We start from the raw sequence: 215,928 nt of genomic DNA on the forward strand, positions 1-215,928 counted from the left end.
AGATTTCAGCTGTTATTTCTGCTCCATGTACCAGGTTTACTCTAAAGCGCATCTGTATATCTGGTTTGGTTGCATCTTTTTTCCATTAATATCCACCTTTCCTTTCTTCTTCTAAATCCATTAGGATAAAAATTACATTTCCAGAAATGCAACTAAATAATATCTGAAACAGTTTCTCATGATTCAAGGACAAAAATGTTTTATACTTTGACAAATGGAAGATTAAACTCCAAATCTACATTTGATACAGAAATCCTGAATAAATGTGTAAATATTCAAGCATATGCTCTTCAACTTCAAGCAATCAAAGTGTTTGTCACCTCTAAATAGTTCACGTAGGAGCGAGACTAACAAAGAATAAGATTATCTGAAAACTGGAACTGAGTAAGCTTGTTTTGATTTTTCTGCCTGTGTAGTTTGTGATCCTGTAAATTATGCTTGGGTCATATCTGCAAGACTATCTTCACAGTTATAATGGTTAAAAATACTCATGAATATGCTCTGGGAATTTATGAGTTATTAAAACACGGAGTCCCACATCAAAATCATTAGAATTAACTTTCTAGGAACCACAAGTCTGTAGCACGATGAACACGCATGGGAAAAAAAGTAGGCAGGGATCCCATGAAATTTGTTTTTCTCTAGGACTCGGGCTGTAACCTTGACCATTGGGTAGCATGTGTCATACCACTGCATTTCCTGCTGAAATCCATTTGAAGATGTTAAGTTTCTCATGCTCCTTCCAGTGCGCCTTCAAAGCTGTTTTGTCATTTCCTCATTTAATGTTTTAACTCAGAGATTTCTCTGCAATTCTTTAATTTCATAGAATTGTTTAGGTTGGAAAAGACCTTTAAGATCATCAAAAGACCAGCCGTTAACCTAGCACTGCCAAGTCCACCACTAAACCATGTCCCTAAGCACCACAGCTACCTGTCTTTTAAACACCTCCAGGGATGGGGACTCAAAAGTGGTTGAGCACAGGCTTCCCTGGGCAGCCTGTTCCAGTGCCTGACTACCCTTTTGTGGAAGAAGTTTTTCCTAATATCCAGTCTAAACCTCCCCTGGCACAACTTGAGGCCATTTCCTCTTGTCCTATCACTTCTTGCTTGGGTGAAGAGACCAACCCCCACCTCGCTACAACCTCCTTTCAGGTAGTTGTAGAGAGTGAGAAGGTCTCCCCTCAGCCTCCTCTTCTCCAGGCTAAACAACCCCAATTCCCTCAGCCACTCCTCATAAGACTTGTGCTCTAGACCCTTCACCAGCCTCCTTGCCCTTCTCTGGACACGCTCCAGCACCTCGATGTCTTTCTTGTAGTGAGGGGCCCAAAACTGAACACAGTACTCGAGGTGCGGCCTCACCAGTGCCGAGTACAGGACTCCTCCCCAAGCCTGTAGCGTTGCATGGGGTTGTTGTGACTCAAGTGCAGGACGCGACACTGAGCCTTGTTGAATCTCATGCAGTTGGCCCCGGCCCAATGATCCAGCCTGTCCAGGTCCCTCTGTAGGGCCTTCCTACCCTCCAGCAGATCAACACTCCCAGCCAACTTGGTGTCATCTGCAAACTTACTGAGGGTGCAATTAATAGAGCAGTAAAATCACTGCAGTTTTTTTCCCTAAAAAAAAGTCTTAAGGGAAATATTTTATAGTGTTTTCCTTTTAAAAAATACTTATGGGAAAGTTTTTAGAGTGACTTTCTAGATCTTGGAGTGAAAAGCCTGTATTGCAACTAAGAGAAGTTTGGAAGAAATACCATGTAGTTGGTTGCCATTAACATAACTAGGAAGCTGAGCTGAGGTTTATACAATTTTATACTTTGGAAATTGATAAAGAGCAATTTCATTTTAAGAGATGAAGGTAGAGATAGAAATCATAAGGTTCCATCATAAGAATTTTCCAGTTTTGTTGGAGTGGGTGTGGGAAAACCAGTCTTAAAAAAAAGGTCAAAGTTGAGCATGGGTAGAATGGGTGAGAAGAGCTCAGGAAAAAAAAAAAAAAACACCAAACCAAAGTTTCTTTTTCTTCCCCCTACACTACATTTCTTTCAAATCAAAGGCCTTCTATCTAAGCCTCCAAAAAGCTGGTTTCTCAGAGTTACCCAAATTCCCTGCCTGATTTCTGTTGGAAGCTCAGACAAAACCAAAGCATTCCTAGGGAACTTTACAATTTCAAGGATGCAGTGCTTTCCAACAGAAAGGCATTCTTTCCAAAAACTGTGAACACAAATATCAATTCCAGTGTTGGCTTAGCCATTTTAGATTAACATTTCAATCAACACTTCTGAATTTTGTTATATTAATTAATTTTCCTGCTATTCCCATAGCTTCAAGATTTGAACTTAAAAATGAATTGCTGCTTATATTGAAAAGTGTTTCAGAATTCCATTTAAAAACCTCGAAGGAGAAGGCAAATAAAGAAACTTCCCTGCTAAACTTATTGCATATTTAAAATCTTGTTGGTTGTTGGTTTTTTATTCCATAGTGCTGGAAAATGGAAATGGCAACTCATTAGAAGGTTCAGCAGAGGCATATGCACTGTAGTAGTAAAGGTTTTATACACAAGCCCTACCAATAAATAGAAAAATCTCTCCAACTCCAGTAATCTTAGTGCCTATGCCTGATTTTATTAAGATGACGGTTTTGCCTTTTTTCCTCTCTGGTTTTTTTTTTTTATGTACTGCTTCTTTCTATAGGTTTTCTTAGGTTTTAGAGAACATTTATCTGTTCACTCTTGACTGAATACTGGGAGTTTTATTATGCCTTAAAGGAGTATAAATAAAGCTATTTTAAAAACATGCACTTTTCTCTTCCTAAATCTCAAGGTGAAATTTATTTTCAAACTACGTATGTCCTTCATTTCTCCTATTGTTTGCATATGCTAATTTCTATGCAGATCAAAAGTTTGACACATAGTGCTTTAAGTTCATAATCACAAGACAAAACATATTTATATGTGACTGAATAGTGGCGTGCTCAGTTTTCACTCCATATGAAAAGGGTATGGAAAAAGCCACAGCTCCAATATACTTGGCAAGAGGCAAGTGAAGGGAAGGCAAAATTTTGTTTTATGATTGCTGAATAGAAACTGGTTGAGAAAATAGCCCCCCCCCCCCCCCTTTTTTTTTCTTTTCTCCGGAGACCACCTGAGAACTTCAGCTTATGAAAATAAACTGTTCAAATAAACTGTTTTCCACTGTTCTGAAACAGTCATGCTTCTTTGATAGGCAAAAAAGAGAAATAATTACTTAACTTCCACAGAAAGTAGTGGCATTAAATATGGGTATATCCAATAAAGGTGTAACGAAGAACACCATATTATGCTGAATATAAAGTGACCTCAGTTTACAAAGATAAAGCAACAGAAACACCTTTGCCTGACAAAGCTGTTCTTAACCCTGCAGTCCTTAATAGTGCTAGCTGAACTTGCCCCACTGCAGAGTCTGCTAAGCAAGGCTGAGGAGAGAGATAAATTTAGACAGTGCTGGACCCTACGCTCTCTTTCTTGACTTTTGCCAGCTACAGCTGTGCCTGTCACTGCAAAGAGCTTAAAAGCATATTCTCTAAACATAGGATGGGTTGGATTTTTTAGATCTTAATTTCAGTTTTTATATGGATCAGTAGAGTGTGTTGAGCTCGCTCCATCCCATCACCGCGTTGGAGCGGACCACCCCTTTTTTTTTTTTTACACAACCGTATCTTCCTGTTTGGTTATGACAATCACTATGAAACTGGCAACCTAGTTTGCAAATTTGTATTGCTTTTTCAGACTCATGATGCTATTTCCAGAAGCCCTGCATCTGCAAACCAACATACATATAATGTCTCCTGTCCTTTTTTGGGAACACCAACTTATGATCTATTTAGTCCTAATCAATACATGATGTGAAGTTAATCAGTTTGTCTTACTGCAGATCTTTAAATCTTAAGAATTATCTCTTATTAGATTGGTCAACAAATATGAAAAGTAGCATTGCTTATACTAAATTATTGATAATTACTAAGTTCCAAGCCCCTTGTGAAATTATTTCTGTGTTTTCCCCTGCTTCTTTTTTTTTCCTCCCTAGATTTCTTCTCTGTCCCCTTTCCTTAATTCCTGATGTTTTGCTTGTGCGCTATCATTTTATAACAAAAATTAAAGCCCTTACAAGTCACCTGTTAGGAATACTCCTACATGTTTTTTCAGACACTGAAAAACATAGATAGAAGAAAGGTTCAACGAATGATTTTTATTTGCCATCATACCCATGTGAAGTAGAAGCTAATGAGTTTGAAAATCATTTGTTCTAATGCTTTTGGGGGTGCAGGGAGAAATAACTAAATTAAAAATGCCCTATAAAACCATTCATTCTTCTAAAAAGAATTTTTCTATGATCCTGCTTGTGAGCTGAATCTTTCAGAAGCCAACCAGCATCTCAATATAAATTCTTTTATGTAAAAGACTATGTATTAATGCAAAGCACACAATGTCTACATTGAGGAAAGACAGTGGTCTGATGAAGGTCAAGACTCGATATTTAAAGGCTGTTGAAGCTAGAAATGAGGGAAACTATCCTTACAGTATAGAAATAGCTCACAAGTAAAGATAGAACTTCTGGGTATTTGCAAGTTCTGCAAAGGCTTCTGAAGCTGGGCTGTAACTGGGACACAGACTGAACCTCAAAGTTGCAGGTTTGGTGTTTTTTGTGTTTTGGTGGTGGGGTTTTTTGGTTAGGGTTTTTGGTTTTTTTTAAAAAAGTACTCAGACTGCAGGGTTAGCAAAGCTCTGTCAGCCTTTAATCCCACAGAGGAATGCACATGAGAGAAACAGCTGTCATTTTAAAAGGTGTTTTCTGCTGTCTGTATGCTCCTTCTTTAGCCTTCCCCTGAGAATACAGTGCCAGAGGAAAAGCACTACAGTCCTGGATTGACAGCCCTAGGGATCAGGAGATTGAAGTTAGCCCAAACAGAGAAAACGCTGTGCAGATACAGCAAGGCAAAGCCCCTCTTCACTCCCCTTCTTCAATTTGAGACCAGCCTGAAATTTCAGTCGAGCTGTTTCCAGCTATCAGGATAGCAAAATATTTATAAAGTTGATTTTGGGCGCTCATGTTAGGATACCATACAGAGTCTGACACTTCTTGAGAAAACTGAGTCACATCAAATTGCTAGTCTCTGACAGAAATTATATTTAAAACATATGTTGCTACCACAAAGTGCTGGTTTTATTTTAGGAAGAGATGAATCTGAAGCAGTCTGCATTGCACAAAGAACTACCAATATTGCCATATGCATATGCTAAAGATTTGGTTCTGAAAGCTGCCTTCTACTTCTGAAGGAAAAGCTGCTTTCGATCTCCTAAATGAAGTACAATAGCACCAACTGCTGCTGTCTCAACCGATGACTGCTAGATCCTATTACTATAAAAGCATGAACTACTTTCCAGCAAAAAGCTCATTTACCTCATGAATCAGCTGCAACACATCTTTGGCCTTAGCTGCCAATGAAGCTCTTTCATCTCTATTCAGATGCAAACCTCCCCTGATCTGAGTAATAAGATAGAAACCATCCTGGGGAGGGGGGAGACCCAGCTAGAAAACATCTTCCTGGTTACAAAACAACAACAAAAACATCTCCCCCAGAAAGTCAGCAGAGAAGTATTTTATTCTTGAAATTAGATATTGTTAAAGAACTCCTGTGTCATTCTTCAGCTTTGAAATGGCCCTTCCAGATGTTACATATCTCCGTCACATGTTTCTATGTCTGTCCTTCCGCCTTTGACTTGCTCAGTGATCATGTGCAACCCAGAGATGCACTGAATAACCAGAAGCAGGCTTCAGGCTCTAACAAAAGAAGAACTGTTGGAGCTGAATGATTTTAGCAGCTGCCTTTATCGAGTGTTTTGAAGAATTTGACTTGCGCTCCTTTTCTAAAGTCTCTATTCTAACAGAATATTTGGGAAAGGAGGAAATTTTTACAGAGGAAAAAAAACATTGCACTCTTCTGCTCTATTCTTACTCGTAGAAATCTTCTTTCACATATGATGCTACTGCGTCAATAAAATACAGCAGATTGTGTGGGCATGTCCCTTAATAATTTGGAGGTAAAAATAATAGAGCAATTACAAGGTAACATATCCACCTGTAATGAACCCTGATGCTTAAAATTAATGGCTAATAATATTCAACATCAGTAAGAGGTTAAATGTTATTCATAATTTCTGGTTGCCTCTGAAGTACAGCACTCATCAGGACTGTATCACTTTACAAAGTCTTCACTCTGGTCAGAGATAATTGGCAGTTTTCTAAGTATGATTATGTCCTCTAATCTGTGCTACAATTTGATTATTACATCTTGGTGGTTTATCTGAATTATGATAACTACAAAATTCCAGAGCACTAAAACTTTCTTGACTGCTGCTTTTGAACAATTAGAAATATGTAACGAAATACTTCTGCAAAGCTGAGGGAGGAAATTTTTATATATTATATACAAAGATGTCAGACTGTTAGTTAATGCAAATACACCGATGACATCTGTAAACGCTGTTTGGAAAGACAGCACACCTGCTTCTCACCTCTAACACTTCTACTTTAAGAACTAAGCAAATCATATTACGGTACCAGCTCTAGCCCAAAAGCTAATGCCCAGAATGAAAACCAGTGTCCTAAGATAAACCACTCTTTAGCTGATGATGTGCTCTGGAAAGCCAGAAAATGGCCCCTTCATTTGCAGTGGGTACATACCTTACGCCACCTTCCCCCACAGGAATTCACTTCTTCATTTTGATCCATTGCATTTCCCTATAAAGAGAACAGATTGTCATAGCCAAATGAGTGAACTTTGGAACTGGTTCAACATCTTTCAGGGGCAAGACATTTTCAGCAATTGTTATTTTTAACATGAACCTGCTCTCCTAAATTTCCTTCTAGCATTGTCCAAATGAACCTGCCTGATTATGTAAACGTTTCATATGTTCTGCTTTTTCTTTTTTTGAACTACTTTGATAGCAAATGACATTCTTGTGACAGTTACAGCAGATTGTATTTTCTGTTATAGTAAAGCAAATCTCTCCAAATTTTTTCTGTACAGTAAAGCAAACCACTCTAAAAAATCACTTCATTTTACGGCTAGAAGAGACTATGGTGATCACCCACCGTCCCACAGAACAAATCAGAGAATTTCATTCTCTAATTCCTACATCTAACTCATCTCTAAAACTCATTATTCCATGTGCATCTTGAAGAATCTCAGTCTCTAATAAGCAACCATCTAAAGTTTTTCTTTTGACTTTGAGTAATAATTTACATATCCATTTATATTACGGATCATTGCAAGCAAGAATCCTACACCCTCATATTTATTGGACAAGGCATCTTCGTGTCCTTCATACAAACAAGAGTTGAAAGACTGCTCTACCAAGCATTGAATCAGTCCTTGGTACCTCAACAATAGCAGAAAGCCTCATGAAAGCCTTGAGTTTGTCCTGAAAATTTCCTTTTATGTTAGGAATGGGGATGCTCCTCAGGAGGTTCACGACCTTGCGCGAGTTCAGAGGGGTCATGCCACAAAGACAAGAGGAAGTTCCATTTGGCAGCCTTGTTGCAGGCCAGCAAAATCCGCTGTGCACTTGAAACAGGATTGTGACATAGCCATAGTTTTGGGTTTATCAGCTGGCAACAGACAGTTGTCTGAAAGACCTATTTCTGTAAGAGAAAGCCTTCCTGACCTCCGCTGTATGAAGGGCTGAGTATCAAAGACATACTCTGTGGAAAAGGCCACAAATTAATTTATTGACTAATCAGGAAAAGCAGAGGGACACCAAAGCACAAAAACACCCCCATGTTTTGTATGAAGGGACACCAAAGCACAAAAACATCCCCATGTTTTGTATGAAGATATTTCATCAGAAGGGATTAAATCACCTCCAATACCTTGTTAGAGGTGATAGCTATGGAGAAAGATATCATTACAGAAAAGCGCAATAGCGAGGTAAGCAAGTAAGTTACCAGTGGTTAAAATGAAGGCCCAACAAGTATAATCATATTGAGTTCCCTCACAAGACAGCCTTCATAGAGGTATCTTTACTGTTAACCTTCTCAGAACTGTAAAACAACAGGGTGAAAAAACAGCTGTTTCCTAAAATTGGTAAGCTGATAAGTGAAAGAGCTCTGTTAAATTTCACTTGGCATGCAAGGGAGACATTTGAGCTCTCTAAACTTGATTAATCCAAAACCTTCAGTACTCAGTTCCAGTAATGAGAAACACTGAAAGCCTGGTTCACTTTGTGAGGTATATGCATCTCAGAGATCTTTTTACTGTTAGTGAAAAGCACCTTTAATGATGAGGAGCAATAACACTAAGGAAAATATTGATTCTGTGAGACAAACCACAGTGAGACCAGATCAGTGAAACTTTGAGACCTCTGTGAGATTTGGGAGCAGAAAATAAGATCTCAGAATGTTCATAAGATGCATAAAACTATCATCCGGATAACAGATTTTTGCCTTGTGTCTCACCCTAACCATCAAAGCCACCTTCTGTCTTGCATCAGCCAATATCTTCAGCTGGAGGGAAAGAAGGCACATACTCTAAATTAAACTAGGAAGATAACAACCAGAGACTACTGACTACCAGGCTTCAGATTTTAAAAAATCTGATTACCCTGTTACCCTATCAGAGACAAACAGAAGTCTCTCAGAATAACCTGAAACTCCCCAAAAAAGTCCTCAGTATAGTAGAATCTCCCACTTACAAAAAATCATAGACTGACTCAACTCATTCACCAGTGGTTAGAGGATCAAGGAGGTAAACTGATAGGCAGATGGGTCTAATTCTTTGTACATGAGTCTCAGAGCTCAGCTACTTTCTGACAGAGGGAAAAATTTCAGGCCAATTTGTTTGGATTTCACCTGAAAATCCCCAAACTCTGAAATGCCCTGCACACTGTTGATCGCTGCAATGAGGTTTCTCTGAATAAAATTCCCATCCCAGGACAGATGCAGCTGTAGAAACAAAATTGGATAAGGAACAGTGGTGAAAAGATGCCAGGTCTGGATGTGTCCCACCACTGTGACAAGAAACATCTAACACTCTGAACGGTCGCTAGTAAGGAACAAGGCTCTTCAGAGAGATCACTATTTCAAGGAATATCAAAATTGTACAATAACATGTCAAGGCTTGCAACCAGTTGGGTGGTAGGGAGGACTTTGCAAACATGGGGAGCAGTGTGACACAAAAAAAAGCTAAGAGACTGAATGGGGATGAATAGGATTTCAAAGGGCCTCTTCCTTCTTTGCTATCCATTTTCAGTCAAATTGGCCAGGCAGCTACAGAAATAGGGTTATCCCATTCCCACTACAGTGAGCCGCTAGAACAGCCGGGAGCTTGGTGAAGAGCCTTAGACTGGCAGGGTGGCCTCCTGGCCCTCTCACCAGCATGTTCAATACTGTACTGAGCACACAGGTCGACAATACATATATATGTATGAAGGTTTCCACTTCAACAGGTCTCTGCAGTTTGTAGGTCTACTTTTAAGCCCAAAAAGTTATTTCATATTGAGCTGTTATACATGGATTGGGGGGGAGGGATTGGAAGACAAAAATCTTTTACCTCTTTGTTTCATCTAACCGTTCACCCCTCCAATCTTTCTTTTCACCTCAGTTCTCTAGATTCAACCCTAATTCACAACTAGCTTCCTTCTCCCACCATGTGCCGTTTTCCCCCCCCCCCCCCCCCGAGTACATTATTCATTAAAAATCATTCAGCATTAATCTGAACTTCAAGTTAAAAAGCTGAATTTACTTCACTTCTGTGCCCAAACAGTCTGTTGGTCACGCGGAAAGTTATTTTCCCTGTGAATATAAATACATTAAGGTTTGTGAAGGACAATTACATCTCCCACAACTACTGCCAGTAGCACACCACTTTGCAGTAATTCCTGGTTCAGTTCTACCATTTCTGTGAGAAATTATCATTTTAGTCTATTAGCAAGTTGCTTACGAAGTGTTTCAGATGTAAGAGTTATGAAAATAAATGAGGGCTAATTATACTGGAAGTCACCTATCTAAATCATCTTTGCAACTCTGAAAATACATGAAATTTCTATAAAAAGCTTGTTAAAAAATGGCTTTTCATGGTATGGTTTTGATTTCCACATACAAAAATGTACGATACTGGTTTGAGGGAAGGTTTACAGAACATTAATTTAGACAAGACTAAAAACACTGGGATTAATCTTTAAAATGTTTGGATATCAATTAAAAAACCTGTGGTTGTATTGATAACAGAGGGAAAAATCATAGCTAACACTTGAAGAAAGGCAGCGATACATTTTTCCACAAAAAAAATTACTATTATGGGTACAGGCTTGTATTTAAAGTACATCACAAAAAGTTATTTTCTCAATCTGGATGTGAAAAAAATATGAAGCAACTGTTATAAGTGCTTTTCTGCTTAAGCCAAGATAGGTGTGAATTAAGCAATGCTTCTAATTGGCAGGGGAAACAATCAGCAAATAAACTTGATTGTTAATATTTACATAGCAAAATCATCCTGGCCATTATTAGAAGATTACTCAGAACAACATTTAAATAACACCATCTTCTGCTAATTATAAACTGACTGATTAAACTGGGGAGACAACTGAAACGCAGTAACAGGTGTGAAGGCCAAAACTTACCGCCTTCCTCTGCGTTCCAGAGCCTTCTGCGCCCCCGGCCAGGTACCTCACCAACATGGCAATAGGAGAGAGGGGAAAATAACTTCATTTTTGTTAAAACTGCCAGAGGGGCAAGCAGGGTTGATGGCCTGTGAGGGGGGACAAGCCAAGGCCGGGCTGCAGCTCCTGGGCAGGGCCTGAGATGGCGGCTCCTGAGGCGGGGGCTCCCGAGGTGCAGCTGGCTGCCGCCCAGCAGGCCCCGCACAGGCAGCGGTGCCCTCCTGGCCCTGACAGGAGGCAGTCGGTCTGCTGCCGCTGTCAGCGTGTGAGGGAGTCAGTCTTGCTTTGGAGCAGTGGTTATTGTTCATTTTCCCTGGAAAGCACCAGTATGTCTATTTTCATGGAAGCCCTCAACCCAGTAAGGAACATCAGCATGTGACTAACTTTAGGCGCTTCTATTTAAAGACAGAGATACTATTAACTGGGTCCTAACATTGAATGAGACATTGCACATCTCTAACAGACACAAGAATGATCAGTGGCCTTGAAACACCATGAGATAGTAAGGAGAAAACTCAGGGGATTTGGGGTCTCATGGAAAAGTTTGGGTCTTTGGAGATCCTGAGGCCCAACCTCCTCTTAAAAGCAGGGCTATAGACTAGGTTAATCCAGAGCCTAATTAAGCCAAGTCTTGAGTACTTTCACTGAGGAAATAAGTTTCCACCACTTCATGGGCAACCGATTCCTATGCTGAATTGCTCTAATGAAGATTTTTTTTCTTTTTTCTTTTCTTTTTTCTTTTCTTTTGTTCAGACAGTTTCCCCCGAAGCAGCTTGTCCCTGTGTGCCTCTTGTCCTGTCACCATGCATCCTTGTGAAGAAAGAACCTCTGTCTCCTCTACAGGTACCTTTTAGGTATCGGAAAACTCAGTAGATCTTCCCTGAGCCTTCAAAAAACCATGCTAATTTCTCTTCCAGTGATGAAATAAACACCACCAAAGTCTGATGGAGAGTCCAGTCAACACTGGAGAAACATACTACATGAACAAAGAAAACAAACAAACATACATAAAAACCCAAATAAATTGCATTCTTCTTAGGAAAAACTAACCCTGACAAAATATATTTGTACCCCTGAAAAGTGAAAACAAAGTAATCTGTTTACATCAAACAATCTAAATACAACCTCCATTTTTAGAATAATGTTTTATATAACAGAGAAGTCTCCAAAAGGACTAGTTAGCAGGGCTTACATTAGTCGCAAAGCAACCACCACCACTGCAGGATCAAACTCAAGATGAAGGCTACTAGATGAATACAAGTTTTAGGCTAAGACTACAAGCCTTCCACTTACCCTGAAGGCTTAGAAGATCCTTCCACAGCAACTTAATTAGCAGTAGGAAGAGCCTAAGTTTCATGAGTTTTTTTTCCATGAAATGTATGCTGGTTTTATGCAGAATCTAGAGTGAGCTTTAAAGGGTGCACATACATGGTGCTGCAGTTTGGATGAGGAATATGTTCCCACAGAAAACCTGAACATTCCCCACTTAGTTTGCTTGCACTCTCTGTTGTTGCAGCTATGTAGACTTTCCACATCTAATTTAGTTAGATAAATTTACTTTATTACTGGAAATACTTGATCTAGAATCATTAATTTTCTTTCTTTGTGCTCTTTTGCAAGCATAATAGTTAAAAAGACATCTGTGGAAAATTATAGGAAAATCGTATTAGCTCTGCTTGACACAAATAATGATATTAGGGTTTGCACTTTATCCTGTAACTTTGGTAAATCAGGTTTATCATTCTGGTGAAAGATGCACATATTACTTCAAATAATTGGAGTTAAAAGGGGTGTAACAGGAAGGCAGAAGTTAATAGCACAGAATTTCTTTGTAAATTGCACAAGGCATGCCATTTAGAAGCGTTAAGTCAACAGCAATCATTCATACTCTCCAGCAGACAGCAGGCAGAATTTTTGCCTTCCAGGCATATATGATGTGATGTTTGGACTTGCTACCTTCACAGGAAAGCAAAGTTGTTATCAAACACTGGTGTCAGTGGGTAAAAGCAATGAATTTCTAGAAAATTTAAAGACTCAAAGTAATCCATCTCAAAATCAATACTTTACAATATAATTTATGTCAATCATGTTATGACATTACTGATGCAAAATGAATCTGGCCCTATGCAAGCAGCTGTTTTCTCAGACAGAGGTGTGGACGTACAGCTTTTTCTTAACTTTAAAATACTTAATAAAATTTTTTACATTGTGATCAATTTCCAATAGTAGAAAAACTGCTGCCTTTAGCAGTTACTAGCTACATACTCAGCTAATGTAAAAGCTATGTCAATTTACCTCATGACCTAAATTAGGGTTTTGCAGGGTCAGCTAGCTTTCTCAGGGAGAAAGACACAATAGTTAGCTGAGTCAGAAAACTACTTCATTAAGATTGTTTCAGTTGCACATTCTAATAAAGGAAATGGCATGATGAAAAAGTTGTATCATTTTCGAGCATGTAAATCTTAACTTGAAAGTTCCCGTATAAACTTTTTCTGACATTTCAGATAATACAGAAACCACATATCACTTCCTCTAACCTCCAGAGCCTAAAACCACAGCAAAATACACAGAAAGTTAAGCTAAGATAAATCATGATTGCCTGTAGCCACGCTAGAAATACGACTCCTTTGACGGCCCTGAACCTCCTCATCTTATCATCTTTTTATGACACAGCAGAACCCCGGTTTCTCTGCCTTGTTGCTAAAAGCTTCAAGGTTATTGCTGGTTTTTAAGGAGTCTTTTGGTCTGCAGACAATGCCATACACTGCCTCGCTAAGTGTAGTATGGAACATTAAGAGCTGCATTAAAGAAAACCAAACATTTATCTCTGTATTTCAGATATAAACTTTATCTTATGTTTTACTACTATAAAAAAATATTTGACATGGGTATGCTATGGTCAATGACCGTTTACAAGGCTAGCAATATAGTACTGGTCAGCTGAATTATTTTTACAGAAATAAAAAGTGGGCAGGTACTGCAATACGGTAGAAAGACAGGAGACTGAGAAAACTGGAAATGCTGTGAAAGAACCAATGGACAGGATGTAAGAAAACTTTGCTACAGGTTGAGATAGTGTGGGAACGATGACTTCTTATGCATTTGTATTGTTGTGCCCCAAAAATCCCATTATTAAGCAATGACCACAATCCGCTTATTTTTCCATTGTTCCATTATGTATCTCTTCCCAGATACACCACCACCTGCAATGGACATTATTTCCTGTTGCAAGAGATACTGTATGCGTAAGGAGCTAAAAATTAGAAAATATTTACACCCGCCCCCTCCCCTGATGTGACTGGTAACACATCTGAAGGCATTAATCCCAGAAATAACAGTATAAATCATGATTCCAGAATATAAGAAGAGAAACACATTAAAAAATATGTTGCACATTATGATACACAAAGAATCATTGGGCTAGCGATGGCAAATTTATTACCATTTTTGACTTGCAGACTGTACGAAAGCTGAGAATGTTTTGAAGATACCTGTGTGACATTTCAGGGCCATCTCGTATTAAATAGATAAATCCCTGACATATTAATGCATTTAGCAGATTTTGCCCTGCTAAAGTTCTCAAAGGCTATTTCCTGCTTTTGGGAATGGCCAGAGAACACAGCTTCTTCAGTCTGCATCAGTGTAAAAATAAGCCTCCCGAGAGGCAAATTATTAAATGCAGAGTTCTCCTTACCCATAATTTCTTATGTAGCTTAGTTACCATATTGATTAATGTCTCATGTTGTATGGCCAAATGTCGTATTTGTTCTGAAAAAAATTTCAACATATGGAGATCTTTAATTTTGACACATTACAAAAGTAACGATGTAAAAAATTACAACACGCATCACGAGATGCACATTTCTTCTCAATGGAATAATAACGTGAATGTACATGCATATAAACACATAATTAACTGTAATTTCGTACTTAATTTTGTACTTACAAGATCATCCAGCTGCCTTAGATATTTGGGGGAAAGAAAAGGCTAGATGAACAGACCAACAGGTACTGACCAAAGCCCGAAAAATCCAGAAGATTAAAAGCGAAAATTAATCAAATTCAAGAGAGATTTTATATCATTGAATGAATTTGTGGATAATTCAATCTGATAAAGCTAAAACAAGATCATTGGGAAGGTAATTTAGGGCATTAATCCACCGAACACAGAAATAAATTCGATCTACACAGACTTCACAATGAATTGTAAACGTATTTCAGTTTAGTAATCTCACTTTAGGAAGCTTTTCTATGTTTGTGGGGTTTTTGGGTTTTGTTTGTTTTTTTCATCTTTAATCCCATTATTCCCCTTTTAGCAACTTTTCAGCAACCTGACTAATTGCTTCCATCATGCATAAAACAGAGGCTCTTTCATACAAGTTTTATTACAGAATAAAAAGATCTCCTCTCTCCAGTGGAACCTGCAATCTACCTTTCACACAAGATGCAACAAGCGATTTTAAACAAAGTTAGGTCAATGAATGGCTGAAAATACCTACCATATAAATAGGCTACACATGACATTCTGAAGTAATGAAATTAATCTTCCACTCTAACACCTGTGTTATTTGCAGGATCTTCAGCAGTGATGTTTGTCATAACAACAAGTGGAGCACTGCTGAATAGTTTTATTCCCTTCATTTGGGTTACATCTTTTTTAAAACCCACAGGCATACCTTCAGTAGCACATTAGCATCAAGAAAATCAAGACAGCCATTCTCAAGAATACCAGAATGAAGAACACCTGGTAGACAGCCAAAACAAGCTCCACAATAGGGGATCCAAGTATGTAAAAGACCACCTCCTTCCTCACTGCAGTGACCATGAGTAGGAACACTTGAATTAAGGAAGGGGTCAGCTGAGATATCTCACTACACACAAAGAGGCAACTGGTGAGGTACCATTCAGTTACATCTTTTTCTGACCATCTGAACTTTTTAAGGGCACCCTGCAAAATTTATCAGTAACTCATAGCCCTAGAAAACAATCAAATCCATGCTTTCTGCTCTTGGGATCAGTGTTAGTTGCTGTGGTCACCTCACAATTCTTAGGAAACTGTAAGTAGATCTGACTATAATAAGTGTTGAATAGCATCTGAAAAGAATAATTTTTTTATTTTCTTCACTGCTCATAATTTTGTCACATTAGGTCTGTCTCTCACAAAATCAGCAACAAAGAAAATAGTGTGGTGCTCCCGAAATCATTTGCCAGCTGCCAAACAAAGGCTGTCAGGTAATTGTTTAGTTTTCATTCAGTCTCAGGTTAAGACTGACTCAACTCGGTGGAGCTCAGGATAATCATACACCATTCTGCTCCTAATACTTATCGGCAGTAACAGGGACAAATCTACAGTTAAAGATCCTTGGAGAATAACTAGAGACATAAAAATAATAAAGGAAATAATAACTAGTATGCCTTCAAAACCTCAAATCTCCATTACTACAGGTCAAAACTAAACTAGAAAGAAGCATGATGAAGTATTCAGTAGGTCATATGTGCTTTTTTTTTTAAGTTTGTAACCAACTCTTTCATGTGTAATAGGGAGGAGCTTGTGCTTCTTGTGCTTCCATTGCCCTGTTTGCGCACTGATGAAGATGGGTCAGAGGAATAATTCATGGATGTGCACTAAGCTGAGATCCACAGAAAGCTTGCAGGTTTAGGAACAGTCCCAGTTTGGGAGACACAAGCAGAAAGAATGAATCAGGGAAGAAGATAAGGGGCTGCATGGGTCTCCTGGGTAGGATTTCAAGAGGGCAGGAACAAGTGAAAAATCAGAAGCAGTTTCTTTAGGTACTTTTTACATCCTATTTCACTGATAAAAAAAAAAATCCATTCAGTATTATGGAACTACAGGGTGGGTCTTGACTGATAGGAACAAAAGAAACATGCTTTTTTTGTTTCTTTTTTCATGGTTAAGTTGACTACCGCATTTAGAAAGTCATCCCACCTTTGAAAGTTCTCAAGATATTTTCGCTAAGAATTTTCAAAAGTTGGACTTGAGCTGATACTAAACTAATAACTCCGTAAAAACATCAGTAATATAGTCCAGATCTTAAATAATAGGTCAAGTGACAAGACATACCCCAAAATTTAAGATTTATCGAAACAGTCATTAACCACAAGTTTATGATAGTTATCTGAGAGTTTAAAGGTTTAACCTCATGAGAAGTTTGTCTTCTCCTTTCATTCGATAGTGGCTGTCCGCATCAGATTCTTATAAGATTTCATTTGAACTCGAGCTTTCAAAACGACTGTTAAAATTTGGGCCCACTGACAGAGTTAGGCCAGAATTTATAATCTACAAACTCATTTAACCAAACTTTCAAACAACTGCAGCTACAGATTTACCTCTGACAGTTTTCAGCGATACATGCAGGAACCTTGTGAAACAAATAACCAGTTTTTCCGAATGTGAAATAAAACAAACTAGAGCAAAAGAATTTACAGATGCAAATAAAAACCATAAACCAAGATATTTTTCTTACAGCTTTTATGTACCACCTCATATCTTTCAGTTTTACATGTGAACTAGTCTCTGCAATAAAGTTTCAAACATTTGAGATTGTTCTTTGCATTTGCATTAAAAAATTATAAAATTTTTGTTTAAAGAAAAATTAACACAGTAAATCAGCCTGGATGCACGACCTGTCACTGTGTACTACCTACCAATGAATTTTGCTTGATTAAATCTCATTATTCTCAAACTTGCCCTCTATGATAGCATCACCACTGAGGAGAATAATCTACAGACAAGTCAACGGCAGCTGAACAATGGACTCGATGTTACCCACTGGATCATAGTTCCATTAAGAAACCATCTTTATCTTTGTCAAGTGCATGAGCTCCACTTAAACAACTTCATACTTAAAGTGATCTGTTTTCAATCACTGCCTCAGAGTAGTTGTATCGTGTTAACAGTCTTAGGGTAAAGCCAAACCAACGGTGGTAAACTACACAATTGCTATTGAAGTATGTAACTGTTCAGAAAACGAAAGCAAAACTGCCATCTCTCTTCAAAAAAATCAGTTAAGTAACAAATGAGCAACTCGGAATATGACATTCAGAGATTCCAGTTTGTGGCACATTTTTCCACAGATTAGTTGAACTGTAACCTACTTGGCCAACAGTTTCTTCAGGCAGGGATTTTAATTTTTCATGAACACATTGCTCTAATAAAGTACTTGACATTAGTTATGGCTTTTGAATTAAAATGCATTCATGACATTAAATTTTAAAGTCACTAAGCCATTAATTTTGACCAGCTTTTTTTTTTTCCCCGCATAGTGTTTGCAAGAATTAGCAACTAAGTGCATATTTCACCAGCAAAAGAATGAAAGCTGTACTAATAAACCTTACTTTTGCAGGTCCCTGCAGAGAATGGTAATATTTTATACACTGACTGCATATCAAATGAAAGCCAAAACCAAATTTGCTGTTCTGATAAAGGCTTATTTGTCAGATATCACGTAATAGTTCAACTTACGATCGAGGGCAACTTAACACACAATCTGCTATCTACATTTTCTTCTGTATTCAGAAATAAAAAGGTTTACAGCATTGCAGAACAGTTCTATAAATTGTCTAGCTCAAGCACTGACTTTAGTACCTACTTCTGAAACTATCTTGCTACAAAAATTTGCAGGTAATAACTAAATAGCAGAGCCTACTCAATTGAGGATGCTGATCTGCAATTTCTTCAGGTATGCAAGTCCCCGCGGTTGCCCTACTTTACCTTACAAAAAATTCCCCCTTTGTCTGCTTTGTTCAGGGTAGCATTCAGAAAGCTCAAACAGTATAAATCATAGGTATTTTAGGTTTTAATATAAAATCATTACTTCAGATATCTCTACTGGCCCCTATAACCTTGCTACTAAAAGAAATAATCTGCTGATAGTACGGGAGCCCAATAGCAGACTTCAAACCAGTTTTCATCTTGTTTTATCTTGTTTCATCTCGTTCACCTTGTACTTATGAAACAGTGTAGAGTTAGGACACTTCAGATGTTTAATAGAAACAGCCAATTTGATATCTGATTCCCATGCGAGTATCATTCTACTGTTCAATAAACTACAGTCAGTGAAGTAGCTCAGTTTTAGTTATACATTTTAATTGAGTACAATTTACATACTTTATACACCTCTAAGTAGTGCGTCAAATTTGCTCAACAATAAGAATGCAGCTCACTGAAACAGATGTCTGATCCTCCAGCTTCCCCAGTTCTTTGTATTGGTTTTCTTTATTACTCTACATTAACTTGTAGATAAATTAAGCATAAGTGTCTAAAATTCCAGCTGTGTTGCAAAATGCTGCTGCAAGGCTAAATTTTTAAGTCCAAGTAGTTTCATAATCTATGTGCAGTTATTTATGAAGGCAGCAGGAATGCTATTCTGACAACCTAATTAAACTTCCAATAATGTCAGCAGGAATCTGATTGCAAAATGGCTCATTTTATAAACATCACTACTTTTATGACTGACAAAAATATGCACGATCAGGTGCCAACTCCTTCACAAATACATATTTTACAACTTGTGTTGTAAATTGCTTGCAAGTACAAAATTCTAAGATGTTAAAGGTCTATGCTCCATCCATAAAAAATGGCACAGTTCATACAAAGATTTCATGGATTTTGCTCTTCTGCCAGTTTCACATCCATGTAACTTCATTAGTTTCAGAGGAGTTACTCCCAATATATACACAAAAATTTACATTGAAATCAAGCCATCTCCTGTATACAATATTGGACCTGGGATTACACATGCGTTTAAAACACAAGTGAAATACAGGACAGAGAAAAGATAATTGGACCTTGCCTATTTTAAGACCGCTATATAGTCTGTATATCACAGTGCACATGAAGCACGCATTTCTTCAGAATTTGCTTTTTAAGTTTGCTGCCCATTGCAGAAGTCTCTTTAAAACTGCATGGGCCATGAAGTACCAAGTCTAAAAAAAATTACATTTCTAATTGGAAACGTTCAAGAGTTACACAAACCATAGATGATATCCCACTATTTAAAGCAGTAATGTACCCTAAGTTGAACCACTTCCTCATGGTAGCAATTGCTGTGTTGATAGCCATTACAGCTTTTCTAATTACAGTACAGGTTAAAACAAAGTATTGAAAGTTTTTAGCTCACTCATGTATGACATAGATACATTTATAGTAAGCTTAAGTATTGGGAGAAAACAGTCATTTGGTACTGACCAACTGCCCATACAAATAGGAATGCTTCTAGCAGTTCTACATCGCCTGGTCTTCTCAGTCACTTCACAGAATCCATTCAAAAATCCAGTCTCAACTTCTAATCTTGGAGTCACTGGCTGGTTTTGTTTGGTGGTTTGGGTGGTTTTTTACATTTCCATTAAAACCATTTAAAAAATAGTAGTCTCGATACAGCAGGGATGGAAACACATAATTAAAAGTCAGACCTCACAGTCCTCAAATTTAAGACATAGTTTTAAAAACCTCTTAAGGAGATGTGCCTTCTGGTTTTATTAAAAATGAAGGTAACATCAAATAAAAAGCAAAACTAAAGAAGAATAGGTAGAACATTTTACTTTCATCAAACCTTAAATGTAAAGTATATTAAAAAACCATGGTTTGGAATTTCAAGAACAGGAATATAAACATGTATTTTCTATCCCAGAAAAAAATTCATGCGGGTGTTACAGTATTTGATCATTCTCTACATCCACTGGTATGCAACATCAACTTAATGCTATTAAATAGATACAGAGATACCATAAATTCATACAAACACCAGGGTCTTCTGGCCTCAGTTATACTCATACTGTAGATCAAGCAAATCTGTTCTTTGGTAACTGGAGTAGGCTCATTTTCCATGCCAATGCAGGACTGTTAGGAGACCATATTAGCCACTCATCTCAGAAAATTACAACTCCTGTAGACATAGTCTGGGCTACTTTTGTCACAAAAAATAGTATGAGAGGTGGTATTAGAGGTATAAATGCAAAGAAGTTAAAATTACTCATTCCTTGTGGTGGCTGTTTCAGGAAAAAAAAAATCCAAACTCTCTCCTTCTCTATTCATTGTTTAATCTATGTAACATTTAGACTCATACGTAAAGGTATTTTGATAGATGGGAATGTACACATGCACACTTTCAGTTTAAATAAAGAGACCTGTGTGGAGAATGGCTATTTAAAGTTAACATGACTTGAAGGTATTCCTATAATAAAGTTTAAAGATTTAGTAAACTGGGACATTACAAATCCAAAAAAGTGTTTCTAGATTTTTCATCTTCCCTTTTTCAACAAAGACTGACAGAATATACATATACAGGTTGACATTTTGATTTATCCAAAACAATTTTCACTTCGCTCAGTTTGCAAGTCTATTGACTAAAATGTAATATCATTCACAACAAAATATTTTCAGTAAGTGAAACAATAAGCAAAGAAAACCAAAACTAAGCTCAGAAGCTAAGTGGTTTAGAAAGCCTAGTAACATCTATGTGTGCGTAAGTGTGTCTATAATTTTTTTTATACATTATATATATATAGACACACACACACACATATATACACACACATGTGCGCACATGCGCGCACGCACACACACATTTGTAACCTGCAGTGAAGATCAATCTATTTTCTAATAAGGAACAAAACACATTATTTAAAAATGTGGCTAATTTAACAAAACAGAGAAGAAACTGCTGCTATCAAAATATACAATTTGGATTGCAGACTAGAAGGCTAACAACATTAAAAAAATAGTTTTAAGCAAAACCCCTTTGCTTCTGAATAACAACAGGTATCAACCTGCCATAGCATGAAGCATCCAAACAAGATTTTATAAAAAGTTTAAACTGTGACTCTTCTTCATTTGTAAAGTTCTTGACATATCATATAGTGCGAGCTCTGGCCTCCGAACTGGAGCCCCGTTCATTTTTCTCAATCCATGCTTCAGGAAATAAATGGCAGCTGAAGGATTCAGAATCTCAAGTGAGATTTGTGCTTTACCATATACCTGAAAAACAAAAAACAAAACAAAACAAAAAACCCCAGAAAACAATGTTACTATTCTTTTGGTATTTACAGAAATTTTACTCTCAGGAACAATATGCACAGACTTTGTTAAAACAAAATTTTTAGAGAATTAGCAAATTGCTGAAGAGATGCAATGTCTTATACGCCATATAGCTCTGTATTATGCACAGTATTTGTCCCACTAAAAGACAGTCAGCTAAAACCTTTGCTTCGAAGAAAATTCATGTTTTCCAAGGTGTCACACAACTTCTAACACTGGAAGATTGTTGTTAAAGATAACTCTAGTTCATTCTGGAAATTCAGATATATAGTTTAGCTGAGACTTTTAAATAAGAAGTCATAGAAAGTTTGATGCTTGGAATTATTTTGACAATTCCCATAGGATTTTTCTTTTTGAAGTTCACTCAATCATTCAGGCAGTTTGCTATGCAATCAACATGAAAAGACTAAACATTCATGAAATGCACGGGCTTCTCCCTTCCCCCTATATTTCTTCAACTGCTTCATGGTAAGAAAGTTTTTTCTCTACATGAAAAAGGTATTGCAATGAACTTCCCATTCAGAGAGGGTTCTGAACCACAGAGAAGCAGAGTCAGAAGCAATGCTGCTCTTCACAGAGCTCCTCCATCCCTCACTTCTCACAAAAGGCAGGGCTAAGTACCTGGAAGGCCCCCAAGACACCGAAGAATCACTAGTCCAAAACTCATTACGTGCCATATCTTTTTTGACTTCCTTCCTCTTCTACCCAGTGCTGTGGACTCAGGGCATCAGGATAAGATAATGCTTTGTGGCTCTTTATCTTAAGGTAGTTTCTCACCTTTTCTAGACTGTCATCTAGTGAGGTGGAAAGAGAAAGGAGGAGAGCTTGTAAGCTCAGAACTGCAGTCCAACGGGAGGGGCTGGGGGAACAAAGGAAAACTCTCTACCACCTAGCTTGTTCTCATTCCTTTCCTTCTGCCCAACGGGAGGTGGGGAAACGTGGCACTAATTAATGTTTAATGGCAACCACCCTTCCTTTAAATCCATGCATATTACACTGTGGAGATTATTATTTCTAGTTTATAATAAAATATGGTGGTGTATATTTAACTGTATCATCAGCGGAAGTCTAAATAAGCAGTATTTTCAAGCTAAAACATTGTTCAGATGTCTAAGTTGTAAACAATTCCCTTGTGGCCGTAACTTTTCATTCCCACCAAACATCATAAAAGCACGAGCATAAAGGATTTCCAACAGGAAACATACCTGTCCAAAGTTTCCCAGAAGCGTAAAAATACTGGCCTGTCCAAGTGTCTTTTGTGGTAGCTTAGTTCTAACACTGTTACATCCCATTTCTGTACATTTGGATCCAGACGTACTTCATCATATTTGAGATGAAAAGCTTTAACTACAAGAAACAGGAAAACATTTAGCATACAAACATGATGACTTTACAGTGTTTAATAACTAGTCAAAAAGAATTCCCACCCTACCCCTCTTTTTTCAGAATAGAGCCTGAGAACAAAATTAGTGAGCCCATCCTTCCAGAAAGTAAACTAGTTAATAAAGGGCACAGAGCTAAACATAGTGGTTGGTGGCCACTATCAGGCTCTCGTGCTATTACAGGTTTAAGTGAAAGGGCAGCCCCTATTTTTAGATGCACAGGTTCCAGGAGAATAGAAGAAACCCATTCCCAATTCAAGCACATTTTCTTTGGGAAACAAAGATGTTCTTTCTGAAAATCTTTGAACTGTCCAAGAACTAAAAAAAAAAAAAAAAAAAAAAAAGGCATTTCTGAGACCATTGAGAAGGAAGCCTGGCTGTTTCCTGAAAGTCTGGGAAGACTGACAGCAGAATGCCAGTGTAACCCCCAAATGCTACATGAAGCATTCTGAGAAATTTAGTAACTGCCAATTTCCCCTGATCTAGCTCTCAGTTAAAAATGGCAAAATATTAATAGTTATTTTGCTCTTGGGAAGTATTGTCACATGTGAATTATGTAAAGCCTAAAGCATTAACACAGTGAGTATTAAAATCTTCTTACAATTCCTCTTGATTTCCTTAGCCAAATCATAGGTTTGACACAATCCAGTGCAAAGTATTTAAGTCTTGTACAATTCCTATCTGGTAACCAATTTGATGCATTTTCTATTTTGGATATTATTGGAGAACTAAAGCAGAAGCATTTGACCAGGCTTGTGGAAACTAGTTATTTTTAATGCCATGGTCATATCTTTTCTGGTACCACATTTTTCATTTTTTCTTCCACAAAATCCACCCACAATTTTAGCCAAATGACTAAAATAAATAAATAACACCAAAATCAGTCCACTTTTCCAGATACAGGTCAATCTATAAAATGATATATCTAGCAGCTTTCTAGAAGATTAGCACCTGAAATTAGCTTTTTTTCAATTAACAAACTGAAGAAGTGATCATCTGGCACTTACAGAAAACTTAAATCAACACCTGACAGAGCCTCTGCATTAAGGTTAAACAACACTGAGCAGAAGACAACCCACTTCTGAATCTGAAACAAATCAGTATTAAAGCACACTAATGAGCTCTAGCAGCAAGACCTTTAAAATGGTATTCAAAATTAAATATTTGTTCATTAAAGTGACATCATTCAAAACTTCATCTGAACCATTCACTTGCAGATGCAAAAATAAGCTTGTTTGCTATGTGAACTTTAAACACTCAGATCACGTGTAAAGAAAACTAAGGAGAACAAATTAGAGACTCAACTAACAAAATGCTATGTGACACAGCAATTGAACAAGTAAAACCAGTTTGACAGGCACTGGTCCAATACAAATTTTATTGAGGAATTCTTTACGGTAAGCTACCTGCTTGTTTTCCAAAATGACAGTGATAAGCTTTGAATATTTGTTAATCACTATGGACCCAGTGACTTACATGAAGAAATGCAAACTGCATATGAAACAATGACTGTTGCAGATCCCAGAAACCACATTTATGAAGACTACTGAAGACTATAAATATGGGCACAGCAACAGCTTCAGGAAAAGGTAAACACATACAACCAGACTGACATTGCCTGTGATCTCTCCATTTACACTGTTTTTATTTTGAGGAGTGAGCAAAGTCATTAGGAAAAGCCCTAGAGATACTCTTATCAGGAAAATATTTTTAAAATACCTCGCTTTGAAACTACGAATGCATTTCTAAAATTAAAAAAGTTCCATTTCAATGTATCTTTACAAGTCAAGTAAGAACAGATATCCTTCTTAAAAAATGTAAGAATTTGTACACCTTCAGACTGAACTATGCAGGCTATAATTTTGATCTTTTGGCATAGTGAAGACTTCAAAAAAGTCAAAGCATGTCATAACCATTCCTGTGGCCCTCTATACATTTATATGTACATAATATTAAAATTAATAGGAACTAGCATGCAACTGCTAGCTAGACCTTAAATAGTTTACAGCATTTGTCTTGGTTTTGCTTTTCACAATTTCTATTTTCTCTATATCTTCATTTTGAAGTGTTATTTTCTTCTTTTATTAGTCTCTTTTGTTAAAATTTCTCCTGTGGTGTATTTTTTTCTTTTACATTGGCTTTCAGGCTCTTTCACTCTCCCTGTTCATTCTCAATGCCCCCTTAAGCAACTCATTCTATTTTCTTGTTCACAGATACATCCTTAGCCTTCCGTCTGACTGCTCTCTTTTTTTTTTTGCTCCTAACCAGACTAGCATTCTCTTTCGGGCTTCTCCTTCACATACCAAATATGCGCATGCATAAAGCCTGATCAAACTTGTTTCCTCATCACACTGACTGGGGTGGTGGGGTTTTGTGGGGTTTTCTTGTTTGTTTGTTTGTTTGTTTTTCTTTTGTGTGTATGCGTTGGTTTGGTTTTTTTAAATCTGTAGCTCAGAAACCACTGCACACTATAAAAAGGGCTATTTTCTAAGGCAGCTTCACAATGACGCAAGAGAACAGAATCCGACAGTTTCTTTAGATATTATCACACACCTTACAGTCGGAAGAGTGAACTGTGCCAGAAAAGTGCAGTGTGTCTCAAAGCATACTGGGCAAAATTGTGATAACTCAAAAAACCTGTTCAGATCTATACAGTGGTAACATCTAGTTCGTAACTTAAAAGTATTTGTATCTTATTAAACTTTCAAGTTTTTGTCAGACACCAGATCATATTTGTAAAGCTTTCTTAGTGAAATACTAGGTGATTAATCCTCTGTTCAAAATAGTAATGAGATCTGAAGACAGCCTGTAAACCTGTTATCTATGAAGTGTTATAATATACATTGTCTTTTCACCTTTTTTTAGAAGCCTGGAAAATAAATTTATACACTAGCTATTTCTGAACCTCTTGTAAAGACGACAGCTCTGAGAAGATTTCTGTGAGCTTCCACAGGTCAGGACAGAAGAATTGCAGAGGACAAATTAATACCTGCCATCTGTGCAAAGACCTAAGCGCCGGTCTTCTCAACCATGCTAGTCCAACAGGACTTTGGCAGTACTTGGCAGTACTTTACGATAAGCATAAAAACCCCACAAAAAAACCCAAACAGAATAACAACCCCCCAAGCACTTAAAACAACAAAAAAAACCCCTTACTTTTTGCAAAGATATCAACAGGTGATCCATCAGGCAAGAGCCAAGGCCAGCCTTTGAACTGCCAAGCAGGACCCTGTACAAACACTGCCACCACACGATCCCTACGAACACAGAAAGACATGGACACGTTGATGGCCTTGAGCATTTAAATTACATTACAGGCAATATACCTTAGCAGAGTTTCTTATTTTAGTAACAGCAGTATAGCACATTTAACAACCACACCTCCAGCGCAACTGTTTTTGCTCTCTTAAGCCAAAAAAAAAAAAAAATTTCATGTGATTTTTCTGAACTTTTAGCTCCGCCCCTTTGCAGAATGCAGCCCAGTTTCTCATGTTACATTTATAAGAAGTCAAACAGTGTTTATTTCTGGTCATTATTATTTTGCTTTTAAAAAGCACTCCAACATTTTAGAGAGAATCTTCTATGAATAACACTGGTAACTGAGATGCATCAATTTAAAGGCCTTTATTCTGAATACTGTTAACTTCTATTCTAAAAATTTATTAAAAGAGATAGCTGTTAATTTTCTGCCTCCAGTTTCAAAGTGCATCATTTATTGCAAGGGTATGTAACCACTACCTGTGGTCTAAGAAAATAAATTTGTGACTAAGATGAAGCTTTTACATTAATAAAATAAAAAAAAAAAAAAAACAACCAACAACAAACCAAACCAAACCTTTGAGAATAAATGCCCTCCCACATATGGTCTTTTTCTTGAATACTTACATCATCCAACCATGGTTCCTACCTACTACAACAAGTAATTACCTTCCTAATCTAATTCCCAAATTTAATTAATCACAAAGTCTACCAAATCCCAAATGGAAAATAATAATTGAGATAGAGTTTTGGGTTGTGGGTTTTTTTGTTTGTTTGTTTGTTTAAAGATAGACTAAAGCTTCGCCATTTAAAATTATGTTGCAGGTTTTGTAATGGCTAACAGAAAAAAACCAGCAGGAACATGTTAGTTTCTAACATGTTTTATCTGATTCTCCCTAAAAAAGCTAAAAAACCCCATACCACTTCATCTCTTCGGTCAGGAGCGTTTTAGGAGCCATTTTAGATGGTTCTTAAAGGTTTGATCATTAAACATTAAGTGCTATTTGATATTCAGAATTTCAAACCCACAAATTTCTGATAAGTTCAAGTTCTCAATACAGAGAACAATTAATTTAGGAACAGGACCTTTTCAAAGTATTTCTCTCCCTTAAAATCTACTCTGGAAGTTACAAAACCACCCAAAATGCCATCGTGCATATCTAAAATCCTCACATTTGTGAGGAAGAAGTAAAAATGTTGCCTAATTCATTACATCACACAACAAAAAGATGTTTCTTCAGAATTTTCCTGCTTAAAGAGAAATATGTTTTCATAGTATCGAAGAATGGGCTACAGACAAAATAATCTGCAGCTTTTTCTTAAAAGCTATCTATGATTCCATTTCCCCAACTGGGGCTTTCCCTTCACAAATAAGCTTCCATCCTTGGATCCAATTCAATGAATCTGATTCACTACTGAAACCACAGTTCAGTCTTTACTGTCTGATGTGTTTTCTTTCTTGCTTAAACTATTAAAAAAAGTTAGAATGTCAGATGCTGAAGGCCTGCAAATGTATCTTTCTAATAGATCTCATTCAGGAAGAAGATGAGAAAGGAGGATTTTCTCTCGGATCACGTTTCAGTGACTTGCACACTACAGTATCACGAACTGGAAAACTCATATGAATATTCCTATTGGGATTTCTGGAACATTTCAGGCAAACCTAATAAAAATAGTTGCACTGCTCATACTGTTAAAATGTAGAGTGTTGGATTTCTTAAGAAACTTCTTAAAAGAAGTTTAGTGTCATATTATTTTCACCTGAAGAAAAGACTCCTATACAGTTAACAATCAAATCCATTCCTTTATCCATATCTTTTTATGCAATTTAGTAGAATTTTACTGGTCCCCTCCAAATTCTGCACTCTCCTGATTAAGAAATTTTGTAAAGGGGAAATCTACTTTACCAGTCTTGTGGCATAAGTTTCAGAGGTTGGTCTACTACTCGATAAGGTACAGTAACGCTGACTGTAGTTCCCCCAGGCTGCATCTGGTCCTTCCTTCTCTGTATTAGAGTTTCATTTTCTCGTTGACAGCCTTGTTTCTTCTTTTCATCTGATGGTACAAACCTTGGGGAATAAAGAAACATTCAGTAGACAAAAGCAATTTATTTGATGCAATCAGCAGGAAAAGTAACAACTTTATCAGAACTTTGCATTATTGGCAACAGTCACCAAAGCCATCTCATTTTCACTATGCCAAGCCTCCATCACTACTCCTTCAGAACAGCAAAAACCATTAAGGATAACATTTCATAAGCCCCTATGATAAACACAGTCATACTAAGATGTCTTCTGCCCCTCAAAACTACAGCCAGGCCTGCTCTTATACATTCATGGCATTCCTTGCTGACCTTACCCAATGCATTTGCAGAAAAGCCAGATCACAACCTGCTGAACGGCTGTAACTCATTCTTCTTAGTGATCAAAGGTAATGTGGGGAAGCTTGGGCACTGAGAAACAATAGCTTCCTGGAACAAATTTTAGAGCTCTTGCTCTTGGAGCCATCAGAATTATGTTTTCTCAAGAAAGCAAGGATTTTTGGTCAAAAAGGTTTTTGAGTGAGGCTTTATTTTCTTGGATGATGGTGATTTTACATTATCAATGATTCATCTGGCTACTATGATGTATGATGCTACAATTCTGGATTTTTTTTTTCCTAAATAGCTTCTCTGATAGATTAAGTGCTCGGAAAATAAGGATAATGTGATCCTCATGTCTTATGTAATCTCTGTATGACAAAAATAAATGCTTAACATGTGACCCCCCCCCCAATGAATTACAGATCTTTGATTTTTCAGCTCCTCACCATAAAAAAAAAAAAATTCAATTCCATTTCAAGAGCCGCCTCTTTATGGCAATAATAAAATACACAGAACAGTTCTCAAAATTGGCATCATAAATAAATAAGAGAGTAGTGCAAGTCTTTTTACTGATGAATCTCAGTGGATTTTGTCAAAAGGAAAGATAACAAAATCATGCATTTTACAGAAATAAAACTATGTCACAGAAAGGTAAGCTAATGTGACCAGTATCACCTACCAGGCCAGCAAAAGAGCAGAGCTCAGACCCACGTTCTCCTAATACTGTATTCAGAACCACCCAGTTGCATTACTAACAGTTCGCCACCGACATTTCATTTCCAAAAATTCTGATAAAAAGAAACACTATGTTTCACTTAACTGCAAATGTTATCAGGAGTGTTGGTGCTACATTTTAAAATCACAGTACTCTACATAATTGGTAAGTTTTTTCTTCATTATAGTACAGATGGTGCTTTTTAAAAGTTTACTACAGTTTTTGGGTAAGTTGTTTGCACCACTTCTATTTGTTCTCTTCAACCTATTTCTATTTGAATACTAAACCCCAATTTGAATGTGTTTACACAGGCAGGCTGCACTTCCTATTGCTGGAAAAATAGAAAAAAGGAATGAAAAATGAATTATGAGAAAGTTCATTATTCAGTCAACTTGAAAATACTAGGTTTTGCTAACATCTTATATCCAATGAGAAAATGGCATTTTGGGGAAAAAAACCCCAAACAAACATGTTTTAATGCAGCATGTGGAAACTGGCAATAAACCTTCAAGTAAAACTATTTTACTTTCCTAGCATAAATAGACAGATGAAGCCCCCTTATACTCTTCATGATTTAACAGCATTTCAAAAACAGAAAGTCACAACCTATTTCTGAAGCGTGCGTCCAAATGCATACAACTGCACTGCAAAATAAAAAAAAAAATCCTGCAAATGACTATGAATTGTGCATTAAAGTTGACTAGTATTGCAAATACAGAAAAATCATTACAGATGTTAAATGATAAGCTATAAATTAAATTATGTTTATCTGTCTAGTACATGTAAAACACCACCATTCTAAAGAAAATACAGACAAAAAAGCTATACAGGATACACTGGGGAAAAGTACAATTAGGCCACCTAGAATATTATTAAAAAAAAAAACCCAAAAAACCAAAAAACTCCCAAAACGTTAAGACAGTCATTTCACCAATAATTTAAGTAATTAGAAAACAGTCAATATTTACATATATTTTATCTACTACAACCGACACATACAATTGCATGCTACACACAGAATCGTCCAACGCAGTTCTGCTTTGGAAAAAGCTACCAAACGTGACATCACAATTAAGTATTTCTAGTCAAGCTGGTAACTTAAAAGTGAGGTGCAACTTTAATCATGAGCATACCTAACAGCCTGTCCTGCCAACATGTTGCATACTTTGCTTTGCCAATACTGATAGGAAACTGTTTTATAACTTCAAATGAGAATTTGCTTGGTGGTCTTGAGCTTTTAAAAAAACCATTCATGAGTCTCTCCTCACCCGTCAGAACTAAGGAATCTGGGCTGGAAAGACAGAAGTTTAGTTTTTGTTTTTTTTTTTAAATAATTTTGAAAATTACAAAAAGAAAAAAAACCCCAACGTCTTTTACCCAAGAGGCAAGATCTATATGAAAAGCCAGGATCACCTAAAATGATGGAGAGCTTGAGAAGAATTTTGTTATTACATGTCCCATGTACTGAATGAGAACAAACTCCTACAGAATATGCAAATAAAAACCAAACAGCCATACATACATTACAGTGATAATCAAATATTCACATGCACAGTAATCTAAAAGGTCACATTTTTAATTTAATTTGTAAATGTGAGGAAGCAAACACATTTTAAATGGAAATAGGAAACCTAGCCACTCCTGCCAAATTAGACAAGAAGCTATTCTACAGAGTCTAACGATTTCACCACTATATCTGAGACCCCTCAAATTTGGCTGAAATAGGCATTCTCAATTCTACTTCTAGCTTTAAATGTTTCTGTGTTTAAGAGTTCATTTCAACACAAGTTTATTGACCGTTTCTTTCCATTTCAGCTAGAAATTGTGTTACAACCATTAACGCACCACTCGGTTGTGCCTCACTTATGTATCTTCTAGACAATAGCTTCAGTTTTATTTACTGTAAAAATCTGAATGTCTTTGAATGCATTTCTCCAGGACAGAACATAAAATATCTTGTTATACGAATTTTCTGAAGAAAAAATATCAACAGGCAGATTCGCATGGAACAGTAGAGAAGATGATTGTCAAAGAAAGCACTGAAGGAAATGCTTACATATATGTACACACATAGAGTACAGGAATAAATGACAGCTTACAGAAAGCTTATGAAATATATGCTTGTATTTCCAGGAAGCATCGATTCAGTAAGTACAATGAAAGCCATGTGTTCAAGAATTGAGAATCAATAGAAATTACTGTATGATTATAAATATAATCATGGTTTACTCCATTACTACCTGGACATAAAAGACAAGCTTAAGACATCTGAGTATTAAAGAAAACAGTAAAAAACCCATCTTCTCTTGGGAATTATTTGCCACAATACTATAGCTGGTGGCTTAACTAGACATTTGTACTTGACACATTTTTAATCATCCAACACACAAGAAATGTGTTCTGAAACCTGACTGTGCAGGAGCTTACATTTTTTTGTTACTTCTCCAAATTACTATTCCCAAGTAAAAAAAAAAAAAAAAAAAAAAAAAAAAATCCCATTTCTACTTAGAATCCCTTTTTGTACCCCTACTGGAAAATTAATAGCACTCAATTCTCTTGCTGTTAATTGCCAAAACCATTATTCACATAAGAACTGGTGCACTCTCTCACTTTACAAAGACAGCAGGTCCCTTTCCTAAAGTAACAGGCAAGCGATTGAAGAAGATCAGATTGTGGGAGGTAATTGGTAAGACACTATCCACTGAACTGCCAGAACTGCTCATGCCTAGCCTCTAAACTCACACCAATTGCTACCATTAACTTTAGAACACTTTCACTGAGATCAGGTCAGCACTTTCTGGCCCCCAACTCAGGCATACTGAAAAATGTGTGAACAGAGAATTGGGCAACTCCAATGCTGGACAGTAACAGAGATCGTCGTTAATATACATCTGATTGTGTTTAGAACTGAAGATTTATTTTTACACCCCCCTCATATTTTTGTTAGATTAGAGTATCAAAAGCTTCATACACCTATTTTTGCAGGAGAAGGAAGCTTTTTTTGTAATAAATCATCCCTGAATCTTTCAGCTAGTTTGCTAAATATCAAGGCTGGATAAATCTCAGTGAGTTGCCTGGCCACATATGGTGAAACATATAATGAGTAAAAGCATCATCATAATAAAAATACATAATCATCATCTAATCATTTACATCTGCCTGATAAAATTCCTGCCTCACTTTTGTTCCATGTAAAGCAGAAGCATTGCCTCTGAAAAGCCTAACTTCAGATATTCTCAAACACTTAGTCTGGAAAGCCAGATTTTACACAATAATTATGATATCCAGTATTGCATTCAGATAGTGAATAAGAGTAAAGTGTATTATGTGAAATATTTTTAAGAAGCCTCACAATATAAAGTATTGCAGTACTGATTTTAAATGAAATTGTATTTTTAATATTTTAGAAACTCTTCATTTTTATCTTGTACTTGGCTCTTTAGAAAAATAACCTTTCAAAAAAAGGTTATCAAGAGTATTTGCATATTATACAGCATGTGAATTGCATATATTACAATTATATATAGAAACATCCCCCTACAAAAATCTAAGTTGCAACCAATATATCCAACAGACAAAACAGATGTCTTAAAAATTCTTAAACCAGTACCATGCTTCTGGTTTTTCATTATATATATTTCATTCTACTCATGATAGCTTTCCTGCTTTCTGTATTCTCTGCCTCAAAAGAGAGCATAACATTAGCGATGAATTAAACATGCTAAGCATCATATAAATGTCAACCTAATTTGGCAAGGAAAGAAAAAAAACCAACATACTACAGAGCTATGAAAAGGGTTACTAAAAATGTTGGTGTAATTATTAAGTTTCTTTCAGTCCTTGACAATTGAATTTAATGCCTGCTGTAGTACCGGATGAATACTGTCCTGTTTATCTTACAAACAATCTAAAATATCTCCCAATGATACCACAATTACTTTGTGGCAATGTGTTGCAGCTCAGTTACTTATAAAAAAAATCCAGCGTCCTTGACAAAAACTATCCTAAAAGACAGGTATTCCCAGCTATGACTGTAAGTTTTGATTTTAAGTGGTTTGATCTCTAATTATAATTTCAGCTAACTTTGTTCCTTCCTTTGTTTTAAGAAGCATTTAAAGTGGAGGGAATCCCAAAAGCTGGTTTTATTTACAAAACCCAAATACTCATTCTTTATTATCACACGCTTCACAGAACTGTGCTGCCTCAGGTATCAGGCACGGAAGAATAAGTTGCCCTGTAAACAGCCCGTGTCACACGTGCGTCACAGCTTCCGTACCCTAACAAGCCTGGGGGCCTCATTCTCCCACGGTTCTCTTGCATTTCTCACCAGTCTCCCCTGCAATGGCTCTTACTCTTCCAGCACCAAAAATCACTTCTCCTTGTGCTTTATCATTGATCTCCTCTGATGGCTAATACAGGCAGGCTGGTTACCTCTAGAAACACAAGAAATCCAAATCTACCTGCACCTTCCTCAGAAGGGGTAAGGGGTATTAATTTAATTTGGGTCTCTCTTTTCTACCTGGTCAATATTTCTTCATTCCAAAACTTGTGGCAGTGACATATGTCTTCCAAATCTCTACTCTTCTGTCAAATTTAGCTGAAAGTGGGGAATGAGTTAAAGGTGGCGGTGACTTAGAGTCAGAAATTAGAGAAGTCCTCTTTCCTTGGAAAACCATCACATATCTATCAATCACACTCTACATCACGGCTAGTTCTACACTCCACATACCTGAACAGTAAAAATAAACCCTGCAGCCATTCCTAAACAAACTACTTCAATAAATTTGAATGCAAAAAAAAAAAAAAAAAACCAGGCCAGGTGGCATATTTTCTAGAAGAGTGCTAGAACTGTCATGGCTAAATTAATATTTTGCTCTTCTGAATTCTGCTATTGCACTTCTGATTCATTAACATACCCTGCTACTTCACTTTGTCTTTCATACTTGTTAAGTACATCAGTATCCTCCTTTGACCCCTTAAACTTCATTTTTTGCTGGATCATGTTCTTTGCACTCTAACAATCAGCCTCCTCTTGGGGTAGGTCTTGAGAAGTTAACTGTAGCTCTACCCCGGTGGAGCTGAAAACAGCACAAGCCTCCTAGCACAGATATGTGCTATATATAGACATGGCATATAGGTGCTTTATTCCATTATAGCTATTTCCATATCAGAAAGTCACAAATTATACAGATGTAAAATCCAGGGCTTGTACTTGCAAAATTTTTTCTTAAACTTAAAAGCCCACATAAGCAACATCCTCTGTCAACACAATTGTATCAGTCCAGTAACTGCTTGCACATTAAACTACAATGTTAGAACCCAGCCTTCTCTCTGATTAAATATGTGGGAAGAGGCACCAAGAGTCCAGTACGCTTACTGGATCTTTGAAGATATGTGGCAGAAATCTAGGAACTAGAAATAGCTGGGGATCAGAAGGCACCTGGTATCTCACAGCACACTTTTAAAAAATTCTAGGGCAACACCAGTGACAGCTGTAGCACCACAAAAAGGAAAGCCTATTTTTGAAGGAAAGCAGTGCATAGTCTTATAAAGGACACAAAGTGCTGAAGGTGGAAGAAAGAAGAGCTCTCCATTTTTTGAACATACCATACCATACCATACCAGCGTATTTCTCTGTGAAAATGATTGCCTGTTTCAGAAAAATTAACTGGTATTAACAGATAGACAACTCTAAATACCATGATCTGTTGGACAAACAGAAAGATTTGGGGTTTTTGGTGGGTTTTTTTTGTTTGGTTCTTTTTTTTTTTTTTTTTTTTATTAACCATAATAGTGAATTTTACCTTACCATGAAGAAGTAATTTGCAGTGTTGATTCCATTCAGCCATAATGAATTAAATCTTACAATCAGATATGTGATGTGCACACGTGTGCATATATGTTACATAAAAGAAAACAACTACAGACATTAGAAATGGTACTGTAAGACTTCCTTCTCAATCTGCCCGTTTGGCTCACAGGTCACAACTGTGCAAAAACCTCTGAAAATTAAGTTTTTACTTTTTTCCTACTATTCAAGAGGCATTAATTTCTTTTATACTCTGGTCTGTAAAACTAGCTTATCATGAGACAGTAGATACTCCCTCTTGCTTAATTACTAATTTGGTACTAGTATACCTTTATATCTGAACACCTTATTTTATACAGTATGTTCTAATCAGCTACTTACTTCAGATCTTGAAGAAGGTCCTTTGCATTAAGCATCGTTATTAAAGAGGTTGTGGCTGCTGGAATAATTATTATGGGAGTTCGAGATCCTGTAGAGATAATAAAATTACATGTGCCTAGGTGTTTTTTTTTGTCATGGTTTTGATTGGTCCCCCCTCCTCCCCTTTTTCATTAAAGGAATTGTACATAAAAACAACACTCTTGCTTAACAGATCAAAATCATGGAAAAAAATTCAAGGAAAATTGTAGTAAATCTTTCCTAAATTGAAGGTTTTCATTCACCAAAAAAAGCGTATCTCTGTATCAGGAGTCTCTAAATATGGGTAGGACCCATATTTAGCAAACCAGAACGCTGTCTGCATTCCAGTGCTTGTTTATATTGTTGCTTGTGGTTCCAGCCATGAAAAGGATCGTGTAACTAAAATTGACTCACCTTTTTTCTGGTTTGGCGGTGGTCTGGCTTGAGAAACTGAGAAAAAACAGAAAATATGGCAGAATGACTAATACATAAATACGAATGTCATTGTAAGGCAACATTTCAATGTTTTTAGTTGCAGAGTGAACAGAGAAGAGTCACACTGTAGTCATTAGATCATTTTCAGAAATGCAATACACAAAGTTGAAGAAGGGATTTATAATTTGGGTCTTAGTATTCAGAAGACAAACAGCTTTTGATCATCTGAAACGGATGTTAGGACAATTGAGTCAATCTCTCCTAATTTGACTGAAACTAGTCATCACTCTCCATCCTCCTCAAAAGGTCGGGGCACTATAGCATTGACAAAAGTTGCCAGCAATCTTGAAAAAAGCTGCTTGTAGATCTTAAGTTCAATAGTGCTGAACCAACAGGAAGAATGTTTCACAACAAACTAATCTTTACAGACCCTCCCCTTTTCATTAGTAATTATTCTTCTACATGGTATCTGTAGGATTTAGCTATCCTTAACACATATAGAACAATCAAAATCTGAATTTCAGGTTTACTCAAGTTCATTTTGGATTGCAGTTTGAGCTACGTGAGCTCTTTGGATGCCAAAAACAATGAAACTTGACAGATATAGCAGCACTCAAGAAAAAAACCACAATGAAAAAAACCCAAAACAAAACAAAAAAAACCAACCAAAAAACCCCCCAAACCACCAAACACCACACACACAAACATTACTGGCCAGATAGAAACCAAAGAATTCTGCCCCACCCTGCCCCAATAAAATGTTTCCACTTCAGTCTTCCAAGTTGTGACCTCCTCAATATGGGAGATACTTCAGTTCAAAACTGGAAAAGCATATACGATTCTTCACTTTGGTGGTATTAATGAATAACCTGGCTTCCTCCAAATAAACATTTTATAGTTCAGTTTTCACGAGGCCTAACTATGGAAAGAACTGTTGTGCTTGGTAATTATCATCATACGCATTTATCCTAATTCACAAAATCAGAAAATGGTGAGTAGTAGAAAGACTGATGCACATAACTCAAGTCTTAACTGCTACTATGCATGACAAATACCATTAATTGACTTCCAATTTCATAGCACCAACTTGCTCATGTTTATTTACAACTGTTTCAGAAGCTGCCTAGAACAGTATAAATATTCACAACACATAGTTGCCATTGTTGAAATACTGAGACCATATCCTTAATTATCTTTTCCTGACACTGTCAATTGCACAGATATAATTGGCAACACTATATTGAACTACATGAACTTTACCTACCCAATGATTTTTTTTTTTTTTACATCTAGGTATCTCCTTAATGTAAAAAAGTTCCTGAAATATACAGGCAGTGTCAGCTGCCCTAAAAAAAAAGAAAACCAGGGGTAGGCAGAAGCATCTGTAAGAAATTTGATAGTTGTACCGAGACAGGTCAGTAGAAAAGTAGGCACTACAGAAAGGTGCAGAAAAAAAATCTGAAATTAAAAGCACATCTCAGATATTTTTTCAAATCAGTATTGTACAACTGTTTTGTCCAATTCAATTAACGCTTCTTCTGTGCAAAGCAGCATCCTCCTGGAAATTACGTGTTTTAAATACTTTGACTGCTAAGAACAGAACAACTGATTTTTTTAAAGTTCCAAATCCCAAAATATCCTAGAACAGGCAGATACATTTTTTTTTTTTTTTTGGAATGAAGCAGTATATACTTTCTTGAGGCTATACCTCTCTTCTTTATTCTTTCTTTAACTTACAATATAGAGGCAAGATAATGGATTAGATTGGCTTAGAGAAGGGCAATATCAGTATAACCTGTATAATGTACAAAAAAGTACACTTCTGCCAGTTAATGCCCATGAAGTCACAGCTAGCAGTAGGGACCTGTGACAACTCAGTCAGATTTCTGCTCTTGCCACTTCTACCCTTTTCATATTGCTGTCTGTCAACTCCATTTGCATTATTATGCTTAACAGGGCTAGTGAGATAAGTATGACAGGCAGCATGACCTTTCTAGTACCAAAATAACCAAACAGAAGAATCTGTGCACAACAGCATTTAGGGTATGCTGAGAATATTCAATAATAGAATAGATTTTTGGGGAAGAATCATTTTCCCAATATTAAGTCTTAGCATTAAATTCTACTAATAAATCTCAAGGAATTAGCAAGGCACACATTGAAAGCATTTAGTAGTCTTATCAAGTACTCCAGCAGTAATTCTAGAAAAGGTATATTCCTTTTAAAAGGTAGCTTTGTTTCCAAAAAACCCAAAATGTTCCCTTTCCAATACTTTCATAACAACAATAACCATCATCTTGTTACTAAATAACACCTTTCACTCGAGACTTTCTTCTACCAAACCAGAAATTGTCCTAGTATATAAACTAGGCACAGATATGCACATAGCTGTTTGGAAACACCGAACCTCTCATATACTGTCTGTACCCTTACACTCTTTTAAAAGCTCTTTCTAAGGGTTGCTCATTAAAACAAAGTACCTGTATCATTCTATCTTTGAATCTCAATTTGAGATTCAATCTGACATACCAAATGGACTTGGTCGCTAGTCTACTAGCTGAGAATTAAAAAGCCAGTTGAGGATTCTGGCCCCATTACAAATACCTTATGTGCTAAGAAGTGGGAAGTAGTAATGATAACACATTCAGAGAAAGACTTATTTCTGATACATTAATAATAGAAGTAATAATATATCTCCTTTTGAGATTAGCTTTTCTATTAAGGTTGTTTCTCCTTGGAGTATTAACCAGCTCTTATTATATATTTGAGCTGGCATTTCTGAAATACCAAGCTGACAACCAAGAAGTTAGTCACATCTTAATTTCACCAGCGCATGCTTTCAATGGGCTAGTTGGGCAAGACACTGCAGAGAATGAACCCAAGCCCCATGGTATGACATTATACCAAAAAGTTATGTGTTATTTCCAATACATATGCAGTTAAAGGCCACAAATAAACAATCCCCACTTAATTCTTCAGCTAACTAAAGTTTTAAATAGTACTTCTTTGAAACTCATTTGAAACAGAAGCACAAGTGATAGTAGGCTACCTTACCTGGTCGTGGTACAGGCTGTGCTGCTGGAGTTTGTGTTTTTCGAGCAGAAGCACCTTCCTTTTAAAAGACAGAAAAGGTAACATTAACAGCTGGCCTTCTTGTCAGGTACATGGGTTTTTTTAGATTAACACAGAGCTACAGAGGGTATCATGCAAATGAGGACAATAAGTTTCCATTAAAGAGAAGAAAGAAAATAGTGAAAATAATCAAAACTCTTTACAGATTCTGTTTTAGACTTGGGGAGGACAGATAGCCTCATAAGCTTTTACAGGGTTACATTTTAACCATCAAATGCCAATCAGAAACATTTTTTTTCTATATTCAAAGAAACCTTTTCTATTTATAGTATTGTTTCATTTTACCTATGGTTACTTTCACCAAGAGTTAATAACGTAAATGTAAGCAATTGGCAACAGAAATTTCACAACAAGATCTGCTTATGCTCTGGATGGAAAACTAGGACCAGGAAATTGCAATGCATTCCTGCCTTGAAGAGTTTTAGTGCCCAGAAATAGCACTCTCATGATAATTAGTTCTGCTCATGCCTTATCCAATTACCTTAATGTAACAAACAAAAGACCTGCACTACTATTTATTCTTGTTAGCTCTGCAGAGTCAACACACCACATAAGAGAACAGTGAGGTCACACGTCTGCTTCCAAAGCAACATTAAATTCCTGCAAGAACAAATTCTGTTCTCAGTTGCTTCTGTGAAACCTCACTGAACGAAACATATAACTAACAATATTACTAACACTGTAAAAAATGCTATGTACTCCAGCCACTTCAATTTGCAAGGCTGACAGAAAACCTTTTAACATGAAACCACAAATTTTATCTAAAAATTACTTAAACACTATGTGAAGCACATCCTTCAACTGAGAGACACTCAGAAAGGTCAGAGATCCCACCCTGGGAAAACCTGTTGGAAAGGACTCCAATATGGCATTATCACATTTGTACGTCCACGTATAAATAACTATGTTCTGTAATTCAAAATAAAAAAGCTAATGAGCAGGGGACTACACACAAGCAGCCTCAAGTTCCATGATTTAAGTAACTCTTAAAGAAACTGCTTTTAAGTTTCCACCATGAAAGTGAAAACTTTGTTTTTTATCTCAAGAACTGTGAAGTACAAATAGAAGATCACTTGACGAGCCCTTAGAAAACACAAATTTGCTCAAAATCTCTCTTCCCTGAGCTTTAGTCGAAGCCACCCATGATTAGTTACAATAGGCTGGAGCTGACATTTGGTACAGCACGCAGCTTTTGTAACTTTTACAGTCAGCAACCTGCTATTAATCTGCAGCATAAGGATTTAACCCCCCATTGCAAGAATCAGATTGAACTTGAATTTTGCTGTACTCTTTTCTGCTTATTAAAATACCAACATCTATGCAGGGCACTTGAGTCAGTAACTGTTATTTTAAGACTTACTTTTTTAGTATCTGAGAAAAGGTATTTTTGCCAATGTCCTTTCACAATAATTACTCAGCAAATGATAAAAATCAAAATACCACACTCTAAAGGAAGAGCAGCAGGAAAGGCTGACTACCTTTGAGAGAAGCCTTGCAACTGAGCAACAGCAGTTATTTGAAACATTACCACCTCTCTTTTTGCCAAGAAAGTAGAAATAAAACATTTTGCATCTGTTTCTATAGAAAAATGTCATTTTCTGTGTGTAAAGACTGTTCCTTTGGTGCACTAATTACACATGTTGAAGAAATACCAAGAATTATCCCATAACATTTCCTTAAATTCAAAGCACTTTATGAAATGGAAAAAAACCCACCAAGCTAAAGAAACATCACTTCCTGTGATGCTAAGTTTCAAGTTTCTAAATCCAGCTCAGTTTGCTTGGATTCTTAACTATTACTGTCTGCAGTTCCACATGTCCATTCCTCTTTCCTCCCCTACAGAATCAGTAATGTAACTTTTCAGCCTCCCCTTCCACTTGTTTAGTGCCGTCCATATCTTAAACAGACCCTGCAGGACCTACAGCAGCTGCAGAGAAGAGAGGGAACCAGGAGCTGCTTCAGAGATACTGGAGTTTTTCTGCAACCTTGGAAAGAATTATAACCAAACTATAATCAAAGCCTTGCTTTTGTTTCCATATGACTTGTGCTTGTGATTTCTCTCTTCACCAAAATGGCCATAAAGCACCAGAATATGCACAGAATCAAGCCTAACAAAATAATTGGCAAATGATCTGTTTGGGAGTTTTTCATACTTTACTCTGAATTGTCTTCTCTATAAGTGATTAGTGGGAAACTTAGTGCAGAAGCCTAAAACAAAAAGGCAGGGCTTTGAGAACATTGCAACTGAAACAAACAAACAAAAAACCCAACCCCAAAACAACAACAACAAGCACATTAAAAAAACAAAACAAACAAAAAAAAACCCAAACAAAAAATCCCATGAAAATATCTGATTAATGGTAGGAAATAAATTCATTTAAATGAGTAAATACAAAAGACAGCTACCATTTCCATGCCTACAACCTTTCTATTTGTAAGACCAATTTCTGCAAGTCAATAAACGGAGGTCACAGCTAAATCACTGCCTTAGACTGTGATAATTTAATGCATGAACCGCAGCTCACAGCTCCTGATATTCTGGCATCCTAACACAGAAACTTAGTTGTCACCTACTGAAGGCATAACATCCATCCTTTGTAAGTGATTTATACCTCTCTATGATTATCAGTGACCTAATCGCCACCTCCTATTATGTAAAAACTGCAGACAATATAGCAAAAGAAGCTCTGATCAATATTTCAACCCCACATTTCTTAAATGGTTTGTAAGGAGAAAAGTATACTATTGAGATGAGGAAGAAACAAAAGTACAGAGCAGTGATCGTTGACAAGATACACCAAGTGGAGAAGAAAACCTGCTTTCAATAAGGAGGTCATTAGCAGGACAATTTTGCTAACATCTCACACTATCCTGAAAACAAAGGATGCTGAGTTTAGATACAAAATTAATGCTTTTCAAAAGCATTCAGATAGAGGCATAAATTTTTCCTATGACAATGCACTAATTTATGATACAAGCTCTGTTTACAAGGCAGGTATAACCACAGAGAACTACATGCTAGGATTTCTCCCAGAGGAAAAGAAAATTAAGTTGATGGAGTAAACTTCATTGTTGGTTCATTCAACCACACAAGGTAAGTGCTGCTGGTAATTTATGGCCTGTTAGCTACTTGGAGGCAACTTCTCGCTTGCACGCTCTGACTCCTTGTAAAGACAGCAGCTTATTTCTCAGTGAGTGCGCAGTGAGATATTTCAAATCTTCTAATGTGAAGTTGTTAATGTAAACGTTACTCTTAAGTAGCTAGCACGCTGCAAATTTGAACTCCAGTTCGGGGAGCTTTTGTTTGTGCAGCTGTACCCTAAGCATCAGAAGCAGCAGAAATCACTGTTTAGCTATTTAAAGAACATTCATTTCCTCAAAGTTTCTGAACACTTAACAGCTTTGCTCGAAGATGACATACCTAATTCTTATGCATAAGCTGTTTGAGACCATGAAGGAGTATGTTATGAATATTCATAAATTGAAAGTAATTTCGTAACAAAACCATATAATTTGAAAAATACAAATCTTCTTTAAGACGACCACTTAACATCGTATTTTCATCAAAAACATATTACTTGGTTTAGCTGTGCTAATTTACCATAGAAGGCTATATATAGTTTACTTATGATTTACATTAAATATATGAGTATTTAACAATTCAGAAGCACCAACCTGACGTAGAATGAAATCAGGAAAACAGATACCAAAAGCTTCATACCTTCCTGACTTTCACTGAAGCATTTACAGACACACAACTGTATATACTTTTCAGTAGAATTCATTCCATTTCAGTACGTTTCTTATGATAACAGATATTTACAAAATGTCTGCTCAATAACTGTTCTTATGTTAGCGTGTGCCTTCTGCTATTTAGCATTGTTCTAGCTAAACACCTAAAAATATTGGGTCACAAACCAATGCATGAATAGAGAACAGGTTACTATGTGTGAAAAAAATCCAGATTCCCACTTATAGTCAAACAAGGAAAAATAAACCCACACCCTGAAGTACGACTGGCTTCTACTATTATTGTACGCCCTAGTAATTACACTTTTAGTGTGTTCTTTTCTTCCCTCATTCCTTCATACAATGTCTATGTTTGTCTTAAAAATTCAGACACTGCTACGTGCTCTGGTAAGTTTTGTGAGTGTCAACTGTGTTTGAAATAACAAGAAGCTTTAGGTCTACTGCTTGAAGTCCCATAAATTTGTATGTTTTGTATACAGCTTACTTCACACCTTTCCTTTCACGTGTGCCCTCATTTTCCCTCACCTGCTTCCACGTTATACAGGAAAGTTGCAATATATTATGAAGATACAAATTGTTTTGGACAGATTCTTACCACACTTGTTTGTCCTCCAATATATTGCATCCTCAACACATTTGAATGTAAAAAGTTCAACAGCTTTTAAGAAATCTATTTCTTGCAATAGTAAAACTGAGATATTCCATCTACACAAACATCAAAAATTATCTAACAAAAAAAAAAGTAAACTATGGTCAATCTATGGTTGTATTTAGTTACCCAACAGTGGGTGTTGTTTTGGTTTTAACAGCTTTTAAAACCTTCTGCAGTGTTTGTTGACCTTTTTAATTAAAGAAATAAATGTAATTCTTTGTGTTAATTTGCAAAAATCACCAATTATCAATATCCATCTGATACCAGGACCTAACTAGTATTTTTCTATATTTTAGAAAAAAATTCTGTATTTTAGATACCTAGTACTTAAGCTTAAATGAGCATTAACATCCACAGTTAAGTTACTTTCACTCATTTCTCAATTGGAATCAGAAATTGCCTGAACATAACTCATACTACGTTTTCGGAAATGAACCCTCATGTTTTAAGCAATAAAACCTGTTATAGAGGTAGAATTTTTTCTTGGAGGCATGGTTCACATATACCCAAGTTAGTTTACTCTCTTGAGGCACAAAAGACAGATTAGAAGTTTCTTATTGTGGCTTCGCAAGGTACAAATAATGGAAGGAAAAACCTCAAACTCTTAACTATTTCACTGCACATTCACTGTCTCAACTGGTTTCTATGTAGAGATCCATACAGTTTGTAATATTTTGACCTTTAAAAAAAATGTTAAGAGCAACAGATAGAATTGACAATTTGATGCCATCTTACGGCTCTTTTAGTTTAGCAAATTTAATTTCTATCTTGTTGCTTTATAACACCGATATTAGTACAAGATCTTTACCTAATAATTTTTAGATTTTGGGGTAACTTGCATGCTCCTGCACAGAAGTAGTACAAGTAAAAAGTAACATTTGATTCTGCAAGAAGTATTAGCAACTGCCTGCATATAAAACATAAAGCAGCTTTCAGCTTCACCATCCATGACGGAAGACAATTCAACCAAAGACTGTTCTGTTCATAAAGATGAATGTAGTAAAACCGCAACACTCGGATCTCAAATGAGATCTCAAATGAGATGGGGGGGGGGGGGGGGGGGGGTGCAGAATCTTCCAAAAAAACAAGCAAAACAGTCCTACTGAGTTGCTCTGCCTCTGAGTCTTCCTAATGATTCTCTGACTTCTGTTCATATCAAGAAAAGTTTAATAATATTTTCAGTTTAGCTAGTGTTTCACATCATCATTTTATTTACAGATGAAACTGGTACAGCTTATTTGCATACTTCTGTGCACACAAATCCGCATATGCAGTCCCCTAAAACAGATATTTAAGTAATAAATTGCAAGCTTCTAACTCCTTTCCTAATTTTAAACTATGCTGTAAAAAAAATAGAATTTGATAACAGGATCTTAACTATTGTGCAAATATTGCTAACATCACACTCATTTTAGCTTCCTTGCTTGTAATATTAATAAAAAGGTCATTTCTACTGTTTACATTGTTTCAACTTCCTTATAGTCTAGAAAAGAGAGTGGGAGTTTAAGCAGAATTAAAGATACTTTTATAGAATGAATTTAAAAAAGGGGCAAAGTTTACCATTCTTTATCAAGGGCTTTTGATACCAACTGCCTAAGGAAAATACCACCATAGCTTCACTATTTCCTACTTCAACAACTAAGAAACTGATGCGACAAAACAGGTTAGTAAAAATTATATAAATTGTATTTGTTTCAAAATACGAAACTGCTTATACTGAAGATCATGTCTTATCAAGCATAGTTTGAAGAAAAATACCAATGGAGGATTACTAATCCTCAAATTCAGTTGCAAGAAAGAAAACTTGATGCCCATCATCTTAGAAAGATAAGGCAAATTTCATTATACTTTTCAAAATACTGTTAAAGTTGTTGTACATACAGCAAATTTCACAAGTGTAAGGAAATCAGATGTAGACAGTTTCTTTTGAATGAGTACAGCATTACAATGATGGAGGAGAGGGAGCAAGGAGAAGCAAGGGAGGGTGGCAGAAATAAAACTATGCTGATGTCATCAAGGGACTGACTGAAATTTAGAAATACTAATCTTTGTTGTTCCACAGCATTCAAATTAAACTTTGGTTTACAAATCTGGTCCTTTATTAATCCACTATAGAATTAAAACTGACAAGATTACTTAAATTCTGAAACATTGACACAGTAGAACATAATAAAGAACAGGACTGACGGGTTTTTTCAGTAGCAGGTTAGGCCTGGAGATCAGTGTCATTGAAAGACATGAAAAATACTCACTGCAATTTCTTGTTTATTACAACTAGGTTAAAAGAAGTTTGGTTTAAACATGGAAAAATATGACTGAATTAATTGGGCTGCTTATAGATAGCTTAGGTAATAGTCTGGTTCTGCAAAGAAAACGGTTCTAAGCAACACAAATCACAACTGAATCTAAATGAATACTGCAGTGACTAGTGATACCTAGGGAAAAAAAACATATAAATATGCTAAAATAATAATAAAAAAAATTATTGGAGATGTTTTTGGAAAGAGTTAATGAAAGCAACAATTACTCAAATGACTTAAAACTTAAGCACTACCCCCAAAGCTAAGCTTTCAAAACATTCCTGAACAGTCTTCAGTGAAGTGTGCTAGCGCTTCTCCCATCTTTATGCTTGCACAAAATATCAGTAAAATTAAGATCTTCATCTTGAATTTACATCAGTCACGTAACTTCAAACTGTTGCTATCGAAATAGCAATTTTGAGCTGAAGCGGAATGCTGGTGACAAAGCCAGATTAAACACGTAAGCACTTCCATCTTCCTGGGGATAAGCTGTTTTCATCAAAAAACAACTCTTAATCCTGAGAACTCGACAGGTTTTGTTTGTTTTTTTTTAAAAAAAAAAATAAAGGCCTGCCTATAATATACCTACCTATGTTTATTTAAATAACTCATTCCCTTGAAATGCGCAAAAAGACAAAAGTAGGTATCACTAAAACATTATTTTTGCTTAGAATTCTTTTCCTTTGGGTTAATTATCTGAGCCGTCCTCAGGCATATTACTTGGCAATTGCTAAGATTTTTGACAAACACAGTTTGAGAACAACAGGATTTTTTCACCTTCCTCAAAAGTCAAGTGCAAAGGTTTATACACCACTGGTTTTCTGTATACTAAAATCAGAACGTGCTGCATCGGTTCAATAGAACTGGAATTTGCGTAATTGTGAATTAACTATGATTTGCTAATTTTTTTAGTCTCCAACTTTCAAGCTTCACACATTCATGAATTTCTAATTCCAATACTACCTGTAACCACAAGCATTAGTCACTCATATAAAGTGGTTTTTCACCAGAAACATCACAGAATATGGGGCTCAAACAATTCATTTACAGAAAAGCACTGCTGACATGCAAACTCTAAACACACGTAGAAAAGCATTGTTATTTTTCTATTCAGATCCTGCTTTGGAAATGGTATTCAAGGGGACAGTCATATGTACATTAAAGAAAATGTTGCTCAGTACAGATCGACAGGGAGAGCCCACTTACACCTGCACTCAGTGAGCAATAAATTTGCAGAGGAAAAGGCTTGAAAGACCCTCCAAAAGGTTCCTTTGCAACTTCTGGAAAGACTCATGAAATGCTTTGTGTGAGTAGAATATTTTCAAAAGCTCTGCAGGTACCTACACGAATACAGATGGATCCTTAACTTCTGCGTAAAAATTTTTCCAAAAAACCCAAACTGAACCAAGACCTAAGCAACTGATGAACTTTATGTGATGCTGTTCAACGTCTCAATGCAACAGAAACTGATGAGGCTCTTTCCAGACTCCCCTTGGTTGTATTGAATCCTGTTGCTAGAACAGGGGATGCTGTAATATTAGAATTCTAATACATAGGAAGCTATTAAAGGCCTTAGGTTTTTTCGTGATTGCTTGTTCAACAAATTATCCAGCACCACTTTTTCCCAGTTGTACTTCATCCTGATGTGATCTTCTCCTTTCTATTCACTGAAAAAAAGTTTTAATGTTATTCTTCTGTACCTTACCAGCTTTAGCAATCCCAGCACTATGGTTATATATTACATTATGTTACAAGAAAACATAATTGTCATGGGTGGTCACGGCCAGAGAGATGAAAGCAATTTTCCAAGTAATCACCTTGGAAGACTTAAAATATCAGGAGAAAATCCTGAAACTGTATTCCTTGAGGAGCCAGTGCACAAAGCTGAACAGTGCCGTGATGAACTCTTCATTGTTTGTGTTGCCTAGAAAAGTAACTGCTGAGTTCAAAACCAGCATGAGCTTTTTCAGGATCAAAAGCCTTAGCTGCAGTTATAATAAATGGTAATAAACAAGCCAAGAGATAAGAGTGCTTGAGCGATGATGGTGATGATTATAAGAATACAATGGACTACAACTACTTTAACATGGAAAGGGCTATTTTGAACTGTCACAGGCCAGGGAAAAGTCTAGAAAAATGTTCTATTTGCAGATTGTCTTGACACTCAAGGCCTCCTCTATGAATAACAGCTAATCTACTATGCAAGTGCAGCTGCAAAAGAGTAGGTGTTTTTTTATAAACCACAAAAGGTGACTATCTTGAGGCCTGTTATAACTGGAACAGGCTGCTAGTAATACCAAAGTACAGATCTGTGCAGTCAGTCGAGTAATATTGGTAATGAAATTTGTGCTATCTCAAATTTTCTTAACTCTTTTTATATTTCTTTACCTTGTGAGTTGTACACTAAGACACCACAACAGAATCTTGCTGGACACCCGCCTGCTGCATTGGCTACAGCAAAGTTAAGTGAATACCAATTGTACACACAGGAAATTAAAAAAAATACTAGAAGAAAAAAAATGTGTATTTATAAGAGTTATCTGTGCCATTTGCAAACAGAGTAGTAAGCCTTCAGCATAACATCTATTAAAGCCCTCATATCAACAGACTATCCATTGAGACAGAGCAGATTCACTATCTTGGGTGCTGGCAATAAAAATTTGGCAAAATATTGAGACATAAGAGATATCTGTACAACAGCAGACAAACAAGTTAGAAACAGAACACTAATTTACAGCAAAAATTTCTGAGTTTAGTCCAGCATGAAAGTTATGATTTCTGGACTTGCATATGCTGCAGTTATCCACAGGCTGCAGTTCCTCGAAACTAGAAAGGACTGGACATTTTAATCTGCCTACAAGATAACGAATCCTATCTCTAAACATTTGTCCTGCCCCAGCTGCATAAGTTCACAGGTTTGTTTTCAATTGTCATATTTTAAAAAACAAACAAAAAAATTATATTGAAGAATGAAAATTAACCAAAGAAACAGCATGTTAAAAAGAAACAAACCAGATTTTGTCCTGCACTTATTCTACAGATCCTATTGCTTTAATTCATTCAAAAAATAGACTGCAAGAAAGAAAATATGTTGTGTACCATGAAGATGAGAAGTGAATCAAATCAGGATGCATGCAGAGTTTTTTGGTGGATGGTGGTGGGAGGACAATAGGTGAACAGACTTTTTTATTTGCTCTTTAACACCGTGGCTAAGCACCCTTGATCATAACGGCAGCAAAAGGTATCACTTCTCCGTAGCAAGAACACAAATTCAGTCATTCCTCCCCTTTCTCAAATGCTTAATTTAAGCCTTACATTTACAGTTAGTACAATCAGAAAAGCCCCTGTGAAATGTTTGCCAAGCACTGTACGTAAACACAGCATTAGTCAAGCTTAAAACACATGGGAACAGCAACAAAAACTTCAGACAAAGTTTTTTGCAATAAAAGCACCTCTAGCTGGGGGGGATGGGACGGGCCATACTCACATTACTGCCAGCCCAGCTTTTGTTCCTCATCTCCTTTCCTCATATGCGACAACATAACCCTCCTTATCAACAGGTTGATACTGTGTTCAGAGGAACTGGTCTTTGTTCAGTTTGTATCACAAGAAGTTATTTCACTAAAAATACTAAATCCAAGAGAAACCAACTATTTTGAACAGACACAGAATACCTTACATTTTCAATGTACAGGCTTGCTAAATGGTGCCATATGAAAAAGCACTATTTTGAAAACTATTATGACGGAGCTGACATTTGGTTGTAATATTTCTTTCTGCCTGGTGATTTCATACACTTGTATCAAGTAAAACAAAAGATTTCACTAGATTTAACTTCAAAGGAAACACATCTATTACTGGATCAAAATGTTTACATTCGGATTTCAACAAAATAAACAGATCCTTGGAAGCATTTTCCCACATTTTCACTCAGGACATAGAGGCAATTTTGGATTCAAAAGAATATACGTACAAACTTCAAGAACCAAACCTATGAAGTTCATATGCAGTGTATTAATAGTACCTCAATCTTAGTATTAAACTTTTGGAATTACATAGCCTCAAGCTTCCCCTGCTATATATATTTAACACAGTAAAACATCGTGGAAAAAAATTGCACTCTTCAGTATCCTCAAATGGCTGCTCCCACCACTAGTAAAAATCATTAGCATATCTTTCTCAGTACGATATTCTGAAGTCTGAGCATTTCCAAAATTTACAATACTAGCATCCCACTTACACCAGTCACAGGAGCTCTGATAAACTGTCTTCTAGACTACCTAGATCCTTTCCGTGGACTGCATTATGTGAAAGTTTCACAAACACCATCATAATCAAACACCCAGAATGAAAATGCTATGTTTTTGGTACTGTTATATGCCATTTATGGTCCTGTTCTCCAATTCTCTCCCCCCCCAGCTTTCCCAGTGAGATCCACTGCACTACATAGTTTTTGCTGTAGAACTCTCATTCCAGAATTCTGTTTTAATTAAAATACAATTTTATTTACAATTTTGAAGGAGCACTCAAATTAGACCAAAACAATTTTTTATCTCTCCCCCCCCCCCCCCCCCAAGAAATTTCCACTCAGTGCAACTGGGTTACTGGAAAAGGCCTAAAGTTTCTCCCCCTAGGTACAGATGTAAACAAATTAAAAAGCTAAAATACTTTGCAAGCATCACTACTATGCAGCACTAAATCACACGATGGCACATGTCAGCAGAAACAGCCAGGAAGCCACCTGAACCCAAAATTCTGTATTTCCTAAATTAAGCCTTCATACTGATTGAATAAATTCCAAGATTAAAAAAAACCTAATAATCCTCCAAACACTGCAACAAATTAAAACCTACTGTTTTGTACCCAAAGAGCGAATAGACAACGTACTGTTCAACTTTCAGTTGTTTTCATTTATGTGCGTTCTGAAAGTCTGGCTCTTTGACAAAAGTTATACAGCCTTTTGATAGGGCTGTTTTACTTCAAAAAGAAGTCACGTATGTGAATCAAGCAACAGAATCACAGTATTAATCATCATATAAAAGTCACTGGGACACAAAAGTATTTTAGTCACCCACCATAGATTCATATGTTGAAGACAAATAATAGAAGAACAGATAGCATATTTTCATCACAGCAACAATGCTTTCTACTTGTATGCTTCTTGACAAGTATTTAGGTTGAAAGAATTGCCTTCAAAATTTTTTGCACTAGCATGCATGCAACAGAATTTGTGTATTATTGCTACACTATTATATACCAAATAGATTGTGCAAACTGCTATTGGTATTTGTATCCTGAATTAACATGTCATTCATCCCACCCTGTTGTAGAATATAAAAGCCAATGATGCTATATGCCTATATCAAAACCTAACTGTAATGGCAATAAATCATGCATTAAGTTAAAATACAGGAAGGATTCTGGCTGTATCACACAAGAGGAATTTTTCCATTTGGCCTTCTGCCTCTACTTTCAGCTTCCTTTGGCATTATATCTAAATTCCCCATTATTCTTCTCTCTTTAGTAGAGAAGATTAAATTAAGCCCTTCCTAAAGCACTAAGACGACAGCATTCAACTTTTATTTTTTCATTTTATACACAATCCATACACTAGATAGAAGCTTGGAGATAGTCTGTCTATGCATTATGAGATCTGGTTTATAATACAACTGTTCTTTGAAATGGCTAAGGCACAGCTGTATTTTTGGTAGTGCAGAAATGCAGTCCTCTTAAATAAAGGTCAACTGCCAAGGTCTCATTCATACAGTCTAGGGCCATGTTATTCAAAGATGAAGACAGGATAAGGGCCGTACAAAAACTCTACAAATTTTAGGATCTTCCTATTATGCTATGATTTTTATACAGTCTTCATCCATCACTGCAGAAAAAGTAACCCCTTGACTAAATGAGCAGACTCAAAAGCATATTTTAAAACAGGTTTTAAAAGTTTTCAAATGGCTGCCTCTCTCACTCTCTCTACCCCATGTGTATGTATATACACATACATACACACACAAATTTATCTTCAAGAACTTCCCACTGTGAATAAACATTGAAGATGACAGACTATGCCAGTCAGCACAGACACAGGTGAGGTTCACTGCAACTATTATTTCTGCTACTCACATGTTAGCAAATATCAGTCATCCATAATGATCCTATGGATTTCACAGTTTATCTGAAGGAAATCTGCCTTAAGCAGCAAGACCTCTTCAGCTCTCCTTCAGCCCTCACATCTGTCCTGTTACTTCAAATAGTTGTTTCGCCTTTGAAAAGTCTACTGTCCGTGATAAAAAATAAACAAGATATTTTTTTTTTTCCCCCCCTACAGCAATCAGTTGCAAAGCAAGATCCCCTCACTGGAAAACCGGGCACTTAGGTGGCAGGAAATAAAAATGGTTAAGCCACTAAGAACAGACAATGTTTTGGAAGACAGTCAGGCTTTCAATGCCAAGATCTCAATGAGAAAAAAAAAAAGTGCAACAAGATTCCTCTGTTATGACACCCTGGAACTTTCTGTACGTGCTCAGGAGGGCTTCACCAGTCACAAACAGATTCATTTTCATAGAGACTCATCCAATAACTCCCTTGTCTTAATCTGGTGGTGCTTTACTTTTATGAGAAAAGCACCAAAACAAAATAGCAGTGTCACCCTTTGAGAAAGTGCAGCATAGTAATTTTACGTGTAGCTCGAAAGGCTGGTAATAAGTACAAAACCTCACACATTTCTATTTATTCCTGTTCTTCCAAAAGACATTTTGAAAATGTATGAAAAACCAACTATTCAAGAGCTTATACCTGACTATATATTTCTTCCTTATTTCTCAGCTCCTACACTGTCATATTCTTGGGTAAATATTCTATGCCCATTTTGAAGGAAGAGCAAAAACCCTTATCTTCTCAAACAGGCATTTTTGTCACTGACTAGTGCCTAGTTTGAAGAAAAACATCTGAAAATTAGATAAAAATAATGACAAGGCACTACCAGTATGAAAGCTGTTCTAAAAAAAACCCCAACTTACTATTGCCATCAGATCTCAATCAACTGGGATCAGACATTCTAGGTAGCACATTTTCCATTAGAGATGACAGAGGTGCCTTAGATTTAGCGATTTCATTAGCTCAGGGCAGCTTCGTAGAAACACAGCTAGTTTACTTCCCAGGCCAGCAGGGCTTCAGAAACAGCACCACCACACAGCATGGAGCTACTATTTATAAATCTTGCAAGCATCTCATGTATGCCACAGCATTGTTTCAAGAACAAGCAAGCAATTCTACACAGAGTCATCAGAGCTTATTAGCTCCAGCCACACGGGACCTGAACCAACTCCACCAGACCATTCAGAGTAGGCTGATGCATCTATTCCCTAATGGTCGACATTCCACAAGGCTTATTAGATTGTGTGCATTATCATGTGAATACACAGATCCAATTTCAATCTGGCATTGGTCCCAACCAGCCTGCTAGTGAGAGAAGAACAGAGATTCAAGAGACCTGCTCTAACTTTCCTCACTGCATCCAGCGTTTCCCACATTAGTGACATATCTCCTTGCCCACTCCCTTCCCCCAGTGCACCTCAGAGAACTGAAAGTTAATTACACATAACAAAAAAAAACCCTCCTCTTGTCATTAGGCAAACCCAGCATGAAAGTGCAGATACTGGTACATAGTTCCAGACAGTGCTGTGTAGAGTCCACTGTAAAAAAAAAAAAAAAAAAAATAATTTTTTTTTCACAGCAAAGAAATAGTCTCCATATGAGGTGACCTAGATTCAAAAAAAAAAAAAAAGGGGGGGGGGGGCGGGGGGATTCCCTTTTTGTATTGTATCCAGGCGTCATTAAATTAAGAAGGAATTTTTATTCTATTTTATTGCTTTGCTTGCTTACCTAGAAATGCAATAGCAGTAGAAAATGACTGTTGTCTTCTTTGCACTATTATGTTTCTTACAGATATTAATAGAATTACAGGGCTTTTTATATCTGGCAAAATAAGTAACTCCAAGGAAAACAGTAAGACGGAGATCCAAAGGTGCGGGGCAAGGGAAGAAAAAAAAAATAAGATCAGGTTTGGTCTCTGAAAAGTTATTTCTTTTCTTCTGCAATGTAAATCATAATACTTGCATGTGAGTAAAGCACAAATGTGCAGTAACCAAAAATTATAGAAAAAGCATTTGTAGAAGTCTGAATGCTTAGTTACGCAAATCCTTGAGAGGAGAAGACTTAAAAGAATCTGCAATGTGCAAGCCATCATCCAAGGTCATGAGATTTGTGGGGTTTTTAAGAGGATGACAGGTTTTTTGTGTGTTTAAGAGGTTTTGTTTTGTTTTTTTTTTTTTTTTTTTTTTAAGATGACAGATGCTCCCTATAAATTAACTCTGCTTTAGTAAAACGGATCAGTGATAGAAAGCTTTGCAGATGCTGATTAAGAGTTACAAGAATATATCTCTCTATATTACTTAAAAATATAATCTTTAATTTTAGGCCAAATTTTATTAATTCAGCATTATTACATTAAATAGATTCAGTATTTTTTTTTGTTAAACACACACCTCCCTACAGGATGCATTAATGATTCTTAATATTACATCTTGAGATGGACAAGATGCAAGAGAGCTGTCTCTGACTTTTTCGTCTGTTAGAAGGCACTAAATTACAGAAAATAGAAACCCTGGAATTTGAGTTTGAAATATAGTTCAGGATAGCAGAAAAGAATAAAAATTCTCTAGTTCTGACCCAGTATTCTCTGTCAATTAACATAATACAAACTGAGCTCTAACGATTTCCTCTAAATCATGTATTTGAGGACAAGGAGTCCTGGTAACTCTGACTCTAGATTAGTAAATTATGTGAAAAAAATCCTCAGGCTCATGAAAGTAATCTCGACTCTTACACTGATTACAAAAGCAATTACGAACACCGTTATTCAGACAAAAAGCATGATTTCCACAGCACCGTTTCCTTTTCCTTGGAAGTCACTAAAGGGATGCTATCATTTAAGTTGAATGAGAATTTCAAAAGTGGAAAGAGAAAGTCTGCAGGACAGACTGGCAACTAGGGGTACGCAAAGACATTTTGCACGGTAACTTGATTTCTTTGTTTGTCAGAAGCATATACAAATGAACATTTACTTCCAAAGGATTTTTGCCACAAAACAGAATTAGCTTTGATTTAACTGGAAACCAGTTCAATGATATTAAAGCACACTACATGATAAAACTCAGTACATACTAAAATCAGCTTTTCATTAATACACACTGACTGGAAACTACTTCAAGTTGAGGGAATCATTAACATGGAACAACAGTAGGAAAAACCAGATACATGAAATTGGCTGGCCAAGCTGAAGCAGTTCTATCAAACTAGGTGGTGTGCAAGGTGCTTGGAATAATTTTAGTTCCCCCAACATGTCAAAGAAAGGGCAGCAGGGAACTGCTCTTAAAAGGGGACTTATTCTCCATCTTACGACCTAGGTTTTCTGTTGGATATGAACAAATATTGCTTAAATTTATTACGGGGTAGAACCTCTTGGATCGCTGGAGAAAGGATTTTTTCACAGATTTTGTTGGTTTTCTTAGTTTAAGCATCTGTACTTGAAGAAAAGCCTTCAGGCATTAAAGACACTTGCTAAAGCTTTGTTGTTTCTGCTGTAAACCCTGCATGTCCCACAGAATTAGCTGTAAATGAGCATACCTACAGGATGGAGCTGTAGGAATTAATATACTAAAGCTTCTGAGGAAATGTGACAATGGAAAGAGTCAATGCAGGTCTCAACCCCAAGACATATGAAATTCTGACAGCTCTCAAAGTCCAGCTCTTCAATTTCACATTATTTAACATTAACTAAACAACTGTGTCACCAATTTCAACTTCAAAACCAGGAATTTTTGAGGCTGACAAAATGCTTCCATATTCACATACAAACCATATACAAAAGGGAAAAAAACTTAGCGTCACACAAAAGAAATAAGATCTCCGTAGCTCATCCAGCAGTCCAAGGCAAAGTGCTGGGCAGGAGGTCTGCATCCTGGTGATGAACCTGATGGGCCAAGACTCTTCAAATCATTGGGAGAGAAGTGCTCGATGCCTCAAGAACCTGAAGACAGCCCAAGGGAAAAGGGTCTTTCTGGGCCTGTTGCAGGAAGGAATCAGGCAGAGAGAAGGGGCTGGACAGGTGGTAACAGCTGGAACAACGCATTTTTCTTCTTAGGCAGAAGAGCTGGCGGCCTATTAACTCCTATAGAATGTCACCTTCCTGCTTTAAGAGATTTGATATGTAGTATCGGTTCTTCCCCACAGTCACTTCCTGTAAGAATTTAAGTTTTCATTTCAAATTCTCATGCTGGGGGTGTGAGGCTGGGTGTTAGGGGTAAAGTCATAAGGTACAGGGAAAAACAGAAGTCTATTTTCCACAACTGTTCTTTAAACTCCCTGCGAACGTTTAGTACTTCTGCTGCTTGGCCGCCTCTCCCCTGCTGTGCTGAATCAAAGCTTCATAAAGTCCTTGCTCTTCTCAGAATGCAAAAGGAACACTTGTGACAGGCAGAAAATATTACTGCTGGCACTGGACTGTCAGTTCATCGGGGAGAACCGCGCAACCAAAAAAACTGCACAATACAAATGAAATTATGTTGTCCATCGCCTGGAAAAAAAGCCCCTGCATTTAGCACTTGAGATCAGCAATAATTGGATGCAAAGCCTGGGGGAAGACATGAAAAATCAGAATACAGAAAAGAAAGACGACGTGATAAAGCAAACAACACGTTATTGAGGAAAGAAACGTGTCTGGACAGTAGTCCAATATGCAAAATTTGCATAACACAGAACCAGAACAGAAATAAAGCAGACCGAAACCATTTTGTATTCTGGGTTTTCAAGTGAATTTTGAAGCACCCCGAACCCTGTGTTCCTCACAGGAAGCTGTGATAGGAGAATGGATTGAATTCCAGTTGGATACCTAGAACATCAGCTTACTTAATAAAAAAAATAGAAGCTTTAGAATTATGAAACATCCCTTTGAAATGTTTCCCAAAGTATACGGAATAAGAAGCACCCTCCTGACTTGAAAAGATCACTTGGTCTTTCCTCTCTCTCACAACTTTGCAAAGTTAGGGGATGTGCTTATATTCCTTATTGAATGATATAACAATTATCAACTACTCATTAGCAAACAAAAATATGCATGTTTCAGCATAACTGGAAATCTTTTCTAGTTCTATCACCATTTCAGATTGATCTATATTGCTGCATCTCCGTTTTAAATTTAAGACATTCAAAGATTAATGAAATCGCTAAGTTTATGGCTTGGATGTGATTAGAATGGAGTGCAAAATCTTGACCATTTATAAAAAAATGCAGCAAGCGTAAGCTGGGTTTCACAACTAACTAAGCAATGGGGAAAATCTGCTAAGGAAAATAAGGCAGGCAATACTGACACTTGTGGTCATTTCTAGATTGCTATTTTTCATTCAGTTACAAACATGCTTGTGATAGTCAAGAAACATGTTGGGATCACAAAGTATATTCTATGATCCTGTCCTCTTGCTCTAAATGACTTATTGGAGAAGTATTCTTTTTGAAGCAAAGAGAAGAATGGCCACTGGCCATATAAGTAATAATTAAAAAAAGGAGAAAATAATAAATAATAATAAAAACACAGAAAATTAAAACTAAGCATTTATGACATTCTGTATTAACACCTTTCCAGAAGGAAAAAATAAAGTTTAAAAGCAAAAATAACCGACCTTGAAAATGTTGCCACTAATCATTTTGAACTGTCACTTGAAAGGTTTTCAACACATTACAGCTGAAATAAATACTACATTTTACTATGATAAAATGGAAGAAGCTTTGCAAAGTATTCATGGAGTATCCAGAAAGCACGGTCCATATGGGAACACTGTTGACATGTCAGCTATGATGCACATATTTAGTTTAACTTTCATGGGACTTGTGGCCACCAGGCAGAAAATTACCTAGCACTACGCACCTGACTACCACGACCACTCTGAATTGGTTTGAGAAACTTCTATTAATGTTGTCAAGATGGAACTTTATTTAATGGCTCAACCTTAGGGTCCCATTTATTTTGAAACCAGTTAGACAAGATTCTGCTGATACCCTCTAAAAATGACATGTAGGAAGTTTTTTGAAGAAAATATTCCAAACCTACACATCTTTGTTTCGCCTAAGTACATTTTGCATAGTTCACAGACTAACCTGCACATGTGACAACTAAGTAGACAACTTTTCTGATTCCTTGCATCTGCTTCCAGCTTTGCAGAACTCACTGAACAGTCAAGCTTTCACCGGCCACGGTAACTCTATAGTGTTCCTTACACACATGCTGCACATCTTCACATCAGAGTAACTCCTTCTTAGTCTTAATAGATGGCAGCATTTCAAACACTAACATTGCAGCTTCTAATTTAAGATGTAACCATAGTAACATTACAGAACATACTACTCCTTGGATCAAGAACAAGCAGTCCGCTGACCCTTCACAGTGAGATTTAGCCGAAATAAAGCTCATTCCAACCTCCAGCCCAGCAAGATTACTCAAACCTTCAGGTCATATTTCCAGTATAGAGCAAGCTGTGCCCTCCTGAAATACCCAGAAACATACAGTATCATATAAAAGTAGTAAAGAACAAAGTGCTATAAAAGGAATTTCTTCCTGAAACTTTAGACTCTCTAAAGCTACATCAGTCACACCCAGATAGAAAGTAGTAGAAAAATCAAAGCTTTTCCTTACTTTTCTGTAAGATGAGCAAAGACTTGCTCATCCTTTAAAAGCAAAGAATGAGTGAACAAAAGAAACTGTTCATTAAGATTTAAGAATTCAGTATTCGATTTGTTCACATGGCAAGATGACCAATTTTATGCATATCAACAGGCAACAGCTCTGCCTGAACTTTGCAAGCTATACAGAAGTGATATGGTCATATAATTAAAAGCCAAAGCTGATGTCTGCTCCCTTCTAAATTTACTTTAAAACAGATTCTATTTATAAAAAATGGCCCTTGGGATTTTTGTACCTTTAGTATTTACTAATGAGCATTTACAGAAAAATAAAAACAGCTCTGCCCACCCCAATATGTAAACATACTACATATAACTCACAAACCTTCAGAGATATGCTTCAGGTATAGTGAAGCAGTAGTAAATAAAGTAAGTGGAAACACTATGGATTTTAATAAACATTCTGTTGAGATTCAGACTTGCTTCCTGAATACAATGTTATGCGTCTTATATGAAAATCCAAAAATCAGAGGCAGATTCACATGCTGGTATTCAAAAAAACATTACTTGCTTCTACGTAAGTCAACACAGGTAAATTAACTACATGACTATCTCACTTGATTTCCTACTCGTAGCTCAGATTGCAGCAAATTGACAATACTCCTAGCCAAACTCTGTCACATATTTGTATGCATACAGCAACAGATTCTATATAGTTCTGTATATTAGGTAGGGTAAGGATAAGAAAGCTTTGTGTGTTTAAGTGGAAAATTCAGTAGACTGAGCACACATGCAACCTTTCAAAGCACTGATTCTCAATTATTCATAACCGTCCCAGAACAGGAAGCGGTGCTGGACACAGGTTTCTCCTCTCTCGCTCCACCGCCCTGCTGACCCCCCTCCGTTTTATAAATACAAAATTTTTAGAGTGGAGGAGATACGAGTCTTTACCGATATACATGTTATATTTATAACTAATACTTAAGGAATATTCTCATGCTCCTAAAATGTCCTCAAATAGGATATTAGGATTTGGGGATATTGTCATTAGGATAGGAAATGCATACATTAAAAACAAGAGTAAATTAATAGAGAAAGTTAGTGTACATAGGTGATTTAGTTAGGAGGATATAAATCTGATTATGCTTCTAGTAAATTACCAGAATATGCATTTAGAATATTAAAACACACTGACTGCCTTGGGAAGCCTTATTTGCCAGTAAAGGACGTACCCACCCCCAATCCTACTAATCAGAGATACCATATGATAGAGCAATTATATTTTCTTTATCCTTTGGCTAAAAACAAAACAAACCAAAAACCACAAAACCAAAACAGTCTAAACAGCTAGTCCTTAACTTTTCAAAATAGAGTGGACAAACACAGCGACTAATAAATATTTGGGTAAGTATGCTGGTAGCTTTCTATTTTCTGAGCTATCTATTGTGATATTTTATTTATAACATATAGTAAATATATTAAGATGCTTCTGCATAGAAGGGTCAGTCATTGAAAGGACAGAAGCGAAAGGAACACAAGTTTCATTAGGACCAGAAAGACAAATTCTATAATATAGGTATGTCTGTAACAGACAAAAGACATTTTAGATCCATCAATAATTGAAATCAAACATCCCCGATTCTGCAATACCAGACTTCGACCTTTACCAAGGAAGAAAGCCATTAACAGCAGAAAGGCAGCTTAACAGCATGTGCTTATACATTAGTGTTGTCCAGCTTAATTGACTAACCTAAGACTACAAAAAGCAGCTTTTTTAAGTAAGCACGTGTAAAGGAAGTACGAGCAAATACATTTTTTTCTTTGGCATGAAGGCACAAAAGATTTATACTTGAAGAGAGCCAAATGGGTTAAATCAAGCTTTGGAATTTAAATGCTTATAATTCCTTTGCACTGCAGAACAGCTTTTGGAATACAGGAATAGAGCGTCTAGCGTTAAAAATCCCCTAGAGAATCATAAGTTACAGTGTCAAGGAAAAGTGAAAACAATTTGGAAAAAACCTTCAATCATTCATTTAATAATCATACAATTTTTATACTATTCACCTATCATTGTGCTTGAACTGAGTATGTACCATTTATCAAATAGGAGCAAGAGCCCGTAAAGCTTTCTGGCTGCCTTTGGATTTAGTCAAAATGAATGCAAACAATCACGTGGGATTCAGCCAAGCAATGACGTTAAATTCTGCTCTGTCAGAAGACAGCATCTGTCAAAGCCCACATTTAAACTGCTGCCTGCCTGTGCAGCAGCTGAAGAACTACGGAATGGATTTTATAGACCTGAATCCTCAGTTAAAACAGCTCAAAACCATTTCTATTACTGCCTAGCAACAATGAAGGAAGGAATAGAGGGAAATCCTATTACTGAGGGCAACTGAGCCACTACGCGCTAGCACTCCCTGCTAACATTACCATTAGAAATATGGATACTGAGGAGAAGAGAACACAGCACTGCATTGTCCGACAAGGGAAACACCAGATGTAAAAGCTCCAATACATCGGCCGTCAACGCCAGACAGCCCCGATCAGAAGAGAAACGAGAACTACTGTCCTTTTGTTTGAAGGATGAACAAAAAGCCCCAAGACAAGGACAACACTTATGAGCAAGGAAGGTAACACAGCAACGAGCAGACAGATGGACAGATTGGATACTGTGAAAAGCAATCGCAGGAAGCAGGCTGTTGGGGGATGTGCGCATGTTCGATAACATCTTTTTTGCTGAAGTGATGGCGTGCCAAAACTATTTTCTGTGGGTATAATCCTCGCACCATAAATGGCCTGACCAAGGAAGGTATGTCAAATCCTTCTGTGTGATACTCATTCGATTGTCTGTTACCTTTTCAGCCATTACAGATAACGATCGTTCCTAATTTGCAGAGCCCTGAGATAACATGTCTCTGAACAGGGAGAAAGAATTCTAGCAGGTTTTCCTCTCCCACAGCACAATGTCACTACCTTACACTTACTAAATGCATTGCTTACAGTCTGCACAAGCCTGGTGTGGCTAGAGAGGAGGGATTAAAGGGATAATGTTGCTACTGTAATGATTGCTTTTAACTGAGAAATTAAAAACTCAAACCCCTCCAGCACAGAAAAAACAGTTAGAAATCCTCTCAAACTAGGTCAGAATTAATCCTTATCCGAAGTAATCTTAAAGCACTGGTAAAATGGCCATGATGTGACACGCTGAGAGCACTGAACCATCAAAACAGACCACGCAGTCAAATTACATTATCTTAAAAGTACCTTCAGACCTTTTTACACTTGCTTTTTTACCCCTGAAACACAAGCAAAATGTCATCAGGCTAGTATCAGCCAAGCATAAACTGGGAGCCTGCAAAAGACTGGATATGATTTAAACCATCAGCAGTGCAATCAGGCACCACATTTTACAAGTAACATCAGGCTCCCCTGACATCCCAAAAGGAAACCTTCAAACACTATACACTCAAAATGGTGAGCATGTAACTTATCTCCTGCCATCATTACAATTTCTGTTTAATGTGAAAACACTGACTGTTTAACTTTGATTGTAAAATGACATTCCATCTCATTGCCATTCATTTCTATTTATTGTTGAAATCTAAATACTTCATCACTAGTAGCAAACAAGCAAGATTAATATTTGCAATACAAATTTAAGACCTAAATCTATAGCAATTTAATACACCACAGAAAGAAAGTGCTTATCTGCAGAATCTACCAATAAGCTATAATACATCATTAAATGTCAATATAAATGTGCTTTCTTTGCCCAAGGCAATGCTAACATGCACTAAAACAACTGCAACTGGAAAGAGCTCACATACCTAAGGATGCAGCATACCACAGTCACTGGTTTCAGATCACTTTTGAGACATTTTGAAGGTAAAGTCACTTTCCAGAACTTTTAAAACAAGAAATTCTACCCGCAGGCAATACTCCTGGAGAAGCATGCCTAGCTAGTGGTGCGACTTTCATATCTGACATTTAAAAACCTGCCCATCAAACCTCATCCCGAGCGCTGTTTTATGCAAAAGATTAATGCAGTTTGTAAGTGAACTCAGGCACATTATGTGAGGCCTAATATGCAGCCACTGCTGCTGTTTACCAGAATACCGACTCGGGCTGCCTTTTGAACTCTTCCCTCTAATTAAAGAGTTTGCCCACACAGCTAATCAAAATATGAAAATCCAGGACGTGTGAATAGGAAGTCGAACGCTTCAATCTGCAAAGCTATAATTATAGAGCAGAACTGGAAGTACAAGGAGGCGAAACACCAGCAGAGCACAGATCACAAATAAAAATTCAAGAGGCATTCACAGTTTATATATTTGGCATTTGATAATGCATCAGTGACTGCACAGTCAAGTGCCAAAAATGAAGTAGAACTATTATAAAGCCTATCTTCAAAATGCAGAGCTACATGCAAAGACACACTTCCAGAAGACAAGGAGATTGTATAGAAACCTTTTGCTATACTTAGGCTTTTTTATCTACTGGCAATGGTTGGTACCTGTTCATAAGCCTTCTGTGAAAGGAAATTTTAAATATTTGGGCAAAAGCAGTAACGCTCTAACACTGATTAAAAAGTGAGGGAAAAATATTATTTTTATGATACTGTTTGATGGTGTTTTTAATATATGTTGATAGCTGCTTACTTTATTTTTAAACAATGCATCCTAGCATGTAGTATTTTTGAAGGAGCAATTGCTACTGCTGCATTTAAAATGCTTAATATCCACTGTATATTTTGAAATGTTTTACACCTGAATTACAAAGAAAATGAGACACAAAGTTATTCATTTTTTTCAGTCAATAGTTTTATGAAGCTGAAAAATAGATGTGGGTTTTTCCCCTATCCATACAATGCCTTTTTAAGGGAAAACAGAGACTGAAGATTTTCTAGGAAACTCCCACCTTGAAAAATCAAGGAAATATGTAAGTGAGAAAGTATTCTCTTTGCATTTCTTATGATTCTAGTTCTGTCCCTCACTGTAAAACTTATTTTAATGTGCACAATGTCAGCACGCAGCCTGGGAAAAAAAAAAAGGGGGGGGGGGTGTTCAGCTATTACAACTGCCTTTTCTGGGACACTTTCTCAGTGCAACATGGAAAGACAGCACCTGAAAACAGTTTTCAGTTTACACAAATATTTACATAACTTGAGATTCTCACTTTTGCCTATTCCCATATGAAAGTAGGTGCACAACAAAACACTACCTCAATTAAAAATTAAACACAGATTAGCAGTGCAGTGCAGATTTGCTGAAGTATTTGCATCTAATGACCGCAGTTTTAGAAGTGGAACAATTCAGTGTGACAAAATTAATCCGAATTCCAGCTGCTGCTCCACAATTGGGAAATTCTGGTTTTGACTTTCTTCCTAAACTGCACACACATGCAATGGAATGAAAATTAATCCAATATTCCCACTGTTGCCCTCCAAACTGGTATCAAACAATTAATTTCCCTGAGATCTAGGGTACCCTTTGAAGTGACATTTATATTTGCTTATGCAGAGATATTCTTCCCAAATAGCTGAGTGTTCATTTAAAACTCACTGCACACTGCAGAGAAACTAAAAGTTATTACTTTTGAAGGCACGCTTTTATTTTCTAAGCATGCAAAAGCAGGTGCAAATGGTCAGATAAGCAGAAGTATTCTACATTTGGGGCTTATTTTCTTTTACATAAGGATAATGCCTGAATTAAAGCAGCATAAAATGAGTAGTGTGGAATTTCAGGTTAATTCTCAAGCTGCACACTTTAGACACACATGTTTAACAGCTGTAGACTGGAAAATAATTTTTAGAAAGATAGCTCCGTCTCTGGTAAGCAGCATCAGTCCAAAGCAGTTAAAAAAAAAAAAAATCTTTAAAAAAAATCAGAAATACTTTCAGTGAGCTTGAGAACAAAATTCGTGAACGCTGTGTAACAGCACGACAGGGAAGAGCTTAATAGATCACTAGGCAAATATTTTGCTATTTCAGAAAGAGAATTAAGGAGAGTGTCGCCTTTTTAGATACATTTACATTGTCACAAACCAGTTAAAATCCCCACTTACTTGCTCCTCCTAGTGGAGGTTAGCAAGAGAGACAATTCCGACTCTGTGCAATACTACTTCCCCCTTGTTTCTAATATTGTGAATGAGGCATCTTCTGCATACACGTTATTTTGTTTATATATGAACTGACGCACAGTAATTAAAATAAAGCTCAGTTACACGTCTCTCCCTACCCTTTTGAAATACAAATTTTCCCTTACATGAACCAGGCAGATTGAATGTTGTCACACACATACAATTTAATGATATATTATTCAACTGCCATCTCATCTTAAATTACTTCCTTACAATGTAAAATCCTGTAATTTTCCATATAACATGTCACTTAGTTTTTAAATGCAGAAATTAATCCAAATATTGGTTTTAGAAGATAGCAAAGCAATTAATAAATTACACATTTATATTAGAAATAGCATTTTCTATGGACTCTTGTTCAACTGTCATCCTTTTTCCTATACAAAACCCTAGGGCCCAGAAATAAATTAGAGCAAATTGAAAATCACAAACGAATTGCTACTGTGCAATGAAAGGTTCATTTACAAGATGATGTGATCAGCTTTTAATATGCAGCATCATGAAGCTGCCATATTGACTCTGCTCTTGAATAGGAAAAAAATTTAAGAGAAAATGAAGCACAGACTACTTTGGCACTTTTTCCTACAGTTACAGCTGCTGGTAACAATACTTGAAATTTTTGTATGATACCAGAAGTACAGTAGTTACATATAAACTTATAGAGAAAAAAAAAAAAAACCAGAAATCAAGTTCATCAGATAGTTTTCCAGGAACTTACTGCTGTGCAATTTTACTTCCAATTAATATGAACGTTTACCTAAGCTCTCTGCCTACCAAAAATCAACAGCTTAATTTTATATCAACTGCATATGAGTCTGGCACAACAGCCAAGTGTTCCATTGAATATTTTCCTTCATTGTGGAGTAGAAGGTTAAAGGTGCCTGAAAGGTGACCGAAAATGTTATCCTGTGTTACCATCTGAGGGCTGTGCACTGAGGTTACTGGACCCTGAAAATTAATTTTGACAGGTGCATCTTCTCATTGACTTTCTGAACACAGCCGGGGCCGGTGGAAACACGCCAAGCAGTGTACTGTGACTAACACAACTCTGCCATAATCAACCTTGCGCCGTCTGTCCCACCACCAATACATGACCATTTTACAAAAAAGGTTTTTAAACTGTGAGCCGTACTAGCCTCTGCATGTCAAATCAATTTTAATTAATGCCAATAAACCTTCCATCTGGTATCAAGGCCTTTTCATTGAGTCCTTCTCAAGCACTGTGGAAGGATTTCACAGTCAGTATACATGAAGCTATTTACATCTACTTCACACTTTTTCTGCTAACATGATCAATTTTGTTTTCCTTATCATCTTTGGTACCCAGGATGTTTGTCAAAACTTTTACCACGAAAAAAGCATTTTTAAAAGCTAACAAATCAAGTCAACTTTAATCATAAATGAAGGTTGGCTTCTGGCATAAAATCAAACCTTGTTCATATTAGCATTGGCTGTTTTTTTCAAAAAACTGAGCTCAATTTTATGTTTATATCTACTTTCTCATTGTAACCTTTTATATTATGAGCATGTGAAATTAAAGATTTCTGATTTTCTTTTTTTAAATCTTTGCAGAGTGAGCCATTTGCAGACAATTACTCGACATGAACAAAAGAAAATGAATACCAAAGAATAGCAGTGGATTCAAAAACAATCAGAAAAGCATTTTGCTTGGCCATTGTCTCATATCCCATCATTGGATTCTTACAACATGCTTCAGTGGAGAAGACGACACTGCTGCTTTGCAAAGATGACCTGGAATAGCAAAAGGTCTCTGTTTCGCACCCATCTTATTGGCCTGATCTCTCTCGTATTTCTTTTTGCTGTGTTTCTGTTCTTTAATCATCACGACTGGCTGCCAGGCAGGGCTGGATTCAAAGAAAATCCCATGGCTTACACTATACGAGGATTTAGATCTACAAAAAGCGAGACAAACCACAGCTCTCTAAGGAACGTGTGGAAAGATGCCATACCTCAGACACTCAGGCCTCAAACAGTCACCAACTCCAACAACACGGATCTGTTGCTGCAAGGAGTAACTGGTTTGGAAAATACACTCAGTGCCAATGGAAGTATTTACAACGAAAAAGGTACTGGGCATCCAACTTCGTATCATTTCAAATACATCATCAACGAGCCTGAGAAATGCCAAGAGAAGACCCCTTTTCTAATATTGCTCATAGCTGCAGAGCCAGGCCAGGTGGAAGCTAGACAAGCTATTCGACAAACTTGGGGTAACGAAAGCCTGACACCTGGCATCCAAATTGTTCGTATTTTTTTGCTGGGGTTAAGCATCAAGATAAATGGATACCTCCAGCGTACCATACTAGAGGAAAGCAGACAGTACCACGACATCATTCAACAAGAATACTTAGACACGTACTATAATTTAACCATTAAAACACTGATGGGAATGAACTGGGTTGCATCTTATTGTCCACGTGTTCCATACGTTATGAAAACTGACAGTGATATGTTTGTCAATACTGAATATTTAATACACAAGCTTCTGAAACCAGAACTTCCTCCGAGGCACAAGTATTTCACAGGTTATTTAATGAGAGGTTACGCACCTAATAGGAACAAGGATAGTAAGTGGTATATGCCACCTGATTTGTATCCAAGTGAACGTTATCCTGTATTCTGCTCTGGAACTGGTTACGTTTTTTCTGGCGATTTAGCAGAAAAAATCTTTAAAGTCTCCTTAAGCATCAGACGTTTACATTTAGAGGATGTATACGTGGGGATCTGTCTTGCCAAGCTGCGAATTGACCCTATGCCTCCACCCAATGAGTTTGTCTTCAATCACTGGCGAGTTTCTTACTCCAGCTGTAAATATAGCCACCTAATTACCTCCCATCAGTTCCAACCTAGTGAACTGATCAAATACTGGAACCACTTACAACAAAATAAGCACAGTGCCTGTGCCAATGCAGCAAAAGAAAAAGCAGGCAGGTATCGCCATCGTAAACTGCACTAGAAGGACAACGCTCCCTCCGTCAAACGTACTCCATGTGCAATTTGTAAATACCGCTGAACGCATGTACAGTGAAAAATGGATGAGCTTAATGGGACAGCCTTTAGTTGATCCCCATCACATAGTGGAGTCTGAAAATTATTTTTTTAAGTTAAAAAAAAAAGTAGTTCTTGATAACACTAATATTATGAAACTATAACCAAAAGGTTTTCCCAGCAAATTGGAGGAAAAAAGACGACAGCATATAAGGATTTTTGTGTTAATGTGCAATAATAAGCATGCACACTTTGGTGGTACAATTGCTGATTTATGTGCCAATAAAATATAATTGAGCATATTTTCCACACTAAAATTTTGTTTTAAAAAAATGCATTCATAGCTCTAGTTCTCTTCAATGTAATGTTTTTTTGTTATCTAGAATTGCTATAAAATGAAAAATGAACACTAAGGAAATGCACAAAGGGCAGATCAGTTTTACCTTCAAACACCACATTAAAATTATTATACGCTTCTTTAATGTACTATACATTTAGCAATGTCACATTTTCAATTTAGGAAGGCACTACCAATGAACTCTAAAACACTAAGAAAGTACTCCCTTAAAGTAGGTCCAGTTTTGGGAAGGCTGCTTACTTTGGTTAGGAAAGAGGGATAAATGAAATCAAAGTTCAGAAAACTGCTGCTTTGTACATCACCTTTGGAAACGCAAGCGGTGTTCTAGACTCAACCGTAGATTCAACTAGATTCTCCTCAAAGACCTGACTAAAAGTTACTTAATTCTCTAGAAGTCATAGGATGAGCTCCCAAAATCTGGTGCCAAGTAACATTCATCTTGGCATCTTGATGCCAATTCATTGAATCTGCTATTAATTTCCTTACATAACTCCAAGGCAGCTCAAAGGCTGATCAGAAACGCAAAAATGGAACTTCAAGTCTTTCGCCGTCGTTTCAAAAATGTCTCATTTGGTGGAAAGAGGGAGAAAACCAACCAAGTCTTTGTTGATTTTGCACTTTCCTGCCTACCAAAAAACTAAGGATCGGTCTAGTAAAAAATAGGTCTGCTAGAGAAAATTAAGCCACACACCTTACTTTATAGGTGGTGAAGACCAGGTCATAGTAAGATTGAGAGTTCCAGATGGCAATATGGGTGAGAACAAAATCTAAGCAATTTTAAAAATTAAAGCCACAACATGTACCACTGAAAATAAATTGTGAGAAGTAGGTTAAATCTATTTACAGGTTTCCAGTTTTCTAACAAACAGAACTTTTAAAGCTTATTTTCCAACAGAGTTACAGCAGAGTTGCATCAGATTCAGGTTATTACTGTTTGTCACAGTGCCAGGGTAAACAATACCCACCTCTGATTTAGCAGCAATTGCCAGAACTGTGATTAGTTTTCTGTTTGACTGGGACTTTTTAATTGGATAAAATACAAATATTTGATGTACTTTTATTATTTAATAAAATTGATTATATTTATGGTCTTCAGACTTCACTTTTTATGGGAAAGCTGCTCAGGAAGAAATAAATTTCTAGCTTTAGCATTACTTGACTTTTCCAGTGTTCCCTAGTTCTTAAAGCCTAGTTTTCATACCATGCACAATACAGAAATCACAGCACGTTTTTCTTCTTTGTAATGAAAAGACAAATCATATTACTGAGCACTCTCAGCAGCCCTAAGGCTGTCTGTATGCAGGAACTTACACACATGAGCAGACTGTATTGCGCTGGCCTAGCCCTCTAAAGAAATTCTAGGAGCTCGTATTGAAGAGGGGTATAGGAATTTGCTCATCACCAATTTTTTTGGTGATCCTCCACTGAATTTTGTCATCTGCTGTATTTGAGGTATGAGAATTATACATTTGTGCATTTCCAAGATACCTCAAATTGTAGAAATGTCTGTTTCTGAGGAGAGTAAGCGTGTGTAAAAACAGTCACTCTCTGCAGAAGAGATTTCTCCAACTAGATTGAAAGTGCATCCACTTAGTTTACATGATGACTATTGGCGTTCACGTGACACAGAGATGCAAGCTGCATTAGAAAAAGTCTTTGGGAGCGCTCTTTCAACACCCATTTGTAGTTTTCTTCACACTCCATCTGCCTGCTTCCTTCCAGCTAATGCAGGCCACAGTTAATACCCCAGCTGAAAGCCACCTGGCTTACGTTAACTATATGAGAGCTTTACACAATAGTGCAAGTTTTAGACAACCGGAGTGAGTGTTGAAAGCCAGCTACTGCTCAAGGGTATTCAGTTCTGGAAGACATACAAGCCCGTAAGTGGCCTGTCCCCAAGTAATGCTGGCCAAGAACACAGTCCATCCTCTTGGAGAGGACTTCAACACTGTTCCCTGCCCTCAAGCACTTTCAAGCTAGACTGCAATGTACCAACTCTGGCTAGTTCAAAATGCTGTTACTGGTTTCTGGGTATAGTCCAGGAGGTTAATAACTAAACCTTAAATAGTTTGGCACTTGACTCATGAAGTTTGGCAGCCAAACACCCTCTCGGGTACTCCACTTTGGAGCTCATGCAAGATGCCGATCTGCCCGAGCTTGGCAGAATTACGGTACAATGCCTACGAGTTCAGTATATCAAACTTCTTACTAGTTACAGTACTAATGAGGAGTAAACGATGTTAAATAAAAAGCCATTTTTAATGTCTTTTTAAGGGTCCAACATAATTTTTAAAAATTTGTATTAACATTTGGGTATAAGTTGAAACTACTCTATATATAAATATATTTGAATCATTATCAAGACAGCCAAAGGCTACTTAAATCGTTTGTATCCAAGTACTGTTTTCTTGCACAGTTCGTTACAAAGCTTTCAGAAGCAAGAGGGACAGCTTCTATGATGAAATATGCAATTACAGAATGAAGGATCTATATTCCATTCTCTGAATGTTTTTACTGTTTTCTAGCTTGTGTTTAAGCTATTTGCTCACTCTACTAGAATATAAAAACCGTTCCTGTTAAAGACAGTGCAATAATTATTTCTATCATTAAAACCTTTCACAAGTTCTCTCACTTCCTTTCCCCATAAAGCAAGACAAAAAAAAAAATGCATTTTCATTAGCAATAGGATACAAGCTTGTATCTAAAAGTCCAACATGTCTGCAACGCAGTTAAAAAAAAAAAAAACCAATATAACTAGTTTACTCATTGAGGTATAGAAGTTTATATAATATTTGCTTTAAATGTTTTTACTTCTCTGTGTCTCTGCTTCAGGTTGAAAACAAATACAAGAACTCATAATGACTCAAAACTTATTACAGAAAAAAAATGCAACGCCATCAGTACCATCATTATGGCAAAGAAAAAAAAAATCTTAGAGAAGCGAAGCATGGTAACAGAAATCAGAAATTGGAATTCCATAATTTTTCCCTATTTATTTAACTTTCAACTAAATAAAGATTTACACATTGATACTAGATGACCAAAATGAAGTCTCACAAAAAATTGTTATTCACCAACAACAGAACTGTTCCTTTCACATCTCCAATTAAATCAGTGATGTGGGTTATTTGCAGATCACACATCAATAGATTTAAGCATGGAAAATGCACAACTACAGGTTTTGGTGTAATACAACTGATCCTATCCCCAGCCATTGACAGATTTTTCATGAGTAAAGTTCACTATCTGTTCTAGTCTGAACAAAATTACAGGTAAAGCCTCAGTGGTTGGTCTGAGGGAAAATTCAGTGTCCATTAAGATCTTCACTTAAATGTTATAAATTATTTTTATGTCTTATACAATTTTAAATTGTATGATGGCAGTAATCTAGAAGAGACGAGACAGACTGGCTTTCAGGTTAACCTTACTAGAATAGTAATTTAAAATTTGCTTTTCTTTGCAATGCAGTAATATAAAATGTGTCAGTCCATCTTTACAAAATATTTTCAGAATATATTAACATGTTAAGACATGCATTAACTGTCTCAAAATCCATGCTAAATCAGGCACTGGAGGGGAGGGAAGCACCCAGAAGCCATTACTTTAGATTGCCCCCCCATCCCTACTAATTTTCCTGATATGTTAACACAATCCTCAATCGCACTTCAATCTAAAATACCTACATAATCCTACAGTGCAAGAAAATCTTATCTTTTGAATGAACACTCATTGCAACGTGTGAAAACTTCCTAGAAGGAGATGAAAGGGAGAGAGAAGATGCTAATATAGAAGCTACTACTTCTTACATTTGTGCTATTAGCAAGAACAGGCTTGTAACTGATTTGCAAAAGCATCGGTAGTTGTTTACATATTTTTCCAATTTTAAAACCCATTTCTCAACCTCTATTTTATGCTGTCAAATAACACAAATAAATATTTGACAATTACTTAATTACGCTACGATAACTGCACCTATCAAATTTTAAGAGCATTATCATCCTTTTCATTTCAGACTGTTCTTCCAAAACAGCATGCGATTCGGGTGGCGCACAGTCTCACCCTTGCTGACCACAACAATTTCAGATTGCAGATCATACTCAATAGGCATGGCATTTGCTGTCTTGCTACAGAGTACATCTCTAGGCCATCCAGTCCCGCCTCCCTTCTCCAGCTTTGCTTCGCAAGACCTAGCCACTCTGCCAGGGGAGCACGGGGGGAAGGAGGGAGGCAGGGAAGCTGCACCGCCAGCTATGCAATGCTACACTGTGAAAATGTAGGTCAGAAAGGAGAGAACGTTGTCTTTCCTTTGTACCCACAGCAAGAGCGAAGTCAAAGGCTTTCCGGGACGGGAGGCTGGGGGAGGGCTGTGGAGAACAACTTCTTACAGCAAGTCAGTTAAAAAAAGCTTTTGAATGTCAGAAAAACGGAAGAGCGAAACTAAAAACACAGTAGCTGATCAACGCCACACAGGTTAAAAAATATAGGGCTGGCTCAGTGATAAGGGAAAGCATTAAAAGCGAGGCCAAATTAGAAAGCAGGATCTGAATTTCTAGTGATAAGTGTTTGCACTTCTCCCTTTCTGGAGAAAATAAAAATCTATTAGGTAAATCCATTCTTCTAACAAAATTTTTAGTTTGTGATTGCAGTGCATGCTTTTTATTATGGCCTAAACCAAAGTAATTACAAGACATGACACGATGACATGAATACCAGGTCAGTAACTCCACAGAGAGTATTTTACATATAGGACTGTCAGCACACAGTGAAACCAACAGCAAAGCAAACTACATCACTTGTATCTAGGATTTAACATTTCATTTTCAAAGAAAGAGTTAATTCCAGTCTTCATTTGTCCCTGGTTAACTCAAAAGAAATCTGGCCTGGTACATCATGATACCTTCCTTTGACAGTTAAATGACTGCAGAGGAATTTAGCTGAACATGGGATATGGATGAAAACCACCACATTGCCGTTCTGATATTACCATGGCAACAGTTACAAGAGCTCTCTTAAGCATTTAAATCTGACAGCTTTCATGATAACGCTAACTGGATGATAGTAATGATGAATTTTGGTTCACGAGCTAACTGGTGTATAACTCAAACCACAGGGTATGAACCATTCCCTTTGCTTTTCTCAAGACTATGCTTATGGTCAAAATGTTTTGACCGAGACAGTAACCTTGAATTACTACTCTCAAAAAAAAAAAAAAGTCCCTCCAGCACAGGGAGTACTCATGGCTTAAAGCTTTATGCACTCTCAAAGGTTTCCATTTGAATGCTTAAGTTGTGCACAGTTGCTATAGAGGGTGGAGAAGTCAAGACTGCTAAAATCTTTGACGGTATTTTTCTCAAAGGGCTTTCATTCGCCTGGAAAGGCTTGAGAGAAGAATACACTTTCTAAAGAGAGAATTGAACTGCTGCTGATACCTTCCAGGTATCATTTGCCTGAGAGGAGGAGGAGGAGGAGGAGACCGGTGTTTTTCTACAATCTTTATCACTTTGTAACCAATATATGCTTTTTAAAATAAAAAAAACACTGCAAGCTGCTTTACCTCACTGGAGGCCAAAGTGTACTGAAGAATATACAAGTATGCCTCTGAGGACAAGTGCATCAGAACAAGCACATCCGTTTCCTTTTAGCCCATTTAGCTTTATCTAATATTAATTGACATTTCAACTGTTCAATATGAATATTCGGTGAACCACTCACTCTGATCTCCCAGCTGCTTAGTGTGGGCATAATGGAGAAGCCTCTTTTTCTTCACCTCATATGAAAGCGAAGTGTGTGAAAAATGTTTCTCATCCTAACATTTTAAGGATATCGGCTTTGATATTGTCTTGCAATTAATTCAACTGAAAAAGATGAAGAAACTGAGAACAATGTGAAATCCTTAAACGTTTAAAATTTCCCAAGATGACAAAAAATCAGACTAGAGGAAATAGCCATGCTTGCAAGGATGTAGAAGATTTATTTTTTCAACATAATGTCCTCAAACAGTTAAGTATTCCCAGTTCTTTCCCTGTTAACACTTTTTAAAGTTTTGCGTTGAAAAATTAAAAGCATCCATGTCGTCATAAAAACACCAAATCCCTCCACTCTTGAAAAACCACAACCCCACCACATCTTTTCTTGTGGAAAGGCCAAGTGTTCCCAAGTCTCAGTAAACTCCAAGTTTGAAACAAGAAAAACCAACTGCCACATGAAATCCTTTGTTAATAAAATACCAAACAAGTCACCAAAGAAAACAGAAACCTTGCTCACTGTCTTTACTAAATATTTAACATATCCTGCATTTAAACAAGTTGAGGTCTAAGAAATATTTTGAAAATGAGAGAGATATTCTAGGTTTCATTCAGGATTTCTATGTCACTGTCATCACTTCCAAAAGAAGCAAGAATTTAGTATACAAAAAAAAAAAATCTACGTCATAATTGAAGCCTGTTGTGCCATAACATACAGGTTGATGCAAGATGATAAAAAAAAAGGAACACTGGAAAACACCATCTGTGACTCAGTCAAAAATTTAGTACTGCCACTTAATGCAAATGCCAGTCTTTTTATAGGCATTCCTCTGAAGTCCACCTAGGCATTGATTTTTGTAGACATAAAAATTCAACTCAATTATCCAGACATCTGAATCAAGAGAATAACCAATTTCCCATTGGATCGTCTTTGAATAATTCAAAGTATTGTATTTTATTGATTGTTTTTTAATGTAGAAAAGGGTAACATTTTTATGTCCCAATAATTTAAAGAACAAGATTACGATTCAGAGGTACTCTTAACATTACATAAGACTCTAAAATAAAAGTAAATATCATATACGTACCTGAGGGGACAACTAACACATCTGTTCCTCAAAAAGCATAAGCTTATGCTGTAAGCACACTGAGGCATGCCAAAGGGGAAAAAAAACCCCAAACCCCAACAAAGCCACAGAAACCACATTGTTCCTGTATAAATATATCTGCAACAGAAAAGTATTTTCAATAATGCCTCTATTAATGTCATGAGAAAAATTCTGTCTTTCAAATATGAAATTATTTCTAGAAGTTGATGCAGCAGATTACTTCTATCATTTCACCAATTTGAGGTGGTTTATCTATTTTGGAAGTTAACCACATTAATTAAAAGAGCTAATCTTTTTTCTGAATTCTCAAAATGGTTAAAAAATAATTAGAGAAGAATGATAATCACAATTCTTTTACTTTACAAAAGTTATAATTTATTCAGATTTAAAAGCCATAGTTACTACGTCATGCTATCTAGCTGTGAATTATCCCCTTTTTAAAAGCAGGCAAGTTTGCTTACTACATCCAGCAAAGGTATGATTTTCTTTCTTTCCAAATTCAGTTGAGAAATGGACGCTGCAAACAACTTAAGATATCCGACTTCCATTAAAGTTAATAAAGGAATGACAGCCTTCTGCCAATAATTTGGAGGCTGTAAGCCTGAGTAAAATATAATGCTGCATATTCATTAAAAAATGCACTGTCTGGGTCCCTAAAACATTTTTATATTTTTTTCCTTCCACCATTTCCTCATTTTCTACTAGTAGAAGTTAAACAGTTCAAATGATTTATTGTCCAAATTTCACACTAGCAGAGTGGAATGGAAAAACTAGAACAAAGTACACAATTACATTTCTTTCCTACCCCTCCTCCTATTCATCAAAAAAAACTTTACACATGAACACACACTTTAACTAACATCTTCTGCACACATTCCATAGATCGAGCCTTTTTGAGAAACACTACTTTTTGTTGCATGTAAGACTCCTTATGACAACCAGTCAAATACTAATGTTTTACTTCTTCCAGTTCTGTGAGAGAAAAACATCTATGAACCTTCTATTAAAAATCTTTCATTGTAAAAGATTTTTACATGGAATAAGTGGGGGGGGGGGGGGGCGTCCCTCTCCCCCCACCCCCATTTCTTATCACAATATCCTCTTGGACTTGAGTATTAGCACCTGAAGTACTAATATAATACTTGGATTCATAATACCTTGATTTACTCATAGAACAGATGAATCCCAAAACGTTCATGACAAAACTGATTATCATGAGCATTAAGTGCCTTTTCTTTTTTTCTTACCACCCGTGTACAATTGAATTGCAGAAAGCAGTACATGCTATCATATTCTAGCTAGGATATAGCAAAGTACTTTTGCATCAGTTTAAAGTGCTGAAAAGAAAATATTCACTGGTACAGTCATTTCAGCACATACAACTATGATCCAGTTTAAAGTTAAGATAAATTGCAGAGTTGGACGGTGCTCAGGCTCTGAAAGCATGGACTGATTCAACCATGCCAGAAGGTTGAGTAGCTGGCCTTCACACTGTTTATCATTTCCAGATGTATAATGCAAGGTGCTGGATAATTTCCATTTTCTTTCTGTGACACTTAAGACTCTTGGGCAAAAATAGCTTTACATATTTGCTGACCATATTTTACACTGCCTTTGTCAATTACTTGAAGTGAAAGATGATCACAATGAGATGCGTTGTCATAGGGAAAAAAAAAAAAAAAAAGACTGCCTCCCACCACAGCCAACTAAAAAATTTGGCATTTCATTAGTTTCAGTGGCCAATTCAGACACAAGAATCCACGTTCGCAGTTTGTCCCTGGCTTTCGGGAAGTCAACAAAAATGGAATTCATTTTATAATGGGCAATAAAGCTTTCTTTTCTTTCTGTCCTACTTCCCTTTGACAACTACCTCTTCATAGCTCAACTTTTTCTCAGGTTATCAAAAAGATAAGTGGTAACCCACTAAAGTGAATTTCTGCAAGATGTAAGATGAAAAATGAAGCATTTTCCTAAACAAACCCCATAACAACCTCCCTCCCCACCCAAACACCTTAAGCACATGCCAATAATGAAACATTCTCTCTCAGAGAAATTTCTAACTGGTGTTGTTTTAAACAAGTGAACATTAACTGCCTAAACATCACTTTTTTAAGACCCCATTCAGAAGAGATGCCACAAACCTGTCTGGTTCTGAGAAATACCAAACTACAGTTCCTGAATTTTCTATACACCGTTTTCAAAGCTTATTAATAAGCTTGAGTCCTTTAGATGTCATCAGAGAATTGGTCATACATTGCAGACCAAGTCTTTGCTTATCAGTGGCATCAGATGATATTAGACCAAATCAAATTGTCTTGTTTCAATGGTTTGTCAATGTACCTATACAGATTTTAAAAAATCCTGTAAACATAAATAAATGTTGATTAGGACCTCCCTAAACAGTCGATAAAATTTATCCAACAATTCACAGAAATATTACCTAATTTTCCCCATTTACTGAAAAATGTAAGGATAGAACACAGAAGTTCACCTATGCAGATTCAACTGTAGGGATGTTTTAATCTGAGACTATACCATCCTCCATATACACAGGATCGAAGTTGAAATTATCAATAAATTTACTGTACTGCTGCTAATGACATTAAATGAAAAAAAAAAAAACAACAAAACAAACCAGTAGAAATACTTTACAATTACTGTCCATTATTCTAAACTTGTAAAACTGAGACACTTCAATGTTACATAGTACATCTCCTTCTATTAAACAGGGTGATAAAAGATGCAAAACCAAGGAAAGCCACACGTCTGGGGAAATACGTAGGCAGGACAAGCACCGAAGAAATTGTAAGAGAAAATATTCTGCCCTAAGCAGCTTATGTAAGTAAATGAGAGGATGAATTTTAAGTGGTAGGCTTCAACTGATCAGTTTAAGTACTGGAAATGAGTGTTTTTCCTTGTATAACGACAATTGAAGTGTGAAAGGAGTGCCTATGCCCTAAAATAAACTGTCACTCTATTAAACATCCACAGCAATTTAATTTTCTCTTCCCTTCTCACCTTAAAGACCCCAAACATGCTACGTAAAACTGAAAGCAAAACCAACTCCCCTTGGGTTTGCCGAGCAAGTAAAACCAGAAGTTAAAAAGACCTCTGCAACTTTTTTAATATGCACAGAACAACTGCATTATGAAAGTTTTAAAAAGGTACTGAATTTACTACTGAATTTACATGAAATCCAGATGATCTTGAACTGTGCATGCTAGAAAACGCACAGTCTTTACAGGCTAGTTAATAAACACCATCGTAGTTCTATATAATCTAGCCATTACTACCTGGACTGAAGAGCAATACTTTAATTTTATTTGTGGCTCTGATTCAGATCAAATCTGTAATCCTATGTGAGCTAGTAGTGAACATGCACACAGCACTAAGAAATGGGACCTCAGCAACAAGAGAAGCAGGGAATGGATATGACAGTCAGGGGAAGCTGCTCCCAAACTTAATGGTCTAACCAATGATCTAAAGGTTTATAAATATTCAAGTAAAGGTGAGAAGTCAAAGCGTATTAATTTAAATGCATTAAATTCCCACATTAATTTTCTAATGCAGGAGTAAATTGGCCTTCACTCACTGTAAACCAAGGAAATTAAACTACAGTTAACTAAAATAATTTTATTCCTAAAGACATCACCAGCCAATGGCAATTTAATGCATTATAACTTATGAATGTTGATGTTGTACACTTTGGTAATTTGCTTTAATTTGCTTGAGTGCCTTGATCTAGATATAGCCTTAAGGAATACTTGTATATTGCCATATTAGATTGCATCATCCTTTGTATTAAGGAGAAAAGGTTATTTCTGAGTGGCAGAACTATGAAGCACTTGCTTTACCAGGAAAATGGAGACGACTGTTGAAGACTCTTAACTTCCAAAAGACTCCTAGCCATGCTGAGGTGGCAACAGCTTCACCCTGAGGTGTCTAATTACAAATGAAAAATAACTTAAGATTTTAACCCTTTAAAACAAATCCCGTATTGGGGAGCTCAGCAGCTACAGGAGAAAGCTGGGAGGAATTTCCAGAAGATCCTCGAGTCCCTGAAGGGCACTGACTGACAGACTCAGATGCTACCAGGAAGGAAAAAGGTCACGTTTCAGACACAGGGGAGGGTTTTTTGCCCCCCAAAGCTACACACAGTTATTGTTCTTTGATTAACATTCGTGTGAGTGCAAAGGCACTTACAGCAGTCTATTTATTTGTCACAAAATCCCTAAACAAGATGGGAATCCAGGAAGATCTGATGCTGAAAAAGGCAGATAACTTGTGAACTTATAGTATTAAATAGCTCCCCGGTCAGCAGCAGGCTAGAGGCTGTGACAGCTGGAAGACAGGCTAGAGTGGTTAAGAATCAGTTTATATCGAAGAGAGAATGCCTGTGAATACTGCTAGAAAGCACACAGGGGCCACCATGAGTCTCTCCTACAGCAGCTTGGTAATGAGGAGTAAGCATGACTTCAGCCAGGGCTTTATCAACGGAGAAGAAAAATATTAAAATATTAATCAGAAGAACCAAAAACTAACTGAACCCAGATTTAGATAAGCGTATACCTTTCTATGTAGAAAAGGTCTAAGTTTTAAAGTATTTTACAGTGAAAAATAAAGAATTAAAAAGCAAAATACAATTCACAGTAATACCTAAATTCACACTGAAGTGTAACAAATTCACTATAGATCAGTGTTAGAGTGAAAGAACTACTAATAAATAAAACCAGAATACATCTTTTTCCTCCACCAAGATAATGTCACAAAGCACAAGAAGTTTAAAAATGACTAAAAGCCCTCCGTCCCCACCAAAAAACCCTCCAAAACTTACTACAAAAAGGCATAAATGCCATTCTGCAATTTGACTACAAGCAAAATATTTTTTCCCCCATCATCTTCAGATTTGCCAGAGAACCTTATTCTACTTCCTTCACCCTTGAGAAAAGAAAACATCTGCCCACCCCATCAGCTTTTAATCTTCTTATGGACAGAATTAATTTAGCTTCCTTCTGGGGAAATGTGGTAGCAGAGGAAATCGGCCAAGTCTACTTGAGCCAAAGTGAGTCTTTTGTTTTTGTTTTTTTTTTAAATCGTATTTCTCAAAGCTGTGAACATTCTTTAGTTATGCCACATTTATGAAGTATCAATATATCTCTATGCATTTTAATATAGTTTAAATATGGCTTCACTAAAGAAACATCACTTTACTGAACATAAGGCAGAAACTCCTTGAAGTTTGCCAAATATTAAATGTCAGGTTTATCAATCATTTTCATTCCGCTTATGAGAGGCATCAGAAAAAGTTACATTATTTCCTTAAAGGTATGATTCTTATTCATAACTGAGAACTTTCACAAATATTAGTATACTAGTAACTACTGCTTGAATTTTAATACATTCTTGATCTTAACCTGGAGGATGTTGAGTACTTATTACCTTTTATATTCTTTTCCTCTCAGCTCCATATAAAGGAGTGATAAAATAATACTTGGAAATATTTTCTGTGTATTGTAAGTTTCCATCTATAAAATGTCCCCTGCATATGGATTATTGTTATGGTACTCATTGTTTGAAAGGATCTAATACCTACATTCATATTTGAAAGAATTACAATTCACACTGTTTGATAATACAAGCCAACTACAGGCAGCTTTCCAGAGAAGAAAATAAAAGGACATTAAGAGTCTTGCTGACAACTGCCAGGGGAAAGAATATAAGAAACATGTTGCATATACAGTTTTGTTGTACAGTACAACAACACACATATAAGAGTTACCCTTATTAAATATTTAGTACATCCAAATAAAGGTGAGCAAACTGCCCAATTAGGCTATTGTTTCATTAGTCTAAATGGCAACCATAACAAACAAGTAAATATAATTTTCAGAAGATTTCAAAGCATGAACAAGGAAGTTGATCTACATGTTCAAATTTCACATATGAAATTTGAGTCAACTATAAAACCACCCTTTACAACCAGATGTAACATTACACCAGGCAGTCCAGAGTCCCTTTAGATTTTAATTTCTAAGATAGTATAATGATCCATTTAGTATTCTAATATGTATTTTACTACTTTAATCTACATTTCACCTGCTGTTCATGTCCAGATATTTTTGGAAGCTTTTTGATGACATTATTTTGCAGACCTAATTATACATGTGAAACCTACTATAAAATCAGTGGTTTGGTACAGCATACAATGTCACCCTAAAACAGAATAGATTTTATAGACCAATATGAGGTAGCTGTATATATTGTGTATATTATAATATATTGTATATACTATTATGGCTTAAGGCCTTATAAAGCCCTCTCCATCTAGAAGTCTTTTGTTTTACTTAGTAACCACAATAAAACACAATTAATCAGGCAGGTTATCTTTTTTTGATGACTACTGGGTTCCATTTTAATTTCAGTAATATTGCAATCTGTTTGCCTGATCTACATCAACTGCTCCAAAGATAACTAGTAAGTAGGACTGATGAATACTGCTGCATGATGCACCCTCAAGTCTCCTTATTCCAAAGCAAAAGGAGAGGGTTTTTTTACCCCCCCTTAGGAAACAGATTTGTTAGCAGCCTACTTTAGTCACATTCCCTTTCTTCTTCCACAGTATGTTTTGAACCTACTTTCCAATTCCAATAAAACCTGTAGGAAAGTTATTGCCTTTGTCAATTTTTATGAAAATTGCTGGCCAGGGAAATGAAACCCTCAAATTACTGCTCCCAAGGAGGGAAAGGCAGGCAGTGCCTTTTCTCTGTCTCCTCAAAATGGCACCACCAAGCCCCCGAAAGCAAACATCTCTAACTCATCAACTGCACTTCTTTCCAGGTCAAGGAAGGGTATGAGGAGATACCCACTTTACTTAGGTGAAGAAAGACTTAGGCGATTATAGAGAAAAAATACATTACTTTTATTCCCTATGAAGAAACCTAGAATTTTTAAAAAAAGTTTTTAATTAAAAGTACTATGAATTTACAGCAACTAGACTGACAGTTAACTACAAGCAATCTTATCACATCACTACATCACTTTGCTTAGTCACACAAAATTTTGCTTCACACTTTAACTGAATTTTAAAAGCATATCTGTTGCTTATGCGCAAAACCCACTCATACACCTTTATGGAAGGAAAGTGTCGCCTGCTTTTAACCTCAAAGAGCCGAAAAAGCGAGATATTTTAATTCCAGTAATACATCCTAAGTCTCCTAAAGCAGCAAACCAACTGAATAGTTCAACTTCCTAAAACTTGGTCTGCCAAATGCAATGGTAATGTAAGGTGAAATAAAAACATGCTTTGTTAATATTCATGCTGTATGAAGTCTAACCAAAAGTTTTATACCCTAACTAATCAAAATATGTATGTGTAAGAAAACAGTTGTTTTCCAAGTTATTTATCAATTTCTTTCAATTTACCAACTGCTTCAGGTAAGTTTGACATTTTAAGTACATTGGACAAACCTTCACTATTTGAAATAGCAAGTAATTTAGATTAATATGTTCATATAGTAGCAAACAAAAATCTGAGAATCGCTTTTACAGTTTAAAAGAAAATCCGAATGTTTTGTCTCAAAGAAATTCGCATTCACACTATGCATTTATTGACTCACAAAGATTAGAAAACAGGTGAGTTTTTTCACTCGATCAGTATCTTCAATGTTAAGTTTCCAGTCCTATATATAAGAGGACTTAATTCTGGATGAGGGGATTGAGTGCACCCTCAGGAAGTTTGCAGATGACACCAAGCTGGGTGGAAGTGTTGATCTGCTGGAGGGTAGGAAGGCCCTGCAGAGGGACCTGGACAGGCTGGATCGTTGGGCCGGGGCCAACTGTATGAGATTCAACAAGGCTCAGTGCCGGGTCCTGCACTTGGGTCACAACAACCCCATGCAATGCTACAGGCTTGGGGAAGAGTGGCTGGAGAGCTGCCTGGCTGAAAAGGACCAGGGGGTGTTGGCTGACAGCCACCTGAACATGAGTCAGAAGTTTGCTCAGGTGGCCAAGAAGGCCAATGGCATCCTGGCCTGTATCAGGAATAGTGTGGCGAGCAGGACCAGGGAGGTGATAGTGCCCCTGTACTCGGCACTGGTGAGGCCACACCTCGAGTCCTGTGTTCAGTTTTGGGCCCCTCACTACAAGGACATCGAGGTGCTGGAGTGTGTCCAGAGAAGGGCAACAAAGCTGGTGAAGGGTCTAGAGCACAAGTCTGATGAGGAGCAGCTGAGGGAGCTGGGGTTGTTTAGCCTGGAGAAGAGGAGGCTGAGGGGAGACCTTATCACTCTCTACAACTACCTGAAAGGAGGTTGTAGCGAGGTGGGGGTTGGTCTCTTCTCCCTAGTAACAAGCGATAGGACAAGAGGAAACAGCCTCAAGCTGTTCCAGGGGAAGTTTAGGTTGGATATTAGGAGAAACTTCTTCACCGAAAGGGTAGTCAGGCATTGGAACAGGCTACCCAGGGAAGTGGTTGAGTCTCCATCCATGGAGGTATTTAAAGGGCGGATAGATGTGGTGCTCGAGGACATGGTATAGTGATGGACTTGACAGTGCTAGGTTAACGTTTGGACTCGATGATCTTAAGGGTCTTTTCCAACCTTAACGATTCTATGATTCTAAGAGGCTCCTGTCACTTCAAAACCCCCCAAACCAAAAACCTCCAGAAAACTCCACAATCCTTTTGGGAATAAAAAGGGGCAAAACAGAAAGTGATGAATGAAAATTAAAACAGACCATACATCTTTCAACGCTTACCTACATGTACCTTCATACACACGCAGGTCTCCACTTAACTCACTTAGCTTAGCTGAGCAGTGTCTTTAAGAGAGTTTTAGATTAATAAAGACCAAAGAACCACCCTTCCAGCAGCAGTGATGCAAGCAGTTTCTGCAATAGCATATTGCTCAGTGAAAACATAAATATAGCTCCAGATGGCAGCTCAGCAGATCGCAATCACAGGTATATTCCAGAAGGTGTGATCAGTATTGCCTAAATGCTAGTTGAGTGAGCCATAACTAATGCAGAGTTCATGATACAGTCTTTACAGTCATTTATCTAATGAGAAAGCCTATGCTGAAACAGACTGTATCCAGGACCACCAGCAGCAAACCTGAATAAACCCGGACTTTGCCTACAGACTGTCCTGTCAAAGATAAATAAAACACATTTAAACATCCTGAAAGCAAGTATGCAGATTCAACAGCAACAGCATGTGGCTGCATAAGAGACACAGGCATATTAATACCTGGATTTAGATGGAACAATAAAATCACATAAAGTTAGAGACCAAAATATAGCCAGCCTTAATCAATGACCTTCTTAAATGGTGCAAGAAGGAACTGCCTTAAAGGCTTAAAAAAATATTTTTAAGCTATTTTGCTATTCTAACTGGACCTTCTCATTAGTGATGTTGCACTACATTGAAAGAGTGCTGAATGATAGCACTTACAATCTGTCCCCCAGGAGACTGAGAACCAGGGCTCTTACCTTAGCATTTTAATACCATTTGCCTCCAAAGATGTCTCGATTCTGAGCTCTGCAGGTTTGGTGTGCTTAGAAAATACTATCTTTGCCTTACATGTTCTGATACAAGAACTAAAGAATACCTGCCTATAACACACTCTTGTAATAACTGTACACCTGTGAAGAAAGTCTGCCACACTGAGATTCCCTCTGGTTGGATTCAAACTCTACCAGCCACACAGTGAAAGAGAGTTTAACATAAGGAAAAAAAAAACAACCCCACACACTAAAAAAAACAAACCACAAAACAAACCCACAACTGCAAGAAGAAGGAAAGGAGATGGACCTCTAACACAGCAATTCCAGAACAAAGTCCACAAATTGAAACAACAGTCCTTAAGAATGCTCAAAGAGGGCCTGGACAATAAGGACAAAGTACAGAACTTATAAAAATAAAAACACTCATAAAGGAGAATTTGCTCTGGCTTAACTAAGTAGTAATAAGCAGCAAGAGTGATATGTATGTGAGACTGAGCTTTGAGGCATGTTCCTATGGATGTTGCTAGGGTAACAATCAAGCTATCCTACTTTCCAAGCTCAGAAAGAGGTACCACTATGATGCTAAGTTACATATAAGCAAGTACTCCAAGTAAAACTTGTTTCCACAAATAATAAATTGTATCTTACTCCATTACCAGGAAATAACCAAGTAGTAAAGTGTCACATGGCCTAACGACAATGCTACAATCTCAACAACTGAACAGAGAAGGAAATCTTGACTCAGTCATCTCAGATTAGTTACATAAATAACTCAGCTGATCATTAAATACTTGAATTGTAACTTTGATTTCGTTACTGTATCATGAATTGCAGAGTGTGTTAGAAACGTTCCAAACTTTGTTAAAACTCTTATTCAAAGACAACGGGATGGCTACACATGTGATTACTTTGGCAAATGTGGATAAACACGCAGGGAGAAGGAGGGATGTTCAAGTGAACTACTTTCTGGTCCCCATCTGTCACATGCTCATTTCTACTAGGTCTGTAAGACCTTTTTACCACCTTCAATAGTTGTGAATAAATTATAGCACTACGTAATAGCTAAGTTGTTTCCCCATTAGAAGAACTTTGACAACAAACTGTCAGTTGAAGATGCAGCTATTGCATATTCAGTAGATGTCTGGAGATAATTTGTAGAGGGAAATATGTTGACAACATGGTTTAACGTATAAGCTGTGTGAAGCGCATGATGTTTGATTGTCCAGAACTATTAGGACAAAGTATAAAAATCTGTAGCTCAAGTCCAGCTGGTATCGAGCAATGCCCTGTAAAACTTCCATTAATAGATATTACACATAAATCTTAAGACCCGAGAAACACAAATGAATCTAAGCACTTATATAGGATTCAAGCAGAAAGTGGACATCCAATTCAAAGAACACAAATGAAGTTTCCCAGACATTTCCATTTGGGGTTTTGTTTCCAAATGAGAGTGAGTCCTGAACCATTCGTAAAGGATCCGAGTCGTGGTGTACATCGCAGATGAGTTTCGCAAGGGACACCCCTAGGGCTAGGAAACAAACTCCTCTCATTCAGCTTCAGGTCAAGACAGGTCTAGCAAGTCATCTTAAAATTCATACCAGGAATTTTTAAGGCTCTCAAGCTCTTTTAAGCAAAGCTCCCTGGGTGTCTAAAGCTCCACTTCAATGTATACTCAGAAATACTTTGGATTCTCGTACTTGGCACTCCTCCATTTAAACCACTCAAGGACCTGACAGGCATGCCACAAGCACACTTAGCACGCTGACACAATGGAGTTCTACACAGAACAGTGACTTCAGACATGTTCATTCAGTAATAAAGCCAGATGGCTCCAGGTCTTGCTCCCTCTTTTGTTCAGTAGCATACGGGGCAACATAGCAACGTCTAACTTCCAGATGTGTGACTGGTTATACAACACCCACTTTTCCTGAATGTGCAGTTCTTGGTCTCAAAATAAAATAAAACCTATTATGAGGAACAAAACGGGCAGTTCTATTGTATAATGCAGTACAATGGCAAGATATTTTGGCACACATGTACATGATTTACAATCCCTGAGAAAACGAGTGCAGCGTTGTTCAATCTAACACATTTTCTTGAAAGCAGCATTTGTACGTGATTTTCCTTGGTCTCTATCAGCTTGACTATTTACACTAAAACTCTTTAAGGGAGAGTAATTTATTTAATGTTTGAAACACGACTGAGGCAATGAAATGTCAACCGCTGAAACTGTTGTGTGGACCTTAAGTATAAAATACAGTAATAGTATTTTTTTCCTAGGAAACCTGGTTGCATTTCATCCACCCTCATTAGACACGCAAGGCCGCCTCATCTGTTACCCCAGAGCAGTGTAAGGTTGCTGGCAGACTATTCTGGGGAAACATCCATTTCTCCAGCTCAAGGATTTTTTTGAGTTAGTGGTCACGTCCTAGCCCTTAACTCTCACGGACCGAGAGCCTCATGGTTATGTCTGAACTACAGTTACCAATAAATATGCTTAACATGAAAAAAAATTTACAAATCCAATGAAAACAAAAGGCTCTACCTCCAGCATCATTTATGGAACACTCTTCTAACGGACAACTATTACAATTTTCCTCACCTCCTCTTGATGGTTAAAAACTGAACAGTATGCACACAGAGAGTTCACAGAACACTGCTCAGCCCGTGGAGGGGAGCGGGGGCGCGGGCAGGCTGTTGTTACGCTCGCGTCAAGAATAATGACCAGTTTATGCACAGACTGCATGAAAATTACGCTCCGCTTCAGAGCCCGTTTCAAACGCTTTCAAAGCCTCTGTTGTTTTGTTGACTCCTCCCTCAATACCTCTGATCTCAAATGTTTTAATGAGATCAGCACATGACAGAAAACTGGTGACATGTGGATAAGTAGTTATATCTCTCCTATCTAATATTTAAGATGTATTAAATTTTTAACTGTTTTTTAAAGGTAAATGCTATTTATCTGTATATTGAGAGACAGCATCCAATTCCACCACATGCTTCTGAAAAGTCATTTCAAGTTTTGGCACTGAATTGCAATCTTAATTCCTCACAATAAATTAAAAAAAGATCTCATGGATTTACCCACTTACACAAAAGCATATCAATTATCTGAAGTCTTTTATATAAAATATGTGCATACACCATCTTGATTGCTTCTGCCTCAACATGCTTCCTCTCCAATGGCCCAGTCCTTAAGGTGCCAGAAATTTCACATTTCCCTTCATTCTCCTACACACTAGTCCTTTGAAAATACACCAGAGGTTAAGCAACCTCTCAGTTAAAATAATAAAATCACTGAGACTATACTATACTCAAAAGATTTTGAGGGCAATAACAATAACATCCTTTGATTAGTTAATGCTCAAAATCTGATTCTGACGACAAACTGATGAAAAACGCTGCTGACCTTAAAGGTGCTGAACTGGTCTTCCAGTTCTTCTGAAATTAAGCCTGCTTGTACTGTGGCTTACATAGGGGGCTCCCTTTTTTATTGGTTTTGTTGGGATTATGGAACGTGTTTGTTTTCACTGAAACGTAATGTATTTTCTTCAATTACTGATAGTCTCATACGTTTACTCAGGGTAATTTTACAACTGATTGTTGTAAAGCCTGGCAGTTTACATTGGAAAGATAGATGTTACTTTTGTTAATTTGTAGGAAAAACATTATCACTGAACTCAGAAGCACTGAAAACTCACATAGAATTTCTTACTAGAGACAAAAGTTATATATTTGAATACACTGCAGAAATTTGCATTTGAGCTTGCTACAAGCAAAGTGCCTCAACTGAAACCCTCACTAACTATACTGATTCTTCAAGCATAGCCCCAAACTATCCGGTAAAGATATCATCTCAATACGTAAAAGAGCTGTTGTGTCCACCTGTTTACTGAACAGTAAGAGAAAGAAATGCCAGCAGTAGTTCTGGCTGCTTATAAGTGCAGATGATCAACGACAGATTCCATTACTAGCAGCAAAAACAAAAGACAAAGGAAGCTTTTGAGCTTCAGCAGCCATGAACAGTAAAAGAAACCAGAAGTTAAAAACAGGAAAGCTTTCTAGCAATTAGGAAAGGCAACAAAGTATTTTCTACAAGGGCCTACTTCAGTACTATGCAGATCTTATTTGCTTGCACCCAAGTTTATAACCACACTGAATCACAGGTCATGACCAGTCAGGATTCTCAGAATTCAGAAGAAATCATTCCACAGAACTCCATAGGCTATCAACTCTATTCCTTTCTTTCATGTTAAAGTCAAGAAAAAAAACCACAAAGATGAGTAAAACCAGCATCACTGTGACTGTTATTGTCATAGAGAAACAAATATTATTTGCGTGTGCACACAGTCAATACAAAGCATGCCCTCAGCTTGGAAGAGGATACACTTTAGTACCAATCTATAAAAGCCAGCTTTATTAGATGCTCATGGAACAAGCAACTTCTCCTGTATCCTGACATAGGTGCAGATAGCTAGTTTGTTCTGATCTTGACATCTCAAGCTATAGTCACAGTTAAATACTTCACATATTGTAGTTACAGAAACCAGTAGTCCAAAACTCAATTTCATTATATATAAAAGGTCAGACCCACTTTCTAGGCTTCCACTAGATGACACTGGCTTAGACTCCAAGTTAACATTTCTCTTTAGAAAAGCAGAAGGTTAATGCCCTGAACATGTCAAAATTTACACAAGTAATAAAAAGAACATGTTGAGAATATCAGCTTAAGATTCTCTCTCAGCATTCCCTCACACCCTGCATGGTACAAAAATACTAACATACTTATCTTCCATAGCTCTTATTTGATCCATCTCAAACAGTAAACTTTCCTACTTAAAAAATAGAAGTTGCCCTGCTATACAGGGGATTATGCTTTGAAGTGAAGCCTGCAGGTAGATCTGTAGGTTTATAAAAGTCATGCTGCACAATTTGCAACATGAACTGCTGGATAACTAGATAGCAAGAGCTACCACCACTAGCTTGCTTGTTTCCAAAACATCATCAATCCAGGCAAAGAAAGATGTCCTGTTATAAACAATTCCAGGTCCAGAATAATGAAATCATGCCTTCACAATAAAAATCCATTAAATAAGTCAGTTCTTCCTAAGAGAAAGTAAGTATGCCAATTAAGCAAAAACCCTGTTACAGGGAAGAACTGCCAGCAGCACAAGTTATTTTAGCTGACATTACTTCAGAAAAAGCCCACCATTCACCATCTGTTCTGGCACAAATTTTGAATGCTAAGAAAGTTTCCAACATCACTGATGAAAAGAAAGCAGTCAAGATGCAGAAGTTTTTGTTTTGCTGTTAAAAAGAACAAGCATCTAGGACAACTCACATTTCAGCAAGAACAAACACAAAACAGAAATTTTGCACGTTTCATTACAGAGAATTACAATAAGGCAGAGTGCAAGTGGAAGACATGTAGGGAATATAACACAAAACAAATAAAAGCTTCTTACAAATTTTACATGAGAAGCCGGCAGGCAACTCCAGGCAGTGGGTCACAGTTTAGACCCCAGGTAATAAGCATACATCTACAAGGTTTTTTCCAATTGCTAACAAGATCAAAACTTTTGGAAGCTAATGGCTCCATCAACCTTTTAAAGAGAAGACTAACCATCAAAACAAACTGTTTTGTTCAGACAAAGAAAATAAAAGACAATGTGTGACAAGGAAGCCAAAGGAATCAATGTAACACAGAAGGAACAAAAGTCGGGGTAGATGGTATTACGTTAAACACTCAAATGAACCACCACACTAGGATAAATGATTTCGTCCAACATGCAACTTATAACCAAAGTGGAAATTAGAGCAAAAATAAGATGATACGAAAAAAGTGATAAAGAACGAAGATAAAGTAAAATACATAATTCATCCACCTCAAGGCAACATTTGTAATTTCAGAAGCAGTAAGAAATTCTTAATGCCTTTCTACAAACCATTGGTGAGATCTCACTTAGAAGACTCCATGAAATTTTACTTCTCCATGCTCAAAAAAAAGATGAATTCTAACTGGAATAGCTAGAGAAAGAAAACTCACATGGGAATTGAAAGCTTGTTTCACAATAAGACTTGCTTAGTCAAGAAAAACAAGACGTTTTAAGAGAATATGACTACTCTCTATAAATACATGAATGGAAACAAACACCATAAAAGAAACAGAGGAGCTACTTAAGTCAAGGAGAACAATGGCATGAAAATGAACCTTTCAAATTTCACCATACACCTGGAAATCAGAGGTCTGAAGTTTGAAGACAGCCTCTAACAAAGAGCTACCTAACACTTCAATTCCTTTGAAACATTTGATGAGTTCACAAAAGGGATTATACCAATACTATGAGGATAGCAGATGACATCATGTAAGGTAGAACGCAATTCCAATGCTATCCTCCATATTCCCATGATTTAGTCAATGAGTATAATGTACTTTTCCATTAAAACTCATGGGGAAGAAATTACTTTCCCATTTCCTCCCTAGTTTTGTCTAGCGTAAAAAATAGAAACAAACCACAAAAAACCCCCATGAGTAAAAGCATAAAATGAAGTTTGCTAACTGGTAAGAGATTAAGGATTCCATACAAAACAACAATCTGAAGATCGTGGGTTAGAACTATGTAGTCCATCGCTGTGACAAAGTTTAGACAAAAACAGATGAATATTTCTGTGCCACATAATTAACAGATTTATTTCTCCCCCACCTGAAACACAAAGTCAGTATGTCTTTGCAATTTATGAATGAGCTGAACATTTAGGGCACCTTTTTAATAGTCTGGAAAATAAGGCTCCAAAAATCCCTTACAAGTTCGTTCTTAGAAAAACACCAAATGACAGATGGAGTTTTAATATTTCTCATGACACCAGATGATGCTTTATGTGCAGTCATGCAATACCTCTTAAATAGTTATTTCAAAAAATACTATTTGATGTCACAAAAAGATTTACTAGTAATTTAATATCAGTTATATTTTCTGTCTTAATGGAAGAAACCAACAAGGACAGTTTAATAACTCCACCTCAAAACTCTAGGTAGTATGCTGAATACGTGAGCTAGGATTCCTAGAATAAAAAACTCTTAATTATTTTTTAATCAACTTAAAAAAAATTTAAAGTTACTGTGCATCCCTTCACTTTTACAGTTTTTATACTGACAAGCTTAAAACATTTCAACATTTCTACTGTACTATAATCTTGCCTTTTTTTTTCCTGCTTGCTTTCTTATTTCTCTCCACAGGGCAATTTAAACAGAACCTATTTACTAAATCATTTCAAGTCACTTCCAACTGAAACAGATACATTATACCATAGAAACCTTGGTTTGGTGTAACAACACTGCTTGATCCCTCATAAAGCAGCCCTAAATTTGTGCAAGGTTCAAGAACAAATCTTCAGACATAATGGGTTTCTTCCTTCACCCAATCAATTTCTGAATTAATCTAGAAACAACACTGTTTAGAACTAAGTATATTCCTTCCTTAAAAGAAAATTCTTTCCTTTTTTTTTTTTTTTTTTTTTTTTAAGTATTTTAAGTCCAGAGGAGGTTGGGAATGAAAGACTTAGGCAAGAACTTTTATGAAACAAGAAAAAGCTCTAAATGTTTTTAAGAAATTCACATTCAAGGTACTATTTTATGTTCAAATCAGGAGTGCAAACTAGAAGTAGTGCATGGATTTAGGAGGGTGTTTAGTGCTGTCTATTCATCAGATTTATGTAGGTATGCAGATGGCAAAAACCTTAGTGAGGGCTCTACATTAGTTTTGTAGCATCTGTCCTACTTACCAGCAGATCAAAACAGCATTTGTTTGAGAGCATTCAACCCACTTCCACAAAAGTGGACAAATATTGGCCAAAGAAAAGGAAATCCATTTGAGGGTCTCTCTTTCTCATCTGGGTATGTAGCAATTCCCACTGACAGCATTATAAAGTCATACAAAAGAAGTCCATCTCACTAGGCTAGAAAGCTCCAACAATAATGCAGAGGTCAAATTCTTCCACCACTAGATTTATTGTTATTAAATGCCAAGTAGGAAACAGAACGATACTCTAAAACCTAGTTTTGTTACTTCAGTTTTGTAAGTATAGTTTTATCACTTACAATTATGAAATATGTCCTTCATAGACATACATAAGGCTAGCAAAAATCTGGGTATCTTAGTACAGTTGAGCACAAAAAGGCTGCACCTCCACAAGAAGAACCTGCCACCAAAGCCTTCCCAGTACACGTTCTTACTACAGACAAATCCCTGGAGCAAAGATCTCTAAAATGTGCAGACCATATCAAAACATGTTTTATCTTTTCACAGAGAGGAACGTTCATCAATTCTGTTAGTCACTCAAAGTGACCTTCCACAGCCTAGGTCAGGCTGACAAGATATATATAAGTACACTATCATTTCTATAAAACATATTTATGAAAAGACTTTTAGCTTACCGTTACAGACTTCAGAGTCATTCCATGATAGGTGCCCATGGTATCAATTTTAAAGCCTTCCGTTTCTGCAAAGGAAAAAAGTCTCTTTTAAATCATTATGAACATAGGGACGTCATGTCTAAACGGACAACACTGGAAATATCTTTGAAATTGCAAAGAACACATCTTGCTATTGGTAGTGGTTTAGGTCCTGTTCACCATACAAAACCTGCTTGGTAATTAGGAAATCTGTGTTTTCTTTAGACAGAGGTCCATTTGGTATTTCTGCTTTCTGTAACCAGAGTAAGCTTTTCTTGCTGCATGGAATCATTCAATCCACTCCAGAGAAAGGATATAAATTTAAATCTTTGTAAGAATATGTTACAACATGCATGCAGTCTCAGAAATTCTCTTCACTACAAAATGGAGAAGTACTTCATACTCCCAGAATGCATTGTAATGGAACATATTCAACTTGTAGTTGCAATAATGGAAAGATATACTTAATAAGAAACCGCTTTACATGTTGATTATAAAACTATGGCCACTTAACATGATACATTCACTTCTGGAGTGCAAAAGAGCAACAATGTCATTGTCATATGATATAGAGGATAGAATCTGCAGAAATTCACACTACCAGACTAAAGGTGATAAAAAGGGTTGTTTTGGGGTTTGGGGGTTTTTTTAGTGGTTTTAATCAGACTGAATTTATGCTGACTAAGTGCCAGAAGCCTGCAAGTGCTCAGTGACTAAACCTGATGCCGCTAGCCTGTTTGCTTTTGAATACTCCTCCTCTGTCCTCCTATTCTCAGCATTCTAAGATCAAAATCAGCTACTGAACATTGCCACCAGGACTTGCAAGGAAACTTTTTTCCTTTGGTAAATTCCCCAGCTTTGTGCATCTTCTGTCAACTGATCCTATCAACCAACCACCCAATTAATTCGTACTTTAAAGTGGCATGCTAATCACCAATCAAACCATGATAAGCAAGTATTTGTCTATACCTAAGCAACTTTTGAGCTATTTCAACTAGACTTGGGTAAAGGTAACTGATAGCGTGCAGGAACAGCTAATGGGAATTGGAATATTATTGCCATTTATTACACCGTCTTCACACAATGCATCAGCACAAAAACATAATAGACCAAAAATAATGCAGAATCAAAGTAATGCTCATACCTGAATCTACAAAAAGTTCAAGAAAAATATTAGATTTTCAAGACTGATAGAGCTGCTTGCTCTTATCATGAGTAAATTAAACTGAAACCTAGACAACCTTGAAAACAATGCAGATGCTCTGGGAAGCATCTATGGTTGCTCATTCTTTCTTCCTTAGATGAGAAAGATTATCAGGAAATGAGGTAGAGAAGTTTCCCAGATTTAATAACTTTCCAGTGCCTAGAAAAAGACACCCAAGAGTTGAAAAACGATCATACTCCTCTCACCACAGAGATAGGTATCTACTTTCTGAACACTGTTTTTGGTTTTACCTTCCCTCCCTTACCCCCTCAATTATGCTACCAGACCTACCACCAACTACTAAGTGAAGAGGCCTAGTGTTACCGACCATGTTTTGTTTTACAGACTCACTTCAGCTCCAGCACTTCATCTTGGCTTCTCAAGGCCACCCCTCCCCTTTTACCGGATTTAACATTTCTGAACTACACAGAGTTGATTCTGAGAACGCAAAATGCAGGTACAGACAGACATGAATGCAGTCTTCTCTATTAATAAAATAAAAAAAAAAAAGGAAAGAAAAAGAAGCCTTCCTTCCCTTTGTAAACTGATATTGCCGTACCGCCTTTCCCCCCAGCACCAAGCAGTAATTATGCATTGAGTATTAGCTCAGGGCTCATACAGCTGAACTTGATCTACAGACAGCGAAGCTGCATCCGATGAACACTTCCATTGGTAACAGTTTTCTCTGTGACTATATAGGTCACTGCTTCTGGGCAAGGAGCACATTAATATTTCAGGTGCTGCCTGGAGCCTTGCAGAATACTTGCTAGAGCTCCCCTAAGTTGAAGAGATGCTTTTGCTGACCTGGAGTGACATAAATCAGAGGTGTTTAAACTAGGCTGACAGTTGTTTGCAAATTTCAGAAGGTCACCAATAGAGGAACCTTTGCCCTTTCCAGACTGACCTATTATGGGTTCATCATGCCTGTGATATGGAGAATTTCCAACTATTTCAACCAGATGTTCTTCCCAAACTCCAAAGAATACAGACACCCCTTAACAAGACCAGGAAAGCAGCATCCCCTGTTGTGCCTGGCCTGCCACGGTTCCTTTCCTCTCGGCACAAATCCTGGTTCTAGAATTAGTTCTACATGTTTTTTCCCTGTTTCTTATTTCTTTCCACTGGACTCTTTTTCTACTCTGTCCCTAACAAAACTTGGCATTCCTTCCGCATTAATTAAAAAACCCTAACCCAAGCCTCCACCAGCATTGCAAAGGGAATAAAGGCCCACACAGCCAGCAGCACAGTTAGAAAATAAATCGAAGGGGAGAGAGGCACCTGTCAGTCAACAATCCTCTGCTCAATCATCAGTGGTTTCATCTTTTGCTAAAATCTCCCCAAGTCCCTCATAAAATGTGTCCTGGTTCATTTAATGAGCCGCAAGAGCCACTAAACAGAGGCTCTGGCTCTCACGAGCTCCCTGCTCCCAGCCTTGTGCTCCCCCTTCCCCCTAGCAGGAGGGGCAAACAGCTAGGATCCTAAAGAGCCACCGGTTGTCTCAAGCATTAGAGTGGGCACTCATGCCTCCTGAACATTTCCAGCACCTACACAGGCTTTCCCATTCTATCTAACAGCTACTCAGGCAGTAAATAATAATAATAATAATAATAATAATAATAATAATAATAATAATAATAATAATAATAATAATCTGTAAGTAATGGCATAGTACTTTTCCTTATTAAAGTAAATCTAAGAGATGCTAAATGGTCGAAGTAGAACATAGGTACCCACTTACATTCTTGCAAACAGTTACTGCAGCCACTATGGCGTCTACTGCGGACCCCAGGGTCTGCTACCAGCAGGTAGGGTGGGATGAGTAGAAAGAAAAAAAAAAAAACACCAAAAAAAACCCCTTCCAAACTGCCCAGCAGGTCTCCAATTTCCTGCCTCAAGCTCTCGAGCAACTGGTGAATGAGAGTTAAGCATTGCCAGCTTCCAGATAACCACAGCAACCCTCCTTTAACTGGTAACAGCACAGACACGTTTCTCAGAATACAGCTTTTTTGGTGAATGTGAGAGGATCACGCCATGTGATATTCTACCAGTCAGCCACTCGCTTTTCTTACAGAAATAAACACTGCTACAAGTGAGAGCCCTGCCACTCGCACTTTTGTGCCTTTTTATAAGGTCTCAACAATTTGTACACTTGGCCACGTACAGTAGCATCTTCAGTTCCCCGCACTGTATACAGCCCGCGCAAGGCAGAAAACAAATGCTTCCAAGTCAGTGACTCCGCAGTTCTAGCTGCATTCCCACTTCAAAAACTGCTGAGGGTGTTAGCCAGGTTAATGCAGCTGGTTGTGAAAGACAATCAAGGCCCAGGCTAGAAAGGCACTTCTTCCAGAGCATTCTCTGAGGGCAGTGGCTGACCCTGATGCAGCTGCTCAAAAGCAGACCTGGGATAAAAGAGGACCCACAGGCCACAGTAAAGAAGAGCAGAACACAGAGCAACCTGGAGCACCAGGGGACATGCCCTCAGCATAAATGCTGTACCATACCCTCTGACTAAGAACACAAAAGCAATACGTTTCTCCCCTCCCTCCCAAACCAGCTCGAACCTGTGCTGCTGAGTCAGGTGCCAGAACAGAGATGAAATATTAATGCCTGGCCAAGCATTAGTTTACAATGCCAGCTTCAAAATCACAGCTTCACTGATTGTAACAGAGGAAGCAGATAAAATTATAAGCCATCTACTAAGAAAAGAGTATTTAAGAAAAGAGCCCTTTAAATAAAAGTATCATGATGGCAAGACTTTGGACCCTTATTTTTAAATTGGAATTAGATGCAGAGCAACTGCTAAAAAAAAAAACCTAACCTGAAAGTCTTCAATACGAGATTTTTAAATGGAATCACAAAAGTTATCATACACATTTCCTCTAGAAAAAAGAATGCAAATGAAGCCCAACATTAATGTACTGTGTCAAACTGTGTTGCAACTTTTTCTGTTTGCCAAATATAATCAGTTTTATAAGCATATAAGCATTGTTAGAAACACCGACATCAATAAATGCCTTAAAAACTACATCTTTAGAGATGGAACACAATAACTAGTACTGAATAATCAATTTTAATGCTTCAAAAATATAAACCATCATCAGTTAACATTAAGACTATCTTTTTCTTCTCCAGTCATTGCACGTATTATGATCACAATTTCACAGTTCAATGGCCTAAAGACTGTCAAAAGAATCACACACTTTTCCAGTGTAGTTCATCACTCATTACCTTTCTAGCATCATCATACATCAATCTGACTGCCTCCTCTCTTTTAAAAGAATTAGACCTGGAAATGAAAATATGCACACTAATGCATTGGCTTATTGGACTGGTTATATTCTACATCACCATTTGGGCATATGTTCCATTTCCTTGCATACAAGTATTCATGCTCAAAGTGCCTTCCATTTGCCTAAAGCCCACTGCTCTACGTCAATCTAGGTCACTCTGCATTTTGATTCTGCACCTGCTGCAGCTCTAGCTATCCAATCCAGGTGCAAACTTGAGCACTGATACATCACCAAAAGAATAGCTTTAAAGAGACTCAAATTAACCTGAATTTCTGGAAGGAACTCTAGGCAAACAGAAACAGAACAAAGGAGCATGTATCCGAAACACTGAAGAGCTTGAGTTAAAGACTTTGAATTGTGGATGAATAAGATTGAATAACCACTTCTTTTTTCAGCTGTATACTCTTCAAACCCCAGATAGCAACAGCTCTGCAGACTGCCTGGAAATGATTCACTACCCCACTTCACACCCATGGTAATTAAATCACTGACACCAAATTTCATTCTACAGAAGAGTTTACTGAACACTTCTTTTCAGTACTATACCCTAACAAGTAAAAGTTAAAAGTTTCACACCTAAATTTCCAACCTACACTAATTAGTTTACAAAATTCTCTGCATAGTTCATATGTAACAGTTCAGTAATAAACTTACAAGTAATTAACACCAAGTTCCTAGAAGTTTCTTAGAGTATGAATAAAAAACGTTACAGTATGAATCTGTATATGTTTTCCAACACTGAAGTGAATGTACAGTACTGAACTACTTGGTCAAACCAAGCCAGAAAATAGAGAGACTGCAATCTTTTTCCAAATGTGAATCTCTTGCACATATTCTCACTAGAAAAAAAGCAGAATCCTATAACCTTAAAAAATGAATGCAATAAATAAAAGTGTATCTAACAAGGCAGTCAAGTTTCAGAACTCTGGATCTCCTGCTACCAGTTCTCCTATTCTCCTTGTGTGAACAGAAATCACACGATTTAAAAGAAAATACTTATGAGAAACACTTTATAAAGAAACTTTCTTAACAACGTATAAGAGAGAGAGAAAAAAATTTATGGTCCAGAGTCACCTCAAGTTTAAAAACTTCATAGTCCTCTGTTGCGTAGGCTTAACACATGACTGGTTGAAAGCTAGACATGCTTCTGAAAAACTGCAGCTATGTTTGAAAATCCAACACAATTACAGGAATAATTCAAACATAAAATGACAATAGCAGGAAGTCAACAGCAAGCTTTCCTGAAGCTTGGATGTGGTAAACTATTTTTTTCACCACTGCAGACTAAAATCACACGGCTGTACAGCAAGCCGCTCTCCAATTTACACCAAATAGGACTAAAGTTTTTTTGGTTTTTTTTCAGGGGGGAGGGTGGGGAAGCGGGGTTTCGTGGGAGTTTTGTTTGTTTTGGGTTTTTTGGTTTTTTTAATAATGATTGGCTTCTGCTATGTTAAAACCTTGACGACAACAATAGCAGGCAAACAAGAACAACACTCCTGGAACACGTCTTAAAGACCTAACACTTGGAGCAGCACAGAGAAACTTTACTTTACCATCTATACTGAGAGATGCACTCAGTTGGTCAAGAAAATGTTAAGTCTTCAAAATTATCATCCCAGCACTATTTCACACTCTGGAATTACCAAAGAAACAGGCATACGAATGGGGGAAAAGCAGGGTATAGCATCCAAAACAGTTTAGTACCTAGCATGTCCTATAGAACAATCACATAAGCTCAAAGTTTCAATATATCACTGGCTGAGCTGCAAACCATACACATCAATAAACATGTATTTAAATATCAAACATTCAGGCAGACAGGAGAGGACAGGAGATACCTTCCTAAGCATCAAATGACATTTGGGCACAGGATTTTTAAACCCTGAAAAGGATGTAAAAAATTATGTTGCTCGAGAAGATATGACTGTCTGTAGTTTGAACAAGATGGTGTGTGGCATGAATAAAATACCACTAAGTAAAGACACACATTAATAAATGACATTAATAAAGTGTAAAACTAAAAGCTAAAGGTAGTAATATGAAGGAAAGGAATAAAACTACAAAAGGGAAAAGTAGGGAAAGTTTAGCACAGAATGGAGCTCTATGTTGCTGAAGAGAGGATACCATCACTGACTGCCAGCACGAAAGAAACAAAACCAACACAAAAGGAAACAGCAGTTAGGGAAAGTAATTGCGGGGCCTTCACCTCCTCACCTCAAAACCATTTGAACAGTTCAGCATGATGAGTGCACTGCCAGGTAACATGTTCTTCCACGGTGGAAATATCTAGGACATGCGAGTCCTACTGCAAGAGACATTCTAATACATTTCCTATGGCATATATCACAGAACTTTAAGCATGCCAAAGGAAAGATTTCTCTCTCCTGCCTAACCAAAGATGCAGTAACAAGACACCCGTTTGAGAGAAAGCTACTGACTCAGGGCTGCATAAGCAGTTCCATTGACTGCAGGTGTAACTGATTATTTGCTCTTCAGGAATAGCACCTCCCAATTTACAAACCCCCCTCACATCTACTATTAAAGCAATCTAAACCATTCTAGCAGCAAAGCCTGTCCCAGCTGGCATGAAGATTTTAAGTAAGCCAACCAGAGAGGCATCCTGATACACTGTATCAGAAATAATGATCCATCTCAAGAAGCAGAGAAATTTGGCTGCAACTCAGCAGTTTATTTAATGCATCTTGTGTTAAAATTCCTAAATTTACTATCTTAGCTCTACGAGCTTTGAATTGTTCATGCTAAGAACAAGACCGTTAATGGAAAAATTCTGTATTAAACCACACAAACATTCAAAGAAAAAACAGTTCACCTCTTTGCTGCCTAAACTTTAAATCTTCATGGTTACTGTAGTATTATATGAAACTGCAGACAGACAATAAGCCGCAATCACGATGCACCTAGGAGAGGACTGCTGTGAATCCTTCCTATAGTTTCAATACCTCTGAGGAATGAGCAAACAGGTGACACACGAAAACAAAAGCTTAGAGACGTTGCCTCTCTTGGCTTTGCTTCAGTCTTTAGCCAAAATCACTACTACGCGCATTGTCACACACATCATACAATCCTCCCTTCCACAATCTCTAGCCAACCATACGCACAGTCATATACAGTAAAATGTGGAAATCCTTCAGAGTCATGCAAATCTATAGGGTTCAACTTCACCTCGGGTGTTATCCATAATTACTAATAAATGTGGATACAACGGTATAAAGACTGCAAGTTATTATACCTAGAACTTAAATAATCATCCTTCGTTTCCTTCGTATTTCTTTCCCCAAATCCCCAATACTGCAAGCTTTCCATAAACACATGTAATTCCAAGTTCTTACTACATTGACTGTAGAAAAAAAAAATAGTCTTTAAGGAACAAAACAATGCTTTATTTTACTTTTATTGATGACTATTTCTGCTTGCAATTGCACTTCTGTATGGAATATTTGGGGGCCACAACTTAATTTTGAGGGCAATTAAATTGAAAATCCTTTAAGGAATGAGTTCACTTGTGATATACTTGCAAGTGATGTGTATAGTTCAGTTTTAAGCCAATCACATTACCAGTGCTGAATGGCATAGGAAAACATTTATGCCTAATTATGGCTTTTGAAAACTACCTGCACTGTGAGTTTTAGTTAGACTAAAGTTTTAAAGTTATAGTTTTATAATAGAATATCCCAGAAGTAAACATCATCTGTTAGTTTCTAAAGTTAATTTGTAGCTGAGGAAGATCTCAAATATCTCTAGGTCCTCTCCTAAGAAATCCAGATGTTAATTACTAATTCTACATAACTTCCATAAATGCTGTATCAGTACCTTTCGTAAGTCAATCCTGTATTTGAAATACATTCTTTCAAACACCTAATTTGTATTTCTAATGCTAGCCTACACTTATCTAACTTGGTATGACGCTAGTGCTATTTTTCAACTACGTATTTTTTTAAATACACCTAGAAAACTGAAATACCAAATTAACTCCATATGCAACTAAACCAAATATAAGAAACTGGAATGTTAAGACACAAACATATCCTAAAGAGAAGCACAGTGGTAACAACTACTACCCAGGAAGAATATGACAATTTCAGGCATTTCCTAACCACCACATTCACAAACAAACCTTTCAGCTGGACCAAGAGCTGCAGTCCAGTCCATTTCAGCACTGATGGAAACCCCAAGACCACATTCTCAGAATCACATAACATACAAATGAATTTTTCACCATTATTAATTACAGGCAGAAACATTTTTTCCCCTGGCAATCATTTAATCTCTTCTTTGATTTATGTTCAGAAATTTCTACATTAAACCCACACTGGTGAGCTGCTCAACAAACTCTTCTGGGTTCTTTTTTCCTGCCATGCAAAACCTGGTATTTTCTGTTCCCTCTTGAACCACACACATGCGGTAAAAGCATAAAACACATTCACCTGTTTAGTACAGATGTTGTCTAAACGGATTGCTTACTAGAACTATGTAATTTGTCATCCAGAAGGACACGGACCATTCCTTTACGTAAGTTTCTTGTTGTAAAAGAGTCCACACTTAATTATATGTATTGGTACGTTGGAACTGTTACACTTGTCCATTAATGTCTTTCTCCACCTTTTATTTCATACTGTCCCATACAGATATTTACTATTTTTAACTCTTAATAGGAAACGGTAGTAAAAGGAAAAGTACTTGGCAAATATGTGACTATTGAAGATTTAAAATATTACCAGAAGCAAACTGAAGAAGTACTAGTAAAAATATTCATGGAAGCGTTGGTGTGGTTTTATCTTTTTTTTTTATATTTCTTTCTTTCTTTCTTTCCCAAATTTCCTTGGCTATTATAATAATGAATTTTTCATGGATGCTATTTGTCGATTATTATTCAATGCTCAAAAGCTAGCAAATATCCTGCTTCAGCTTTTTTCTCCTACCCCCCATGCAATTGTCAATGAGTAGTAGTAAATAAAAACAACTGCACTAAAATAAAAGTATATTGAGGCCAACAGGGAACAGACTTCAAGAGGATATAATAGAATATCTGACCAAATTTCCTATAGTAAGTTTCACACACAAAAAACCCCCCTATAAACCTAAGAGAGGTATTCACATATAAGTGCACATTTACAAAACTTTTTTTTTTTTTTAAATAACATGCCACTATGAGGCATGTGGAAAACATAACCTTCACAAATTTCTTACGACATGAAATTCTCCTTGGTGTTATATTTTGTGCTTTTCTTTCTCCAGTTACAATCAAAACTGAATATCCAAGTAGTACTGTAACATACTCTTGCTTTTTATTTATTTATATAGCAAAAACTAAGTCATTTCAATATAAAATTGAACACAATCAGCTACAGTACAACACTTCCACAAAATCCAAGAATTCACATACAAGGCATATGAATGTTACTCAGTTTCCCTGAACAAAAAATGTTACTAACTTGGACAAAGCTCAACACTCTAAAAGATGAATGCTGAATTGCTCATCTACAGCTTAAAATGGCATTTAGCAGCATGTAAGTTCTTGCAGCCAGAAAATAAAACCCTCAGAAGTATGCATAGGAAGTTTCATTAAAGAAGGGAATGATTTTGTTTGAAAACTAGAAGGAAGAGGCAACTCAGAAGTGTAACAAAATTTGCCTTGTCCTCTGCAAGGAACACAAAAACATCCAACCACAACAAACACAAGATTCGCAAAACAAAAACACAAGACAAACATGAAATAACTAGAACTGGTACTAAAACTGAAGGAAAAAAAAAGGCAAGGGGGACAGAAGAAAAATTTTGAGTTAGAAAGACAAATCATCACTCAAGTTCACCCTGTTTTAAAATAAGTGAGAATTCTTAAATATTGTAGATTATTTCCATCTTCTCTCCAGAAGGGAACTAATATTTTGCACTGCTGTTACCAGTTTGTTTTTTCATTTAAAGAGATATAACAAGCTAATAATATTTACCTGTAATTACTAGAAGCAACTTGTAAAGTAATTGTGACTGTTTGAGGACAGGCAGTATATTTCATTTTATGCACCTTACAGTCATATTTACAGTTCTGCTTTTTTATTAATTGCATATGACCTTCCCCAAACCAATAATTAACACCCCCTCCGAAGTTCTGGCTGTAAGCTTTCAGTTTGCTTCCTAAGAGGCAGAAATAATTTCTAACAAATAGTATTTTTAGACTTTATTACTTGGAAAAGATATCTTTAGGCATAGTTACAGCTTTTTTTTGGCCTTTTCTTAGGTTTGAAAAGTAATGGCACAGAAAATCCCCTAACTCGAACTTTATAACTCATTGGTTTCATTTCCCAATTTTTATTTCCTTTTAAAAAGAAGCAGTACAATCAACTTACCCTCTTTGCCTTTGAATCTTTCCTGATCGTATCTGTTGTAGGCAGCTGGAATAGGTTGCTTATTTCGTAAAGTGGGATCCTAAAACAGGTTAAATAAGATTTGTAAAACATACTAAAAAATACTTGATGGTTTTTGAACTTCATGAAGTATTACACAGAACCGCTCAAGAGTATAAAATTAGTTCACTTTTGTAGGCGTTTCAATGCATTTGAAAACTTCTGATACGTTTCCCTTCAACATCCACTTACAGTCTTACAGAAAGAGAGTTTAGGAGTACATACTGAGAGCAATGACAACAACATGAGGCAAAACTAAAGTAGCAGTAACAAACTACATTAGCTAAAATGTGCAAGTTTTATGAAATCACTGAGTTTTTGTAATATCTCAAGAATTAGCGGGGGAAAAAACCTGTCAACTGACAACTCATGATTAAGCCTTCAGCCACACACACAAAATGTTCCTTGCCAGCCTGATTAAGCTAAAATCCTGCTAAACCTACAGAATAAAAACAAATTTGGAGGAAAAAAAGGCCTTCTAGGAAAAAAGTTTTTAAAAAGCACCAACCTAGACGCACGCTAAATACCAATTTAATCTTTTCTGTGGATGACTTAGGTATGTATTCACAACTGTTCTGAATGGGACATTTCAATAGTCCCATGCACAATTTACAAAATTCAACACAAAGCAAATATTTAAATGCTGCAATTCATCTTGCTATTTAAATTTAGTTCTTTGTTAAATGCAGTAGCAGCAAAAACAAGTCCAAGTATGATTAAATAGCTTTTATAGAAGACTGCCACTGAATTCAAGAATATATTAGGTTTAATATAACTCAATAGTGAACACCACAATACAAAACAAATCCTGTCTAATACCTAGATAGACTTAAACAATAAAGCTCTAAGTCTGTCCTCCTGATTTATTACAGGCAAAAGAAAGCTGGTTCAAGCTGCTCCCACTCATGAGTCATGTTCCAGATTCTTAAACATTTGCTACCCTATCTGTCAGAAAAACAGCAAAACATTTTGTTTGAAATGGCAGTAGTCTCATCCAATACATTTTTTGCAAATAGATGCAGGATGTCGCTACTGTTTGATAGATGCAGAAGCTGGCACTAGCAGTTTAATCTCTAAGTAACAAGAACATATTGAACAAATTAAACTAATATATTCAACTCTTTAAATACCAATAAATGTAAGTTAAGCATAACTTCACAGATATTCTTTGACTTGAAAGTTGTTCATTCACTGGAACTAAACCAAAACAAATTTCATATTTAATAATGACAAGACAGCCTTCATATTCAAAGTGCTGCTCTTACCGTTGGTGCTGTATTTGGTGCAGGTCTTTGCTCAGGTGCTCGGCCTTCTTCTCTGGCTTTTACTGATTGAAGAATTGCAAAAATATTCTTGGCAAAGTTCTGAAAAAAAAAAATCAGATACCCGTGAACCTTGCTGACTATCTGCACTTCACGTTAATAACAACACAGGCAGAAGACACCATTTGGTTAACTTGTGCTCCAAAGAAAAACAAAACCAGTGTACCAAATTTGTAAATAGATGTTTTCTGATTATTTTTCTGTGTCAGGACCCAAACACAGAGTTTTAAGGCATCATTGCTACCTCCTATTCTTTAAGGCCCAAACTTGCTAAATCTAACAGCACAAGCTAAACCAAACTCTTCACAAAGAGCTTGCAAACTAACCTCCTTCCCCCCTCTTGCCTACCATGCCCTTAAGGTCCCTTTGGAACTCTTTGTGCTGTAGCAAGAAGGAAAAACTTTCACCCAAGATTTCTAAGACAAGTCTCATCTCTGAGGCCCACGTACCTATCCGCTAATGAGAGCCTGTCTGCTCGCTTTTGGCCTCCTGACGGGAGGTCTGAGGCACAGGCCCTCTGCCTGTCTAACCCTGCGCTACAAGCAGCTTTCCTCCACCCAAGCATGCTCAGCTGCTCTTAGAGAAGAGCCCTTATGAACCCTCGGGAGCCCTCCCCTGATCCTGCGTGGAGCAGCTGAGGCAAGGCAGACAGGCAGCCACCTCCTGCACTTTCCATCAAGGCTCTTGAGCAGAGCAGAACATGCTTCAGCTGCTTCTTAACAGTTCACAAGCACAAAACCCTGTCACACTGTGTTGCAGTTCTTCTAATATTTGTTTTGAATTATGACTTCACTCCATTTGGCACCAGGTAATTTAAGCAATAGAGCCTTCATTTTAAATTGGAGGAAGCAAGTACAGAAATCACATTCACAAGTCTTTGATTCAAGAGTGATCCAGGATAATTCTAATAACTTCATGCAGTGCTTTGTCAGATAACTAAGTCATTGAGGCACAACTGAGCAAATTATATTGATCAAGGTTTTTAAAACACATTCCCCTCCTGGTAATATCAGTCGATCTGCTTTATTCTAAACGAAAATGTAAACGCTAATTAAACTTTTGAAAGGCATACGCTTATTACATTACCACTCAACAGGCATTTTAAGCTATAGAGATATGTGTACACAATGTCTGTCATTACCGACAATTTTCAGTAATGGTTCATCAGTAAAAGAAACCTTTATCAATTACGGAAAATGGCTTTTTTACTGGTTCAGAATAGTATAAAGTATTCACAGAATGCTTAGATTCTTCCAGAGCATTGTATGCTACCACTGAAGTGGTGTTAATTAACACCACTGGCATTACACAACAAAGGCATGAATTACAAAACAAAGACTTCTGGGGCGAATTTTGTAGAAACCGTTTAGAGCAAGCTGTAATGCAAAGCTTCTCTAAGCTTGTTCACTTGACCTCAGTCAGCATGTTGTCAATCTGCTCCAAGCCAGAGGGGCAGGAACTGGAAGACCACCAGAAACCACTTTAAAAGGCAAAGCCATTCCTTGAGCAAACGCAGTTCTTTCCACAAAGACTGAAAGAACTCATACAAAACTGTATTTGAAGTTCTTTTCAGTCAGAAAAATCCTGGGGGGCGGGCGGGGAACCAAACTTTAAAGAGCTGTGAGCCATGCACATGTCAATTATACGAGGACACTCAGAATCAGCTCTGTTCTTCAGAAAATAAGTCTAACTACGCGCTTTTACTGGAAATTCAGAGATTTCTCCCAAATTGTGGAATGGGCAGAATATCAATCATAATTCCTGTCATTGCTGTGCTTCATCACATACTGTCACTTGGAAAAAACAAGCTACTCAGTCTTCTGAAATTCAGGAGGAGGAGGAGGAACTAATTAAATACCACGAGGAGAATTTTATAGGAGTGATTGTCCATGTAGAAGCAAGGTCTGCTTTCAAGTCACAAGGAAGCTACGACCAGCTTTTACATCCATATTTCATTCATAAAACCTACAGTTAACATATTCTTAAAGTGAGCTTAAATTTCAAATTACGATTTTTTCACAGGCATTTTAGCATCTCAGATTTTAATAGCCTGAAATTGCATGTCCTGGACTGATTTTTAAATTCTTTCAGGTAAAAAAAAACAACAGGAGTTTCTCCCATCTGCTGAAAAGAAGTCACTAATAAGCATGGAATTACGAAGTGGTTTTGATGATGTCTTTTTTTCCACAGCATAAAAATGCAGGTCCCCCAAAGCCACAACTAATATCTGTTTGGAAGGGTGAAAAACAGCAGTGTTTTAACAAGCACTCGAACGAACATCATCATCTTGCTGTGCACTGGCTTGGTCGGGGATGTGGGATCACATTACTGTGACAGAAAAATGATGGAGCAGGAAGCCCACTGCAGGTACCAACTGATTTGCAAAGCCCTGCAGAGTTGCAAGACTGCTAAGTTTTCATTGTTCATCCCTTCAGAGATCAGAATATGAACACCCCCTAGCTTCTGCCCTAGATTTAGTTAAAACTTAATACCAAATGCAACATTTTTATTACCAAAAACTTCTGGTCTGGGGGACAGAGCAGAAAAAAAGAAAAAAAAAATATTTGTTTCTCTGCATTAAGTCTTAAAAAAATTTGAACATGCTTTAAAAATGATGCTTCAGAAAATTCTTAGTATGTAAAAGGACAATTACATCAATTCTTGTTGCAAAATGTTTCAGCGACTATCCAATTGGGCTTTTGATATTTTCTTAAATAAAGTCCTATCATAATAGATTTTTCCGCCCATCCTCACTCCTACCTCTAAAAAGACAACTCATGCACTAGATGTAAAGCAGAAGAGACAACAATGGTAGCCAACAGATGATCAATAACAGCAGCTATGGTCAGATAAACATAGGCATTCATCTTACAGAAAAAGTCACATGTATTCTTTAGGAAAGCCTGCAACAGTACATAAATTCTCAAAATTTACTGGCACAGATGCTCTATCCCTTGCCAACATAGTGACTAACACACACCAAGTCAAGTTACTATCACTGGTATTAATTTAACACCAGGCTGTTTGAGGAGAAATACCAGAACAAGTAAGATTAGCCTGCTCTGCTGGGGAAGACTTAATGAAGTTACATCATTACCAAAAATCCTCTTGTAATAAAAATACTTCCATTTAAATATAGCACAATTTACTCTGAAAAATTACAATCTTCATTCTGCGACCTATATTTGATTTCTGTACCTAGCCATAAACCTAACGCTCATGAAGAAAGACTTCTAGTCACAATAGCAGCTTTATCAGGCTAGCAAAAAAAAAAAAACCCACCCACAAAAAAACCCACCAAAAACCCAACTTTTTCCAAATAACGATCATCAAGGAGAAATACTGATTTCAACTTCATAGAAAGCAATTCTTGAAGCAAAAAAATTAAAGAAAATATACTTCATGTCAATCATCTGAACAAAAATAAAAGATTAAATCTAGCATATAAAACTAGAAACGTATACACTGTTACATGGCATGGCTAATAGAGCTTCAAAACTCCTATAGCTGAGTTGTAACCAAGTTTACATTCTGGTATCTCACTGCAGAGAGAGAAGATCCTAGGAACAACCCTCTAAACTCAAATAAACTCTTATTTGGGCTGACAATAAGGATTTCTTGTTGGACATGCATCCCAGGATCATCAAGAGCTGCAGAATGCTATAAAACTGTCCAAACTTATAGGAGAGCTGGAGAAAGAAGAATCAAGCCCCTACCACACTTCTTTACATGTTTGCTTGATGTGCTCAGACATACTAAGTCCTTTGCAGCCATTGACAGACTGAAAGGCATGATGCAGTACCAGAAATGCAATATTCCCATCACACATTTTCAGCAATTCCCATGTACTGCATGACATGAAAAACGTAAACAGTATTCAGGTGGTCTCGTAGCAGCACAGCAGAAATATAAAATCGTTTATATGGAACATGAACTGATGAACTGTATATCTAAAAGAAAATATTTTGCACATTTAAATTTAAAGCACATATTTAAATCTGGAGCCCTTCATTTAAGGCATCGCTCTCCTATGCCTAAGAATCTGTATCTTCAACTTGTAAACTGTTCACCAATATTGAAGTTGATCTTCTCTCCCCCCCTTGCTCTTCTAATTTAAAGACAGTCCTAAAGCACTGCATTTTATATTGTGTGCTAGAATCAAAGGCTGGACATATGCAAAATTGATATTCAGGGACAGTCACAAGCAACTCCAAGCATGCAAATACCGGTGGTTCGCATAGCTGTTCTACCAGTGTATTTTCCGCACTGTGCTTTTCAGACCATAAAAATTTCCATCCTTTTTGACCCAGCATCTTTCCTCTCCTTACACAAGAAGCCTTCAGATAAAGGCCACAGCTAGAAACATGATCTTGAATTATATAGTTGTGATGAACTAAATCCTCCTTTTTGAATTACATACACATGCACCTCTCCCATTTTCCTTATTTGCTTTCATTTGAATAACACATAAAATGCACAACTTCACTGACAGGCATGTTTGCAGAGAGCTCATGGCACCTCTCAAACTATTCTCCATACACTTTTGACCTGTCCATACCATACTACAGTAAGTCACACAACAAGCATACTACCACACAGACAATTTAAAAAAAAAAAAAACCACCTAAATAAACAGGACATCTTAGTTGTGCTTTCAGAACAATAGCAGTTTAAGAAATTAGCAATAAAGTACGGGAATTTGTATAGCTAACCAACTGAAGCACAGTACATGACTTAATTGTTTTAAGCTGTCAGATTAGGGAATTTATTAAAAAAAACTATTAATAAAACTGAAATTGTTACTAACTGCTGGGAAAAAAAAAATAAAAATCAGACACTCCCTTTCACAAGAAGTTACTCTTGTAACTTCAAATAGAATCAAATCAAATAGAATCAAACAAGAAGTTATTCTTGTAACTTCAAAAGAATCAAATAACATTTCTTTATGTTCCAGTCAAAAAGTTCACTTAAGTATTACTATAGTCTACTGCACTGAATTGAAAACATAGCTATTAGCCCTGTGTATTAGTGGACTATATTTTCAGTAACAAGTACCACCCTTCACTTGTTCCATATTATCTTCACTAAATTTTTACAGCAAGAGTATTATATGAAAGACAACCGAAACATTTAATTTGAAATAGCACAAAGGCTGATTCAGAAGTATGAAAGAGCAGCAACACTGTAATATTCTGAAGATACAGCACAGCCTAAAATCTGCTCAAAAATCCCCCTCATACATAATCCGAGTTTATTTCTCCTATGAATGCAGCATATGGAAATGTATTTTTTTTTAATAGTTACAGAAGTAGTGCTTAAGAATGGTGAAGTTATTTTACAGCTGACCTAAATTTTCTTTCCGGAAACACAATGCTTTATTCTACAGAGTTTTCTGACAAATTCAAGGCATCTATTTACAAAACAAGATTCATTATTGCTCAATATAAATACAATTTTTATGATCTGGTCCATCTTTCCTTTAAGTGCTGTATTCAAAACGTCTGCACTAGTGCCTAGCAGCAATATAACAGTCTTCTCAGTTTTACTAAGTAAGCTAATATAGGATAAAGTGGAGTTTGGGAACTTAAGCTATACCATGCCATTACACTTGTGCACAGCCATTCTAAAACCATACGCTTGTTCCATTTGAAAGCACTAATGAGGATACTAGTTGCTATTAACCTGGCACACCTTTGCCTTTTTAATTTTGCTGTTAAATCCACCACTCTTGTGAATTTCAGGAACATAGAACGATTCTGCCACCTAGAGCCCATACATAAAGTTGCTTTCTTTTAAAATACCAAAAATTTTACTCTCAGACCTTTTAAGCTGTCAAAAGTGATTAAAATACCATATTAGTCTTACTATAAAATTATTTTAATTTAAATATGTTTCCAGTTACAAGATCATATAAAAGAAATTACTGAAATTGTGATTATAACTGTAGTATTAACCCCCTCACAGGTGACTTCACTAGTAAGAATGCTCAAAAGGTATCAGAACAAAAATATGAGAACTGAAAGTAACTGCAAAAGCAATTTCTCACAGCATTTACTTCAAATATGTTAGTTACTGTTAAAAGGATCAACCCTATGAATAAAATGTATTAATTTAAAAAATAAAGTACGCAAGTACTAACTGCAGTGGTAATATTTTCCAGGTAATAACACAAAACTAAAAATATTGACCACCATAAAGATGAGATTCATTTGGGGGAAAATGAAAAGTCCTGCTATTTAATACGTACGTACAGGAATACAGAAAACCACAAAGGAATAACACTCTGAAATAGTTCAGAGCAAAACACTGTATTAGATAAATTTGCAATTGTGTGTTACATTGAAGGTAAATGCCACATACCAGGAAAGCACTAATCCCTCTAAGCTAGGTCACCTATAAACTCCCATCATCTTACCCCGTTCTGGACTTCTCATCACCATGCACACAAACATACCCAGAAGCTGGGGGTGGGCGGTGGGGAAATAAAATCAAGATAATGGAATTTAATACATACAACTCACAGTCATGCTCTATAAAATGAAGTTAGAGCCAAGTCCATTCCCTTCTGTATTAATGTCCTTTTTTATGGATACACAATACACTGGGCATCATCAACCTTTTTTCCAAAGGAAAGCATAACTAACTAGTACATTACAACAGGACTGCAATAACTAAAGATATCAAATCTGAAAAATGATGAAGGTTTTAAAACAAAAAAAACAACAAAGTTGTTTATTTAAACAAATTGCTTCTTATACAAAATAAGATTCCTGTACTTTCAAAACAAAGGTTAAGAAAAATATGTGCTGGATAGCCTGGTCTAAGTCTTTCACATGAGAACAGAGAATATAAAAATATCAGGATTAAGGCAGAAAAACATTTTATTTGATTCAGGCTTACTTCCTACTTTATTAGAAAGGAAAGAGGACAATTTTTGTATATGAAAAAGCCGTAATTCAGAATATCTCTTAATTTTTTGGTAAATATTAAGCAGGGAAAATATTAACTACCCAGATTGTAAGAGAATCAAATCAGTCAGTCTGTAGAAGTGAAGCAACAGCAAGTAATAAACTAGACCTTTGCTTCAACATTTCAACCTAGACCTAGCAAGTAATATGCACATAAACAAACAACCTTATATTGACAAGAAGATACAATTTCATGATTCAAAGGTTATGAACCTAGAGCGACCGAGTTTCATGTAACTCTGATCCCATACCAAGTTCTAAAGCTCTAAAAAGTTTTTCCATTATTAACAGATACCTGCATAAGTAGCCCACATCTGATCATTCTTCAATTTTATACACAGCTAATTCCATTAGAAAAATGTTTACCTCGAATTCAGATTTCTCATGTCCAACTTCCATGGTTCTACTTCCGTGCTTTTCCCTGGCACGTATCCAGGCGCCCAATAACGTTAAGACGCCATACAGGTCACTTGACTCCTAGTGCTTTGCAATGCCTTCAAAAGACTTACACAAGGCTCAAGGAAGACAGTAAAGAAGGGATTTACAGATCTGTTAAAAGAGGTCAAGAAATCCACAAAACCAGCAGCTGGACAAGTCTCATGCAGTTGCTGCACATGGATATAAGTGTGTCTGTGTATGGACTCACATACATGAAGCGCATATAGCAAGTGTTCCAGCTTCTTAGTCGAAGCGATTTAGAAAGGTTATGTGGTATAACATTTAAGCCTTCCCATATATTCGATAGGATGGATTATGTTATTTCTCCTATATGTAGGGCTAGAGTTCACTCAAGAAAAGGTAATTCTAATATGCTTACAACTGTAAGAAAATATGACTGAAGAGCGCTACCCAAAATTTAAAGTTTTAGCAATAATCTCCAGCATATCCCTACAAAGAAAAAGATGAAAGATTTTTTTTAAAAAAACATCATAAATACTCAGAGCTCACTATTCTTATAAGAACACTGGTTCATTTCAAAAAGTTATAAATTTACAAGGCATTCACTAGTGCATTTCCAAGATTCCAGTTTTAAGATTTCTCCACACACAAGCATGTTCAACCCAGCCCACCCAGTTACCATGCTGCTTATCTAAGAAATATTTCTGAGCAATCTGGGAGATTAAAAAAAAAAGTAATCAAATGCATCAGAAGTCACTGACAAAAATATGTCTTCCACATAGACCTGCGAAAGCTGAAACTCCTGCTTAGGCTACTTTAATTTGTTCCTACAGGAAGAATTCAAGAGCCATGAACACATTTTCAGTAAGGATGGAATGAGGAAGTTTTTCCTTCAGAAAAGATTGCTGAAGCTTGCTACAAGGAATTATAAAAATCAAAGGATTATTCAGGAAGGAAAGATAGAGGAAGGATGTGAAAAGAAAGAATCAATTTCAGTTTAAACACAGTTTTTTCTAGGTGTTCAATGGTTTGTTTTACAAAACAGCCAGACATTTATCTAAAAACATGTACACAACAGAACTGAAACCTCTGCAAAGCAGTAATTTGACACTTAACACTCCAAACACTTACGATGTTAAATATTCTATGTATGGGTTCAAAACTTTAGCTACCGGAGAAGATATCCAGTTCTATATACAAAGGTTCTCTCAAATAAAGAAGTTACAACAGTAATATTTTGCTAGTATTTTCCCCAACAATTTGCAGTTTCGAAAGTGTCAATATTAATTGTGACATATCTTTACCAGACAATATTTCAGTTCAAACAGATTTAACAATATAAAAATCTGACAAATTTAACCTGCTCTCCAGAAACAGGTTCCATAGTCAATGGCATGACTACATTACCAAGAACTCATTCATACCCTTCTAACATGATGTAAGTAAGCATGCAAAATTGCTTCACACAAAAAAGGCTACCAAAAAAAAAAAAAGTGAGGCACTTACAGCAGCAAGACACCTTGTCCAAATACCAATCTACAGATTAAATAATTTCCACTTTTCTTCTTTAAACCTCTCTCCCTACACTGTACTACTACTGTCCCCCAGCATACCCAGCTGGTCCGGGTCTGAAGATCGCAGTTCCCTTACCCTGACTTTTGTGTGTGTTTGTGAAGATTAAGAATGAGAATTGGACTGCATGAAGAGCAATGACAAACAGGAGTGATTAATTTCTTAAAGCCCCCAACAATTGTGGCTGTTAAAAGAATGGTAAAGGAATTCAGCAGTAGCTCTAGCACCAAGTACTTTTATTGCTTTTGAAATCTGCCTGGATTTTCAGTTGGTTAGACTGTCAATGACTCACCAAAACAGCAATGTTATGTTGCATGCCTTTAGTCAAACCTGAAACCAAATTGCTTTAAACAATATATCCTCTCAAATAGATCTAAAATTAAGCTACTATGAGAGGAAAAAAAACTTAGACTAAACAGATGCAATTTGGCTCTGAAAAGTGATTACATAAAAGTGTCACATTATTCATAAAATCTAGAAGACGACACTACAGACTTGGGGAAGGCCAGCAGATGTTTAAAACAGACAGTGCAGAATGACTCATCCCCTAAGCGATTAAATCAAACACCATTTCCAAAAGAAGGTAGAACTGCATAATAATCAGGCAGAAGACTATGGAAAAATACCTCAACAAAAAGTCCGAAGCAGAACATAAAACTAAGCAAGCAGACAAATGCAAATTCTGGAAGTCTTAAAAACAAAAGGGGATGGGTAAACTGAAATGTCTGATTTTACAAACAATAGCAACCTCACAAAGTCAGTAAAAAGACAGCCAGGGATCAACGCAACATCTGATTAAAAGAGGGTAACAGAGGAAGTCGTACAGATAAATGCGTGATGCATTATAGAAAGCTTAGAGTCAAATAAACTATGAATGACAACCAATGAACGATAGCAAATGAATGATAACCTGTCCCAAATCCTTAGAGCATTAGGGCTATATTTCCAACATGAACAGGACAGTACAGAAACCTTCAAAGAAGAAAACAGTAATCATGAGAGACAGCAGTTACTTTGCAGGTTGGGTAAGTGTCAAGAAGGGAAGTGATGCAGCAATTAATTCTTAACCTATCATAAGCAATTGCTTCTTACAGCAACTGGCCAAAGTAGTCACAAAAGGAAAAGCATCTCTTGATATCCATAGGATCTACTTTAGAGAGGTAGCTGCTGAACAATATTCTACAACAGGAGTACCAATGCACTCAAATTCAACATTCTTGTAAACAAACAAACAAAAAAAAAACAAACCACACAACAAAAACCTGCAGCCAGGAAAAAATCCACCATTATTTAATTTCAGCAAGGGGAGCTATGTAACAATGAAGATGCTATCATAAGATAATTAAAAGCAGCATCTAAAAGGGCAGAATGCGAGTATTGTGAAAACTTTTAAAGATGTTAAAGAACACTACATCACTGGAGACTTAAAAAAAAAATCCTGGAACAGTTCTATAAAGCAAAAAAGGCCATTTGAAGTAAAAGCAAACTTCAAAATCGGAAAATGTGTCCAAAAGGAGAAACAGTAAATACTCCATAAATATAGTTGAGATTATTGCCATCTACATAGAATTTTGAGAAGCATCTTGCTGAAGGAATCAGTACTTTTTTCAAACACATCAAAAACAGAGGAAACCTGCCAGAAAGCTGATAAGGACAACGGATTCTTTTTGCTGTGGCCTGATCTTGCTAGTGTTTTTCTTTTGCATCTTAAGCTATCTCTGCATCTTTGTTTACTACAGAGAATTCTGGGAAAGTTCACACAGTTTTTCTCTGTGGAGAAGTGAGCCTGAGGAGCTGCCTCAGACTGAAGCAATTTTTAGAAAGAAACAATAAAATTGACATTTTGGTGTGCCCACACTTTTGTTACCATTCACTCAGCAGGTCTAAAGGAATTCAGATATTAAAAAAGTCAGACACTATATGGTATGTAAACTACCGTTGAAGTCAATTTTGGTTTTAAACATTCTAGGAGGATTCAAGAGACTGCAGATAAGACTATACCAAGAAGACAGCGATAATTTACAATAAAAAGAATTATTGGGCACATTAGCAATTCAAGTATCATACAGAAAAGTCAAAACAGCATTTGCAGAGGAGTATCACACTTCCCTGATCAAAATTCTCTAAATGAACAGACCAGTAGATAAGGAATGATCTGCCTGAGAGAATATATCTGAGTTTCCAAACAACTTTTGAGAAGGTCTTCACAAAGGTTCTTTTAAAAAAAAGAAACTCAACCAAAACCCTCCCAACCAACCTACAAACAAAAAACCCTGAGCTGTTCTGGAATAAACCACGGCTCTGGGTAACAAGTGATGTTTCCCCATCTACTTACTCTCACTGTTACTTGTACAAAAATATAAACATTAACATTCGATGATTTCCGTCCATGCTATCAAGAATGTTCCTGCAATCCTGCACGAACAGAAATAAAGACTTGCTATTATGCCTGTTATATTCATCAGCCTAGTCAAAGTAACTGCATGCTAGAGTCTAAGAACAAACTTGATGTCTAATTTCTTGTCTTTCTCCCTGTGTTAGGTTTTGCTGAAAATCACTCCCCCATCTCACTATTATTACAAGGATACTACAATAAAACATTCAACTCTCTCCCTAGTATCTTTGCAGGTTTCCCCTGGAAGACATGTAGATATGAATGCCACGAATGATTCGCTAAAGGAGGAAAAGCTACGCAGATTCCTTCAGTACAATCATTTCCGATGACTAAAACGTTAAAGGCTTTTACCAATTTATCAACTGTTCAGCAGTGAGATTGCTACAAATCTGACAGACTTAAAGAAGCAACATTTGCTCTGCATGTGGCATACAGGTACCTGCCACATACCTAGTAAATTACCCCATAATTCATGAATGAAATTATTCTACCACTAATACCATGAGACCAGGTTGTGAAAATGAATGCTATGTAAAATACTGTTAAAAATAAGACAAATGAAAACGGGGACTTTGTTTACTTCTAAACATTATTTTCCTGTGGCAGTACTGTAGCTGGTACGTTTTGGATTCAGTATGACAATAACGTAGCTGCAATGTTTTGGATTCAGTATGAGAATAATGCTGATAACACACTGATGTTTGAGTTGTTGCTAAGTAGTGCTTACACCAGTCAAGGACTTTACAGCTTCCCATGCTCTGCCAGGTGCACAAGGAGCTGGGAGGGGACACAGCCAGGACAGCTGACCCAGACCTGGCAAAGGGCTATTCCACACCGTATGATGTCATGCTCAGCACATAAAGCTGGAGGAAGAAGAAGGAAGCGGGGGGGACATTTGGAGCAATGGCATTTGTCTTCCCAAGTAACCGTTATGCACATGATGGAGCCCTGCTTTCCTGGAGACGGCTGAACACCTGCCTGCTGGTGGGATGTAGCGAATGAATTCCTTTTTTTGCTTTGCTTGTGTGCGCAGCTTTTGCTGTACCTATTAAACTGTCTTTATCTCAACCCATGAGTTTTCTCACTTTTACTCTTCCAATTCCCTACCCCATCCCACCAGGGGGGGAGTGAGCAAGTGGATATGTGGTGCGTAGTGGCCAGCTGGGCTTAAACCACGACAGTCCTTTTTTTGGTGCCCAATGTGGAGCACAAAGGGTTTGAGACAATGGCAGATTTGATTGGAATGTGCTAGATCGAATTTATAGCTGTTATTGCTTTTCAGCTATTAATCATCAGGCTTTTGTGCTTGCCACAGGGTTTGCTTGCCTTACTGTATATTAGAGTCTAGTGCCCGTTAGTAGCTGCTTTTTACTTTTGCTGCTTGCTGTACTGCTTATCGTCTCACTCTGCTGTGCCTGGGAACATTTTGATAACAGCAATGGCCATGCGCCTGGGCTGGCAGATGGCCAGGGCATCGCTGCTGTTTCTGTGCTGCTGTACTGGACAGGCTGGAACTCCAGTGTGAACTTGAGTCAAAGGGATTGTGACCTGTGGATGAGTCCACACAGGAGCAGGACACCCCAAAGCATCTGTGGATGTGGATAAGCCCACACCAGAGCAGGCATAGCTTGAAGCATCCGTGGCTGTGGTTATGTCTGTGCTGCAGCAGGTAGACCTCTGAAGGGATTATGGCCCAAGGGTAAGTCCACGCTGCAGAAGGTATGCCTCAAAGCATCTGTGGCTGTGGACAAATCTGTGCTGCAGCAGGTACACCTTGAAGCATCAGTGGCTGTGCATGAGGTCATGCTGGAGCACTTCTAAGCATGTGGCCACAGATAAGTGCATGACAGAGCCGGTACACCCCCGGGGGGATTGCAGCCATAGGTAAGGCCATGTTGGAGCAGGTTTACTTCTGAAGGGACTGTGGCTGGGGGTAAGGCCATGCTGGAGCAGGTATACCTCTGAAGGCATTGTGGCCCATGGAGAGGGCCACGCTGGAACAGGCGCACCTCAAAGCGACTGTGGCTGCAGGTTAAGTCTATGCTGCAGTAGGTACACCCCTGGAGAGACTGTGGCTCATAGATAAGGCTCCACTTGGAGCAGGTAAACCCCTAAGGGACTGCAGTCTGAGAATAAACACAAGCCGGAGCAGGGGCAAGGGGAGGAGTTCATTACAATGTTAAACCCTATGGTCTGGTCCAAAGGGGCCAGAGATGGAGATTATAATGGAAATACCTTTAAATTGTTGTAGCCCGGGATTTGAGCTGCATATTATGGGAATTACTATAGCAGGAACCACCTGAACCAATGGAGGACAAGTCTTACACGAAGCAATGCAAGTGCAGCAGTGACCCAACCTGAGCTGGCTTTGGTGCCCAATAACTCCACACAACACACAACCTCTCCTGTCCTGAGTGACCACCATCACAGATGGAGCCCAAAGTCATGGACTAAATGAACTCAGTGGACATTTTGTGGACATTTATGGACATTTTACAGACATTTCACAGGAGTGGTCCATAGGCTAAAGGAATGATACCTGTGTATTGTATGAAAGGATGGGAAGGGGGGTGGTGGTTAAAGAGGATGTATTGGATAGTGTGGGACCTGAGCATGATGTAAAGGATATGGAACAAGGGGTGGACACTGTCCTAGTTTTAGCTGGGATAGAGTTAATTTTCTTCCTAGTAGCTGGTATAGTGCTGTGTTTTGGATTCAGTATGAGAATAATGTTGATAACACACTGATGTTTTAGTTGTTGCTAAGTAGTGCTTACACCAGTCAAGGACTTTCCAGCTTCCCATGCTCTGCCCAGTGCACAAAAAGCTGTGAGGGGCACAGCCAGGACACCTGACCCAGACATGACGCCATGCTCACCATATAAAGCTGGAGGAAGAAGGAGGAAGGGGGGACATTTGGAGCAATGGCATTTGTCTTCCCAAGTAACCGTTATGCACATGATGGAGCCCTGCTTTCCTGGAGGTGGCTGAACACCTGCCTGCTGGTGATGATTCCTTCTTTTGCTCTGCTTGCGTGTGCAGCTTTTGCTTTACGTATTAAACTGTCTTTATCTCAACCCATGAGTTTTCTCACTTTTACTCTTCCAATTCTCTCCCCCATCCAACCGGGGGGGGGGGGGGGGGGGGGGGGGCGAGTAAGCAAGCGGCTGTGTGGTGCTTAGTTGCTGGCTGGGGTTAAACCATGACAAATGTACACGTGTTGCTACTTCTATCAATTACTCCTACTTTTGTCTGTTTCAAACCCACAGGTACTTCCATACAGCCCTCCCAATTGTAGGGCTCAAGGCAGCTTTGTTCAAGAGAAATTAAGCAATTACTTGGTATCTTTTAAATGGCCGAAGCAAGTATTTTGAGATACATTTTAGGCTTACTGTAATAAGGTAAGAATGAACTCTTCTGTCACTGTGCCAAAGCCTTCCTTCGCCTAGAACATTAAGCATAATCCCCCCAGTCATCTATAGTTAACAAGCTAGAGATACAGAAAAGAGAAAATGCAGTTTGTCATTTGGATCATAAAAATAGCTTGGTATCTAGAGCATTACCTTGCCTGTGCTTTGTAAGATTGTAGTTCTTGTCCTCCATACTCTCTCTCTGCTGACAATATCTCTGGTTACATCCACTTCAGCATCAACAAAACTTCTCTGTTTAAGAGCAGTTATGTCATCATCCAGATCAGTTTTGATAGTGGATCTTTTCTTTGCCATGATTTTTGCTTTGATAGCAGCAATTTTTTCCACTGACATGGCTTCAGACAAGGACCTAAATGAGCAAAAGTAACAGAACAGACTGAACAATTGCACAAACAGTTCTTCTGAAAGAATTTGTGAATTAGTAATTTCATCCTGCTTAAAGCTTATGGCTATGCTATAAATCATAAAATAGTCACTGTACATATACTTGAAGATTACACGAGCTTGGCATTGCTGTTTTGGGCATTAGAATCAAACTCCTAACAAAAGACTCCAGCCCAGTATTAGCATAAAAACCATCAAAAAATCCAAACTGTAACAAGCAGAAGTACAGACTGCAAATGTAAAGCATCAGGACTAACACTTCCATTTACATTGTCATCTAAATTTCAGCCCCCTGTTATTTTTAGTGGATTGCAATTTCATGTCCAGTCAATCAATCCCTGGCTGCTCTGAGGCCTTCAAAGCATTAATCTAAATTTTGGCTGAGGTGCTGTTACGTGGACTTGGTCACTTGGAAGATGTGTTACCTTTTCAGAGCACATAAGCCAAACAAACAACAGATGGTAGTAACTTTGTCCACATTAATCTGTGTTTGAGGTAGCTCAGTTCAGTCCAAGAGTGCAACATCTTTATCTGTTTGCTTTTAATTGTAAACACAGAATTTGGTTGCCGAACAGTGAGCCCTATTGTTTTGCAGATGAGCTGAAAAAAAAAAAAAGGACTGAATTGCGCAATCCTAACTGCACATACCCAATTCAACTTTACGTGAATTTTTTTTTGAGATTACATTGAAAAATTAATACAACGAGTCCTGGTTGTGAAGTATTTTCCTTTTACAACTAAGCTATTGGAAAGGGAACTTTTTTGTGTTGCTGTTAAAGTAACAGTGACAAGCGCAGAGTTCAAACTCTCTGCCTGTAAACGTTATTTGTGCTTTTAGAAGGGCAGTCTTTTACATTCAGCATTAAAAAAAAAACTGTAACACAGAATAAAGTAATTATGAATGAATATTCAGTAACCCTCACTGCGGCATTGTCTTAGAACTCCAAAACAAAAGTTGTCATACACTCACGCTAGTATCCAAATTATTAGTTTATACAAAACAATGCGTGTACTTTTTGATTTTTTGATCCTTAGACTTTCTGATATTAAGTCAGGTATGACAATCCGATTTCTTTTTTTTTTTTTTCCTATAGTTTCCTTTTAAGTACACCTATATGAGAGAGAGAGAGGAAGAAGATATTCAAAAGACGTATTATTCATGTGGTTAAGTGTAATTATGGATTCTATAAATGCCACACTTAGGTATATTAATTGTCACAAACCTAACTGATAAATTTAATCCCAGTAAAGAGCAGACAAGCATTCACAGTATTGTTTATGCTCACAAAAAACTTCAAGAATGCAGTTGGTCTAGCAAGAGAAACTACTTATTTGCAAAAATCCAATGCAATTCATACTTATACACCTTCACTGTAGGAAGCATAACTCCCACTTTACGACACCTGACACACTAAAGAAACCAAGCAGCTACCTTTAAGACTTCTGAACTCAGGTCTTTGAAAATGAACTACTAGAGTCTGGTATCCTACTAAGCCCAAGACCTTAGCATCAACAAGGCCTGGCAATAATTTCTGCCTGGCTTTGGGAAGATATGGTGTAAGACTCAAAACCAGCTGTCATTCTCTATGAAGTTCTGGATGGATACAACAGAAAAGGAAAGGTGATGGGCAAGTTTTTAAGCACTTGAATACTGATTACTACTTATGGCAATGACAGTGCGTTATCCTCCGGCAGTCTACTGCCTCTTCAGAGGCAAGAAGCTCACCTCTTGTAGGGAGTCAAACAGAGGTTGTGTTACCCTTCGATCTGTTCTCACAACGTTTTCTTCCTTTTGCATGCAAGACATTCCTCAATACAGGATATTTTTCTTTGAAATACAGAGACATAATCAGCTTCCTCTTGCAGTTCTGCTCATTGTATTTGACTGCTTAAACAAACACCTCAGCAGAAGAAAACAGAAATGGCAGACTTGGCGAGAAGAAGAGACAACCGCCTGCTCACTGCTCAAGACAAACCAAATCTCATGCCATGCCATCTGAACTTTCACTCAATAACAGGAGTCTGACCAGGCATGAAGTCCTGCCTCCTCAAGCATAACTAATGATAGTACCTAAGGGAGGGAGACTTCCACTGAGAGCTGTTGGGACAGAAGCAAAACTGGGTGTCTTGAATAGCACAAGAATTGTTATCAGTCCTTCAATGAAACATTATCCATAAGAAAAAAAAGCATTCCTACCTGATCTGTTCCGTTTGCACGATACCTTCTTTATGTCCTTCCAACCGAGCTGCCAACCGCTCCTTGTCAAGGCGCACACACTCTTCATCCTAGCAATAACAGTAGTGTTTAGTTATTAAGTTTAATTTTTTGTGCATTTTCTTTAATAAATACAACTAGAATTAAACCTATTCAGATTTTTTTTTTTACATTTGCAAGTACAATCCTTATATCCAAGTATTTTTGAACTGTTCATTACTGTTAACTGTACAGCTATTGGAAATTTCCTCTCAAGAGCCCCAACGTATAATTAGAATAATGAAAAGGACACTACCATTCCCTCATAAAGAGCCTTGCCCAGACAACAATTCAGAACAATAGAAAAATCAGCCAGAGAACTTAAAGCTGGCAAACAATGCACACATTTAGGAAGGACAATACATATACACATATACATATTTAAGGTAAATTCATTGGACACTCAAATTTGCCCAGATGTTTAATCAGTGACATTTTTAAAGAAAAGAACTGCTCGGAACTGTTATATCTTGACGCAGAACTTGTTTTTATATTTACTAGGAATGCCATTTATAAACAAGTCAAGAGTAAGGAAGCCTCTAGTTACTCAAGCCAGGTTTGAGACAGACGTGTAATGTGAGAAAGCAGTAGAGAGATGTAATTTTATGCCATCTTTTCAGCTTCTTAATGCTGGTACCACTTGTGTTCAATCTGTCTTATTTCCCCACAAAACTTAAATCAGTGTCAAGCCTGTCCTATTGCTAAAAGGCTGTTTGGAAAGGCCGAAGCACAGCAAAACCAGTCATGCCCATGTATCAGGTGAGACGTGGAATCTCTACACCAATAAAATCTCTGAATAACTTAAAACAGACTTTACAGACTCTGAGCTGCCAGAGCAGCAACAAAACAGAAGATGGCCATAAGCTCATTAGGCTTATATGTAGAATTCTTGATTCCCCAAATTATGATGGTGAAGATCTACAGTTTCAAAACATACTGGCATCACAACCACATAGGGTAATGTAGAACAAAAATCTATAGATCATGAATAGGTCATGTCACAGCAATCATATGCTTATGTGCCATTAAGAATGCATAAAGTTCTTATGATTCTTATGCAGTTATAGCTAAGCACAATGTTCAAATCTGATTCTGGAATAAGGGAATTTATGTATTTTGATAACTATTCTAAGAAGAAATCTAAAGCCTCAGTACTTTGAAAAGATATACAGCCAGATTTATAATAACTCAGAGAGGAGACAACTGGATGAACATAGGTTTTTTAAAAACAAAAAAAACAACAAAACAAAAAACAAATCAGTAAGCCAGTTTTTAAAACCAGGAAGAGTTAAGTCATACAATATGTGTAATAACTAGAGACATTGCTTCTATTCAAGAGGTACTTGTGAAAATACACTGTTAAATTAATTACCTAAGACACAGCTTCAGGAAACAGTAATCACAGGGACAGATTCAAATACTGCTATTAGGAGACTAAAATATTAGGTAAAACAAATAAGTATCCATTGATAGAGATAAGACTGGCATTTAAATTATAATGCCAACCCATGGATGGCAAATAACCGTAATCAGTCATTAAACAGCACTTTTATTCCAACCCCATAGCTCTTAGCAAACAGGTTATAATGCAACAGGTACTTAAAGAAATGTGGTCAAGCTTTCCCCTTTCATACTACAACTTACATCTACCAACTAAAATCCCAAGTTTAAATCACAGGCTTAAATTCTAACTCCTTCCAGTTCACGTTCACACTAACAGAAGTACTGTGTGCACCCAGAGGGTAAGTAGCCCAACTGAATTGCTACAAAACCAGATAAATACTGTAATTTACCACCACCCCCAATTTGTATTGATGACAGTTACTGTCATTACCTCTATTCTTGGCTTCTTTGCTTCTGCTAATATTTCATCTGCTGCTCTTTTAACTACAAGAAAAAGAGGACATTAAAAATGCAAGATTGTAGTAGACTTCCATAAAATAAACCTCAAAGTTATTTTTTGGTTAAACTGTACCTTGAGTGGACCGTTGAAGGCCAATTTCAAGTGGAGCACTTCTGTCTATACTTGAGGAGGTTGCTGTAATCAAACACAACATTTCATTTAAGTACAAAAGTTTTGCAAAAGTATTTAAGTAGAAAAGGAAGAAGGACAACAGATAAATTGCAACAACGGAAATTCTAACTAGATATTAGGTAGCAAAGGCACTCAAACACTGGAACTAGAGATATTCAGAACCTGACTGAATACAAAGTTAGAGCAGGTTGCTCAGGATCATTTGGCCCTTCTTTGAAAAGGAGATTGAATCAGATGACCTCCTGTGGTCCCTTCCAATCTAAATTAGTCAGCGATTCTATGATCTGTATATACCACATAAAGGAAAACAGAGTCACAAAGATAATTCCTTTATAACCTGGAATCAAGATCTACTAGTTTGTCTGGTTTTTGGAATAAAGACAACCTTCTGGTCCTTTTAAAATATATACAAAAAATGGTTTAGTGCTCATATTACAGAAATAATCTCATATTCCAGTATACTTAAAATTCTAAGACCACCTACAACACAGAGCAACTTACAAAAGTGAGCCATATTTCTCTTTCTCTCATCAGACAAACCTCTCTTCTCTGACTACTGTTAAGAAAAATTTTAAGATGATGGAATACCAGGCAAATCTGCCAGACTGACAAAGCAGTGATTTGATATATTTTACTATACTGAAGATTTTATCCCACACACTTACAGCATCAAGATCAATGCACTACTGACAGTTTCCCACAGTCTAGAGAAGGAAAAAATATAAACACTGTGCTGGTTTTGGCTGGGATAGAGTTAATTTTCTTCATAGTAGCTAGTATGGGGCTACATTTGGGATTTGTGCTGATAACGGTGTTGATAACACAGGGATGTTTTCGTTACTGCTGAGCAGTGCTTACACAGAGTCAAGGCCTTTTCTGCTTCTCACCCCACCCCACCAGTGAGCAGGCTGAGGGTGCACAAGAAGCTGGGAGGGGACACCGCCGGGACACATGACCCAGACTGGCCAAAGGGTTATTCCACACCATATGACATCATGCTCAGCCTATAAAGCTGGGGGGAGAAGGAGGAAGGGGGGACATTTGAAGCAACGGCATTTATCTTCCCAAGTAACCGTTATGCACATGATGGAGCCCTGCTTTCCTGGAGGTGGCTGAACACCTGCCTGCCAATGGGAAGTAGTGAATGAATTCCTTCTTTTGCTTTGCTTGTGTGCGCGGCTTTTGCTGTACCTATTAAACTGTCTTTATCTCAACCCACTAATTTTCTGACTTTTACCCTTCTGATTCTCTTCCCCACCCCACCAGGGGGGAGTGAGCTAGCGGCTATGTGGTGCTTAGTTGCCGGCTGGGGCTAAACCACAACAATGCTAAGTATCCTAATACACAATTATTAACTAAAAGATGCTAATAACAACAAAAAAGTAGCTCACTTCTGAACAGGCATGTAGGAATGCAGCTCCTATCTAAGCATCATAAAAATAGTTAAGTTCAGAACAAAATTAAAAAAATAAAAGAAATCCTAACTTTTTTTTGAGAAGTTTGACTGGAAACTGAAGCTGCAAACTGACCATCATTAACCATCTTTCCCCTCCTACCCCTCACTTGTCACATAAATATGAAACAGTAAAGCGCACTATGTGTCTAAGTTAAAAGAAAAGCGTCACTCACATGTTTCCCCATTTAGGTATGCAAGCAAGTCTTTCCTATCAGGTCTTCTTACCACAGGAATGTTTTCAGTCTGAAAAGACAGCAGACTTGACATTAAACTGTTATTGCCTCAGAAAGTCTCTTGCTGAAGATTTTTCAATTTCCTTGAAAACTACTCATTCACACAAAGACAGGAACATGTGCCCTGCCTCCCAGGAAAGCATAACTATCAAGCTTAAAAATACAATTACTTCCTAGCACATGTTCAACTACACAAAATGAAACACGTTGTCTGCTATAAAGCTGAAAGGGAGGATAGCCTTTTTTCTCCTTCACTTCAAACTTTCAAATAAGATTAAGAACTAGCTTTTAACACACACACTTCTCTGCCAGGAGTAAATGTTGGTATGCAGAAATAGAGTATTTCAATTTTTTTCTTCCAAGTATGTACAACACACAGCACTGCTCTATCAGGTAACCATGTGGCACAGGGGAAGATAAAGTGTGGGCTCATAGAAAGCAAATGGAAATCAAAAGTACTTTCTCTTTCACAGTTCCCCATCTTTATTTGGAGAACTTTTCCAATAATTTAGTTAATTAGATTGCACGCTTCTGAGTCCACCCCAAAGCTATTCTGCCATACTTTTCTCTGGTTTGTAGATCCTTGCAATCTCAGGCACTAAAGCATCATTTAGATTGGGATCACACAACAGAGAACAGATGGACAAAAATACTTTTGGAATAGTTAGTGCTGGAGACAACTGTGACCATAGAATATCAAGAGAAATGCTGCCATTACTGTTAATATTTGGGTGACAGACTCTTATTGTAAATGCAACCTGGTGGTTTGAAGGGATAATCTGTTGGGAAGTGAATTGTCAAGAAAAATACGCCACCTTGATAGGGGCTGTCAATTGATCCCTAGGTAGAGATGTTATGTTTTAAACACACACACACACTTTGTTGCATATCTTTTTCCCTTTCCCCAGCCAAATTCATACACTTCAATGCTACTATCGTTCCCTGAAAATAACTATGCACACATTACTTATCACAAACAAGACAAAATAAAATTTGACACGGTCTACTTACTGCAGCACGGCGGACATAAACAGGATGTGAAAGGTGCACATTATTGAGCAGGAACAAGATAGAATCCAAAGTGTAGTATTCCCTGGGTTGGCCCTCCTTCCCTGTCCTGTAAAATCATGAAACAAAGATTTTAACATTTAACCTCTCCATCTCTGTCTCACACACACACTTTTTTAGCAAAATTCTCTTTTCTTTCCAGATGACAGTTCAAAAAGCGAGCAGTAATATTATCAGGCAATTGCCAAACTAGTGAACTATCAATCGTTTTAACAAATACGAGTGAGGGATATATGTTCTTGCAGCCTCTTTACTGAACAAATTATAAAGACTGTCCAAAATAATCCAAAATAAGAGCTGGATGGGTTGTAAAACATACAAGAAGCAAGACTTGGGAAACCATAAGAACACATTCTCCCACATCTCAAACATATTTATTCTGATTATCAAAGGAACTGTCTACCTTATTTGGGACAGCTAGAGGAACATAACTGAACTGCAAGTGAAAAAAAACAGTATTACATGCTCTTCAGGTATAACGGGACAGAACTTTCACCACTAGAGAAAGCACAGTAAAGAATTCAGAACACACAAATCCCGTGAAGTCTAGAGAGCAAAAGGTTCAAAATGGTGCAGAAAGATCAAAGTAAGGAGTGACTAGAAACTAATTGCACACAAAACTAGCAAAACCAAAACAGACTACAAAATCACAACGAACTCCCATACTGAAGTTAGACCACTTCAGAGCAACATGACAGCATCAAGTTTAATCTCAGCTTTGAAACAGCTTGTTTGAAAGAGATGCCTTTTAAGTCTAAAATGGAATTTGTTCTGTGTCACAATTTTAAAAAAACAATCCCCCAAAACAAGGCCAAACAAAAACCATAGTTTCAGCTTGGCTCCATGTGCATTGAACATAATTCCCTCCTCATACACATGTTCACCCCTTTATGCTGTTACTAGAAGATTTTGTAGGGGAAGCAATGCCTGTCCCAGTTTCAAAACAAAACCTGCTCCCTAAATACTTTGACTGCTCTGAGAAATGGGCCTTTCCATCAGTTTCACAGCCCTCAGCAGGACCAGGAAAGCAATGAGTCCAGACGTGGGACCAGCCAGACCCCAGCTCCAAGCAGGACAGGGCTCCCCCACACTGCCCAGTCCCCATCCCCAGCCAGCCAAACCAGCCGGCTCACCTCAAAGCTTGAGGAAGATGACCCACCAGAAAACCAGGCCAAAACTGTAAAATTTGACTGGCACAGAATTTTGATCAAACCAGAGATTTCCAGAAGAAAATACTTTCATTAAAACCATAAGAAGGAGTTTTCCCTCCAAGTACAGTGGCTTTACTCATGGCTCACCATCAGCATGGAAACACTCACCGCTGAAGTGCCAAGCTCACTGGCGGGAGGGAGAGGAAACAAAAAAAATACCCAGCCATAACTGTCTTTAACCTGAAAGAGCTACTCAATCATCTCCTAAATGCAACAGAAGTATAAGTCAGTTTTCTCCATACTGTGGACATAATGCCACTACAGCTTTTCTTGCAATTATTTTTCTGAAATTACCTAGATCAAAAGTGTGCAATACCCTGTTCAGAACTCATTACTAGCAGTAAGGTTGAAAACATTACTTTTGTAATGATGCCTGAGAAAACTAATATACCTTTATTCATGTGGAGAGAAGTGATTGAAAATACCAGAAGAACAGCAGAATAAAGGATCTTTCTATCACTGTTTCTTCCTTCCAAAAACTTAGTCTGCATGAGGTGGGGGTGTGCGTGTATGTTTTGTTGCTGGAGAGGAAAGGGAAGAGACACAGTATCAACTGCTAAGAAGCCAAAAGCTGGCTTCACAATTACAGCCAACAGAACTGGATTCCTCAGTAAGGAATTGTTTGAGTGTTTCACTGTTTCACTGCTATCTTTGATAAGGTGGTATCTAAACATATTCAGAGAACTGGTAGAAACAAAAGCTTCCTCCACATAGACGTGGCTCTGAAGTGAAGTCTATGTCACATGATACAGTTGTCACTTCATTTTAAAAACAAACATTTTAGATTATCTCACTTCAGAATAACTCACTATTTCTTTGAAGTGTGTCATATCCACTGAACATTATATAAGAAGTCCAGCTGGTCATTTATTCAAGTTTTTATTTACACTGTTTAGCAATAAATGGCATAATTTAGATAACAGGTACTGAACAGTTATCTGTTAATTTGAAAATACAGTACTGCAAAGCCAGAGGCATTGCCAAAGCTCAGCAGGGCACAGCTGGTACCTCATCACTTAAACCACAACACAAGAAATTCCCATGCTCATTATGGTTGTAAGAGGATGTTTTATTAGGAGGACAAGATATTGCACGTTAAAGGGAAAGCATCAGATGAACATGCAGTTGCACGTAAGGAGAAAATTTAAGTCTAAACTGGCATTTCAGCATCCGTTTGTGTTCCTTTCAGGTTTTCCAGACAGGAAGAAGCTGCTCAATAAACAGAACTAAAAGCAAGCTGATCTGAAGGTAGCTTACTTCATTCAATTTACAAACATCCAAAGCAGCAAAAGAATTTAATTCTCTTATTTCCCATATTTAGCAATGGCATCAATTACTTAAGAAAAAAATTAAAATCTTACAATTCAGACCTCAAAAAGTCCAGTACCTATATTATTAAGAGTTGTATCTCTTAATAAAACTCCAGCCTAGAAACTGGAGAAAATGTTTACATAATGCAAGAGGGAAAGTTTCACCTGCTTGTTTTTACCACCAGAAATTTATTTCCAGCTCATCTCTTCACCCTCAACCTGTGGGTGTTTATTCAGTTTTAACTGCTTTATTTCCTCTTTCATGTTTCAAAGAATGAATTTTTATAGAGGTACTAAAGGCCTGTGTCTCATTCACAAAAGAAAGCAGCAATCTTTAAAAATACAAGACTAGGCATGCAGTGTACCACACAAATTACAACACCCATCACCAGCTGCTCACTGTTTAAAAACTTCTCAGCTGTGCATACAAGCCCCTCTGCTGGGTAAACAAAGCAAGCAAGTTTCTCTGTTAGACTGATTCCTTCCTTTGCTTTTGAAACAGATTCTGTAACCACTCTTCAGGGGCCACAGATCAGCCATCAGATCAAAACACACAAAACACCTAATCTTAGACCATCTAGGCTTCTTCACGTGCCAGCAGGGGTCTTCATATAAGTATTATCTGGAAACTAACCTGGACTAAAATGAATTTCTGCCTTTTCCACCCCCCACCCCAGGTTACTTTTAACCTGGCTCCGTTCCTTAGACCAGTTCACTGCTTGGCTGACACTTGTGCTAGCACAGAGAGAAGGCAGCGCAGGGCAGCACTGTTGACTTCTGCCAGCTTAGCTGCTCAAGGAGCCACAGTGTTAAATGTCTAGTTGGACTACTTCTAAATCTAGCAGGGACAGAATGCCACCGCCGCTGTTCGGACTTGCATTACTCTCTCCAGACTGGCAGTAGAGATGCAATTACAGCAGCCGTGCTGTGGACACCTAAAACAGAAATCAAGATTTGCTTCGTGAAAGACTAAGCCACTAACAACTGCTCACTGCAAGCATAGCTTGGATCCTGCCGACCGACCTGAATATAACAGGGTTTGAATCTTAAAAGTTTTTGAAAATGTTCCTCAGAAGTCCCCGCGTAAGTCTGGGGACTTAACAGCTCCTAAACCGTGGTGCCAAAGCTATTGAACATGGCTTGCAGAACTGGTCTCATTTTTACAGTGTCTTCAATTTAAAGATTAGACATATATAGTTCCACGGCGGTTCACAAGAAATGTTGTGAATTGATAGCAGTCTGATGCTACCAAAAGTTCAGAAGCCACTGGTCTGAACCAAGATTTACTAACTTACTTCAAACAAACAAACAAACTCCAAATTCTACACCACCTCTACCACAAGAGGTGAGGACACAAACAGGTATTATGAGGTTACTGCTGCTGTTCTGTTCCGAGTATCCTCTGGGCACCCACAGTTCCTTCTTGACCATGGAGATAAAGCTGCCTTAATGTACATAATAAAGTTTTTCTCTCCAGCTGCTGTTTTTTGTTAACAATTTCTGGGCCTAATTCAGGCTTTCCTAAGCAGCAGTAGAGTTAGGCTAGCATATCAATTTTCCTGTTCCCTACAGAAGAGCAATGAAACTTGTCTGTCTAGTTAACCATTACTTGTTACTGCTTGGGAAAAGCAACTTGTAGCAAGGAAACCACCACAACTGTCCGCACAGTTGCTCAGCAAAAATAGAACTAAGACTTTTCAAGAATTTTAAAACTTAACTGCTTATGCAAATATTTTTCTTCCTCTTCAGTCTAGCTACCAGTATCCCCCACTCAGCCAGGAAGTGCAAATAAATCCCAAATGAGTTTCTGAAAGCTTGAAATAGGCAATGAAATGCCCATTTTAGTTTTAAAGACACTGCAAAGTAAAATCAGTTAAAAAAAAAAATCTGTCTACAAGTTAACATAAACAAATAGGTTTCTTCCCTTTCTCTCTCAAACTATAAGTCAGGATTTTGAACCAATAATTATATTCACATCATAATTATGAAAAAAAAAAAATCCCTGGTCATAGACTGAACTACAAGGGGTTTTTTTGAGTAATCTTTAGGTTCTTCTGTTTTTCCATCAAGCTTCACAGGATAATGTACCCTCTTTGATCAATACCTGAAATGTTTGCCATCTGGTATATAACAATAAGCATTGTTTTCTCTTGGGTTTAAAAGGGACTCATTGACGTCCTTCTAGTTAGGACATTAAAAGCAAGCAGCTGCTAAATTCAGAGGAAAGGAAAATGAAGAACTCCCTTGCATTGTAAGCAATACATATCATACTAGAAAATTCAACAGGTATAAAGCCTCATTTTCTAGAAGTTTTTTTAAAAAATAAGCATTTTACCTAATGTAATCATTTCAGCAACAGAGACACTACCTCTACGTGTTTATTACGATGAGAACAACTAGGAAAGAGCCGGCACGAGGTCCAGCCCAGGAGGAGGCCGCAGCCAGGAGCGGGCTGAGGAGGTGCAAAGCGCCTGCACAGTTCAATAGGGCTCGCAGGTAACTACAGAGGGAGCCTCGGTTTGGACCTCACTGACTTTCCTACACCGCAACAAAACTCCAGGAAAAGAGAAGTAACCCCGATAAACTAACACAATAAAAACAAAACGCTTGTCGTCCAAACAAAACCTAGAAAAACTTGGCGGCGCTGCCTCCTGCCATCTCATCGCGTGAGCCTGCAAGACCCGGCCCCGCTGCGACCTCCAGCCCCCCCGGCTCGCACGGACAGGCCGAGAGCCGAGGAAAGGCCTCGCCCCAGCCCCGCTGCCCCTCCGGCCCAGGGCCGGGGCGCCGGGCGGAGTCCTGGGAACCTTCCCGAAGGGACCGGCGAGACCTCCCTGCCCGCCCGGGCTGCCGGCGGCGCAGGGGAGGGAGGCATGGCCCGCCCCGCCGCCAAGGGTGCCGGCCGCACGCCGCCCAGCCGGCCGCTCGGCCGCCCCCTCCGCCGGGACACCTCGTCGCGCCCAGACAGAGAGGAGGCGCACGGCCCCGGTGCGCTCCCGAGGGGCCCTGCCGGGAGGCGGCAGCCAGGCCGCCCGCCCCCGCCCGCCTCGCTCCCTGCAACGCGGCGGGAGGCGAAGGGCGGCGGGACCCCCCTCCCCGCTCCCCGGGCCCTCCCTGCAACTTCGGGGCAACTTCTCCCTCCGCCTCCCGCCCGTCCCTTCCCCGGGCGAGCGGCCGCCCGCCGCCCGCCCCGGCCCCGCCGCTCACCCCCAGATGACATAGTTGGTCTTGACGTTCTTGGGCCAGGAGAACTCGCCGAAGATCACCTCGTCGCCCTTCACCACGATCTCCTTCTTCTGCGTGTTGTACTGCCGCAGCACGCTCAGCACGTCCGCCATCTTCGCTCCGGAGCCGCCGGCCGCCGCCGCTCCGCTCCGCTCCGGCCCGGCCCCTCGGCCAGCCGCGCGAGGACCCCGCCGCCCGTTGCCAGGCCCCGGGCTGCCCGCCACGAACGCCTGAGCGGCGGCGCCGCCGCCGCTGCCGCCTCCAGGGGGCGACGCCGAGCCCGTTGCCATGGAGCGGCGCGGCCCCGCCCTCAGGGCGGCACCCGCCCGGGCGGGGTGGGGCCCCGCCCCCGCCGGTCGGGGCAGCGGAGGGGAGCCCCGGCGGCGGGTCCGCCATGGCTTCGGGCGGCGCGGCCGGGGTCACGGGCGCCGCCGACAACCGGCCGCTGCCCACGCCGGGCCCCCGCCAGGCCCCCGCCGGGCGGCGGGAGCCCAACGGCCAGCGGCGCCGCCCCCGGCCCGGCCGCGCTGTGCGTCCGCACGCCGCGTCCCGGCGGCCGTGCGCGGCAGCTGCGGAAGCGCCGTCACCGCCGGAGCGACCGCGTCCCGGTGAGGGTCGCTGAGGGGCTTGTCACGACCGGTAGCCTGGGCGCCGGCGTTGTGGCGTCCCGATACCGCCCGCGCCGTCAGGGGAGCGCAGTCAGCGGTGTCACGCCGATGCGCGCCAGGTACGGAAAGCAGGGCGCCTTTTTGACGCGAAGGCGATCGGAGTTTGGGGAGCAGCCGCTGCTGCCTGCAACGCGCCGGGCCGCGGCCCCGCGCCCCGCCCCGCCCCGCCCGGCCCCGCGCAGCGGCGGCGGCGGCGGCGGCGGCGGCGGCACGGGGTCGGCGCTGCCCGGGACGGCGCGGTCACAGAAACGCCTCAAGGAAAGAGGATAAAAGCTCTCGAAAGCTGTGCGCTCCTCTCACGCGGCAGGTTAGAAGGAAAAATCTTCTGGAACCTGGAGGTAAACGGGAGGGGAAAAAAGATAAAGCAGAGGTTTTTCTCTTTTATCAATCGGAAAAATGGAATTTGATTCGGACAAGAATAAGCCGTCGAAAGACCATAGCAAAACAGTAATTAAGGAAATATTTATTGCCTCTGCATCCGAAGAAGAAAAAAATAGCAACAACACCGAGCCAATGTTACTTTACCCTGCAGCGTTCAGGATTTCATAGAGCGCCTCCAACGCCGCTTGCTCACCGGAGCGACTGAACATCTGCAGCCGGCGGAGGCCTCCCTCTGTCAGGCAAGGTTTTGCTCTCTCAGCCTTCCAGGTTCATTTCTTCTGCTCAAGCATACAAAAACTGGAAGCGTAGTACCTCACAGCAGAACCCGACAGACTGGCATCCCCTGGGGAATACCAATTCTGGGATGTTAGGCCTGGAAGAAAGCTCTCGTGATGGCTTATTCTAATCTTTTCTTAACCCTTTTCAACACTGGCAGGAAGCATCATCCCATTTTAAACCTGCAAAAGGCAAAATTGCATCGTTTTTCTTCCTGTAAATAGCACGCGCCAGAGACTGACAACACAGACTAAAAGTCAACAGTGTACATGATTTCCTGTTCCGAGATGTTGGTGATATCACCGTTTGTGATAATCACATTTGCACAGCATGCTGAATATCACTACTGTACTGATAACGTTTCACAGATGGTATCGAAATAGTCTAATACACAAATATACTACAACACCTAGTAACGCGCTGAATTACACCAATTAATTCCAGTATTTATTTTTCAACTGGCATGGAGTAACATTTATGTACTTAGGAGACAAAACCATAATGAACAAACAGAATATAATTTCTCAGACTGGATTTGTAATGATTACTGGAGCTATAGCTCATGAAAAGTTGGAATGAAACTTGAAATGTTTCCAGCAGGCCAAGTCCCATTACTACGTCTCATGCAGAAACCCCACCTCATCACCTAAACCAGCGTTACCTCTGAAGAAACACATCCCATACATCTGCTAGACTACAAATAATACTTTATTCAGCAAGATACAAAGTCGTTATGTTACAATGACACAAAAAAGCCATACATTTTAGTTATGCTGTGGTCTGTTGCTCAGTAAGCAGTGAACGATGCAGTACATAATCAGCTGCAACACGTGGCTACAGAGAAATTTGTTTTCACGTTTCAAGAAAATGTTGTAGTTCTGGTTTATTTTTTCACTCAAGGATGCCTTCATTAGAAGTTTTAAATGAGAGTTTGCAAAATAATTCCCACAGTTTGCTTTGAGGATCATAGTGAGATTATTAACCATTACTTTTATCACTAAATCAGGATTCGATAAGAAATGCCAGAGAAACTATTTTCACACGGTATTAGACACCTGAGAGTTTATAAGCTTTACCACAGGAGATTAGGCTAGAACATTTTTACCCGAAATGAGAAAGCATGTTACCATCTAGTAAAATGAAAGTATATCACATAGGTACAATGTTTCAATTGTGTTTTATGACTCGTTTAACAGAGCTGTAGTCTAGCAGGTTGTGCTGATGTTTTATGTGAAATAAAAATTAAGTTGGAAAAAAAAAACAGTTTGACAATTTTACATTATAGGTAAGCTCATTAAGATTGATAACATTAAGAAAAAATGTTCAAGTCTTATAATACAGGAGCAAGCTATACCATGTCTGAATACACAGCATTCATTTTCATATGCAAGTGAGCAAAACCAAACCAGTACACATCAGTTGATTTCCTTGCACTATTTTTTTAAAACATAGGACTGAGTACGGAACAGTGATCCAGAGCACAACTCTGCCAAACTTATCCTCTCGACAGAGAAGGGCAGAGAAGTTTCTGCAGTACTGAAATTCTTGTCTAGATCCCAGTGGGGACCCTCAGAGGATACTCAGCGGGTACCCTCTGCCAAGGACATACATATTTGACCAGCGATCCAGGCTCCATAGCAAGTTATGTGGGAGCGAAGCAAGAGAATATCGCCAAACAGCTCTTACTAGACAGTCTGAGGAAACAAAAAAACCCAACACCCCCACATAAAATAAAAACTCCAAATTCTTTAATTTTTTTTAGGAAGAGAAAATGAATTTCCCAGGAGTCACTAAAAACATTCCACATATTACAGGATTAGTCAAACATGCCGCAAGCATAACTTCCCAGACACTGGGACGAGTTCATTATCCTTCAAGACACTATTTGTTGTCTGAGAACGCTCCTGTTTCACGGGTAAGTTTCTGACTCTTTGAATAATGGCAACGCAGGAAAGAAACGTAAAGAAAACCAGGCAAGAGAAGCGCAGACAGAGAAGATTTAAAATTAGTTTTACATTTGAGAAAGCAAAGGCACGGCCGGAACCTTGGCACCTGGGAGTCAGCCACAAGAGGCAGGAGACCCCCACCCCCACCCCCCCTCCCCCCCACCGCACCAGAAGTCGCCCCGGGGCCTCCCGGAAAGCCGCCCCATCTCTGTCCCCTCTCCTAACCGCCATCCCGCTGACAGGGGCGCTTCGGAGCGCCTGCGCTACCCCTACGTCGCAATTCCAGAACGGTTTTTCCTCAGAAAAACAGCCTGCCACCACCTGTACCCTAACGGGTACCGCCGCCTCCGGGAGCTGCCCCCGCCGCCGCACCGCTCTCTACCCGGCTCTGGAGGCGCTCCTTCCCCCCGGCAGCCCGCCCCGTGCCGCCTTCACCCCCGACACCGCCGTTACCGGGGCCCTCACCTGAGGGACCCACCGCCACCGGGCGGGGCGGGGCGGTGCCGCCCGGCACGCGGCGCCTCGGGACACCGGCAGCGCGGCGGACAGCCCCGCGCTCCGCTGGGAGGCGGGGCGGGGGACCTGCGAGCGGGGTCGGACCGCCGTGAGGACTGCGGAGAAGCCCCGCCCCTTCCTCTTGGCGGCCATGGCCCTGCAGAGGGCGCTGCGCCGGGCGGTGGCGGGGCTGCGGCTGCGGCGCGGGTGGGTTGGGCCGGCGGTGCGCGGCAGCGGCGGGAGCTCTCCGCCGGCGTCGGAACCTTGGGCCTGGGTCGAGCCCGAGGGGCCGGGGCCTGCTTTCTGTCTTCGTGCCCTTTGAACGCACGTTCTCGGAGGAGCGGCCCTCCGGGGAGCGGAGCGGCGGGTGCCGGGGCCGCCTGGGGCGGCAGGCCTCGGGACGCGCAGGCCTCGGGACGCGCAGGCCTCGGAGCAGCAGGCCTGCGAGACCCGCTCCTTCGATGAAAACGACCCTGGTCCCTTCTCTTAAGAGTCGGGTTGCGACGTTCAATACAGCCCGGTGTCAGATTTGAAACTTGTATCTTTATTATCGTTGGGGAAAGTCTTTCTCTTGTGAAGGCAGCCGTTTTGGTTATTCTTACCGTCTGCAACATCCATCTGTTTTCACCTTCCTGCATGTAAGAACTAGTGTGACTGTAGGTATTGCAGCTGAACTTGCATGTAATGGAGAAATCACATTAAATATTTAAACAAAAGAGTACGAAGCCAACCTTTAATTTGTGAGCTATGAAATGTGTTATTTGTTTGAAAGTTCAAATATCTGACTTTAATTTCTTTTTAGTTTCAGAATGGGGAGTAGTCTGCCTACTTCTGTAGGATTGTCTAATGATGCTGCTGCGAATCAAATACAGGTAACATTATTTATGCAATTCTTATTTTCAACATTTCTAAAAGCCATAGTTACTTAAAAGCTCTTCTGATTTATACAAAGAAATTCTGTAAATAGTTCTGCATGTTGAACCTGATTCTTACGTTCATTAAGTAATACTGGCAGCATTGCTTATCCACAGCCCTGGAACCTGATCTTCCTGGGCTGGATCCATTTTACGTTTTTTTCAGACCTCTACTCAAATTCAGTACTGCTATCAATATTGGGAATTAAACCTTGTAAAATGACTGATGTCAAGTAAAGTAAATATTTAAAGAATACGGTGGTTTTTAAAGTAAATTTACTGATACTACATGACAGTCTAAATCACCTTGAATTTACAGTAAAGTAATAGGGGTATTTCTTTCTCCCACTCAGAATCCTTTTTGTCACTCTGCTTGCCACCGGCACATCCTGTTTGCCTTACAGACAGGGAGAGCTGTACTAAATAATTCAAGGAGCTGCAGCTTGTTTGGCAGACCATGGGAGGTCTGTGACTGCAGAGCAAAAGAGGGTTTGGGGTTGGCACCACGGCATGGCAGTCATACCCCCACGCTCCACAATCATTCTGCTCAGTTTTGGCGTCAAGTGCAGTCATACGCAGCTTCATAGGTGCCAGCAGTGCTGCTGGTAGAGATCGTTAATGCCAACTCCTCTGTTTCTCTGCTCCCACAAGAAGATGATCATAGCGTTCCTGAAAAGTTAAATACTGCTAAGCCTTAACTGATTCCAGGTATTCTACTCAAAGAATACCGCATACCTTTTACGGAAAAGCTTAAGTGGAGCAGAAGTCACTTTAGCTTCCGTGTAGTTCTGCTAACTGCTGAAGTTGTGCCTCACTGCCTGCTGTGCTTGTGCGCAGATGCTCTTTGGGATCTGGCCAAGTGCCACTGCACTTTTTGAGGTCGAGAGTCTGACTTGGTAGTCAGGTAGGAAGCAATTTTTGTTCTGACATGAAAGTATGGGATGCATCCCTAAAGGAGGTGCTAGGCCACCACAGAGGTCTTCAGAACAAATGTGGGGTGGATATGTTTTGCGCCCACCATACAGGTGATGATATCTTCTTGACAGATGCCTTGATAGAAGTCACTGTTCTGCTCCTTGTTTTTAAAGAAAAGTAGTCATTCCTTGCCCTAAGATGCTTGTGGCTGTACATTAGATGTCAGGGAAATTTAGAAGCTAAACTAGCTTTTCACTTTACCGTAAAAAAACTGAGAAGAAAGTAGTGTTTTGGAAGATTCTTCAGAAGTAGCCAGCTCATTGCTGTAGCACGGCTGGAAGCTCCTCCCTTAGTCCCTGTTAAAAATACCTCAGAAGGCCTTTTACAGAGAGTTAATTTTCCTGTATTTGTTACCATAATAGCAGATTTTTAACTTCTGTATTTGTTTTCATGACTGTTCAATACTGTTAAAATACAGTGACTTAAAAACAAAGCACACTGACTTGAACATTCTTTTGAGCATACAGGACATTATTTCAGACAACTGTGTGGTGATTTTCTCTAAAACAACATGCTCCTACTGCAAAATGGCAAAAAAACTTTTTGAGAATATCAATGTAAATTACACAGCTGTAGAACTGGACATGAACACAAACGGAAGCCAGTTCCAAGACATTCTTGAACAGATGACTGGTGGCAGAACAGTAAGTATATTTTCTTACATGTAACAAGCAAAGTAAGAACTTAGGAGTACACGTTCCTCATGGGTTATGACCATATCAGGTTCTTAATTTTTTTGAGACAAATAAACGTGGGATACAAGCTCCTAAATTAAAGACGAGCTGCTGCAGAAGGGTTCTGTACCGCCTCTTCCTCTTGAGACCCTCTGGCTATCTCTCCAAGGTGATCTTTTCCATACTGCCACTAAGATAATTGAAGTCAGTTTTCGTTTGTGTAGGTATATTTAACCCACTGTGTTTAACACTTATCTTGTAATTTCTTAATTTTGTATAGTCTCACTTAACTCAATTATTTTATTACAATCTCCTGTACAGTGATTTTATCCCACTTTTGAGGGGCATGTGAACAAAGTTTCCCATCTCTCTAAATACTATGGAAATGTGTGAGTTGTACGGTAATATTAAGTACGCATGTGGAAGAACATAACTGTTGTGTGTATGCTAGAGTCCATGTGGGCTTGCTTAGATTGTTATCTTTTTTCCAAGAAGTAACTAATGCGATTTTCATTTTCTTGATAGGTCCCAAGAGTGTTTGTCAATGGGACTTTTGTTGGAGGTGCTACAGATACTCAGAGGCTTCATGAGGAAGGCAAACTGCTTCCATTAATTCATCAATGTCAAGTGAAAAGAAAATCCTGACAGCCACCTACCTTAGCTTAGTCTTCCTTGGTATAAACAGAATTTCAGACAAGTTAGAAGGTCACAAAGATAGACTGCATCAGCTGGACTCAACAACTTCAAGCTGTGGATTTCTGAATCATAGATCATTCTCTGACACAGACTTTCTGGACTTGGCAAATTGCTTGGTGTCCTTGCCTCAGCTTTACCACAACCACAATGGTGATTAAAAACATTATGTAACTCTTGGGGCTCTAAGTGTGAGATAGTGATATCATTTGATTGCTATTACATCCTGATACTATGCTTCGGAGAAGTATAGACTGTACAAGAATCCTGTGGGGTTTTTGCTGCAAATTAGTTTGCTTTCTAGCTTTGTTCCAACAGTTACAATAAATGGTCAGTTGCGTTTAATGGTTCCTTTAAATTCAGTTCTTCTCTGAATGTCAAATTGTAATCATGAAAAAAGTATGAAGCAGCACAAGTTTGTAGTGATACTGCTGTATGCACGTCTGCCTCTCTTACATTTCAGTGTCCAATTACCTCGCTACCAAATTGTATGTCCGGTTGCTACAGAAAAGGGAATAAAGATTCTTGCAGCTTCAGAGGGGTAGGCAATTGTTTTCATCTTAACTCTGCCCTATGAATTATCAGTCTACACAGCGTCATTCAGGAATATCCTGCTAGGGGAGCCAGCCAGCTTGCTGTCACTGAACGGTGCAGCTACAAACTATGTTATGATCGACACTATCACGAAACTTAAGACCAAGTAAAATGGGTCTAATATGCATAGAGTTTATTTAGTACTTAAATTCTACAGTCAGAATGCAGTTCACTAGCTATTTTAACTTGCAGTTAAATGTCTAAAAGAAACGTCCGAAAATTCAATCGTTTCAGTACAATGTACATCCAAAGCCAGACCAGGCAATGCCAAGCCTCTTGGTTATTTCAAGAAAGTTCATAGGCAAGTAGAAAATTATATCCCGTTCTTCAGTAAAAGGGACCATTACACTACTAAAGGTGCACAGTTTAGAATAAAAACATAAGTCAATGAATTTTTACTCGCTTGTGAATAAGACTCTTGTTATTTCCATTGCTTTCACCACTGCGTGCACCTAAACTACTTTTTTCCCCTCAAGGGAAAAAAGCATCACATTTATCTTCAGACAACTAGGACTGTAAGAGTATAATTAAAATTCGACAGCTTCATTTTTGTGATGCAGATTTGAAATGTTTAAACGGCATCATTGTAGAAAGTATTTAGTATACAGTTGCCTCCACTGTGCATCTTTAATGTGTAATGAGCTAATTAAACACACTGACCTTGTTATATTTTTATTATTGCAGTTCGCTGTATTTTGCTATTTTCATCACTGTCTTATTAAAATTTTGTTTACAAGGGCACGCTCATCAAGGTAAACACACAGAAATGCGCCTCTATCCCTAAATTTATACTTAATAAAGCGATTTATTTTGCACATACAGTGATAACCGCATATTCTTTTTCTCTGTGTAGAATTCTTAAGCCAGGTATGTTTTCTCAGAAGATTAACATTAATTTTGCACCTGAAAGCTGGTAAATCCATCATGTAAAAATAATAATAATAGTATGCAAAGGAATTTTTCAAAGACCTTTTAATTTTGTTCCCTGTTTAAAAAAAAAAAAAAAAAAAAAGTAGTCCCAAAACAGTAGTCTAAAATAACCCTTTGAGTTCTAAGTTTCAGAAAGCCCAGGGCATTGTCACTTAAAGCAATATTCTACTCCAACTGTTGAGAAAACATGCTGTATGCCTGCAGATCCAAGTGAGTGCCCATTTATTAAAGAAGAAATGTCTTAAGGCACTCAAAGGGTTAATTATGTTTCCTTTTAACCATATTAAGGCTCCCCATCCAAATAGTTTCTCATTAATTTTGTATCATTTCATAGAAAGTAGCAGCAAGACAGTGCCTTCGTTACTGGATGGCACAAAGCCATGTTATGTTTAAGTTATTTAAACATGATATGGCAGTTAAAGTGTGGTTCTACTCTAGAAAAAAAAAAAAAGGGAGGGACTCAAAAACAGTCATTACAAATTTCCATATTTTTTGCTTAGCATTGTCTCCAGAACAAAGCTGTTTATCTTAAAATAATGCTTGTCCTGGGATCTGAATGTTAAAAATCACCCACTAAAAGATTCTGTACTTACACTGAAGCCATACCTGCTCATCCAGCTTAAATACCATGCTCCTAAGAAGCGTGAGAAGCTGGAAACAAACATCAAGTTATTTAACGAAGCAGACAAGGCTGTGAATGCGCCCATCTGTTGCTTCTTTATACAGAATTATTTTTAAAGAGTAGAACTGCACTTTTATAGGAGAATGTAATAGAAAAGACATTTTATTTGTAACTAGTTGTGCTTAACTCTAAGAAGCTGGTAACATTAGGAAAACAACTATTTATATTCATTATTTGTTAATGAAGCATTTGTAAAAGTTCTCAACATACCACATATATATATGCAAATATATATATATTTAAACTTAAATTCAGAATGCAGAAATACCTAAAGAAACCACGCTTTACAGTATCAAAATTATAAATCCAAACGTAAGCACACATATTTAAAGACACCATACCTCCTGCTGAAATTAGCTAATCTTAAATCTTAGCTCTCAGAGCAGCACATACACGATACGCTGTCCTAGTGTTTTACCTTCCCCCCATAACTCTTACTCAGCAATGTTGTACACTATACCGCATCATGGCAAGATGAAATCTCTACCATTCCAGCAATAAAGTCATTAAAACAGCTTACAGCATATTTGTCCACCGTGAACCACTGCAAATAGCAAAATGAACCTATAAACTGATGGAATGCTTAAAAAAAAAAAAAAAAAAGGATTAAAAGTGCAAGCAAGACAAATGATCCTTTGCTTAGGTTTACTTCTACATCCTAGTCTTTGAAGATTTTCTCTAATCAATACTGCAAAGAAGCTGCCCATTTATCCAGAATATTAATTTAAGTGTTTCCCTAATTCTGCATGTAACAGCTGCTTGATAATATTTAACAGAACGGAAAGCTCCAACACACTGAACTAATTCTAGAAAAAAGCTTTAAATCTGAAAAGCCAGTTTTAAGTGGTTACTTTATAAAAATAAAGCCATTCACAGGCAGATGTTGGATTTTTTTAAATAAACGAAGTATACTTTTGTCACTGATCTTTGCACAAAGTTTTACCAAAAATCTGATAGAGCAAATTAAATATTTTATAAGGGATTTATATAATCAAAGGAAAGAACAAATTACCCATTTTTTTAAAATTAAGATAAATACTATGACATCAGTTCTGGTATAAGTTATTTAGCTAAGCCAGCATGCTCAATGGCAGCACAGAAGGCAGAAGAAGAACAGAGGCAAAAAAAAGGAATGGACGAGAGCTTGTATGTGAACAGCAATTCAAGTATAGGCCTGAGGTGAGAAGGAGATGGGAAAGGAGAAAAAAGCCAACATTAACAGAGAAAAGGAAGGGCAAAGCAAAAAGGTAATGCAAGAAACAAAATAAACGGAACCAATACTTATGCTTCTGGTATGGTGGCTGTGAGTTAGGTATGTGATTAAGCAGCACAGTATTTTGCAATGAAGAAAAATATTTTCCTAGTGTTTTTACAGACAGAGCCATTATTAAAATACATTTCCAAAACTGCTGGTGTATTTTTTAAGCCAAGAATAAATACTTCGTTGGATAGTCTTTTAAAGCCATAGAGGCCCCAATTAAACAACAACAGTGAAAGAGCAGAACACAACCCCCCTAATGATTTATGTTTAACAAACAGGTTTAACAGTGGTTTTAAGCAGCAAGATATTTTAGGGCCAGTTATTAGTGGCCCTCACATGGTGGGCACTTAGACGGGCCCTCCTGACTTCAGACCTATACCTACTTTTAGACTTCTCTTGTTTAAACACATCGGATTGTAGGTGAAGACCCTGTATTTTGCCTGTAATCTAATTCTACAAGCATCCTAAAGTTTCCTCCTCCTTGCTATAGCTCTAAATTCCTGACACGAAATTGTATTTCTTGGCAAAATTATTACTGTCTTTATTCAATTTATTATACAATGCTGATGTATGTATTGCATGCTTTTTAAGAAATCTTGAGTGCCTTCTGCCCTCTCCACATTCTTGATTGAATCCCTTCCATAAAGAAACCTGACCTTTGATGTTCATTTGTTACAGCCCTTCATTACAGAAGAATGTTTTACCTCTGCTGTGCTTCCAACCATTACATCCTTTTCTTCTTTCTTAAAGCTAAAGTGCCTGAACATTGTAGTCTTAGACGTAACAGTCTAATACTTAAGAATTGTTAAGGGGTCACAGTGAAATGGCAGTCAAACTGAAAGGCTATTAATTCTGTTAGATATCAGGAAACCTGCATTCACCCAGTCTACAGTTGCACTTTGCATTTTGACTTTTTTTTTAATTAATGTTTTGAATAAAATTAACTCTTTTTAAACTTGTCCCTGTTCAATTTTTACTGGTGAACTGCAGTGAACATTATAGCCCCGTTTTTGTTTTGTTAGTCAAAGTATTCCTCCAATGCAAACAACACTATTAACTTGAAAGAGTCAGCGTCTCCTCTTTGGTGAAAGGCTAGGTTATTTCTTGTATACTGAACTAATGCTTAAGCTTAGCAACTTTGTCTTAGCTCACTTTTTTTAAAAAAAAAAAAACAAAACATTACAGCAATTATTGCCTCTTTACATGTGCAGATATCATTTTGGAAATTATCAGTTTAATAACTAAAGACTAAAATCAGGGCAAATTTATGTTATGGCAAATGAGTCATGCTGTCCCCTAAAATTCAGAATACGGGCAGATAAAAAAGATCCAGTCTATGGAAAACGAATATGCAGCATCATTCTTCTATGCCCCTTACTGTAAGATAATAACAAAACCAGACAGAAAACGGTAGAAACACACTACAAAGTTTCAGCTGTCAGCATTTACTTCAGTTTCCCCTCTCTGTGAAAATCTTAAAGGAGGAGCAGATGACAACATGATCTCGTTGGTGCTAGTTTTACATCGGATAACCAAACCACTTACAATATTCTATTTCTAACAAAATTTTTTGTACAGAGATATGGTAAATATTTAGGAGCACAGTATGTACTCCAGCATGGATGACTATCTTTAACATGGTGCATAGCTATCCAGCGTCAATAGATACAGGGAGCTACATTTTCTCTAAGTTCTACTGAAAAGTTCATCTTCACTTACACTTTAGTTCAAGGAACTGTATTTTAAACTGGACTGCTTTCAAAGATGCAACACTACTATAACCGTTCATTCAAGCTGTTAGTAACTAGTCTAATCTTTCACTTGCAGTAAATTTATACAATTAACTGCATAAAGTTACTTGAAATACCTGTTTAAGTTTTAATTTTATATTTAGTCCAAAATATTTCCTATTACTTCACAAATACTACTCCAAAAAAGAAAAAGTACTTGCAAAAGATACTTATCTATCAGTTATTTTCAACATCTCTAGCTTAGAAGGAAACAACTAATCAGATGTTTGACTATTGTGTAATTTAAAACACATTACTACCAAAACCAACCCCCAAACATCAGTGCATTTACTTGAAATAATTATTAACATGTATTGAGCAAATGAGTTTACTCCCCATATTCATGGTGTTTACTTAGAAAGGAGACTAAAAGTGGTAAGAAATTTTTCATAGGAAATGGCTAATTTTCTTTTTCAAACTCAAAGTGCTATGTCTCAGCTTTTGTAGGAACACTTGTTTTTCTAGATGTCACCTGACAAGCTGGTGGCAGTCCTGTATTCTTCAAGCATTCTACCAGAGCTGTATTGTAAGAGCAGTGGTAATTCAGAAGTAACTACATTCATGTCCACTGAAAGGTAACATTCCTACCGTCAGTTCTTTAAGCCATGGTTTTAATGGTAGACAAGGCTTCCCTCACTGTTTTGATTTATTCATTAAGGTAGAGTATAAGTATGTAGCAGAATACCTTCAGTAACATGTAACCTCACATTTTAGCACCAAAAGAGGTATCCATCCTACAGAATGAGAGCTTTGCATTTATAATCAATATGTATGAGGCATAACGAAAAGTGTTACAAGTATCAAAAGTATAATATGAACTTGAATTTTACATTTAAAAGCTTGGGGTTTAGGCAGAAAAATATGGTCTTACATGTCATTTACCACAACTGGGTTATTTTTATAAATCATAATTATTTTCAAATTAACATCAAATTCACTGTTTAAAACAGCCAGAATTAGCATAAAAGAGGCTGACATACATATGTCTTAGGGGAAGTTGTAAAAGCATCACTAAAAAACCTTTCTTGTCTTCTAAGATTGTGATCTACTAAAGAGACCTTTTAACCTCCCCCCTATACACACATATATAAAAACACACACACAGAATTAAATACATATACACATGAATTGCTATCAATTCCTGTTCCAAAGTGATAAGATATTCACTAGCTTTCTCCTTATTTACTCACACTCCTAGTATCAGACTGAAAAAAAAATAAATCCAGTTTCAATCAATTCCTAACCAAGATTTTGAGAACATGAAGGAGGCAACTGTACATTTCATAAAAGGTTTTAAGAATTGGTCACTATAAACTGGAGGTAGTTTTGAAAAATGTTAGCTTGACTTAATTTACTAAATCAGAAGTAACGTTAATCTACAAAAAGATTTTAACAAATGAAATACTCTCCTGTTAGGAAGATTGTTTCTGTATCATTGAATACATTCTTTTGAAGAAAATGTAACTTTTTGTTTCTGGTTGTTACCACTCAGCTTTCAAGAGCAGGCCAAGACACATGCACTTGTTGATCTTCCTCACTGAAAGTGTGCTGATGCTTCCTGGAGTTATAACATGGCTTCCCAGCCATCTCCAAGGTCTTTTTCTACTAAAAACAGTTTTTAGAACTTCCTGTAAAGCATATTAAATCTAAAATAGTGCTTCTGAAACTGCATTGTACAGAAACCACCCCTCAATTTATCTAAAGAGAATTACACTTTACTCCTGAAGACCCAGGGGACAATCTAGATAGAAAAAGATTAGCATGAGCTCTTCCACTTTCAGTTTTATCAGTATAAAATTTCACTGGGTAACTTTTATACTGCATCACAGTCACATGGTCTCATACGTGCCAGAAAATACTTCTTCTGTAGATTTGAAGTGTAACAATGGAAACTGTTGAACCTTAGTAATTTGTTTAAAATACAAAGATTAAAAAAAGCCCAAAGAAAAAAACCCTCTCAATGAAGTTGCTGTTAAACTGACATTATTAAAAATACTGAACCCACTTTTTTTTCCTACCCCATCCTAAGAGTAATTCATCAATTTATTCTTGCAAACAAGCATTCCACAGCAACAAGGGGAGGGAAAAATTAAAAATCTCTCAGTATTTATAATATATTATAAATGAAATTATGTATTGTATAGCCCTGTAGCTACTTTTAGCAAACTTCCCACTGTTATTTTAAATTGTGTGCAACAGGAAAAAAGAAAAGAGATTTCTCATCTGCTTTTCTTGTTTTCCCTTCACAAAAAGGTAACATTCTGATATGTATATAATGTGCCATATTCTAATAAAGTATATTTGGCTGGGAGTTCCCAGGGTGAAGTCTGTTGCCAGCAATGGATCCACTGGGAAGAGCAGATGCCTAGAAAATTAAATCAAATCCAAAGCGAAGTTTCGAATAACATCCAAAGCTCCTGTATCAAAGCCACATATATCCAACATGCCTCTGTCATCTGGATCTGCGATCGTAAAACCATTTGAGGTCATTCCACAAACAATCAATTTAGCAGGAATACCCATTTTCTAGAGGAAGGACAAAAAAAAAATAATCAGAACACACATATACAGTTTAAGTATACTTAAACATGCCAGAGGGCCAAATCTTGCTATCTTGCTTGCATAAACCACTGTCTGAATACGCATACTGACAGAAACTAGATATGCCATAACCAGAATTGCAGACTGCCTTTTAACATTGTACTTAACCTGCAGCAGATATATTTAAATAAATGGAAATAATTACAATGAGGTATATTAGCACAACTTTCCTGCAATACTAAGATTCATAGATTATTTCAAATGCAAAGATTGCATTTGCTATTCTGCAGTTCATTCTGAGAGAAAACTTTCAATAATAATTATCAAATCATCTAATAGGAGTCAAAGAGTGTGGTTTTTTCTAAGGCAAGGATTTCCAAATGTTGGTTGAACAAACACAACAACTGTGGCCTGGACAATTCTGCTAAATGAGCTGAATTTGCAGGTTAGTAACCTCTAAGGTAAAGCAAAGCAAGTGGCATGAAAGCCAGAGTACAGAAACTCTTTGTTTAAAGAACAGATTTAGGAATGGAAGCTAATCTCAGCTAAGAAAACTAAAACACAGTGGACAAGCTAAAGATTTTTGGTATTAATTTCAACTGGGTGGACAGGATACTACGATTAATGTCCATACATACATGCTTGCCAAAAAGTATTTTTTGTAGTTTAAAAAATAGTTCCTTTAAACCATAAAAGATTGTTTGCTGATAAAATAAGAGTTTTGAATAGCAATGTGCTTGGAGAAGGTAATTTTCTTAGTTCTGTTTTAAAATTATGAAGCTGCACAGCTTACAGTAGCCCCTTTAAAACATAATGAGCTTTCTTCACAAGATACTGTCACTTCATCCTACTGACACCTTCCCTACAAGCTTATCTTCATTACTTCATTTAAACTTTGTGGTATCTACTGCAGACATCAAAGTTAGATTTAATTCTGTGAGCCGAATTTCATTCTGTAAGAAAACTTATTCAATTATATATAGAACACAGAAATTCATATATTCCCTGAATACCAAATAAATTTTCATTGATATAGCAGTACACTGAGCAGGGTGGGATAATTACAAACCCTTTTAGCAATTCAGTGGTTTTACATATGCACAATTAGTGCAATATGTGCACTAATTCTGCCTAACTACAAAATATATCAGTTTTTAACAATATGTAACTATTGAAAAAAGCCACTAGTTCAGTCTAAAGCATTTTTAGAACCGGTATTTGTTTTGTACTGTATTCATCAATTATAAACAGTCAGAAGCATATTTACCTCTCTGTACTCTCTAAGAGCTGTTGCAGGATGAGTATTTCCCGCAAAGGTCTCGTTATCGGTAAATACAATGAAGACATCAGCAGCTGTCTGAGTTTTTTGAGCCCATATCATTGGAAGGGAACAATCAGTGGTACCCATTGGAATCTTAAAAGAAAAAAAAAATATACATGGAACACATCAATACAGAAATTAGTAAACCAGGGAAAGATTACTTTTTATGTAAGCTTCATGTTTTATCACACACAGAGGCTTCTTTGTTAAACAACAGTTCACTTATTCATTTAATTTCAGTTTTGTCCAGGGATTTTTTTGTTTGATTTTTTTAATATTCTTTTCAAACTAATTCATTGTGACCTAACACTGCCATTCTAAATTGCAATGTTTAACATCTGGCTGTTGAAATAATGACATTTGCTGGGCATTCTCTAAATAAAAGGGAGAAAAAAAATCCAGTGTTTTACTATACGGATATGGACTAAACACAGTACTAGAATTGATTACAAAGAAAATACAGTGTAACTGCTGAGAGTTCTCCACTCTGAGGTTAGCAACAACTATTTCCCAATTTTTTTTTATTTTTTTTTTTTTTTTTACATACTTCATACATTTTCACTAATACTTGAGGTAACGTCATATCAGCCGTCACTGGGCAAGGGACCATTTCATGTGAAAAGGCAACAATATGGGAATCCTTCTCAGTACGTGCTACAACCTGAGAAAGAGGAAGACAAAAATAATTTAGTTATTTTATTCAGAATTTTTAATGTCTGAATCAAGGCATTCCCTACCAAACACACAACATGACATATCCTTTTGTATTTAAGTCACCATGGCTCCTCATATGCACTACTGCTTCACTCTACACTTTAAATATTCTGTAATATTACTGCAAATAAACATTGCAAAAATCAGAGCTAAAGGACTGCTCTAATTACTGTAACTAAAGATACCTCCATATTTCTTCTCTCCCCTCTGACATAAAAAACTAAACATTTTTAAACACCAACAAATATTTGACTCCACTATAATAGAGATACACAAGAAGCTTTAGAATATCACATTGAGGGGAAAGTGATTATGATACAAGGGCCATGTTGATAACTCAAATGCACACAAGAATTATTTCAAAATTTCTTAATCCAATCTGTATTATTCTATGAATGCCTCTGAAAAAAATTAAAATGTATTTTCAGCTAAGGTAGGTGAAAAAGCAGTCTTGACCAGTTTGATTTATACTGGAAACCAACTTCTTCAATTTGATCTTTCTGAATTTGGTTGCCAGTAGATTTAAGCATCTGGTCTACCAGCGAGTCACAAGGTCACATCTTCCGTACCCAAAAAATATTATATATAAGCTTCCTTCTGCTTTCTAACCAGCTTCAGAGCACCTTTGTATCAAAAGAGCAGCTCAAGCTGCAAATAGTTACAAATAAAAGAAGTGTAATGCCTCACCATACACATTGCTGCTGCAACTGTGCTAGCATTGAGCACGCTGCCCAAAACTTTTTGTGTCATTGATGCACTGACATCAACTGCAAGTAAGAAGCGTTTTCCTGTTGGTTCAACTGTCTAAAAGGAAAAAAGAAAGAAAACAGGTACACATAATTAATAGATTGATTTCTTCTTCTTTCTTCTGCTTTCAACCCTGGAAGTGGGGCTTTTTTTTATCCTTTCTGAGGTAACGTTAGGACAATAATGTTGCCAAGAGATGAATATATCATGAAGTTTTGATTTTTTTTGTTTAATAAAACCCCAATTCCTAAGATTTTTGTTATAAAGTTTTAAAATTGTTATCCACTGAACAAACTTTTCCTGATCATTTTATAAGCTTTCAGAAAACAGAGAATTCTTAAAAAGCTTAACAAATTGAATAACTGTATTACCTTGAAAGTTTTGTAAAACGAGGCATCTAAAGCTTCTAAAATGTCTTCATCAGGACGCCACCAAAGCTTCCCTCTGCTTCCATGTCCAGCTTTATAGGTTTCTAACGCAACCAAAATATGGAATGGATGTATTCTACCCTACAGGCAAAAGAAATCAACAGTAAGTTTTTGAAGATCTGAACTCCTCAAAAAAACCAACCAACCAACCAAACAAAAAACCTAAAACTAAGATCCTACTACAAAAAAAAAACCTCTGTTTTAGTTTATTGTTATTTGATGTTCATTAAGTTTGAAGAGTTCATGAAGTCTTTACACAGCTGTTGTATGAACTGATACTTGTCAGTTACTGGTAATGGACCTCATTCCTGCTCCAGAATCCTCCAAGGAATTGCAAATGTTATCTTATGCCATCACCAGAATTTTGGTGAAATTTCACAGCTCTATCTATGATTGTCCAGTGCTATTTTCTATCACATGCTTACAATAAGAGAAAGTCCCTGTCCTGCTGAGGGGAAAGGAGTTGAGTTAGGAAAAGAACAAACTTAAAACTAGTTTTGTATCAGATACAGTAAAACTGGATAAAGTAACTATTTTCAGAATACAGCATTCATTCTCCTCTCACTATAAGAAGACAGTCCAAACACTTTCTTGTTTTTTTGGCTTTCCCTACATAAATCAAATCAGTGGCTGCTGCATGCTAAGTATTATAAACCACATCTTTGCTTTACTGATTTATCAACATTTTGTTATCTTTTTCCTCAAGAGGAGTTTCAGTCATTAATCACTATAGCAGCAAACCTCAGCAAATCTGAATGCCTGTCCATCATCTTTCTTCCACCAAGGTATTGTGCCACCATCTTTGCTCTCCCTTCTCCAGTGACTCGGTAACTATGCATGATTAAAGAAGGCACCAGAGAAACGGAAGAGCGGTGGCACAGGAAAAAAAGGACCTACTGTTGTCCTCAATTCAACTACGGTCTTGAAGAAGTTAAGTGTCCTGATTTTAATCTCCCCAACTCACAAAACTATTAGAAAAAGCCACTTATCTCCTCTATCTCCCATTAAATTCCTGAAAATTTTATTCTCTCTTTGGGGAACCTTCTTTTCCCCTCTTATTTTGTACCTCTTTGACGGATAGTAAAGCAATCTGAAAGGACAAAGTCTCCTTGTTCTGTATTCTTTTTCCTCTCAGCTGCTATGCTAGTTTCTTCATTCACTTCCTAGGATCCTACACAAGTAACTTCCACTCACTTTTTAAGCTTATATTGCTGATTCTAAATTACAAGACTCAGAAGCAATAGATGAACCCAACAGGCAAAGCTTGCCACAGCCCTAATTTAAGAAAAGATCCTAGCTGTCAATATACTAAATTTGTAGAAAAGTTTCAGAAATAGGGGAGGGGGGAAATCAAATGAGAAATGATAGATACAGGTTTTAAAATAAAAGTGCATGTATTCTATTGCAGTTTTTTTTTAAAGAAAAAACTACACATTTCTTCCAAAGAACATCCCTTTTATTTTGTAAAGAGGTTGCCTGAAGAAATACAGTTTAGGAAGAGATTAAAAACCACAAAGGCTGGCACTGATTATGAAAAATTTCTTACCTTTTTTAGCAGTTTCTCATTTCTCAGTCTTTCACATACTATTGCCACTTCTGAACCTCGTGGTTCAAGCACTGAATTTGCTGTCAGTTTTCCTAAATTTCTCAACAATACAGTAATGGACATCTCCTTCAGCAATGCCTTCCAAACCTACAATCGAAGAAAGAGAAGGGAAAAAAAAGATGAGATTCCTAAACTACAAGAACTGACATCTGTACATTAAATAAGTGTATTTTAAAATAAACGTAGAAGTTATATGAAGGTCTTCATTATTTTAAATTAGCTACTTGGGTAAATAACTTGAAAAACAGCATAAGGACTATTTTTTATGGAAATCTAGACTTAAGACTCTGAAAAGTGTTACTCTAAAGAGAATACAAAGCTAATGAAGTTTACCTACCTCTTTAGATTTCAGATGGTTTGTCAGGAGATGCTCTCTAACTAGACCATATTCCTCTATTAAATGAGTAACTTCCAATTCATCTTTTGTGCGCTTTACTTTCTCCACAGCCTCCAGATACTTTAAGAGTTTTTCAGTCTCAGCAGAAACTGCTTTGTCTTTATAAGCCTCTTGGACATCTTTCCACCCTTTGGTAATATACTTAGTGACTATAGCAATTCCTGTTGAAAAGAAAAATATTTTCCAAGCAGGATTACCATCTTTATACTGGCATTTATCATTCTAGCAAGCAAATGGGTTAACAGGTTTCATTCTCAGACCTGCCAACCAGCTTACAGCTGGTCAGCCCCACACAACTTAGAGCAGTAGTTTTAATTACTGTATTATTCTCCTTAGAAGTAAGGAGCCTAACATATTTGAAACCAACAGATCTTCCCAAATAATGAAAAAGTGTTATTTCATTGTTTGTAAGCAAATAGGAACAAATTGAGGGAACTGTATTATTTTATCTTCTCTTGACATAAGAAACAGAAGGAACAAACTCTGTTTACCTTGAAGATAAACAGGTCAATTTCTGATACGACCACTCACATTTTTAAGGTGCAATTTACACAATGCCATCACTAAGAAATCATCAGTCTACAAGGGTACTTGGGTTTCCAAAATAGTTCCACAGAAAATATAAAAGGTTTAAAACACAGCATGTTCAGGTAAATAAAAATTTATTACCTTCACTGGCAGGTTTTAGGTGGGACAACCTCAGAAGATCTTTATGAGACCAACCACTTCTTTGTTTATATTTTGTAACTGCTAAAGCAACAGCCATGCCATTCTTTCCATTGTACCAATCTGCAACAGCTTTCCTCAGTGCACGGCCCCACATGCCACATTTCATGCCCTCCTTCAGATCTTTTTTAAATTGGATGAAAGTAAAGAGATGAGTTGGTATGCAACACACCTCAGGAACAGCTTTAAATGCTGCTTGTTTTGTTTTTGCATCAGAACACTGTGAGCAAATTGCAAGAGCAAAAAGCAAGGGCTCCTGTTTTGCTGCTCTGCCTTCTTGACTAAATGTCTTTATTTCTTGAACAACTTCACAACCTCTACCCTCTTCAATCAGTCTTATTAAAGCTTCTGCATTTTCAAAGCCCAGCTTCTGGTCCTTGATGTAATAAGTACCACCTTCTGAACCAAAACACAAGAAACGTTGCAGTCGATTCATATCGGTGACATGCCACACATAACCACTTTCAGAGTTCGGCACCTGCTTTTCATTCAGGAGTTGCACTTGGTTTTCCTCGTCCTCCATTGTTTACACTTCCAAGAGGTCTGTTGAAAGAATAATAAAGTTTATTAAGAACTACTGTGAAAACCTTATGACTCTACTCTTTTATCACTTGTTAGCAAAGTAAATATATCTTATCTATACACTTGTAACTTTTCCATCATAAATTTAATAAGAGTATACTCTAAGTATGCAATAATACACATCTGTTAGGGCAAAAGAAACAAAAAAATCTGAATTACAATGGTGACAAATTTATTTCCTTGAAACCAACTTAGAAACTACTTAACCCTGGTAAGTGGCACGCAGAAAACACGGCTGGTATTATGCCCTTTTGCCACTAATATATTACACCACTTTCTTAGGTAGATTTTTGAATTGCATACTAAATTGCTCAAAACTCAGATCTTGCCCTACTCTATTTTGCTGAAGACTTGGTAATACTGACCAACTGAAGAAACATGATGCCAAAATAAAGAGCTAAAATACTGAAAAACTGTTTAGTCAGAAGACTTTGTGAGAGTTTAAATATGGCGGGTTTCAGTGAGGCTTAGACAACAGCTTCTTAACAACTGACAGCAGCTCAATAAAAAGTTATCTTTATTACAGGCTCAAATAGTCTGCTGTTTCAAGTGTGTTGTGGTTTAACCCCAGTCGGCAACTAAGCGCCACACAGCCGCTTGCTCACCCTCATCCCTGCAGAGGGACTGGGGAGAGAATCAGGGGAAAAAAAAAGTAAAACCCATGGGCTGAATAAAGACAGTTTAATAGGACAGCAGAGGAAGAGAAAATAATAATAATTATGATAAAAAAATATACAAAACAAGCAATGCACAATGCAATTGCTCACCACCCGCTGACTGATGCCCAGCCCGTCCCCAAACAGCGATTGCTGTCCCCCAGCCAGCTCCCCACAGTTTATATACTGAGCATGACGTCATACGGTATGGCATAGCCCTTGGGCCAGTCTGGGCCAGCTGTCCTGGCTGTGCCCCCTCCCAGCTTCTTGTGCACCCAGCAGAGCATGGGAAGCTGAAAAGTCCTTGACTTAGTATAAGCACTACTTAGCAACAACTAAAACATCAGGGTGTTATCAACATTATTCTCATCCTAAATCCAAAACACAGCACTATACCAGCTACTAAGAAGAAAATTAGCTCTGTCCCAGCCGAAACCAGGACAAAGTGAGATCCAAGAAAACACACAGACCTAACAACAAACTCTGTACTGCTTTACATTTGAGGTTAAGAAGCAAAACACAGCACAAAAATTCACCATCTTTTAGGTCTTTATACATTCTTGAGCTGCAAGAGAGTTCAGCTGTAGTATTTGTAAGCAACAACACTGCTCTTACTTGGAAAACATCTAGCATAGTAAAATTCAAGCCATAGCATTTAAACTGAAATAAATGCAGGTGAAATGAAATCAGCAGGGTAAGGGGAAGAAAATTCATCATCATCACTATCTCCGAAACATTAATATGACAACAATAAATTCAGTTTTCTCAGTTCTTACCAAACAATAAAAAGACACTCAATACCACCAAGAGGTCCTATAAAAAAAAAAACACACCAATAATCCACTCCATCAAACTGCACATGGATCTTAAAATATGCACACACTAAAGTCTGAGCACACACAAATGACATTTCGAAGAAATCCACTTAACAATTTTTAGGTACTGCAGTTATCTACTTTTGACATGCTTATTTGGATACTGACGATAAAAGCCATTTTGCTTCATTTACCAGGATAATCTAGCACAAATAAATGTTACTAATGCAGACAGAGATTTCCCCCCCCAGTTTAGGTAACACACTGATTTACACACAATTTCCCTACTTTCTCTTTGACACAGAATTCAGAATTTTCTTTCCTCTGCAAGAGACTAGAAATGTACCCTTCCCCCATTCTTGCCTATCTGCACTGATGTGCTGTCTGCAGCCAGAATTAAATAACAAATAATCATCAGTGCTCCCATTATATTCTGGATGCTGCTAAAATCATAAAAATAGAAGCCATGTGCTGATACCTAGTTTAAAAATGCAGGTTTCAGTTAAAAATGAACTAAGAAATATCTTTCATTGTATTATTCAGAACACCAGTGCTCAGCTATTTTTGTCAGTGCTTAAATATTCTAACCATGTTTCATGCCAAACCAATTTAAATACACATCATGGTTGAGCCGACTTTTTCACTGACATCTGAAGCATGCAAATACACTGAAAATAACAAGGGTGGTATTTGCAATGCATGAATACTGTATCAGTACATTTTAATGTCTATATTTTATTTCAATACACTTCAATTAGCTGGTTTCATTAAACAGTAGGTAATGTTTCATAATAAACATACAAAACCCAAACAAAAAATCCTGAAATCACAGTCAGCATCCATTAGTTTATTTATCAGAAAAAAAGGGTACACAGAAAGACACTAAAAAACACCATTAACCTGAAGCAAAAATAAGAATGGGGAGGATAAAGGATCATGCATGAGTAATGAGATCTCCATATATATGAAATCTTGAGAATAATTCTTGTCGCATCTTTCATACCCCTGCTATAATAAATATTACTACATTAAAATGAGACTAATGTAAAAACTCTTTTCAGTCACCTGTGGATTACTAAGACTTAAAGTGAACTCCAAGGGTATGCTTTTGGTTAAACAAAACATTTACCATCTCACTTAGCTGATTATATTAAGAAATACCAGCACTACTTTGAATATTGTAGAGGTTTTTTCCTACGCTTTTCCATTTGCACAGGTTCCATCTGATATGTCCATTTTATTTTAATTCTCACTTGGAGAGCCTCACTTGCCCTCACACGCTTAGTTTTATAGTCACTAATACAAATTAGCTACCGTTGTCATCACTACTCTGAGAATGGCAGCAAAACCTAAATGAAATAGTAACATTTCTAAAATTACAAATAATATTTACATGGATTGAAATCTAGATTTATTTATAAAATACTGTAACACGAGATCAGTATTTCCACCAAAGGCATCATCCTGAAAGGCAAACAGTTCACTACTTCATTGTTATATGTGAATATGCAGTGTGATGTTAATTGTATTGTATTAAAGAAGTTCAGAGCTAACCATCAGAGAAAAAAATTCTCCTGCTGCACTTCTCTATTACACCATGTAACAAACCTAACTTATGCACATTAATAATGGATCATTTTTATGTTTACTTTTGTACGGACTAGGCTTTTGTATGGACTCATAGCACCGAAAAGAGGTACGTGCTAGCATCCATAGGCTTCTGACACAAACATCCATATTATAAAAGACAGTTGCAAATGTACACTTCTAGTTTTTCTGAAGCTACTTCTAGTTTTTCTGAAGCTTAGCTCTTTGATTTGCCTTCTTAGGAATTATGCTATGACCTACAAAAACAGATGCGGTTGCAATTTCCACCTTTTGTAACGCTTCATTTTCACTCAGCCCTCAAAGCTGTCTTCTCAGATGAAACATAGTATTTCACAATGGAATTAATTACCTGCAGTACTTTTCTCATTAAAAATGCCTATGACATGTCTTCTGAAACCTTTAATAAAGTTATTAATGCCTTCTGATAAGCAATCTAGGATACAAAACAGACTTATCTCAAATAGCTTATTGCTGCCTCGGGGATTTGAAAAGAGCTTCAAACCGACATAATCTTTTGGATCGTAATATGAATTTTAAATTCCTTAAAATAAATCTATATTTTAAGAATTACCCTTGAAATCTGCAATAGCTGATGCAAATCAGTAATTTCACTACTAACCAGCCACACTAGAAGTATCAAATTTAAACTTCACCAGGATTTACTGGAAAGTTCAGTGTTGAACTATTTAAACCATGCTGGCCATTTCTAACTCCTGTTTTGTATTTTAACCTCACGAATTCCCAAAGCTATTCTCTCCCTCTAACCAGTCCCTCTCCTCTGCCCAGACCTCAAGCTTATTTTCTCCTTTAACACCTGTACAACACAGACAACTTTCACCCTTGCAGATAGATAAATGCAAATACGCACTTAACGTATGCTCTACCATAACCCTACTCTTCATCTGCTGAGCTGCAGCAGTGAACTTGAATTTCAAACGCTCATGGAGGATTTATCAATGATAGTCTGGCTCCATAAGCATTTCCAATTTCTGAGCTACTTGAATGCAAACAGCAATGTGAAAAGTCTTGAAAGTTACAGACTAGACACTTTATAACAAAAGTTGCTGAACTAAAATTCATGGTTGCCCACTATTATTAATGAAAGACAAAAAACACTAAGGGAAATTTTTTTTATATTCCAAACACCATATCAATTAATTTATAAGTAAAATATGGCTTTGACTGGTCTGAAACAGCCTATACAGCACTTACATCTTGATTGGTAAGTCAGTATCTTTATGTTGCTGTACCATAACGTGATTGAGTTTTCCTGTTATTTTCTGCGACTTTTACAATTCACCCCTAGTTTTCCTAAGAAATAAAATGTCTTACAGTACAAGTTTCAGGTACATATTAAAAAAAATACAAAGAGCACAAAGCTGTAACAGAACTACAGGTTCTAACTTAATTTCTTAAATTTACCTGCTATGTTAACAGTGCAGAATCAAACTTCGTAGTGAAAACATACGGAATTAAACTTTAACCAAGTCAGACCTTTTGTGAAAAAAATGCATTGACATTTTGAAGACAACACTTCAAATTGCCTTCAAATACTTAAAAATCATATACACTTTCTTGTATAAGAAAATGCAGTCTCTGCTCTCAAAATTTTGCACAAGCATTAACTGAAGATCAGAAAGAATGTCTTCTAGTTTATTGAGCAGAGAAACTGTAACCATCACACTGAGCTATGCTTGTAACAAAATACACCTGCACTACAGCAGCGCTCTGACAACAACGTAAGTCCTCATACTTCCGAAGATAAGCACCTCTATGTAAACAGGAATGCTAGGAGAACGTTTTCCACATCACAAATGGCATGATCACCAGTACGATGACAGTGTAGGAGATACCAGACGGCGTGAACCACAGACTTGCTCAAAAAATTGTACGACAGAATTTGCTTAAAAGTCTGTTTTCTTAAAAAAATTATTGACTGGAGGGACAAGGTAGCTTAGCTGACGCAGAATAAAACCATGAAGAAAAAGCATCTAAAGGTAACACCCGAAAACCTGTGAGTTCAGCTGTCAGTCTCTCTACAGACGACACACACCAGCGAGGGCGCGGCAGACGAGTAACCCCGAAGGACAGGCCCTTTGATCCCCCCTCACGGGGTTTCCAGCGCCCAGGTGCCAAGCCGGAGGTGGCCATTTACGGAGATGGCCTCTCCGCATTCCTCCGACATCCACGCCAACCGCGCCGGAGAGGCCGCCCGCTCCCGCGCCGGGGCTGACACGGAGGGGGAGCCCACACCCGCGCCGCGCCGCCGGCCAGCCGGCCGGGGCCAGCCCGCTCCCCCCGCCCTCAGCGCTCCCCCGGGAGGCGCGACTTGCCTGCGAGGCCGCGGCCTGGGAGGGGCCGCGGGGCAGGGCCTGCCCGGGCCAGCGCGGCCTCCGACGCCGAGCAGTGGCGCAGCCCCAGGGAGCTGCGGCGGCCGCCGGACGATGGGGAGGGGAGGGCACCCGGGATGGCGGGCGGTGGCGGAGCCGGCTCCGGGCGCGGGGGACAGGCAGGGCGGGTCCCGCTCTGGCCGCCGGAGGCTCCGCGTCTCCCGCAGCCCAGCCCAGCCCCGCCCCGCCGGCGCCCTGACAGCATCCCCGGGACCCGGATGGGGCCGCGCCCACCGCCCACCGCCCCCCGCGGCCGCACCCCAGTGCCCGGATGGGGCCGCGCCTCCGAGCCGGAACCGCTTCCCGCCGCGGCGCAGGGCCTTTCCTCCGCCCGCCGCCTCTCCGCTGCCACAGGAGCGGAGCCGGAGGGCGGAGGCGCGGCCGCTCCGCGGCCGGGGCGGTACCACCGCCGGCAGCGGGCGGCTGCCCCGGATCCAGTCCCCGCCGCCGTTTCCTGCTCCCGCCCCGCCTCACCATAGAGATGACAGGCGCGGCGTGGGCCGCGGGGCCTGCCGGGAAGGGAGCGGCGTGCCTCGGCCTCGCAGCTTAACCGGCCGGCGGCGGCGCCGAGCCTGAGGGAGCGTGCGGGCCGCCGCCATGTCGGGAGGGAGCAGCGCCGGCGAGTGGTGCCTCATGGAGAGCGACCCGGGCGTCTTCACGGAGCTCATCAAGGGCTTCGGTGAGGGAGTAAGCGGGAGCGGGGCCGGGCGCTGGGGTCGCGCCGCTAGGCAGACGGCGGGGCTCCGAGGCCGCGGCCCCGCCGGTGGCTTGTGCTCTTCCCGCGCGGGTGCAAGACCGGCCCGCCCGCCGCGTCCAGCGGGGCGCTGCCCGGTTCCCTGGCGAAGAGCGCGGGGCCCCGGTGGGCTCAGCCCGGCCGCGGCGTGGCTGCGGCCCGGGCGGGCGGGTGGAGAAGGGGCTGTGGGGCACGGCGGAGGGGAGGTTCGGCCGAGGCCCGTCGCGCCCCGGCGCCGGCGGAGTGAGCGCTGCTGCAGGGGTGCGGGAGCGTCGCAAAGCCTCCTCCTGTGGCAGCCGGCAGCGCGGCGGCAAATGGACGCGAGTGGGAATGAACGTGTCTGTGGTGACCTCTGCGCGGCTGTCCCGGCCTCGGGCCCTGCTCGCAGCGCCCGGCGCTTCCCGCTTTGCAGCGCCGTGCTTCCCCGGCGGCCTGCACGCCTGTTCACCGCGGGCAGCGGCCAGCCCCTCGGCTGAGGGGAGCTCTGAGGCCCCGGCCTCCGGCTGTCCCGCCGCGGCCCAGGTGTTCCCGGCTTCAGGGCGGTGGGTGCCCCGTCGCAGGGCGGACTGTGCAACGGAGCCCCGGGCACATGTGTGCTTCTGCCGGAGAGCTTGGTAAGCACAAGCCGCGTAGGGGAGAATACCAGCGCTTGCGAAGGGCTGGATACGGGTTCGGGTCGTGTGCCAGCTGGCTCAGTTACAGATCCTTCAGGAGAGAGGACCTTACGGGAAAGGACTCTGACCAGGCTGAGCTGTGGTGCTTGGCAGTAGGCTGGGTAGCCTGCAAGGGGCTGCTTTGGCTTTTAGAATATTAAATTTTATGTTGAGTTGCGTTTAGTATCTTTGGTAATATTGTGATTATATAGTTATAATAACAGATATGTCTACACAGGATTTTGGCTAAAGAAGCAAAATGGGTTTATGCTAGGTTACAATCATTTATGATTTCTGTCACGTCTTTTTCTCACAAGTGAAGTCCAGGCATGCTTCTCCTTTTGTGTTTCTACTTAACTGATAGATTAATCTTCCACGTACTAAGTATTTGAACTTTTTGGGCTCTGTCTTATGCAAATGTCTTGCTTGAGTGTATTGTTTACAGTATTTTCAGTCTACTAACATGGGTCTTTTTCTGGAGATAGATGGTTTAAGTTTTGCTTTGGACTGGCTGACAATGTCTTTAAAAACAGTATTATTTTCAGTTGAGCAAAGGATATGAGGTGACCCAAGATATGTTAATCTCCTCTGCTTCTTTTTTAAATGTAGCTGTCTTATAAAGACAACATCACCATACACAGGAGAAATTCCTCAAGTAATTTTTCGTGACCTGTCTTGTTTGGTTCCTTTGGGTTTTTTTAATGAAGATGAGTTAAAGCTTGTAAATAGACTTCCATAACCTGGACATAGAAGTTGTAAAAGTTACCATAGTTCTTTCATGGGTCTGTCTTTACTGGCTGCATCCCTTTTGAATGGGGTAGTTGAAGAAACCTGTATCTTTCCTTGTTTCAGGTTGTAGAGGAGCACAAGTTGAAGAAATATGGAGTTTGGAACCAGAGAACTTTGAAAAATTGAAGTAAGGCACTTTTCTAATTTGCATGGTTTTTTATTCACATTTGTCTGAAGTCACTGAAAGAATATGTACTAAACTCAGGTGGTTTTTTTGGTGGCATTTTTTTGTTTGGTTTTGTTGGTTTTTTTTTCCTTCAGTTTCCGCAGTAGTTCATTAGAATTTTGATTTAATTGAATACTTGGCAATTAAATTACTTTTTATTAATGCCTTGGTATTTAATCTAGCTTTTCTGGTTTTGGAAGGAGATGCTAATGGCAGCTAGAATGTGAAAATAGATTTATAATGATTTTGTCATTGGCTTGCATTATACCCTTTGACAAACTTCTGTCCCTTGCTTTATCGTCCTTCTTCCTCACATAACATGATATTGCGTCTGTTGCCTTAAATAAATTCATTTACTGTACTGACGTACTTTTGTAACTCATTTTTCCTGCAGAACCACTTCCATATGTATGTGAAGGCAAATAGTGTTGTTATGACTGACAATGACTGATATCATACGGAACAGTTCTGCTCTCGTTAGGCAATATTAATTCTTTTACTACTTTGTCCGTGATGCATTAAGTGTTATTCGTGTTCACATACAAGATTTTAAGAGGACAATGTCATCTAACCCAGACCATACTCTATTCCTGTGAAGATATCCTACGCTCGTATAATTAATCTTTCAGAAGATGTAACAATTAGTACAGAAGATGTACTTCTAGAATTTTTGTCTGACTGAAGGTATTTGACAAGTGACACCTGAATGGGAGAAATGTTACTTGAGAAGTGGTTTATTTGCTGCCTGCACTATGTACTTCATATGATACCTCATCAGAATGTTGCCTTGTTTTGTTCATAAAGTAACAACTTTGCTTGTTTGTACTGTCAGATGTATATCTTTCTAGTCTTGAGTGATGGCCAGCTTCCTTCCTTCCCACACACGCATGCAATATTTTAACTTAAACACTAAGAGTTAAAGAATATGATAGCACGTAGCATTTTTCAAATTCCCTCAGTGGACCCACTGTTTAAAAAGACATCTCAGACTTCTGCTTAGAGCTTAGGAAAAGTTTCTTATGCAGTACAGTAGTATGTTTACCTTTTGTAGATAAATCTTTTGTGGCATCTTTGTGGCAATGACCTTAAATTCAGATTGATATGAGGAATAAGTTTTTACTTTAATGTAGCTGTAGATTTTGTAAGAATTGTTTCCTTTATTAATAAGTTTTTGTTTTATGGGAATACTAAATGCAGTGCAACATGCAGTAAGAGCTGTTTACTATGCAAGACCTGCAGTCTGCAAAGGAAGACACAATTTTAGTAGAAAAGAGAACCGGATTTCTCTTACTTCTCAGAGAGATAACTCAAGGCATGAAGTTTCACGAGAGCTCCTCTCTGAATATTTAATTTATACCTGAAAGGATTACCAAAACTTTAGTTCCAGCTCTTGTATATGAACAACAAATGTTTTGATAGCTATTTATCACTAACAAATTCAAATGAGTGTTGTGCAACTGTGATAGTTACAGTAACCAGGAAAACTGGTCCTAACTTATGAAAATTACTGACTAAATACTAATTCAGATTGTGATTGTTTAGCGTATGTGGAAAGAAGCCTGAAGTATGTTCTGCCTCATTAAAAGATCACATCTGAAAATTTCAGTGCAAGTTCCCTATGTTTAGAAAGAAATAATTAACAGAATTACTGTACCAGCATACCGTTAAATTATAGTAGAAATTTCTGGCTTTGATATTTTTCATCAGCACAGGTGATTTTTTTTTTCTATCAATTTTATTTTTTAGGCCAGTACATGGGCTGATTTTCCTTTTCAAGTGGCAGCCTGGAGAGGAACCAGCAGGTTCTGTTGTTCAGGATTCCAGACTGGATACAATATTTTTTGCTAAACAGGTACGGCAAGTTCAGTATTTTTCTTAGATATGTCATGAAACATAGCTTTTCATACTGAAAAATAAATATCTTTTTGTTAATATGTACACAAAAATTAACATTTTACAAGGTGAAATGACTAACAAGTTCTGTGAGAGTAGGAACTGTGTATTAAAAGATGATTAACAAAGCAAATCAGATTGATCTGTCAAGTCAGACAAAAATATCATCAGGTATGGAAGAGTAAAGCTCTTATTTATTTGTCAGCCTTCTATAACAGTAAGTAACTCTTCTGTGCAATAAAGAATTACTTGGTAAATGTTCTCAGCAGAATGAGCAGATTATTTTTTTGAAACCACTTTCAACAAATTCTAGGAAGGCATGTTTATTTTGGTCCAGTTTTTACTTACTGTGTTTCTCAAATGCTCTGCAGCCAGGGCAGTATAACTCTAGGATAATACTTTCCTTTAAGAGTTTGCAAACCATTTTGGCATGTAGTTCTAAGTATTTGAATCAGAAAGGTGAGTTTAACTTAGAAATTACAGGAAAAATTGTTTTTGCTAATGTAATCCATTGTGTTTTATTAAATACCAACTAGTACTGAAATTTTGTGTTAGCTTTGACAGGCTGCTGTGTGTATTGTTTGCAAGCAAGAAAAGCAAGAGAAAGTAACCAGAATGAAAGGAGGGGTATTTAATAAATGTTTTTAGCTCTTTTTCAAGACCTGCTTCTCAAATGGTGATAAGTATAACAGTCCAAACAAGAAGTGTAACCTTATATGTGTTAATTACAAAGCATTCATACCAAAGGGCAAATTATTAGGCTTTCTATGAAGACTGACACATAGGCTGGTTGTTGTTTTGGGGTTTTTTTTGGTTGGTTGGTTCCCCCTCCTCAACGAAGAAGTGTTTTGTATTTAAATTTCAGGATATAAAGAAGTCTCCACACACTTCTAGCTGAAAGTATAGAAATATGGAAAGCAATGGAAACATTAGGTGTATCTATAGCTCTCCTGGCTGCTCTGTACGTGTGGTTCTGTTGTGCAGATAATCATCTTTAATTTGTTTCTTTTATAGTCACCTTACTGTTTCATGCTATTGTGGATGACTTTATTCCCTGGTCTTTTTTAATGCTGTTCTGTTCATTCTTCCCCTGTTGCAGCTCTTGAGTCCTGCCAAGCAGTGTCCACCATTCTTATGATACAATGATCAGCAGTAGTTTGCCAAATGTCTTTATAGGTTGATAGACACTGGTTTAGGTTGTGATTTCTACCTAATCAAACATGCCATTAGTGATCAGTAGGCTGTGGCTACAGAATAGCCTTGATGCAAAGAACCTCAGGGAAAATCCTTGATACAGCTCTCAAAGGGTAGTTACATGGCAGGAAGAAATTACTCTGATATGAATCTAGAGAGGTTTTTTTTAAGATGAAGGCAAATCTACCCATATTCAAGGAATTTCATCTTTCTTGTTTCCTATGAGTAGATGAGGATCTCCCAGAATTGCTGTTCTTGTGGATGCTGAAAAGTTTCGAAGCATTTGTGTGCTTGCTCCACTTCTTTTGCCTTTTTTCACTCCTCCACTCTCCACTTCCCTTTTTGAAGTGTGACACAGTTTAAAAGCAAGTAGCTAAGAAGAGATTTGCTGAGCTTTAAGTTGGGATTGCAGCATGTACATCAGAAAATTTGGATAATGTTAGACTTGCTAACAAAAACAGAAAATTAAAGGCTAACAATGAAAAGTCGTCTTTATTTTATAGCTTTCTTTGAAGTATTCGTATTTTACTGTTTTCTTAAGTCTGAAGCCTCTTTGTGGAGGTGTAGGAACTTTCTAATCTTCCCCCTCCTTCACCTGCCTTTAAGGAGGGTGTGCTGGAGTGACTCTAAGAATTCATTAATTGCATGGAAAGCAATTTCTAGAAGCGTTCACTATTTTAAAATAGTAGTTATGCCACTTGATGGCATGGAATACAGGTTTCAAAAGCAACTTGCAAGGAGTTTAAAACTAGAATATCTTTTTCATGTTTTAGTATTGTCTGTTAGTCAAGTGCGGTGGCTTAGCAAAATCAAAACATTTCTTATAGACATATATATGCTTGTGTTTCATGTCAGTTCAGTTTTGCCTGGACTGAGATACTGTGACTGAACAACTACTGAAGTAGTCACAAAAAAATTAAAATTAAAAGTCAACACATAAATGAAAGAAACTGGTTTTGATATTTTGGGGGGATTTGTAATACCAGTTTAGCTCTGGTGACTTTCGCATTGGAGGAAGTTAGCCTTAGTTAGAGATCCAACTTGACAAGCTATGTTTTGAGGACTGATAGTGTTTTCTCAAGCAAATGGCTGATGTGATGATTCGCTGATGAGAGCAGGACATCTCGGTCCTCTCGGCCTGTCTCCTTTTGACTTAATGGTTCTGTTCCTCTCTTGCAATGGTTCAGCAGCTCATTGGACTTCCATGAGCCAGTGCAGCTCATCAGCCAGCAGTTTTCTGTAGATTTTCTGTGCATACCTTCTGGGTTGATCTCCTGCCACACTGAGATGTATTTGTTCAGTGAGTCTGTACAGGCCAAAGCAGGTAAAAGGTAAGTGAGAGAGAACAGGAGTTTCTTTACAGTAGTACGGAAGCTACTGCATTTCTTGAAACCGCAGTCTGTGAATCCTCCTGAGTCACCCAGGAGGAGCACAAGGGAAGACAAGCATTAATATTAGATATTTCTATTGTAAAATAGCAACTCCTCCCAGCTATTGTGCAGCTGGGCTTGTGTGCCTTTTTTGTTTTCTCTATGTGTGGTTTAGGTCCAATTTTATGGTGGCTTTGAGGATGGGGTTTTGTTATCTTTCAAGAATCTTTTTCAGATGTCAGGCTTTTTTTTTTTATTACAAAAGTGATGGGTGAAATAACCATATGTTCATTTGTAGGCTGGAACCCCAGAACAAACAGATTTGTTTTCTGGGTTAGCAAAATTTTTAATGACATTTAAGATTGTTGGTCTGCTGATCTGTATCTTCAAAACTGACATGACACTGGAGCCCTAAAAATTGCAAGAAGTCTTTGACTCTCCTTTCCCATATATTTTCTTCTTTTAAATATTACCATCTAAACAGATCTGGTACAATCCGTTTTACTGCAGAGAAGTTTTAAAGTGTCATTTTGAATCCTGTATGAGCAAGACTAAGTAACTGTTAATATGTAACAACAATTTAGTATGGGAAGTAAATGATGCTATTACAGCATGGCTCCATTTCTGTTCAATTTTAATTAAATGTTCCATCTTAAAAATTGTTTCATTTTGCGGGGGGAAACTTTAGTTAGATGTAAAAGGCTCCAGTGCTCAAACTGTGTAGCAAAACATCTTTAAAATTGCATTAGGAAACACAGTTTTGGTAAGAAGCTTGTGCATGCTCACATTTTACTCATATCCACTTTCATAGCGATGTTGTAGTTGAATTCCAAATGACAACTAGATCTTATTCAAAATTAAACCATGAGTATGTTGGGGGGGTTGAATTTTAAAGTCTGTCTAATATGCATGCATATTAAAGGATTTTTTTTTTTAATGGTCACTTTTATGTGCACTCATGTTAAATTTGGCCTCCCTGTTATGCCTAGGTATGATTTGGTCCTCTATTTGAGGCCACAGAACTCTGGATGATCTTACATACCCTTTGAGCTAGGATACCTAGGCACAATGAGGTGAGTTAAGGATACAATTTCAGCCTTAACTCTGAATTTCCTGATTTCTGTGTTGCTTAAGTAGGCCCTTGCTGTTATTTTTACACGCAGTGGCTACGTGACTGTACCACTCAATGTATTCAGCTATATTCAGCACTGTTTTGAATAGCTGTATTCTGTGCTGATCACTGCAGAAGTTGAAGCGTCTCTTGACAGAAAAGAATGCCATTGTTGCAGACTTATGTACTAAATTTTTTTAGTTTAATAAACTCTTCAGGTTTTATTACTGAAGTATTGGTATCATGCCTTTGTTTTGTGCCATATATTTATTTTATGCTGCATTGTGATGATAGAACATTACCATTGTGATAATAAAACATTAACTTCATTAATTGGGAATAAAATCTATATACCTTCAGAAGGAGGATCTTCTAAATGATACTGTTAATAACAAAACATTGGTCTTTAGTTATCTTTGTGCCACTAATGGAAGCATATTGTGTGTGTTTTTTTAACATTCCCAATACTTCAGTTGATTTCAGACTAAAAAATTTTAACTTTTTCAGGTTTGGTGACATTAAGATAGACCAGATATCCATGTTAAAGCTGAACTTGGGATAACAGATAACGTATAAGAAGTAAAATGAACTTGCAACACCTCTAATCAAAGTCCGAAAGAAATTTTCAGTAATTGAATATAACTATAGGAAGATTATATCTTTATTCCAAAGGAATAAAAATAAATAAATAAAATTAGATAGGGTTTTTAAACAAGAATAAGTTTTGGAACTTTGTCCTAATGCTGAATTTTTCATGCTGAGCTTTGTAAAGCCAACTGTTTTCTAACATGGGGATGCTTAGTAAGTGAACCCCAGAGATTTGCTGGTTATACTACCAATTGCAGCACAGGGTTATTCACAGCTTTTCGAAAAACAAAATATGTAATCCATCAGATAGAGGATGCGAGTCAAGAACTTAAAGTGCTTCAACCTTAAGTTGATCCAGAAACTCAGATCGGATGCTTAGGGAAAGGTGCGTGCTTATGAAGTTACGCATCTTAATTGAAGAGTGTGCCAGAGTAGCCTATTCAAGTGGTTCCTTTGTTTTAAGCTAAGCTTGGTGATATGGCAATCTTCTCAGTTTTTTTGAGATCATCTCACTAATGTGCATATATATCTGTATATATATTATTGTTTTCTTTCAAATATTTTTGAATACACCTTGTAGCTTTGCTAGCAAAATCTTTCAAATAGAGGTATCTGCTTTAAGTTGGAGTCCTGAGTATTGATCAATCAAATATCTCTCCAGGACTTCCTGGACAGAAATATACAGGCAAATATTGGGATTTCTGGACAAAAAAACAGAAAATACTTCTTAAGTTTCCTCAAGTCAATACAAAAATCTTTCTGGGACAACCTGCATATATTTTCATGCTATCTAAACGCAGAAAATGTCTTCTGCCAATGCTGAGACACCTTAAGTAAGAGATACGTTGGAAATTAGGGTAGATAGGTATCCTGACCAATTGCTCTCTCGAAGGACTCACTAGCTTGTGTGTATAGCAGTGCTGGACTGGCTGTGTGCATTGATAGGATGCTCTGCCCATGTGACAAATAAACCTTGCACTCATCTACATTTGGTACTGCAATCACCTCCTCCTCACTCTGTGCTCTTTGCCCTGCGCATGAACTACCACAAGCTAGGTACCTCCTTCCATCTTGGTAGTTCTCTTGTGTCATCTAGATCTGGGAACATGCTGTCCTTTTATGCGTATCACCTGCACTTGCTCCTCTTCTTCTGCTACAGGACTATTCTTGCTGCCTTTTCCTTACCTCCTGCCTGTCACTTTCTAAAGAGTATTTGTAGTTCTAAATGTATTTCCATTTCAGCAGCTGGGGGCCACTGTTCTAAGATCTGCACCTGTTGCATATTGTTTTCTAGCAGTAAGACAAGATTCTTTAGCTTCATCCTTATATACTTAAACAGACTCCTCTCCTACTGCAGTCGGAATACAAAAATATATTTATGCTGAAAGGCAAATATTTGATGAGACCACAAATTCCCTGCTGAGTGTAATTTTTCTGCCTCTTTTTGTTGTTGTTTAAAGCTCCTGTATCCAGCTGATCCAACACAGTTTCTGTGTTGATCTTGCCTCTAGGCACAAAATATGTCTTAATTTCCCTTCCCTTTTTTGAAACCATAATTGGGTTAGCAGTCTGCCAGAGCAACTGATTGTTCCATCTTGATTTTTCAGTAAAAATAGTTACGACTTAGTGCTGTCCCTCCCTATAATGTCCTGTATTAGTTATCATTTAACAAGTGCAGTTTGCTGTAGTGACCCTCCCTTCATTGTCATAGCACTGTTCTAGTAGTTCTTCACCACAGGTGTCTCTACCTTCTTTCTTGTTTCTCTATCAGCTTAATTACAATGTTTGTAACCACTGCTTCAGGTTAGCCCACTCTAATCAACTTAGGATCTTCCTGCTGTTGTCCTAGTACTACTTCTACAGCTGTCTCTGGTACCATTCTCTAGTTATATCTCAGAGAATCTTTAGTTCTTGGTTCCTTTTCCTATGTTATAGTATTAATTCTCTTGAATTATGTCATTCTAGTAGTCTGTGGCTTATAATTTTTCTGCTGCTGTTCATTATTTCACTGCCCTTGATGGATTTTCCTTTTATGTCCTTTATTTTGTAATTGTGTGAACTCTAGTCTTCAGGTTGTGTACCTGCAGTTTGTTTGAGTTTCAGTTGCTGTAACCTGTTCTGCGTGTGTAGTTGACTCCCTTGATTACCATTTAAGTCAACTAGATTGTATTTTTCTTAAATTAAGAAGTGCATTATTATTCTTTATTATTTGCACTATAATTGGAAATGAGAACACCCTGAAGCATAGAAAACTAATATATGATGTGGCTTATAGTATTAACATAGTAGGTTTTCCTTTGTTAAACACTAGCTTTGATTGCAAAACAGGTTAGTTGGCTTTTTCCTCTTTTTTTTTTCTTTCTCCTTTCTTGTTGGAAGTGGTTTCACATTCAAAGCCCTGAACTAATTTTCATTTTTTTAATACAAAATCAACATCCTCTTTCCCAGTCCTAAGGTTTAAGTAGTATTTTCAATTGCAAAATAGTCTCATAGACTGAAGATATATTATTTTTCCTAGCCTATAGCTCACTGAGAAAAAAACTGCTATTATGGCCTTACACCATTTAATTACTGTGCTTTTAATTAAATCTCAGATTATATTTAATAATCCTTGTAGTCTCTCTCTTTAAATACTGTAGTTTGGGCATTACTAAGCAACATTAAAAACATGGCTGTAATATGAAGAGGTTTGTTTATATTTTTAAAAAAAGCAATATTTAACGCTTAAGTCTAAGGACCAGCGTCACACAAACTAGTAACTTAAATGTAAGATTGAATAGGATAGCTATATTGTAAATTAAGAAACAAATGAAAAATCTAAAATTTCATATGGCTTATTATTCAGCAAACCATCTTTTAAAAAAATCTTTACATCTTGGAACACCTCTAAATGTTATTAGTTTATTCCTAGGATATTTGAAATTTTTTGTCCAATGCATCATTTTTATAAAAATTTTAGGTTCCATAATGTGCCTTATTGTCCCAAATTAAAATTTTTTTGAACTCCTACTCCTGCTTGGAATTCTGATTATTTGAAGGACATTCTCTGTGGGAGAATTGGCTTTTTTAAAACCATAGATATAATGTAATTTGGGCAGCTTGCTTTTAATAGTAATTTGTTTTTCCACTGAAATCAGAGGGTTCCTGTATTTCTTTCACGTCCTTTATTAATCACTTTAGGGAGGTGGTGAGACAGTAGAATGACAGAGTTTCTAAGTAGAGGTGTGAAATACCAGTTTTATCAATGAATTGTATATGACAGTCATCCTATGTTCATTTTATTAGTCTCCTACAGCAAAGCCTTTTCTGTGGCTATTCAGACTAGATTTCCTGCCCGTTTTAGACTGAAGCTCCAATGTGAATCAGCATAGAAAGTGCGTGTTTGTAATGAAGAATGTTGCCCAGCTGAAATTAAATTTTTATCACCAGTACTGAACAAATTCTCAACACTTTTTTCTAGGTAATTAATAATGCTTGTGCCACTCAAGCCATAGTAAGTGTGCTATTAAATTGTGCTCATCAAGATATCCATCTAGGAGAGACTTTGTCAGAATTTAAAGAATTTTCACAAAGTTTTGATGCTGCGGTAAGTGCCTACTATTTTCTGTATTTTAAGTATTATAGTGTTATATCTACATTGGCTTACAATTTAATTTTGTTACTTACTTTCAGATGAAAGGTTTGGCACTAAGCAACTCGGAAGTGATTCGGCAAGTTCACAACAGTTTTGCCAGGTAACGCATGTTTTAAATCTAGGCAAAATTTGAGCAAATTCTTTTTCATCTCAGATTTTTTAAAATTTTCTTTGCAGACAACAGATGTTTGAATTTGATGCAAAGTCTTCAGCAAAAGAAGAAGATGCATTTCACTTTGTAAGCTATGTTCCTGTTAACGGACGGCTATATGAACTAGATGGCTTAAGGGAAGGACCAATTGATTTAGGTAATATTTTATATTTTTTTCTGAACATCCTTCATTTTAACAATAGCTTATTGCAACAAATTGGTTGTATGTTATAGGATCAAACCAAGTCATTTATTAAAATAAAGCATATTTTTTAAGTTTTCTTCTTTGCAGTCATTTATGTTGTTTTATTTTTGTTGGTCTGAAAATGCAATTTTCTTCCTGCTTCCTCCATGTTTCCAATTATCTCTCCTTTCATTCAGTAATCAAATGAACAGGCCATGCAATCCCGTGGGCTTCTAATACCTTAATAGTTTTGCTGCAGGAGAGAAGTTTACATAACCCACTTCTTGTGGCTATTTGCTCTCCTTACCTGAGGAAATATGTTGTTGTTCTGAGCTATTGCTAACAACACCTGGTAATCTTCTTGGCTTTCCATACGGACAGTGCGCAATTCCTTTCGCTGATGTTTTTCCCCACATCTTCCTTTTTGTGGTATTGTCACCCAAGACAATTCCCATGTCATGTTTTCAAAGCTATTTTTTTTCCCAGGTTGATTATAAACTGTTTATTTTATCATTTGTTTCTTCTGTGGGAGCATGTATACAGCTGACTCCATGTGCTTTTTATGCATTATGTGGCTGGTGTTTACACACTGCCCTCTTTCTTCTTAGATAGCAAAAATTTTCCCAAAGGTTTAAAAAAGAATAGCTACTTTTAGCATAGTTTTATTCTCTGTAAGACTTGTTCCTGTTTCATGTCTTGTAATCTTTCGTAACTTGCAGTATGTGTGCCATCTTGTGTCTTGAAAAGCTCTACAGTGCCTATCATGTGTCTGCACTTTCTTTTGAGTCTGATATAATCTCAATATGTTCCACGCTCCACTTCCAGAGTGTTTTCCCAATTTTCTTGACAGTTGTATTTATTTTTAGGCTGAGAAATGGCTTGCTGCTAAATCTCATCTTTAGTCTGGCTAGAGAGACTATACAGTCTGCTGACCTACTCATAACATAACTTTCATGGTCACAAGATCATGAGTCTCTTCATTTGGTTTAAGGTCTTGAAATTGTTAAAGAAGCATTATCAACTTATGAAATCGCCTTTAGTTATTCTCTTGTTTATCTTAAAATCAAGTTATCTATCACATATCCTTTTATATTTTTTTCTGTCTGACTTTTTAACATTGTATTGCATCTACATAGTATTAACTCTTTGTTTTGTCTAAATGGAACAGCTGTAACTATCCATAATTTTTTTCTTTTGCTGTCTACTTTTATGTTGTCATACCAACTGATTTCTTTTGTGTCATAAAAATCTTGCATAACATACTTTTCCCCCCTGCCTTGTTGTTTCTTTTTATCAACAAAATAAGTGTTAGATGCTTATGCCCTTAAAATTTAGTTTTGCTCCATTGCTTTGGCCAGTACATTACCTAAGTATTGTTATTAAAAAAGTCTTCCACCTCCTAAAAAAAAAAATCACCTGAGTAATTTGAGACTGCAGTTGCCAAGGAAGAACTTGTTACATATTCTGAAGTTGCTGCATAAGCCCAATTATACAAGTCTTGAATTTGCAATAAATTTTGCAAAGAAGATTAATTTTTTTTTTCTTTGTGTTTTTTCTAGGTGCATGCAATCAAGATGACTGGATAAGTGCTGTACGGCCTGTCATAGAGAAACGTATACAAAAGTAAGTGGTCACAATGCTTTTAAAATAGAGCACCTTATATATGTTCAAAAATTCCTTATTTTTAATTTCCTTCAATTAAAGGCTTTCAGCTGAATTTCTAAGGAATGACGCTTATGCATCATTTTTATGTGCATATCACTGTGTGACTTCAGAACCTATTGCCCAATATGAGCCAAATGTGATGATAGATAAGTCTCAAATACGCTGTGTTCCTGTATGATTAATCAAAGTAGGTATCTGTGTGGTGAAGAGAGATCCTACTAGTACTCTGAAAAAGGAAGAGCAAGATTACAAACTCTGTTAGACAGCTGTGGGTCCTTGTGAGTGAAAACTAAGAGTGCCATTACCATGGATAAAGTTTGGGTGTGCGTTTATAATTAAAAATAACCAGATAAGAACTATATCCATACAGCTGGTATTTACAGAGAACAAGTTTTCCTCAGGTAAGTGGCTTGTTTTAGAAATTTAAGCTAGAAAAACATATTATAGACTTAGCTCTGACCACAAGCTGCAGCCCCAAACGTGCTAGAAATAAAGTTGATTTTATGCCATTCTTAGAAAATAATTTTCAAAGTCTTTTACTTGAAGACTTTTTTTTGATAACCAAAACATTACTACCAAATCACATTTGGAGAATTTAAACTCTGAAAGGCCTGCTAGCCTAATTGTTGCGTGTACTTTTCACATTGTATGAAGAAGTCTCCAACATTTTCTAACAAGTAACAGTAATGAGAAAGTAAAAACTATTGTGTGCAGCAGTCTTAGCAAGTTTTGTTGTCAACTATAACATGTTTTGTTTTCTTTTTTGGACAGTTTCAATATTTATTTTTTTGTGACCACAAACAAGAATAGTAATATCTTGCAAGAGGAGGTTATTAGGAGTTACATATTGGATAATGCTCATTTGAGGTCTGATTTTATTTCGTGGCAAGATTGGATCTGTAGCACAACTTAATTTAACAGATCCATTTAGATTTTTTTTTTTTTCCAGAAAATACATTCCCTCATAATGAAATCAGGGAGGAGGTTTTTGAGTTGTCATGTTAATGATTAATTTTGAAAGTGGGGGTTTTTTGTTTTTTGTTCCTCATTTAGATACAGTGAAGGTGAGATAAGGTTTAACTTGATGGCTATTGTATCTGACAGAAAGATGATATATGAGCAGAGGATTGCAGAATTGCAGCAGCAACTTGCAGAGGTAGGCCATGGTATTTAAGTTACTGGAGTAGTTCTCTGATAATAGTTCTGTGTCTTCGCTTTATTATTTACCTCCTCCTTTCCTTGCTCCAAATGGAGTATCACTAAAAAAAGCAGGGAAGGTTTACTACGTATCTGTCCAGCACAGTGCAGTGCTGTGTGGATGCACTGATGCGGCTCTGGTTAGTTCCGGGTGAGCTAATTTGAGCACTCGGTACAGAATGACCATGTCATTGTGGCTCTCTTTCTTGACTAATTTGCTGCAGTAGCTCAACTGTTCTTTTCCTAGTACTTGAGCTAATCTGCTTATAACTAACTGTGGAAATTCTTTGAATGTTCCTATAACTGTAGGCAAAACTGATTTTTTTTTGTGATAGAAATACTCTTAAGACTTATTTTAATTAAAAAAAAAAAATGCAGTAACATCATCCATTTAGCTTTTTCTGTTTTGTGGAAGGAGGAGCCTATGGATACAGATCAAAGCAGTAATATGTTAAGTTCGATACAATCAGAAGTTGCAAAATACCAGATGTTAATTGAAGAAGAGAACCAAAAATTAAAAAGATATAAGGTATGTAGCCTTTGATTTTTCTGATGAAACTGTTGGGAAAGTTGTAAGAAAAAGCCAGCTTTTATATCTATGGGAGGCTGTTGCAATTAATCTGAAGGAGTTGGATGGGTACTAGGAAGACGATGTTAGGCAAATTCATGTTGCATTCCTGAATTTGCAGGTTAATCACCAGTTTGCTTCCTTTTAGCATAAGGCTTACAAGTCAGTTTTTGTAATGGTCTCTGTAGCTCCCTTTGTTTTGCCACTTCTTTGTATCTTTCTCACTTTAAAGCATTTTTTAAGCACAGTGAGTTCTGGAACTCCTACAAAGAAATTGCTCTATATGCCCCAGAAGGCTGATCGGCCTTTTCTTGCTGGAGTTGCTAATTACACTACTATATGTAACAGTGGCCTCTTACTAAGTAGGATTTTTTGTTTGTTTTTACTAGAAGGACTTTGGCATATTAGTCGTAACATTTTTCTACAGAGTGTTCATATAAGTTCTTCCAGCTCTCATTGTCAGTAATGAAGAATGTTGATGTGTCAGTTGATAATGAAGGCTAATCGAGAGATTCTGTGAACTTCATGTATAGATTCATTTTGTGTTTGCACGTATATCTCCTATTCTGACATATAAGTACTTGCATAGCTTTTAGTGAAGAAGCTCTCCTAGGGTACTTGAATTGTTCTTTTATTATAGTTTACCTGCTGTCTTTTCCTCTGTGGAAAGCGATGAAGACACAATTGGCATGTTCTGCATTTTCCTAAATAAGTATTTTATGTGTGTACACTGAAAGTATATCAGTCTTTGAGATGATGTGGTATTAATGAAAAAGAGGTATGGGAAAGTTTCTCTGAGATCGTCACTTCCAACTTTTTTGATAATTCCCTAATACTTTTAAAGGAATGTTTTGTGGGGTACAGGGGGGAAGCTGGGTAACCAAACTTTTTTTTTTTTTTATTAATCCCTTAACCTGTTTTTGTGAGGGGTATAGAAAGTGGCTAGATTAAAAATAAGTTTTAAAATAGAAGTTGTATATATCAAAGGATGAAGAAATGAAAGAAACATTTGCAGTAGATTTTGTGTTTTTTCACTAAAAATGAAAGAAATGTTTTCACTAGTTTCTACAAGGTACAGACCAAGACTTCAATAATTCTAATGATTATTTCAAATATATTTCTACAGTACATTTGTTAAGTTGTAACGTGTTATTGTTATCTGTCTCTAAAGCAGTGTCACTACGTTCTTTTCCACAGCATCAGGTTGCAATTCAAGAAACTATTTAAAAAAAAAAAAAAAAACACAAACAACCAAAAACTAAAGCATGTGCTTTACCAAGCATGAGAGTAAGCAAACAAATGAAATTGGGGAGTAAAAAACCTTAAAGTTCCTAATTGTGTGCGGAAATATTGTGGAAACTGCTTAAAAGTCCTCATTTCTTTATGTTAGGGTGTCTACTTGGGGTCAGTTGAAAAAACAAACCATTGTAGAAACTGAAAAGTGTTCAGTATAACAGAAACAGTTACGCTTTTACATTACAGAAATGTTTAAATCTTCAGCCTAGGCTGAGACCACAACTACGCAAGGGACTGTAAAAATACATAGGTTGAACTGCAATTTTAGTTGAGAGAAAAAAAAAAAAGTGAATAGATAACAATACATGTCAGTGTTACAGCAGTGGCTAAGCCATATAACCTACTTAATCATTGAGGTTTTTTTTCAGCTAGCATGAAAAAAGACCGTAAGGAGAATTTGTGCCTTAAGGAGTAAATTCATCTGGCATATACTTTCTCACCACATGCTCAGAATTTTATTGCTTTGACTTTATTTTTAGCTGGCTGAAATTTAAAAAAGAACTCCAGCTCTTGGGGGGGAGGTAGTGACAACGACAAGGATGGGGAAAATCTCTGTTTACCCATATAATCTGTTAATGCTTTTAATTTATTTTTAGATTGAAAATATTAGAAGAAAACATAACTATCTGCCTTTCATCATGGAATTATTAAAGACTCTAGCAGAGCACCAACAGTTAATACCATTAGTAGAAAAAGTGAGTATTTCCTAGCTGACTTTTAAGAAACAGTATATTACTATAATTCTTCATACCTTCTACTTAAAATTTAAAATGCAGTCAAGTATCTTGGAAGCATAAATGGCATGGGTTTATTTATTTAAACTTTACATTCAGCTATATTGCTAGTTTACCTGATAGTCCGTTGCAGTTCTCAAGAGGCACAGTTCCAGTGGAGACTGGAGATTGTGAGACCAACCAACTTTGTACTACTATGCAAAGGCAAACTCTATCTCCCCTTTGATAACCTAAACAAATTTTTCTAATGGTGATATAGGAGGAGGCAATTCAATATCAGCTGAACGATTGCATTACAGGGCATAAGATGCTACAATACAAGAGACACATGATTTGGGCTTTTCTACTTGGGAAATTAAAAGCCCGATTAAAATTGTGATGTGTAGCTCCAGTTAGTATGTGGTAGAGTTCCCCATACTATCTTGATATCCCTTTTTGAACTGAAGGTTGTTTAAATGTATACGTATGCAGGTGTGTACATAGAAGATTAATCTCTTTCGCCAACCTGGACTTTTAATACTCAGTTTTGTTGTTTTATCTAGCTGTCAACACTAGATGGCAACCTTTGCACAGAGGTTCTGGTAATTTAGGTAGCTTGAAATTTGTTCTCTTAATCTTCTCTGTTCTTATGCTGATTTGCTGGTTCATTGTTCTCCCCTTTTTAAGGTGTCTAGCTATTAACATTGATTTACTATTAAGGTTTGTATTAAGGCTTAGGTATTAAAGTGTGTCTGTCACTTTGGCAAGGTTATTAAACTGTATGGCTAGTCAAGTACTTGAATTGTAGTATCAGTGCTGGCTTGCATATCTACTCATGTGCCATAGATAGTATCCCTAAGTTTGAACTCACACTGAAAAAGGATCTCTATAATTATTATAATAAAAAAAGAATTAAGTATTATTTAATTAGTACATTCTTTAGCTGAATTTACTTAGGAGAGTATGTTTGCAGGCCAGTAGTTAATAAGACAGAAACTTTTGGATTCAGTTTTTAATCTGTTCCTTCTTTGGGTAACTTGTGGAGTTTTAATCCAGTTTCGTGTTAATAGGACTTATTTATAACACCATCAAGCTTCTTTTACAAGTAAATTTCCAGTGGACTTGAGCAGCTGGTGATAACAAGTCTTAATTCTAAATCATTGAATTAGATCCAGTTCTGTTCAATAATAAGTTGTAAAAAGCAGGAGTCTGATTCAGAGCGAACAAATTTTTTGACAGAAAGATGGCTGGTATTTCATCTGAATTGTCCACTCTTCTTGCCTAATCTTTTTTCCCTAAATTCATAAGGAAGAAAATGCTAGCTCCCTGTCAATTTGAACTATTTATGAATTAATACAAGTTACGTGAGAATCTGTTTGCAGATATATTGGTAGGAACTCTTGTGGGCTTTTTCCCACTCTGCTCTTTTGAAAGATTTAAAAAACTAAGATCTTGGTTGCTTCAGAATTTAATTTGTGATAATCAGTATATCTGAATGCAGTGTGTTCTTGTGACAAAATGTTTTCATTAGGAAGAGTTATTTCTATGTTAAATGAGTAAGGAGGTATGAAGAATGAAAGTTAAATTATGTTTTTAAAATAGTGCTTTTTTATCTCTCTTTTTCCCCTATGAAAGTTACCTTATCTTATAGGTTTAAATATATAATACAAAAGAAACTATATGTATTTTTTAAAGGCTTCATGTATGAACCTAGTAAAATAGTAGTAGGATACTTCTGAAGGGTCTAAATTTACATTTAAAATGTCTCTTTCTACAACATATTTTGTTGACTATTCAGAAGTGTAATGAGTAGTCATTCAAAGCTCCAGAAAGAAGATCTTTGTCTTATCAGGGCTTAACATCATCTCCCTTTGTTTTCTAGGCAAAAGAAAAACAGAATGCCAAGAAAGTTCAGGAGGCCAAGTGAAGATGACTTTGCAAAATACATACAATTATGTGCTTCTGAAACTATTTTCATGACGACAAATAAAACTTTTCATAAACTTTAAATTTTGTCCAGCGCACGTTTAACAGTTGTAACAGTTTGTCTTGTACTGTATGCACGGGTCTAATTCTCTTCCTTCCCCCGCATCTTGTGCATGTAGTACTGCTAAGTAATGTTTAGGTTCTCTTGGTCAAAATCAGTATTTAAGTCTACCTGATTTCTGAAAGCTTGGGAAGAGGACCTAAAAATGTGCAAGGAAAATGTACCCGTTTTGTCCCACTCGAATATATGATAATGATACAAATGCCAGAGTTTAAGTATAAGCATGAGCTTTCTTTGCTCATCCCTACTAACAATCATAATACTATCCAGTTGTTCAGTGACATACCCTGTGTCTTTGTTTTTCTGAAGTATGTGTCTAATTTTTTTACAAAATTGAAAAGTATGAATTTAGCTGTAGAAACATTTGCAAAGACCAATGTATAATCTCAAAAGATCTGCATTGCTTTAGTAGAAAAGATAATAAATATTCCCATTTTTATTTTGGCAAAATTTCTTCTGTGGTATTTTATTATTGGATAAGATGATTAGGACATGTATTGGAGGTCATCAGCCTTGTGACTTGGAGTACGTGCGTTCTGAACTTGGGTTAGAAAGAAGGCACGCTGTTGTTTTGGGGAGTTAATATTCTTGGATATAAGGTAGGGCTGTTCTAGAGTATGTTAAATTTAAGTCTTTAAAACAATGCTTTTTAATTGACCTTGCGAGGTAATTTAATGTAAGAAAAACATGTATGGAAGATTCTTGTTGCTAACGGCATTGTAATGGAAGATGCTTGAACTGTCTTCCATGGACCAGAGGGAATGTCTGAGGAATGGAGCTCACATGGTGTTCTGCCTTCTTAGTGCTGCTCCTATGTGAACTATGAATAGGCAAATTGTTTGGGGTAAGGATAGTAACAGGTCATTGTAGCAATACATAATATTTGAATTACTGTAAATTACTGTAACACTGTTAGTGTATAGTATATATTAATTCATTTAGAAAACTTTTCCAGTTTCTTCCAAAAAGACTCAGACAAGAAATAGAAAGAAAAATAAGCAAAAGAACTTGGATTTTGGAAGACATTTAAAACCAGTAAAACATGTTTGTTTTGCTTACTTTGCCTATAGGCATACGTCATTGAACTGTGAGGTCCTTTGGTCTTGTAGGCTTGTATGATGAGAATATACTACATTTAGAGAATTTTTTGAAACCCAGAAATGAAACAAATTCTGTTACCTGTTGGTGCTTCATATACATTGCGTATATATTGACAGGATAAAATTTTAGCCAAAGTAGTAAAACATACACTGTGCTCTCCTACTGCTGAAAGGATCCACTTGAGTCATTGTGGTGGCTGGAAGGGTAAGATCTGTTTCAGAAAAGAACAAGAGATCCATGTCTGTGTTTTGTAGAAAATTGATCAGGTTGATGAGTACATAAACCGTGTGAGAGCTCCCTACTTTAATAATTCATTGCAGCAGTATGGTTTAGGGGAAGGGAAAGACTCTTTCTCTGTAAGAGGCATTTCTGATCTTAATATTATACTCTAAACTGCATTTCAACCTGTTGAAAAGATTTGTCTGTCTTTAAGTGGTAGCCTGATGATTCCTGCTGCACCCTGACATTCTTGGAGAATTTCAGTACTTTCTGCAATACAATTTTGCTATTCCATAACAGATGTCAACTTAAATTCTACTGAAGTCATTCTATTCTCCTTTTATTTGCACGCTTGGGCATGTACAAAGGAAAAGGAATTTTGCTAAAGCAGCAAATTATTTTAATAGTTAGTTTTTTAGAAATTAGAATAACTTATATTGCAAGCAAACTTTCTGGATTTGTGGAATGAAAAAAAAGGATGGATGTAAAGATCAAATTTTAACCAAATTTTAGTCCCATGTGTGAGTGAAAAATGGCTTTGTTGTTTTTTTTTTAAAGAGTATTTAATGCAGAACAACTCAAAACTAGTGTACTTTGTTATATTATAGAATCTTTTTTTTTTCCTGATCAAAACCCATATGCTAATTTTTTACCATTTTCACCAAGTTTGTAAAACCATTTTTTCATAACATGTATCTTGGTTTTAAAGGCAATTATTTGTATGTTGCCTGCTTTTTAGGACAGTGTCACATGAACGTAAAGCTATATATGAAGTTGATGAATTACCAAATTAAAGGTACCGAAAAAATTAAAGTAGAGATTGGGACTTTAATCCATCTTACAGTTTTAAGATGCTGTATTTTGCTGTATATAGAATGGTGAAAGGTTTGTGTTCTGATTTATTTCAAGGGCAACTGCTTTCTGCTGGTATAAACATATGGCGTGGCGTAGCTGTCAACCGAAATTCGGGTATAATGAGAATAAACAATAAGTTCCGTTTCTGTGAAGAATTCTGCCATACAGCTGCTGTTTCCTGTTGCCCAAAAGAGGTCAGTGTGTCTCCCACTTGCTAAAAGTTTGTTGACATAATATCCCAATGTAAAACTTCAGTGTGATCTCACAGTGTTGTTCTCTGGCTGCCAGTCTTAAGATAGTACATAAAAATTTAAGAATCCTGCTGTAGCCTGATTTCTTCCTTCACAGGGTAACATTTTATATTTTGGACATGAATTATTTTAAAATACAAATTTGGTATGCAGATACAAATTTAAAATACAAGTTTGCATGTTCAACAGTGTTCTGATTTATGAGTGAATAGCTGCCCAAAGACACGTGAAAATGCAGTAGTCTGTTTTTTGACTAAGAGGGTGAGAAGAAAGAAGTAAGACATACCACTAGACTCATTAAGTGTTTGCTTCAGAGAAAAAAAAAAAAAATCCCCAATGTATTACTCCAAATAAAATTTATTTTGGTCACAGAAAAGTCAGATAGAATGAACTTGAGCATAGCAAAGTATTAGAGCAAAGATTGGATCCAGGTGGTTGTGGTACTGGTGACAGCATCTTTTGCCCTGTGAAAGGAGACAGGGAGATTTTGAAAAATAAAAATTGGCAGGCATATACAAGGCCAGTGTTTTTCTATCTTTAGAATAGGTTTACATCTGTTCATGAAAATGACCTGTTACTGTCAGTTCTTCCACTTGAATTGCAACATCTAAAACTTCTACAGAAACAATTCTTTACTGGCTGTTTCGTTTAGTAGTGCAAATGAGCTTATCTGGGTTTTCTTTAAAGTTCATGACATCGCTTTTAATAAATGGGTGTTGTGGGGAAAATGGTCATGCTATCTGTACATATGCATATCGGCTTCTTAAATGTCAGATCAAATAGCAGATTTATTTATTCTCATGATGCTATAGAGGTAGAAAATGGAGGATATGAAGTCTATGGGTACTTTTGTACAATTTATCTGAATGTAATCAATAAAAACAGGGTCACTCCAGAAAGTGAATGCTTAATGACTTTGATCTCTTAGAGATGAAAGGGAAATATGACTTAAATCGGCTGTTATGATAGAGGACATTTTTATTCGTCCATGAAAAGACAGAGGAAAATTATTTCCTGCCCCTCCCTGACATATACAAATACAAAGAGAGAACTGTAAAAAAAAAAAAAAAAAAAAAATCACTTGGAGATGGAAAATGTATTTTATTGTATTCACTTATTTGTACAAAAGTCTCCTTTTGAATGTCTTCTCTGGAGTGTTTTCTGAAATTGACTTTAACTTGGAAAATTTCAACAAATCTTTTAATTATATCTTATTTTTAAGCTACGTTTTAAGATAATGTTCATAAATCCTCTCTATGCTTCCTCTAAACTGTTCATGTAGGAAGCTATCCTTCTTTCCCTCATACAAATTGTGCTGCATGTGTGTTCCCTTACTACGTTGCAGGGTAATATTGAAGGTCATTGATCAGTTAACAATGGATTTATCCTTGAGTTGCCAGGATTGAAGTGCTAGAAGTCCTTGCCTTTGCAAGACTTTTGGTCCTAGTGACTTAGTTAAATCTGCAGTGTTGGTATACTCTTAAGAGTGAATGAGCAACAGATAAAATAAGAAGGTTTTAATTTATTTTAGTTGCAATAGTGGTGTATATTCCAAAGATCTGACCTTTGGGCAGTGAGGTTATGAAAGCTACATAAATGGAGACTAAAAGTAGAAAAATACTAAGGAAGGAATGACTAGATAGTGTGTATTTGTTTCAACCGTATGGGACTAAGCTAAGTAATTTTTTTTTATCCCTAAGATTTGTAAGAGTATTTTTCTCTTAATATCTTCTGTTGGCTTTGGCAGTCTTCTCATAGCACTACATAAAATGGGTGATTATCAGCAAGTGAAGGAGCTATTTGAAATGTTCTTGTAAGAAGTTTTGTACACCTGACAATGCGATGATAAATTTAAGTCAGTGTTTTACCTGCAGCCAGTAATGAAATCTTTAAGCATAGTTGGATTTGTCATTGTTAAGGAAAGTTGTAGAAGTGTGGTACCTTGCATTTATTACAGGCTAAGGAAAATACACGTGCAAAAATATGTTAGCTCTCATAGTTCATAACAATTAGACTATGAACCTGAGCTTTAAGAGCATTTACCATGGTTTGTGTAGTGCATCCAGAGAAACTGTGGACCTGTATTTACTTGTAGATGACTGGCTGAGAAGCAGCAGTTCTCAGCAGCACTGGTTGTGAACTTCGAGATATTCCCTCTTGTTCCCTGAGCAAGTAATAGAATTAGCACAAAACTGCAAGATACCAAATCACCTATTGCTTTCAGGTTATACTCACTTGCCAGACAGCAAAAATCCCCTCTTTTTAGCCAGTGATAGAGGACTTACTGGTGTGATGAATAACAATGTTTACCCGTCCAAGACGGGGCATGTGTTAGTGTGCACGTCATGTTTGTCAGACTTCAGGTGTGATCTTACAGCATGGGCTGAGCTCTTCATGTCCTTTATCCCAGCATTGTATCAGTAAATGAAAGTTTCATGTTAACTCTTCCGTGGTCTCTGTGATTAGACCTGATGAATGTAAAGAAATGCAATAGTTCTTACGCATCCCTCAAACTATTCCTGTGATGGCTGAAGTCTTTTCAGTTGATTATCCTGCAGCTTCCTTAAAAGTTGGCTTACTACTGGGTTTGAAGGGAAACAATTTTACATTCTAGGCGTTTCCAAAGCCTTGTGTGGTACCTACCTAATCAGGTAGGTACTAAACCTTTCACGTTTCATCTTAAACTCAGTCATGTCGTATATTTCTAGTGGTAAGTGGCTGATCAACCTCTTCGTAAGTTAAAGCATGTTTTAGTATAGCACTGGTAGCATCCAACCTTACTGGATTTGTGAGGCAGCTATATGGAACATTCTGGGTTCTGATGGACATCAAACACAGAATGTTTTAGTCATCTTCAGAGTTGGAAGTACTACTTCAATCCTGTCTTGAGAAAGCTGAAACTCTTCATTCCATTACTCAGTGAAAATAGTGCTTGCTTAATCAGCCTGAATAGCTTGAAGGCAAGGAGATCTCTGGAAGAATTAGAGATGATGCTGAAGCATATACTGTCAGACTGGTTTTGAATGTTGTACATGAAGAAGTCCCTTCAAAATCGGTGGGTGTAAGTAGGATGGCTAAGCAGCATCAAACTGACAATGCAGTTACTCCTGAAGTAAAATAAATGTGCCCAACAAAGAATACTTGTTGGAACCTCGATCAACTTCTTTATTTGTTTTCAACTTCAAAAGCGTAATAGGAAAGTTCAGTGAAGAACTGTCAAGTTTATAGCCTGTGTTCACTAAATACCTTTGTGAAAAAATGCTGGTGCTCACGCAAAAGCATTTTAACATGATTTGATGCTCTAAGAGGCTGTATCCAATGTAAATCCTTAGAGTGCTCAGAAAAGTTTGAATAATTGCAGCACCAAAAGTTTTATTAATAGTGGAAGTATGTTACAGATACTAGTTTTTGTAGAGGAGGAGCAAAAAAGTTACTCCTGTTTAAAAAAAAAAAAGTCGGTCAAAATTAGATCATTAAGGATGTATGGGCTTGATCGCTTTGTGCCTTGCTAGTGAAACCTCTTTCCCTTAGAGTTTATGCATTTCTGAGATGGGAACTACGTGGGATTATAAAACACGGATTTCATCTGAGGTCCCTGAGCATTCTCGTGAAATAAAATATAAATAGAAATGCATCCTTAGGAAAACTGCTATGGAGGAAATAGTTACATGTTATAGTTCCCCCCCCCCCTTTTTTTTTTTGTGAACACCTGATAGGGGTATTTAAATCAGTCATCTGTGTACAGTGGTTTGTTTTTTTTTTTCATTTAATGCATTTTTATCCCTTAAGATGAAAAATAGCAACATAGCTCATAGTAAGTCCTGCTAGCATTCTCAATCTTTTGTGTTCAAGAAATCTCGTATTTAGCAAAAGTGGTGATAATGCAGAGTTGTTCCCACAGAGTTACAATTACAAGGCTAAGTGAAATTGAGGTAGATTTCTCTGTTATGTGTAATAGCTGCAAATGTTGCAAAAAAAACAGTTTAGCTATGGAGACTCTTTGTCTGCTCTGGATAATCTCACTTCCCTCTATTAATAAGATCTAATAGAGTTTGTTATATTGAAGGCACTTTGCAAGTCTAGTTAAATGTTTTGCTATGATAAGCAAGTATTTTCCATATTTTGTTCAGTTTGTTTATGCTTTAGTTACATCAGTTGGCGATTATGTTAATATTTGACTTCTTTTTTTAACTATACACATTGCTAATTGCTAGGGTTATGTCTCTGACAATAACTAAGCAATCATCTGCAACTTTATCAGTATCTGATATTTACAGTTCAGTGAATGAAAAATAATGTGTGCTTTTAAGCAAATACTTTTATTAATTTCTGCTAATGTTGATGGCAACCAAGATAATTGCTGTATCCCAATTTAAACAAGAAAACATGAAATAACTGTAAGATATTTCTCATAAAAATAATTTCTGTCTTGAACATCCAGTAGCACCTCTTGTCTGAAACACTTTCTGCAAATGTGCACACAAATGTGTATGTGAATTACCATTTCTTTGCAGCAGATGCTGAAAAATGTTTTTTATAGTAACAAGTCAGATTTCCTTGTCCAGATTTCCTTAATGGACAATGTTGTACTACGTAAAACCAAAAAGTTTGTGGTTCAATGTTACCTGTGAAGTTTATTAAGATATTATTAAGCTATTGTGCTTTTACAGTTGATGGAAAAGCAAAGAGTAAGTCTTGAGGAAATAAAACGCGTGCATAATTCTGCTGATAGTATTTAAAGTAACCTTCTGAACAGTCTGGACACATTTGACTTGACTCATTGTGGTTACTATGTGGTGTGCTTCAAAAAATAAAACAGCGTCATGGCTTACAAATTTTGTTTCTCAATAGAAAAACTGTTTTCCAGGAGTGGAAGAGTATATTATGAGCTTTTTCTTGTACCACGTCTTTCTCATTCCACTTCTTATTTTTCCAGTAATGCTTTGACCATTTCTCAATCACTTAGAGCATTTCAGGAAGTTTTGCACTCAATATTTATTTTGAAGTCTAAATGTGGTAGTACTAAGAGGTGATCTAAACATGACTACGGATTCCTAGATTACTGTTGAAAATGCAGTTTGGTTTTAAGGAGAGAAAGAAGAGATATAAAAGTGAAGCTTCTTCAGCTGCTTTCATTTACTTTTCCCCTGTTCCATCTTTTAAATGTCGCCCTGACCGCCAGCTCCGTATCCCCACTCACATAATATGAGAGCAGGGATTTGCTGTCTAAACTGATGAAGCACCATCAGGTACCTGTTTTTAGGAACTGTATGTGTCTGTGAGTGATATTTATTTTATCAGATTTTATCAGAAAGGTGTAACTAGCCAAACAGAATGTGACTTCAATCCTGGAAATGCCCTGGTGATGGAGGGAGAAGAGAAATGTAGGTTGTTACGATAGCCCTGGGGATGGTGAAAACATTTATGCTCATATATCTCATCTTTTAACCTGAAGCTGCAGTGTGGGAAGAAGTGGTATCTTTACAGTGACTCCTGTCTTTCTGCAAACCATTGTTTTCTCAGTTCAGAGAATATTTATACTGTCAAAAGTTACCAGTAGAAGACGATGTATCAGTTTTCCCTTTGAGTTTTTTTTTTCCCCCTCATGTAAACTCATTTCCAAATCTCTGGTAAAAAGTAAAAGGAGAGTGAGGGACGTACTGAGTTTTCCGTGTCTGTCTCGCTGCTTTATCTGCTTGATTAGATGAAGGAAAAAAAAAATTGAGAATTAAATGTTGATATATGGAAGTGAGAGACCTTACTGTCCCACTCAACAGGAACTGGTAGAGGCTATTACTTAACATTGTCTACATACTAGTGAGAAAACGTCTTGTTGCCTGCCTGACAGATGAGAAGGAGAAAGAGCTTGTCTTAGGGGAGTTTTCACACTACGCTGAGAAATGGAGAGATAAGGACAGTAGGATTATGCTGTCCCAGATACCTGAGACTCATTATCCAGAACTCATCTGTATGTCTCTGTACAGTATTACATGTGCCGTGGAAAAAACACTGGGGGAAAGGAGGTCTGTGCAGCTTCTTCTCTGACGCATTATCCAGTTTAGTAAGCCTATAAAAGAAACAAACCTAACAACTGAATGCACTGACTTCACTTGTCCAGGTTCTTCTCTGTGTATTCACAAGTCAGAAGAAAGACGGGTTTTGCCTGTGTGGCCTTACTGACCAGGGGTTAGTCCTCTGCAGTGCCATTCTTCAGATGACAGGTAGTGGTTACCTAAGGATGTTGTGAAACAGTTGAAAATTTTCATTACGCTCTAAAGAAAAGATCTCTTCCACTACCTGCGCCCCTTGAAGGGTCAAGTGTTCGTTGTTAAGATCTTGAAACTGTCTGTCCGCTTACAATCCATACTTTGTAAGAACTCATTTTACAATAACTACAAGACTGACTTTGGTCCCCTTTAAGACAATTTGGATTCTGTTCAGTGATTAAGGCTTTTTGAAGTTCAACAGTCATATCTTGAAGCATGGAGTAGCATTCCTTGGCTCTGGCAAAGGAATGAGGGAGATTTGGAATAAGGTGGTAAAACCAAATTGGGAATAATAATGGGAAAGGCTAAGAGAGAATAGATGAGTAGCTTTTCAATATATACAGCCTCTTCTTAGTACTTTATTTTGCATTTTTCCATGATGTTGAGCATCTTATAACATGGGTTTGAGTCTAGGAAACATTAAACCTGGCCTTTAGCTTTGACTCTTAAAAATTCATTCTTTAGTTTTACGTCAAATAGTTCCCTATTTAAAGTATGCCGTTGTGTGAATGACTTGCAGTTTGTTTGAGGAAGTTAATTCTGTTGGCATTTAATGCAGTCGGTTCTGTTAAGTTCATGATGTTAGGTAATGAAGAATCTAAACCTCTTAGTATGTTTGAAACATGTGAGAGTCAGATGCGACAATAAAAACATAAGTGAATTCCACAAGCAGCAAGAAATTTAGCCTGAGGAAACAGCAAGAGATAATGCTCTGGTATGTGATTCATGTGCCACTAAGCCTGATTCGCTTCTTGTGACTCATGATAAATCATTGATTAAATACAAAACGATCTTCCTCCCATTGCAAAAAGCATAGAGATGTCCAATAAAAATAACCAGGAGATTTGGTTCTGCCTGGGGAATCTGTTCAGTAGTTGTTTAACTGAAGGTATTCCAGTTGTTTGTGAAAGTTCCCATAAGAATTTCATTATAAATTCCTGGTCAGAATGAATGTTTAACACTTAAGATACCAGAAATGTCATCCACAAGTTTGATCAATTAAAGCAAGGAAAAGTACTGAAGCAAATAATTGAGGGCAGTTTAAAAGAAAAGATATAATGAGTGCCACTGAATTTCAATTTACTTGTAGTGTGACAAATTCTTCCTTTTCCCTCTCAAAATTTTTATGGTTGTTGGAAGCGCTCTGGATAAGAAATGTGTTATGCACACACAAACTTTATAGCCAGTTATTTGAAAACTGAATCTTACAACTGAGAAGAAAAAAAGTCAAATGAACAGAGTTTGAGTGTAGACTTTTAGTCTTTGCTTTATGCTTCTACTTAAGGATATTATATATTTTCACTTTTGAGATCATTTCACTACATACATTTAACTGAATGCATTTGACTTGCCATTGTTGCACAACAAACATGGAAAATAACATGAAAAATGAAGAGGGAAAATATTATGTCTATGTTTCATGCCTAAAGAAAACATTCTTCCATTTCTTCTGTTCTAATGGTATGCTTGAAGTTTTGAAGATTCCTGAACCTCTTGCACTCTAATGCATGATCCAGAATAAAGCCTCTGCTTGGGCTTGAAAAAACAGTGTGCCAGAGCCCTGAGTGTATCCTCTCCCTTCCTCTCCCCTCCCATCTCTACATTTAAGGTCCCTGCATTGCAGTAATGCCTGGCTGTGCATTAATCCATACCCGTGCTCTGACCCACAGGCTTGACTTTCTGGCTTGACTTCAGACCTGCCTCAACGCTGTGGACTTCCCTGGAGATCACTGTTTATGCCTGACCCTGGTTACTGTCTGCAGATCTGATCCTGACCCTTACCTGCTGGTTCAGCTTCTTGACTTGGCATTGGACCTTCCTCATTTCCTATCTGAAGACCTGGACCGTGCCTGAGCCTGGCCCCATCATTGGACCTGCTCTGCTCACCCTGGCCATGTGTGGTGGGACTGCGCTGCTGTCGGTGAGGGCGCTGCCTTGCCTGCCTCCCAGTTAGCCCAGCTCCCACCTCTTCCTCCCAGGTAGAGCAGCCTGCCCTCACTGCTCCCTGGCTGCGTACAGCTCTGTACCAAGCATGGATCAAACTACAACAGCCTACTGCATTGACCTGGATCAAACTAAAACATACTGAATACCATCAAAATCACGGCTATGTCTGGCACTTGGTGGTTTTTAAATCGATTTAAAAAAAAAAAAAATTGTGCTTATCAAATAAGGTCTCAAAGAGTCCTCGGGTGTTTATGGGGTTTATATGCGTAATTAGGATTGCTTTCTGACAGCACCGTCCTCTGATTCTTGGCTTAATATTTTGATTCCTGCTTCTGTGTTAGTTGTTTTCCATTGCAATCACAAAGTCATTCTGGCTCTCTGGAGCTTAATGTGCTTCTAGATTTCAATTTTTCTCTTCTTCCTTCACTTGGTGCTGTACTTCTCGTGCGTCAACTCAATCAGATTCAGTGACTCTAAAGAGACCATTCAGTGCTCACACTGTACTGCAGATGTTGCTTTTTCTAGCTTTTGCCTTCCTTCCTACCTAGCAATCCGAAGATGTAGTAACATATCCTTAATGTGAAAGCAATCCTCAGTAAATTTCATAAAGGAACTGTCCCAATCACAAAACATTCAAGTCAAATTTCTAATAATTTCATGGTACTGGTGTGTTACATAGATGTCCCTTCTTTGTGTATCTCCTTTACGTGCTCAAACTCCTTCAATATGTGGGAAAGTATAATTCCATGTTTTTCTCTCTTACTTTGTCAGTTACCAAATGAACTGCCAACGATGTTTTGTGTTATGTTTATAAAATATTTTATAAACATGTAATTTTACAGTAAAATAGAAAAGTCAAAGCTAGAAGAGAATGTTTGGCTGACTGTTTCAGAAATAGTTTTTGATTTATTCAATATAGGACACTGTAATCTATGGTTGGCTTTGGAGGCCTGGCCCCTCACAGTGTTTGTGTGAGGGAAAGGAGAGGGGAAAAAAAAAATTTTTGTTGTTTTCCCTGTAAATGATGCGGCAGTATCCAAATTCTGTGCAGCTGGAATTTTGGTTCAGTGCTTTGAAGTGGGATGAGACACTTCCAGTAGATTGTTATCCTTTCTATATTTCATGAATCACTCAAAGCTGCATGCTGCGCCATCTGCTAACAGTTTGAAGCCACCAAAAACCCATTAGCAGTATTGTCTGGATTGCTTAACAAAAGGCTGACTAAGTGTACCTAGAGCTTGACATAAGATACCAAAAATGGTAAAAGTTGTGACCAGCCGAGAGGAAGCCAGGTGGAACCGTAAGGGCTTAGTGCACTGCAGAAACTGGACGCTCTCCTGTATTGAGGAAAAGTTAGCAATGCTTGTATACAAGATGACGCTAGAATTGAAACTACTTGGAGAGTTTATGGAAAACTGAAAACAAAGAGCTGAAAAACGGAGCTCAGGACCAACAAAGAGTACTCAGACTGGAAAAACAAGAAAAGTGGCCTTTTCTGTCACACAGACAACTGCTTGGCAGCTTCTGCAGAAGTGGAAGTGAATTAAAAAGAACTAATGAGAAGGGCAAGAATTTCTATAATGCTGGAGCTACTTGTTTTTCACGTTAGATGGAGCTGTGTTGTCGTAATGTTCGTGCAGTATTTGCATCAGGATAATTGCATCATATGTTCTGCCATAGTTCTTTCCAAAACAAATGAGTACAACTAGATATACAAGATATACAAGAGATAAGCAAGGTAGATAGTACCATCAAAGAAAATGTCCTGAGACTTTTGTTCTCAGAAATGAGGCAGGGATTGGAAAGTTTGTCATGAAGGTGGAAGAAACACTTGAAAATATGCTTTGGTTGTGTGATGGGAGAGCAAGAGAAGTGAAGAGCCCTGTTTCTTTGTGTTGTAAGGAAATAAGTTGCTTACTATTATTATAACTCTCACACCAATTTTTGTTAACACTAATGTCTCAGAAGTGTTTATTTTTCATTGAGCAGATCTGGATGGCTTCTTTTCTGCTATGCAATACAGAGTTATTGAACTTTGTCTTCTGTCTGTATCCATACATTACTGTAGGTGGCAGTTGGTGATATATGTGGGTATGCAAAGCCATTCAGGCATCCTTTCCGTTGATGATAGCTTCTCTTTCGCTGCAGAGCTAAATTCAGTGACTTCTATCTGCCGCATGGTTTATTGCATACACAAACACAATGTACAGGAAATAAAGTTTATAGTTCTCAACTGTAAAATCTTAATGACTGTGCTCACAGCAGACACAGTGGGTACACTGTATACTTCAGGTTCTATTTTAGACAGCCTGAATTTACAGTCCTCATATCTTGGTAAATATAATCCCTTGCTTTATGACAAGATAAAAATAGTATCTTCACTTTAGATAGCTCTAAAGATAGTAATCTTCACTGTGATGAAGCCAAAGTCCAGATCTTTGTTCTGGTATAAAGGCTTGCTTTTTCCATATAAAATCCTTCATTTTGAAATCATACAGTCATATACTTCTTCCCCTCAAAAAATAAAAATATTAAATAGAAAAATCAGACAGTATGTTGGATGCATCAGCCGTTCCACTGGTGAGAAAAACCTGATGTGGGCTAATGTTTTTTTAAAGATGAGCCATGTTAATTGGTTATGGTTTATATGTTTCAATTAGTTTTGGACTTAGGTCTCTTAAACACATAAGGAAGATTTTAATTATCCTTCTCTTTCTTGTGATGATGACATGATCAACAGCGCAGCTTATGAGCTTCACAACTTTTTTAGATGTTGTCACAATCTATTTGAAACTTTTTTTAGTGTAAGAAGAATTTGTTTTCCCAGTGTTTGCAGAACTGGGAATCAGTCAAATATTTATGTGCATACGAAGAGTCCTACTAAAGTCAGATTTCTTACATAAATAATTCATGTAGACATGTAGGAAGGCTCATGCCTGCATATATAACTTATGTACTTGATTAGTTCATTGTCTCTGAGTAACTACTTGCTGTATTTCTAAACAGTTTTCAAATATGAGATCCTAGTGTCTAACTGCAGCATATAAGAAATAGTTCCAATGTTTTCTTTCACACTGTAGGTAAAACTAAGTTCAGAACAGCTCTGAGTGAGTGATGAATTAAAAATGAGATGTTTAATTTAGACTGGGCTTTAGTCCATATTGTTCTTAGTCCATTATTTATAAGAGGTTTTATGCTTTACTGTTCTTTTGTGTATTTACAAACTTGGTAAATGCTCCATGTTTCAGGTCACTATTTCTTTCTTCTAAACCATATATTGAACAATTAAAGTAAAAAATCTTCTACGTACTGTTCCTGTTCTTCATTTTAACCTAAACTTATCTTTATTCTTTGTTACCCTTGTAATTACTTTCCTGACCTTTTTGCTTTTGCAACATGGTCAAGCAAAATATATCTATTTCACGAGTTCGTGATAGGAGGTTGAAGAAAAACAGAAAGTTGAGTAATGCAAAGACTACTTCAAGATTACAAAATGTTGAAGTAGTCTGCTTTGCATGAAGTACTAATTAATTAATCAATCCAGTCCTAGTGTATGCTTTTGTATTTTTATCTCTGAGGATAAAGCATGCAATAAAGGATTTTTAAACATGAAAACCCCATTTCTTTGACTACTATGTGGAAGTGGGAGACAAAGGTCATTTTTTCAGTGATAGTTTGATCTCTTTGTCCAGCTTGCTCAGTGGACTTTGGAAACGTTGGAAGTATTAAGGCATATTTTTACTTTTAAGTGTGTGATGTACCACGTACAGGTTAGTACATACAGAGTTAATAAAGCATAAACACTAATTAGGTTTGTATTTGCTTTGCTGTTAAAACAACCTCAGGATTTACCAAATCGCCCGACTCTTCTTGTATCTCAAGGATACAACGTGTAAGACTCAGTCAAGGTTGGATGTGCCTTTCTTTGGGAGCTACAATTAGTGTTGATAGATGCCAGCTAGTTTTACTGACTGATTCTTTTTATCTTTTAGACCACATATCACAGGCTTAATGATGTCTGACATGTCCAGAAAGGCTTGTGACACTGATGGGAGAGGAACTAGTCAGCTGAGATATTTTATTTTACAAAGATAATGCAGGTCAGGAAGTTGGGAGGATGAGCTTGCTGCAGAGATGAGACTCTCTGCCTAAGCGAGACAGGGGGAGCACCAAATCTGGATATCCTCCTGCAGTGCAGCCACTTCTGGTTTACAGGTGCCTTCAGAATACCCTGTCCTCAATGAATATTTTGTCCTAAACTCTGAGAAAACAGAGCTGATAGCATGGGATCCCCTCTAGGTGTTTGCTCTTCATGTTTTCAGGCTGTATCTATGTAGCCTAAATTGGCTACAGTATGACAGTAATTCATTATGGTTAATTGGAGTAAAAATGCAGAAAATGCAGGCAGCAGAGACTGATGTAGAAAGCTCTCTGCTACTTACAGAGTAGACAGCATTTCTGGGTTTTTATTGTATTCTTATTTTCTGACTTTATCTAGATTAAGGTACATCTGCCCCTACTGTTATGCTACACCCAGTGGCCTTGCTGTGGGAAAAGGAGAGGATTTCTGCTTTCTTCCTTGGGGAATGCCTTAACCACAAGGGGGTCATGGAGCAGGTAAGCACTATCACAGCTCTTTTCCTCTGCGCGTCTTTAAAAGAAAAGTGTGAATCCTGTTCTTCCTTGGAAAGGAAAGTTGTGGGAACGTGTTCATCAGGTGGGCGCTGGACTCTGCACACAACATAACCCTCGTGTTCTCCTGAGCTTCGTGTCCTGTGCTGGCAGAGGAGGGAGGAGGAGGACTGACAGTGGCATTACATTGGGTGTTTGCTATAGGCCCCTTGTAGGAGTCTCCATCTTCCTGGCTGTTTTGGACTCTAAGTTCCCCCTCAGTGTTGTAGTAGTGAACAGCACTCTACTGGAGTTTAGAGGCCATCCGACTGAAAGATACAGACTTAAATCCTCAGATTCTTCAACAGAGTTGGATGCCAAGAGTTTCTGTGAAAATCATTGCCCTCAGCCACTTAGGATCTCTTCTTTGGCCACATATATTTTACATGATACGCTACTTTTGGAACTGTATCTCTGTATTAACAGCAGCGAGGAGAATCAATGTGCACAGCATGTCAACAAATGACTGGATGTGCGTAATGCAGGGCCTACGCTCAATTACTGCTCAGTCCCTGCTGACTTCTTGTCTTGATATTTTTCTACCCAGTCGCTATAAAGCACTGCTGTAGCATGTTGGATTTGCCTGTTTTGTGCTGACTCCTTTAGCAGGAGGTCTGAATAGGCTAGATGAGGCTGAACAGTGTTTATAATTGGATTATAATTTACAGGGTCTAACATGATTAGGCTTAAAGCATACAAAGAAAAATTAGCTTTTTAATACAATTCAAGCAAATCATAATAAGCGAGTCGCTAGCAATAGTTCTTCTGATGTAGAGAAGTCTTAAGTCTTATCTTAACTAAGAGTGTACATTAAATTAATCACAGGCTCCTAGAAGTTAATATTAACTCAATTAGACTGAAATCGCCATTATGCTATATTTTGGAAATTCATTAAATAAGGAAGTTTACGCTTATGTTTAGTTGCGTCAATTCTCTTATGATCCATTTCGTTTGCATCTCTATCTTTCTTTGAGTCCTTGGCACTTACTAATGATTAAAGAGAGCAGTCATGCCTATAGTTAAAACACCATCTAAATTGTTAACAGGACTGAAAAAAAAAATCCTGTAGCAGCATCCCATTTTGCCTCAAGACTTGCAACTAATGACTTTCTGGGTTTGTTTGGGTTTTTTAATGCAATTTTCTCTGTTTTTTTTTTTTTATTTGGAGGATTATATATAACCTTCATGAGCATGTTGCATTTTATGTTCTTAAGTAATCATGTTAGTGTCTTTACATAGATAGGAGGAAGTCTAAAATTGTCAATATCAGTATCTTAGTGACCATTTTGATGAAATAATTTTTCTCCTCAACAACCTTTTATTTGAGTTCAAAATCCTACATGAATAATGATACGATTTTGATATATTATCACTTATGAAAGGTTCTTCTCCCCACCAAAAAAACCAAAAACAACAAAAAAACCAAGAAAAAAAAGAAAAAAAACAAAGAACTATGTGTGGTCTCCTAGCAAGGTAAGATCCACTGTCACAGAAAACATTCTTGCTTGTCAGTCACCGCATTAAGTTTCTCAACATCCATTCTGGTTTGGGGCACTTGCATGTCCAACAAACATGAAGAACTTTCATTGTTTCATAGCTCTTGAACAGAATAACATCTTTTAGTGAAATTTCAAGTGCAATATCCTATTCGTATTGGTACGCATAGCACACGGAGTATTTTGTTATAGTTTCCTGTGCAAGATAACATTCCTTTTGTAAAGTTTGGCTGTGGAGATGGACAACTGTGAAGGTTTCAAATGCCATTCATGGACTTCACACTAACATGTACCCTAGAACTGTTGACTAATAGGAAACAAAGTTTAACCACGTAAGCCTGAGGTACGGCTGTCATTGCTGAAATGGAGGTTCTTGCTCAATTAATCTTTAGTGTATCTGCCAAAAATCTGTTATGCTAACTTCTGATTTTTATTTCATTTCAGCAGAAATATTTGAGCTGAGTCATGAATCTGTGAAACATTTTGTTTCACAAGTATCAGTTAGCCCCTTTCTGAAAAGAAGATTCTGGAAAAACTTTTTATTTGACTTGAATAGATACATTCAAAAGGAATCCTTAGGCTCTAGCTGACAGTGCAGTGGAGCCTCTGAAAGGCTTCAGTTATGGCATAATAGATATGGTAGAAAAGATATGGTATAAAGCAAAAAAAGTTGACAATAGAGTGCAGGAATCTCAGATGGCACTAGCTAGTTTAACGCCTCTGCAATCAGTGATGCAAAATCAGTTTGCAGCAGCACTAGTTCCCATATATTTATGTAATCATGGGAATAAAATCTAATGAAGCTCCTGAAAGCAAAATGTTTTAGCATTTGTTGTTCGTTTTTGTTTCCTCCCCTGCCATTTTGGGTCAACAAATTCAGACAGAAGAAGAGCAGAAGCAGTTCTGGTATGAATATATGTAGGTGTGAGTGGTGGGGGTTTTTTTTGTTTTTTTTTTTGTTTGGTTGGTTGTTTTTTTTTAACCAGTATTGACTGTTATGTGTGCTTGCACATCAGTGTTAGTTTGCATAAATTAAACCTCAGGTGCATAAAGACAATGACAACTACTGCAAAGAGATGCTACCTTCTTTTTTTTTTTTTTCTATTCTTACTTTTGATCTTTAAAAAAAAAACCTGCAAGTTAAAACTCAAATCTATTAATTATGGTATAAAGATGTCAGAAAAGAAGCAAACAAAAGAACCATGGATTGATTTCCTTGTGCCTCTTTCTTTCATCCCAAACCTTGTCTAAAAACCTGAAGGTGCTACTCGCAGAATTGCCAAGTTACCCTACTTCAAAGGGATGCTCAGGATTTATATTAGTTCCCTAGAAATCTAGGCTTTGTCTGATATTTTTTTTTTTTTTTAAATTCTGGTTTCATTCAGTTACTGAGGATCTTTTCTATTCATACAGTACATGTTAGATAAAGAAACTATATGCTTATATTAGGCATACCTTCCATTCTGTTACAACTTGATTACTTTTATTTTAAGTACTGCTAGAGCAGAACTTCAAAAGCAGTCAGTCTCTTATTCTTGTTCTTCTAATGAGTTGTTGTTAGAAACTGCATCTAACTCAAAAATACCCATTCTCAGCCTGCCCTTTCAGAGCTGTCTGTAACAGGACATGGTTTTGCCACTCCTTCATTTTAAAAGGAAACGTCTCCTGTTAAATCTCTTGCATGAGACTCACCGCACCATGACCTGAAGCAAATGTTTCTCTCTAGTATGAAATGTATTTCATAATATGGGCTGGCTGGTGGGAGAAAGTAAACCTGAGCAAAGGGAGGTGATGTATGTTTCTTGCAAAAGTAACTGTAGCCTATTTTTATCAGGGTCCAATCTTTTTCCTACTGTCAGAAGGATGTAAACCCATATAAACAGGGCCTGCACAGATTCTGACATAGATGCATTACTTACAATGTGCATATCAGAACTTTTTTCCCTTGCTCCAAAATTTGCTCTACTGAATTTCACAGAACTGAGTAAATTGGCTGAATTCAACAACTCCTGAAAAATTGGGTAGGGCATCTTTTTATGCATGAGGGCAGGAAATATTTTTATGAATTGCTACCTTTGCCTTTCAGGTGTCTGCAGTATTGCACCTAGGGCATCTGTAGATCTTGCTGTTGGCAGAGGTGGTGTGTTGGCTGCTCAGCAGCAAACCAAGTGAGAATGAGTCCTGGCATAAATAATAACGGCAGCTCTGATTGTATAGGGGATGAAGTTAATGAGCAGCATTTTGTCCTTGACATCAGTTTCTGGCTTTCCCCTGTCGCACCAGAAAGACTGTACGTCTTTCAAATACAGACGTCCAGCTTGGCTTTTGCGGCATGGGGCTTCCGTGGCCCCTGCTGACGGCAGGGAGGTGAGCAGTTTCTCAGTTTTCTTGGACTGTCTGATCAGCTTTTCAGTGTGCTTTCTGACACAGCTCAAATGTACTGCGTTGTGGGTGTCTCTACTTCTATCCGAGACTTCTCTCAGGAAATAGCTAAGCTAATTTTAGAAGCAAAAACAGTTGAAAGAGGCCCATTGCAAATGCAGCCAGAGTATCTCCCGTCTAATCAGTTATGAAACCTGATTGATGCTAAAGCTTTTTCTTAGCAGCATGTTTATTAATCTTGAAGGGGGTGGAGAGAAAAACAACACAAGAGATCTTTTATGAGGCAGACATAAATGAACAGAAGCTCTTTAAAAATGAACTTGTGGGAACTGGGAGATTGATGCAATACATCACAGGGACAGAAAGGCCAGACGACAGCTTTCTGAGTACATGTTGGCATAAAATCAGATAGAGAGAAAAGAAACTATGGTACTTTTTGCCTGACATGACCTGAGGAAAAATACTGGCTGTTGTGCAGCTCTTGCCTGCTTATCTCGGGCATATCATGTTCTGTAGCGATTAAAATACAACTTCTGGTGACAGCAGGAACCCAAATGCCCTTCTGAATTGTGTGCAAAGTGCGACAGTTGTTCCTTCAGCCCAGGTCATGTTTCAGTGCATGTTTTAGCAACAGCTTTTTGTTGCATTTGATTCCTATATCGTTGCTCTGAATGAAAACACAGGAAATATGCAAAATCTTATAGCAATATTCTGTTTATAAAGGGAAAGGTAACCTGTTGTCAGGGTCTATGAATGTTGTACAGATTCACACTGTGCCAGGAAGACAGGGAAGACAAAAATGAAACTACTCATATTCTTAAATCTTTCATCTAAACTCTTTTACTGATTTTTTTTTTTTAAAGTTATGTTGCAGAATGAACAGCTGCAGGAGAAATACTTTTTGCACCATGAGTAGAACTAGCGTTATTTCCATAACAGACTACCGTTGAGGGCTTCTCTCTTCTTATGCTGACTACAAGAGCCTGGGAGATGAAGACAGTCCTAAGGAGGGTCTACAAGCTTCTTTACTTGTGTTCTGTCACGTCGCATCCATTTTTCTGGTGTCTGCTCCTGAATAGATCTTTACCATGTTCCAGTTCACAGCAGTGAGGTTTTTTGCACATACTAAGGATTTTGTCTTATTGGAGTCTTACATAGTTATTACTAGACTTGAAAATGTTACTGGGCTTTAGGCATGAGAAACAGACTCTAACCTAAATAGAGTAGGTTTGAAAGTAAAAGTTATGAGCCTGGCTTTAAACAGTCACGAATTTTTGGCTACATATTATAGCCCAAGTTACAAGGTGCCACATTATCTGGAACTGTACATACATTTCTTCTCTGATTGCTACATACGAAACAACCAATTCCCTCTTATTTTCAGTAAGATGATGCTTCCTGGTCTTCCTTGTAATCAGCTTCAGAAAAAGGGTATTTTGTACAGAGAAAAACGATCTGTCATAAATGTAGGGCCATTCTAGAACATTTTGTTACAACTGATTGTGCCTTAAATGTCATCTTTGGGAAGACTTTTTATCTCTTTAGTCTGGGCCAAAATGAACACTGATGAGCTATTTCTTGTGTGACTGAAGTTCTCAGAGCACAACTGATAACAGCAGTAACAGTCATGTAACGTACAACTTGTTGTAACTCTCTGCTGTAGAGGGTTTTACCAAGCTCTTGCCACAAACTTCAGTGGGAACAGATGAGTCTGTGCTGAAAGCTCTAGACAAATTCTACCCAGAGCATTTTTTGAGAACTGTAGGACCTTTTTGAGGATGTATGTAAAGACCCAGTATGAGGCATGAGAGTGGGAGCCCTAAGGCAAGGAAACTATTCCACTATTCATGTTCTTAAAATTACTTTGGTGCTCAAGTCACTTCTGAGCCAAAAGTAATCAGATATTAGACCTCAGCAAACTTGTGAATGTCAGAATTGTTTTAGGGAATTGGGATCCTTCATCATAACCCCATACTTTGCCAAGATATGATGTGTGGCCTCAACTCAAAGAAACTGTAAATACTACAATTTACCCAAATTATTATTCCCTTGCTGTGCCTAAACTTCAAAGAAAAACAGTTTCTTAATAGTTTGTATGATGCTATAAATAATATTTTTTTTATTGCATACTGAGAAAAGAATAGCATTTAGTGAGTCATACTTATTGTGCGGTCTGTGGACAAAGCTTTCAAGGCCTGATGTGTTCCCACAATGTGCAAAAGCCATAAGGTTCAACAGTCTTGCTTCTTCCAACAATAAATTAAAGACAGATTCTTAAAATACTTTGACATGAATAGCTGAACCTACTTCAAGAAACACCTTAGTAACTAAGTTGCTATCAGATCCGAGCAGAGGAAGAGAACTATATACAAAGCCTCATTATGAGTTACATGAAGAAAAATCTTTGTCCAGAAATTTCTTGGGTTTGCGTGGTGTCATCAGTCAGTGTGTAGGAGGTAATGTGTTTACTGAATGCTTTAATGCGTAACTGCCAGGATTTTTTGGGGGGGTTGTTTTCGTTGTTTGGTTGGTTGGGTTTTTTAAATTATTTTCTTGAAATGAAGCCTACTTTCAAGAAGTGACACTTGGCCATAATTTATTGGAAGTGGCACAAATCCTGTTCTGTTACACCTCCCTAATCCTGTTGAAGTCCATGGCAACAAAGAGAAGAATTTGACCCTCATTATTATAATTTAAAACTTTGAGCCAAATTGCAAGATAAGCTGTCTCTATACTATTTTGCTTAAAGATTTGAATGTTTCTCTGGTATGGGAATTACTGAATGTGGAAATTCCAATTAGACTGTATCTTTTGTAAAATGACAAAAACAAAACTTGGAAAGACGGTGCTTTTCCGGGTGTGCAATTCCTTGCCTACATAAATATCTTCTTCAAATAAGTACCTTTCCAAGTAACCTGAAACAGGACTTGATCCTTCCAGTGATCCAGGCATTTTGCTGTCCTGTGGAAGTATCAAAAGACATGAAGTTCAGTGGATGCATCTAGATGTTTAACCAGGTCCTGCTTACCTTGAAGGTTAGTGGCAGTATTATTCATTTTGTTTGAACAACAGCTGAAATAATAAGCCACGCTCCATGATTTGACACAGTTTTGTCACGGGAGAGAGAAGCAGTCGGAGCAGCAGTGAGGACAGGATTGCCAAGGGCTGCTGGAAGTGGTTGAGTAAGGTTCTTTGAAGAAATTCACTGCGTGTTCAGATATTTCATCCAGAAACCTCTATCCATTTTGCAATGGATCTGAGGAAGGCATATGATACTCTGAGCCACAGCGAATGATCTTCTGACTGACCAAATCTATTCCATAACATTGTCAAAGAGCCCAGTAAATACATATGGGAATTATTTCCATTTGTGTGCAAAAGCAAATATAACTGACCTTGTAATACATTTCTGCAGACCGTCACGTCTATGAACTTTGCACCCGCAGAGATTGCATTCAGATTGCCTCAAATGCTTTGCCCAAACTTAGAAAGCTGAAATGAAACTAAGTTTAACTTTTTTTTCACCCTTTCGAGAATGAGGTTCTGTTGAAAAGCTTGGGTTTGTTGATTTTTCCCCTACTTCGGAGCAGAAGTCCCTTCTCCCCACTATGCTTCTATTTTCTGCTTTGCTAACATGTAATAATTTCTCATTCCTTTCGATTTGGAGACTAGAGAGAGTGATACTGTATTACTGTGGAGTATTTTTTAATTTTTTTAATTTGTTTTTGATCAGATTTTTATGGGATGGGGTGAAAGTACTATAAAACTAGTAATTGATCCTATATGATACATTCAATAAGGGAACGTAAGATTTAAGATTTTTAGATGAGAGCACTGAGATGAGGGATTGTGCCACCAATCTTCTAATAACTATCAAAACACAGTAAACACTGTGTGAGAATACATTGCTGCAAATGACAGCAACTGTGCTTTTTCAGGTTGCAAACTACTCCGAGGACGCTTTGATTTATGTGTAAATGTGATTTTGGTGAATCCTGCACACAGTTGGAGGTAAGAAACATTTGCATTGATTCAATTATTGTAGAATTTTCCTGTTGAGTTGCCATATTGCACTGGGCGGCATGGGCAGCACGTTAGGGTCAGCACAGGGCTTAGTGGTTTGCAAGCAGCAGCCAGCCCTGAGTGCTCTACTGTTACCCGCTGCACCGAGTGGGAGCTCAGTGCCTGCAGAGGGAGCAGCTCTTGCACCTCCTCCCTCTCTGCTCGCCTCTTCGCAGAACTTGCAACGCTTTTTGTAGAACTTCTTCAAGTATCTTCCTGTTATGTTCTTTTTTACTGTCTCTAAGTATGTTTTTGCTCCTACATACTTGATAAATATCAAATAAATTATAGGGAAATAGTTGACGGCATGGGAAATTTACTTTTAGGGTTGGTGGGTTTTTTAACTGTACTGTCAATTCCATGAAACAGCAAGATACTTAAGCATGGGCCTCTCTGATGTTCAGCTTGTTTACACACAGTAAGTAACTGCTTCCTTGGTATCTCACCTACCACACAAATGTCAATATTTATAGGAGGGTTTCGGTATGTCATGGGGTATTAATAGCATTTCTGTGCAAGGGATCATGATTTTGCACCATCAAGAAATCAACAGCTTTTTATTGTTGTGGGGTAGAAGATACTAGCAGCAACTAAAAACAATGCTAGAACAAGTAAATGAAGGTTGACTTTGCATATCTTTCACAGGCATTCATCCAAACCAAACCATTTCAGGTTCAGCCTGAAAAAACAGGTTGGAATACCTGAAAGCAGACACAGAGATGCTGCTTATAGACAAGATGAAGTAATGAGTAAGTCAGTTTTCTGTATCTGTCCTTCCCTAAGAGACCAACTCAGCTCTTTGGGAACCACTGTGAAAATTTGGATTAACCTCAATAGGAGATCAATGTAAATACTAGCTTGCCTTGAGTAACACCAGCCCGATCCCTGTGGATCAGGTCCCGCTATATTTTCCCTAGCTAGTGTCTCAGTGTATCCAATGCAAATTTAGCTTCATTAAGAATAATTACGTAGAGGAAGCTGAGTCTCATGACTATACCACTGGTCTGTGAGCTCAGGAGTCTATTCTGTTTGGCTTGTTAGGAGACCGGATCTCCACAGCTTTGCAAACTGCTGCATTTTCAATCTTGCTACCAAAATTCTTCCCAATAATCTCAATTGGACAAACATACTCTACAGCTCTTAAGGTAACCAGCTTAAACCAATCAAATTCCATCCTGGAATTTTTTAGGAGTTTCTTTTTGTCCTAACCCTCTCCTCCTGGGACGTTCTTTCAGGATCTCACTGTTGTACCAGTCAGGCACTTTTCTCCTGACTCCAAATGCAGCCTGTTTCCAGGCCACAGATGCTCTTTTGGTCTTAACTTGAAGAAATCTGTGCAGAAAGTGCTCACTGTTTCTTCTCAATATTTCTTCCAATGGGTGTTAGCACTCATTATTGAAAACATGCATCTCATTTCTAGTTTAAATGTACCTAACTTTTGTTTCTTATTTGGCTTTTTATAGTAAACAAGCAAGCCTTTCCCTCAAAGGGCTGATTTTGGCCTCTTTATTCATGTCCAACTGGTAACTTGTGTTCCTGTGCTTTACACCAAATCCTTAGATTTGTGCAGAAAACCTGAAAAAAGTTAACATTTTTTTTTCTGTGCAGTATCTGTGCAGAACAATCTTCTGTGATCCATAAAGGGAAAACAAGGATTATTTTTATTTACCTATTAAATTAATGTGAATGTTATTCAAATATAAAATAGATACAGTGGTGGGACATACTGAAATCTTGAATTGTCAAGTTTAAAATTAGTAGATGTTAAATGACCAACAATTTCTTAATGCTATCTCCTAAATAAGTCTGAAGGATTAGTGATGATCTCTTCGCTAAAATTCTCTGCTACATTGTAGGATATTTATTAACTTGTTTATTGGAGATTATTGGTCAGTGGTTATTTTAAGACGGGGCTGCTGAGACTATCAGCTCCACTGACCTACAATAGCTTTAGCAGTTTCAAAGTTATGACTTTAGAAATTGAAGCTCTGGGTTCTCTTAAAGATTAATAACTAAAATGCATATATATTTCTGGGGGAAAAACAGGGAATGTTTGTTTTTCACTGAAACTAACATAAATGTCATGGGTTTGTACAAAGTGCAATTTTTTGTTTCTCTTGGTCACATGACATACCAGCTGATGATAAAGAAAGTAGGAAAAAAAGCGCTCTATAGTTTTCCGATCTCATATTATTTGCATTAAATCAGTGTGAAAGTTAATCCTGTAGCACAGCAGGAAGGATTGTATTACAAAATCTTTACTCAGACAAAACGTTGTTTCTGACCAGACTTTGTATGATGAGATCGAATAGACCTTTCACTTGGTTGAGGTATTTTTATTTCTTGCCTGGAGGAAAGCGGAGGGAGGACGAGAAGGAAAGGAGAACTAAGACAAGAATTTGTCAGTATATTTAAATAGATCAGTCATAGAAATCACATGTGTATCAAACGCATCTGGTCCTGGTCCTTTAGTTTGAAGATCAGGATAAAATATTGAATCACTGGGGTCAGAAAAGAGCAAAGGCAAGGGAAGCCAAATCCATGGTCAGCAAGTATGTTTCCAAATATAGAATAGTTTAATTGTCTTTCCTTGTTAGGCCTGTTTTCTAGGATTTAAAAATAGCTGCGAACACTCTTTAATCAAGACTTGAAAACTGTGATCTGGCAGTGACCTGTGTTGAGCATCCTGCGGGTCTGTGCTCTCCGGGTGGTCACAGTGGGGACAGATTTATGAGTTTTCCTGAATGCCTCCTGGACAGTTGGGAGGCCCCCGTTCTTTTTGGCACATAAATGAATGCCAGTTGTGGTAGTGGCAAAACTTAAAAGTTGAGCCATGCTCTTTGCCTTCAGACAACTACCTCCAGTGAAAAACAAAGAGGTGGGATTTATCTCGCTCACTTTTAGATGTATAGGTGCTGTTATGGAGCTGCTTGCCTAGCACTGCAGTAACTTAGTGCAGAGAAATCCGGACTGTCATTCACCTGCTCTATTTTAAACATCTTTCCATTTAAAGCAGAGTAAACAGCTTTTGAAATGTCTGTTTCTCTTCACTAATCTTAAAAGAAAGATAGGCAGCGAGTCCAAACATAGAAATTTTTTATTTAGGAGTATAAAGTTGGGCAAAACCCCCTCCCACTCAAAAGAGGCTGTTGATAGAGCCTCCTTTCTGCTTATTCTATTCATCAGAGCCCAGGTAGGGATGTTAATTTTGCAGCACTTAGTCAAAATCCAAAAGAGGCCCTTATGTCCTCTGGGGACCTGCTGGAGGAGCTGCTGTAGTGGCAAGTAAATCAAATTCTCCCAGCCCGCGTGCTTCTTGGGAACCCCGCACTCAATAGGGGCAGAAGGCCAGAGTGCAAACTGGCATCTACTCCCTTTACCTCCTCTCTCCTCTCATGTCTAATATAAGGGGAATTACCACAATATATCCACCTTGCTTTGTTTAAATATTTCAAACTGATGTTTACCAAACTCTCAGATTTAGACCATGCTGGTCAAAAAGGTACATGTCCTGTCCTTCACTGCTGTGTGGGAAAAAGAGGGATTTGGGGGAGAAAACTGCCTAGTGATTCACAAGCATTTTTAAGCATTGCTAGTTGATCCAAAAAGAATTCTGCCTACCCCTTTAAATTACTGTATGCACGTCTGTGATTATTTTTCACTGCGCCTCCTATTTATACTATCCTTAAAACTTTTTAAAAGAATTAAATGAACTGTTGTTTCTCCAACTGTAAAAAAAATTTCTTGCTACAGGCATTAGCTTATTTTTGTAATTCGGCCAAATCTTTATCTGTATCATTCCACTAATTTCAGTGAGAAAGAACTCATTAGAACTGGTAACTGAACTGGAACAATGCTGATTGAAAGCAGCTGATGACCCAAGAACAGTAGAAATGTCATTATACATGTTTATAATGCCCTCTGAAATGGAATAAGAAAATTACTGAGAAAACTTCTGGAGGGAGGAAAATAGTGCATTATCTCTGCATATTGTATTGTGGTCTTCAACAATGACTCTGAAGCAAGAATGACTCATTTTGGAAAACGGAGAATGTAATGAAATATCCATGAAAGGTCTGAAAACTGGATGATTACAGTGGCTACTATAAATAGATTTCCATAAGCTGCATGGGGGATTTCAGTGAGTGAGTTTGATTCTTAAGTGACAACAAGTATTACAGCGTGGTCCTTATTTTGATTACCATTGCGCCTCCTGCATCTCTCTTCTTTCTCACGTTGCCTTGTTTGTAACTTTTTCTTGTGCGTTGCAGAGTAATAGTAAATGCCTGTAACTATTGTACCTTGATGCTTGATTAAAGTAAATGAGAATGGAGTGGGGTGGGGTGGAGGGGGAGAGATCTGTGCAGTCAGAGGAATGCTTTTATAATCTGGTAAAATATTCTCAAGAGGGGAAGAAGTAATCCTTATGAAATGAACTCCGTTCCTAAATGGTCAGCAGCTTATTAGACTTCAGACTGGTTCTTCTCAAAGATGAGCTGGTCATGGAGCTCATCAGTCATTTCTAACAACATCAAGGCAACCAGAGATGTGGAAAGTAATGGATATAGATATTTCTTCTTCTTTTGCTTGGGATTGAAGTTAAACTTTTTTCTTTTTTTTTCTCCTTCAAATATTGTTGTGTTTGAGATCTCCCTCTATTGTACAATCATTTTGAAAACTGTCTTAACTAAGTTAGTTCTTCAGCATCTTTATCTCATCAGTCTCACTAGAAATGCTCAATTACAAGTTCTCTGATCTTACCCTGTGGCTTTGTGCCAATAGCCCTGATATTAGGTAAAGTGTTTCTTCAGCCCTGGTTTTTCTAACTCTGATACACAGTGAGAGGGACACACATAAACACTGATGAGGAAAAAAGTAGTGTCCTACTCACATGAGTACTAGTTAATGTACAAAAAACTTTATGGGACTGTGAAGTTTCATATCTTTCCTCTCCCTCAGCTTGAAAACTTCTGATATTTCTTGTTCTCTATTGTTCCATACTATTTATAACCTCTAGCTACTCAGGTCGCCCTCACTGTAACTCCCCCGCTAGTTTAGAAGAATGTTATTGTCTTCTTTCTGTCTAAAATTACTCATGTGCTTTATCTTCTCTGTTTCCTCTTATTATTCTTCCTCAGATCATTGTTCTTGATGTTATTGCTAAAATGAATGTATTGATTTCCTGTCTCTCTCCCTGACTTTTGTTTATTAAGATAAGTGTTTTAAGATAAAGTCTGTTGTTTATTACATATATTGGATCTCTCTTTGATCTTACAAGAAAATTGCTATCCCAAACTTAAGAGCTGAATCACAAGTGTAATAGCTCTAGAAGACCCATTGAACACCTCTGTGTTCTTTGTTTCATTACTTCATTCCCAGGTTGCTGGTAAGGAAGGACTATTGGTTTTCCAGGAACAGCGATATGATGGTTTGCATTTACATCTCTGAAACTAACTCCCACTAAGTGTCTGTCAGACAAACTGCTTCTAAAAAGATGGTGCTGCGACTAAAGAAATAAAGATATTAATCTTCTTTAATTTTATTTGGCTTATAAACTGGATACGTGCAAAGCCTAAAAGTTTCAGGTCCATAAATATGCTGTTTCTTGACCATTCAAGCCTCAGAGTTAGATGAGCCAAAGCCAAAAGTCAACTGCAGCTCATGAGCTGCTGCAGCTTTGGGTTTAAAAGCTATAAGCATATGAAACCAAAGTTTTGTTTTCCTACCTGGAACCCTAAGCCAGCCTAGGTTTCTTCAGTCTGGTAAACTGTTAGAGGTTTTGATTTAGAAGTGAGTGTTTTCGCTGATAGTTTTGCACTTTTGCTCACTTAGAGCCAAGTCTTAGTTGGTGTAAACTCACATACCTCTGCTGCTGGGGGAACCTCCTGCCTCAAGGTGCAATGCCCTCACTGCTATATATAAACCTTGTCTTTAAATCGTAACTAGTATCTCATGTCTGTCTGCTTCTACTGACGGGCTGCCGTGAGATTTCTCTGGAGAAAGGCAACCAAGGCTCGTCCTGCAGAATTGAATGGTCCTTGGGTGCAAAGGAAGGAAAACGGGGCATGTGAGCAACTGAAAGCCCATATGAATCTGGGGGGAGACAGAGAGGAAAGGAGCTATGAAAAAGAAAACTGGATGAAGGGCATGGACCCACAAGAGTGGGGAAAGGTGGCAGTGGAGAGGTGGACACTGCTCCCTGCTTGTTTGCTCAGAAACATCAGGAGGGTGGTGTCCCAAAGCGTGCTGCTGGAGGCAGAGGCTGGAGCACCCGGACCGTGTGTGTCCAAAGGGCGGCATGGGCAGTGCTGAACCTCAGCGCAGCTATGGCACTGCTTAAGGGTGTGACCTAGTCAAAACAAAACATAGCCGAGCCCACGTGTTGGAACATGGCTGGATACCATTGACTTGAGTGGAATTTCACTCCAGCAGAGGTTTATTCCAGTCATGGTACTATGTTCAGAAAGATAAACACGAATGTATGCTTATATCCTGAATGCAAGTTAATCAAGTTAGATAAGACAAGAGAAAGTAAATATAAGTGATACTATAGACCAGGATGCCAGCTGACCTTGTGATTTGACAGGTCAATTCTCAATATTTGTTCTGCTAAAAGGAAAACTTGTGTATTTCTTTGTAATGTTTGTGCATGGATTCATGTATTTGTCTTTGCGTTTTTCTGCCACAGTGCCGTAAACGAGATAATGAGTGATTCATGTACCCCACTAACAACATGAGCACTCTGAGTGACACACCAACTGCTCCCACTGAAGCCCAGCAATGAATATAACAAGAGGAAGATGCGTTATGTGTACAGTATGTAAAAGGATCTGCGGGGAGTTGAGGATGTTTACACAGCCATAAAGAGAACAGGTGTCAGTGTGACTCCAAAGAAAACCCAATATCCTGTTTATCAAAGGAAGTCTCTTATTTTTTCATGGAACGAGTCATCCTTGTGTTTGCATCTCTGGACAAGAGAAATAGGGAGCAGTATTAAAAATAGCTACAGTATCAAACCTTCTTCCTGGAAGTTGCTTTGCATGGGGGGTTGCTGAAAGGCTCACCTCAGGCAGAAAGATGGAGTTGTGCAGTCAGCTCCTGGGTGGAAGCCCTGCTTTATCTCGATGCGACAGAATAATTTCCATCTGCTTGGTTGGAGCAGAAACCCTCTCTGTTTCTGACAATACTTGGCATAGTGTTGACACTAGAACTACAATTTTCCATTGTTGTTTTGACCCTAGGATAACTTCTTTTATGGGTAACAGCTTACTAGCTGCACACTTTGTATTTAATGTAACTGGCGTTCTGCCACATTGGCTTTTCTGCTGCATTTTCATTAGCAGAAGGAAACTGCAAGACAGTGGCTGTACACAGACTTCACTCATTTCTAGTAAGGCCTTGCTGAGTGGCACCGAAGGGTAATGTCCTAGCCACTGGAGACATAAGCTGTAGAGTTAAGTCTACATCTCAGTGATTTCCAGATCCAAATTAGAGATGGAAACCGTTTTTTGTCTCTTTCAGGCCAGTGAAAGTCATTTCAGGCTCCCAAGAGTCAAAGAGCATTTTTTCCATCATCTTGTATATAATGACAAACAATAAATATTCTGTTAGGCCCTAACAGCATCACAGCAACACAGAGGCTGTGATGCACACGTGCAGCTTTGCAAATGGTTTTATTCATGATGCTCAAGATGGGATAAAGCCATGTTCCCTCTAGCCCAAGAGAGCTCAGAGTGGAAACTCAGTGGGGGACAGACACCGGCTGCCTATTGCAATGGCTCCCTTGTGTTGCAAGTGAATCTGGAGGCCGATCGGGAGCAAGGGGTTACGGGGAGTGTGGGTGCAGGCTCCAGCTGGGTGGTCACAGCGGCAGTGGCAGGGAAGAAGGAGCTGTAGCTGCCCAGTCACCCTTCCCGAGAAAGGAGGAGCATGTTTGGGCAGTGACTTTGCAGAAAGAAAATTTGCAGGCTTAAGTTAGATCAGCCGTAGAGCATTTACAAAAAATTTTTATTTAAGGAAGAAAAAAAAAAAACAACTCACAATGTTGTTAGTTTTAAGCATGTATTACTATTCACATATGGTGAGCCTGATAGCTTTTTTGTGAATAATGGCAGTAATAAAGTATCTTTAAAAACAAAACACACACTTTTATATATGCTGCAAAGCTATTTAAGCTGTATTTGCAAAACGTAACCCCTGACTGAACTTTGAAACGTCTGCTTCTAGAAATACAAGCCAATGCCTTTTTATAGCAGCATACTGACAAGGATAATTTATGTATTTCACAGTATAGAAAATCCTGGAGGCAGTGTTATTTTTAGGTATGTAACCTTTAAATATATTGGGCTATATACTAGTAAACTAGTTTTTAACAGGTGAATGACTTAATATAGCTAGGCAGATGAATTACAGATGTGGATAATGTCTGTCCAAATTGCTTTTTTTCCTGGCTCTAAATTATTCATCTGGGATGGCCAGAAGCCAGCTATGGGGATTATTGATAAAAGTGAGTTAAGAATAGATTAGAACATTTCTCTTGTGAAGTATAATGTTTCTCTGTGGACTGCGTTATTTTCCATCTTCCATTAAGCGCTGCAAGCCAGACTTTTTTAACCCAATTTTAAACTCTTCATGTTCTGTTTAAATTATGTTATTATAAATGCGTGAGTTCCTTGTTTATAGGGTGAGGGGTGTTCTTTTAAAAGAAATAACGTAGTTATAAGCAAGAAGATGAGCATTTCATCATTTTGCTTAGGGTTAGATTTTGTGGAGAAGTAAAACTCTGTTCTTCTAAGGGCTTGCCAGCTGTCTGAGCTGGGTGGCTGAAATGTGCAATGCCCATTAATTTTAGTCAGTGGTGCAAGTGCAGTCAGTATTCTCCTGTGAGTATCGAAGTTTTAGACCAGCTGTGGTTTTGTATAGTTTTTTTTGTTCTCTGTCCCTTTTTTCACTCTGTTGCTCTTTATTTTTAATAAATCCAGATTCCTGAGAAGATTAAAAAAGTCTTTGGCCTGTACCAAAAGATGAAGGGATGGAGTTACATATGGGGAATTAATTTGAAATGTGATAGTGAAAAAAGCATCATCCATTCTAAAGCATAAAATAAATGAGGTTTTCATCTACAAGATGTGCAAGAAAGCTCTAATAACTATGAAAAAGAAATGAAGACTGTACAGAGGTGTAATAAATGTGAAGTGACTCTGTCCCTATGAAGATCATAAGGACTTCTTTCTACTGTAATGCAGTGAGATTGAATGCTTTGTTGCATCTGAGATTCATTTGGGCTCCCAACTGCCATACAGAGGTTATAACTGAAATCAAGAAAACAGGCCAGAAAGGCAGAAAAAAAAAAATGAATGATTCACTAATGAGGAAACAAAAAGGTATAGAAACACTGAGTTGTCCAAAATCCCGAGGTTTCTTATGGAACAGAATTGGAGTATTTGGGTCCTTGGTCACCTTTCTCACCTATGTTGTGGTGAATAGCTGTAAGGAAGGAGTGGTAAAAACAGTAACATCGAATAATTCTGGTGTTCTGTACCAGAAGTGTGAAGAAAGGACAGCAGGCAAGAACTAGGTAAGCACTAGGGGTTAAAGATTTGTCTCTAAAATCTGACCTTGTCTTCTTGTGTCATCACCATATATTTTCTTAGTCGTTTTTCCCCAGTGTGTAATGAATATAATCATTTATCTTATGTATATTGTCAGAATTTTTATTTATTTCCATGAATGCTTTTTTCCAATCCTGAGATGAACATTTTCTGTTGTGTACTACATTTCCATGTGACTTTTAACTGCAAGATAACTGTAAAACAAACTGCAATTCACCAGCTGTGCTGGTAATACAAGAGAAAGCGTCATCCTAAACATCTTTCCTGGCAGCCTCCCTGCTTCTGATCTTTCTCCAACTCTAGATTTCTGACCTCTTGGATATGGTGGGTATCTTGATCATGTGAGTAAAGAAAGTTTGTCTTTAGATGAGTGGAGTTTATTTGAGGTGCAGGTTGCATATACAAAGATACTGTATTTAAAATGTCCAGCCTTCTTATTTTCATCTCTCCTGTCTTTGAATTTGTGTGTAACTGGGATAACTGGAAATATCATAATGGTGTAAACTGTGGTGGTGCCTCTCAATTAAAAGTCATTGCCATTGCAGTCATTATTCAAATGGTCTTCTCCTAGAAAAGGAGATTTGGTAAGAAATATCAAATGTGGGGTTTCTGTGGGAAATAGAATCTGAATGACAAAACGATCTAACATACATAACATTTATAGAGGCAGTGCAATAAATTATCAGTTAACAAAGTATAGTCACAGAAATAGAAGAAAGTTGGAAGTAGATGATAGCTCCAGTGCAGTTTAAAACTGATACTGTCTCTCAGAACATTTTTTCCATTTGTTAGTGTGCTGATTTATGAGACGTGCTTGGAAAGGGCACCATAACCTGTGAGGGAATCCTCTGTCTTTCTCTTCTTTCTCCTGATCTCCTCCCAGGAGGAGGATGGACCTTTTCTTCAGCTGGGGAATGGCTGGAAGATAACGTGCAGAGGGGTTTTTCAGTAATGTCATGAAGGCCAAGTCTTGCATCGCATCTGTACTTGTTCTGCTGACAGACTGTAGAGGAACTGTAGGTATGTACAGAAATACCTGGCCAAAACACACCAGTTTGGTGAAAATGTATGGTTTAGAGAGTACGTGGCAGAATGAATGCAGTCAGAACTGGGGAGCAAGGCCTGCGTGGCACAACGGAAGATATTTCCCTGGTTAACCTTGGCATTGTCATTTCCTTTCTCCCCCATATGAAAAGTTTTCTCTTCCTGCACCTTGTATTGTGTTTCCCTTAAATGTTTCGGTCTCCCTTGTGGAAATTATGCAAATGTCAGCATGCGCACGTAAAAAAACCTGACAACAGCACAAAAAGTACAGGACTAAAATAGGTTTTGCTTAAAAAAAAAAAATAATTCTATGTAGCAATGGGAGACCTAATTTCCCTGTTACATATTTAAATTAAGAGATAATTCTGTTTGCCAGTCTGCAAAAGTCTTGTTCAAAAAATGAACTACAAATTTTAAGGAAGGGGGTGCACAAATTTTGTGACAATGATGAATTAAAAACCCCTCAGATCTAAAAGCGCATTAATTTGCTGCCCCACGTCTTTAACAACTGGGAGAGTTTTGTTCGTGTTTCAAAACAAGCTGACCTTCTAGCAGGGGCCAGACACGAAGCTTTCGCCAAAGGTGAATGGTTTGGAAAACTCTGAGCGTGTGTGAAAAGGGAAACAGTGGAAACTATTCTGTGTTTGGAGCACGCTTGGGCGCTGGAAAGCAGCTATGTAAAAACATCAGCCTCTGACTAAATAGGTCTGTCTTCTACGTGTATAATCAGCCTCAGCTTGCTCCCTGTTTCATGTCCTGCGCGCAGGTTGTTACGATTGCTGCAGTCAATATATAGGCATTAGTGTTTTAGTCACTTAGCGTTTCACAGCCAACAGCGAATGAAGCAGGTGCTATCCCAACCCTGGCCATAAATGCTCTGCAAAGAGGAGAAGGCTGTAGTTCCTTAATTCAAAGAAGGAAACCTAGATGGAGATAGTGCATATACAACCCAAAAATTTAAGCACAGAGACGCATTTGCTTTGCAGACCTTTCTCTGCAGATCTCTTCTTGCTTCATCCTTCCAGGTGCATGCAATGTCCCCGGTCCCAGCAGAGTCCCTGTTGGGGGCATTTGCAGAAAGCTGGGGCTCTGCAGTACAAAGCTGCCAAGTGTGCTAGAGGCCCCTCTGCCCCGTGAAATGCAGGTGTCCCTTTGCGAGAGTGTCTGATGGGCAAGGATCAGGTCTGTCTTTCCCGAGTGTCACTCCAAAACTTCCAGAAAGGAAGCACTGAGACCTTATGTGTAGCAAAGCACATGAGTAATGCCACTAAAGTCAATATAGCTTCTCCTACTGTTTTGCTGTTGGCTTGAGGTCCAGAATTGTGACAGAAGCCATTCACAAATGTCTGTTTTGACGTAAATTCGTGTATTACGCATGGCTACATTTATACTTCAGCTTTCCATCAGATTTTAAGCTCATCTAAGAACTCCTGAGGTGTAAGAGGCAAGTATAAGTGACCTGAAATTGAGTGGTTTTTGTCTGACAGGGAAAGTTAATAACGTTAGTCTTTGAGGGAACTATAGCAAGAAACATAAATAGGAGCAGAACACTGTGTTCCTTGTTCGGTGTCTTGCGCTGATCCTGACACATGAGCATTCTACCAACACAAATAATGTTATCAGATCAAAATCTCCAGCCAATAATAAATCACTCCTGGCATTAGCAAGGCGCTCGCTGTACAACAATGTGACCTCCAGTCAGGAAGAGACTTCATATTTTGTTGGAGATGCTTGTACTTGGTAAGAAGCAACTCAAGCCAGTACTTGGGACATGTACTGCACAGGTCAGAAAAACCAATAGAGACGGGGGAAGGTGTAAATTTATACAGAATATATATTGATGAGGTTATCTTCCAGTTACCCAGAAGAGCTGCAATGACCAGTAAGTGTTTACAAAATACAGCAGCAGCGGGCGGCCAGCAGCTGCTCAGCAGCATATGGGTTATAGCTCACAATTGGATGTTATTGATTGCAAATGGCTCACTGCTAGCTTACTTTGGCAAAGGTAAACCTCTCCATACAAGCGTGTAATACTTGAAAAACTGATTATAGGTAGATAATGGAACTTGCTTTCAGAGTTACCATCATTT

General features: G+C 37.8%; 5 protein-coding genes and 1 pseudogene across 15 annotated transcripts; 3 read left to right on the top strand and 3 right to left on the bottom strand.

The window, feature by feature from the left end:
* Positions 1 to 14,747: 14,747 nt before the first annotated feature.
* CDC73 (cell division cycle 73) lies at positions 14,748 to 133,374 on the bottom strand. The gene is made up of 17 exons (XM_087733017.1): positions 133,154 to 133,374; positions 127,369 to 127,474; positions 126,298 to 126,367; positions 124,609 to 124,671; positions 124,468 to 124,520; positions 122,577 to 122,665; positions 120,128 to 120,344; positions 105,175 to 105,273; positions 103,853 to 103,931; positions 92,976 to 93,040; positions 39,162 to 39,219; positions 36,087 to 36,122; positions 35,655 to 35,742; positions 28,295 to 28,456; positions 26,286 to 26,386; positions 22,953 to 23,094; positions 14,748 to 21,687 (listed from the first exon to the last, which is right to left on the bottom strand). Exons 1-17 carry the CDS (start codon positions 133,282 to 133,284, stop codon positions 21,651 to 21,653), a joined length of 1,596 nt encoding a protein of 531 aa, XP_087589143.1. The 5' UTR covers positions 133,285 to 133,374; the 3' UTR covers positions 14,748 to 21,650.
* B3GALT2 (beta-1,3-galactosyltransferase 2) lies at positions 60,915 to 69,275 on the top strand. Its single transcript, XM_087732189.1, has 2 exons — positions 60,915 to 61,488; positions 66,390 to 69,275. Exon 2 carries the CDS (start codon positions 66,526 to 66,528, stop codon positions 67,792 to 67,794), a length of 1,269 nt encoding a protein of 422 aa, XP_087588315.1. The 5' UTR covers positions 60,915 to 61,488; positions 66,390 to 66,525; the 3' UTR covers positions 67,795 to 69,275.
* LOC104010420 (ubiquitin-conjugating enzyme E2 D2-like) lies at positions 126,398 to 127,321 on the bottom strand (annotated as a pseudogene).
* Positions 133,375 to 137,067: 3,693 nt separating the features above from the next.
* Positions 137,068 to 141,604, top strand: GLRX2 (glutaredoxin 2). 3 transcript variants are annotated; one of them, XM_087733027.1, is made up of 4 exons: positions 137,068 to 137,144; positions 137,740 to 137,809; positions 139,294 to 139,470; positions 140,026 to 141,604. In XM_087733027.1, exons 1-4 carry the CDS (start codon positions 137,089 to 137,091, stop codon positions 140,143 to 140,145), a joined length of 423 nt encoding a protein of 140 aa, XP_087589153.1. In that variant the 5' UTR covers positions 137,068 to 137,088; the 3' UTR covers positions 140,146 to 141,604. The 3 variants fall into 3 exon arrangements, with proteins under 3 accessions (XP_087589153.1, XP_087589156.1, XP_087589154.1); XM_087733030.1 differs by having other exon boundaries at positions 137,088 to 137,593; XM_087733028.1 differs by having other exon boundaries at positions 137,090 to 137,575.
* RO60 (Ro60, Y RNA binding protein) lies at positions 140,899 to 160,065 on the bottom strand. Of its 5 annotated transcripts, XM_087733019.1 has the most exons (10): positions 159,925 to 160,065; positions 155,945 to 155,981; positions 153,874 to 154,473; positions 153,145 to 153,365; positions 152,748 to 152,894; positions 151,145 to 151,282; positions 150,714 to 150,830; positions 149,860 to 149,973; positions 149,259 to 149,405; positions 140,899 to 147,976 (listed from the first exon to the last, which is right to left on the bottom strand). In XM_087733019.1, exons 3-10 carry the CDS (start codon positions 154,451 to 154,453, stop codon positions 147,824 to 147,826), a joined length of 1,617 nt encoding a protein of 538 aa, XP_087589145.1. In that variant the 5' UTR covers positions 154,454 to 154,473; positions 155,945 to 155,981; positions 159,925 to 160,065; the 3' UTR covers positions 140,899 to 147,823. The 5 variants fall into 5 exon arrangements, 4 of the variants coding, with proteins under 4 accessions (XP_087589145.1, XP_087589147.1, XP_087589144.1 ...); XM_087733021.1 differs by lacking the exon at positions 155,945 to 155,981 and having other exon boundaries at positions 154,409 to 154,473; XM_087733018.1 differs by lacking the exon at positions 155,945 to 155,981.
* Positions 160,066 to 160,267: 202 nt separating this feature from the next.
* UCHL5 (ubiquitin C-terminal hydrolase L5) lies at positions 160,268 to 180,383 on the top strand. 5 transcript variants are annotated; one of them, XM_087733024.1, is made up of 11 exons: positions 160,268 to 160,660; positions 162,220 to 162,283; positions 164,069 to 164,174; positions 171,939 to 172,064; positions 172,151 to 172,212; positions 172,290 to 172,420; positions 174,007 to 174,070; positions 175,166 to 175,268; positions 175,728 to 175,838; positions 177,770 to 177,868; positions 178,450 to 178,498. In XM_087733024.1, the coding sequence occupies exons 1-11, from the start codon at positions 160,579 to 160,581 to the stop codon at positions 178,495 to 178,497; spliced, it is 996 nt and encodes a 331-aa protein (XP_087589150.1). In that variant the 5' UTR covers positions 160,268 to 160,578; the 3' UTR covers position 178,498. The 5 variants fall into 5 exon arrangements, with proteins under 5 accessions (XP_087589150.1, XP_087589149.1, XP_087589151.1 ...); XM_087733023.1 differs by lacking the exon at positions 178,450 to 178,498 and adding an exon at positions 179,769 to 180,383 and having other exon boundaries at positions 160,269 to 160,660; positions 175,725 to 175,838; XM_087733025.1 differs by lacking the exon at positions 178,450 to 178,498 and adding an exon at positions 179,769 to 180,383 and having other exon boundaries at positions 160,269 to 160,660.
* The last annotated feature ends 35,545 nt before the right edge of the window (positions 180,384 to 215,928 follow it).

The sequence above is a fragment of the Nipponia nippon genome, unplaced genomic scaffold (genome assembly GCF_047370975.1).
Source record: "Nipponia nippon isolate SJK-2023a ecotype South Korea unplaced genomic scaffold, ASM4737097v1 scaffold_5, whole genome shotgun sequence".
NCBI classification, from domain to species: Eukaryota; Metazoa; Chordata; class Aves; order Pelecaniformes; family Threskiornithidae; genus Nipponia; species Nipponia nippon.

Bases quoted from the DNA above. Each gene is read 5' to 3' on its own strand.
- B3GALT2 (XM_087732189.1), top strand. From the start codon at position 66,526: ATGCTTCAGTGGAGAAGACGACACTGCTGCTTTGCAAAGATGACCTGG.
- CDC73 (XM_087733017.1), bottom strand. From the start codon at position 133,284: ATGGCGGACGTGCTGAGCGTGCTGCGGCAGTACAACACGCAGAAGAAG. The intron at 26,387-28,294 runs GTAAAGTAGATT...CTGTGTTCGTAG, and splicing joins AAACTTATGCCACAAGACTG to GGATCGTGTGGTGGCAGTGT. The intron at 21,688-22,952 runs GTATGTTTCCTG...TTTGTTTTTCAG, and splicing joins TTCTGGGAAACTTTGGACAG to GTATATGGTAAAGCACAAAT.
- GLRX2 (XM_087733027.1), top strand. From the start codon at position 137,089: ATGGCCCTGCAGAGGGCGCTGCGCCGGGCGGTGGCGGGGCTGCGGCTG. The intron at 137,810-139,293 runs GTAACATTATTT...TTGAGCATACAG, and splicing joins CTGCTGCGAATCAAATACAG to GACATTATTTCAGACAACTG. The intron at 139,471-140,025 runs GTAAGTATATTT...TTTTCTTGATAG, and splicing joins AGATGACTGGTGGCAGAACA to GTCCCAAGAGTGTTTGTCAA.
- RO60 (XM_087733018.1), bottom strand. From the start codon at position 154,453: ATGGAGGACGAGGAAAACCAAGTGCAACTCCTGAATGAAAAGCAGGTG. The intron at 152,895-153,144 runs GTAGGTAAACTT...CTTCGATTGTAG, and splicing joins ACCATCTGAAATCTAAAGAG to GTTTGGAAGGCATTGCTGAA. The intron at 149,406-149,859 runs GTATGTAAAAAA...TTTTCTTTTAAG, and splicing joins TATTAGTGAAAATGTATGAA to ATTCCAATGGGTACCACTGA.
- UCHL5 (XM_087733022.1), top strand. From the start codon at position 160,579: ATGTCGGGAGGGAGCAGCGCCGGCGAGTGGTGCCTCATGGAGAGCGAC. The intron at 160,661-162,219 runs GTGAGGGAGTAA...TCCTTGTTTCAG, and splicing joins GGAGCTCATCAAGGGCTTCG to GTTGTAGAGGAGCACAAGTT. The intron at 172,065-172,150 runs GTAAGTGCCTAC...ACTTACTTTCAG, and splicing joins CACAAAGTTTTGATGCTGCG to ATGAAAGGTTTGGCACTAAG.